At 36.1% G+C, this 288,358-nt stretch overlaps 1 protein-coding gene across 1 annotated transcript; it reads right to left on the reverse strand.

The window, feature by feature from the left end:
• Window positions 1-19,637: 19,637 nt before the first annotated feature.
• Window positions 19,638-180,983, reverse strand: brinp1 (bone morphogenetic protein/retinoic acid inducible neural-specific 1). Its single transcript, XM_042723074.1, has 8 exons — window positions 180,630-180,983; window positions 146,742-147,009; window positions 96,613-96,803; window positions 86,279-86,448; window positions 75,199-75,304; window positions 42,397-42,633; window positions 34,882-35,104; window positions 19,638-21,597 (listed from the first exon to the last, which is right to left on the reverse strand). Exons 2-8 carry the CDS (start codon window positions 146,957-146,959, stop codon window positions 20,457-20,459), a joined length of 2,286 nt encoding a protein of 761 aa, XP_042579008.1. The 5' UTR covers window positions 146,960-147,009; window positions 180,630-180,983; the 3' UTR covers window positions 19,638-20,456.
• Between the last annotated feature and the right edge of the window lie 107,375 nt (window positions 180,984-288,358).

A 288,358-nucleotide genomic window follows, 5' to 3' on the forward strand; every position in this document is an offset into this window, starting at 1 on the left:
CATGTGATAAACATGACCCTGCTGAGCTGTGGGCTATGACTAATTTCAAGGGGAAAGCAGAAAAAATTACAGTGTATGTATCATAATTTTTACAAATAATGGTTCATATTATGAGAAGGATACTGTCTACGACCTTTATCCTGCAGTCATGGTGAGATTAGTTTCCTTCAATTAAAAAAAAAAAAAAAACAAGAATCGAAAAAGAATTGAAAACAACAGAGGAATCAGTTCTTGGAGTGGAATCCTATCAATACCAGAACCAGGAATCGGAATTGGACTTGATTCCAAAAAAATTCAGAATCGTACAGCCCTACCCTGAAGTGCCTTGAAACCAAGCGGCAACATCCTGCTCTCTCTCATGAAGCCAACACGAAAGTGACTTAAACTGTAATTCATCAACTGGCTGTTAGAGGCTGGCTGTACAGCAGAAGAAAAATAAATAAATAAAAAAAATATAAAAAAAAAACCTTTACAGCCTGATTCAAAAAATTATTTTGGTCTATATAGCTAATTTTGCCCTTCACGAGAACTGTAAGGGGGTGAATTTTTGTATAACTCATCCGTTTTAATTATATTAAGCCTTAAAGTTCTGCATAATTAAGGGCGTGGCCACTTGAGTAACAGGTGGATTGCCACTGCTGACAATGCCGTCACGTTAGGTGGGCGTGGTTTCAGCAACCAGCTCCTGCCTTTTTGTCCATTTTTGATTATCCGGGAGTGACACACTGCCAAGATGGCGATGGCCCACTCCACCCACTATGAGCTTCAAAACCGCTCTTTAGAAAACTACGGGTGATGTCACGGACACTATGTTCATGTTTTTATACAGTCTATGCTTGAAACACGCAGCGTATTCTATGTGTTGACGTAATTTCAACTGAAACAATAAGACAGGTCGGGACCATACTGTATAAAAACAGGTCGAGATGTAACGAGCAGCCCTGCCCCGTTTTTAAAATAGTCAATAACGTTTTGTTTATGGGCCAAAGCCGTTGAGCTCTATAAAGCTGCATTTGACAGCCACAGTCTAATAGATTTCCCCCTAGATTCAACATGAAACTCTTAGTAAAACAAAATAGTGATCATAATCATGCTGAGGCTGTGTAGTTTTAAAAGTGTTTAATATATGTGGACTCGCGCATATGATCCGCTCCATGCGATCGTTTCTCTGGACCGAGCCAAAGTCAAATGCCAATTCAATTACATCTCAGATCAGTAATCAATTTTGTGCTGGACGCTACATTTTACACACCATCCTTTGTCTTGCTAAATGCACAAAAATTATTTATTTATTTATTTTATTATTTTTTCATAATTTTACGAATTTACCGAATGATTGTAATAAAGTATAATACAAAAATATTCAGTTCATAAGTGATATTTATCTTGATTTTTACTTCATACTTGTGTCTCATATTTCATCTCAAGCATATTCTTCTCAGTGGTCACTTACTTTTGAGAAAAATAATATAAAATCTTTGTGGCACAATTCAGGGTCAGGGACAAGGCTAAAACAATAAAATAAAATCCATTAATAGCAAACATAAATATAGGGCAAAGTAGAAGTTTTCAAGATGACATTCCAAAATAAAAAAATTAAATAAAAAAATCAACTATAGTTATAGTTACTAGGCTATATAGGGTATAGTTACTTTAGTTACTATTTATACTTTAGAGTAGAGATATAGAGTCTATTTGCAGTATGTTTGAAAGATATGGATTTATGACAAACGGGTTATGAGAACATGTTGAATATTAACATGACACACAACTCTCTCTTTCTCTCTCTCTCACTCCGTTTCATCCCTGTCTCAAGCTGCTATCAGTGGCCTATTTGAGTTTGGCAGGGGTACATTGTTAGCGTACCCAGGTCCATGTTTTGCGAGAAGGAAAGGTTGTACGCTGGTCATTGCTATGTAAATATGTTCTATTCTGTCAATCACACAGCATAAATTGGTGCTGCAAATATGTCAGTGTCGTAGCCTGGTGCTGAAAAACTCTGGCTATATATTTAATGCAATATTGTCTTCAAACAACAAAACATCATTTTAAAGGACTTTTTTTTAGATCATAAATTGGGTCATTTAAAATGTTTTCAGAATTTAGGCTTGACATTGTTCTAGTTTTAATGTAAAGGTGATGGATAATTTGAAAGCAGCTCTTAGTTGCTTCCAGTTTTCAAACTTTTATCTGTGCACAAATTTATTCTGTCCCAGTTCATGATAGTGTGGAAAGACAGAGGGATGGGTTGATTTTCCCAGCTGCTGCCTTTCCTGACAGCCAGTGATGCACTAGTACATGATGAACTTGTAGGATGCTGCTTCTGTCCCAAGAAGAAGTACTGAATAAAATAGGAATGTGTGCAGGAGCTGTATATGGCAGCCGGAGTCAATCTCCAGCAAATGATTGATGATACTGTTTCTGTGGTGAAATGACATTTAAGACAGTACTCTCTTAAATTAAAAGAACATAATCAAATTAATGCCAAGGCCAATACTAAAGCCATTGACTTTCCCAGCAGGACAGATTAAGTGCATTTGGGAACATTTCTAAAGCAGACGCAATGATTCCTGTTTGTTTTTTCTCATCCTCTGATTGAGCAAAGTAGCATGCTTAAAAAAAAAAAAAAAAAAAAAAAAAAATCTACTTAAGGATCCTTTGTTACAGAAAAGTGTATGTTTATGATGTCTCAAATTCTGATAAAATGCATAAATAGTTAAGCATACAGTAAGTTGTGAAATTTCATTTCTAAAATGCTTTCATCTGGAACTATTTTAATTTAGGGCTAGAGATACAGGGAGAGTTGCTTTAATGCATCAGATATGTTAGTTTGTTCATAGCTCGTAGCATAGAGTGAGAAAATAAATAAATAAATAAATAAATAAATAAACAATACTTACCGCATTGTCCATTGCATGCTCATTCTATGATGTTCTTACCCAGTCAATGCTTCAATCTTGTAATGCAAATGAGAATGTTAAACCAAGGATAAAAATGTTTTTTGAAGCGTTCATCTGAGAAGTGCTTCTCTATGAGTACACTTGTTTCCCTCTTCATATCGCAGTATTTACTCAGAAGACTTTTATCAAGGTCGGATCTTCAGCTATTCAGTAAGTGCCTGATTTGATCTTGTCTAAACGGAAACAGGAAGAGGACAATGAGAAGAACAGGATTACTGGGGGTTGTAGTTCGGTGAAATGCTTTCACAGTAATCCTATTATACCGGCTCAGTCCGTTGTGCTCCAATTCTGCTGGGCCACAGGGGCCGCTGCCAGCCTTTCTGATGTCATCGGCTGATTAAGGACAGACAAAGAGTGTCACAGAAGGAGATCTGGAAAAAAATATATTTTTCATGCTTTTTTTTTTTTTTTTTTTTTTTTTCAGTGATGTTATTAAACTTCCCAATCCTCTAAGCTCAGTGACCCATGATCTTCACTTTAACCACACAAGTGGAACTTCATGCACTTTTAGCCCTCTGAGTTACAAATAATTTCTTACTATGTCAGAAGGTTTAGTGAGAGGTTTTATATTGGTATTCTAGGAAACAAGACGATAATATTGGGGGCAACCAGTAGAACTAAAATGTAAACAATAAACGTTTTGCATATTTGAAAATGGTTTGGACATGTCACCACTAGGTGGCGCTATAACCAACCTTGTTTCAGGTGTTTTTGTATTTTTATTTTAAATATCAAACCAAATCAAACCAATGGGCTTGCACTGAAATAACTTTTTATTTATTTATTTATTTATTTATTTTTAATGGCCAGTCAGTGCCAGCATTTTATATATATATATATATATATATATATATATATATATATATATATATATATATATATATATATATATATATATTATTTATTTTATATTTTTTTTTTTTTTTTTTTTTTAACAAAACTTGGTGGGTAAGTTTCCTAAAAAAAAAAAAAAAAAAAAAAATGAATGGCTCATTTTTTGTTGATTAAAAAGCTCAGAAAATCTTGTTTTTTTTTCAAAGCCTATGTCCAGATGGGGATTTAGAATAATGTTCAAAACACAGATGAGTCATTTCCATCAACACCCTCAAAGCTTCACAGTCCTAAACCACTTCCTGGCTCAACGTAACTTTCTGTACTGTTAAGCATTTTCAATTTATATGCTGTTAATGTTTGATAATTGTGCTATATTACATATGCATCTGCTTACTACATGATCATAGTTTGCTTCTTCACTGTGTTCATTATTATCTTGAAATTAGCAGTACAAAGCACTGGCAAGAAACAGCTTGACTTTCAGTTCTTCATCAGCTATAATGAAAAAATCCATCTAAAAACATTTGCAATGCTTGGCCTGGAGATTCATAAGACTCTTCATATGGACAAAAACTGTAGAAGAAAAAAAAAAAAAAAAAAAAAAAAACCTAAATCCAAGATTGTGGCCAGCTCAATCTAGTAGGTGGAGAGACAAATCAATGAATTCACTCAACTCGCCATGAGCTTAGAAATCAGAAGAAGACTGAGAATGTTCCCAGAAAAAGGTTTATAAGCAGAAGAAAAAGTAAAAACTGGGGACTCAGTTAAAGGGCTCTCAGACCCATCCAATTCAATGCACCGAATTTCATTATTTTGTTCACAATATGGTTTTAGGGCTGCTGCAGGCTGGCAGACCAAAGAAACAGCATAGCAAGAACACCAACAGATGCACATTCAGCTCACGGACCTTGATAATAATGTTCTTATCTTGTGTCAAAAACGTCTCAGGTTACAAATGTAACCTTGTTTCCCTGAGAACAGGGAACGAGACAATACGTCATCGACGCTATGGGGAACGCCTCAGGTGTGACAGGTGTCTGAAATCAAATATCAACTCACAGCAATCATGCTGACCGGCGACAGCCGTGAATCATCAGCTTGAGTGAGTGATGAGCGTGCGACCTGGATATATAAAAATGGGCGCCTTGAAACCATGACAATATCCTTTCGTCTGAAGGGACTGTTTGGCAGGCAGACCCCGAGGCATGGCTGGGAGACGTATTGTCTCGTTCCCTGTTCTCAGGGAACCAAGGTTACATTTGTAACCTGAGACGTTCCCTTTCGAAGGGAACCTCGACAATACGTCATCGACGCTATGGGGAACGAAATACCCACGCCGCCATGCTAAAGGGAGTGCATGCCCAATGGCAGTGACAACTGTCAGAACCAGCAATTCAATGAACACTAGAACCACTCACCCTCAGGTCACACTGGGCTGTCAGTGACAGCACTCCCTACGGTCATAGCCCAAGCTATATGATACCACAGAAAACCTCCATAAACATAGTTTAGTGAAAGGTCTACCTGGGCCTGCTCAAGGGCCTAGGACCACAACTTCAACTTCTTAGAAGGGGTCCCTTCTAGGGAATGTGGCTAGGGAACCCGAGGGAACCCCAGCCAGTCACTATTCAGGGGAACGTGCCACCTGAAATGCCACCAGGCAGGCCTGACCTGATGTCACTACATAGGACACTACAGACTGGCCACTTCCTGTCTGTCCGAAGACAGAGCCTCTGGACACTTGCCTTTAGGAAGGCTTCCAACCCGAGGAACTGCGGAGCAGGCAGTGAACCACTCGGCCCGGATCTCAGAGATGGGATATCCTGGAGAGTATGACTCAGCATAGTGCTTTTACAACCCTTGCCAGCGAGGGGAGTTTCTCTACTCGATCCACGGATCTACCCAGTGTTTGTGTTTCAAAACACTGAGGAGGCCTGTGAGGGCCTAAGGACTGATCTAACTGGGAGGCCTCATGAGAGGCCTACGACCGACTGACCAGGCTCAGGAGACCACATACTCATATTGACCCTCAGTAAGGGGAGCATAAGATCTACCTGGTAGGCAACCAGGCTGTAGCAGGATAAAGAGGGTCCAGGAGGGAACCCATAGCAGAGAATAAAAACTTGAGCCAAGCCAGGGCACAAGCTCACCTTCGGTAGCTGCCTGAAAAGGACTGCTAAACTGAAAGTAAGCGGCCACTAACTTACAAAACCCAGCACCACTGTGAAACTACTCTCAGGGAGACCTGGAGAGGCCTACTACCTGAAAACCACAGTATGTGGGAGCTCAACTCCAGGGAGGCCTGGTGAGGCCTACTCCCTGCCAACCACAAAACATGGGAGCTCGCTTACAGAGAGGCCTGGTGAAGCCTACTTCCTCATAACCACAATATGTGGGAGTTCACCTATAGAGAGGCCTAGAGAGGCCTACTACCTGTTACCAGATAACCACCTTAAGTGGAAACCGAAAGTAATCTGGAACTCAACTCCAGTGAGGCCTGGTGAGGCCTACTACCTGACAACCACAAAAAAACATGTGAGCTCACCTTCAGAGAGGCCTGGTGAAGCCTACTACCTGACCACCATAATATGTGGGAGTTCACCTACAGAGAGGCCTAGAGAGGCCTACTACCTGTTACCAGATAACCACCTTAAGTGGAAACTGACAGTAATTTGGAACTCAACAACCACAAAACATGGGAGCTTGCTTACAGGGAGGCCTGGAGGGGCCTACTACCTGAAAAACCATGCTGTTTAGTGGAAACGCACAGTATGTGGGAGCTAAACCTCCAGCGAGGCCTGGTGAGGCCTACTAGCTGACAACCACAGTATGTGGGAGCTCAACTTCAGGGAGGCCTAGTAAGGCCTACTACCTGATAAACACCGTGCATGGGAGTTCACTTACAGAGAGGCCTAGAGAGGCCTACTACCTGTTACCAGAAAACCACCCTAAGTGGAAAGTTTATTTTCAGGGAGGCCTGGAGAGCCCTACTACCTTAAAACCATAGCTGATAGTGAGCCAGACTGGCAGTCCAGTTGACTGTCTTTGGGGCTTTGCCTTCAGGGAGGCCTTATGAGGCCTACTACCTGATAGTTCAAAAGAGCAGGAATTCAACTTCAGGAAGGCCTGTGGGGCCTGCCACCTAGTAACCACAGTATGTGGGATTTAACCCTCAGGGAGGCCTAGTAAAGCCTACTACCTGACCACCACAAAATGTGGGAGCCTACCTTCAGGGAGGCCTGAAGACACCTACTACCTGAAACAGTCTAATCAGCTGGATGTGACTGCTGCTGGGGACTCGCTTAACAGGGAGGCCTAGTCGAGCCTACTAGCTGATAGCGAGTCTATTCTGCTACTTTAACGTACACTGCTGGAACCATACTACAAAAAAAACTTTTCCTATAGTTTTGTCCTAGTGTATGTTCCACAATGTTGTGACCCACCTCCGAGGAGGCCTGTTAAGGCCTACTACTCGGCAGTGAGCCTTCTGTCCGAACTACCATGGCCAACCACCGAAGGTGAGCTGGCCTAGGAGCCCTATTTGGGGGCTATCTGGTCAAGGAGGCCTGCTGGGGCCTACTACCTGCAGCCTTCGCGGCAGAAAACTGTTACTACAGCATCCTGGTCCCTAATCACATTGCCAAAGGCAGTGTACTCAGCAAAAAAAAAAAAAACCCTTATAGCAGGGGAGTACAACATACGCCATTCTGCCTAGTGGAGGCCCCATTAGGGGCCTACCTACTAAATGCATAGGCGTCAGCCCATGGCAATGCTCTGGCTTCAAGGGAGCACAGTTCAAAAAACCCAGAATGAAATGTAGTTTAGAACTCTCTGCTCAACCGGAGCCATCGTGGTGTGAGGTAGATAAATACAGAGCTGAGAATGGACTACTCAAAACTACCCTGAGTTAGCGGGGGAGTAACAACCATATGCCCCTGCAATGTTAGACAGGGAGCGGGCCTGCAAGTGGCTCCAAAGGGTGACAGGGATTTGTCCTGTGCCCAGCCTAGGGGAGCGGGGGGGGCTAAATTGCAAGCCAACCCACTTCAACCCCTCGTTTGAGTGATTAGCTCAACGGGCTGAGTGGAGCCAGCTCTAGAGGCCCAAACATCTCCGTTCGGCAGGGTCTGACGAACTGTCACTTCGCAGAGCGAAAGATGGCCTAACCCTGCCAGACTGATCCTACCTCATCTACCACCCTGCATTACTCTATCACCCCTGAATGCAGAGAAAGGGACGGGCCTTGGCCAACAACTCTCATTTAAGGGAGGAGGCTGAAATCTAGGGGAGGAAGCCTAACACATAATGAATGTGGCAGCTATACTTAGCAACACGCCTCCAACATCCCCAGCATAGCCTAGGCCAGCTACAGAGGCGGCCCAGGTGAGGGCCGACCTACAAGCATAGATCTACCTGAGGGCTCGGAGGAGCCACAGCCTACTTGATTGAGAGACTGTGAAACACTCAACCTACTGAAACCCTTACCGAGCTCAGGGAGCGAACACTCAGGATACCAGTGTCACAAAAAGCCGATAGGCAGGACATCTATCTGAAGATCTATCTGAAGCGCCAGCGTCAGTCTAAACCTAAAGCAAAAAAAAGCTCTCCTTTTTTTTTTTTTTTTTTAGGAAGACCAACTACTACTCTACCCCTGGGTGGCTAATAGCCCTGAGGCTAAAACAGAAATGAGCGGTGGCCCACCACGCATATAAAATGTTATGACAGGAAGGCCATCACATACTCAGCACGGAAGCCAAATCTTCTTTGAGCTTCTCCCTAATTCATTCTAGCCACCAACTGGGGGAGGCTTCAGGGCCCTAAAGTCCAATACTTTAATTGCTCCTCTAAGAATGACCCCCTAGGTCTATACAGGGAACAAGGTCTGTAGAGAAATACAAATCAGTGTTAGTTATACACACAGAATTTTAAAACCAAAAAGTTCACCTGCGGCGTGCGGAGTGAAGACTCGCCAGAGAGTTCTCAATGAATCTGGGGTCCACCACTTTTACATGCCTAAAAGAGGCGCTCACATCAACCAGTTGCTACGTCGGGCCATCAGAACATACCTCCAATCATAAGGCCCATCCCCAGGGCTGGTGTAACGTAAACGCCTGGGGAGTCACAAAGAGGGAGAGGGCTGGTAGAAAAAGCCCTCCAGGGAGATCAAACCCTACTTCCGCTGAGCGTTGCTGCGCTTGTGCTGAATGACCTCCCTTAAATCCCTCTTCTTGTGGGAGGCTCGCCTCCTCTGTGTCCTACTCCTCCATGGAGGGGGCGCACGAGAGGCGACACTAGACCTCTGGTCCCGTCTACGGTCCTCAGACCAAGACGGACCAGGTCCTCCCGCCTGCCTGGGTTGGGGCCTGGATCTCAGCGGTATACAGGTCTCAAATGCGGCTTAGCGCGCCTTCGCCTCCCTAAACTTTCCAACCACCGCCTCAACGGAAGTGCCAAAAAGTTTAGCAGGCGAAACTGGTGAATCAAGGAGAAGGGATTTTTCTTTCTCCCCGATATCAGCCAAGTTGGGCCACAGATGCCTCTCCGTGGCCACCATCGCCGCCATCGATCGGCTGATCACGGCAGCAGTCTGTTTAGTGGCCCGGAGAGACAAATCTGTGGTCCGGTGCAACTCAGCGACCGCCTCAGGGGACAGCCCTGCCCCCTGGTCGAGATCCTGCAGCAGGTCAGCTTGGTAGGCTTGGAGCACTGCCATGGTATGAAGGGCAGCACCAGCCTGACCTGCTGCCGTGTACGCTCTGCCATTCAAGCGAGCCGTGGTTTTAAGGGGCTTGGATGGCAGAGTCGGAGCTTTTAGTGTCGACACCCGCCCAGATACGAGATAGTTCGCAAACGTCTCGTCAATGGGCGGCATCGACACATAGCCATACTCCCCGATCCCCTCAACATCAGCGAAATTACCCCGCTGATGTCGATGAATACGGGCAGAGTACGGTTTCTTCCATGCCCTCTCGATCTCCGAGTGGAGATCAGGAAGGAATGGAAGGCTCTGCTGAGCTGGTGGTCCATGTTCAGGGAAAAACCGATCGTCCAAATGACCGCGAACGATCTCTCCCTGAGCGCGCCGCCATGGCAACTGAAGTTTGTCAGTGGCGCGCTCCATAACTTCCACCAACTCTGCGTACACGGGGCAGGATGGCTGACGAGGTTGAGGATCTAAATCATCCTCCTCAGCCATCTCTTGCCCAGCCTGAAGAGCACTCGCTGCAGTATCAGTAGGAAAATTGTCTCCGTCATCCACCTGCAGCTCACTCTCGTCAGCCGATGACGCGTCCGAGAGGTTAACGCCCCTCTCGAGACTGTCAGCGAGCTCCATCTGGGAGCCCCATGAAGCGCGTCGCCGCTCTGCCTCGGCACGAGCGGGACCCGATCCGCGAGGACCAGACGCTGAACTCCCTTCCCTCGAGAAGAGAGCTCGACGAGAGCGGAGCGTTCTCAAAGGAAAACGCTCACAACTTGCACAGGACGCTCCCTCAAGAGCATCCTGTGCGTGCTCTTCACCCAAACAGTACACACACATCTTGTGAGTGTCACCCGGTGACAAATATCTTGGGCACGGGTCAGCACATTTCACAAAATTTAGTAGGACTTGCCTTAGATGTGCATTTCATTTTCGCTGTAAGCAGACGTTTAAATCAGACAAAACAGTCCCTGAAGACGAAAAGGATATTGTCATGGTTTCAAGGCGCCCTTTTTATATATCCAGGTCGCACGCTCATCACTCAAGCTGATGATTCACGGCTGTCGCCGGTCAGCATGATTGCTGTGAGTTGATATTTGATTTCAGACACCTGTCACACCTGAGGCGTTCCCCATAGCGTCGAAAACTTATTCTCGAAGCCACATGCGAGAGCAAACTGACATAAAACCCTACAGGGTTGGAGGTTTGAGGGTACGGTCGATCTATCCCATGTTAGTCCTGCCGTCTGATGCTGGAGAACAGGGGATATTCATGACAAATTGTTGATGTTTAGTGTTATTCCTCTCAAAGAGCAAAGCTCAGATCTCGCTCTGCTCCTCTGTGATTGAAGATGCTGATAGAGATGATAAATCTTTTTACTTATTGTTTTCTTTTGCCTCATGGCACATTTTCTCAGAGCTAAAGCTGAGAATGAAGATTCATGGCGTTTCATGACTGTTGTTATTTTCTGCAAATTAGCAGCCTGTTTTTATATAGTTGCCACAGCATATTTACAAATTCATGCATCTTAAAAAAGCATGCTTTTAGGTGACAAAATGAGGAATTTGTTCTAATCGCCAGACTGTCTTTGCCAGAAACAATTTGTTGAGATGTCTTATACAGGACCTGATACAGAGCCACCATGTATGCATCAAACATCACTGCTTTGTTGTTTTTCAAAGCAAACTAAATTTATTCAAAGTAAAATGATGGCATAGCGATTCTTCTGGGACTCAGCACACTTCATATTTCACATGCTTAAAAACTTCCCCATTGTAAAACTTATTTGATAGGCGGTGACTACTGTCTCCTGGACTTTGGAGTACTTATAGATAGAAAAGCAAAGGACATTTTTCAAGATACTCATTTAAATCACACCCAGTCGTCTTTGCTGCAACAAAAGAGGAAAACCTTTAATTGATGTAGCCCTATACCTGGGCCATTTCCTTTGAATGTTCTCAGAAACCCAAGGCTAGATGTACAATAACCTGAAGGCAGGCTATTATTAGTGGCTTCACATTCATGCAGGGATTTTGTACTGAATCATAGTGTTTCAGCTGCATTGCTTTTCATAACCTTGGCCTGTGTAAATTCATTTCCACCAAAAATCTCTCTGAGCATCCCTGCATCGGGACACAGTTTGTGGCTTGTAAAGACACAAAATAAGCTATGTGCATTTTTTTTTTCACAAACCAAAAGAGTATTGCTTTGTGAAACTGTTTTAAAAAATAATCCACTGGCCTACATATATAACCAAAAGATGGTGGAAATTAGTAGCCCAAAGACTTTTTAAAAATATATAAAGCTGTATTTATATATAAAAAGAACAATTATATGCAATTCACACTAATATCAGTGAATTAAATGATTTCATTATAGTCAGATGGGGAAACAAAAGTGTCTGAGTAGCTGTGTGGTGTATCAAAAACAGAAACAGGCCATCTGTCATATGGAGTGGATGCTTGCAGCATTGACAGCTCTATTTTTTAATAGAATCAATCTAGTTTCCCCTTAAGGAACTCAAGCTGCGTCAAGATGCTTTGGGAACGCCTTCAGCTTGAGTACACTTAATGGGCAAGACGTCATGGGGGTGGGGTGACGTAGCGACCAGGAAACTATAAAAGCATGTGCTGTGGAAACAGTGGCAGCTTCTCTCATTCAGCGAAGTGTTCTGTATGTGTACGTCTTATTTACTGTTGTCTGTCACTATCCCCAATGATATAAGCATGTCAAAGTCCAAGCAGAAATCTAATAAAGGCGATGATGAAAGTAAACATCTGTTTAGGCAGTGTGTTCCTCCCTGCCCTTGTTACATCATGGGTGGATATACACACAGCCTTTGCATTGTTTGCTTGGGAGCGAAGCACGCTGCGTCAGCTCTCGAGGGGGCTGACCATCCGCACTGCGAGCACCTCTCGCTGTGGATGCTTCGCTACCGGAGTGCTCTCTTCAAAGAGGGAGCCCTTGTCAGCGTTCGTGGGGAGATCGTTGACCATGTTTCAGAGGCCATCATGTGCTGGTGTACACTGACAACACAGTGGTGTTCTTGTAGATTAACCAGCAGGGAGGTCTGCGTTTGCGCCCCTTGTAAAAGTTGGCACAACAGACCAGTTGGCAGACATCTGACCCAGAGGAAACTCCTTTCACTAAGAGCAGTTCAATCAGGAAGCAGACATCCTGTTGAGACAGGGGCCGAAGTCCAGGAAATGGAGACTCCACCCAGATGTGGTATGTCAGAGTTGGAGAAGATTGGCCAGGCTCAGGTGGATCTGTTGAAGACTCAGGAGACATCACACTGTCCCCTCTGTTTCTCTCTGACTCATCGAGTTCCTCTCGGGCATGACGCTTTGGTACAGATGTGGCCTAGGCTATATCTGTACGCCTTCCCCCTGATTGGGAAGAGAGTACGCTGGGGCAAGTATCGTTCTCGGACCTGATTTCCCTTATGAAACGCTCTCCATGGGACATTCCCATCAGTAGTGATCTCCTCTCACAGGCGGAGGGCAGAATCTTTCACACCTGCCTGGAGCTGTGGAAGCTGTGAATGTGGCCCCTGAGGGGGCACAACTCGTAGCTTCCAGGCTCTCAACCGAGGTTGTTGAGACCATCCTCCAATCCAGAGCTCCCTCAATGGGGAAACTGTATGCCCTGAAGTGGAAACTTTTCACTTCCTGATTTGGAGATCGCCTGCTTGCCCCAGTTAACTGCCCGGTTGGTTCAGTGCTGGAGTTCTTGCAGGCTCGATTCTCCACTGTGTTGACCCACTCCACCTGGAAGGTGTACGTGGTGGCCATAGCTGCTTACCACACCCTTCTTGGTGGTCAGTCTGTGGGGAGACACCCCCTGGTTACACGTTTCCTCCACAGTGCGCTGAGGCTGAGGCCTCCGGTACGATCTCGCGTCTCTCCATGGGATTTGGCTGAGGTGCTAGAGGCTCTCTGCATACTTCTGTTTAAACTACTGGAGGAGGTTTCAGATCAAGTTCTGACACTTAAGACTCTCTGTCTATTAGCCATTTCATCGCTAAAGAGAGTAGACCTGCAGGCCCTGTCAGTGTCCCCCTCCTTTTTAGACTTTGCGCCTGGTTTAGCCAAAGTTTTCTGTACCCCAGGCCAGGGGACATCCCTAAAGTGCCCTCCTCTGTTCCACTGCCCATCTTACTACAAGCCTTCTGTCCTCCTCCCTTTCAGGATCCAGACCAGCAGAAGCTTAACTGTATGTGTACAGTGCGAGCGCTGGACACATATGTCCACAGGGCAGCCATGTGGAGGAAGTCTGACCAATTGTTTGTTTGTTATGGTCCTTCCAAGAGGTGTCTGCCTGCCACTAAGCAGTCAGTGGATTGTTGATGCCATCTCTCTGTCCTATGAGTCTCCTGGTCACCCCTCACCTTCCTGTCAGGTGGTGCTATGCAGGATATATGTAAAGGACACATGCAGGGACTTGAAAGTCTGGCGGCGTAGGCATTCTCGTTCCCAAAGCGTCTTCATGCAACTCGAGTTCCTGAAGGGGGACACCTCAAGGTTACGTATGTAACCTTAGTTCCCCAAAGGAACAAGACACTCCGTCTCCTGCCATACTTCTGGCATCCCTGCAAGCGCTTCTCTCATTCCGCCAGAAGCTGCCGCTGTTTTCACCGCACGTGCTTTTATAACATCCTGGTTGCTATGTCACCCCATCCGTGATGTCTTGCCCATTCATTGGACTGATTACACACGTGATTTTGCCATGGCACTCACTTTCAATGCAGACACTGTGTCTCTGTTGTCATGAAAATCAGCACTGTGAGGAATTATTCCCAGTCCATTTGAAGTCAGTCATGGGGCTGGAATGACCTTGACCATGACCTTTGGTCTAGACCACCATTAAATCACAAACACAAGATACCTGTCCCAGACAAAAAAAAAAAAAAAAAAAAAAAAAAAGCTGTCACTGTGGTGGTACCTTTTCAAAGGTACACTTTGACACCTGGGAACAATTTGTTCCAGGACCTTTTTTTTCCCAAGAAGATTACGTTTTTATCAAGAAGATTACCGAGAAGATTATGCATATAGTCTGGACTGGTGACCTAGGTCTGTGCGCATTTCTTAATATCAAGTACGCAAATTTCTGACTTGCATCCTCGGTAGTTCAGACTTCGCGAGTTCATTTCAGTAGTGTGAACTCCCATTGACGGGACGACGCAAGTCCGGTAATTCTGCAAACAGCAGTGCACTTGATAACGTCAGTCAGCTTGCCTTGGCTACTGCAATTTCCCTCTTTGTATTAACAATAAGATGAAATATGATATCAAACACCACTGCCTCCTTTCAGTTTAATTAATATTAATTAACATATTAATAGCCATAGAAATGTAGTTCAGGGAATATACATACATTACAATGAAACAAAATATTATATCAAACAGTACTGCCTCCATTCATTGTCATTTTAACATATTAATAGATTAATAGAATTAAGGCCAAAGATTACCTGTTAGATTTACCCAAAGCAAATTATATCTCATGTTTAACCACTACACAGACATCAGAGGCAGCGGATAATGTCAGAAGGACTAGTCGAGTTGAGGCTGCTCTCAACGGGAAAGATGATCACTGAGTGCCCGCTGATCCTGCTGTAACAGTAATATTTTTACAAAATTCTGCAAAAAAATGGTGTTTAAAATGCAATGTTGTGTGAACTCAATCAGCCAATATCAATGTATCCCAGTGAATCCCAATCAGTATGTTCAGCACCCAAGTCCCGCCCTGAAAGTTCTGGAAATTTGAAAAAGTACTACCTTACAAGCAGGGTCTTTCTGATGGGCAAATTTTTACCCAGAACTTTATTTAGATCCTGGTTCCTGCAGTGGAAATACACCGAGTACCAGCCCAAAGTCCCTATAGTTCCTGGGGAAAGTCACTGCGGTGGAAACAAGGCTTACATTACCAATATGGACCCTTTAGGTACCACCCCGATGACAGCTTTTGTACCATTATTTTTGAGAGTGCACCATCCTGAACAAAATTACCAGCCAGCTTCCTGTAAACTTGTGCATTTATTGACATGCTACATTTTTGGACAAACTTCAAAGATAATCTATGTATAACGCTACAGGGTCTAGTTTAGCATAACCAAAATTGCATCTTCATGGGTCTTCAATGAAGGCATCTACTAAAATATTTTTAATTTATATTTTACATTTTTAAGGGGGTGAGATTTTCTAAGTTCGTGAGAAGTATAAAACTGCACCAAAGGTCATTGTAGTTAATTTACTATGTAAACATAAAAGTGCTGTTAAATAGGACAGTTAACATAGCTTGAAGTTCATGTACCCTTTGAACAAGTCAACTGGCGTTGACGGTCGGTGGATCTCCATATCAATTGATCACGCAATCTTAGCAATGAGCTTACGATACATTAAGCACAAAGCATGGTGATTTATTAGGACATTGTAATTATATCCTGGCAGAGCATTCATGGTTTGGGTGGGCGTGTAGCAGTGGGCTAGCTCACACACAAAGACTCATTCGCCTCATTAGCTGCTGCATGGTACAGCATTAATCAGCATTTCACATAATGGGATGCCACTAGAAGGACAATAACGCAACGTCTGCAGTTTACCGACCACACATCGATACTGGGCTTGGCAGGGAAAGAGGGTGGTTTACTTGACCTTGGTGGGTTGAAAGGCTTATTTCTGTTATGTGGGGAAAATGCAATTGATGGTGACATGTTTTGAGTGCTTGTGTGCGTCCATTTCATTGTGTCCTATGAGTTCATTGTGCAATACTTAAAGGATTCTTGACAAGTTGAGGAGCACCTTCTAATTAGGGGCTGTTGCTTAGGTAACCACCATTACTATTGCTCTTAGTGATTCAGTTTAATTCAGTTTAAAAGCTTTATTGTCTACTGTCTAAAATCCTAACTCAAAGTATTAAACTGTGGTATAACTGGTCCCTCAACAATTGTGAAAAAAAAAGGATTCTTTTTGAGTGTGTTTTGAGCACAGAGGTGTGCTGTAGTATATTAAACCTGATAAAATCTAAGAGATTTAAGAGTGGGCCTACCCAATCTTACAGGAAAACACAACAATTTTACTAAGTGGATATTTTGCATAAATTGGTATGATGTGAATCACACAAAAACATACGATTAAAAATAAATAAATAAATAAATAAATAAATAAAAAGTAAGCATTAATGTCCAATGCTAATCATAACCATGACTGGGGCATTAGTAAATTGCATGAAAATGTACAAATACATTTGTACGAATTCATAGAAATTAGCCACCAATTCACCGTAACACAAAAAAAGAGGATAATTGCATCTATATTACCCAAGGAAGCCCAGTTGTGATAGCTGCATCACAGCAGCCAGATCTACACATGTTTGTCAGGTTATGTAAAAACAGTGGGTGTAAAACACATAAACAACCCTGTGTTTTGAACTTTGATTAAAGCAATTTTAAAATCAAAATAACAACTTTAAGCTGTCCATCAGTATCAGTAACATTAATATCGGCTCCTTTATGTTAAGTGTAATCTAAATAAGGCTCATTAGAAAAACATGCCTGATGTGATAGTTTATGTTGCTTTTTACGCAACACTTGCAAAGTGAAATGTCCAGTGAGTGGCGCTAAAAGCATGTTCAGTTTTATCTGAAATGGATGAGGTTTGCATTTGAAAACAGTGTACCCCTAAACCCCATCCTAAACCCTAGACTATAGTGCTAACAAAAACAAGTGTGAGATAAAAACACATTTACTGACGTATCAATGCCATTTTATCTTGTTTCTACAAGTAATTTGATGTGTTTTATATTCCATGGGACTCGATTCACATTACAAGTGCAGTGATGTACACACTGAAATGCCAGAATGAATTACTTTACAAACCATGCACTATGGTAAAAGTCAGTTATGTGATGCAAACATATAAATGCATCACATATGCATCTAACATCTACATGCATCACATCTCTATTAGTTTACATATCATATACTATGGTAAAAGTGTGTTAAGCTCATAACATATTATTGTGCAAGAAACTGCATTAAAATAAGTCTTCATTAATTGATACTCTGGCCCAATATTCATCATTTGTGAAAAGGAATACAAGTTATTGGTGTTGTTCATGCCTCAAGTGTCCATTTCAACAGGAAACTTGTGTGAATTGTATGTTTAGATACTTTGTTGACTTTTCCAAAAATGTAGTTGAGGCACATTTTCCCAGTTAGCCAAGGTTGGTGCAATAATGTCCAAACCACAACACTGCTAAAATTCTTTCAGGTTTTCTTTTTTATACCCAGTTTGATCAAGACATTTAAGACTATCCAACTGATGATAATAAACACACTAAGACTCAGCTGTTATTTCATCCATCTCTACAAATGTTAATAATTTGCCTTTTCTAAAATAACATTTTCCACAATTTTTCAGACCTGTGATCTGATTGTCTAATGATATTTCATCATGATAGGAATTATGGGGAAACAAGATTCGTTTTCCCCTGTGGTGTGAAAAAGTGGCAGAAACTCTTCCGTCTCACCAGAGTTCTTCAGCAGTATCAAGGGGTATTGGGTTAGAATTTTGACTCCAGAAATGTTACTTTTATCCATGAAGTCTGTAAACTCGAATGCCTCTGTGAACCAGTATGTCCTTGAGCAAGACACTTAACCCATCTTCCCTCAGGTGCAACCGCAGCATGTTTCTACTGCATCCTTACCTGTTAGTCTCGAAAATGATTAGAGTCTGCTTAGCGGGAACTCTTACAAAAAACACTCAGACAATAAAAAACAGTGTGACTGAACTAAATCCGAAACCATAAAACCCTTGATTGCTGTGTGATTGCTGCTGACTTTGTGCGGTACAAACAAGAATTGGTCTTCTTATTAAATATAGCATTTTAATGAGAAATAGAGTATTATTTGAAACATTCATTTTGAAGAAAGCCGATATAGTTATTTCAACAGAACAGCAGAAATTACATAAAGTACTTGAAAGCAGTTTCTCAACCCAATGAACGCTCTATCGGATAGTATGTCATACATGGTTTCGGTAACAGAAGTGTATGGAAGGCTGTAAGCATGTGTTAGTGTAGATCGTTAACAGATTTAGCTTGGACAAGGTCCATTTCAGCTGGTGACAATTCTCCAGATGAGGGCAAATGATTTTGTGGGAGACCTGTCATATTTACAGAACTTGTGCTCGAAGGGGGTTTGTGTCGCGTTCAATGGGCTGCGGTTAATTTGCTTTAATCTAAGAAAAGCTTTTGATTCCATGGCTATATCAAGACAAAATAGGTATTTACACTTATAATACACATTTAACTCTAATTCATTAACCAAGTTAAGTCTCCTCTCACTCTCGAAAGGTTATTTTCAGTTCATGCAGAGTACAGCAAGAAAGCTTTTGGCCCAGTTCCCACGAGTCAAGTGGCATGTGTTTAGATACAGATAGTAAAAAAAACAAAAAAAAAAAAAAAAAAAAAAAAAAAAAAAACCTGAAGGAAAAGCATTAAAGGGATAGATAACAGGCACTTAATAAGATTGAATAATAATGGCAAATAATAATAATTAATCCTTATAATAATGGCATTCTCCCTATTCTAGAAATAACTTCAGTGAAGGTTCTTTTGCACAAAAATAATACGACTACAACTACAAAAAAAAAAAAAAAAAAAAAAAAAATCAAAAAACATCACCCAAAATTCAACCAGGATTTTAGAGTAGAGAGATGAATCAGTCGACATGTCAAAAAGTTCAACCTGAATTGCATCAAGGAATATAAAACCCAAATCAAATCTTATAAAAAGTAAAGTCTACATTTGGTATACAAGCAGATTTTGAGATTAAAACCATCATAGATATTTTTAAGCTTTAATATACTGTTCTTGTGGATTCACTCTTGTTAATGAAAATGCAATGGCTTTACAATGTCATGCCATAATCCTGCAGTACATATATATTATTTTCTCTTTTTTTTTCACTGTGCTATATTTCATTAGAAAAAGACTGAAAAACAAAAATACAAAAGCAATTTATAGGACATTTCTCACAAAATGTGCCCAGCTTCTTCTTTTTTTTTTTTTTGTTTCATCTCTCTGAGAAATGTATGGCTTTATGCTGACCATTAAAGAAATGAGAAATGATCAAATTGTGTTCATGGTGCTGCAAAAAAGCTTGACACATCAGCGTACATTATGCGAAGCAGTACGGAACAGCATGAATTGATTATGTTCAACCATAGATACTGCACTCAGGCACCAAGCGACTCGACCTTGCTGAAGAACAAGAGCGCAAATCTGAAAATACAACAGAGGGAGCCCACACAAGATTCAGTTCACCTGCCGAGCGACAATAAACGGCAATCAAGAAAACTGGACATCCAGCAAGAAACAGTGGACGTCCGTACTGAACTCACTGCCAAGCTCTCTTACAGGGTGTTGTATGAAAGGACAAGATACAGAACAGTCAATGAATGCTCACGCTGTATAAACCTCATCTAAAAGATGCATGATAACAACATGAGAATGCCTCAAATTAATTACTATATTTTGGTTCTGCCCTTACATAGTTGTCATTAAACATCTCTAAAAACGTGTTAACCAGTAAAGAATGGCAGTTTAAGATGTACCTTTGTTCCCTCAAAGTAAAATCAAGGCCTCTGTGTCACTGGATGTTGAATTTAATAGTAATAGTGATCTTTTCTAGTATTCTTCTTTTTTAGGAAATGACAGACATGCTTAGACAAATATGATACAGTATTTTTTTTTTTTTTTAGTGAACTAAAATGATTTATCTCTGTATTTTTAGTTTCCATTTAACAATTACACTTACAAAGTTGTTAATAATACATCAAAAAAGCAAACCAAAAGGTTCCAAAACAAACGGAGAAATAAAATAAAAAGGATTACCTCTGTCTCTTTTTTTTTTTTTTTTTTTTTGTCCTCAATACAACGATTTTCTTTCTAATCATGCTTTCAGCAAAGTTTGGTAGTCAGATGGTCTGATTGTTTCAAGATTTCTGTATTGTACATGTCCAGGGCATGATTCACGCGTATCATCTCGCTGTTGTTGAGCTTGAGCCGATGTTTCAGCATACAGGAGAACAGGTCCAGCTGGGGCTTCCCAGGGGCCACCGGAGGGGCCAGACGGTTAATTCTCTCCCGTATGTCCAGCAGTAGGAGCATGATGGACGAGGACGAGTAGAACTGGGTCCCCTGTGTGTACGACTGATTGACCTGCTGCACGGCACTCCTCAGCAGGTCAGCGTTGAATCGCAGGCTGTAGCCGAACACTTGTATGTCGGAGATCTTGATGTAGATCTGCCGCTTGTTGGGGTCAGATAAGTCCACCGGGCCCTGGCCCGTGTCGTTCCGCAGGACAGTGGGCACCTTAGCACGGCTTCGCAGGTAGATGTGCACCGTCTCAAAGAAGGTCTTCCAGCGGTTTCCCAACAGCAGGGTCCAGTTAAAGCACTGCGAGTTCTGCAGTCGCACCTTCTCCCAGCGCGGGTATCCATGCTCACCGAACGGCATGCTCCAACCCTCCGAGTGGCTTCCGCTGAACGGGTTGACATAAACGAAGAACATGGGGTCCACACTGCTGTTGCGCATTTGGCAGATCTTCATGGACAGGCCTACGATCATGTGTAGGTAGTCCATGCGGTTCTTGTTGCTCTTGAGCGTCAGCGACATCCGCTTGCGCCACCGCGGGTCGAAGAAGGTCTCCAGGCGCACCTCGTTGCTGATGAAGGTCGTGTGGATGTGCAGCCGTGAGTCCATCTTCTGCAGCAGGTACTTGAGCTCCAGGTCCTGGAAGTCCAGGTCCGTCTCGAAGCTGATGAACTGCTCGCTGCGCTCTGAGTCCACGTTCTGTGGCTCGCAGCGTCCGCGGTACAGCTTGTAGCCCTTGTTGCAGGAGCCACATTGCGAGATGTTGGCAAGGCTGCACATAGCACAACTGTTGTTGCCGCCGATCACGCAAGGGATGGGCCGCTGGCAAAGGGTGGCCCCCGTGTGGCACACGCACGTGCGCTGGCTCTCCAGGAAGGTTCCCCAGAAGCCATTCTCGTTGCAGTAGAGGAATGACTGCACGCGGTTCAGCCACTGTAGCACTGATCTGAAAGCAGACAGATAACAATGCAGTCAAGGCAGGTGGGTAGAAGGATCCATTAATAATGCAGCATTAAGTCCAAAGGCACAAAGCTAGCGCCTCAGCCTCCTGACGTTTGTTACAGTCTAATCACTAAAATGTATAATGTATTCTGTCAAATTTTCCCAATGCACACCTCATCTTTTCTCTCCACGCAGGCATTTTGCCTTGTCATTTTGAAAGCCTTTGGAGCTTCTCTGCTTCAATAGGAGAGAACTGAAAGCCTGAATTTTGATTTCAGGGAGACAGAGTGTTAAAGGTTATGATGACATGCTAATGAACCCAGTGTAACAGAGTCAGATGTGGGATATTCCAAAATGCAATACCCCAGTTATCCCATAAGACGTTCTTAGAAACAAAAAGGCAATGCTACAGATACCACTCAATTCAATCAAACGAAAACAACAAAAGACACATTGCAAACATTTTGATGAATATAGATATTTAAGAAATCAATTCAAGCATTTGTTTGGCCGGTGTGTGAACATAAAAACACTAACATTTACCCTTTATCACTAAACACAAAAAAAATAACTATATAGATATGTATATTATTTGCTTAAAAGTGAATGTTTTTTTTTGTTTTTTATGAATGAACAAAAAATAATTCAAACAACATTTATTGGGCAAGAATTAAAACAAATTATAAAAACAAATAATAACAAATCAACACCACAAAAACAATAAAATGAATCAAAAACTAAACAATAAATCAATAATAAAAAAGAAATTAAAACTAATCAAAAATTTAAAATGAATCAAAAAATATCACATTTACTAATCAAATTATTCAGCTCAGTGAAGTTCATGCTAAAAAGTTAATCAATTATGAAACAAGTTCGTTTCAGTTTCAATTCATATTTTTTATTTGAATTTTGGGATATCACATTTTTAAAAAAAATCTAAATAATAAAAAATATAAGTTAAATTCACACCTTTGGCTGAAAACAACTTGTGTCATTGTGGCAAAATTGGCATTATTCAGCTCAGCTCAAATTGTCTTCTATTTCTATAGTGGCAACAATGTGATAAAATGAAAACAAAATTATAAAATGAACAGTGAAAGTAACAAATGCTTTAGCAATGAATTTAACAGGCATAATTAAGCATTAGAACGAATAAAGGGAACATTTACTAAACCTCTTTCTAAATACATAAAGACATTAAGCCAACTAATATGACAGTAACTGATGAAAATAATAAGATGATAATATAATATTTTGTTTTATGTAATCAATATTTTAATAATAATAATAATAATAATAATAATAATAATAATAATAATTAAAACAACAACAACATCAACAACAACAACAATTTTAATAATAATAATAATAATAAAAAAAAAAATAACAAAAAATATAAAAATTTACCTAACAAACCACAAAACCTGTGCGACCCAGTTTAAGTGTGATTCATCACAACCTAACTAATCATATCAAAGTTTTCCTATTTGAAATACAAACATCTCTGAAGCGTGATGCGCAATGGAAATTGAAAGCCTTCTTTAGTCACTTATTGTGAACTATATGCAATTTTTATGAACTATCAATGGTGAATTGAAACTGTAAACTTATAAGCATCTCTCAATAAATAAACACACAATTCAATCAATATAAATAAATAAAACAATACTACCAAAATAAATGTTATTTGATTTTCAGTTCACTCCTGATTACTTGACCAATAAAAGCTTAAGATTAGTCTCATTCAATTTGAAGCCACACGCAGCTGACTCATTTGTGACATTTAATATTGTATTTTTCATATTAATTCGCAATATGCAAGCTTTATGCAGTCTGACTCCCATGTGTTATATTCTCTAACTGCTTTCCCCAATATGGATTTCAGAGTGGTTTGCTGGTTTTATTTTGCACAATTATTTGTTTTGCTGAAACAAGTGGCTAACTTGAGTTTGCATCAGAGCACTACATCTACAAAAACTGTATGAAAAACAACAACAGAACTGAACAGAGAGTACATAATGTAGATGAAAGCAATATCTGCTAATGGATAATGGAGGAGAGGAGAGAGAACAGACTGTAGATGTAAGCCATACAGTGTGAGGAGGAGGCCTGTATGTAGGGTTCATTTCTTTGCTGCAAGTGATACTGCAACCTGTCAGATATCACCAAAACACAGTATGTGTTAGCTGTCTCCGTGTCGGCACTAGACTCCATTGGCGTGCTCTGAACATGTTAGTCAGACAGAGAACTTGGAAGCGTCTCTGTAACATGCAGGGTTATTATAATAAACCTAAACTAAAGCCATAAAAAGTTATAATAATTAAAGACCAGAAATAATACATATGCTAAACATGTAAAATAAAATATTTTACAAAACCTTAAATTATTTTATTTCATTGAGTTGCCAAAAAATTTTACTTGATGTACTAAACTAAATAAACCTAAAACTGAAATTAAAATTGATACAAAATTATAAAGACATAGCCTACAAAAACAAATACAATATGCCTATAAGACAATAAAGAGACAATTAAGTCTCTTAATCCCTAAAAGACATAAAACACATAAATGAATATGCACATATATTATACTAAATGATTATACACTTTAATAAATGACAAACATTTAAAATATCAATATATACATAAAAAAGTATTATTTTATTTCAGTTAATTGCCACATTTGATCCTATTGACGTAATCTCAATGCACTAAAATAACAAATTTTAATGAACTTTAATGAAAAAAAGACGTATTAAAAAAATAAATTATTATTGTTATTATTATTATAATTATTATTATTACTGTTTTATTATTATTATTATTATTATTAGATATTATTTGAAAAAAAAAAAAGTATAGTATTGCAGTGGTTTTACACAGAAAACATATATAACATTCTCATAATCACAGCTGCTAAGATGACAAAAAAAAAAAAAAAAAAAAAAGAAAAACACATAATACCAGTTAGGTAAAAATAAGCTGCACAAGCCCTCCTTCACAGCCTGACGTACAATATTTCAGTTTATACAAATTGTATATGTACATACACAAATGTTAAAAGCACATAAGTGGCTATTGTGTGGGTGTAAATAAGGGTCTTTCTCTATCATCTGAATGCCCATCATCAGAGCCACGGTTTATCAGGTAGAGCTCAGAGCAAACAACAAACATCCATTAATTAAAAGCAGCCAGTACTGTAATGTTGGGGTTTTGCATAAACTGAAATGACCAGCATGGTGTGCTTATTCGTTTAATTGCATCATTTGATTTGATTAAATATCACACTGACTTTTGTGATGCATCCAGTAGTCAAATGGCAGAGAAATCCCTGAGGCGTGGATCTATCTGTCACTGCAGCAGCTGCTGTGCTTTTGCTCTGGTCAGAGCAATTTATCAGACTCGGCATTAAAGGCTGTTTACATCTACATAAATACAGTATGAGATTCAGGGGCGGATCTACCGGGGTGGCACGGGGTCACCCCACCTGCCACCCCAGAATTATCACAGAATAAAATAAAAGTCTTGTTTAAAAAAACATAAATAGTTTTATGTTTTAGGTTAGATGTTCTAGGTCTATGCTAAAGTGTTGCTAGGATATTCTGGGTGGATGCTAGGCTCTTGCTATGCAGTTGCTAGAGTATATGGTTGATGGTGTGTTCTGGGTGATTACAGACATTCCCAGTTTTCCCACCTCTGTTCACAACAGAAAATCAAACATTGTTTTCAAAACTGATCCAGTTTCAGTGCTTTGATATTATTGTATTCCTTTCTAATGTTAGGAAAATCAAAAGTTTGTGTTGCTCTTAAACTTAAATTATATCATCCAAGTAGCCCACAGTATGTACTGTAATATTAATAGAACCACTTGTATCCTTTTTTTTTTTTTTTTTTTTTTTTTTTTAAGATCATGTATTGACTTGGTGCCATGATGGATTTGGAAATGTTGTCATTTATTTTTCATTTTAAACAATGTAGCTGATTACTTCGTGGTAATGCAATAGGCTATTTGTGAACACAGTTGTGTATGTCAGGCCATAAATCCCCAAAAATTATACACGGGTGCTTGCTTTGGTGTAGCCACCACTCATAGATCCCATGCCATCCCTTCTCCACCCTAAAAATTATTTTCTAGATCCGCTCCTCATGGGATTCATACTTATGTTTCACACAAGAGCCCTTTGATGTCTTTGTTTGGCATCAAAGTTCAGTTCATTTGATTTGTATAAATGCAGTTTGTCTTAGGGTCCTGAACAGGTTCAAGGAACGAAAACCGGAAACAAACTAAATTTTGACAGGAACAGAACCAGAAACAGAAACAAAATAAAATTTTATAGTTCTGAACAGAATCGAAAATTTTAAAGGTCATTAACCAGCCAATAATGTTATTTTATCGTTCCATTTAATATTTGCTGTCAACCAATCGCGAATTCCAGTAGTAGGTTACGGCCTAAGCAATTGTGAGCTGATGCTTCCAGCGAGTGAAATGCCCATCCACGCTCAGCTGTGAACTCATCATAGGTAAGTCGCAATGTCAGTGCACCAGCATTAGAGTTTATCTGAGGATAGTGTAAGATGGATTCAACAGATCACATGCACCTGCAGCACTTCTGTGAATGGAGAAAACAGAATAAAATTATAGGCTTAGAAAAAAGGAGTATATAGGCATATACATGAAATATATTTAACTTAAATCATTGACAGATTAACAAAACTAAAAAAAAAAAAATTGTAAGTTACGGTTCATTGTGATGTGTTCCAAAGTTATCGGAAAGGAAAACGAGACAGCTGTAGTTTTCTTTATTTTGCAAAAGCTTTACAGTTCTATTAATTTTACAGTTTTATTTATTTTGCAAAAGCTTGACAAAGCCTAGCCTATAATTAATTATATTTTAGCATCCAGATACATTGCGAATATGTTAACATTTGGATTTGTGCCAAATGAGAGAGGTAGGCATCAGTTTCACCTTAAATTGACATTTTTATAGAATGGTAAAAATACAGAGGAACGCAGTAACAGAAATGTTAAAATATTGATTCTGCTTGGAGCTTTCTGACTGATATTTTTTATTTATTTTTTTTTTATTTATTTTTTTCTCAAGCCCTGGTTTGTCTGCAGTTTGGTGTTAACAGGGCTTAACAGTGTCAGGTATCATGTGCAAACTGTAAAATATATTTAGGAGTACATGTGTGTAAAATATAAAAAGTAGGTCTCTGCGATCCATAATTCAGTTTATTTATTTGTTTATGTAGTAGTGGTAGTAGTAGTAGTAGTAGTAGTATTGATTTATTTATTTATTTTCCCCCAAAGGTCATAAAAAGTCAAATATCCTCAATTTTATAACAAAAGTCTTAATTGAGGTCTTAAAAAAAAAAAAAAACGGAATTGCTTTTTGGCTTGTGATTATTAAACTTCAAAAGTCTGTGATTTAATGCAATACATATTTGAGTGCTGCAGGTTTCAAGTAAAAACATGGCACTGTTGCACGTTTTCAAGGGTCACGGTTTCAGAGCAGTTGGCAATCAATGAATACCACACATTAATGCCAAGAGATTGATGAAATATGACTATGTTTACTTTATGGAGTTTATTATGTATTGTGTTTTAAAGGGTTGTAACAGTGCATATTTTATCTCCCTCATCTGTTTGATTGAGCAGCTGGAAGTATTAATAAAGCATAGACATTTCAAAATTAAAGTCCTGTAGGTACAGAATTCTGGGTGTGTTTGTAATTAAAAGTCCCACATTATGGAGAACACACTCTTCTCTCTCTCTCTCTCTCTCTCTCTCTCTCTCTCTCTCTCTCTCTCTCTCTCTCTCTCTCTCTCTCTTTCTCTCTCGTTGCTATTGGTATTTTGGTTATTAATAAACTGTATCTGGCATTTGATTAAATGTTTAAAGTATATGTCATTTCATAATTATTAAATAAATAAATTTTAAAAACAAAAATAAAAAATTTTCTCTTAAAAATGTTTCCTCATATCGCTTTATTAAGAAAAAAAAAAAGTAATGGAAACACTTTAGTATAGTGACCAATTCTGACTATAAAACTAGTTGCTTATTTGCATGCCTATTATTAACATATTGGCTGTTTATTAGTACTGACAAAGCACATATTCTGCATGACCATATTCTACATCCCTAATCCTACCCAATATCTAAACTTAACAACTAACTTACTAACTATTAATAAGCAGCAAATTAGGAATTTACTAAGGTAGAAGTTATAGTTAATGGTGAGAATTGGACCTTAAACTTAAGTGTGACCAAAATAGTGTGTTTCTATAGTTATTTATGTGCTCCTAGACTTTTGAAATTAAGAACACATGTGCTGCTTGGGAAAAAATAAAAATTAAAATTAAACGTCAAGCCCTGGTTCATTTGAACTCCAGTAAGACTGCAACTGAAAGCAAGCTGCCATGAGTAACGGCATATAATTTGCACAGTTTCATGCTCCCGATAACACTTTTTAAAGTATTGCTCATAGCTGCTTGTCTCGAAATAAATTGCCTTCGAAGCACAGCTCACGTTTTTTGCCTCATGTGTCACATCCTGAAGACATGTGCTGTTCTAGGAGTGTGGAGATTTGGAAGTAAATTGAAATGGACAAACAGTTTAATAACAGAGAGAAACCGGCATCATCCCTTCAGAGTTATTACAGTGGTAAACAGCTGATGCTGACATCAAGGATGATTTCAGACCTCATGGAAAGAGACGTATGGGAGCATGATGAGGCTGAATATCGAACAAGCAATCGAACGAAGTGTGGAAACAGCCTTAATAGATCTCTTATTGGGAATTTTAGCCAACAGGACATTTTTAAGGTTACCTGATCATGGACTCTACTCAGGGAGAAGAAACAATAAAAGCAAAATATTCATGTAAAACTTGCATCAGCTTTTTCTCAGCCAGGAATAAACAGCAGCTGACTTTGAGACGCTTCCCTAAAAGTAGAAACTGCACAATTTGCAAAAGGCCAATAATTGAGCAAAGACGAGCCTATACCCTAGCACACATGCCTCTGCCCGGGTCTATAGACAGATAATCTACTTAAATTACATCAAAAAAAGAACAGAACGAAAATCAAAATATCACTATAAATATATATAAAAAGAGGATAAAATACACACTAAATACACAAAAAAAAGAAAAATCTACCGTAATCTACTTATCATAGAGTAGAAAAATGCTGCTCTAAAACCATGTCAGCGTGACCACCAGTAAGAAAATCTGCATTTTATTTGAGCACTTTTTCTGTTTTGTCAATGCAAGTGTTACAAAAATGTGAGCAGTTTACTGTCAGTTATAATGTATTGCTGATAAACAATAAAAAGCATTGAAAACAATGAAAAAGCATTGAACCAACCAATAAGTGACAAAGCTTGACATGAAAAAACAAAGCACAAATCATCTGCTATTCATTTTTATGCAGCATCACTTAGGATGCATGAGAATAATATATCCACATACAAAAAAAAAAAAAAACAAATCATCTGCTATTCATTTTTATGCAGCATCACTAAAATAATTGCGTCTGACAAAAAAAGAAGCAAAAAAGAGAGATAAACCGGTCGCTAAAATGCACATTAAGTGTCATAATTATGACTTCCGAACTCCTAAGTAGGAGCTTCCAAGGAAAACTTGGCAGTAATCACAAGTAACCAAAGTTTGGAGCCAAATGAAGTTTTCTTCCTCTAGATAATTGGTGTGCCATCAAACTGGAAGCAGCGTGTCTGCAGAATGGAGTTAGTTAGCTTCTATCTCTGGAGTCTATGGGGTGGATGGAGGCAGTTTGCTGCTAATAATGAGCAACGGGAAGCCGCTCGGTGTCAGCAGGAAACTCTTCCTCAAGTGAGCAGCCATCTTTCTTCATCAGGGCCTTCGGGCCAAAGAGCAGGTCAGCGGAGACAGAACGGACATCCTGAGTGACAGCACAGCTAGCACAACAACATCGCTGATATATGCCGTTATTTAAGGCTGATCTGAGCTCAGATGCTTATAATACAAATACTTTCAGCTCTGACTAGATAAGTAAAGTACATCAGATAAATTCTTTATCAATACAGCAAGCTATGTTAATGAACTTGATGGAAGAACTGTACATTATAGTTAAATTAATTCAATTCATATCTTAAAAATATTAAAAACAAATCAAATCAAATGCCTCTAATTCTTGATATCTGTTGTGCATCAATATTGTCTATCTTCAGAACTTGTCACAGGTTTTATATTTTGAATGCTTATGTTTCTTGGGTTGTCATATAGTTGTGTTGAATATAATGACGTGTCTTTCAGAAAACCGATGGCTGGCAGCAATAACAGTAACAACCTTCCCAACAAGTTTTCAGCCTACGGTTACAGATGCAAACTTTTTACATGCTTAACAAGTTACAATTTACTTGCAGCTGAAAGTTTGTAATGATCACTGCTAGAAAAGTTCACATTAGTTGGACAGAACAAAAAAACAAACAAACAAACAAACAAACAAACAGTGGGTACAGGAAGAATCACCACCCTTTAAAATAATCTCAATCAACTATCAAACTATCTATCTATCTATCAATCAAACAAACAATCAACTAGTGGGTATCAGGAAGAATCACCACCCTTTGGAAATAATCAATTTTGTTATCCAGCTTTATTTACCCAGTTAAAATTATTACATGTAAGTGAAAGACATTTTCAAACATGTCACTTTATTAAGTGCAACTGATTACTTTTGAATAACTTTAGGTGGCAAGTTACACTGTCAAAAGATCTCTATTGAATGTTGTATTTTGAACACAATCTTAAAACCTAATCACATCATTCACCTTAAAATAAAACCAAAACCTAAAAACAAAATTATGGCTTTATAAATGCCTACAGGCACAGTGAAGTATCTTATTAAGAAGTGGAGGGTATTTGATACAACACAGGCGCTCCCTGGATCAGGACACTGCTCCAAACTGGATGAAAGAGCTGGGAGGAAACTGATCATCTATCTATCTATCTATCTATCTTATATCAATCTGATCTAGCTGCAGGAATTTCTATCTATCTCTCTATCTATCTATCTGCATGTGAAAACAGGGCTCACAAATTCTCCCACACAATGTGGTAAAATTTGGCGATCCTTGAGGCAATCACAGGCAGCAGTGCAAAGCTCATTCAAAAAAAAACTCTATAACTTCCTGAAACAACCACATTCAAAAATGCAAAATGTGCAAATTTGGCGATCCTTGAGGCAATCACAGGCAGCAGTGCAAAGCTGATTCTTTTATATTTATATAAAAAGCAAATATTATTAAAAAAATTATTTAATAAATTTTTTTAAACAAAATTCTAAATAGCAAATGATAATTTCTAAAATGATTGCATATACAAAAAGAAACAAAACTCAGGTAAAAAGCGCCTTTGCTGTTGAGGCTGAAGGCACAATAATTAAAGGGAAAAAATCACCCCTCAAATTTGGGGCAAGAGGCGCCATTTTTTAAAAATAGCTGGCTGACTTTTCCATTTGTTGACATGACATGGCTAGATTCAGTTAAATTGTGGAATTTGTTGACAGACATGGCTAGTCCACAGTTGGTAAATATCATATATTAAGTTGGGTGTCCACCATAGAAGATAAAATATTGCATAGTCTAGATGTGCACAGTTAGTTTGTTACTAAACAGTAAAATCTATATTAAATTATTATGGTGGTTCAAACAGTGCTTTCAAATCTTATAATACCTTTTTCAGTTTTTTTTTTTTTTTTAATGACAGTATATTTATTGAAAAAAAAAAAAAAATGCATATTATATATTTTAATGACAGTATATTTATTGAAAAAAAAATCACTCATTTATCAAAATAAGCACAACATTTGCTAAAGTGATTGTTTTGAACAAGTATTAACTTTTATTAAAAAAATAAACCACTTCCATTATATTCCCAAACAATATACATAGCCATTTACCCCATGTGTGGGGTAAGAGGCCCTCTTTGCCACCTCATATAAGATTTTTAAACAAAATAAACCACTTGTATGATATTTTCACACAATATACATCACAAACATGAATGCAAATATTCAGTTAAGTGGTATCATAGGGCTGTAAAAAGCTATTTTTTGTTAACTATTTAACACTAGAATCCAGAAATAATAATAATGGTTGATTACCAAAAAAAATTACTAAAAAAAAAAAAAAAAAATAAAATAATAATAATATATAATAATATATAATAAAACAATCCAGAAATATATAACACATTACATCTGCTTTATGAGTACTGATATTTGATACTACCACAGCTGAATTGAACAATTAGTAATCAATGCATTAAGTATGTTCAGTTGAACTGCACACGTTTGTTTCTATCCGAAGTATTAACTGAAGATGAGGTGTTTAACCATGGGGACTGTGGACTGTGTTCAAACTCTATGCTTTCCCCCAGATATTGTTTACCATGACAAATCGTTACCCCTGCTGCTTAGTTTATTCAAATGGGATGCTAATTTTGTGCACTGTTATCAGTTAGCTAAACTAGCTGCTCTGACTTTGAAGTATGAATCTAGTATGTTGCACATAAACAGAAATAGACTCTCTCCCCCAGCAAAACAACACTCTACTTTGAAGTCCAGTGTTTAACAAATTAGCCCCGACAATCCTAGGCAACTTTTCTATTTGCCGCACGCTGAACCGATAACATTCCTGTACTTACCTGGAATTAAAATAGTCCATTGCGTTCTGTATTTTCTCGTATCTCCTCCCTCCCCTCTCCTCTCTGCTCTGCTCGGCTTTGATAAATTGCCATCAAACGTCCTTGATGTGAGCCCCAAAGAGCTCTGACTCTGCTCTGTTCGGCTTTGATAACGCTTCAGCACAGACCTTGTCAAAGCTGCCACTGGAGCGTGGGTGAGCCACTTCCACATTAGTGACAGTTGATGCTCTCCAACTCCTTAACCGTATAAACAGTTTTTTGTCGTTTATTTTAGAGTTTGATTTATTTGCATTTCCTGAGTGTGCATATTATTCTCTGTTTGATAAGTCAAGTTTTTTTAGCGGACAGATAATTTTATTTGTCTACGTTTCAGGCGGTGATTTTAACACTTTTAAATAGATCACTGCACTCTTTAATTTCACTACAGTCAGAAAGATTGCTCTTTTATTTATCAACAGTACGCTTCATTAGCAATCACATATAAACCTTGAAAGGCTCATCTCATGGCTTCTGACTATAAAGTCAAGTCACATTTGTTTATATAGCACTTTAAACAATACATATTGTTTCAAGACAACTTCTCACTCATTAACAGGGAAATAGCAGTGCTGTTGTAAAATTCATAATTATAAGCAAACTAGCTGTAAAGAACAGGGTACATTGGGCTGTACATTTTATTTTTTTTTTATTTTTTTTATTTTTTTTTACTTCTCTTAGAGTGAAGATACAGAAGATAATAGTGTCATTATTTAGCTAAATTATGATTCAGTTCAGTTCAATAACAATGCCAAAGTCAAAATGATCAGTTTTTAAATAAATTCAGTTTCAGCTACAAAGCAGCTCTATAGAAGACAGTAGTGTCATTATCCAGCTCAATTTAGTGTTTTTTTTTTTTCCTTTTTTTTTTTTTTCGTGTTTTTTTTTTCCTTTTTTTTTTTTTTCTCATCCGATAGTGTTAGTACAGTTAAATCTTTTAAACCCCAATTTGTCAGCATGAAATCTGATTTACACTGAATCTCATTCAGGCGAAAATCCACTAACTTACATGGGAATTACTTTTGTTATTATGTGTTGTTTAGGGATGGATATATCTAAAATTGATAATACTGAAATGATAGACTGTGGGCAAAACATGCACTCAAATAATTAAACAGAAGTGTGAGCCTACAACTAGCAGTACAGAGTTTTTCTTTATTTATTTTTTTCTTTCTCTCTCTCCCAGCAGGGATCTCTAAACAATGACATTTGAAATGAAATTAAACAATGACATTTTACTATAAAAAAAATGTATAACTTAATTTTAATAAAAGTATTTAATAGTCAAATTCTCATTGAAGTATCACACTATGTGCAGTCATGAAAAAACATTGACCAATTAGAGAAATCAATGACATCATGGACATGCCAGCTTTTCACAGACTAGCAGAGCCTTTTGTTTGTGTATTGTGTATGATTTTAAATAAACTGAAGCAATTAACATTTTGTCACAACCTAATAAATTACATGTTTCTGATAAGATCTAACTCTAAATAAATAAGTAAATAAAAGTTTTTTATTGGCATTTATGGGTTCCATGAAGAACCTTTAAAATCCTTTGAACCTTTGTTTCTATATATCAGTTTTATTTTATTTTAGTTTTAAGTTTTTTTTCTCTCTCTCTCTCTCTCTCTCTCTTTGCGCACATCCCTAGTTCTCTCTCTCTCTCTCTCTTTGCGCACAGTTGTGCTTTTGGGCATCCCGAGTTCGAGACCCACCTCTCTCTCTCTAACTGCTGTCATGTCATAAAAGGCAAATTTACCAGTGAAAGGTTCCTTGGGGAACCAAAAATGGATCTTCTATGACATCACAGTGTAAATCCTCTTAGGGAATCATGGGATGAATAGTTTCTCCCCTCATAAACACATTAAGTAGCCTTGTCTTTTCTTGTTTTCTCAAATACTTTTTAGCTAGGAATCAAATGTTAAAATGTTGTGATTCATCTAGGAGCTGGTAGTTTTAGTACATTAAAAAACCAAAAACCATAAAAAGAAAAAAAATGAATGAATGAAAAAAAAAAAAAAAAAACTTTCAGAACCAGAAAGGTGCTGACAGTGAACAGCTAAATGATGTTTCAGTTTCATTAACAATGCCTAAAGCTTCTTTAATTGGAATTAAGATGGGTATAAATACAGCTCCCCCAGTCCATTGACGAAACTTTAAGTTCATCCATTGAACCTTTCGAGTCCACGAGCTTCTTGCCCTTCCCCTGTTACGCTTAGCCTCAGCCTGCAAAGTATGATACCCCTTTCTATACGCACATCTTTTATATAATGTAAAATGGTGTTGTTGCGAAATTGATAAACTTTAAAATATTGAACCTTTCAGATTCACACTTAGAAAATAACTTATTTTAAGAACTGCTCACTGCAAAAAAAAAAAAAAAAAAAAAAAAAAAAAAAAAAAAAAAAAAAAAAAAAAAAAAAAAAAAAATGTTTAATTTCCCCTTTGGGAACATTGTTTTTTTAAGAGTGTCCCACTGAGCTCTATTATGAGCTGTTCTTGAAATACAGTACTAGTTTCCTGCTGTATTATTCTGTAAGGGAACATCAGCTCTCACCTCTCTCTGGGCATCTGGTGGTTGGGGTTGTGGTGGCAGCGAATGCTTAGACCGAAGAGTTTCCGGGCTGTGCGCTGGATCTTCAGTCTCTGGGCCTCTAGTGAACTCTGCAAGAGCCGATAGCGGTTCTGAAGGTCCCAGTCACTGCCCCAAAGCAGGTGCACGCTGCTCACCGGCAGAAAGTGTGTCGCAGGCAGACGTTTCAGAAATGACTTAAACTCATCTAAGGTGAGAGAGAGAGAATGACAGGTGCTCATACGGTGAAGGGCAAAAGCATATCCACATAAACCACATACTGATACTTGGAATCCATTATGGGAGAAACCTTTTAAGAGTGATGGAAAAAAGTATTGATTTTTACAGACAAGGATTGTTTTTAAACACAAACACTGTGTCAATACTATTACGTAGAGACAACATAGCCACATGCAGTCCATTTTCCTTACATAATGTAAAATTTGCAAGAGCTATATAAAATGAGTTATCTATTAGCTATAGGATGCTTTACCAAAACAGTAGCCTAAAGCAGTGATTAAATGACAGATTGACTGCTAGTTAACATTAATAGTATTAAACAGTAGCCTGTGTATCAAGCCAAAAATTGTTTCATTTCCCTTTTATAAAGAACTATTTTGATTCAAAGATTATAAATGGATAATAAAGGGTTTTTGAATATGAATATTAAAATATGAAATTTAAATGAAATTATTATTGCTAAATATATATCATATATTTATTATCATTTATTATGCATCATGTTCATCAGCAACTGCATTAATGTAAGATGATGGGCAGGTCTGGACAGATGTGATAAATGGGCTAATCAATTTAATGCACATTTATTTATTTATTTATAAAAAAACAAAATAAAATAATAATAATAATTGCACAACCCCAGTTCAAATTGTTTGGCATTATATTACAAATTATATCGCAAAAATGTTTGACAATAAACTCCAAAAATAAACAAATACTTCCCCAACATAAACAACAAAAAAACCAATGCACATCCACTGTAATCTCACAAAATCCTGTGGACAGAACCCATAGAGGGACCAAGGCCCATCCTCTGTAATCTCACAAAATCCTGTGGATAACACTGAATCATGATTAAACAGAATAGACTCTTTTTCATGTTCACTTTAAACCATGTTTTGGTAGAGTTTAGCTTCAACCCTACAGGATTGAACACCACTGCTTTAAACAAAAGATATGTCACGTATTTCATAAGGGAATCAAATGACAAAGTCATGTCAAACAGCAGTCAGAAGAGCTCTAACAATGAACGTGCCTGTAGCCTGCGGCACATACAAGAAACGTGTCTGTTTGAGTGCAGTCAAGGTTGGTTGACGGTCCATTTAAATATTTGCAGCATATTCAAATATAAAATTCCAAAAAAACACTCAAAACATTCAACAACTCCACCTGAACAACTCCACCTGATTTTTCCCATATACTATTAAAATAACACATTAAAGCAACACAATCCAGAAAACCAAATCAAGAAGGCGCCACAGGCCTTGACAAAACAAAACAACACACACACAAAAGCGCCTGTGTTTACTGGTGTGTTACTTGATGAAAATTACATGTCAAGAACAAGAAGGAACATGCACACACATACACATGCACAGGAGAGCTGTAATGATACAAACACTGTCATCTTTTCCCAAGAAAACCAGAAAAGCATTTATCACTGCCTGTACACATGACGGTAGTAAGCTTTCTTTCTTTTTTTTTCTTTTTTTTTTTGCATGTGTAAAAAAAAAAAAGAAAAAAAAAAAAAACCTTGCTACCTTCATGTGTCATCATTAGTAACACTTCATAATAAGTACTCACCAATAAATTATTCACAAATAATTAACAAAATATTAATTCATAGTTAATTAATAGTTTATAAACTGTAGTTAATATATTAATAGACTGTACAAATAGTGAGTTCTTCATTCATTTTCACTGTAATTAACACAATTATTATTATTATTATTATTTAATTATTATTAAAATGCCATGAATTAAGTGATTTAAACCAATAATTATTGAACAAATTGCATTCATATTTAGTGTTCCTTAAAATGTTTACTAATACATTAAGGACACACACACACACACACACACACACACACACACACACACACACACACACACACACACACACACACACACACACACACTCTCCAAAGGCATAATGGTTTTTATATTGTACAAACTGTATATTCTTCCCCCTAAACCTAACCCTTACAGAAAAGTCTATTATTTAATATTTAGTAGTTAATTTTTAATTAATTAATGATTTAATTTTTCCATTTTGTGACCTAATCTAAACTGAGGGCTATTTAGGGTTAATTAGTTGAACAATGATAATTTGGTTAATTAAAGTGACAATGAATGGAACTCACAAGTCTATTAATGTATTAACCACAGTTAACTTTAAACTAATAGTTTGCAAAAAATGATTTGTAAGAACTATATTAGTCTATACTCATAATAAAGTGTCACCCAAACATTTATAAATCTGACTAATAGCATTTCCAAATAATGTTCAGTTTTTACAGGTGATGACTGGAGCCTCTGGGTCTTCAGCTGTGCAACTACTCTCAAGAATTGGGACACTAAATGTTTGCACTAAAAATCCCACAGGCTTCCTAATTTTCCACCCTATTATGACTGGAATTATCCAGACAGTTTATATCTGACAAAACGGTGACAATCATATTCAGTCACGCCTCTAAATGATGGGTTATGAGATGATTTAAGAACTTACCGGCATTAAATTAAGACTTTATTAACACGTTCAAACAATTATTACTTCCCTAATTGATCAACTTGACATTTCAGAAGATTCATCTGTTCATGCTGGAGCGTTTTCTCCTTGGGCCGGTCCAGAGGAATATTGCAGCGACCTTGAGGTTCACAGACTCAATTTGAGTGTCCCCTGCTCTATATAAATATATCGCAGTGTCTGGATTTATTTGGATCTTTTATTACCTGTTAATAATATATAAGCTAGCATGCTCATAAGGTGGATATTGAGCAATCACCTTGGGGAGTAACCTATTTCTGCTTTATGTTTTTTGTTTAGAAATATTTGATCAGCGAGGTGAAAAATGTCTGTCGGCTTGTGAGCTGCATTAAATGCGATCTACGCAGGACAGCCTTTTAAGGTCGACAGCATTCAGAGAACCCTTCCACAACCTTTCTGCAGTGTTATATAACAATGTTCATCAGATGAATGTTATTAACTGTATTTTTATGACTGACAATTTTAAACCAGGGTTAAGCGAATATGAAAGCTACACAGACACAACTTTTTACTTTACCCACAGTCTTCTGGCTCATGGAACAAGAAAATAAATGTAGGCTACTCAGGATTATTATAGTTAACTAAACCTAAAACCATGTTGAAAAAAAAAAAAAAAAAAAAAAAAAAAAAAGTTAACTGAACATAATATACATATATTTCTGCTCAGCTAGTTGCCAAATCAACATTTCTCATTTTAATTTAGTTTAACATGACATACTAAAATAATTAAAACTGAAATAAAAATTATCAACATGTTTTTGATTTCATAATTTTAATTTAGTTTAATTTGATGCACATGTATATATGCATGTTTATATGTTTAATGTTTAATTCAATGTGTTATTGTCATTCCCTTTGTAATAAATTGTGGAATTTATTATCAGTTTCTGAGTGGGGGAAAAAGTTTCTGCATCTTTTTTTTTTTTTATAACTCTATTGAATTCCCAAAACAACCTAAAGTCAATAACCAAGTTATATTCTACACAAAAAACACATAATATTACAAAAAAACCTCTTTTTTTAACAACATTATGTAGTTACAGAGTTATTAATGCATGAACAGACCTTTTGAGTTGCTCATATCCAGCATACTTTTCATTACTCCATTTAGTGGACTAATGATGCCTGAGATTGTGTTCCTTCAGAAATGCAATTTACTCTTTGCAGATCAGGAAGGTGCTGTAGAAGTGCCATTAACAGACCAGAAACATGATAAGCTGCCTTTAATGTAATGGTCAGACCATATTTAAATATATGTGACCCTGGACCACAAAACCATTCATAAGGGTAATTTTTTTCAAAATTGAATACATAAGCTTTCCACTGATGTATGGTTTATTAGGATAGGACAATATTTGGCCAAGATACAGCTATTTGAAAGTCTGGAATCTGAGGGTGAAAAAAAAAAAAAAAATTGTCAGAATGAAGTTCTTAGCAAAGCACATTACTAAACATAAATGAAGTTTTGATATATTCATAGTAGGAATTTTACAAAATATCTTTACTTAATACCCCAATGATTTTTGGCATAACAGAAAAATCAATAATTTTGACCCACAAAATGTATTTTTGGCTGTTGCTACAAATATACCCCATCTACTTAAGACTGGTTTTGTGGTCCAGGGTCACATATAAGGACTATAACAATCAATGCACATACTGTATAATATTTGTAAATAAAATATATCTCTCTTTTTTTTTTTTTTAATTTTCACATTTTTAAAGTCAGTTGTTTTCTATAGGACTTTGCAGAATATAAATTGTTTCAAAGCAGCTTTAAAGAAAATGATGTTACTGTTTATAATATCTTAATATCTTCATGCCTTTTAGAAGCATTTAGCAGATTAGAACTGGACAATGATGTAGTTACATTTTGCATCAATATAAACAATAAAGCTGAGATTTGCTATACAGTGTTGCTTCAAGTGAGTGTAATGTATGCATATGTATGTATGAGTGTGTTTGTGTATGTGAGTATGTATGTGTGAGTATGTTGTAAGTGTACTGTATGTGCACATACTTGTATATCCAACATGTGTCAGTGATGATTTGGTTACACATGTAAAAAAAAAAAAAAAAAAAAAAATGTCGAACCATACACTGGTGTTAGAAGTACATTTATGTTTGCTGGGTGTTTAGTTTGCATTTTTGTTCGTTCTCTTAAACCAACAGACAAAATCTAAATGGGATACACATACTGTCATGTTTGCAATGAAATGCAGCTCTGATATCAGAGAAGTAGTTGGTGGGAATAGAAGATTCATTCATAAACCTACACAGCCTTTCTGTGAATCCATCTTTTGGGAGCGGGAATGGAGCAGAGCTTTCGCCCATGGCGTGCGATTTGAGTTCAGGCAGTGGGGTGAAATTGACTGTTACAATAAACCGCAAGAAGTGCCTCTTCTCCCAGAGAAAGCATTGTGGGGCGCTGAATTATTCACGCTTCCTTTATTGCAGATTGGCTCAAAGAGAGAAGTTAGCATGCAAGTCTTATGCAGAGTTTTCAGCACAAGGAGGCTCACATAAATCGACAACAGACTCAGAATATAACCAGCTGATAAATTACATTTAAAGCATACACTCTCTTACACTCAGCTGGCCAAGGACAGCCTAGATTCAGTAATTGTGCTTGCTTTAATATTCAGCCGTTTGTCACCCAGTTGCATTAACTGGGGTCAGTAAGACTTTTATTTAAAGAGGTTAATACTTTTATTCAACAGGGATGCATTAATATTGATCACAAGTGACAGAAAAGACATGTATAATGTTATAGTGTTTTAATGTAAATGTTTCTATTTCAAATAAATGCTGTTCTTTTGAACATTCTATTTATCAAAAATCCTGAAAAAAAATTAATGTATCACGATTTCCACAAAACTATGAAGCAGCACAATTGTTTTCAACATTGATAATAATCAGAAATGTTTCTTGAGCAGCAAATCAGCATATTAGAATTATTTCTAAAGGATAATGTGACACTGAAGACTGGAGTAATGATGCTGAAAATGCAGCTTTGATCACAGGAATATATTACATTTAGCAAAATATTCACATAGAAAACAGTTATTTAAAACTGTAATACTACTGTATTTCACAATAACTTTAAGTAGTTATACATTGCATACATTTATGCAATAAAGTTTTGAGTTATAAGTCTAAGCTATAATGCATGCATATAATATATTAATCTATTTAAACACTTTGTTGTGATGCACACATGTAAAGCCAATCAAATAATCAATGTTAATGTACAAAGTCATATACTTGTACAATACTAACACATTTTATTTATTTATTTAGTTTAGCAATAAAAACTTTTTGGTTAACTGAAAACTTGGTGCATCATTGTCAACATGAAGTCCTTACATTTCTGATTTGTTGGCTGAAAGCAAACAATAAAATGATCTTCTCTCAGCAAAAACGAGTGAAAAAGCAAGTATAATGGCTATAAAGGCAGTTGCCGAATAATGAGTGTTGAATATATGCCTAGAGAAGAGCCGAGAGCAGCTCCTCTATTGAATGAGCAAACAGACATCTTCTGTTTAATTCAAGCAAAATCAATGAAGATGACTTCAAACGTCACTTAGCCCAATTAGCACAGCCGTGGAAGTGTGTGGCGGTGAGAGCGTTGTCGAAATCGATCCACGAATGAGATTACAACACCTGACTCAATGCACGCTGTCACCACGTCTACTTATTAGTCATGATGTGTAGCGTGGTGAAACTGTCATATTTGACAATGGATTGTAAAATTGGCTCCAGACCAGACTTGCTGACAGACCTGACAAGCAAACTTGCTGGCTAATGCTGTCATATCATTGTGTTGGCATTTTGCAAGAAGAATCAACCACCCAAAAAATTATAGACAGGATGTTTTCACCAAAAAAAAAAAAAAAAAAAAAAGAAGAAGAAGGTAAATTAGTAATCAATTAGGTTCTGTCCAATTACAATCCATACAATTTCACCTCATACAAATACCTTTTCAAACAACTTGTCCTTCTATCGGTGCACGCCTTACTATATAAGCATAACATAAATAAGTCTAATATAAGTCAGAGCTTTCGCTGATGAATGCATGAATCGGCTGAATGACTGAATCAATGACTTAATCAAAAAGACAGTGACTTGTCGCTACCTACTGGCGGTTATAGTTTCATATTTAAAGTATCATCTTAGTTCTGTATACATTATATGTGTGTGTGTGTGTGTGTGTGTGTGTGTGTATATATATATATATATATATATATATATATATATATATATTGCTACAACACATTAATCTTCTAATATATTCATGCAATTGTAACTGTAGTGTAAATACATTCATGGCATCTCTGAGCTGCATTAAACATTCTGTGTGAATGCATCTAAATGATTTCAGATACAGGTTGTGTAAAACTTCTATAAAAAATATCCCTTTATTGATAAAAACCCAATAAACTTCAAATAAAACAACCCAAATTTCTTGAATAAATATATGAATTTACATGGAATATGACACATAATGTACATTTAATAAAGTTAGCCAGTTTGCCAAAAATATCCCTAATAATCATATCATTTTAAGGGGGGAAATATCATCCCTTAAAGAAAATCTTTATTTTTAGTCACTAGTTTAGAATTATTTTTCAGTTTTCTTTTTATCCTGGAAATCTGAATCCTGAAAAGTGTCTAGCTTTTTGGTTTTATAGTAATGGCCACTCTAGTGTTACCTGAGTTCTCAAAGTCATTGTAAGATGCTTCCCAAGTCTCTGCCATGCCGATGAGCGTGTTCTCCATGATCTGGAGGTCAGTGGTGGGACAGTTGCATTGTGGGAACTCGTTGGCACACTGACAGATGCACTGACTGTTCTGGCAGATGTATTCTCCCTCTCCGTTGCACATGATGTAGCTGAGTGCCGACTGGACAAACTTCTCCTGCAGGTACTCAGGGAAAATGACCTGCAAACCTGAAAAAGGGAAAGAGAATCAATGTTAAAGTCATTACAGAGATCCAAAGATATTATTGATTTCACATCAGCGAGCAACAGGTAGAAAGTGCTGCAGATAGCCGGAGACAGAACTTGATTTCACATTAAGCGGTGCGTCGGCCCGTTCTGCATACGAACAGCTGTTACGGACCCGCGAACAGTATGGACCCTACGTAGAACGTTTACAGTTCAGCTCCTGTAAATGAGCTCAGAATATTCTGCCAACAGTGACAGTGAATCATGCTGTCGGAGAGCAGCAAGTTTGTTGTGAAAGTTTTGCCAAAGGTCCACTTGACTTTGAACTGTCCCCTCGGAGTGGGAGGACTTTACATAATGGAATAAAACGGAGGAGTGATTGATGCATTCTGTCTTGATCGGCTTCGGCTTATTTACCAGGGCTGTCATAATATCCTACGCACTGTGTGTGTGTGTGAGTGGGGGTCAGAATGCACACTTGTGTTAAATGCAATAGCAACACTACACCATGTAATAAACTTATGTGAATGATTCCTTAGATCATCTGTCTGTAATTGACCAACTAGTACACCTGGGGCACTAAGAAATCTAGTATAAGTTTTATATAAATTCTGTTTTATATTCCAAATTCTGTCTCACATATTTTTTTTTTATTTATTTATTTATTTATTTTTATTTGTTGATTCCATTTTAATGGTTTAATTAAAAAAAAAAAAAAATATATATATATATATATATATATATATATATATATATATATATATATATGCTTTTAACAGTCTGTGTAAAGATAGCTAAATGCCACTTAAGAAGCACTTTTGTGCCACTTTTGTAGTGTAAATTTGGCATAAGACAAAAACTCATGCAGTGTTCTCTGTAAACATCAGTAAGGGAAATACATTACATATATATATATATATATATATATATATATATAGAAACTGCATCATTCTCTTACCCATATGATTCAAAAATAAATAAACAAAAAACACCACATAAGATTCAAAAATAAATAAATAAAAAACCCTGTTGAAAGAGCTATTGAGTTACATGTGAGCTTTTGTGCCAGAAACTGCATCATTCTCTTAAATAAATAATAAATCATACCTCAAGCATCAACATAAAACATAGTAATGGAAGCTAACTCTGATATAATACAGCATATCAATTTCTAATGGAAGGAAATGTACAGCGTGCATACAGATAATTGCTTCAAAGTAATTACACATTCTCTCTGTGAAGGTTTGTGTTAGAGGTTATGTTGCCTTTATTTACCTTTACACACACACAAAAACACAGAAAACTTTACATAATATATAAAAAAAAAAAAAAAAAAAAAAAAAAAAAAAAAAAATTATAACTAAATAAATAAAAGCATTAATGTGCATAACTAATTTTTTTTTACACAAATAACAGGTCTCACATTGACCAATCCTGAAAGAGTACATTTAATTGATGTGCTACAGCAGGCAGCAACCTCCATAATACACTTACTGATGTCTATTAATGCTCATACTGATGGATTTAAACAAACCTCCATCCCTGCAGTATGTATTAAACATCACAGTGCTCTGTTTATGCTACAGACACGAACAACGTGTCAAAATGTCTTGTTGAAGAGACGTGGGCTGTAACCTATGATCACCCTTGTGAAAAAGAAGTACACTTGATTACAATAAATGTGCACTTATAGTGTACTTTAAATGTTACAAGTACATTTTTGAAAAGCTGTATAATATTTATGAATTGATAATTAAAAGTTTTATTTTAAAATATCCTTTTAAAGAAATGTTTGAGTCATATTTTTGTTGTGCTTTAGAACAGTCAATGACACAGACATGAGCTGCCATCAGAGTGCAGGACTGAGCATCACAGCGGCTCGACTGTCTGTCTTGATGTATTCCTGCTCCTGCAACTTTAATGTGATTTGTGGGAGAATCCAGATGGTGGGTTCATGGATGGGTGCAGCTCGACGACACTGGTGGTGCCAACAGCCCTGGGTTCACAATAACAGCCCCAACGCAACACACACACAATCCCCTGTCTCCATTACTGAAACACTGCAGTGTCAAGAGAGGGATTCCAGCGCCTTTCTCTCTCCCCATTATCATTTTATCAAACAACTCTGTCTGAAGTTAGTTTCATTCATGCTTAAATTTACAGTTTCTTTCATTGAGCCTATCTGAATAATTCTGTGTAGGTGAATAGGTGAATACATTAAGGCCATTTTCCTCCAAAAAGTACCTTCAGGCACAATAAATTCCCAGACTATTTCAAGATATATATATACAGTATAAGGGATCACCAGGACCGGCGGTAGCTATAGGCAGAGCAGGTGATTGCCTAGGTCCTGGGGCTTTGAGGAGGGGCCTCCATGACCATAACATCCCCTATATGCTAGTCCACCAGCCAAGATGGGCAGCAAATTCTAGCCACATTGTTCATTGGATACAGTTGAATTGTCACTCATCTGCAATTAAACCAATTAATGTTGCAGTTTCAATATCTGCATAATGAACGCATGCATCAGGTGCTGTGAACTGTGAGATGCAAACTGCTAAATAAGCACGCAAAGAAGTAGAGCTTCTAATGCAGGTGTGTGAGTTGTCATCATCTATTTTAGAATGATTGCAATGTAATCTAAATACAAACTTATTTTGTCGAAGAGTGTCATTTCTGGAAAGATCATTCACCAGTTTATTACGAGTTTAAAAAATCGTGATGCAACACTTTGAATTTGCACGTACAGTGAATGACATTGCGTCGGGAGCTGACTATCAAAATAGCCACAAAAGTAAATGGAGATAAGTTTGTATTAAAAATTAAAAAGCAAACACACTAGAACAATTCTGGTGATGATACTACATTACTGCTCTAACATAACACTTATAATTTCAGTTTCAGCTAACTAGAAAATAACTTTTTTTTTTTTTTGCTTAGTAGTCTTTCTCTTCCACTTGATGTGTGTGTGTGTGTGTGTGTGTGTGTGTGTGTGTGTGTGTGTGTGTGTGTGTGTGTGTGTGTGTGTGTGTGTGTGCGTGTGCGAGTATGTATACTGTATGTCTCATATTTAAGGTAACGATGCAATATATAATATCATGTCATTGATATTAATAATATGACAATATCTGTAGTCAATATTGATTAAATTGGAGGAGGAAATCCTGCCCATACAGCAGCTATGAAAAAAAAAATAAATAATAATAAATTATAAAAGCACTTATTAACACTTAAGCCATCTACTGAAGTGGTTTTCTGGAACTGTGAATAAATTGAATAAAACAGCAAAATAATAACAACAATAACAATACCATCTTCATCAAACAAAAAAAGAGATTACCTTACATAAAGTTTGATTAATATACAGTAACAGTCAAAAGTTTGGCCCCATCGCTATTTTTATTGATTTTGAGAGACATTTCTTATGGTCATCAAGCCTGTATTAATTTGATCAAAAATACAGAAGGAAAAAAAAAAAAGTAATATTCAGCAATGATGTGTTAAATAGATAAAAAGTGAAAGTAAAAACATATTGTAATAAAAGACTTGAAAAATCCTGAAAAATAAGTATCTCAGGTAATAAAATAAACATTATGCACTGTTTCTAACACTGATATTAAATCAGCATATTTTAAACATGATTTTTGTAGTATCATGTGACACTGAAGACACGAGTAATGAAAATTCAGCTTTGATCACAGAAATATATTTTGAAGTATAGTAAAATAGAAAACTATTACTTTAAATTGTATTAATATTTCACAATTATTGTATTTTTTTCTGTATTTTTGATCAAATAAATCCAGGCTTAATAAGCATTAGAGCCTTTATTCAAACTAGTGTACTGTATAAGTAAAAATATGCAAAATGTAAAATTAAATGTTGTATGAACAAAAAGGTTAGGGATCATATTTGCTTCAAGTGCTTCTTATTGGGGGTGGGGGGCCTCTAGCATGAATTTTGCCTAGGGCCTCCTAACGTCTAGAACCGGCCCTGGGGATAACCTATAGTTATCCCCAGGGCCGGTTCTAGACATTAGAAGGCCCTAGGCAAAATTCATGTTGTATATTTTTTTTTTTTTTATATATATATATATATATATATATATATAGTGACGGGACGAGCCAACGACAGACACAGTGGGCGTGGCGTCAGGCCTCGGAGAGGTTTTTTATTTAACAGAAAAACCAAACAAAGGGGGAATAAAGTGTCCAAAAGGGGAACAGTGTCCAAAACAGGGAATCTGGTGTCCTCGTCGTGGCTGCGGGGTTAGTGGGGGTCTGGCAGTGTTCATGGAGGAAGGGTCCAAGGTAAGGGGCGGAGTCCGGCGGCCGCCCCCCCAACGCGCTCCCCTCGGGGCGCGAGGGGCGGCGGCTTCTTCTAGCTGCTTCATCCTCCTCGCTGGGACGGCCTGGCCTGATGGTCGTGTAAACGGGTCCGGCAGCTCACGTCTCTGGTGGCGCGGGAGTCCCTCAACGCACCCTTCCTGGACCGGGTCCGGCAGCTCACGTCTCTGGTGGCGCGGGAGTCCCTCAACGCACCCTTCCTGGACCCACGAGGACACCAGTGTGCATGCACGGGGAAGAGGACCGGTCCTCTCGAGGAGAGGCGCGTTGGGCTTTTTAAACAGCGGCGGGTGATGAGGCTCCATTTCCTTCAGTGTGCCCCATCACACGCCGCCAGCCCTGACTCGTCCAGCGCCCCTCCTCTCTCCCACACCCACTCTATCGGGAGCCTGGTGAAGGGCGGCGATTTAGGACGGGGTGCCGGTGATTATCAGGGAGGAGGCAGCTGACTCGCCACATTCCCCCCACCCAAGCGACATCCCCGTCCTCAGGGCGCAGCCCACAGCGGGAGTGCTACCTTCCTCAACCAGGCCCCAAACGGTCGGAGGTGGGCGGGGCGGGGATTCCTCTCCCGGGCAGTCCTCCCTCTCGCAGCGCGCCGAACAGGGACAGAGGAAACGGGATTTAGTCGACAGCCTCAACCAACCACAGGGTAAAATGACCGTAAAAGAGAAGTCACTTACCCCTTTGTGTGGTTGGGAGGCCGTCTCCTCCATTTCTCCGTCCCAGTCCGCGTACGCGCACTTTTGCAAACGAGAGGGAGTGACTTCATCAGGTGTTTCCCAACTGCGCTGTCTAGGCTCCGCCCTGCCCGCATTCTCCACCACTGTGGCGGGACGAGCCAACGACAGACACAGTGGGCGTGGCGTCAGGCCTCGGAGAGGTTTTTATTTAACAGAAAAACCAAACAAAGGGGGAATAAAGTGGTCCAAAAGGGGAACAGTGTCCAAAACCAACAGGGAAATCTGGTGTCCTCGTCGTGCTGCGGGGTTCGTGGTGGTCTGGCAGTGTTCATGGAGGAAGGGTCCAGGTTAAGGGGCGGAGTCCGGCGGCCAGCACGCGCTCCCCTCTTCGGTCCGGGGCGCGAGGGGCGGCGGCTTCTTCTAGCGGCTTCGTCATCCTCCTCGCTGGCCGCGGCGCTTGCAGGGGATGGACGGCCCGGCATCCTGGCCCGACGGCCGTGTAGACGGGTGCGGTTCTCGACCGGGACCGCGGGTCCGGCAGCTCACGTCTCTGGTGGCGCGCGGGAGTCCCTCAACGCACCCTTCCTGGACCCACGAGGACACCAGTGTGCATGCACGGGGAAGAGACCGGTCTATCGAGGAGAGGCGCGTTGGGCTTTTAAACAGCGGCGGTGATGAGGCTCCATTTCCTTCAGGTGTGCCCCATCACACGCCGCCAGCCCTGACTCATCCAGCGCCCCTCCTCTCTCCCACACCCACTCCTAGCGGGAGCCTGGTGAAGGGGCGGCGATTTAGGACGGGGGGGGTGCCGGTGATTATCAGGGAGGAGGCAGCTGACTCGCCACAATATATATATATGTATATATCTGTGTATATATATATATATATATCTATATATATATATATATATATATATATATATATATTTGTGCTAAATATTTCCTATGTTTTTAGTCAGTTTCATGTTTCATTACTGAGCTTCACTTGTTTATGGAATTCACCTCTACCACTTAATTTTCACACTTTTATTATTGTAAACACTGCAGGATGATTGCAAAATCTCACATCATTCAGCTGATGTGAAAAACAGTCCTCGTACCAGACAAAAATAGTGTGTGAAGAGCAATCAGTTGTAAAAATACTAATGAGAGCCTGCGGAACCTGAAAGAGGCAGGTTTCATCAGACCGTCACACATATTCTCAGACTGTGTCCACAACCAAAGTCATCAAACACGAATGATGGCAAACAGCAACAGAGTTTAATGCACTAAAACTAAAGATAAAACAGGACACAATTTATCTGTTCAATCTTGCATTTCAACCCTTCAAAAACCAGCCGTTCTCCCTGTAGCTGAGTACCTAAATTGCAGGTCTAGTTTATTTAATTGCATCCCATATATCATTCAGCAGTAAGAAGATGTTGGGTGCATGTTATTAAAGTCTGTCTGCCCTGGATTTCATCATAAACTTAGCATTCATTTAGACTAATCTTTGTTGTATTTGTACATTCTGTACCATTGCATTTCTATTCGCAGGTAATATCTCTGTTTTACTTTAATATGATCCCTTTTGGTCCAGGGCTGGTCTTGACTCCAACTCTGCAGAGAGGACAGATATCTCCTAAATACCAACCAGTAAATGCATTTCCTCTTAAGGTCTGAGCTATTGATCAGCTCTTGCATGTGCCCTTTATTCAGGTAAGAAGCATGTTATCTAAATGTATAACTTTGTCCATGGGACTTGGCCTTGACTGCTCTGCTATTTTTACGGCGTTTAAATCAGGCCTGATTCCAGAGTTCACAGGTTCTTGGCAACAGCGCGGATTGTGATGCCACGGTTCGCCTCATAAGCAAGGGTTTCATCAAAGATTAATTGAGCATTGTATGCCCCTAAATTCAAACAAAAATAATCATTACCTAATGCACTAATGGAGTGAGAGGCATTATTTGAATAAGGTGTTAAATTATGGCTCAGTTCCTGTTAAAAATCAAATTAAAAAAATGAAGACCTTACAAACCTCCCTTCCCTCGACTGTGTAATCACACTGAGTGGATGTTATGGCCAGCTCATTTAAAGGGTCATAGCTTTATAACAGTGCACTGCACTTTGTAAAGAAAAGCAGCCCGCTCTTTTAATGCTGTAAAATAAAATATGCCACATATGATTTTGACTCCAGTGACAGTAACGTTAGTCTGAAAATCAGTAATGCAGATCAGATCAGTCCCAATGTTTCCTTGACCTCCCCGGAAATCACACAATAAAATAAATGGCTTTTTAACCAGTGCCATCAACCTCAGGTGAATGCTTTTATGCCGACCACTGGAATTTTGTTTTTATTTATTTATTTTTATATATATTAATTTTGCGCCACTGGTTCCTTGAGCATTCATTACTCAGTAACTTGTTAGTGCTGCTGAAATGCCAATGAGAGCCACTCTAGAACCACATAGTAAAACTTTGATAGGAAACATAAACCAGCTTCTCAACACATTAAGATTTAACCTAAGCTCATTAGAAAACCATCAGCACTTCAAAAACCTATACACACAATTCACAAATCCCACACAACACCACTGGCAGTAAAACAGCAACAATTTTTAAATTAATTTTCACACAAATTATGACAGTGCCAATTATCGAAGACTTAATTTCATGTTTTTCCTTGCACAATACTATGTTAGGAGCTCAAAACACTTTTACCATGTATGATTTTTGAACTAATACACGTTGATGTTTGTATCACATCAATGCTTCATATGAATACCTTAAAGTAAACTTGCTCAGTCGTGCACCCAATAATTGCACACCACTCTGGTGAAACACGAGTCACAATAAAAAAATAAAAATAAAAATTAAATAAATAAATAAATAAAGTTGAAAGATTTGCAGAAGCAACATAAAATCACATTGGTTGGTTTTGTAAATGTATTTTATCTCAGTAATGGCGAGTCCCTCTTCGTGGTGCCGACACTATTTTGCAGGCACATTTTTTTGGTCACACTTTAATTTTGGTGGTTGTTAAATTTAGGTATGGGGTTAGATTAAGGGATCTAAAATATGGTCATGCAGAATAAGGCAACAGTATGTGCTTTATAATTACTAACAAACAGCCAGTATGTTAGTAATATGCATACAGTACTGAAACGTTACAATAAGAAATGAGTAAAAAATACACTCCTCTAGTCTCTCCAAGCTGCTATCAGCATGTATGATAAAATGCTACTCATTTAGCATAAACTCCAGCAAAGAATGACATGAGAATATTGCACAAGGTTTAAAAATGACTAATACGACAAGTGTCAATACAGCTTCATTCTACAGAGGCTGCCAGAAAGTCAAAAAAGAGTAGGTAACAACTATAAAGACAGAAAATGACATACAGAGATTGCCTGGCTAATGAGGAACACTGCTGTCTAAAGGGTGAAGCAGAAATTGCACTATGCACCAAATTGGTGGCTTACGCATGAGAGTGAGCTGCTGAAACACTGAGGACTGACACACTAGAATTACACACTGATCTCTGGTCAGTTCTAACCACAGATTACATATTTATCTGTTTGCAACAGGAGGCAGGCTTCAGGATAAAAGCATCAAGTTGTATGTATGTATGAATGTACTTTGCAGCATAATAGCTTTGCTCCAGAAGCATGCTGAAATAGGTATGTTCCGTGAAGCATGTGACAAACACCACTCATAAAGGTGCATTACTGCCAATCTATTTTTTATGCATCTTTGGTTCCATTATTATTATTATTATTATTATTAAATGAAAATAATAATTATAATAATATTAATGATAATAATAACAATTAAACCAGCATATAAGTTAAAATATCATGCTTGCATCACGCTTGCATCAGCAAATCTGTTTTTCTATCATTTTTGCATTCATGAAGACCATCAGGTAGGTTTAGGGTTGGGTTTGTGATTTTTCCCGGACACTGGAATTCTGAACCGCCACAATATACTGCATACATGAAGCAAAGTAGTAATGACATACAGTAGTAATGAATACCTGTTGCAACGTAATAAAAAGCACAGCAATACGTGCCTGTACCAACATAATAAAAATGTGCAATGGTCACATATTGAATGCACGCTTCAGTGCCACTCACTGGACATTTCACTTTGAAACTGCTGCGAAAAACATGTAGTAAGGATATCGGTGTTGCAGAAACGTCACCACAAGGACATATTTCCAGCGTGACTGGGTTGAAGAAAAAAAAAAAAAAAAAAAAAAAAAAATAATATATATATATATATATATATATATATATATATATATATATATATATATATATATATATACATATATATATATATATATATATATATATATATATATATATATATATATATATATATATATATATATATATATATATATATAAATAAATAATAATATATTTTAAAATACAAAGATTCAAGACTGTGAACTTAATGCGTTTACTGAGGGAAAGAGCAACAATCCCATGAAGCCCTTTAAATGATAATCAAATTAAAAATGATGGAAAAAATTCCAAACCGTTGATTTAAAGATGCTGTGATATACTGAAACAAGGTATTTTACATTTATTACAGAACATACATATTATGAACACACATTTTAAAGTACTGAGAGAGTACAGAAAGTGACTATTTGTCAAAAAGAGTTCATTTTGGTGTGATTTTCTGGTTTTGATTCTCTGGCAGGTAGCAATTTCTCTGAGAAATGCTGGTAATATAGATTTTTACCAGGAATTCTGATTATATAAATATAATTATTTATTAAATAATAATAATACAAAATAATAATAATAATAAATGGTTTAAATAATGTGAACAGATGGCTTCAACAAAAGCATATACCATGGATATACCAACCAAGCATATACCAACCTCATATCTCATTGCAGGTCTGTTTTTAATGGTTTATAAGTTATCAGTTCCCATATAGAGCAAATGGAACTTATTTCTGGAATGTGATTATTGCACTTTATAGTGTGTTAATTGATGGTATAAGTTTTTTTTTTTTTTTTTTTCATCATCTTTAACAGTGGAAGTTCTGGTGAGAAACTACATTACCCATAATTCTCCAGATAATCAAAACCAATCAGAGAATCACGTCAAGCAAATTGCATCTACAGAGTGTAACACCTAATTAGTTATCACTGTAATTAGACTGAACTATTTGTATTTAAACGTTTCAGTATCCAGATATGCATTCATAGTTAAAATTCTTACTTCTGACTTGAATGATGTTGTCTTTATCACAATGCATTCTAAAATTGCCCTGTCTATGAAAGATGTAAATTTGGCCCAAAAAGGTATCTTGGAAGGCAGCACAGTCATACTGGCAACATTTTATCAAAGTTAAAAATCCTGATTGTCGGAAAACGCTCTAGGATTGGAACAGAGCTTTTGTGTTTGTGCAGACTTACGACATAATTCTGAAAGTCTCTTGTAAAAATGACATTTTTGGAGTTTCTGTATACCATACGCAGTATTTAAGATGCTTAAATGTCACACCGAGCTGAAATTCTTCATGAGATCTGCTAACGATATCCAGATGCAGCACTGCATGATTGTTGCAGTCATTACACAGCCAGGATGAAGTCACAGAATCTATTCAAGAACTACTTTTCGAAACCTGGAACCGTTTCAAACGCAAATCAATACACCTTTATGTCAGCTCAGAGGACTGTTAGAGTTCCGCTGTAAATAAACACAGAGTTGAAAGTACGGTAATATCAAGCTGTCGCAAGCATCAAAAAACTAAAACCAAATCAATATAAAAACAGAACGTCTTGGAATTGCTTTGGAGGATGAGGGCTAAGAAAATAAATTTACTGTCAGAGCCAGTCTCAAGGAGGAGGGAAATGGCTGATTTATCTGCCCCACTAGTCCAAATAGAAACTCACTCTTGATTGACCACCTCAGATTGAGAGCTGACCTCAGGGTCAACCAGGAAGGATTTCATCAGCCTGCTGGATGCCTGGCAACCCGGAGAGCCAAATATAAGGATAGTGGCATAAATCTTTTAAATGATGTACCATTACAGAAGAGCTATGCCCAGCACCTGTGCGTTTATAAGGGGAATGATCTTCAGAGACTGTGCCACATCAGTCTGATGCTCTCGCCACCGCAGTTAAACGTGATTGGATTGTCCGTCATACTGCGCTGATTGTGTTTCGATCTGTATGGCTTAACAAACCGAACAACAGAACCTCTGATTATTGTGCAGTGTGAAGCTCCTCCATTCTTCCGTTTGCATCTACGGTGCTCATGTGCATTTTAGAGGAAACTCTGCATCTCTATCTATCTATCAAATCACCATATTACGATGACTTTAGAATGATCATTTGACACTGTAGACTGGAGTAATGATGCAGAAAATTTAGATTTGATCATAGCAATAAATTACATTCCCTTTCAGTGGGTCACTCTCGACGTCACGTCGGTGACCGACGAATTGGGATATCGCTTCGATAGACCAATCTAGTTTGAGTGTAAACTAAACAAGCCAATGCACATTGACATGCAATTATTGCATCTCGCTTCCACTGATCACAGCCTGAGTATAATAAGGCAGCAGGTGCACTGCATACCAGCTTTTCACTTCGGAGCCGAGCGTTAGTATCGTTCTGCTCAACTGTGTCTGCTGTGAACTCGGAAGCTTCGTGAGCATGACGAGCTCACCAGGTCGTGGATGGCACCTTTTACTGCCAGAAACCGGCTGGTATGCTCCTCCTCCCTCACCACCCTCGACAGCAGTGCAGCAAAGGGGTATTTGGTGATTCCCCTGGTGAAGCGAGCAGTAGTGACACAATTGTGTCCTAAGTCCACCTCCTGCTGGCGAGGAGACCTCCCGGCTTCCTTCCTGGGCCTGTAGGCATTCGTCTGGACTAACCGGCAGTGCCTATATGGTTTGTGGGGAAGCTGTTTCCGTCTTACACACTATGGCCTTACTGCAGGTGCACCAGGCCAAGGCACTGAAGGACCTGCACGAGGGTGGTCACGATCTGGAAGTTCTGAAAGAACTCCGAACCACCACTGATCTCGTGCTCTGAGTGACGAAGGTCACCGCGAGTTCTCTGTGTCATACGATGTCCACACTTGTGATCCAGGAGCGCCATCTCTGGCTGAGTCTGGCTGAAATGAGGGACACCAACAAAGATCGGTTCCTTAATGCCCTTGTGTCCCAGACCGGCCTCTTTGGCGACATGGTCGAGAACCTGGCCCAGCAATTCTTGGCTGCATGGGAACAGACTGAGGCGGTCCAACCTCCTGCCAGTGGGCAGCTGCTGCCTCCACCCGTGCGCTGGCCACAGCGCCCCAGCCTGCTCGTCGCCAAAGGCGGCCCCCTGCGTCCGCCCCTGCGCCAAATCCGCAGCAGTTCCCAGCAAGTGGGCGCCGTAGAGCTGGGCATAGGCAGGCTGCCCCATCCATCCTGGCCCCCATCAAACCTGGTGGTGAACGGAAGAGTAAGAGGCCCCGGGACAGGTGACCCAGAGAATGGTTAAGAGCTTACTCAACTAGAAGTATTGCATCCTCCTGGGTGCTGTCTCAGGGAGCCTCGCTGACAGATATTTGTAGAGCTGCGGGCTGGGCGACCCCTAACACATTCGCTAGGTTCTATAGCCTTCATGTAGAGCCAGTATCCTCCAGTGTTCTCACCTCAAATGGGTAGTGGCACCAAAAGTAAGTGTCGGCTTGCTAAAACTCCAGAGTGTCTGTACTGTAGACCCTGTTGAGTTCCTCCATCACCCTAGGCAGCTGGACACGATGGAACGTCCAGTGCCAGGCCTTCATGATGAATCCGTGAGAACCGTGGAAGGCTGGGTTCCATATTGAGACCTAAGCGGTACTCATATGTGTATAGTCCACGGTATAGCCTTAGAGCCTGTGTTTCCCCAGCAGACTTCTGCCTTCCCAAGAGGGTTTTAATCACCTAAACAGATGCTATATGTATATTTGCTTCCGAAAACTCCTTCGGGAAGGATGGGGATTGTGCAGCGTCCCTGTTCCAAGCAGACGTCGAGAGTGTCCGACTGAAAGTGAACGTCTCGGTTACGTATGGTAACCCTCATTCCCTGAAGGAGGGAACGGAGACGTCCCGTCGCCACGGTTGCTGTACCAATAATTGCATGCCAATGTGCATTGGCTCTTTTAGTTTACACTCGAAGTAGATTGGTCTATCAAAGCGATATCCCAATTCATCGGTCACCGACGTGACGTCTCCATTCCCTCCTTCAGGGAATGAGGGTTACCATACATAACCGAGACATTTTACAATATAGTCACATAGAAAACAATTATTTTAAATTGCAATAATATTTCACAATTTTACTATATTTTCAAACAAATGCAGTTTTCAGACTTCTTTTTAAAAAGCTAAAACAAATCTTTTCAAAAATATTCAAAACTTCTGACCAATTGCATAAGAGGACAAACAATCAATCGATAACAATAATAATTCAAAATGCTAATATAAAAAAAGACACCAGAAACATTTCCCAGAATTTATGGCCATGTCATTTCCGTCAGCCTTTTCCTGAGAAAGACAGAAACATTGATCTGGTCACCTCAAAAGACAAATCATTTTCATCACGCTGTCTCTTCAAACCCAGACATATTTTCCATCCACAATTCATCACTGACAGACTTCATTGCACATATGTCCTAATTGAGTTGTTTCGTGTTTATTCATTTGTTTGCCAAATGTTTGCCAATCTTCTGAAGAAAGCAAGAGCTTCAGAGAGAGAGAGAGAGAGAGAGAGAGAGAGACTACACATATATAAAAAAAGATAGATAAGGCTATAAAAGAGAGAGTATGAAGATGAGTATGTAATCCATCAAGCAGCAGATGAATTGCCTGTGGGGCTATTTAATTTATTTTCACTCCACTTCTTTAAAAAATGTTGGCTCAGGCTATTCTAACGTATTCATAAATCTTCCAGGATGGGCTTATGGCTCCGGCAAGAAAACAACGGGTGTCTATGAAAGAGAGAAACAAAACAAGCGGAAACAAAAAAAAAAAAAAAACAAAAAACCAACCTCCATCCCTCCACAACTACTCAATTACATATTACAATGTGCTGTCAAAAGCCTCTTAAGAGCCTTGTGTCTATCAGAGAGAAAATACGGTGTGAATTAACCAATAAACTGCTCATTTTACCTACAACTGCTTGGAAATGTCTTTTCCTTGTTATTTATTGGTCCCAAATGGTGTGTCTTTATCCAAATCGATATCCTAAAGTTACTGATGTTACCAGTTGAGATAACTAGGAGAATAATAAGTGAACAGGTAAATTTAACTTCAAAATTTAAAATAATAATAATAATAATAATAATAATAATAATAATAATAATAATAATAATAATAATAATAATAATAAATAAATGCAAGAAATTGAAACCTGTTTTAAGGACCATTATGACCAAATTGAAATAGCTGTAATTAATTTTACATTTGAGTTTTTGTTGTTGTTTTCATAGTTCTCATTATTCTTAATCATAAGTCTCATTATTTTAATGTAATTTACTTTTCTATTTGTTTAAATCAGCATAAATTAAAAGCAGTACCAGTTGTTGTGGATGTCATGATGAAAATGCAAAAACATTAATGGTCCTAAAAATAGGCTTCAATTTCTTTGTGTAAAATTTTGTAAGCTTCACCCACAGAGACTGGAAACAAAGTGCAACTTTTTCCAACTTTTTATTAGTAATACTGGCAAACACATGCAAACACAACCATCTTCATCTGACTAAAAAACAAATCAATACAGAATTGAAAATCAAATCCACAACATTTATAACGAGCCTTACCATGGAGATGCACAGCATTGCAAATCACATCCATATCAGTTATATTGAGCCTTAGCAGGGAGCTGCATATGTAGATATGGCTGATCATACTCATAAACACAAATAATAATACACATTATTTTTTTATTTATTTTTCCTAAAAAAAACATGCTAAACTTGTTTAAACTCTATAAACTGCTGATGTCATGAATAAATAAAATACATGCATTAAATTCTTGCTAGATTATCTACTGCTTTTGCATTTGAGCTGTGCTTAATAAAAAAATTAAAAGAATTTAAATTTCCCTTAAATTTTATACCCCAATATTTATTTAGTCTAAATCAAATGAGGAAACCATATCACACTGTGCAGACTGATGCATTAACCATTAGCCTTCTCATCAACTGTTTAACATTATTTTCCTTATGAATCGATTTATTTTAATACAGAAAGACATTTACAGGAATATTTTCCCTCAGCTTGATGATTCCACGTTGTTCAGGTAATGACACGTTGCTTATATGTTTAAGAATCACCCATTTTTATTTATTTCAGTTTTTTTACGCACATCACCATTATCCTCATCTAATATAAGTTAACAAGCAAGCAATCTAGCTTGCTGTTTGAAAGGCATTAGAGTTACAGTAGGTTTGGTTGGATCTTGATCACAGAAAAAAGAGATAAACTTGTTTGAAGGTGAAGTGGAGGTTGCACCTTTTAGTATGATTTAGTGCCTTACTGAACTGCATCTCTAGTTTTTAGGTACAAACTCACAGAAATTTGCTGAAAACAGTGATTCTCGGTAAAGGACAAAAGGATATTGAAATATTAAATGTTATGCAATAGGACAGAAAAAAAAAAATCAAAATCAACATATCCCCTCCACCATAATATCCTACAAATAACTTCGGTGGAACAAAGTCATAAAGCTTCCATTCATCTTGAAACTTTTACAGGAGGAAAAGAGAGGAAAAATCAATATATCAATACTTTAAAAAATAATGCATTTTAAAGCCTCTGCAGCAAGGCATTTCTCTTTTATTTGCATCTGTGACCACTGGCATCAGGTGTAGGAGAATCAGCTTCTGCTTTCACCTCCAAATCACATTTATGAGCAAAATATCCCGAAGTACAGATTCAATATGCATTAACAGTGTTAATGGGAAATAAGAGTGATAATAAAAAAAATTAAATAAGTAATCCATCAATTAATGTCTTGCGATGCCAGAAGCTGTGTGTTTGTAAAAACAAATCCATCTTAAAGATATTTTTAACTTCAAACCATAACCAATAATAATGTTTCCTCCAGTAAAAAAAAAACAAACAAAAAAAAAAAACAAATTGGTCTGGTCTGAATCAGGAGAGAAATATTCATAGATCAAGCAATATTTATAAGCCAAAACAGTCCAAAATGTGGGTAGATTTTGATGTGAGAGACACCAGGATATGGACTTTTTCACTGGAAGAAGCATTATTATGGATTGTGAACTTAAATATTAGCAACGGTTTGTAGTTAAAAAGGTTTTGATGGATTTGCTTCTCACAAACATGACACAAGATGTTAATTGATGGATTGGAGTACTGTGATGTTTTTATCAGCTCATTCTGACAGCACCCATTCACTGCAGATGATCCATTGGTAAGCAAGTGATGAAATGCTAGTTTTCTCCAAAGAAACAAACTCAGGATGGCCTGAGGGGAAGTGAATTTTCTGAAAATATTAGCAAAGAGCTCATGCCATGACATATCAATCTTCTCTTTGTCACACGTCTTCATACGATACAAATGTGCAGGACAAAGTTCACCAAACGTAAAATTTGGAATGCAGAGAAATGTGAAACTTCTTCACATGATCCTGTATTTCTGGTCTCCAGTGTTTGTAAATAAAAAAAAAATAAAATAAAATAAAAATGTCTTCCTTAAATCCCACACCAAAATGTCATGTATATTTCATAGTTATATAATCAGCTAATTAGCATCTTGCAGTTCTTGTTTGTTTAGCTCATGACTGAGACGAAATGTTCAAGCAAACTAGTCTAATGACATCAAACTGGGAAATATATTCCTCTTCATACTGTAATACTTCCAAAGCTTATGAAACCATAAGTTCCTTCTGTTTTAAGATTTAAATATTTCTCATTAAAATACACTGTGCACCAACGAATTTCCCATTTGCAACCAAAACAACTTCACATTTGTGTTGCATTTCCAGCATCTCCATAGCAACAGGTGTTCTCCGTCACTCTCTGGAAATCAAACTCCATCCCGTGACCTCAGACCAGGGCTGAGCAGCGATCTGTCTCCAGGCCTGGAAACCCCGGCGGCTCTGGACCGGGTCTCCAATGCTGGGACTTTGCGCCGGTCTGCATCTGGCAGTCTTCAGGGCAGGAGTGATCTCTCTGACCAGCCATTCACCCCTCTGGCCTCTCCATTCACCGGACGCCTGCTTGAATAGCCTGTTCTCCAGGCCATACTGTTATCACTGACTGAAGCATGCTGGGATAGCACTAACACAAGCTACATAATGTCATATGAATTGAGCTGGAAAAAAAACGTGTGGATTGTTGAATCGATACGTCATGCTTCTCTGGTGGAACATTAGCATTGTCAGCCAGACGGCAGTAAACATGCCTGCGATATTCAATCGGCCCGGGTCACAGTGCACTGTATTTCTACAATACATGTTTTCTTCATTCACAGCAGTCATATAGACAATGCTAGCAAAGATCACTTACTGTGTTATAATATTAACAGCTTGGAAATGAATTGTGAATAATACTGAATCTTTTTCATATGATCAAATCATTATGCATGCGTGCATTCTGAATAAAGTTCAGAGTCTTTGTATTTTTTGCTGTTCAGTTGAAATTACATTAATATATTAGAGATGTCCAAATCTACATGATTTCATAATCACCTAGGGTCATCTGAATGACCAGTTAATTAATTCACAGGCTTGTTTAGGATCACGTCCAGAAGAAACTGTTGGGATAACTAATGGGATTTACAATACTTTAATCCTTCAAATACAACCTTTTTGTACAACACCATCTTAGGCCATACATTCATTGCATAGTGACAATAATACATTATGAGATTACTCTGTCATTATACAATGTCATAAATGTTACATTTTCAGTTCAGTGTGATGTACTGTATGTGTAAGCAAGTGATAAAGACCCCAATTAATCATGTAATGCTAAAAAAAAAAAAAAAAAAAAAAAAAAAAAAAAAAAAATAGCAATTATGATGAAAACAATTATCTCTATATTGTCTGAACTATTAAAGCTAAAAAGAAAAAAAAAATAGCATAATATCTAGGGAGATTTATTTAATTGTTTTTGAAAATAAGGCTGCTTTTATTTGATCAAAAACACAGTAAAATAATGAAATATGTTAAAATGTAAGTTATTGCTGTGATTAAAGCTGAATTTTCAGCAACGTTACTCCAGTCTTCAGTGTCACATGATCCTTCAGATATCATTCTAAATGCTGATTTGCTGCTCAAGAAATGATTAGATATATTTGTGGAAACCGATTAAAATATATATATGTATATTATATATATATATATATATATATATATATATATATATATATATATATATATATATATATATATATATATATATATATATGTATATATATTTACTAATTATTAACTATGTTCATGCTGCTTGCAAAATTTATTCAATGACAATAAAAGAAAAATATTGCTTTTGAATGACTGTTAATAAACTTTTTTGCCCCCATTATTATTTACAATATCTTACTGACCATCCACTAGTCTACTATTGGGTTTTTGGACTGTCTAGCTGACCAGACGGTCATCATATCGTTACATCTCAAAGCTGACTTTTCCTGCAGTACACTGTGTAATTAAAAGTGTGAATGTTTTGTCATTTCATTCTCAGCTGTAAATTTCACCGTCATCTCACCCCATTCCAACTCACAAACAAATGAAACTCAGGCTTTAGTAATGAAACGAAGACTCGCCGGTGGCATTGTGAGCTGAAGGTCAGTGTGCTCTGACTCCGTTCCAGGGCACAATTACAGTCTAATCTGGTGGAGACGACACACGATGGACAAAATCTGGCCACGGAGGAACGCAGTGATTTCCTCACACACTGCAGCACAGAAATCTAACAGTTATTTCCATATCAGAAAATCAAAGATCCTGCAGAAGCAGACGAGAGCGGCTGATTAGCACACGTCTGTGATGCCGACACGATGGCAAAGTTGATTTTACTGCATTTGGAAATGTAACAGCATGTCATTATCACGCTTCGTCAGATATCCTAAGGCAAAGTCACTGGACTCGTGTCTTTCTCTAAAAGAGAACAAGATGGAAAGGAACAAAAAACTGAAAGAAAAATGGCTACTGTAAAGCATTTGGAAGCTGTGTAAATATTTAAGCAATATCGCACACACAGTCCTGCTGTTATGATGAATATCAGCACAATTGGGTTGTGGTTGATCATTATATTCAGTACCAGAAAATAGAGAGATAAAAACAACAACAACAAACACACAAATTAAATTAAATTAAATTAAATTAAATTAAATTAAATTAAATTAAATTAAATTAAATTAAATTAAATTAAATTAATATTACATCATTTTGTTTCAGATCAAATTTGCCTGTCAGTGGAAAACAAGGCAAATAAAATAAAAATAAAAATAAAAATAATATTGTTGATCATGTTGATCACAGCAATAAATTACATTTTAACATATATTCACATAGAACATAGATATTTGAAATAGTAATAATATTTCACAATATTCCTGTACTTTTGATGAAATTATTGGTGAGCATAAGAGACTTCTTTCAAAATATATCCTCAACCTCAAACTTTTGACTGGTAGTGTATATACTACAGTGCAGTTTGATGTATAAACTATTTGTAAAATGGCCTTTCAGTGAGGTCAAAGCTGCTTTTATGACCCTAGTGAAAAAAATATAAATATACTTAAATATATTTGCAATACATTTATTTAATGCTAAGTATACTACAAATACATATTGAATTGAATTGAACTTATGTAATTAATAAAATGTCCTGCAATTGTACTTTTATAGTCTGCTCAATTCTAAACTAATTTTGTGCTTAATGCATTTTAATTGTACAGAAGTAGTGCTGAAGTACAATTAACAATAAACTTAGTACAGTGGTCTCCAACCCTGCTCCTGGAGAGCTACTGTCCTGCAGGTTTCAGCTCCAACCCCAATCAAACACACCTGAACCAGCTAATCAAGGTGTTCAGGGCTACTTGATAATTACAGACTGGTGTGTTGGAGCAGGTTTGGGGTGCGACACAGTTGACTTTGGCGCGTTGTTCAAAACAGACCGCGGGAGAAGGGAGATATTTGGAGTAACAGTAACATCGTTGCTGTTTGAATCATTTGGAACTGAAGGCGGTTGGGCACGACTGTTCCCGTGAATGGATCAGAAATAGGTAGGTGGGAAGAATGGATTATAATGAAGAGGAAGAAGGTGAATGGGAAGATAAGAGGGGCCAGACGAGTGGTAAAAAAGATAAAGGGAATAAGAGAGTCAGAAATGAAACTGACGATAGCTCAGGAAGTGAAAAAGAACAAGAGTCAGTCCAGAAAGAAATAAAAGAAGAGTATGTTGTAATAGTACGATTTAATGAGAAGGATCAGGAAAACATGAAGAAAGTTAACCCTTTTATGTTAACAACAATTTTGTCTAAGAAGATAGGGGACATAGTCTATGCAAAGGTCCTGAATGATGGCAATCTGATGGTGAGATGTGCTGATGCAAAGCAATTGGAGAAGGGAAAATGTAAATTAAATAGATGGGGAAAATGTAAAGTGGAAAATGTAGGGAGGGTGGGAGACCTGAGAAAAGTAGGATGCACTGGAGTGATCACGGGGATACCAACAAATGTTAGCATGGAGGAATTAAAAAAGAAGATTAAGGGAGGAAATGTAATGAGAGTTCAAAGATTGAAGTCAAATAAAGAAGGAGTACTAAGAGATAGTGAATCAGTGGCAATAGAATTTCGAGGGAGAAAATACTCCAAAGAAGGTATTTTTGGGATTCATGAGCTATCCAGTGAGGATATACGTACCAAAGCCTTTGAGATGCTATAGATGCCAGAGGTTTGGACACACTGCAAAAAATTGCAATAGACAGAGAAGATGTGCTAGGTGTGGTGGTGATCATGAATATGGAAATTGTGGAACAGGGACCCCACCTAAGTGTTGTAGCTGTGGAGGAGATCACAATGTGGCTTATGGTGGATGTGAAATAATGCGAAAAGAGACAAAGATACAAAAGATAAGAGTGGAAAGAAGGATATCTTATGCAGATGCAGTTAAAGTGATTAGAAAGAGGAAAAACAACACAAGTGAGACAGAAAATATGGGAATAATGAAACATATACAACGGTCAGAAGAAGGGTTGTATGTGAAAAAAAGGAGATCTGGTAACATTCATAGCAGGAGTGATAAATAGTACAGCAGAAGTGAAGTCTAAAAATGATAAAATTCAACTGGTGGTAAAAGCTGCAATTAATCATCTAGGATTAGTAGGACTGACATGGGAGGAAGTAAGGGAGAACCTTGCTATTCAGTCAAGTCAAGAAGTATCATGGGTTGGTTAATACTAATGGTTATCTTTTTACAATGGAATGCCAGAAGTTTAATGGCAAATGGCCAGGAGTTTAAGCATTTCATAAATGAGTTAGAAGTAAAACCAAATGTAATCTGTATTCAAGAAACAAGGTTGAAACCACATCTAGAATTTGTTATTCATGGGTATATTGGACTAAGAAATGATAGGATTACAAGAGGGGGTGGAGGATGTGCTACGTTCATAAAGATTGGAACTCCATATAAGGTAAAGGATAAGGGAGTAGATCAGGAGTATTTGGTGGTGGAGGTGTGGGCAGAGTGGGAGGGATAAGAAATAATTAATTATTATAACCCATGTGGACGGATAACATTAGATAATTTATTAAAAATACAAGGGCAAGATAGGCAAAGAGTAATTTGGTGTGCAGATTTCAATGCTCATAGCTCATTGTGGGGCAGTGAACAGACAGATGAAAATGGAAAAATAATTGAAGAGTTGATCGATGAAAAGGATATGGTTTGTCTGAATGATGGGAGAGGAACTAGGATTAACCTAATAACGGGAAAAGAATCAGTACTGGATTTGACATTAGTGTCTAATACTTTATCCGGAGAAAGTTATTGGGAAGTTAGGTCAGCAACAACGGTGGGGAGTGATCATTATCCAGTTTTGTGCACAGTGGGTGGAAGTATGGAAGCTGGGGTAGAGAAAAGGATTCCTAAGTATATTTTTGGAAAAGCTAACTGGGAAGAATTTCAGAGTATGAGTGATGAATTGGTTACTAGGATAGATATGTCTGGAAACATAGAAGAAGTGAATAAGCAATTTACCTCAGCAATTAACAGGGCAGCGGAGGAAGTCATTCCAAAAACGAAAGGTAAAGGTACTCGAAGATTGGTGCCTTGGTGGAATGAGGAATGTCGACAGGCGGTGAGGTTAAGAAATAAAGCATTTAGACTGGTTAAAAGAACACACAATTATCAATATTTAATTGAATATAAGAAAGCTCAAGCAGTGGTTAGAAGAACTATAAGACAGGCTAAGAGGTCAAGTTGGAGAAAATTTTGTGATGAGATTGGTAGGTATACACCTGTGGGTGAAGTATGGGGGTATGATAAAGAGGATGGGTGGAGTTAGGAGGCAATGGGATTATCCCGTGCTATCATTTGAGGAGAAAATAGCAAAATCCGATAGGGAAAAAGGTGGAGGCCATGGTCAAATCATTCACAAAGATTCATAGTTCGGAAAACCTGTCAGAAGATGAGAGAAGAAGAAGGGCAATAACTATGAATAAGAATTTTCAAAGGTTAGACAAAAAAGAGGAGTCAGGAAAGGGTATTGATGAGCCATTCACAATGGCAGAGATGGTAAGAGCAATTAATAGAGCTAAGCAAACATCTCCAGGGAAAGATCAAATATGTTATGGGATGTTAAAACATCTAGGAGAAAGATCACTGTTAAAGTTGCTTGAGATATATAATAAAGTTTGGAAGGAGGGAAAATTACCAAGTGAATGGAAAGAAGCAGTAGTGATTCCTATCAGGAAGCCTGGCAAAGATACTACTAATCCCATAAATTATAGACCAATAGCTCTTACATCAAACTTATGTAAGATAATGGAAAGAATGATAACGGAAAGATTGTCGTATGAACTGGAATCTAGAGGGGTTTTAAATAGCTGTCAGAGTGGGTTTAGGAAGGGAAGAAGTACACTGGACTCTGTTTTAAGATTAGAGAATGAGATAAGAAAAGCTCAAGCAAATAAAGAGAGCGTAGTTGCTGTATTTTTTGATATAGAGAAGGCCTATGATATGATGTGGAAGGAGGGTTTGCTAATCAAGCTAAGTAAGTTGGGGGGTAGAAGGGAGGGTGTTTAAACTGGATCAAAGATTTTTTTTTGTTTGAAAGGAAAATTCAGGTAAAAATTGGGGTAGAGATGTCAAGTCAATATACAATTGAAAATGGTACGCCTCAAGGTAGTGTTATAAGCCCATTGTTGTTTATCATAATGATTAATGATGTATTTGTACAGGGACAAGAAGAAATTGGTAGATCTCTATTTGCTGATGATGGGGCAGTGTGGAAAAGAGGAAGGAATGTAGAGTATGTTATTAGGAAGGTGCAGGGTGAGATTGATAAGGTTGCAGAGTGGGGCTTGGATTGGGGGATTTAGATTTTCAGTAGATAAGACAAAAACAGTCTTTTTTTTCACCAGGAAAAGAATCCAAGAAGACAAGAAGTTAAGGTTATATGGTAGAGAGATAGAACGGTTAAGCTCATTTAAATTTTTTGGGGGTGACATTAGACTCAAGATTAAACATTCGCAGAGCACATTAGGAGAGTGGAGGGGAAAGTGCAAGAAGGGAAGTAGTAAACGTGATGAGATGTTTAAACAGGAAAGAATGGGGAGCTAGTTGCTCTTCTCTTAAAAGTATATATGTGGCGCTAATAAGATCAGTATTGGATTATGGTAGTAGTAGTGGTGGGAGCAGCGGCCAAATCCCTGAACAAGAGATTGGAGGTGGTACAGACCCAAGCACTGAGAGTATGTTGCGGAGCTTTTCAAAACATCATCAGCCCCAGCCTTACAAGTAGAAGTGGGTGAAATGCCGTTGGAGTTAAGAAGGGTACATTTGATGGCAAATTATTGGGTTAGTCTGAAAGGGCATAATGACAACCATCCCACAAAAGCATTATTGAAGGAGTGCTGGTAGAATGGTCGAAATGTAAGGGAAAACTTTGGGAGGATTGGAAATAAAATAGCTGAAGATTTAGATATAATTAATGTGAGATTAACTCCTACAGTAGTTTTCCCAGCATTAGCTCCATGGAAGATGATATGGCCAGAGGTAGACTGGTTTGTTCTAGAGGAAAAAAAGGAAAGCGAGGGAGGAAATTAATGTAGTGAGTGTATTTAAGAATCGAGTAGGAGAAGAATATGGTAACTTTATTCAGATTTATACAGATGGTGCAAAGAATCCAGAGACAGAAGTTACAGGATTTGGAGTAGCAATACCAGGTCAACAAATTGGAATTAGTAGAAGAACATCGGATAAGTTAGGGGTTTACACTGTAGAAATGTTGGCAGTATTGGATGCATTGCGGTGGCTGGAAAAAAACCGATGGGACAGGTAAATGCGTTGATATGCTCGGACTCGTCTTCAGTTCTAGGAAGTTTAAGATCGTTTATATCAAAAAGTAGACAAGATATTTTGTATGAAGTACTTCAGCTAAGCACAAATTTAGTCAGTAAGGGCAGTCAGGTCAAGTTTATGTGGGTTTCCAGCACATGTGGGGATCAAGGGAAATGAGATGGCAGATAAACTAGCAAAAAAGGGCATTATTGAAAGATACTGTAGAATTGCAAATTAGCCTTAGCAAAACAGAGGTTAAAAGCATAGTGTGGGAGAAAATAAATAAAATGTGGCAGGTAAGGTGGGATAGAGAGGAGAGGGGGAGACAGTTATATCGTATTCAGATTCCTTCAGTGTCAAAGGAAATAGGTTGGCAGGTGGAAACCGAAGAGAAGAAATAGTGATAACAAGGTTAAGGTTGGGTCATTGTTTGTTAAATAAAACTCTTAAGTTGATGGGCAAGCATCAAACAGGATTGTGTGAAGAATGTCAAGTGGAGGAATCAGTAGAGCATGTATTAATAGAGTGTCAGAGATATCTAGAACAAAGAGGCAAAATGAGTATTGACTTGAGGGAGATGGGAGTACAGGAGCTCACTCTAAAAAGTTTACTGGGTGGTAATGGTAGGGCGCAGTTTAGAGTACTGATGACTTTTTTGAAGGAGACAGGGCTATATAGTAGGATTTGAGATAGTTACAGGGAAAGGAGGGAGGATATTTGATTGGATAAAGTAGGGTAAAGTAGAATTTGTATATAAAATAGGGTAAAGAAGAATATGTAGGGAATTGTTTGAAGTAATGAAGTTATAATGGTGGTAATGTAGGTAATGTTTTTTTTTTTTTTTTTTTTTTTTTTTTTTTTTTCAATATATATTATAATGTATTTGTATGTTTGTGTATATATATATGTATATATATGTATATATAATTGTGAAGGAGTGTAGGAGATTGAGAAGAAGAGAGTAGACCTATTATCAGGTCCACATTCCGGAACAGAGGGGGCGGTAATGCTCCATTAAGTTGGATGCCAACCGCCGGTAAAAAAGAAAGAAGAAGAAGAAGAAGGAGCAGGTTTGGAACTGAAGTCTGCAGGATGGTAGCTCTCCAGGAGCAGGGTTGGAGATCCCTGACTTAGTATGTTCTCAGTAAATCTCAAGTTATCTATCAGTTAATATGTTAATAGATTTGAACTGTACTTAGTATGACATAAATGTTTTTACTAGGCGAGGCACACTAATCTAGACAAATGTGGTTCAAATTGTGAAAGAGAAGTGTGGCGCAGTTTTAGATCGTGATATAATTTTGATGCGCCACAGTGTTGGATTGTGGCATGTATTGTGATTAGGGAGTTGCTGATACCCAGGCCTAATATTGAGAAAGTGACATTTCAGACACGATTTGGGCAGATATTGAGGATTTTTGCTGCAACAGAAATAGTTCCAAAACAGCAGTGAACACAGACCGCAAACTGTGAAACGCTCCAGTGCTGATCGCTGCTTATCCAATCCAATTAGTGGAGCAGTTGCATAAATCTACTCGAAAAACAGAGAAGCATGTTTGAGCAAATACATTAACAACAGTGACAGATTAAAACGACGAAAATATGTGCTTTACAATCACGGACAAAGATGTCAGATAGCTAGACAGTGTCAAAACGGAAAATGTCAAATTTCAAGCTCAACCCTTAGAGGCAGTTCCTGAAATACTGTAATGCTGAACTTTGAAAATAGCCACTAGCTCATTATTCTGAGGCAGGACGTGCAGAGACAGACAGAGAGTCCTCTAAACTCCACTGACCTGTAAAGACCTTCATCTCCAGACCTTCAAAAACATCCCTTTAAAAGGTTCGTTCAGCCAAATGTGAAAAATCTGTCAGCTTTTAATGACCCTGTCGTTACAAGCTCTCATGACTTACTTTCTTCTGTATAGCACAAAAGCAGATGTTTAGCAGAATGTTCACGCTGCTCTTTTATGTGACTGGGGAAAATGTTATTTGTAGCCCTTACCACGGAATAATAGCAATAAACTTTGTGTTATAATGTATTATAATACATTGTAACACCTTTAGAAATTATAATGCATTAAATCGTATGACAAACAAACCGTTAGATATTATAATACATTTTAAGCTTGGTTACAATTATTTATGAAAAGATACAATGCATTACATTACAAATATCTTTATAATGCATTATATATAAAGGCTTTAAGTAAAGTGAAAAATAACTACATAGAGGAATATTTTTCACTATATTGCATGTTCATTATATTTTTACATAACTTGTTTTCTTCATTATTTATTAGTTTATTTTTTTAATTACTATTATTATTATTTAAGTAAAGATTTAAGATTTAATTATTTAAATCTGTCAAGAAAAAAAAAAAAGTAATTATTATAGCCACAATTAAAATTTTTATATTTCAACAATGAACTAGAGTAAAAGCTATTTTTAGTTGAGCATTGATTATTTAGATTTTATTAGTCGCAGAAAAAAATAAAAAAAATAAAAATCCACAGGAAAAGTCATGCAGATCATCAATGGCTGGTCTATGTGATAATCCACAAAAAAAATAAAATAAAATAAAAATCCACAGGGAAAGTCATGCAGATCATCAATGGATGGTCTATGTGGTAATCTACACAATACATTGCGTAGGACATCCAAACACTCAACATCATTCAACAACCTCAAATATGACTTATCATCTGAAATATGTAAGTAGCAGCAACTTTACATGGCCGCTCAATGTAAGGTTAACCTAGAGAAATGTGTGCTGTTCAAGTGTCTGTGTAGTGCGCTCACAGCAGGACAGACGGAGGCACCGGTGCGCTCACTTGACCTTAAAATACTATTTTTGGTCATACAGATAAGAGTAATACATCTTACTGTAATACATAATACAAGACTCTATGCATATTTGTTTGCACTCACAATTATAACAAAACACACTTTTGTAAAATAATGAAAGCAAACAGGATGCATTTTCTGCTGTCTCAGTCTTTGTGAACTTGAGTGAGAATCTCTGTGTGTATCTTTGCCTTACAGACGTTAAAAATATATCTATAGAGAGTGGAATGTCTACTTTAAAATGAACCAATTCAAATGGAAAACAAATATTCTCAGATAATGTAATCCGTATGAAACATTCATACAGGTGCTCTTTTCTTTTAAACCGAAAACAAACAAAAAATATCACTAGTTTATCAACAAATTATTAAAATGATAATGCAGCCTCCTTACTCTTTTTCCCTGACTTATTCATAATCATTACTTCTGCAGTGTGCTGTGGCAAGCTTCATGTATGCGCTTGAGTGTTTTTTAGGCAATGTAGGCAATTATAGGCTCATTATAATGATTTAAATGGTATATTAATAAACGTGCGATTAATTGACTCATGCTTAAAATGAGTAGACCGGAAAAATACTTAGTCGAGGGCAGCCCTAATATTAACTTAAATAAGTTTAAGTAAAGTAAATTTCAAACTTCAATTTGGGTTTCTGTGTTTTGAAAATAAATATATAAAATCCTTCCATTGCATCATTTTTACCTAGTATCACTAGTATTGCTCTTGAAATACAAAAGATGCAATGAACTGTTCATCCAAAAATGACTCAAGATCTTAAAAGTAAATACACAATCATCAACTTTTCTCTATGGTGGTTCTTGAAGGTAAGTATACATTGACTGACTTATCATTTTAGGTGCTTTATGAAATGAAGTCATTAAGACCAGGTGATCAGGTGATTCTTCATCTCCACCTTGTTTACAGATTTCTTTGAACGGCTGATCCTCCCCTCCTTCCATATTCCCATCAGGATTATTACCTGCACTAGGCTGCAGTCAGAGGATCACAAGGCAATTTTATTAATGGCGACTACAATTCCTTCAAAGTGACCTTTCCTAATTCATTAAGAGATGCAGATGCAAGAGACAACTCTAATGGGAGATGACAGATGCCATGGCCATCCTGTGATCATGGCCATCTCTCGCTCATGTAAGTGTGTTAAATTTCAGTCCGTGTATATCACGTGCCATATCTTCACTCAATAATTCAGCTGACGGAGAGAGAGATATACAAGTACAGTAGCTGTGACGTCAAGGGTCTGTTTATAGTGACCGACAGTGTTTGTTCTTTTGCATTTTTTTATTATAAATAAATAAACACTATATCCCACAATGCAATGCGCTCAACTTGACCTTCCATTTCCAGTGTATGTATGGAAACGTGCATATATATATAGTTCTGAATACAGACAAAGTGTCAATCTGCAGAGGTCCGAGTCATGGTGAAATGCATAGTGCTGGAACACACATCAGAAACATAAATGAATAATGATGTTCCTCTTTCAAGAAAGTAAAAGCTTGAGGGATTAAATATATTTTGAGTGTCCTCAGAAAATGCTTCATAATCATTTTATACAGCTGTTCTCTCAGAGTCTCTGATGAAAAAAAAAAATAATAAATATATATATATATATATATGTGTGTATATATATATATATGTGTGTGTGTGTGTGTGTGTGTATATGAAGTGGAAACAAGGTTCATTCTGACCTTCTAAAAATGTGTAGAGCAGGTAATTTATATTTATGTGATTTAGAGAGTGTTTCACAGGAAGCACATGGATGGTTTTGCAATCTTTTTGCAGTGTTGGTTTGTGTATATCATCATTCAGACATTTTAGGCAGATGTGTCATGTGTCGCTGTTTTATTGTGTATTTCTAACAAGAGCTCATTAAAATGATGCTGTGCAATAAAATAAAAACATTAAACAATATGTTCTGTTCCATCCAAATCATCCAGCAGTTTTATTATGGATGGAAGGAAATAAAGTATTTTCCATTGATTTATTCCATGTTTTTACATTAAAGAGTTGTAATTGACATAAAAGGTTGAAACTATGGCATCAAATGTGTATATATACTGTATATACAAATATATGAAAGGCATATAATGATGATAAAATGTAATATTTGTGCAAATAAAAGTCAAAACTGACCAGATGGAATAATTAAGAGATAAAAAGTAAAAATTATGATGTAATGCGTCATAATAATAAGTTACAATCATGAAACAAAAAGTTGAAATTATGAAATAAAAAGTCACAATAATGATAAAAATTCATAATCATGACATAATATTGTGATTTTTTTTTTCATAATTATAACGGTCAAAATTTCAACTAATAATTTATAATTTCTATTTTAATACTAATAATTTATAATTTCATAATTTTTATCTCATAATTAGGATTATTAATTATGTATCATCTTATATTTGTATCATATTTCCAACTTTGTGTCTCATTTTGTCTCATAATTGTGACTTAGTATTTCCTATTTCTGATGATTGAGTATGTCATAATTTTTGTATCACAAAGTTTTTAAATGTTATCTCACAATTGCGACTTAGTATTTAATATTTCTGATAATGTTTAGGTCACAATGTTTATATCTCATAGTTTTTACATTTTATCTCATAATTGTGACTTGGTATCTCATAATTTGCACTTTTTTAATCTAATTATTATTACTTACAAAGGCATGACTTGGTTGAACAATTTTGACTTTTATCTCAAGATTATTTCTTACAAAGGCATGACTTTTTTTTTTTTTTTTTCTAATGTGGCATAAATGGGCTTTTGTATTTTCCTGCGGTCTCTGGCTGTTGGTCAGAATAAGCTGCAAGGTGGATCAGACCTTATGATAGCAGTATGTGAGACTGTTTCATCAGCAGATGTTTGCTTATCTTTAGCTGCTCATCTCGAAGAAGATATTTCCATCAACAGCCATCAAATCCATCTTCTCCAAACATCTCAAAGACAACAACCTGATAGCAAACCAACAGCGCAAGACTTTTATCCAGACCAAGAAGGCACAGATAACTGCTCTCCGCTGCGACCTGACATATACTGTCATCACAACGGGATGTTTTATGCAGCGTAATGACATGCAACATCAAAGCCCATTACCTACAGAGAGCTTTCACAGAGAATATTCAAAATGAGATGGGCAGATAAAAGATGGATAAAGTTGAGCTGCTCGCAGCTCCGACAGAATCCTTTCATTACACACCCCAAATGTGTTAGCAATACTTCTAACAAGCATTCATATTTCATATTATGACAAAAAAATTAAGTTAACCAAAAGAGAAAATACATAGACAGCAGAGTGTTTCTGCTAACTAGACTATTAGCAGAGTTAAACCATGAATCACGACACATGTAATTTGACACGAGTGTGGGGCTTGTATCAATTTAGATATCAAAATATACATTAAAACTGACTCATTCAAATCTGATCACATACGCTTAACTGTGAGTATGAGGGTGGTGAATGGAGGTCAGTTTTTACATGTGAATTCATCCACCAATGCAGACCCAACTCGGTGATAAAACACTCTGACAGTGTTTGTAGCTCCAATGCTGAATCTTCAACACCACAGCAAAAGACATAATGTTTTATGTGTGTGAGTTTGCAGCCTGAATTGAATTAAATGAAATAATACTACTAAACAAATAAATACAATAAATGTTATTGCAGTGTCATTGCTGATTGTATGAGCAAATTACTCATATATATACCAACACAATGGAATATGTAATTTAATGTGATTCATATTTTTTTTCTAAGTACAATGCAAAATAAACATTAGTATTTCCAACTAAGTACAATGGAAATAAACCATTAGTAATTTTAAGAATTTTTTTTTTATATATATTTTTATATTAGGGCTGTCAAATGACACCGATTAATCACATCAAATCAAACAAAAGTTTGTGTTTACATAATATATGTTGTGTAATACTGTGTATATTTATTATGTATATAAATACACACACATGCATATATATATTTAAGAAGAATATAATATATAAATATATATATAATATATATAAGAAGAATATAAATATATAAATGTATATACATATAATATATTTTCTAAATATATAATTTATGTGTGTGTATTTATATATACAAAATAAATATACCCTGTACACATACATATCTTATGTAAACAAAACTTTTATTCTGGAATTCAATTAATCATTTGACAGCCCTATATACTAATATATATATATATATAAATATAAATATATTATAATTTAAAAAAAATTTAACAACACAATGCAATATATAATTCAAAAGAAAGATAACTAAAATACTTCTTAAAAGTAATAAATCTTAAAAGTCATTGCTGTAAATGTTAATGAACAGAATTGGTTATGTTTCTTTCAGTTCCCATCCCTGGTGAGCACATCTTTTGTAACCTCTAGTATTATCAGCCAGACAGATTCGTACACATTTATTTTCCATGCAGGCACATCTCATCCCAACTGTGCAACTGTGTTTCTCCCTTCTAAAGCATGTGTCAATACAGCAGATGTGCACAACCGTAAAACCAAAAAAAAAAAAAAAAAAGTGTTTTCTGATATACAAGAATTATAAAGACATAATTATATTTTTTTTTCATACGTAAATGCTGAAAGGAAAACATTTTTATGCTTGTTTTGTTTGCTTTTAATTTGACACACAAGCAGCTGGATTGATGATGGATTTAAAAAGTCCCTTATGCAAATCCTAGGTGTTGCTAGACATGGTTTAGGGGGGTCGCAGTCGCATGTCTTTCATCTCAGACACCCTAAAAATCTCTGTGATAAACTCAGCTGTCAGCACCCTTAAACATCTGTGATTCTGTGAGCTCTGTTCACACATACATCCCGCTGTAATTGGTGAGATGACATCTAAGCTTATTTCACTCTGAATCTTACCAATCATTACAGTATGTTCATGTTTGCTATACTGAGCAGTATTCCTTCCTATCTGTCACTAGTATAGGTATACAATCAATTCTCAATTCTCATATTATTATTATTTTTTTTTTTTGGTATTTCTAACTCAAATGAGCTTGTAACAGAACAACGGTGCAGACAGTCAGGCAATGCAAACTTGAATTGGGTGCAGTGTGAACACAACCAATTGAAACCAGAGTGAAATGCATGAGTCACATACCTTGCAGATGGAGTTTGCTCTCAGGACTCTGAAGAAGAACAGAACTGACAGAGTCCAGATTATCATACGTGCTGCAGCCGAGTGGACCCGTCCGCGTCTCCGTCACCTGAAGACAGACATAGATCACATCAAACCAGGTGTGTAAAATACCTGAGTAATTTTTCCTGGATTATTGTACTTTGGTATTATGTTGCAGGGATTTGTACTTCTTCTTTTTTAATACTTAAGTGCAGTTTGAAGTTGCACTTTCACTGTCACTTTTCTGTGTACTCAAAGCGCTTTACATGAAAGGGGGGGAATCTCCTCAACCACCACCAGTGTGCAGCATCCACCTGATGCAACGACAGCCATATTGCGCCAGAATGCCCACCACACACCAGCTTATTGGTGTAGAGGAGACAGAGTGATGAAGCCAATCAGTGTATGGGGATGGTTAGGAGGCCATGAGGGTCAGAGGCCAATGGGCAAATCTGGCCAGGATGCCAGGGTTTTTCGAAGGACATCCTGGGATTTTTAATGACTACAGAGAGTGAGGACCTTGGTTTAACATCTCATCCGAAGGACAAAGCTTTTTACAGTATAGTGTTAGGACCCACACTACTGCAGGACGAGCACCCCCTGCTGGCCTCACTAACACCTCTTCCAGCAGCAATTTAATTTTCTCAGGAGGTCTCCCATCCAGGTACTGACCAGGCTCAACCCTGCTTAGCTTCAATGGGCAACCAGTCTTGGGCCACAGGGTGATATGGCTACTGGTAAGAGCTAAAAACATCACAGCATAACAACTTCAAAACCTGCCGAGGCACATTTCCATCTCCATTTTTATGACTCCAGAGGGTCTTACTGTGTCTTGTTTCACATATAATATGAATTGCCCAGTTGGCTTCAAAAAGAAGACCTTCAGAGGTTTTATTTTGCATAAAAAGTACTGCATTAACGATATTTTCCTAAAACATCTTAATCTCTGAGAAATATCTGGTCAAAAGTATGGATACACATTTCTGAATTCCCTTTGGGAACTCACGCTGTGTTGGAAAACGCTTCGGGAATGCCCCCGTGTGCTCACTCTATGAATCACATGTGAATATCAGTCCATTGAATGGCAAAAAGTCACTGGTGGAATGACGTAGAGACCAGAGAGCTTAAAAGCGCATCTGAAACAAGCAAAGTTAGCTTCTGAGTTTTCAGCAAGCGCTGTGTGTGAAATGTGTCAGTCTTATTTACTGTTGGTGAGCTACAGACATCAATTTAGACCGTTTGTTCTTGTCTGTCCATGCTAAACGCGGTCGTTGTGTTGTTTGTTTGTGAGTGGAGCACATAAAGTCAGCTCTCGAGGGAGCTGAATGTGCATAGTGCTCACTTCGAGGAATGTGTCCGTGTTTGTGATCTTTGCGGTTCCTCTCCCACTGTTGCTGAGGTATGGTGGCGTCTTGGATCGCGGGGATCACATTTGAAGCAGTTGGTACTATTCATGATTCTTTCATTCTGTTGGGCCAGGAGAAGTGGGCCAGACTCTCTGGTGCATCTGTCTTAGCTGTGTTCACCATGATTTCACACTAGACAGGCATTTGTCAGTGTGTGAACATGGGCATTCTCATTCCCAAAGCGTTTTCCAATGCGGTGTGAGTTCCCGAAGAGGAACGTCACAGGTTAAGTATGTAACCATGGTTCCCCAAGGGAACGAGACGCTGCATACTGCCATACTTCATGCGTGCCTGTGAGCGTCTTGCTTCAGCTCATCAGAAGCTAGCATTGCTTGTTTTGGATGCACTTTTAAGCACTCTGGTCTCTACGTCACCCTGCCCGTGATGTTTCACCATTCCGTTGGACTGATTTCACATGTCATTCAGAGCATGCTTTTGGGTGTTCCCAAAGCATTTTCTGACACAGCATCTCATGCCCTCTGTGAAACATGGTTACATACGTAAACCGGGACTTTTGCATTTATGTATGCATCTATGTATGCATTCGTTTATTCATTTGTTCACAAATATTTACAATTGTCCATAACTAGAGCTAGAATTTTAAGAATTATTATTATTATTATTATTATTATTATTATTATTATTATTATTATTTTTTTATTTTTTTTTTTTTTTTTTTTTTTTCCAATGTTTTGGTGGCTTCATAATTTCCATACCTCCATTTGTGTTAATTCATAGTGTTCTTGATTTCACTAGTATTCTGCAATCAAGAAAATTGTAATGAAATAGCAATGAAGTAACTATGATTTTAAGATTTCAAAGATTTGCATTTCACCCTCTGCACATGAAAATGACAGTGAACTTGTTTCTTTTTTTTAATATCACTATATTATTTACAATCTATGTTGGTGTTGGTTATTGCTTTATACAGTATGTTGCTGCCTTGATGTGTCAAATCATAGTTTGTGCACACCACCTTACCTCCCAGAAAACTCAATCGATATATTCTTGTAATGGCCCTAGGAAAAAATCGTAAGTCCTATTGCTTAGAAAAGTAATAGTACAACCTCCCTTTGCAAGCTGCATGATTTAAAGAATCATTCCTCAATCATCAATCAATCAGTAGGACAAACTCTTTGGGACCACTTGTGTGTGCTAAAGATTTAGAAAGAAACAGTGTTAATAGTAATAGTGACAGTAACCTGAGTAAACACTCATCTGCAGTGAATGGGTGCCATCAGAATGAGGTGGTGGCCGGAACCAACATTCTGAGGCTAAAAGTTCTTAATGCCGGATTTGTTTCTCACAAATGTGTAGCTTTTGGCTTCTAAAGATGTCAGTTGATTGACTGGACTGATGTGGAGTACTTTTGGATTATTGTGATGTTTTTATCAGCTGTTTGGACTCTCATTCTGGCAGCACCCATTCACTGCAGGGGATCCATTGATGAGCAAGTGAAGGAAAGCTACATTTATCCAAATCTGATGAAGAAAACTCATCTACATCTTGCATGAGGTGAGGTGAAGGTGAGGTGAAGAATATTTAAATTTTTGGATGGACTGTAATAAGGTGCACAGTAAAAGCATTGTGTTAGATGGTCATTTTTTAGAATTTTTTTTTATTTATTTTTTTTGTCTTAAACAGTGAATGCCTGACTCAGAGGTTTGAGTTTCCCAGGTGCATTTGAGGCAGCACTGTTCACTGATCTCTTCTTGATTTTTTTCCAGGTGTATTGTAGTTTGTACATTTACCTCCCTGAATATTTATAGCCCTTGTATTCTTCTAGTCTTGTATTCCTCGTAAGCTGATAAAATCTTGATTTTTTTTAATTTATTTATTTTTTTTTTTTCTGGATTCTAATTTAAACTAAATATGCACTCGGAACCAGTTCTTTCTGTGTTTCTTCACTATTATTTTGTCATCTTAATGCAGCCTCCAGAGTCTGATTTACAGCAGCCTTTGACCTAAATAAAGTATTTTTGTTCTGCAGAGTGTTACTTCTGCACACTCTCAGGGTCACTTTAATTGCAATGACACGGTAGCAGAACTGCAGCACACGTCTGACCTTTAGTGCCTGTGGGCAGGTGAACACAGGCGACATGTCAGAGCACATCACAATAACACACCTGAAACCTACGAGCTGTTTGCCTGTCCCTGTTAGGAAAACAACAGAGAACTGAGAATGAGAAATCACTCTATTTTAAGAATAATTGCTTCTTGAACAGATTAAAAATAAATAAATAACTTTCTTATGAAAAAGAGGTGCACTTAATTTTATTGATCATGCACTTGTAATGCATTTTGAATCCTTAAAGTATATAAAAAATTGTACTTGCAGATAATATAATATTAATGAAATATAAAACCTCTTAAGTGCACTTAAAGAGTGTCACTTATGTTTTTCAACATTTACAAAGTGCATGTTGTACTAATGTCAAATTACTATTGTCTTTGAAATATAGTTGAAGTGTTACTGCTGAATGCACTGACAAACATTTAGCATAAGCTAAAATATTCTTTAATGTCATTTCTATTGAAATTTGTATGTCATGTATTTAAATATATTTGTAATTCCACATTTCTACTGATTTATGAAATTGAATACAAAATTAAATATAGTAACAATATAGTAATGCAATATTAAATAACACACTAGAGTTAAAATGATAAAAAGTACACATCAAAATAAGTGTGTTTTAGCATGACAAAAGATTATAAAAATACTCATTAAAAAGTATACTTTAAAGTAAACCTAGTTATGAAATTGGATATACTGTAAAGATGTACTTCAGTCCTATAAGTGAGTCAAAAACACTCTGATGTTCAGCTGTTTGCATTCAAGGTACATTCAAACTTCTATAATACAAGTTAATTTTATTGCAATCAATACACAATTAAGTGTTTGCAAACATTACATATAGTTTGCAGAAGTATGCTATATTGTATTTCTTTTCCACAAGGCTTTGAGAGCTACAATAAAGATTTTGAGCAAGTACTGAAATAAATATGGATCTGTTCCTCACAAGTTATTATATGACCTCATCTGAATGTAACAGAGCAGCATGAACATTCAGATAAATATCTGCTTTAGTGCTTTGTGGAAGAAAATGACTAATAATTCACACTAAATGACTGTTATTTCATATTTCAGAAAACTATTTCTTGAAAATCCCTTTATGAAGCTCCGTAACACACGTCACTTGGCATGAAAAGGGAATAATCTCTGGAGTCTAAAAGCTTCAGGACTCTCTCTCTCACACACACAAATAATCAGCGGATTAAGACATAGATTGCCAGAGCATTAAACAAAACCAAAGCCCTCGTCTAATGAAGACGGAGATTTGTGGGATTATGCACAAACGTTGAAAAGTCGCATGACTTGATGCTCATTCAAGCTCACACAGATAAACACAATAACATGCATGTAAAAATTTGACTTAAAAGACTTTAAATCTGTGAGCTTTGATTCCACCTGCCGCACATGTTCGCCGTTTAGGAAAGGGCCGTCTGTCCGGATGTGTTTGTGTTGATGTCGTTTCTGCTTTTATCGTGTATTCATGTGAAGATCGTCGGGAAGACGGCGACAGCCCTGTGCTCCTATCAAAGCTGGGACTGTTTTGTCTTATGGGGAGATTAGAAGCTCTTGTAGCATTAAAGAACAAACTGTATCCAGAGAAATCTGTGATGAAGCAGGGCATCATGGGACGACAACTGTGCCTGTTTCTTATTACATCTGTCACCTGTCAGCTCTATAATGAAGTTCTATTTTAAGATTCTGATAGTGACGTGAACCTCAGCTACCCGAGAGGCCAATGATATCTTCATTGTATTGAATGTTTTTATTTTTTGGTTAACACAGAGGGCAAACTAAAGATATATGTCAGATTTTAGTTAAAAATAGGCTACTTGTCTATTCACTCTGAAAATAAGCAGTTCTTCTCTAACATTAGTGCAACGTCCGAATGTGACACGACTGATGTTGTAAAGCAGCCAGTCATCAATGTCAATTGTGAATAAAATCCAAAGGTGTATATCACAGTGTCTGACGTAATAGAAATCTGAGGTCTCACAGTATGCCTTAGCTTTAGCTGAGATCTCACAGCTGTCATATCATACAGTCTGACAAGGACTGGAAAAAATAGCACACATGCAGTGCACTGGGCTTTACTGGAGTCATTCTCTGGATGTGATGCTGTTCATGTGCAGAGTATTTATCCATGACTTACTGCTGAAATAACTCATATTATCTGACATATTCCACTATGTTTAGAGTGCAGTGCCTTTAAATAAAACAAATAAAATTTTATTTGATTAGCATTGTATTTAAATGATTTACACTTTTGTTCGAAGGTTTGAGGTTGGTTTTTGAAATAAGCTTTTTCTGCTCATCAAGGTTGCATTTATTTAACTAAAAATGCAGTCAAAATTACAGTAATATCGTGAAATAGTACATAATAGTGACATAATAAAATAACTGTTCCCTATGTGAATACATGTTAAAATGTAATTTATAAGATGAATTTTTAGCATCATTACTCCAGTCTTCAGTTTCACATGATTCTTTAGAAAACATTCTAATATGCTGATTTGCTGCTCAAGAAACATTTCCAATAATTGTTAATTTTGAAAACAGTTGTGCTCTTGAATATTTTCGTGGAAACTGCGATACTTTTATTATTTTTTATTTATTTATTTATTTATTTATTTATTTATTTATAAATAGCACCTAACAATAATAGATAGGCCATCTGTTTTCTTCTCTAATGTTCAAGGTACTTTTGGAGTCAAATGGTGTGTCCAAAATCGCATACGGTCTGAGTAAGAAAATGAATGAACTTTATGAGCATTATAAATATATGCATATAATGCATAGAATCAGTCATGTTATCATTGCCATGTGACTTACAGTGACAGTCGTGTTACTCTACTGCCTTGTACAAATGTATATGTAATAAATATCGCCCTGTTACTTTAGATCTAAGATGGGGAAATCGGAATTCATGAAAGTTCAACTGTAAATTTAAATGATGCAACTATATTATCATCTTAGGCATTGTTTTCACTGCTCTGTTACAGCAGCGTGTCAGAGCGATGTTGTGCCACACACATATGAGTGATGTCAATCAACTCTTCTGCATAATCACACAGCTGATGCTCTTTGTGCAGGTAAAAAAAAAAAAAACTCATTTTTAACGGCACCTGTTCTGGGAACGCGCCGTTGGATAGTGACTAAAATTGGATCCTGGCCAACCAATAGATTTTTAAATAGATGTCCTCTGAAACGCTCGCTGCATCATCATAAATTTGCATATGGAGTTTAAAACTAAATCAGCTGAAAGCATTTGAGAGAGGAAGACATGACCTTGAGGGGCAACTATCACACAGCTCTCTCTCTCACAGCATCAATCTAGTAAAAGTTACCCATTAATTAAATCACTCATGTATGTAGGCCTATGTATTTATCAGACAAGATCTTAATTTTATTCAGGGAAAAACATGAAACATTTGTCAGGACCAATTAAAAACATGAAACATTTGACATGATCATACGAATATGGTACGTATGGTAAGTTCAGTGACATTAAATAAAAATGCAAAAGTGCAAGTTCATTTACATTAAATAAAAATCACAAAAAGCAAGAGTACGTATGGTAAGTTCAGTGACATTAAATAATAATCACATAAAAGATGCAAAAGTGCATGTGCATGTGCATGAAATACAAATCTGTAAACACAAGAAGCTGAGATTTGCTTGTAATGATAATTCTGCCTGTGATCTCTTCGGGTCATTGCATCTAATGAGCTCCATGTGTTGCTTGCTATATTAATCAAATAAATACTTTGCATTTCAGTTTGTCAACTTTAATGAGTTTGTTTTATAGATTAAAAGCCCTAAATATAAATAAAAAAAACAAACCCAAATGAATTCAGGCAGTATTGTTTTCCAGCTCTAATATGATGTGCAATGTATGTGTAACAGGAAAACTAGACTGACATACAAACAAAACACTCAACATAAGTAATGACACATGATTACTTAAGACTAAATAAATACAAACAAAACACTCAACATAAGTAATGACACATGGGGACTGAAGCCTAAAGAAATACATCAAAACACTATACAATCATTCATTTACCCTCGTTCCAAACACAACCCTCTGTCATCATTCGTTTACCCTCGTTCCAAACACATACAACTTCCACAACTACAAAACACACAAGAAAATGTTCACTCCTATAAAACACAAAATCAGATGTAAAATGGTTCTATAATGGTTCTACTTGCTATAATTACATTCCGTTGGTTCTAACACATGGTTCTAAATTTTGAAGAATGTAATTCTAGAGCTCTATAATTCAACTCTTACTAGTAACAATTCCAATTAAGAACTGAATTAGAAATCTCAAAAATAAAAATCACAAGAAAAAAATTAAAACAAGAAATCAATCTAATAAAAACTACAATTGAAAATATTACAAGTAAGATTTGAATTGAAAATCTCAACTATTGTCATTATTACTGGCAACGGTCTCTAATTGTAATTCATTACAACAAGTAAAATTTGAAAAAAAAATCTCAACTGTATGGAATTATTACAAGTGAGAATTGTCACTAGTAAAAATGCAATTACGAAATAATTTCTAATTTTAAGCTAATACAGCTTGCCATAGATATTTGCTAATTCAATTACAGTGAAAAGGTAGTGGCTGTCAAGTAAGAATTGAATCAGGTAAGTCTCTTTCGTTGTAATATTACAACCAGCAGCATGAATTATAAAACTAAAATTGTAATCATTAAAATAATTTAAAGACGAAAGACATATTTGTTGACAGAGTGAAAGAATTGTATTAGAAAGATATCGGAAGGTAATTATTACAAGTAGTATTGCTTTCAAAGAAGATTCATCCACTGAGGTGATTTGACTGTGATTTGAGTTCAAATATCAGGGCTGTTTTAAACACACAGTGACAGAGTGTCTTCTCTGTGATGTAAGTGCTGTAGATCTCTTCAGCAGTGCTCAGACTACAGGAGACACTGATAAATATAGCAGAGGTGGCACTGGGAGGCCATTTTCTACCCCCTCACTGTTCATTTGTCTGCTGCAAGCCCCCAAATACATACTGAAGTGTCTAGGGCACATCCCGGCAGGACAGGGTAAGAGAGAGGCTAGCTGACAGACGTCATGCATTTCATGCCTCCAGAGAGTGAAGCCTGATGCCATGCTGTCATAATGTGTGTGTTTGAAAAGCCAGAGAGAGTGTGAGTTTATTTAGCTGTATTTTGGGAACAAAGTGTCCTCAGAAATGAACGAAACCTGCCTTAGGGGATGTCTTCAAAGATTAAAATGATTACTAAAGTAATTATGTTTTTAGAATAATAGTTTTTCTGCTTAGGTATGTTAGGTCATTGTCATTACAATCAATCAATCAATCAATCAATCAATCAATCAGAATTCTCATTACTGTAATGTGAAAATATAGTGAGTAATATATAGTATTTTTAAATGTATTTTTTAATGCAAAATATATTTTTAAGTATATAAGTTCTAAAAATATAATGTAGATTTTTAGGACAAGATATGTTTGTTAAAGTACATCTTAATTACTTCTTTATAACAGTGTTATTTTAGTATCACTGACAAACTATTATAGTTTTTTTTTTTTTTTTTTATCAGTTTTTATTTTAATATTTTAATAATTGTAGTAATAGTAATAATAAGTAACAATTATTTATTTATTTATTTCTCCATAGGTTTGTTTGTTTGTTTCAGTTTCATTGCAATTTTAGTTTTTATTATTTTAGTACATCAAGTTAATGTAAATTAAAATGAGGATAGCTGAAATAAAAAGATCTGTAGATTTCATTTCAATTAAATGTTATTTCATTTCAAGTAATATTATTATTTTAAAAATAGTTATATTATTTATGTAAAAAATATTTAATGTTTTAGATTCAGTTTTACTGTAATGTATGTAATTCCATAATTCCCATTCCATTGTCTTTGAAATATTGTAAACACAGCTTAACACAATGACAAACATTCATGCAAAAATAAGCAACAATAATTGTGAGAAAATTCAAACTCAAACAAACTCCACACAATAAAAAAAATTATCGTCATTCCTCTAACACACAGAGCACACACTGTGTGCCAGTAACACACTGAGCGTCAGTCTGCGGATTCACAGGGAAGGCGTGCTTTCATATCAACACTTTCATTCTGTCTGTATGTGCGTGAGCTCCCAGAGCTAAACTCAAACCAAAACCCAATCAAAATTCTTATAACATTTCTGTATGTGTGTGTGTGTGTGTGTGTGTGTGTGTGTGTGTGTGTGTGTGTGTGTGTGTGTGTGTGTGTGCGCGTCAGTCTCTGCCTCTTCCTGAATGCAGGAATCGTTTCCTGTCTGCAACGTGACTCGTAAAAACACACACAGACACAGATACACGTTTATCTAAGTGTGGACATATCATAGACTTCTATTGTTTTATATACAGCTATATATATAATTTTGATGTATAATCTGAATTGTTTTCTATAAATAGATGCATTGTTCTTTGTGTTGTCTCTGGATTTCTCATTATGCACATTCTTTTTAGAAATACACATAATTTCCCTTTAGCATCCCTTGTGAAAAAGAAGTACACTTTAGCATACTTTTAAAAGCAGTATTTATTTTAGAAATAATACACTTTAAATTAATATACTTAAGTGCAAACTGAATGTAATGTCTTTGAATTCTTGATTGCATGTTAATTGCAATTAAATTAAAATGAACTATAGTTTTGAATTTATATTTAATGCAATTATCTGAACTTCAGAGTGTTTTTGAGCCACTTAAGCACATTCCTATATGTAATTCCATAATTATATTATATTTGAAATATTATTATAGTGTACTTAATGTATTATATGGTAAAGTAAAATATACTTTTATGTCTAATGTTCTAATTACACAAATATAATGAATAATACAAAACATAAAAAATCAAAAACATAATAACTTTACATATAATAATGAATAGTACAATGCAGTAAAAATCAAGTGCTTTAGTATGTTAGTCAACACCTCAAAATAAGTGTACTACCTTTAAAGCATGACAAAAGATTAAACATGATGATTTAAAATGCAATTTTGCATTATTCCAAAGTTCGCTTTTTAAAAGTATACTTCTAAAATGTCAAAGAAATAAATAAGTAAATAATAATAAATAAATAAAAAAAAATTCTAAAATTGAGACAACATAAACAAATAAACATCAAACGCACACTGATAAAACAAATATAAACACAAACATAGACAAGCACGCTGATAAAACATCTGTGAGCATAAATGCACATGGAGATGAGCACTAGTTTGTCAGGTCAGTCGTTCTTAAGTCCGTGTCTGTATTTAAGTGCAACACAAGTGCTGCGTATGCTGCCTGCTGTCATCCTGACTCAGCAGCTATTGTCAATTCCGTTTAATTTTGTCATGCTTGACTTCCTGCTACCTCAAGCCCTGTCTGCCAGAAGCTCTTCAGAGGCCTGTCAACTCCAAAAAAAAAAAGCTCCACGGACAGATGGACAGTGGGCGAATAATGAAGGAGGAAGCGGATGTTTCTCATTCTTTCTTCCTTACTTTATTCCTCTCTGTCATTCTTTTTAGCTTACCTTGATGGCATTGCTGGAGATCTGTATCTCGTGGAGTTTGCGCATAGTGCCATCACGGTCGATGAAGTATGAGGAGGCGAGCTGGTGCAGTGCCTCGACTCCTTGGGTGGCGTTGACCATCTTCCGGTCCAGTTTGTTCTTGGCCATGTACATGGTGAGAGCTTCCTCACCTAACGGCACAGAGGAATATGGTCAGTTAACGCAAGACTTCACTTCCCATCTTTCAGATGCCAAGAGTTAAAATATTACACTCTCAAACACCCATTCACTTTAAAGAATGATGCTGTCATCATTTACTCGCTCTTGTGTCATTCCGTGACTCCCTTTCTTCTCATTCAACTCAAATATGACATTAAAGACATTTGTGTCTTATTGAGTGCATCATCACTGATGGCAAACCTGAAAGAACATTTTCAACAAATAACAGCTTAAGGCGAGACCCTACTGTACTTTTTTCATGCACCGGTCAATTTAGAGATTTTAGGCTGTTTGTCTTCCATACTATGTCTTGTATCAGACTAGTGGACAGAAAACACCCATATGCACATTTATGTTTATTTTATATCACTTTATATACGTGCATCTATAGATTTCAATTACAATCTATATTTGAAAAGAGTTTTTTTTTTCTCCATTTCAGAAACACTTACGTAAACCAAACTTAAGAGTTTTATTCCTATCTATACTCTCAATGGTTTTACTGAGGGGTTTATTCATACATAATTTGCTTGATTTTAATTATTGCACTTTATCCATTTGTGTCTGTAGATTTTAATTTCATTGTTTTTTTTTTTGTTTTTTTTTAAGCTGTGTTTTTGTCCACTTCATCAGCTCTTACATACTTCATCAGCTCTTACATACTTCATCAGCTCTTTTCATTCTTTTCAAAACTTTTCAGTTTAATTCCTATTCATATTCTGAAGGTTTTCATAGCAGGATTTATTCTTATACTCTATAATTTGCCTGACTTTAATAAGCATTTTACTTCCTAAAAACATGTTTGTTTGTTTGTTTGTTTATTGCTATTTATCTATCTATCTATCTATCTATCTATCTATCTGTCTATCTGTCTGTCTGTCTGTCTGTCTGTCTGTCTGTCTGTCTGTCTATCTATCTATCTTTCTATCTATCAATCTGTCTGTCTGTCTATCTATCTATCCTCTGTCTGTTAAAGGTTTTCTTTTTTCTTTTTTGTGAGGATAAAGTGAGCGCTGAAAAGAATAAAAAAAATGCTGTAAAAACTGCTTTAAAAACAAACTCTGCTTTATCAACAAAAAAAAAATACAAAATACAAAATACAAACATCAATGAAACAAAACAAAACAAAAAACAGCACTTTTTCAGTAGTCAGATTTGTTTTCTGGAAATGTATGCAAATGTGTGCATATTTAGACAATACCTCATTTGCATATCCAAACAAACGATTTCAGAAAACAAGCCCTCTTTGCCCCTATAAGTGCCCTATTTTAACAATCTAAGCACATGGTCTGAAGCGCAAAGGGTCGGCACACAAGGCGCATGGTCCAAAAGGGTTGTGCCTATTCTCTTAATAAACCAAGGGTGTGTTTTTGGCATAACGTGCAATAAACCAATCAGAGTCTCATCTCCCATTCCCTTTAAAAGCCAGTTGTGCTTGGACCATGGTGGATTCGCTATTTACATGGTAAAATTTGCAAGAGCAAAGACTAAACTCGTCTCCAGAGTGGAAACAGATCTACTCGTGCACGAGATTAAAGCATACCCAATAATAATATTTTACATTCCATTTTTAATATTTGGCATGTTTGTGTGATGCTGCACTTCCCTGTGTGTGTAAGAACCACCCGCTGTGCCTAATATGAACACGCCCACTGAATAAAAAAATACTTCGCCATTTACTTTAGACCAGGTTTTAGTTGGACAATGGCGCAATTGTTTTCATTTAGCTCAAAATAGCAACGCGCCAAAAATGCCCCTGAACATATCTCATTTTCAGACCAGCACACCCCGGGCTGAAACTAACAAAAAACACTTGTGCCACACCTGGCATTGCATTGTGCCGGGTGCATTATAGAGCCCAGTGTATTTCTAAGTAGAAAAACTTAAATAGTATTCTCATTAACACTTTACTTAAAGCCTTTATGTATAATGCATTAGGGTTATTAAAGGGTATAATGCATTGTAATTATTCATAATGTGTGTTGTAATACATTATATATCTTGTTGCAAATAATTATTTCCAAATTTTAAATGCATACTGTGACAATGAATTGAAAAGTGTTATAATTTACAACACTTACATAAGTGTTTGTGTTTTAACTGTGGTTGCAATTATGAATTAGATTGTACAATGCATTATACATAAAGGCTTCAAAGCAAAGTGTTACTGTATTTTCTTGTGAAACATATTCCAAAATAGTTGTTTTATTTATAAGTTTGAAAGAAAAAAGCATTTTACAGTGTACTGTTATGGTGCCTTTTGGACAATGGGCAATGCATTGTTCTGTCGTCATTCGGGTCTGAATGACATACTGTAAGGCTGACTAAATGATTTCCACCATTGCATTATAGGAAAACGATACTGAGATGCCACAGCAACAGCACATTTCAAGACTTGTTGTCATGCTGTATAAAGTCGTCCCACTGAGCTTGCCAGCATTCATATGGGCATCATTTTGAGTGCTGTGGTTCATGCAGCCAACATGTCATTGCATCAACATGTTTCTTCAGCGTGGACTTCCTAGTGTGTTAGAAGTGCCAAACACACTGACATGATGGAGAATCAGCGTGCATCGGTGACTCACTTCACACACTGTCACAGAGAAAATTTTGCTTACAGTGTCAAACTGACATGACCCGAGTCTCTCTCTCGCTTTCAGTCACACCACTCGATGGCAAAGATTTCTTCTCCACTAGAGTCGAGTGGGAAAAGCATCTATGACATAATTCCAAAAATCCACACTGAAAAAACACCAAATATCACACACACTCACCAAAACACTCTCTCTCTCTCTCTCTCTCTCTCTCTCTCTCTCTCTCTCTCTCTCTCTCTCTCTCTCTCTCTCTCTCTCTCTCTCTCTCTCCACAGAAAACACACTCTCTCTCTCTTCCTCTCTGTGCATCAGCTCCTTCTCTCACTCTATCTTTAGAATTAAGCACTCCAAAGCTCTACTGTAGCTCTTCTCTTACTCTATCTTTAGAATTAACCACTCCAAAGCTGTACTGGATCTCTGGTCCAAACTCTAGTGTACACCCTTCTCAGACAGCATTCATAACTGCTAAATAACACTACTAATATAAAACACTACACTCTTCAAAATAAAGGTTTCAGAATGGGGATTTTGCAGCAATGCCACAGAAGCAGCCTCAGTCATTAATTCTTGAAAGAATCTTATTTTCTTAGTGTGAAGAACATTTTCACTGTTAATTTACATTGAAGTAGCATGAAACAACCATGAAATGCGATACATAGCATGACAAATATTTAAACCAAAAAATAATGATATAAAACATACAAACGTTTACAAATAAACACACTGTAATCAGGTACTTTTCTCCACATGTTTTGGGAATGTCCAATTGTTGTCAACCTACGGACACATGTGAAATCTGTTTTATCCTTTTTACTACAACTTGATTACATGTCTAATCCATGTTTCTGTCTTCTCAATGTGATTCCAACTCCTGTATAAGTTCATTAAAGAAGAGAATGCTGTTTGCTGGTTTTACAGCTGCAAAGAAGACAATAATACAAAACTGGTTTACTCCTCACATGTGTGCAAAAACATTTGGGATTCACAACCCTCCTTAAAATAGTGACTTGTGAATATGCAACAGCACGAATGAACAGGGCTAAACCTAGTACCATTGATGCATGGCAATGTTTTTCTACCAAAATTTTGGATTATATAAAGGAATGACTATAAATAGGTGTTTTTTTCTCTCTCTCTCTCTTCTTCTTTCAGATTGTAAAAATATTGATATAATATCGATATGTCTGTTGCTCCCCCTTCCCTGATTTTTTATTTTTTTTGAATGGATGTTGTTTTGTTGAATCCAAAAAAAAAAAAAAAAATCAAACCTCTGTCAGTAGGGCAACACTCGCAAAAGTGATGTACCGTGCCTAACAGACTCCCCTCTAAAGCACAAATGGTTTTGTCAGCCTCTGTCAGTAGGGCAACACTCGCAAAAGTGATGGACCGTAGAACAACCACATTTGGTTCCTCAAAGAACCTTTCAGTGAACAGTTCTAAAATAACCATTTTGTCTTAGTCTGTCAATGTTTTATTAATCTAAAGACCCCCCCCCCACTATAAAGAAGCTTTTGTGGATTGGATGTTAGAGGTTCTTTAAGGAAACATCAACAACAATAAAGAATCTGTGAATGCAAACTGAGATGCCTCATTTTGTCCAAAAGATAACACACACAGCTATGAAATAGAATACTATCATACAGTATAGCGTGTGTATGCTGTGCATAGTATGCCAAACAGTATAAACTAAAAAACAAAACAACATAAATAACAAAAACTACAAACTGTCTGCTATAAACAAGAGCACAGTGTGTGTGATACTGTATCCTACAAGACAATGTGATTGACTTGACCTTCCATTTTTTTTTTTTTTTTACTTTCCTTCTTTTTGTCAGTACTTTTTTAAAACGATTTAATGTAAAAATGCAAATGAACAATTTGCATTTCTGAGATGATATGTGGACATAATAATGAGATAATGTGGCAAAATGGGTAACACTTCATTTTACAGTGTCCTTGTTAAAATTATGAATAATTACAAGAAACAAACTCTAAACCCAACCCTGTAGTAAGTACATCTCGCAAATTAATGTTACCCAGTGCTTAACTGTATAATTACACTGTAGCGTGAACCAGACAAATTAAAACTGTTTCAAGGGTTAAATAAAGTGTAACCCAAAAATGTAGCATGCTACTATTTGAAATGTGTATCTTGTTGCGTAATGAATTCTACAGTCGTAGTCAGTGTACTTTGGTGGACAAAAATGCTGATTGTAAGCATACTTGTATTTTACTCCACATTGTGAAATAACTGACTAAACATTTATGTGTGTTGCGTATTTCAACAATCAACTGTAAAACTACTGAAATCTGAAAGTTTGTCGTTTCATGTGAGCATTACGAGAGCTGTTTCCTATTCAGAGCATTCCCAATCATTCACTGTGCATAGTCTTATGCTTTAGAACGAGACAAACGACAACTATATATTATAGGTTAAATTTATATTAATTGCAAATAGCTTTAACTTTACAGTGCTTTATTTGAGCCATTTATGTAGGACTTAAGTACATTACATTACATGTAATCTATTGTTTTTGAAACATGGTTAAAGTACTGCTGAATGTACTACAAACAAGTATGATAAACTAAACTAAAATATAATTTCTTTCGAAACTTCTGTCATGTACTTAAATTTATTTGTAATTACACATTTGTAATGATGATGTTGCAATTTAGAACACAACACAACCAAATATAAAATCACGCTGCAAATGTTCACAACACAAACAGATTAAAAAAATGCGCTGCAAATGCTCACAACAAAACCAAATATCAGGATATTAAAATAAACAAAAATCTCACCTTTCAGAACAAACATTGATAAAAATGTCCCAGGCACGTTCGTCACTTGGTGGTTCTCTTAAACATTTCTGATGTGGTCTGTGCCGAGCCTATTTGCAGCTAGATAGAGTTGTGCGTATTTGCAGCTTGTTTCTGTTTTTACAGCGTGTTTCTTTATTTGAGTTGTGCGTATTTGCAGCTTGTTTCTGTTTTTACAGCGTGTTTCTTTATTTATTTGTGTTGTGCATATTTGGAGCACATTTCTGTTTTTGCAGCACATTTCTTTTTTTGTTTGAGCTGTGTATGTATTTACAGTGTGCTTCTGGTTTTGCAGCACATTTCATTTGTTTGTGTTGTGCGTATTTACAACGCGTTTCTGTTTTTTGCAGCATGTTTCTTTGTGTTGTGCGTATTTGCAGCGCGTTTCTTTACTTGTTTGTTGCGTGTATTTGCAGCGCGTTTCTTTATTTGTTTGTGCCTAACAACATGTAAGGTCATTTAACGGTCACGTGTAATACCTAACAACATGTTAGGTCATTTAAAGGTCACGTGTAATCGGTTAAAGGTCATAAATTGTTAAAGTGAAAACCAACTAGTGCCTTAATATAAATGCATTTACTGGCATTCTAGCTGCTTTTCTTTTCAAGATTCCTTGATTTCTGATATCAGTATGTATAAGCATACTGCATGTGTGCACATAACTGAACTTATCGATCACAATCTGAGGTTTCATGTTTCTTAACATGCCACACGCTGTTCAGAAGCCACAGTTGCTGCATATGAAGAAAGATAACCAGGTTTTGTAACAGATTTCATGTTGCATATGTTCGAAAATTTTAAACCACGGTCACAGCTGATGTCTTCTGTCTGTTTGGCTCTCATCTTCCTGCAGGAATTTCAAATCCATGACCACAAATTAAACTGCCAACAAAAACCCTACCATCAACCTTACCATCATCTTAACCTTTATCTACACCTTTCAATATAAATCTCAATCTCAATCAAGAGAACCTTGTGCTACAACAAGGACAGACGGCAAATCCTGACGCTAATGTGAGTAACCTTTAAAGGCAGCATTAATAAATCAAATTTCCTGTTAATCAACAGATTAATCAATGTAAGGACGCCTACAGCGGACAAAGAACAATAAACCTTAATTTGACCTTGAGCTGCGGTATAATTACAAGCGTTCCGTCTGTCCACAATAAATTGGCTGCTTCCTCCGGCACTGATATCTGAACACCGGTGTCTTGTACCGTTTGTAATCACAGATATTATGAGGCGCGCTCAGGTATTAGCCTTGCCTTTCTCTGGATCATACAGCGGTTTGTGATTTATTGTGGTTCTCTGGACTGGAACAGGCATATTGCTTCTATCGATTTTCCATTGGGTTTTATGGTCGTATCGTGTAGGTGACGGAGGGTAAAAGCTTTCATGTCCACGGACTCCCTTGAACACTGCGTCTAGTCGCCATTTCATTTTTCTTTGTTTTGCAATAAACTCTATAAGGTTATAATAACCAATAAATGCTGCAATGACCAACAGCACAGCCGCTGACCTGCTCAACACTTAAAGATGAAACATTTGTAAATTCCAAAGATTATTATAAATCCTTCATCTTAAATGAAAGTATGAATGAATAAATAGCTTGTTTAATATTAAATTAAATATTAAATCTTACATTTTTAATCAAATATTAATACATGAAAAAACATACATTATATATAATAAATATTTGTTTGTTTGTTTGTTTGTAAGCATTAAATAAAATAAATATATTTATAAATGCCAGTTAAAAAAATAAATATACATATATTAAATAAACATAAAAAAAACCACGTTAAAATAATAAATATACATAAATAAAATTACATTTATTTAAAGTGAATTTTACTTTCTGTTAGTGATAACAAACACATATATATATATATATATATACTGATTAAATGTAGTGTTTTATATGATATATACTGATTATTTATGTAGTATAAAACTTGACATTGGTCCTGTTGGGATTGCAAGAGCATTCATAGAAGTTGTGTTGCCGTGTTCATATATCTCTTTAGTACTCTGTGACATTGGTCCTGTTGGGATTGCAAGAGCATTCATAGACTTTTACAAAAGCCCACAGATGCTTGACACATGCCGGCAGCATCATCCTCTCGGCAGTGTGTGTGTGTGTGTGTTTGTGTTTGTGTGTGTGTGTGTGTGTGTGTGTGCCTTTTCTCCGCTTATGTTTATCTGTCAACATTATGACACACTGTAAAACGTGTGACTGACACTGGGAGCGCTGACCTCAGGCCTGTTATCGTATCTTAAGATCACTAGAGTAAATTCAACCTACTGACACACTGAGACATCATGATCATGATGAGAGACAGAGAAAGCATGAATGAAGATGTGCGGCTCATTCTCAGAAAACTGTGCATTAAAATCTCCCTCAGGACCAAAGGACCGCCATAAACAGAGAGAGATACAGGGGTGAAGGTCAGTGCAAAGAGAGATTTATCTAGCAAATATCATTGCATCACACCACATTATTTGTTATTTCATATTACTGTGCTTTGTTCCGAGCACAGTATTTTTTTCTGTAAAAAAATAAACTGATTTTAAGGATTTTTCTTTAACAAAGTTGAATTATTGAGCTTAGCAAGAGTCAGGGAAAGTGTTAAAATAATAAAACACTGATAAAGAGTAAGTATGACATTTCATTTTAATAGCATTTGATTAATATGAAATCATAATAAAATAAATAATTTTAAAGGGGAAAAAGTCAAAGCATAACAGTTTTTTGGAAAAAAAATATAAAACTTTTTACAAAGAAAATAAATAGTGAAAGCGTGACATTTTAATAAAAAAGCAATACAAAGAAAATTTATTATTTAAATGTAAATAAATTATGCCATATAATTATGAAAGAGTAAAACAACTGTTATTATAGTTGATTAACTATAATAATAATAATAATAATAATAATAATTGTGTTACTAGAAATAAAATACAGTTGAACTGAAATAATTATAATTATTATTATATACTAAATACTAAACTATATTAAATAAATACAATATACTTAATAGCTAAGTTAAACTAGGTTAATAAAAATTAACTATGTTAGACATAAACACATAACTATAAGAGACCATGAAAGATTAAACACTGCTCTGCATTTCTTACAATCCAGCATCATATTCCCTCTTCCTATCCAAAAAACCCAAATCAAAAAATATAACAACAATTACAACCACTAAGCCAGAACTGATATAATATTCCAACCCTCTGAATACAAACTCCCCATGAAAGCCAAATGACAGCATATCAGAACGATTACTCTTGACAGCTGCAAATCTATATGAAACTGAGACTTTAAAGGACAAAAAGGGTATCGAGGTCAGTTCAGTTCTGCAAAAACACGCGAAAAGGAGTTATGAATTGGCATTACAGACAGGATCCATCAACAGAAATATTTGTTCTTCAATGTTTCCCGGCAGGGAATCTCATGAACCACAAAAACAGATATAGCAACTGTAAAATTGAGCATAGTTAGGATAGGGAAATAGGTAGACTTATCAATTCTTAAGGCAAGACACTACAGGAAAACATTGCTTGTTCATGCACTGCTCAATTTTAAGAATTTAGAAGATTTTTTTGTTTCCATAACCTGACTTCTTTCAGACTAGTGAAAAGAAAATACCCAAAATACACATTTAAGTGCTTATTTTATTAATCATTTGCCTCTCTAGATTTTAATAATAATACATAACAATACTCCACTTCAGCAGCATTTACACCAAACTTTAAAAATTTAATCATATCTATATTGTGAATGAATTTACTTGTGTGTTTGTTCATTCCTTATTCGCTCAATCGAATTATTACGCCTGTCTGTAGATGTAATTTACAATATATATAAAATCCAAATTCCCTAAAACTTTTCACTTATTTAACTCAAACACTTTATTTGTGGCCTCTTTACAAGAACATGTCCAAATTGCATTTGATTATCCAGAGGCCCTTCAACATAAAGTCCAAAGTGCCTTTGACTTTTTTTTGCACTTTCATGTGTGGATGTTATTTGCCCCTTTCACAAAACTTTATTTATTTCTCATGTGTGGATGTTATATATATGACAGGTTGCCAGATTGATGACACAAACAGATATTTCTCATGTGTGGATGTTATATATATGACAGGTTGCCAGATTGATGACACAAACAGGAACGAGTGCACTTGATGATGAATGAAATGAATACAACTGGGTAAACTGGCAGTGGGCGGGTTTCACAAACCAAAACAGAGACTGACATTCTGGCCCAGAATGCACATTTTCAAAGGAGAATAACTAAATGTTGCATTGTTTTTCAGATAAACAAGTATGTTAACTTAGCATGTTTCTTAAATATCTGCAAACGTATTATGGTATTTGTATGCGTTAGTAGAGTCAAAAACTTACATACAGCATCTTTAAATGATTTTCTAAATATTTAGATCTTTTTTTGCACCCTCAGATTCCAGATTTTCAGATAGTCGTATCTCAGCCAAATATTGTCCTTTCCTAACAAACCATACATCAATGGAAAGTGTTTATTTATTTATTTATTTATTTATTTTCAGATTTCAAATTGCAAAACCACAATTTCAAAACATTGACCCTTGTGTTTTGTGGTTTTCTGTTAGTTAGTTTTTTTTTCACCTGTTGTTTGGTTAAAATGTGCACTTGTCAATGTTCCTGCATATGCATATATCAGTGGTGGCGCTCACCTCCCAGCGTGGCTGAGATCAAGATGTGCGTCCCATATTTCTTGATGATGGTGTCGATGAACTGTTGCGTGGATGGCCGTCGTCCGAGCATCCGCATGCTGCGCTGGAACTCCGGCATCAAGGGCAGAGGATTCCGGATCAGATCCCGCCTCTCGATGGCCGTGTTCCTCACCTTCCAACGTGCAAACTCCCTACAGAGCAGAGCAGAGCAGACCGTGAGGGTCGGTTATTTATTCTTGCATATGCACATGCATTTCTATAGTGCTTTCAAACACATTCACAGTAACCCCAAAAGTTCATTTAAACAGCAGTCATAGTGTGTTTTTTTTTTTTTTTTCTCTCTTTCTTGCTGGTAAACACACACTATTGCATACAGAAATTTCTTTCACTAGAGGAAGTAACCATAGCAACAGAGGCGGTTTGAGTATTTTTTATTAGCATCATTATTGGACGGAACATTGACAAAACATAAATGCTGTCATTATCAATTTATTACCATATCACAAATATATAATTACAGAACATTAGTGTTTTATTATACAATAATCTTTCATTTAATTGATGCCTCACTCAACTTCAAAATAAACTCACTAACACCTCAGCAGATTCACAAAAAATATCTATAGAAACACCTTTGAAATGTTTTACTTGAAGCCTTTATACTGTATATATACTGATAATGCATTGCATGATCTCATGAATAATAAGAAATTATAATATATAATATATATATATATATATATATATATATATATATATATATATATATATATATAGATATATATATATATGTATTTTAACTTTGGTTACAATTATTTCTGAAAATATATAATGCGTCACAATGTACAGAATGAATATCTATACAATACACACACACACACACACACACACATAGTAAGTTATTAGCACTTTACTTGAAACCTTTAAAACCTTTATATATACAGTATATATAAAGTTTATGTGCATTTTTGTGTTCACATAAGAAAAACTTACTTGAATAACATGAGGGTGGGTCAATAAAAATGTTTGCTTTTTGAGTGAACAGTTGCTTTAATTTAATTCAGTTTTGACATGTAATCTGTCAAAACAAAACAAAAGTTTATTTTGTGCCATCAGAATTGGATTTCATCTGGCACAATTTGCAAAATACTATTTCAAATGCATTGGCAACTGCAAAAGCTCAACAAGCACCAATAATCATGTGGCAATCACCTCTCACCAGTTCTAATTAGCCAAAAACAAAACCAAAAATACAGATTGATGTTGAATTCAAAACAAACCATTAACAACGTTATCTAATCAGCACGACTGCCACCTGTGGATCTCGACTGCTGTCATCGTAACGAAGCCGTGAGCATCAGTCCTGATTTGCTATTGGCCAGATTTTGGTCTCACTAATTACACAATTGGTTCGATTAGCATCTCATTTGGCAGCGAATCACATGCATCTAGTTCCTGTAATGAAGTGAAAATTGAAAATCCTTGAGACATGAAATGCATTCATGAATGATTTGATAATAATCAAAAGAAATATGCTTCAATTAGGATGAGGCTCAACAGTTGAAACTACTTTTAAAGAAGCATCTATTTTCATAAATGCTGAGTTCAGAGTTGGACACTGGAAATGTCCATTCAGCACCTGTCTAAAGTCTTAAACGTGTTAACACTGGAAAAGTGCCACAGCAGCAGTCACTGCTGAACTTCTGCTAACACCTGCCACTCTGTCTGAAGGAGCCTGGACGTTCAGATCAGGAGCTGGAGGAACCTCCTGTCAGGAGATCGCTCTGACATTCACATTTGCTTCATATATTGTTGTGCAGTGTCCACATTCACTGTGGTGTTTTAGGTAAATGCAAGACAGTGTCCAACTTTATATTAGGTGGCCTTATTATGTACTTATTATGTACTTACATCAAAAATGAAGTAAAATTGACTTTTTATGTTTATATTGGGTTTCACTTCATTTTGATGGCTCTTTAACACATTCTGTTGACTATAAGTAATGTTGCACCTACAAATCTACTGTACTAACTCTCATTAGATTGTTACTAGAGTATTAGTAGAGTGGTCGGGTTAGGTTTAGAATTTGACATACATGCAAAGTTACTTATAGTCAATAGAATGTCTGTTTGGAGATCATCACAATAAAGAGTTAGCAGATATTAAGCAGAAAGTCTACTAAGACTCTAATGAATGGACAGATGGATGGATGAATGGATGGATGGATGAATAGATGGATCGATGGACAGATTGATGTTTGTTGGCTTTAAGTCTGGCCAACAGCTAATGGATAGACGATGGATGCATGACAGATGGATGGACAGACAGATGGATGGATGGATGGATGGATGGATGGATGGATGATCGATGGATGAATGGACAGATGAATGATAGATAGATGGATGGACGGATGAATGGACAGATGGACGGACAGGCGGACAGACAGATGGATGGAAGATGATTACATTAGACAATATCTGTTTAAATCTAGATTAAAGACACATCTCTTTAGCCAAGCTTCCACATAATGTGTCTCATAACAATTATATCTGATCAAATGAACATTATCATTCTTTTGCTTGGTTGGAACAGCAGCTACACTATTTTTTTCTCAATTTCCTTCTCTGTTTCTCCACGACTTCCGGGGAAGTCGTGGCCTAACGGTTAGAGTGTTGGACTTGCAATCCAAGGGTTGCAAGTTCGAGTCTCGGGCCAGCAGGAATTGTAGGTGGGGGGAGTGAATGTACAGCGCTCTCTCCACCTTCAGTACCACAACTTAGTTGCCCTTGAGCAAGGCACCGACCCCCCAACTGCTCCCCGGACGCCGCAGCATAAATGGCTGCCCACTGCTCCGGGTGTGTGTTCACGGTGTGTGTGTGCACTTTGGATGGGTTAAAAGCAGAGCACGAATTCCGAGTATGGGTCACCATACTTGGCTGTATGTCACATCACTTATGGGCTGGGCATACCAAGCTAACTAGGAATTACACATGCTGTCTAGATCCAACTCTTAAGAAGATCAGAGATGGCCGGACACCTGAGAAGAGACAATGCCAATCCCTCAAAAGACTTCAGATGATGCCAACCCTGAAACAACATACAAAACCTCCAAATCTTGCTATAAGTTTGATTGCAACATATAATCAATGCTGTTAATTGTGTTCATTGTTAATTGTGTCTGTTTGATTACATGTCATTAACTAACTGCATGATTTTTACTGTACATTTTTGCAAAATGCACATCACCTTGACATAGTCACCACTGATAAGCTACTCCTAAATATAATGTAGAAACTTTAATTTTCTGTGAAGCTGCTTTGCAACGATTTGTCTCATGAAAAGCGGTATGCAAAATAAACATGAACTGAATTGAACACCAATCCACTGAGTTTATAATATTTCTGAAATTAACCGATGTTTGTTGCATGAACATAGAAGATGTTTACAGTGTTTTCACATTTGGTTTAATTGTTTGGGCCGAAGCAGATTTTGATTTCACCGCTGTGACCACAGCTCTCTTTTCACAATGAGTCCAAACCACGGTACATTTACATAACACAGTAGAACAAATGAATTATTCTTTAATAAGATATTGGGCAGATGTCAACAAATTCTGCATCATCAATAGCTATTTAGTTCTGCAGTTCTGATGTAGGATGCTAGCATTGGTTTGTGACTCAGCTGCTTTGACACCAAACAAACGTGTGTCTCTACAAACAGCTCTATAGTGGGAAAGCTCTCTTAAGTATCCAAATGTCAGAAATGAGTCAGTGGTGCAAAATCATTGTGCTACTGATTGTTTTCTTAGCTACTGTCTTGAGAACAGACAGAAGAAAGCAGTGCTGGTGAATTGACTCCATTCGAACAACAGCTTGAAAGCTGGGCGACTTCACTGACCTTACTGGTTGTGTGATAAGGAGGCCACGAAAATGCTTAATAGACTAAACCTGCAAAGATATTGATCCACCTTTCCAAATTTGTAAATGAAAAGTCAATTAACACAGTTACAAAGACTTATCTGCTAGTGTTCTCACACTTTTCAAATCCAGAAACCCTGGATGCAGTGACATGTTAATTGCTGTTCATTATCCACATCAGGGCTTTCCCCAAGTCTGGGATATGGAATTACTGAGGTAAAATCAAAATCAAGGCATTAAAATAATGATACAGAACTTTTTAAATGAATTAAAATTTAAAAAAAAAAAAAAAAAAAAAAAAAATACTTTATTTAGGAAATGATAACATAGATGTTTGTTTGTTTATATTTGTAAGAAAGTTCATAGTTTGGGGAAGGAGGCGGGAACCGGCGAACATTTAAACATAATTTAATAACAAAATTAAACACAAAACTGAAAATAGCGTGCCCCACACGGACGACTGCCATGCACAAACATCCTTCACTGTCGTCACTCCTCCTTTCATTCTTCCGGAGCTCCTCCGCCCACATAGCAAATGTCTTCTGGCCCATATCCGGGCCACACAATCACTTTTCCCTCGGTCCAAGTACCGCAAAGAATGACGGCCCTGAAGTGGCCCAGAACTGGATTACAGACAAGGGCCACACATGGGCCATAACCGGGCCGAATCTCAGCCAGTTAACCACCCTGAACTGTCCCTGAACTGGGCCAAAACAGGTTTTATTATTGGTGCCAATTCTCAGCCTTAAGTAAACCAGAATCTCCTAATCTGAGCCACACCTGAGCCTTATATAGCCCAGACCCAACACAGACAGCAAGCAGTTTGTTGGATTTCATGCGGGCCAGATGTGGGCCAGATGTGGACCAACACTATATTGCTCTCTGGGAATACAGAATCTTAATATTTCAGATTATTGCCTTGTATTTTACTATAATCACAATTATTCATTTTGTGACATGCTTTGGTAAACCAGACAGCAACATAGTGTTGGCCCAGATCTGGCCCACATCTGTACATTAATGTACACACAAACTATGCCAATAAAGTACATTAAACTGAATAGAAGTGCAATTAAATACAACACACTACATGTAACTGTGCAATTAAAAAAAAATGAATAAAAAAAACCTTTTGCATTGATTTTTCTATTTATTTTTTATAAAGAACAAATCAACCAATAAAGAGTGAGTATATAAAGAATGCATTCTATAAGAGAAACGTAACAGATAGACACATGTAACTTAATCATAATAATTTTATTACAGGTGTGTCAAAGAGCAGTACCACAGTAGTCCAAGTGACGATACATTGCAGTTGCAGTCCTCTCTGGCAGAATATAATAGTAGTGTAAGGAGCAGGGAATAATCTAAATTGTTAAACGCTGAAAATACTATCCAGATCCCACTCCGTTAAGGCGCGTGTTTCTCATTCAAAACACGCACCACCGGAAACACGGCATGTGTCGCAATCTATGACGAAAACGGTGAGAGCCAATGAGCGTTTGATATCGTTGCGGTAAAACTTGTTGTAAAACTTCTTAACGGCACATTTTTAAATTGTTACTACAGCTACAGAGGAAGGAGATACATATCGCCAATGAATGCGGTTTGAATTTGGATCTGTTCCTCACACCAAGCATCACATGGATACAGAGGATTTTAAATAAAAAAATAAAATCCTTTCATGATCATTTTATTTAATGCTTGTGCATGACACCATACTAATAATAATGATGTGCCTCATGGTAAACCAAATAATTATTACATGATGGTTAAATGATCTCTTAAATGATCCAGTTTGTGCAAATTCATTGGTCTTCCAGCATCTTTTGCATATTTGAACACTTTACAGCAGTGATGGATGCATATTTTCATCTTAAACATTATTTTGCAGTCGAGCCCATGTTGTACATGCAATGTATGTGAAACAAAACAAAACAAAAATAAATAAATATAATGTAAAAAATGAGAGATTATAATAGTGTTGAAAGGGGTCGGTGGGCCGACATTATTTGCAGATGTATTATAGTCAAGTTTGAGCACCTTTGGTCTACAGCTACTCCTCAGTGCACCTCGTCTAGAAATTTTAACCAAGACAAATTGTGAATCGAGTGGAACTGATTGTGTTCTACAAATGTTGGCGGTTTGGAGGGCTTTTGGGGTCGGTACTGTAATAAAAATATCACCAGGCAGCTGAGAGCTCCGGGCAAGCGCGTACAATTAAGTCTACCTGCATGAAGCCAACCCTCGCTGCGCTGCGGGTGCCAGAACAATTCTGGATTGACACCCTCTTATTCAGACACTTCACAAACTGCGATCAGCAGGTCTGTCTTGAGAATAAAAATATAAGGAGACCTCTGGAAAAACATGATGATAATTCAGTTATACGGCGGGTTTCGACAGCCCCACCTCTCCTTAATAAAAGTTGAAGCGCTACGCCTTTGGAAATCATTCTAAGAGCTTCGTAATTACTGCTCTTCAAGGGAACGGGAACAAATATATGCAAATTGCATTGTGTCTGCTTTTGCATCAACAAATCTCAAGGTAAAGTAGTGCAGATAATGAGGCGTATTAAGACTCCACATGAAATCACTCAGGAGGAGGATATAAGGTGTGTCGGCCGCACACACGTGTGCAGATGCTTGAGTAGATGGGAAGAAAATGAGAAGAGGAAGCTGAGGAATAGGAAGCAGTGACAGATGGTGGAAGAGAGACAGAAGAGAGAAGAATGAAGATGAGAACACAACCAGGTTGCACACACTGGAATACTGATGAGTTCAATGCCAGACCAGACTACACCATTAACACTGCACTCAACTGAAAATTTTGATAGCATGAGCAGCATCTGAGGGTAAATGTACATTTGCGTAAAAAAGTAAACAATTATTATTATTTTTTTAAATTTAAACTGAGATACTCTAAAATTTCACATATTATTTAATAAAAGAATTGTTTCTTCTAAATACTATTAAAATAAATTAAATAAATAAATACAACTTATTTGACCATTTTATCATATTGCCATTGCGGTAGAAATTTATTATACAGTCCTGTTCTATGTGTACATACTATGTACTTATTATAGAATAATAACTGTGTAATAACTAGGTCCTAACCCTGAACGTACCCCTAAACTCATCTTATACTACCCAGTACTCTCTTAGGTAAGTACACTGCAAGTACACATACTGTAAAATAACAGTCTTGAGTGACTTAATGCTTCATTAATAGTTATCAATTGCGTTATACAGAGTTGTAAAAATGACAATATTTCTTTACTAGCCATAAAATAATATAAATTAGTAAAGATGTCAGATTAAATGGAAAATAGTAATAATAATAATAATAATAATAATTATTATTATTATTATTATTATTGTTGTTGTTGTTGTTGTTGTTATTATTAAAATTAACATTTCATAGGGATGCACTGAAATGTTTGTCAATATATGTATATATATATATATATATATATATATATATATATATATATATATATACAGAAATGGAGGCCAAGAAAAAGCCCAAGTCGCACAAGTTATTAAAATAAACACACACACACACAAAATGAAAGGCTAAAATGTCATTACTCAAAAATTAAAACAGAAATGGAGGCCAAGAAAAAGCCCAAGTCGCACAAGTTATTAATATAATTAAAATCTATTCTAACTTTCTGTTTCCATCTCAATTTGTCCAGTATTGTCCATTTCGATTTCATTTCAGCACATTACTACTTTTCATCATTATGTTGATACCTAACCCAAAGGCTTCACTTTAGCGCTACTCTGTTTTGTGGTTCCGTGCATTTCTTTGAAGCTCATTCCATTGAATTTCATGGAACATGAGTGTAAATATATTAATACACTATGGTATAATGAGGGTTTTGTAAATACTTGATATAGTATCATATTATTTTGTAAAGCACAAGTTTTTTAGTTTGGAGGCATCTTACCAGCATATTTTCAACAAGTGCTCTGTTGGTTGGCAATTATGTTATTTTTCATGCTTTCATTTCAGAAACAAGAAGCGACAACAATGGAGAGGCTGTACACACGTTGAAAACAACAGCTCTGAACATTCTGACATTTTTTACTTGGACTCCTTGAATCGTGAGTGTGCGTTCCAGTAATTTAACTGTGAAAGGCTCCGTGGGCCTCAAATTGACCTATTACTTAGCTCCAATTCTCTCTGAGCTGATCAGCGCGTTTCAATCTCCAGCTGCATGGCTTCAGCGTGCCTCCGTTCTCCTGCGCTTGTTCGCAGGCTATTAGGGTCAGAGCAAATTCTGTCCCGCTCTCATCTCTGGACTGTGTCCAAATTCACAAACATCAACTGTGAAGTCATCCACTGCCGGCGCTCAAGAATCGCTGGTGCGTTCCGCTCAAGAGAAAGTTTAAGGTGATTTATCTTCTGACTGCGAGGGATTCGTAGACATGTTTGTGTCCATGTGAGTGAACGTGCTTGGCTTTTGTGCTGAAGTAAATCTGCTTAAAATATTCAAATGTACCAAGTTGGTATGTCTTCACAGAAGATCTGAAATCTGTTTGTTTTGGTGAGCCATCATAAAAATAGTATCCATGCATATATCTCAGTTCAGTAGGAGAAACAAGTCCAAATGAAAATGGTGTGAATTTATTGGAAAAAAAACAAGTCATTTCATGGCCTGCTTCATAAGGTGGGTATCAGCTGCTAACAGCCAAACAAATGCTAAAATGTGATCAGTTACCATCAAAAGAGCATCAAGTATCACGTTTTCCTGCATATGAAACTTCACATCCTTCAAATCATGTAGCATTGATGTTTACTGGCACTCTAACACTTAGACTGCAGCTGAAGATACAATAAAGTATATATATATATATATATATATATTTTTTTCAGGACAAATATGCACACATTCTTGAAAGTAGATTACTAAAATAAATAAATAAATAAATAAATAATAGTCCTGTTTCTTCCTTTGAATTTATTTATTTATTTATTTTGTGCTGTCAAATGATTAATCACAATTAATCACATCCAAAATAAATGTTTTTGTTCACATAGTATATGTGTGTGTGGTGTGTATATTAGAGCTGCACGATTAATCAAAATTAAATCCCAAAGGCAATGAATCGCATTAAATATAAATGTAAAAATTTTCAAAATATATACTGTATCTGTGTGTATTTATATATATAATAATAAATATACAGTACACAGTACACATAGATATATTATGCAAATAAAAACTTATTTTGGATGTGATTAATCTTAATTAATAATTTGACAGCACTAATTAATTAATTCATTCATTCAGTCATGTATTTGCTTGTTTATTTATTTGTTTGTTTGTGTGAAACTTGTTTATATATTACAGTCCGATGTGCATATTCATTAAAGTGCATCATACTGCATATAGCAGTAAAATAATGTCACTGGAACTACCATATGCATAATTATTGATTTTATCTTGATGACATTTCTTAAAGGTAAGAAGATCTTTTTTTATTGTTTATGTTTGAAGATCTTTTTTAGCACATATTTAGTAAGTATTCGGTCTCCTCCACTGACCAGTTCCTAAAATATTATATATATATATATATATATATATATATATATATATATATATATATATATATATATATATATATATATATATATAAATGTATGAGATCATAAGGTATTTTTGACTCTGATTTAAAAAAAAAAAAGTCATTTTCAAGCATTTACACTCTTAATGTTTTCCCTGTTGATCAGATTATTTCAGGCCTATACCACCACTTTCAATTGAAATTTAATTCGATTGAGCTGTTTGCATGACTTTTAATCCAAATGATCCATCAATCCGATTACTAATGGATTATCTGGGTGCTTAATGCATTTTTTTTTTTTTTTACATATACTGAAGCATTTGTGCATTCATTTTTTTTTTTTTTTGAGCAGACACAAGTGAGATGTATGAAAAATATCCAATTGCAAGGTGTCAACAATGTTAGAGTAGCTTTTTCAGCTTTTTTTACAATCTATATTCATAATTTACAGTCATTCAACTGTAGTCTAACAACTCTTTTAAAAAAAAATAGTCAGTATAAAAGCTACTAATAAAACGATTTGGGGGAGAGCAATATCAAAACGTGTCAATAAGTCAATTAGTGTGGCAGTAATAATAAAAATATGCTACATTTTTCACATAAACAGTCTCACATTTGTACACAGAGTACATGTTGTCATTACATCTTTCTGCTGTAATATTGTACAGAATGAAGCAGAGTTCTGGACGCAACCACGGCCAATGAGCATAGCCAGAGATTATCAGTTCACCATCAAGTGTAAAATCTCAATCACACATCAGTTAAACTCTCGGCTTTGGCTATTACCGAGGATCCATGTGTGAGAGCCATATGTACTCAGGCCCATACGCTCAGATTAGCAAAAGCTGTTGGATGGGAGTTGCGATATGATTCAGTGCATTATTTCTCAGCTCAACGGCAGATTTAATGACCTCTCTAAGGAACTCCTGCGATAACAAATAGCCCACGCCAGCAGAGGCTGAGCGCGCAGGACAGGAGTGATTATCACGCCACAAAGCCATTAGAAAGAGCCGCTGCAGGTTAGTCGCTCAAGACTGAGAAAACCCGTGTTTGAAGAGTTGGTTAATAGCGTTAATCAGTTGAGATATCACTTAAATGACTTGTTTGCCTTATACATAAAACACTTTAGAAATAGACCTGTACTTCTTTCTGAATACAATGTGAGTGCTTGCCAATAAAACTCGATACTGTGATACTAAGGCAGTGGAACTCAAGATTTTTGACTGCAAGACCCCTACTGTTCACAACAATATTTAAATGCCCAACACTCAAAGCTTCTTTAAATGAAATTGCAGAATTACAGAAGTATAAATCTATGAATATTCTTCAGGTTTTCCACTCCTTTTAACCAAACTATTTACAAGAATTTTCCAGTTTTTAAGAATAATTTTAATTAGGATTGAGAGAAAACGGATGTTTAATGATAATAAACTCAATATATGAGATATGAACATGTGATCTTTACATTTCATTTGAGAAAAACTACCATCAAATACACACTGAGACTCAAAGATCTTCCCTACAAACCATTAAAATAAAAGTTTGGTTAAACCTGAGGAAATGATGGCAGAAATGTATCACTATTTTATACTAAAATGTATTTATCAAATAATAATAATAATAATATTAATAATAATAGTAGTAGTAGTAGTAGTAAGCTAATAGTAGCAGTAAGGAATATCATATAGATAAAGATATGTTTTTCCTCCATATTTTAATTTATACTGTTCTGTTGTGCAGCATCATAAAATAAAATAAAATAAAATAAAATAAAATAAAATAAAATAAAATAAATTAAATTAAATTAAACACAGAACATTGGAAAAAATAAAACTGATTTCATGGGTCCCTAAATTAAAATGTATCTACTCTGTGGAGGTTAATTGTGAACACCCAAGTTATGTTTACATTCATTCTCAAGATCTAACAGACATGTGGAAAGCATTTCCTTCCCTAATAATGGTAAATTATTATTATTATAAATATTAATATATGGGACTCAAAGTGATACTACTTTTTAGCCATATTGCCCAGCCCTAATTTTAGTTTCTACCCAATAAAACATTTTATTTCCAGGTCTAGAAATCATATCTTTAAAATTGGCTACCTGATATATTCAGACATTTCAAGAAGGAGCAATGGTTTTGAATTGTTTTACCTGTTTAATTAATTTTGAATCATTTTACGTAATCTTGAGGCCTATTTGGAAGTTTGTTCCGTCTCTCAGATCTCCTTTCCACCAGAATCACCAGGATTCTGTCAACACTTGTTATTAATTGTGTTTTATAAATGAATCTGTCTTTGTCTGAATGTTTTACATTCCCAGAGCCAGAGCCCATTCTTGGTCATGCAAACCTGAGCCTGATGATATAAACAGGCTGTGTGCTTCCACAGACCTGAGAAACAAATGGTGATGTAATGCTGCTACTGTATGTATTGTTTACCTGACTATAACCAGTGTAAAAACAAACATCTCAGGCATTTGTGCGGGCATTTCAATGCTTTCATTTCACATTATCAGGAGTGAATTGAGCACCGGCAGCTCTCATGTAAACTGCCCATGCTTTCTTCTGTCCTTGGAGAGATTTTGAAACCGAAGCCGCTTGACTCACTGAATCTCAACACTCGGATCTCTTTCTCTCATGCACGGTTTATATATTTAGAAATACAGAGCAATGTAGAGCAACGAGACAGTGTCAGCATTTCTCTGTCATCCGTTCATCTGTTAGAGACCAGTAGGTGGGAAGTTGTGGCCTAGTGGTTAGAGAGTTTGACTCCTAACCGTAGGGTTGTGGGTTCGAGTCTCGGGCCGGCAATACCACAACTGAGATGCCCTTGAGCAAGGCACCGAACCCCAAACTGCTTCCCGGGCACCGCAGCATAAATGGCTGCCCACTGCTCCGGGCGTGGGTTCACGGTGTGTGTGTGTTCACTGCTGTGTGTGTGAGTCGGATATTATACTAAGTCTAAAAAAAGAGCACAAATTCTGAGTATGGGTCACCATACTTGGCTGTACTTCACGTCACTTAAAATGTTTTTAGCGCTGAGTGAGAATTCAGACTAAGTCGGATATTATACTAAGTCTAAGTCTAAGCATGCCTTGCCTTAGAAAACTAGGACAAAAACTACATTTGTGTAAAATATGACAACTGAACGATATTCCGACACCTATATGTGCCCACGGCATGCATCGGTTTGTTCCTCAGACACACAACAAAACAACGGATCACAGAAAAACCTTTTTCAGTACAGACACCAAAAACACAACACATATTTGTTTGTTTCTGTGTAAATATATCCCGCACAAATCATACTGAACTCACCGCGTCCTGTCACAAGCTAATTCCCCTGTGCACTCTTCTGAGGGAACAGTACACTCCAAATCCGAACATTTAGAGCAGGACCCCGTCTGTTTTCCCCATCAGAGCGTTCAGACAGACAGCAGCGTAATCAAAGACAATCGCTCATCTGAGTAGAGGACAAATCCCACCAGGCTCTGCTTCACCTAATGATCGCATCTGATGCTTGGCTAGCAATCCAGATGTATTTAATGACCCAAACACAGCATTTATATATAATGGAGAGACACTTTTCACAATCCAATTAATTCCTAACGAATAAAATAACATCTGACCATTTAGGTTTTTCATGGTGAATATCCCTTCTCCCTCATAAATATGTCACGTTATTGTAAAAGTATAATTAGTTATGAATGCCATTTCATACTGATGTTAACGTGTTCTTCTGTTACTTTGGCAAACCTGCTTTTGAGACTGAGAGTGTTTCCTTCAAATGTTTTTGTATATTTCTATCAAACATATTTCCAGATATCTATATGTTATTAGTTGTCAATGGTTTAAGCATCCCTTCAAACCAGTGCTTTGGCATGACAATAGTTGATCTGAAAGACAAAGAGAGGTGACAGAGTATTTTGATGTATGTTTCAGGCTGAAGCGTTTTGTTATATGTTGGGTTTTGTGGGTGTTATTCAAGACAAAAGTCCAGATCAGAGAACTATATATTAAAGCCCTATAGTGATGACATTTTTGTAGGCCAACACAGAAGTTAACATCACCCCGTTTCCACTGACAAAATCCAAAAGGAATTTCCTGTAAAACTTTATAGGAACCAATTCTTACTATTAAGCAGCTGCTTATTAGCATGCCTATTATTAACATATTGGCTGTTTCTGCATGTCCATGTTCTACATTGTAGGAGCCATTTTTGAGTTTAGATTAATCTAATTTGTTGTGCTATAGGAGCATGGGTATGTTTTGTTAGATTAGGGTCCTTTATTTGGTAGGGACTTTTAGTTTGATAGTCGGTGAGAACGTTTGAAGATAAAGATGGCCGCCTCTCACCTTTCTAAAACAAAAAGGAACATAGGAAGCTGTTGGAACGTATTAAGCACACAGTTCTTTACATTGCTATTGAATCGCTAAAGAATCGCTAAAGAATCTATACTGAATTAATTGAATCACTATTGAACACTATTTGGACATTATTTTTGATATTAAGTTGTGCCCTTTTTAAACACCATTTTTTCAACCACTTACCAATTGTTTGTTGGACTACTGGAGTCCATGCTTTGTCTGCTACTACCAACCTACTTACCTGCCTGCTGCCTGCCTTGCTCTGCTTACCTGCCTTGTTTATCTATCGGCCGGAATCCCGTCTCATCCACCTCAAAAAAGGTACAATTTAAGTTTCTCTGTGTTGGATAGCTTGTCAAAGAAGCTAAGCAATACGTACCTGACTAACTATTAATAAACAGCACAACATATTCTGCATGTCCATGTTCTACATCTCTAATCCTACCCAATGCCTAAACTTAACAGCTACCTGACTAACTATTAATAAACAGCACATTAGGAGTTTAGTGAGGCAAAAATCATAGTTAATGCTTTGTTAATAGTGAGAATTGGACCTTAAAATAAGCTCTGTGACCAGCAAAAGTTTACGATTCTTACACAGTTTGTTTATGAACATAACTATAATAAATGGACACAGTGTTTATGAATTCTGAAGCCTATGCATTCGCCAGAAGTGAAACGTATGCAGTTAACAATCTACACCACAGTGACATGACTTCAGCGTCACCACCTTAAGCTTCCAACAGCTCAGTATTTATTTAAAAGCATTTTCCTTGAAAGTTTGAATTAGAAGAGTTTACACAAGCGCAATTATAAACACCACAAGGTTGTGAAAGTGACTAGTGAGTAGATGAGTTCACCTGTTTTGTGTGACAATTAATGTTTCCAACAACCTATGTAGTCCAATTCAGCTACTTTTTAGCAACTGTCCTTTTCAAGACAAATAAAAAGTCAGAAGGGAATATTACTGATGCATTTTATGTCGTAGAATATAACGTGACAATATCTTGAGCTTTGGTTCACCACAGAACTTATTTCAAGCATTTCAATAAAAACCCTTTCAAAAAAACCACTGACTTCAGGACCACAAATCTGGCAAAAATGCTCACTCGTTTCTGGGTTTTAAGACTCATTCCTGCAACACTCCGGTCACTTTGGCAGGAAAGTGTCTGCTGAGCACATATAGATGTACCACAGTTGGCAGTTCACAGAAACTGATTTAACCATTGAAGGCATTTATCCACTTTCTTTGAAAGCCAGAGATAAAATATGTGACATAATATACTGGGTGCAATCAGTGGCTGGATCATTCCCATAATGCAGTACTATTTTAACTCTGAGTTTGAGCAGAGTGTGAGGAAGAGGTTTTCTTTTATAATGTACCGTGGTGTACTGAAGTGTGCTGATCCCAAGGACTGCCAAAAGAGCGAGAGAAGGAGAGAAACTATGAGAGAAGCATTTGATGATTTTCATGACAAACAAGAATTTATATGAGTTTCATCCACATCAAGAATTCTAAGGCAGGTTAATTGAGTTTCGCATTGTAGATTAATTGCACATTTATGCTTGTGTGCAGACAAAACAGTATGTAATGTAGGAATGTCTGCTACTAATGGTCTTCACTGAGATCAGAAAATATTTTAAAAGAACTGGGAAATTGAAAGGATTTTTTTGGCAAAAACTATTTTATTGACAGCATTTCAGTCTGCTTAATTAAATAATATAGCAAGGTAAAAATAAGTAATAAACATTCACATTGTGATTTTCTGTAAAGCTGCTTTGAAACAACGTGTATTGTGAAAAGTGCTATATAAATAGCCACATGACTTGACTTTTATGGATGGTTATGTCAGCTTATCACATTGTGACAGGATTTTTCATATTTATAGCTCACACATACTGTAAATTAAAATCAAAGACAGTTAAAATAATAATTAAAAATACGAAAATTGAAATTAGCTACTTATGGGTCAGCATTGGGCTGGAAAAATATTTCTGGGACCTGGCAACCCTGAGAGCAGATTTCTTCCAGATTCCTTCAATTACAGGACACACATTTTAATATTTAAACTGTTAAACATTATTAATAATGGATTATTTACAGAACTAGATGAAATTAACATCAGGCATTGCTCAGTCAGAGACTGAGAGCTAGCTTACAGTCAGTTGGAAGTTTTCATATTTTGAAATAAAAATTATTTACATGATTTGATCAAACAGGAATGTTTCAGAGTCATGTAAAGCAACTAAAACCACAAAACATCACAAAATCCATCAGATGCATTGCTTACTGATGTTTGTGCAACAATTTTTACTCAAAATGATTTCACTTCCTGGATGATGATGTCATTTAGATTTTGGACTTTGCCTGGCGTTTGTTAGTTAAAAGTGTTTAACAAAAGACTAACAGGATGAATACTGATTATAAAGTAAAACAATATTCCAAAACAAGCAACAATTTGAATACAGAAAAAGGAAAAACAACAAGTCTTTACTAATAAATTGATAAAAATTGAGTATCCACTCAAACTATTGAAAGTATACTAAAATAACCTCCATCTTCAAAATGTGTGGATGTAATATTTAAACCAATACATTAATGCATGTATGATCTGGACATTAGAACAAAGCCTACTGGATATTAGCAGAATGATCTAGAACTATAAGTGATCCAGTGAGAATTTTTAATTGGGCGATTTAATTTGACGTTCCATGGGAATTCAGCTGGTTAATTCCACCAACAGTGGCATAAACTGAGCATGTCTAATTAGATCAAGGCAAGACCTTGTTCTCAAAGTTCTGAGCATATTTGTCACATTGGTGCTTCTTTTATGCTAATGAGCTATATTAAATGAGATGGATATTTTTAAGAAGCTGTGAATCGTGGTAGGCATGCAAAATAATAATATCATGTACTCAGAAACGCTGATACCTTTTGTAGATTAGTTGGGAAAAAGCCACTCTTGACCTTTCTGCAGATCACAAAGGATCAGCCATATAGTTGCGTACAGAGACTCCTGCCGGCATCTAATCACAATCTGTCAGCTGATAAAGTGCAAAAACACACACATGTGCTGTATATACTCCACCCCATCCACGATGTAATTTCACAGGGAAATTAATTTTTCTCTAAAAATGGGTGACATTAAAAGAGGGAACGTGCGGATAATCCAGCATGTGGAATGGTTTCTCTGAATGGACGCTCCTGACAGCACCATCTTTCAGTCCGTAAAAGACATGAGGGAGCAATTTTTCCTGAGCTTTTTAAAATGAATGGCTGCTAACAGCCCCTAGAAACAACATATATGTCAACGGAAGTTTGGATAAACATGCATGCGAATCTATTCAGAGTTCAGCTCCTTATATTCATTGTTTAAAATGTCAAAAATTGTGCTCAGCGGCAGATTGATTTCACACTAACAGAACATTGCAAAATATATGCACTGTTTGCTAATAAATAATATAAAGAAATGCACAGAAGCCAGTTATTTCTGAAAGATGAATCCATGCTTAGAAAAATAGATAAATAAAAAAAAAAATTCAGATTTTAAGGCTCTTTTATTCTTGTGTGTTTGATGTATTAAAAAAAATACTGTAACTTGCATTGCTTAATACTTTCTTTTTAATTCACCCAGACCATTTACTGAAACTAAGTGGGTGTTTACACAACACTATTTTGATGAGTGGGGTGGGGCCGAGAGCTGTGGGAGCGGAGCGAGGCTGGTGGAGTGAATGATAATGAGCAACACCTGCACCGCTCACAAGTCTTGAGTGTCATGGAGGAGCTCCGGAAGGATAAAAGGAGGAGTAATGACAGGACGAGAGCAGACCAGGCCAGGATTTTATGCTGTTGTTTTATTTATTAAAGTTTTGTGTTTGAATGTTCGCCGGTTCCTGTCTCCTTCTTCCCGGTCTATGTACTTTGTTGCATAGGTGCCAAATCCCGGGAGGAAGGAGGGACACGCTGTGAGAGAGCCCTAGCTGCTGAGGGGGATCGCGGTGCCATACAATGGTACTGGACATCTTTGGTGGACGGCCCGATGCTCCTCTGCCTCCTGGAGGACGGCGGTGGCTCCTCTGGTCAAGGGCAGTCGGCAGCAAATCCCCCGTTCCCTGCTCCCCCCCAATCATGGCTGACGGCAGCAGGCTCCAGCCTCTTGGCGAATGGTGCTAACTCCTCCACGTCCTCTCGGACAGCAGCTATCCCTCCTCAACCCATGAGCACAGCAGCGTGCCGTCCGTCCCACTTCATCTTCCATTACTCCAGTACCACCACCTTGGGTAGCCACCGGTGGTCTCTGCTTCTTCCTGCTGCCCGATCTCCTCAGAACCGCGATTCACCTCAGCATTGAGGGCTCTCTGACAGCGTGTCCACCTTCCTCCAAGGTTTCCTCTCTCATCCTTCATTCTCGTTACTCCTCCTTTTATCCTTCCAGAGCTCCTCCATGGCACTAGACACCTGAGAGTCACACATGTCTCTCACAATAACATACACCACACCCCCCTCTCCCCTCACACATCTCTCTTCCCCCCCCCACACACAACAAAAACACTCAAAAAAAAAAAAAAAAAGAAAAAAAAGAAAACTTTTTTATGCATTTTTGCCATTTGTTTATGCGACAACAGCATGTTAGGGGCCTGAAAACAAACTTTTGAAAACAAGTTTCAAAGTTTGTGCAGACACATAAAGCGTAGCGTCAGTTCTGGCAGGGCACGCTAGACAAGCTCACATCAGCTGACTCCCAGCTGATCCACGTCTACCTATAGGGATGCGACACCTATCACAGCACTCATATAAAAGGGCCTTCAGTATTATCAGGGTATTAATGCTTTCCCTGCTCTTATGCATGCTAGACTCCATGCGCAGAAAGTTCTTGCCCAGAACAGAACCATACCACCAATCCAAACTGTATGCTAATTGTCAGTCACCTTTGACGATAGTGGTCCTGACAGAAATGGTGTTTCTTTATAAAATCACGGGAAACACTTTATTTTGATGGTCTCTTTTGAATATTTTGTTGATAATAAGTAAAGTTATACCTGCATGTCTACTAGCTCTTGTTAGAATATGAGTAGACTTAATATCTGCTAACTTTTCATTGTGATGGTCTACCAACAGTCTACTGAGTAACTAAAATAGCTTTGCAAGCACATGTCAGCTTAATGTAACCCAGTCTACTAATATTTTACTAACACTCTATTAAGAGTTAGCAGGGGCGTGTCCAGATTTTTATACTTGGGGTGGCAAAGAGGGGGCAAGAGCAGAATGAGGGGTGGCAAATATAGATCAGTGTTTGCAAATATAGATCAGTGATGGGGAGTAACATGTTACATGTGACCGAATTACATAATTTAATTTACAAAATAAATGGAAGTGCAATCTGTTACAGTTACTAAGAAAAAAAAAAGTAAAATTAAATTACAGTTACTTGTGAAAATGTTAATGATTTGATAAAAGATTTGATTGATTTATTTCTTAATTACATCGACGGCTCTAAAATACGAGGCACCAATGTTTCAGGAGTTTAGTACACAGAATAAGATGCATGCTTATTCAATAACTGTTTTATGTCCTATTTGGGTTTATGCATATGCTTTAAGATTAACTGTTTTTTCCTCCCCAAGGCATTATTAGATGCCAGTGTTTCCTGTCATAGCTGTGAAAAGATTTGATATTAAAAACAGTATCATAGCTATCAAACTATTTCTTGTTATGATTTTAAACCTGTATTTAACCAGAATGATCAGAATTTAATCAAAAGTCAAAGTAAAAGTAAAAAAAAAGGTGCTAAAGTCTGATTTTGTGGTGGCTGTGGTTAAAAATGATTATAATCTTAATTTAAGTGATGAAGGGTTAGAAAGTCTGATAGTAATCAGTGTTGAGTTCTGTAAGGTTAACCCAGCCTGCTTTAAATGTTTCAAAATGATTAACAGTTGAAAATATTTTACATTTAGAAAAGTAATCAAAAAGTAATCAAATGTAATATGTTACATTACTTTAAAAAAACAATTGAAATAGTTACACTACTTATTACATTTTAAGGGTAACCTGTAAACTGTAACCTATTACATTTCCAAAGTAACCTTCCCAGCACTGTCTAACAGTAACGTCACAGAAAATCTTCTGCAAATCAATGGTGAAAAAATGTCAAAGATTCATGTATTCACTTGCCGTTTCCACTCCCTTATGTATATAGTAATTTTCACCTTATGCTGCTGGATTTATAATTAGACATTAGAAAATCACTATTATGAAAATGCTTTTTGTCAAAGTTCAGCACTGTTTTGTACTGAAGTATGAAGAGTATGAAGAGTTTAATTTCCTGCAAAATGTGAGTTGAGCTGTCCTCATTTTAATGCATGAACTGTCTAACAGTGAAGTCAAAGGGTGAGTGATTTATGTAGCTACTTAATAATATTTTGAGCTCATTTAAAATTCTAAAAACAACAACAACAAAACTTCTTTGTTTATCTTTTGATTATTTATAAACTTTTATTAAAGAAATATGCAAAATGTTGGTCATGAGAATCATGGGTTCAATCGAAAAAATGTAGGCCTGTATGTTAAATGCAGTGCAGTTTTCTCTGGATAAAAGTAGCCTAAACGTAAGAGCCCTTGAGCAGATCTGATAAGACCAAATTAATTAATGAAGTAATGAATAGTAATAAAAATTATGATGATAATAACAAAAGTAAAAATGAATGTTACTTTCTTTTCTTTAAGTAGGCTAAGTGTGCATTAAACGAAGGTTATCAGAATTAAAAGTTAAATCTGTCACTGCAGCTTTTTGAAGATACAGAGAAGCACAGTAAAATGACATTTATTTGAATGCATTTGTGAGAGCGCGATTACGAGTAAATTAGTCATTGCTGTCAGTGCAACGTCTCTCTACTAATAGTGAAGCTGTGGATTTTGATTACTTCAAAACACAAATACATTTTCACTATAACTTTTCTGTTTGTAAGCATTTTTATTGACAAATCACAGGGCAGCGTTGACAATATTTTTTGTTTCTGTGTGTGAGTGATCCGTTATGTGTCTGTACGTGTGTGTGTGTGTGTGTGTGCAGTACAATCCTTGTAGGCAGAACTAGTTAAGAACAGCTTTAGTTAAAGCATTAATCGTGCTAGTGATTGAGCAGTAATGGAGCACTCAGAATTCTCCGACTTCCAAAAAAATCCCCGCTTCAGTCAAAATCACGCTGTTCCTCTCTCAATGCACTTTGATCCCATACGCTGCTTTGGGGTGGCAACTGGGGTGGCAAAGCTCATTTTTAGGGTGGCAGTTGCCACCCCGTGCCACCCTTGGGGACAAGCCACTGAGAGTTAGTACTCATGTAGGTGTAAAGGGACCATCAAAATAGCGTCAAACCAAATCACATTGCCAGCTTCTAGTCCAGCATGTATAATGTAGTTTAGACAAGACTGACTCTCATAAAGCAGTCTATCAAATTAGTTTTGTGCATGCTGTTTACAAATTCTGTCTCAATTCCAGTGACTCGTTCTTTCTCCAAAACAGTTACAATGTAAACAAGACCCATCTTCAGGCAAATTGTTTGACATTTTTTGTGTGCAATATGCATCAGATGGTCAGTGTTACCAATTATGATCACCCATATTTACAGATCAGTACCCTTTTAGGCACCTGATGGGGTATTGGTACTCATTTGACACATTACTCATTTACACATTAAAAGACTTTAGCCAGTTGATAATTTACAGAAACAGTGAAGTTACAGATGCAAATATAGCCATGTTCATGAAAAGAAAAAAAAAGGAAAGAAAAAAATGAAAAGGCCTGTGAAAATATAGCCCAATATTTTAAATAATTTTACTAATCAATCATTTTGTGACTGATGAGCAATTGACAGCAGAGAGAGACCCTGATGTGCAGTTCTGTCTCAATCACTCGCTCTCTTCCCGTCTCACACTTCTCCTGTGCATTCACAGTACCTCGTCAGTGTCTCTTCCCTTAGTTCCCAATAAAATTCCTCTTAAAGTGGAAGCTGGAAGAGCAGCACAATGCGGATTTTCATAATCATCACCCCGGTCAAACCAAACCCATAAATCACCACAGCACAAATACAACCAGACTACACAATCCACCGCCCTTAAATATACAGGCCCTGTGAAAATAGGTTTAAAAAAATCAATGCATTTCATTTCCGTTGCATGTTCCTTACGCCGCCTGGCCTCATTTTCATTCCACTCACAATGGTTAAACGCAGCCTGAAAGCTGGAAAAGTGCGAACGGGAGAGCCCAAGTGTGTGGGTTTGTTTTATTGTGGCTTAATGGAAAAGAAACCACACCACACTCTTTTAAAATCCATATAAACTATTTCAGGCACAATATAAGGAAGGTGAATGTGTGATAGAAAGGCAATTAAATGTCTTCACTGACATCACATCTGACAGAGACAAAAGGCCCTTGTGTAGGGTGAGACTTGACTTTATGCATCAGTTGTTGATTGGCTGTTGATATGTGGGCGTGGCACTAAAAAGTGTAATGAGTGTGAGCTTGCAGGGGTAGGGCTCAATCTGACTAATATTTGGATAAATAATGGATATTTCATCAGCGATAAGTGTATCGTTTCATATTGTCTATCAAATCAGGTCATGACATTTTGAATAACCTTGTGCTGTGCTAAAAATCCTTTACTTAAATAACCAGGCTTTAAAAATGTCTTGTAAATCTCTCAGTGATGCTATATTATGACTAAATCTTGGATTCAGTAATTTTTTTGTCAACTTGAATCCAATATCGGTGAATATTTATTTATTTATTTATTTTCACATAATTTACAAGGAACTCCACAAGTGACACAAGGTGGGGGAAAAAATTTTTCAGTCACACCGCTTGTCCAATCCAGTGTTTTCTCTACACACCATTATAATTAAATAAATATAATATATTACAAGGTGGATTAAAAAAAAAAAATAAAAAAAAATAAAAAAAATAATAAAATATATAAAAAAAACAAAAATAGGATAAAACACAATCAAATAAAAAAAGAAAGAAACATGCATGGATTTCATAGATCTAAAACGGGAAAACAGGAGAATGAGAGTGAGAGGCAGGGAGCAGTTAAACATTATGCATTAAAAAAAGAAAGAAACATGCATGGATTTCATAGATCTAAAATATGCATTTAGAAAATAGGTGAATTTTCATTTCATGCCAACTTTACAGACAGTGCACAACACACTCCATCATCATAAAACATAACACCAAAAAAACAAAAACAACAGCTAAGAGATCATAAAGCAGAACACCAAGATAAAAAAACAACTTCTCCACCACACACAACATGATATGTATAAACTAAATGATAATATCATTTCTTCAGAACACACTGCAACATTGTTCAGGCTCATTTGCAATCAAGCCTATCTAATGACGGTCACTATGGAGACCAACACAATACTCTGTTTGTGTGCTGTAGAAACTCAATGTTCTCGTCTGCATTGCTGTTAATTTGTACTTTAGCACATCTGGGCTGGTAAGTGCACATTAGCAGTACTTGGAATCACTCTTTTAGGGTTATTGATTTGAGCAAACCCTTAAATTTCATTGTGTAACTTGTCCCACACAGATATGAATGATTCCTCAAATAATATGTGTGTGAAAGGACAGATCTTAGTAACCCACACTAACAACCCACCAAAACAAAACAAAAAACACACACACCTAATCAAATTGTGAAATCTTGTATGCAACACCCTAGTAACCGACTGAAATGTTCTAAAAGGAATGACAACCATACAAAACATGCCATGCTAAAAATAAACCAAAACACCTCAGCACATTTGCATAGCCAGAATTAATAAATTGTGAAATCTTGTATGTAAAATAAATAAATAATCACTCATTTATAAATGCTTTATACTGAGAAAAAAAAAAAAAAAAAAAGAGGTTTTTGAATAAAATGCTTTATAGTAACATTATGCACTGAGAAAAAAAAAAAAAAAAAAAAAGATATCATTATTTTATATATATAATTTATTTTGATATGCTCATGTCATACTAGAGCACAAGTACTTGATTATAATTTTAACTGTAGTGCGTTATTTGATTTTACAATATTTCATATATTTATTCATAAATGTACAAAATTGCAACTTTATCATTACAAATATGTAATAACAAATATATTTAAATATATGAGATAAAAGTTTCAACAGAAATTATATTAAAATTAGTGCTGTGCAACGATTAATTGTGATTAGTTGCATCCAAAATAGTTTATTATTATTATTATTATTATTTTCTTATGTGTGTGCGTGTATAGAATATATGTTATGTTTATATATTAAATTTATAAACAACGCTGTATCGCTGCTGTTCCATAAGCACCGCCTGCTGTCAGAAAATATATCTGCATTTTCATTCAGTCCGTCTGCTGTTTTTGTTTTGTGCAGGTGTCTTATGTAGTTTCACAAATCTAAAGTCAGACCATTGTATTTTTGATTTAAATCTTGATATTATACGATCTAATTCAAATCAAAAACAACTGCTTATGCTACATGTATCTAGCACTACTGTATTTAGTCATACAGTAGTATTTTCATACATGTCTGTTGTTTCCATAATAAGTAAAAACACTCTTTACAATACCAAAAGCAACTTTCAACAACCCAAATTTGATGTACTGAATGTCTGCTCATCAAACTCTCTCTGCAGCTTTGTTCTGCAGAATCAGGCATTCCAATATTAATAGTTACTTTCCTCACACGTATGTGTCGTTCACAGCACAACACTCGCCAATATGTGACAGCAGACGGCGGGTGACCGTCCCACAGCGTCCGTCTGTCCACACAGAGCCTGCCATTCACACAATGACAGACTGAAAGAAAATCGTACATTTCCATTGCAAAGGCGCCATGTCATGTTCCTGGCAGAGGCTGGCTTTATTGAGTGACATTTGTCGTCACCTGTACGGCCCTAATTTAGAACGACAGGAGAAGGAATAAAATGGACTTGACAACTTTTCACAGGAAACAGCCCTTTCCTGCACCGAATGACTTGCATACACAAAATGCTCCACTTTCCTGCACCGAATGACATGCCTGCCGGTGGCTGTAATGATTACTCAAGTCATCTGTGAAGTCTGACATAAATACAGATGTGACGTTTATGGAAAAGTTTTCTGCTGATGTAAAACCCCGGTAAAACGGGAGTTGGGGTGCAATGATATCCACACCATCCCTTTGTTATTGTGATAAGTTAGAGATGATCTCAACACTTTTACTTAGTTAAACTTTACCAGCTATTTCTCGTGAGTATCCTCTCTTTTGCTTTCTATTAGACAAACTTTTCTGCTCTCTTTCCTGGACCTCAGGAGTGTGTTGAAAGTAAAAACTTTAGCAAAGAGTGAAAATGTCTGTGATGAGAATTTGAAGGGTATTATATGCCTTTTTCAGGATGAGAAATGAACTGCATGAAATAGTATATGTGTAACACTGATGTGAACTCATGGAGCTGTGAATATAATACCCAAAGCATTCAGTCTGAAAGAAAAACATCTCTGGTTTTGAGTTTTGTTGTCTATATTTGTTTGTCAATTCCATTCATTATCATAGTGCAGTTTGCTAATAAATGTTTAAACCTGTTTCATGTTTGCTGAACTATGTAGAGTGTTTTCATCTTTCTAATTTGGACCGTTTGTTTCAGAACCTGCTGCATTTGTTTTATTTATTTATTTATTAAATTTTTTTTAAAAAGTTTTTTTTTTTTTTTCAGCATATATGCACATGATAATTTTGCTTGGATCTGCACCAAAATAATCAGTCCAAGATCACCTGAATGAGATTGAAAACCAACTCTGAAGTGGCTCGCTGGTGGTTAGAAAGCAATCTGACCCAAAGGATCAGCAAACCAATCTGTATCATAATTCATGGGAAAAGTGTTACATAAAATGCAGCAGTCTGATTCGCAATGAAACAGCTGTTTGTTTCAGTTGACATATTTGGTCACACTTGCTATTAAAAAACAATTAACTTCAATTTTTGTCTCAATAAACTTAAGTTTAGGTATTGAGTAGGATTAGAGATGTAGAATATGGTCATACAGAATATGTGCTTTATAAGTACTACTTAACAGCCAGTATGCTAAAGTGTTACCCTGCATTTTATCAGTCTAAGTTATTTGCTACCAAGCTTGATCATTAAACATCATTTTGATTTTAAACAGAAAAAAATGTTTTTTTCCTATTAAGGAATTGGCCAGCTATATTAAGGTAAAAAGATGCATGGGTTGACAGGTAACATAATTGACAATTTCACAATTTTCACTCAAAAATTCAATAGCAGGCCTTGTCTTGTTCTTGACTAGGTTAACCTCAAATTTTAATATGTACTTAAATTAAAACCAACAAGCAATTAATGCACTCTTTGACAACAAGTCACTGGAGATCATATACAGTATAAATAGAGTTAAGAGAGCATTTGTCATAATGTGTTCAGAATGTTCACCAAAGAAGAAAATGACATGATGGCAGTCACATGGTTTTGGGATAAACCATTTTTAGTTTTCTGATTAGCAATATTGCATACATGAGTGCAATTAAATATTTTATTATTTGAAAGAAAACTGCATTTAAACAACATATTTTTAAGATAATTTTATGTTGCATGAATACATTTAGATCATTTTGACTTTAACATTTTTTTTATTCATTATTTTGAATTCAAGACTAATCAATTCAAGAAGCGGACTTTGCTAAAATTATAGTTTAAGGGACATTTCAAGTCCCCATTTCAAGCAAAGGGTGCACAGAATGTAGTATAAATATCCTTAATGGACATTCCTGAAGAAAATTATTCGAAAACATGAAACATGCCTTAAATTATAGAATGACCCATATGTGTGTGCTTTTTCAGCTTATGGTCAGTGAAAGCTATCATCTATTTTATATGAGGTTACCAAATTTGGCACATGCTTAAATACATTTTTACTGCAACTATACGTAAAGACTATCAAGCTTAAATAGTAAAAAGGAGAGAGAGAGAGAGAAAAAATAATATTTTAATTTAAATATGAGTTGATTGTTTTAATGATTGTGGTGGTTGAGGAGAGACCCCCCCACATGATTGTAAAGTGCTTTGGGTGTACAACAATACACAATAAAGCGCTATATAAATGCATCATTCATTCATTCATAATAATAATAATAATTTCTAAATGTAAATAGCTTTATCCTGATGTCTCTTATGAGCCTCGGGCCTCCTGGTTGCGAAGAACTGCTTGACAAGCACTATAAGTTCATATGAGCTGTAAGCTACAGACATAATAATACAATAATCAACGAAAATTCCACATTAACTAACCACTGTTCACACAAACACACTGTTATAAGGCCTCTAATAGAGCTGCTTATCTCATGATGGTGAGCTGATCTGCCATTCTGAGAGCTGTTTGTGTGCTAATGTATAGCTGTCACACACACACACACACACACACACACACACACACACACACACACACACACACAAAGAAAGAAAGAAAAAAGCAGATGCAACGAGTCGGGAAAATAAAACAATTATGATACAACTCAAATATATTATAAGGGAACATATGCAAGGGTTTTACTCTCTGATTTCATAGCTGAATCTTGTCAATTCAACTTTTTGAATAAATAAATAAATAAAAACTATAAATCAATTCAGAGGAAAGCTTTATTAAAATGACTAAACATTCAAAATGAATGGTTCAGAATTTATTGTACTTTTATGCATTATGGAGAATTAATGCCATTCCAGATTTATTTTGGCATCAGTTTCTCAACTGGATGTTTCTTCTAAAACTCCTTAGAAGAAAAACTAATGATGGGCTTGGTTTTGGGGCCGGCCCACTTCAAGCACTGTGACAACAATACCTAAGCTCTTGGAAACACATCATTTCCATCCAAACACAATGTTTAAATAAATATGCACATTCTGCTGATTAGCATAAAATGCCTGAGAGTAAATGAACTAATTTATGGAAGGTGCTTCACAGATCCACATCAATTTTAGCAAAGCCAATTTAAGATTCTGCCTCCTGATCCAAATATAATGTGTACAACACTGTCAGTTTCAAGACAATAAAAAATAGGTTTTCATTTTCTATAGAAAAATCAGAATGCACTTGGTTTTAAGTGAATATCTACAGGATTTTTGCTTGCTTTAAAGCGGTCATATGATGCAATGTCAATTTTTCCTTTCTCTTTGAAGTGTTACAAGCTCTTGGTGCATAAAGAAGATCTGTAAAGTTGCAAAGACAAAAGTTTTAATTCCAAAGAGATATTCCTTATAAAAGTTAAGAGTCAACCACATTTATCTAAAACAGCTCATTCTAACACGCCCCACATATATATGTCTCTGTGTGGGAAGATTTGCATAATGCCGCCCAAATGTTCACGTAAAGAAAGGAGGCGTAACTTTGATTCTCGCTGTTGACCCTGCCGCCATGTTGTGGAGACACTGTGTATTTTGTTGTGAAAGTGAAACTACTTTGTTTGACCTTCAAAAAGAGGACACAACTAGAAATCAGTGGTTAAGTTGTATTTACAACACTGTTCTGGAACAGTTCAACCCAAATATTCAGATGTGTGCAGCATATATTACAGAGGACGAGGACTGTTTCCTGGAAGAGTAGCCTACAATGCCAGTGTCTGTTTCTTTAAAGTGGGGCAATTCGACTTTTCAAGGACAGTCTGGGGCTTCTGACTCACAGCCTAAGTACATTTACATATTTAAAGAATTTGTCAATGACGATTCAAACAAGAGTTTTTGAGCAGTGTAGAGTAGCACTAGTTGTTGTGTAGAGTAGTTGTTTGACGTTTCTCAGATCACAAATGCTGACATGGTTTTATGTTTACGTGGCACGATATGCAACGCAATGTGTAAAAAGACAATATAAGTCATTATAATCAGTAATCATGTCCCCACTGGATACAACAAATGCCTCGTTTGCAATGGGTTTTATTGGTTTTGTTTCATCGCACCGGGACACACATCATCACAGTATGGTAAGGGGTGTAACATTTCTGTCACATGCTTGAGGAATTCGGCCAATCACAACACACTGGATAGCTGGCCAATCAGTGTACACCTCGCTTTTCAGAACGATGAACGAAAAATCAACGTGTTTCAGAAAGGCGGGGCATAGAGGAGCAACAATAATGTACAGTACATGGAAAATAATGTTTTTTTTTTGTTTTTGTTTTTTTGTTTTTTTACTTTAAACTGCATAAACACATTGCGTTACACAAAATAATGTTTAGCAATGTCATATGACCCATTTAATCATCCACCATAGGAATATCCTGCATCACAAAAGTCAAGCTTCATCGCACATTATTTGTAGAGACATACCTGTGTTATTGGTTACACTTTATTTTAAGGTGTCCTTGTTGCAGTGTAATTATTAAAAAAAAACTTGTTTAAACTTGCCTTCTTTTAAGTTGCTTGCTATGTGTTGTGTTCTAAATTGTTCTCTTAATTGTTGTATGTTTTTGTACTGTTTCTCCATCTTGATGTAAATCACTTTGTGATGCTACTGTAGCTCTAGAAAGTTGCTATAGAAATAAAGTACTTACTTACTTATACATTTAAGTACTGAGAAATATTAATTAACTACCTGGGGTTGCTTGCATGTAATTATGCATAATTAATTGTTATTATAATAGTAATTACATGTAACGTATTGTGTAACTGTGTAATTTTAGTGTCACTGAAATATTATGTTTTTTGTTAATATTTTGGTTACTAGTAACCAAAAAAACATTACATAAAACTCAAAATAGACAAACTACTTAACCAAAATAATGACCGAAATTATCCAACAACACTGCATTATGTTTTACATTAAATCATCAAAATTAGTTGAGAAATAATAATTATTATTTATTTATTTATTTTTGTTAAAGGGCTAGTTCATTTTTTTTTTTTTTTTTCGGAAACACATCGATTTGCTACAGGAGACCTTAAGTCACCACCAGAGCCATATTTTAATATGGATGGATGCACTTTATTTGATTACTTTTGAACTGCTTAAACAAAAACAAACGCCCATGCCATTATAAAGCTTGGAAGAGCCAGGAAATTTTTTTATATAACTCCGGTTGGATTTGTCTTAAAGAAGAAAGTGATGTACACCTAATATGCTTTGCGGGTGAGTAAAACATGGACTAATTTTCATTTTTGGGTGAACTAACCCTTTAAGTTTGATAAAATTCCCCTTTTTACAGTTGATTATATAGTCAAGGCGTCAGTAGAGGGTTGATTTCTGAAGTTTTTATTAAGTTCTATTTTTAAATTTTAGTTTAGTTTTAGTTCATGTTTGTATTTTAGAACCTCAACTCTAAATGAAAATGACAAATGTTGCCTTGGTGAATTTAGTTGAAATATTTTATTATTATTTATTATTATTATTATTATTATTATTATTATTATTATTATTATTATTTCAGTTGATGTTTTTTATTATTGTTATTATTTCAGGTAATGAGTTTTTTTGTTTGTTTGTTTGTTTGTTTTTATACAACACGGATATACACAAGGGGGGGGGATGCTTTACCTCACAGGACCATGGTTCAGTCCCAAGAGACATGAAGTTAGAAATGAAACTCCATGCAGGGAAGTGGGTCAGTGCAAAACATATTAAAATCAGTGCATAAGAAAGACATTTAGGGGTTTGTTCAATTCCCTAACAGTGATGCCCGACTTAACAAACAGCACTAACAGTAGTAATGAATGTATCGTGGGAGTAATATCTTCAATGCCGCGTTTTCTCCCTAAACATCCCACGTTATTTCCTAACCATTACACTTTCAAATACCAAAACCATTTATTAAAAACACAATCATACAAGCAACCCCTGAAACATCATATATCCGAGTGCGTTTTCTTTCCTGGAGTGGTGTGAATAAACTCCCCAGAGACGCGCTTTCAGCCCACTCAATGGTTTAGGCAGTGCTTAACCCTGACATGTCTTCCAGCTCCATTTCTCTGCTAATTGCCAGCTCTTCCTGCCGGTAATTAACTAATCCCATCGTGGCGGATGATTATCTGGGGTTCGAGAGCAATGCGACATCATCCTCCCCAATTCAGATGTTGTTGATTTTCACAGAGAGACTGCGATTAGGGCTATGTGAAAACGGTTACGCAAAACATTCTGTAGCATTTTACTCATTAATGTAAGTAATTTTATCAGCTGCGTGAGCACTAGAAACAGAGCAAAGGTCCAGATCAGAGCAAACATAAGACATTACATTCCGCTTAATGAAAATGAAGCCTATTTTTAGGAGCATTTATTTAAAATAATGGGTTTTATATCATTTTAATTGTCAGTGCTGTAAAAAAAAAAAAAGGCACTCTCATGACGTAAGTATTTCAAGGACTGAAAAATACATTATCAACATATTGGCAGCATCTCCAATGTTGTTTGATTTGACCAATTCTAAATATATTATTTTATGTTCTTTAGAAGAAAGAATGTCTTACATTTCTGGAGTGACATGATGGTGAGTAAATGATGACAGAATTTACATTTTTGGCTGAAGTATCCCATTAAGCAGTTAATTGTTTTATGTCTCTCATCCCAATGCTCTCTGATCCAGTGATATTTACAATGCACATATCTCCTGACAAACAGATGCTATTTCAGTTGCTCATTTGAAGAAGTGTTCCATTAAACAGGAATCAAACTCATCTCAGGCACTAATGGCAAGACATACTACATAAGTCATGGCAGCTCATACTGAATATATTACAGTTTTTTTTTTTTTGTTTTGTTTTTTTCTTTAACTGCTTACACACATTTTCAAAACTTTGCCTCTTTTTTTTTCTTCACAACTTTACACAACAAATCCAAGAATTGCACACACAAAATGCAAAATGCCTAATATCTCTTGCAAAATTAAGCACTGCATTCAAAATATCTCAGAAACATCTCAAAGCAAACATTTGCAAACACCTTTGCCATAATAATTAATTGCTTTTAGATTTCTGTGTTATGTTACATAGAGAATTGTGTATTGTGTTTCACAAAAAAAGTGTTTTATGAAATTGAAAAACTGAAAGGCTGAGAATTAGTATATGGTTTTGCATATTTGGTATGTGGTTCTGGTGTTTGAGTGTCAGGTTTCAGAAATTGTGTGACAAGTAAAGATTTTGTGTGTAAGCAACAAAAAAACAAAAAACTAATATATCATATTAAATCAAATTCTGTGTATTTCAGATACACTCTTTTCACAGCCTCAATAGGATCTCACACATCTTTAAAAAAAAAAAAAAAAAAAAAAAAAAAACAAACCTTGGAGAAACTGTCAGAAACAGTTTCAGTTCACAATTGAAAATTATAAAAGTAATTTTCACTTTTCTTAAGTGAAACTACACTTTTTTAAATGTCAACGAGTTTGGCGTAAGTTGACGTAACAGCATGAAATTAATACATCAATCCTCACTAATAATCATGTGTGTGTGTGTGTGTGTGTGTGTGTGTGTGTGTGTGTGTGTCTGTGTGTGTGTGTGTGTGTGTGTGTGTGTATGTGTGTGTGTGTGTGTGTGTGCAGTCTTTGGAATCAGATAGAAAAGAATAAAATTAGGTGAAAGTGTGAATTTGTTAAAAGTAATGACATTTAAAAACATTTAATTTTATCAATTCAATATTCTGCGAACCACACATAGGACTTCTGTCTCAAAAAAATACTCATCAAAATAAATAAAAAAAATAATGAAAAATTAAATAATATTACACAGGATTACTGTCACTAAAAATGTTCATTAATAAATAAATAAATTAAAAATAAATAAACTAGGTAATATTAAATTATTTTACTTGCATTATTTTACAGTTATTGTAGTTTTACAAATATTGTACTTAATTCTAGGGAAATTATTGCTACAAATGTGAAAGGGGGGAAAAATCTACTCAAGTAAACATAATTTATGCATTTTTTAATGCATAAAACATAAAATTAAATATAACAATATAGTGTCTACTTTTCTTACTACAAAAAACAAATGTTAAAAAATCACAATGCCAAAAATGTAAAAAAGGTACGCACATGCCACAAACCCAAATAGGGCTCAGGTGCAGGACGTAAAGGACAAACTCAAGCAAAATACAAAAGTAATGTGCGCACACTGATATAACTGCTCCATACAAAATGTTATTGCAAGGTTTCAACCATCAGGTCTTCGTCAGGCACAAAAAAAATATCACAATGCACCAAACATGACGTTCTTGACAGGTTTCATAAGAAAAGCAAAAGGTCGCAAGGTAGACTGGTAATAGGCAACACACTGATTAGGGCACTTGTCATGCTTTCCATGTATTAGATGGACAGCAAGTGTCTCTGATTATTTCTCACCTTGAATGTGACCTTTTAGTCTCTCTCTCTCTTCCTGTTAACTCCGTCTCACCCCGTTCGTCTGAAAATGTGTCCATGCATTACACATTCCCCTCACTTCCAGCCTATCTGCGGCCTGCATCTAAATCAGCCACATCTGCTCAATCTAATTACTGCAGGATCAAGCAAACTCATTCAACCAAGCTGACTTGGACAAAGGATTTGTCTCTGGCTTAAAACAAAAGGCTGAGATAGCGGGCCGCCCTCTACCGTGGCATTCGCACACTCTCTGAATATAAGAGGCCGCTCAGCCTGTCACGCCAAGGCACTGTGTCCCACACAAGATCGATCTCTGGACGTTTTCATTTAGTCCTGCAGAATCTTGGCTTTCAAAAGTGCACGGCACAGAACTGAGAGCAGAAACAGCTAAAAATGTGGGCCAACTTATCTATTTAAAGGGACGGTTCACCAAAAAATGAAAATTCTCTTATCATTTGTTCTCATGCTAGCTATTTTTTTTTTTTAGTAATATTTATGATAATTTGTTATAGTATCATTGTTGTTTATTATTATTGTATTATTATTTAAATCGCACTTGCAGATGATCATAAGTGAACCACTTCATGTCAGCGAGCTGTGCATGAAAAACTTGCCATGACCATGATAATTACTTAACGTGTTATTATATGCCACTCTGAATAATCAACTCAAATCCAAACTTAACATATTTAAATTATGAATCTCGCACCTCTAACCAGAGTGCATTGGTTCACATTTATTTTTGGAAGCAGTCATTTCATCAGTAAAATTAGGCGAAGCAGCACCTGAACATCTTATACTGATCCATGCCACTTCCTCTCAGAGGGCAAATGGGGACGTGAGTAACATGAGCGCTCTCTCGCTCATAAAGACCCATTTCAATTATTAACTAACTCCTCTTTCCCATTGCTGTTGATACTGTAGATAACCTGCAATTAATTCTCAGCATTGGATTTCTCAGTATGTCTACCCAGCGTACTAATTAATGTTATCGAGTTCAACCATAAGTTGCCTTGATAATTTGACAGTTGTACTTTCCTACACTCTAAAAAAATAATAATAAAAAAAAAAAGATTCAGGGGACCTTTTACCACAACTTAAATAAATCCACGGTTGCAAGTTAAAATTTTTAATTTAATAATTTAACATTCTAAGTTGCAAACATTATTTTGCTGATTTCAGTTTAACTAATAATGTTGATTGATACATTAACTTACTACTGTGCGTGAGGTAAACTCAAATGTCTGCGTTAATCTAATTTCTTTAAAAATTAAGTTGTAGTAACGTAATAAAATTGTCTTGTTAACTTTGGAAATTGGGGAGTGGGTTTCTAGTTCCCAGCAAGCGTTGCATAGGATGGGATAAAGACAGTAAATATTGAAACTAAGTGTTGTTTATTTATTTATTTATTTATTTATTTTTTTGTAATGAAGGGAAGTGTTCAGTGCTGTTATGCTTTAACATTGCATCTCATTATACATAATTTGCTGTAAAGTACAGTACAATACTATTAAAAACTATGAATTACTACACAATTTAAGGTGAAGAAAAGGACATGACTAAAATGACATTTTCGTAGTGACTCATCACATTTAATATCTCATTTAAATAGGCGTAATTATTTTATGTTTTTATTTTTTTATTATATTATATTATTTCATAAATACATTTTTTAATTAATGTATATTGATGATTTCTTTTTTTTTGTTTTGTTTTTATAATATCACATATGTTTAATACTTGAACGCTGTAAAGAGAAACTACTACGACTTTTTTTAAGTAAAGTGTGATGGGGATTGAGTGAGTCAGAACCAAAATCTAACCTTATCAAATCGACTGTTTAATGTCACTTATGTTGCATTTCATCTGCAACAACACTGACCTTTTTACAAATACATGAACAGCACAAAAGCTAATAGAAGGTGAACTGGGATGTACTAAATTTTTTAATGAGCCATTGAATCATTTACTCAAGCAATTGGTATGAAAGCACTGAACTGCTGAAAAACAAAACAACACTGCTGTGTTCATCAATGTGGATTCTGTTGTAGCTTCATCTAGATCTATTTAAGATGTATTTATGTAATTATTTATTGAAATGGGCAAAACTGTCACAGCAAGTTCTAATGTGATGTTTTCGAGTACGTAATGGTGGCTTGGACACTTGTGAATTAGCAATTGCATGTGTCCAAAAGGCCAGAAACTCATAATTATATTTCCATTTAAATTTAATGCAATTTGACAACAATAGCAAAACAATTTAGCTTTCTTTGGCTCAAACAACATGTTAAAAATGTTAAATGAATGGGAATCCTACAGTAAATTAACCTTTGAGCTAATATATTGACCCTCACCATTTGTCCCATTAATTTTTCTATGAATGCAGATTGAATCCAGTGATTGTATATATAGGGCTCAGCTGGGGCTGACAGACGGATATTTCATTTGAAGAAGAGCCCCTTTATTGCTCTGTGAAGTAAATACATCTGTGTGCATTTGATTTGTGAGAAACGTAAGACTGAAGATTCGCAGCCGTCTCCAGACAAATGAAAAATAACCTAAAATAGGACGCTTCTGCTGAAAAGTGCTGATCTTCAAGAGCAAAAGTTGTCGAAGTAGGTACAAGCACTTCTGCAAAATTGGCACTTGTGGAAATACTGCTTGACATCTGTTATGTGTCGAGGTTAAAAAGAAAAAAGAGAAAGCTGCAGTTTTTTACCCTAAGTTTAGCAGTCATTTTGCAGCATAAGCAAAACCACAGACTGTTCTGGACATTTCTGCAAAATGTGTTCTTTTTTCATAACATAAATCAGATGAGTAGCTTTCCTCATATGCCAATACCACAACTAAAATACAGTAAACACTGGATGATCACCTCATTTTCATGCACCTTGCTATTAAACTCCATTGAATCCTGAGTCAATGTCTACAACAGTCCAACAAAGCCTCTCTCACACCTTTTCAACTCTACACAATAAACTGATCAACATGCCACTTTCATAAATATAAAAATTTCACATAAAAATTGTCTTTTTTGCTTTGATTACATTAGACGCTTGCAGACTTTAAAGTGCATTAATAGAGAAATTTGCATTTATATTGGATTTGCCATCAACACAAGCTGCAGTCCAAGAACAATGACGACCGATCAGACCGATCGCACAAACCCTGGACCGTCTGAGAACCTGGAACCTGTGATTTTAGGAACAAGCAATCGCATTAAGGGAATGCATATTACAAACCCATTTTTAAGTTAACTTAAAATTGCTGTCCTTTAAATGAGAGTTTTTGCAGTGTCCGTTTTTAATTTCAATTAATTAATTAAAGTGGTAACACATTATAATAAGTATACACAAACTGTTAGTTTATAGTTCAATCATGACAATTATTGCAATTAATTTTACCAACATTTATTAGTAAGCATGGAATGTACATAGGCTTGGTCTTGGCAGACTAGATCTGCTTCGCTGCTGCTGCTGAAGGAGTAAGGATACATCTAAAATGCACATGAAACAGTGACTTGAATTCAGACTGCTGCAAGGAAAATAGGGAGAACCTCCCAAGCAGATCTAGGCAGGTGGTGCTGGGGAAGGTGGAGGGTTAGCGAAATCCCATGACGTGCTGCAATAAACTGATTTGATACAAGTCAGGAATAAATAGGTTAAGTAGATAGAAACAAACAAGTGATTGGATGAAACAACCGACTTTAAGTGAACCAATCAGCTGCTCAAAAGAGTTTTATGACTAAACTATACATTTAATCCAATGTTGCTTTTTTGTTTGTTTGTTTGTTTGTTTGTTTTTTGCAAGGCGGGACTTACTTAATTAAAGCACTCATGTTGGGCATTCCACTTTCTCCCATTGACTGTAATACCACTGGCCCATCACAGCTATATCCACATGTAGGATACAATTCCCTGAATTTCAAAACGATTACACTCCTAAAGCATGCCTAAAAGGCTAATGGGCTTTTGCTTATTAGCGGCACACCATGTCATTTGATTTTATTGTTGTGCAATCTGACTGTTATTATGGCATTGCATCAAGGAAACCGCAGTCTCTCTCGCTATAAAAATGAAACCATAAAATAAATCAGACTATAACAGTTAGTTTATCCATTAGCTTATGGCATTTGATAGCCAGTAGCACAGTTTTAATATTGCTTGTACAGAACCGCTACATTGATGTTACAGTTTTTGGACTTCCTAGTGTAGTTGCATCAAGATGAATGCTCATGTTTAAGGTCTGGCCAATGTTAAGTTCCCTGTCATTAACCTTTAAGCATTAAAAATTAAAGACAAACACCTTTAAAGCAATGCAATTACACTCTTAATCTGTGGTGCACCACAAGGTTGGATATAATTTTACACAGACAATGTTGTTAAACAAATCTCCGTTGTTATGTTCATGCTGACACATGAGTGTAATGGTTGCATATTTGACTTCCACTGCAAGAGAGACATGTTTTTGATTTTGTTTGAGGGACAAATCCAAATGATTTTCTGTGGAAAACCACATAATATCTCACAGCTAAATACAGCTCAACCATTTTTATAACCAAGAATATTCTTTGAAAGTTGTACTAGGTTCCAAAAAAAAAAAAAATGTTTAATATAAAGTGTTCTGGTAAATCCAGCTCACACAGTGTTAGTTTGAGAGTGTTTCCTGGAAATGGAAGATTAAGAATGACAGAATCACAGTTGGTTGATTGAAATCCTGCCTTGCAGCCGAATACTGGAAAACAGTCACAGTGGGGTCCAAAAGTCTGAGACCATGCTAGTATTTATTTATTTATTTGAGTTTAAATCAAATTATATGATCAGTATAACTATTAAAGTAACAGGAACATCTCAGTATTCAGTGCGTTTCTCAGTAGAACTGTACTGTAAAAGATTTTGGAGGTCAAAACTTAGTTTGTGTTGACTTGCTGCATTGAAAATATTCAGTTTGCTCAAATAAAATTATGCAAACTGTCTTTTAACATTGGCACTTTAGTTGAACCAAATTAACATTTTCAGTACAACAATCAACATAATATTTTCTTGTAAAAATGTACTCAACCATATATATATATATATATATATATATATATATATATATATATATATTATATATATATATATATATATATATATATATATATATATATATATATATATATATATAAATAACAAAACAACAACAACAAAAAGTTTTATTCTAGCTTCATGCATTCTTATTTTTATCAACATTTGAATGTGGGAAAGTTTCATGAAAAGGCAACATTTTGAACAACATGCTGAGAAAATGTAGTTTTTTTTTTTTTTTTTTCTTCAAAGATTTGAATGGGATTCAGATCGATGATCAAAACATAGATGGAGCTGATTGTTTCCATCAACACCCCCAAAGCTTCCCAGTCCTAAACCACTTCCTGGCTCTACATTTTGTTTAGTAACATTGGGCAGTTTTGATTTATATGCTGTTTAATGTTTGATGATTGTGATATTTTGCATATGCATCCGATTACATACGCGATCGCTTGTTCCTGCTTCTTCTCCTTGTTTTGATCTAGACATTCAGTGCTCTTTCAGAAGATGTGGAATAGCACCCCCTATCGTAGAACAGTGAAAACACAGAAAGCTAGAAATCTGTCAATAGTGAGGAAGTGTTGTCTCATAAATGATGAAAAAAATCAGTCAGTGGCGAGGAAAGAGTTAAGTACCAGGTTAGTTACAAACTAATTAATATGTAGTCTGAACTTCACATCATAAGGTATGATGGATCTTCCAAAGATTTTTCTGCAACTCTAAACTCTCTTTTTCTCATTGCCACCCAACATGTAAACACTTCTGCTTCTCACGGGACGAGTTTAGCACAAGCGAGCAGTCAACAGCGATGTGTCAAAACAGATTACTAATCTAAAAGCCATTTAATTATTCTCTAGTAACACACCTTTGGGCCAGTAATCGTAGATTGGCGATTCTTCATCTTCCTCAAAGTGATTGTGACCTTTCCGGCTGAGCCGAGTGCTAAAGCAGCAGCATGTCAAATTGCAGCGTTTGGCCTGGAGACTAAGACTTTCCGACCAGGCCATTATAGAACAGCATAAATCCTCCTTTCAAACCAGCCTTCCACAGCACAAAACTAACCTTTATATAACCTGGCTTTATAAAGATGCACCCAGGGAGAAGTTCACTCGGAGAGCAATCTGATTCTGAACACAGAACGCCCTACAGAGCTCCAGGGACACGTCTATTGTTAATACATTCTACTCTCTACTAACCATCGTATTTGTGCCATGTATGTTCCCAGGCAACAAGCAAAATCAAGGGTGTAGGGCATTTGTGCTTGGCCAGGAGCATTTTCTCCAAGGGTTCGAGGCATACAGTGCCTCCTCAAAAATTCTGAATGTAAAATAATTGACAGTATATAAAAAAAAATAAAATTATACATTGCACAGTATAGATTAAAACCTCCAACAGAGGATTTGATGAATAAATTAATAATAAAATATTAATGGTAACAATGACACGGGATACTCCACCCCAAACAAACATGTCTGCTAGTAGTATGACAACGCAGGCACAAAAGTGTTAATGTTACTTGGTTTTCACAAATCAAAGTATAGACGCATATAAAATTCATTTCAATTACATTAATATGGAGTGACTGACACAGAAGACTGTAATAATATATTCTCCAAAATGGCGCTATGATATAGACATAGGATATAATTGTTGAATAAACGATAATTTACTTGGCAGTCAGTCACATTAAATATACCACAAAGATTACACAAACATTAAATACGATTTCAATAATACATTACAAATTAATAAAAATCAAATAAAATACACACTAAATATACTCTAAATTGGTTCCTTTACAATACGATGTTTTGTATTCAACATTAAAAAAGTCACACCATTCGGGGTTTTTTAAATTATATAAATTTATGATTTTGAAATTACTGATTTAAATGCACCAGTAAACAAGTAAATTCGCCCATTTCTATTTAATTTGCTTATCAGGTACAGTTCAATTACCAGCTATAATGAATGCATGAATAATTTATTTGCGAGTCTCTCAGTATTTGAACACAATATCAAAAAAACTATCAAAAACCAAAAGTCAAAACAAAACACAGAACTAAACAAATAAATAATAATAATGAAAAATAATTTTTTTAGATAATTGGTTCAGTGAAGCTGAAATACTTGGCATGCTCTGTAAATTGCATACAGATGGAAACTTTTCTAACTGTGAGGTTGAATTGTTGAATGTGAATATCTCCCATGTATATATATTATTAATATTTTTTTTTGTTGTTGTTGTTTTTTTTTTTTTTTTTTGCTCTAGGTCAAAATATACTAGCAAATGTCTGGCCACAAATTGAAAGTATATTTTCAAAAGTTCAAGAGTCAGTTGAGGCATCTTGCAACTACAACATATTGATACAACATTTTGAGGGGAAAGTGATTATATATAAATTCAAGTGGTGCACAATGCTTTATTTTATACTTTTGGTTGATTGGCTTTTTTTTTTTTTTTTTTTTTTTTTACATTGTTCTTGCATCATTCAAAATGAACAACACAAAAACACAACTCACTTCTGTTGTATAATATGGCATACAATTCATTAAGTCGCCATCATCTCAATTTCTATAATTAAATGGGTTTTAGCCATCAGTGTAGTCGTCATTATCAACCATTGAAAGTCCATCTGGGTCAGCCACTGTTAAATACATTTCCAGTCAGAGTAAGTAGCGTGTTTGTGAAATAAACAGCAGGTGAAGCCGAACATAAGGAGATGGGTCTTCAGGGCTGCTTCTGATTGTTGTATAATCTGAGTAGCTAGACCCAATCAGAGCTCATAGTACTGTGGGACAAAACATGACTAGACACCATTTATTTGGCATTACGTAACTTCTTCTGGCTAGAAGTGAGACCAGAATTAGACGCGATGACCCAATTCACCACATAAGAGGAACCGGCAGCCTGAGCGACTCAAAGGCCTGAAGACACACATCATCGGCTTTGACGTTCGCTCCAGAAATGGAGAAAGGAAACTTTTGTTCAGATTACTGACGTTTGATGGATGAGTCTTCCCAGTTCAAGTGACAGTAGTGCAGATGTCAGACAGATGTGATTGCAGATTTTTTTATTAAATTTTTAATGAGAAGCGCACTGAATTCCACTCAGTATTGATGCATGATTTAATTGTCTTGTCACAAGCAAGCCGATATCCTGCATTGACGGCTGAATTTGATGCTTCCTTCTGTTGGAGAAGACAGGGGAACACAGGGAGACACAATCTTTCCGTGCCGCCACCGTGTCGCCATGCCAGAGGCAATGTCCCTGCCAAATGCAAAATTCATTTCCGTTTTCCGCACTTTATATGTCGAGAGCACACCTGAAGCACGTCTCTGGCTGAACCCTTGGTGAATAAGGCCACTGCTTGCAAACACTTATGGTAAACCTGCGGCATTAAAGGGAAATCCATCACAGCTGTCAAACTTCATATACTGAAGTGATAATGATTCATTTAAATTATTTGAATTTCAAAACTGAAAAACTTTTAACTTTAAACTAAATTACATGTTTTTTTTTTTTTTTTTTTTGTATTTTTACCTTACACAATAACAGCTGCAATTGTTTAGAGTCTGTTGCAACACATTTAATTGTATAATACTGATGCTGAAAACACTTTGTGGTGATCGATTTGTTCTATTCTGTGTGAATATTGCTGCCAGCTTGTCTTTTGGATTACTTTTGGTAATGCTTTTGACATTTTTGCAATAAATAAATTATTGTAATTGCATTTATCTGTCTGCCATGTTTTTCTTTATACTGTACAGAAATAGTTATGGTTAGGTTCAGAGGTAGGAGTGGGATAAGCGACTATAAATATATATATATATATATATATATATATATATATATATATATATATATATATATATATATATATAATTCATTTCCATGCATATTTCGGTCAAATACGTTTTATATCCTTTTATATTCACTATAAAATGAGTAGGTTTAGGTATGGGGGTAGGTTAAGGGGTCTAAAAATCTAAATCACTTATTGATAAAAAGATATTGATACAATTATCGTAATGATATAAAAGATATGTAAATATTTAACGTCTTTTTAGGTAAAAATACATAGCATTTTTTTTTTTCTTGGGGGGGGGGCAATGCACCTTTATTATTATTATTATTGTCGTCATCCTGATTTTTTAACTGAATTGTCATGCAACATATTGCAGTAAAAGTCCATAATGACTTACAATACTCTGGTATAATATAATGATTTAATTCATTTTATCATTCCCGCTCATGATGACTTTGTGGTGATGTTCATGTGCATTCAACTTGCAAATGATTTTTCTGACATGGCTTGAATGCATCATTTTTTAATTACTTTTCTCTTTTCTGATAATCCGTTTTCTCTTGACTTAAAATTGTAGTTTGAGGAACTGAAAATACAAGCACACATAAATAGGTCACACAGGAGAAAAGAGAGCAGCGACTGTCTCACAAAACAACTCAAATACAGTCAGTCAAGCCCTCTGAAAAAAGATGACACCTTCAGTATGTGACATACAAAAAAAAAAAAAACCTCACTTTCCCAGCCCTTAGGGTCCACGAAAAGAGTAAAACTCAGTGGAATCACAGAGAGAGAGAGAGAGAGAGAGAGAGAGAGAGATGTTGAGGGTGAACTACATCTGACATGAGAGGAAAGAGATACAGTGAATGGAAAATATGGAGACAGGGTAAAGGAAAGATAAAAGAAGAGAGGAGTCGAACAAAGAACAGGACCAGACAGGAAGGACAGAGGGGAAAAGAGAAGAGAGAAAGCAAATACAGACAACAGCAGAGACGTGGAAATGAAAGCAAAGACAGAGTGAAGGAAAATGGCCTAAATCTTCCATTAGATTATCAAACATGCGACCCAGATGAAGTCTATCGCACAATTCTCCGCTCACAGGAAACGGAAGGATCAAAGTGTGCTCTTGTGAAAGCTGAGAGCGCAACTTCTGCGTCTTTATTTGCAGTAGCTTGTCAGTCAAATATGTGGAGCTTTACTATGCAAAGAGACAGGAGGATATAGGAGTAATATTAGGAATTGTGTTTCGTCAGATCACATCTCAGCTGTCTGTCTCCTCCAGGACGCTTGTTCTGAGCCGTTCCAGACACTTTATGTCACTTTAAGCCACTGGATGACAGTGTCAGGAATGGGAAAATGCAAAACGCCAGACTTCTTGACATTAATCGTAAAATAGGACAGCGAGTACAGACATATGGATGTGAGGCGGCTGGCTGACTCGGCACCAGCATCTCTCTTAAAAGCTTTCTTGGCAGCTGATGGGATGGGAATTGAGAGGAAAATTATTTTATAAGGAGGTCATGCGTGAACTTTGCTTGTGTGTGTGTTGAGTGCACATAAGGCCGAAATAATGGAGGTTATGATTAAATATACTTCATCATTTTGCTTTAAGTCTCAATGAAGTATGTGAAATTAAGCCATGTGTTGCTCAGATTAGAAATATTGCATTATTATGAACTAGTTGTGTGGGATTGCAATTGCATAATGCATAAATAATTAAATGGTTTTCAATTAAATTATACTTTAAATGTTAAACTCAGGCAGTGTCTTAGTGAATGGATTAGTTTAAATGGCTGATTCATTCAGGAACAAACCAAGTTACTGTCTTTCGGGATAAATCTACCTCAAGTTCTCAAAACTGGCCACTTTAGAGGGCCCTTCAGAATAAAGAATTTCAAAGGGTACAACTGGTGGATATTTCGCTCCCATGATTCTTTACACCTGTTGAATTGTGTAACCATGATACCTCCTTAATTGTGTCGACTGGATGACCCAGTGCATTTTATTTAAATTTTTTGGTCCCCTACTACACCCTTCATCTCTTCAAAGCTCTCACTTTGGGCGGTAAACACTTCAATGGGATAAGGGCAAAGAAATGAGCCTGTCAGAATGGAATGAAGCATTTATGAATGCATCATTGAATTATTCACCCACTCAATTCATTCAAAACCGATTTATTCAGTAAAGAAACACAGCTATGTGTTGCCCTGTTTACACCTGGTATTGAAATGTGGTTTTGTCGATCCAATCACAAGTGGACAAAGCTAAATAGAGGTATAAATGGGTCTGAAACGTTTTGAGTTTGTCCACTCTCGACCACTTCCAGAGGTAGTCGAAAACTCATTCATCCAGATTGCTTTCATAGTGTAAGCTGCTACAGACAGGCTCCTTTCTGCCTACTGATCTAATTCTTACAGGATGTGTTGTTAAAGTGTGCTATTCAGTTTCAATTTAAATCTTGACATCCAAAATTGTAAATTTAGTTTGAAGGCAAAAAAAAAACAAAAAAAAACAAAAAATTAAATAAAAAGTTATCTTACCAGTCGTAAATCTAATGTAAACCCACAGACTTCTACATAGTTTTGCAGCTATCAGAAAAGAAACAAAAGCTGCTGCTCTCCGTATCATTTTCTATTGTCTCCTTTAACGTTCATAAGTATAATGCATAAACTTATTTCACAATAAAGATCAGAAAAGGCCCATACAAACACCCGTCCATAGAGCCTCCCCACAAAGAAATCAGTTGTTGAAAGTGGATAAAAGAGACAGACTAAAACAGCAGGTGCAAGTGGGAATGTCTTCCCCTCATTCACTTGTGATCCGATCAACCAAACTGCATCTTTATAACAAACATAATACCCGTGGCTTTGTTTGGAACTATGTTTTTTTTTTTAGACCAAACTGTTTTTGCCATTTTTCAGAACTGAAAGTTATCAAAATATTTATCACAGGCATTTATCTCGCCTTATCTGCCATCTTGGAATTTCCATTGGATCAAACTTTTTTGAAATGCTTTCCAGGATTGTCTACTCCATGAAAGATACACGTGATGCCGTTTGCATTGGTGTTAATCAAAAAAAAAAAAGTTTTAAAATGCTGTCGACTTCTTTAGCTTTCTGCTTGTTTTAAAGCAGAGCCATTCATTGCTGTTTCAACAAGGTATCTTTTAGTCACTAGAGTCACTATTAGTATAAAAACAAGTAGAAAATGTACTTTTCAAGTGTTCCTCTATTACCTCTGCAACACTCTAGTAGTGTTCATTTAGCTTCTGAGAAGTAAAATCATCACGCAAACGTAACACATTCAGAGTGTGGTGATCTATGTAAGTGTCACTGATACTGACAGGTACGTTTTCATGGAAACGGAAGGATATTATATCAGGAAAGAATAAATGCTAACGCAAGTATTTCACTCTCGTTGTATACAAGCTCAAAAAACACTAGAAACTGCACACTGTTTCATTTTCACTTCCTTATCTATAGCCTCCCGTTTACCTAGACTGACTCTTTTCCCTTTTACAGTACATTTAAAGGCTCATAACATGGACAAAAAAAAAAAAAAAACCGGTAGCTTTAGTGCTAAGTTGATTGTACTTTAAAAACATACTGTAACTTTGTATTAATGTGCATAAAAAAAGGCTGTTACTACTCTTTTATGCCAGAAAAACCCTTTGGTGATCCCTCCAAATTTACACATTTTTTGGCCCATTAACATATTTTTGTTCACACAGCTCTAAATATGCTTACAGTATTAAGGGCTCATTACAGCAATGTCATCACTTGTTTGTAATATCTCTTGATGACAAACACTGTAGGACATTTTTCACACTGTGTATAAAAGCATCTTTTAATTACATCCCTGCAATAATGATTATAATGTGCCATTTTAATATATGACATCTAAAATTGTAAAACAACTGCATTTCAGGGCAAAGCGAGTGAGATGAAAGCTACACGATAACAAAGCCTGAGCTGAAGCGGTGCATCAGGGTGAAAACACAACCGTCTCTCGCACTCCAGTGCATTTTTAAATACAATAAAACCAACCACAGACACCAACTCTACTTTACCCCTTAATGCACTGAAGATATAGAGACCTATTGTATTTGTCCTCTGCAGTGACTTTTTATGTTATTATCTTGAAAGCTTATTTTAAAAGTCACTGCACGCCAAGTGGAAGCATTCTTGAGAAAAGAACAGCAGTTGTGCAGTGAGAGCTTGTAGAAGTACATGCAATGTCCATTAGTATCTCAACCATATAGATCCAATTCATACTTTAATTACTTCTAAGTAGGGTTTCTTTTAACACATTCGCAGGGATGCAAACTAGAAGGACTGATTCATGAAGCTTTGAAACATTAACATTTTTTTTTTGTTGTTGTTGCTTTGAATCAGTGGTTTGGAGATTGTATCAAATTTAGCAAGTCACACGATTTAAAAAAAAAAAAAAAAAAAAAAACCAAGGTTTTGTTACATCATACGGTTTTTAACCTTTTTCTCTTGTTCATTTTCAACATTCCAAAGTTTTGCCATAACAAGTGTCTAATGTTTTTAACTGATCTCGAGTCAGTTTTGTAATGTAGGTTCATTTTTTAATTATTTAATCAACTTCAATACTTCAGTGGGTGTGTAATACAAAAAGGAGAGTGATACTATACTTTTGCTCCTAATTGACTTAGTTTGCCAAGACCTGACTAATGACACAAAACAAGCAATACAAATTAATAAAGCACAGATTTTGAATGCTGAATGTTGAATGTTGATCCAGGAACATGTTGCACTTGGTGAAATCATGTTCACCATAAACATTGGGGGTACGGATGGCAACACGTTGGCAAAACTGCAGACTTGGCAACACTGCTGCACATATACAGTAAATTGTACCACTTATTTTAATATTTTATTTACAATTCTTAAGATAAGCAAGTTGTTTAAAGATTGCACATAAAAGATGTTAAGCACACAGTTTTGTACTTTTTTTTTTTCAGAATTGAATGTACGTTTTTGTCCCAAATCAAATTTTGCAATGTTGTATTCATTAGGGAACAGGTTGTTTTGGTTGATGAGTTAAATCTCTGTATTGAAGATGTTTTTAAAATCCCTGCGGAGAAAATCAACGTAAAAAACACTTCAAGAACCAAGCGTGGATTGCCTTGTTGCACAAATGAGTAGTGAATTTTATAAGTATTTTATAAATTATGAGTATTTCATGGACAAAAGGATATGTAATTATTTCAAGTGACTTAAAAATAAATCAAAAGGAAGGTTACTTCATAGACTGATATAATAATGACATGTGGTAAAGATCTGAGGAGTTCTGCTGAATAAAAACATGTTTAAACTCTCCTGGAGGGTGCACGTCGTTATTTTAATGACTCCATGCTCAAACATGTGACAGTGTTATGATACAAGTGCCACTAATTTCTGCTCCCTTGAAGCAGATAACTGCCCAATAATTAAGCTTTTAATGAAGCTGAGATCCTTCACCTAAAAAAATTAAAATAATAACTTCTTCCTACTTCTCAGATGTTTCTCTTTCACAGACAACATTCCAAAAATGTCCCAAACTACATTTGCTTTAATGTCAGAATCAGAACTCAGACATTTCTCAGTGCAACAGCCAGGGACTAAGTTGTGGCTTATTGTTTTTATTTCTCCTATAGACCTTCCAGAGAGGCATAAAACAGCCATTTAATCTTTTAAACGATACAAGATCAAACTTGCAGCATTAACATGGTGGTAACACTTTACAATACATTTCAATTTGTTAATATCAGGGATCATGGACTGACAATGATCATGACACCTACAGCATTAACAAACTTTAACCTCCATCAGATGTCTCTATTGGAAACACTTTACATTAAGGTTTCATTTTTTAATATTAGTTAACTGCATTAGTTAACATGGATAAAACTTCTACAGCATTTATTAATCTTAATGCTATCCTCAGCATTTACTAATACACTTTCAAATCAAAAACTGTATATTTTAACATTAGTTATACTACGGGGCCGTTGAATGCTTGAATCTGATTGGCTGCCGAACGTTCTAAGGTGTGCAATTATTTTCAGGGAAATGCACGGCAAACGTAGTTCCGGGCAGGTCTTGACCACATTTGGATGTCTCTATCACTTCGCCAAATGATTTAAGTTATTTCAAAGGTCCTTAAAGTCTAAAACAGCAAAAGAACCAAATCCCACAATGACACTGGCCAAACAAATAAAGATAGTTAACACAAGGATAAAAACAACAGATCGTGTCCATGTTTTGCCACGAAATTAAGTTTTATTATGTACGGAAAGTATCTCTCCCAGCTCTCTCTCCCTCACAGACACATGGGCATACAGTGTGCACACACGTTACTCTGACGATTTTATCAGTAACATAGTTTAACAGCTTAAAAAACTACATGACTTCTCACAAGCAAGGTAACAATAATGACGGTGTTCGTGGAGAAAATGAACTTAAAGTTTCACTATAACTAGAGACAAACACTATTGAGAGACGCACAGACTCACAGAGGTAATCTCTCTCTCAATCTCTCTCTCTCTCTCTCTCATATAACTTAGTTATTAATTGTATTAACTGCATTAGTCTGCTGTCAACGGCTCAAGTCTCCATTACTAGGTTTAAAATTAAGTTTTGGAAGTAGCAATGGGTGTTTTGGATGAGATGTGGAAGAAATAATCCTACTCACAATAGCAATTTAAGTAGAAAAACTGAACAAATCCCTTGAAATATAGAATTTGATCGATGTCTTGAGGTGTGGTAACCGTAGTATAAGCAGAATAATTGACTATGGGCCGTTGAATTCTTAGAAAATAATACACACCCGAGGTGTAAGAATTCAACGGCCTGTCGTCAGTGAGGCTATTCCTTACTTAATGCACTGTGAACCTAAACATGAGCAACTTCTTGAACATGTTTTATTAACTAACATTAACAGAGGTTAACAAATGTTGTAAATATATATTTCTCATTGTTAGGTTAAGATAGTGTATGCATTAACTAATGTCATCAAATAATAACAGATTTAATGGAAAGTGGTACCTCTTTATTTTCAGAGTACCTAACAACGGAAATCACTGCTCCACAAGAACAACAGTAGACTTAATTATGCACAACTTAAAAATCCAATAAATTTCAATTATTATATATATATATATATATATATATATATTGTTTTTGTTGTTGTTGTTTGATATATATATATATATATATATATATATATATAGTTTTTGTTGTTGTTGTTTGTTTGTTTTTTCACTTGTTCACTTGATTTTCAGAAATCAGTTTACTCAGATTTCACTCACTCTCAAAGAGCAATTTCCTGCCGATGCAATATTTCAGAACTAGAAAAAAATGGTCACACATTAGTTTGGGGAACAATTCTCACTATTAACTACAACTTTTGCCTCATTAAACTTCTAGTTTGCTGCTTATTTATTAATATAGTTAGTTACTTATTAATAGTTAGTAAGGTAGCTGTTAAGTTTAGGTATATGGAGTTTAAGGAGTAAGGGATCTAAAATATATTCATGCAAAATGAGGCATTGATATGTACTTTCTAAGTACTAATAAACAACCAATATGCTGGTAATATGCATGCTACTAACCAACTAGGTAATAGTGAGAATTGGCCCTTAAAATAAAGTGTTACCACAAATTTCTTGCCAATGTATTATTTCAGAGCTAAAAAAAAAAAAAAAAAAAACATGGAACGCTTATGATTTCGTCCAAGCCTGGAAAGCACTATTTTAAAGATCTTAGGTTTTTCATGAGCGTGGGAACCCTGAAAGCACAATAATGTGGTGCTGATCAGATTGCATGCATATCCTCTCTGAATGGCTTGGGAAAGAATGCTCGGGACGCTTTGCACTTCTATAAGATGATAAAACAGGTTCACAATAACCACAATCCATCAGAACACGAAAATAATCAAAGAGACCTAAGTATTAAATCATATCCTAAAACCATCAAAAAACATACACAGTGCATAGCATGGTGTTGATTACTCACCTATAAATCTTATACCGGGTCGTGAATCCTTGGCGAAATCTTTCCATGAAGGAGAGGTACCCCTTCGAGTGGTGGAAAGGCCCACGGTCAGAGATGAGCCAATCAAACTGCTTGGTAACATGCTGCTCGTTGGCCGAGGGCTCTTGGCGGGAAGACTGAACTGTTATATTGTCCCATATAAACAGGAAGTAAGTGACTTCAATGAGCCTCCAGTTCATGCTTCACTCTCGACCGCACTCTGCTCATTCTTGCTCCATTCTGTGGAGACCTGCAGGACACAAGAAACACAAGACAACCTCTGAACATAAGTCATCAAACCCTGACACCACTGGATGTGCAAAGAAATCGAATCCTGTTGTCATAACCCCCAATAGTTTATTTTTTTAGCAGTTGGTTTACAGAGTGCCGCACTAACACGACTCACTGCCCTTTTCACCGATGAGAATGAATTACAAACAGGAAGTACAGCCTTCACTTTATTCAGACTAATTGGTGGCATGATAAGTTCAGATGGGGTGAGTGTCAGCTTTATGATCTGTTGTGACATGGGGTCGGTTCATGGAGGAGGATGGCGGCGCATCTCCACTGGCTAATTAACGAAAATTCAGCTACCACACAACAAATTAATTCATTACACTAACCTAATCAATTAAATTAAACACGCACACGCTGATATCCTAAGTGAAAGAGTAAATATGCTCTTGTCTAGAGGCGTCTGTAAAAAGTGAGGTTAATATTAAAATAAAATAAAAAACAGACCTGTATATAACAGTGTAATGATTCTGAGTCCAGAAAAAAATAAATAATAATAAATAAATAAATAAACAATAAAACATCTGTCCACCTTTTATGTCAAGCCACACTGAGGATAGTTTATGAAAACATATTTCACCTCAAAATAAAAAAAAAATAAAAAATCTGCAATCTCATTCATTCATTCATAAATAAAAAAAACAAATAATAAAAATGCCCAAACACATCTGATTGCAATAATAATACATACATACATACATACATACAGTACGTACATACAGTACATGAGAAAAAAAAATGTTTCTTGAAATAAAATAAATGCTAGTTGAAAATAAATAAAATTAAACTTGATACACTAAAAAAAAAGAAAAAAGAAATAAAAAATTAATTAAAGAGCTTAAAATTAATTAAAGAGCATCATTTACTGTGAACCGTTAAAAATGATCACAGTGCTCTTGCATATTATATAATTACAACACAGTCTTTGCGATTTAATTACTGTGCTGAATCATATTGATTTTTAGTCATTGTTAGGATTAATAAGAAATGTTACAGGCCAACTGATGAGTGACACTGTTTTCTGAACTCACAAATTCTGATATTTATTCTCAGTTAATTTTAGCCCCCATCATGGTATATGTTGTATTATTGTACTGAATTTAATTTCTGGGTGATTTTCATGGCATTCATGAGAATCAGATGTGTTTTAGCAAGATCATTTTGGAGAAAGTAACGCAAAACTGTTTTGGTTCAAAAAACAGGTCTCAATGTCTTATGCAAAATCTTAAAGAAAAAGATATGTGAGCTTTCCATGACCAGCCTGTATGTTATTAAAATGAGCTGCATTTCCATATCACAGCATATGTCAGCAGCACTCTTTATGACTGTCTATCTGACAGCATGTTTTTATGTTATGATAAGAGCCATTTTAAATTGTAATGATCCTCCAGATCTTCCCTTCCAGCATTATAGCCCAAATTCTGAGCTATAAAAAGACAACATGCACCCTCTTCATGAAGCATCAGACAGCATGTGATGTGACTCAGAACCTGTGAGTGACTACGTAATACTTCATAACTACACTATATTCCCCAGCAGTTTGACAGCAGCTCAACTGTTTTCATAATAGTGATTTTTTTTTCATCACATTGTATTGTGCATTCATTTGTATAGCCAAGGGAAAACCTTGGTTTGTTTGTTTATTTGTTTGTTATTATTATTATTATTATCATCTATCTATCTATCTATCTGTCTGTCTGTCTGTATGTCTATCTATTTAGTTTGTTTGTTTGTTTGTGAGAGATACTTCTTGAAATAAATATGTATAATCTGATCATTTCTTTTATAATTTATCCAGATGTTGTCCTCATATATAGCTTCAATTTATCTACCTTTTTAACATATGCTGTGAACATTTTAATCGTGACTGTAAATTATGAGCTGAATAGCTTGTACTTTGAGAGTTTAATTACAACATGTTTGTGTTTTCACTGTTAATGGAAATATGACCTTATCCACCTTTAATAAAAAAAGGGTTATGAATCATTAATGAGTAATACCATGCACACATCATGTATGCATACTTCCATAATTAACATTCTGCCGGCAAAAGATTACATTAATAATATGTCTGACAATGCAAAAACTGGCCATGGTCCATGTAAATTTATGGATATTACCTTACAAATATCCTGCTCATCTTAAAGGTGTCTTTACACAGTTCATACATAATTAAGAGATGTATATGCTACGAGCTCCAGGCAGCTGAATGCAGATTAATATTCTCTCTTTCTATGCAATTATCTAATTGTCAATGAAATCATTTCTTCCCTCTTCCTGTCCAGCTGTTTACAGTCTTTAATGAATGAAGATCTTGCAGTCACAAAGGCTTTTGCTGCCGGCATCACCTGCAGTGACAAATATGCAGCTGAGCTGTCTAATGAGGGCTCCTTTAACTAATTAGTTCAGACTAATTTGAGGTTGCCTGTCAGAACATAACACTGCATCATTTCACTGAACTTAGAGACATGTCAACCCTTTAAAATCTTCACACCAGTGGGAAAGGTTCAGTAGCCTTTACCTGGACAGATTTTCCAAAGGTCACTGAGAGACGACAGACAAAATAATTAGTAGTAAATGTATTTAGAAAGTCAAGGTGAACGGGCAAAGTTAATGTAATTCATAACACAAAGGGGGGTAAATTGGCTTTAGCTTTTTGTTATTATTATAGTGTTATTGAGGACTAAAATATTATGTATATAGAGGGTGTTAAATATGCAAATTAATAACATTAATACAATTTTGCTTTTAGGCAAGTTTCAGACAAATTTTTGAATGAAAGATTTTCATAAAATATGTTGATTTCTATATTTTGTAAACTATGTACATATTAATTAGTGTCAGATTTATTATAGTTAACTACAAATATTATTTGAAATTAAAATAACTATAACTATATATATATATATATATATATATATATATAATATATATATATATATATATATATATATCATAATCAAACATGCCACATCACACCATTTATGAACTAAAAGTACATCTCTTTAGGGAACACTAGAGTATTATTTTCTATTATACCAAATGTCCATGTTTGGCTGATTTGCTCCTGTAACCAGTGACTATCACCTCTGAATGAGACGGCTCCTCTAGAGGAAGCTCAGCCGTAACAGCTGGATGTTATTTGACCAGTGGCAGGTGAGGGTTATTCTAATGACATTCAGATTCTCCATACAATCCCACACCTCTCCAAAACTCAACTGGCACTCTGACACATGGACATCATGGGCTTCGGGTGTCTGCTAGAGCTGGAGTGGTTGAGGGACATGGTTGACTTGAACAGACTGATGTATGGGGAACTGGTTACCTTTTGAGAAAGTACTGCCCCAGTGACAGCTTTTTTAGCTTTTTTCTGAGACGGTAAAGCTCATCGCCGGTTATTGAATGTTTGCTGGGTGGCTGAACTTGTTGTAATGTCATTTGCCATGGGTAAAAATGTCATCCGTCTAAAGGGATAGTTCACCCTAAAATAAAAATTCTGTTATCATTTACTCTCCCTATAGTTGCTAGTTTCATAGTATTTATTTCCACATGAATGTCAATGGCTACCAGCAAGTTACCAACATCCTAAATAAATAAATAAATTGCTAAACAGAAGAAATATAAACATACATATATATGTATGTATGTATGTATGTATGCTTAAAATGATTGATTAACACTTTAACTGCATCCACATGTCCACTTCTTAATGTGTCATTTATTGATTAATGATTTACATTATGCCTAATTTGCACTTTATGTTAATCAACTTGTGAAAAATTTGAGTGCTTAATTGCGTATAATGTCTATTTGTGTCTGCAAAGTATATATATCTATATATATAAACAGTGCACTTGTTTTGATGTGTTGACTAACATACTAAAACACATGTAAAGTACTTGATTACAATTTTAACTGTAGTGTTTTATGTGATATTACATTTAAAGGTAATATAGTTAAAATATACTAAAACTTATTTACAAATATATTATACAAGTTTCAAAACAAATGACATTAAAGCATATGTTATACATTTTTGTCAGCATATTTTCAATACTTTAATCGCATTTCATTAAATTTAAATTTAAATTGTATTTTTTTAAGTGTAAATAATATGCAGTTAAGTGTCTGAAAACAATATATTTAGTTCACACATAAGTGTTTTTCATGTATTTTTTTCTCTTTTCATAAATATGCTAAAGTATACAGACATATATTCCAACAAATAACCATTACAAATTTGTTGTTGTTTAAACTTCAAGAATTGATGCAAATCGGCTTTTAACCGAAGAGAAGCACATGCATCAAGCGGAAAGCGATGCCGGCATCTTAAGCACTGACCATGACAAATGCTGTCTGATATTGATATTTCTTGTGGGGCTTAGAGAGCCACCGAGGCATGGAGCCAAACCCACCGCAGGCTTACGGAAAAGCACAAACATATAATAATTAATCTGTGCACATTTATACTACACTGAGTGCAATACTGTGACTTTCACTGACAGCACGAGCAGGGGAACTGTTTAGATGTCTTGCAAAATAATGCAATTTACACCATGATTTATATTTATTGCACACAAAGAGCCACATTGTCTGTCGGGGCAACAGGGTCATAATTTATTCATCCTCTCACTTTAAGTAATGCACCTCTTCCTGCCTAATCAGGAAAATTGCATGTGCATTACGGAAAACATTGCAGAGGCAGCAGGGCAGCAGAATACTTACAATGCCATGGTTTATTGTGCTGTTTAAAATTAACACAATCACCTTGCCAGACCTGGTTAAGGTCCACATAAAACAAAAATTGACACTATTTGCTTTCTAAATGAATGTCCTTAGTCTTGTTGTGCATGATTCATCAGTGCATGTTATTCCAAAGAAGAAGAACAAAATAAATAAAAAAAAAGTTTCAAAATGTAATAACTTGTTCTGCCTCTTTACCAGATCTGTCACAATACTTATTCTTAATCTTTCTGTTTATATGAACCCTAAACATTACATATTTATTTACATGAGCATTACATGCCTTCCAAAAAAACTTCTAAACATGCGTAGTGCAACTGGAGAAGGCTACTCAGATAATGTCACCGGAACTTCTGTGAGTATAATTGCCATTTTTGTCGTGATGACAGCTGACATTTATGAATATACAGCATATACAGAAGAGCTTTTTTTAGACCATACAAAAATGCTTATGACTCAATGTTGAAATTATAGTACTTGAGTGAGTGCTTTCCATACATCCATTTGTCCATGTTGGGTCAGCTAGGACTTTCCTGTCATGTTATCTGACTTTTCAGTTAAATCAAGCTAAATATGTAGAGTCATCAGATGAGTCATCAAAGCTTTGTCTGAAAATTTAAAATAACTTAAAAGTAAAAGTAAAAAAAAAAAAAAAAAAATCTTAATGGTTTTACTCAGAGAGACCAATAAAACATAGTCAGGCCATGTCAGACTAGTTAGTTCAGACCGGTACTAGCATGTTTTAACATGTTCCTAACATGTTGTAACATTGTTAGCATGATTTAGCATGTTGCTTGCATTTATAACATTGCAAGTTGCTACCGTGTTTCTAATGTATCAACATGTTTATAGCATATTTCAAGTATTTTAGCATGTTTAGCACAGAGCTAGCATGATTTAGGACAGCATGTTGCTTTGTATGTAAACATTTCATATTTACAGTACATGCTTTAGCATTGTGCTGTCATGTTGTACCAAATTGATAGCTTGTTTTTAACATGCTTATAATGTTAGAAAATTTCACTAATGTGATTTGCATGTTGCTAGCATGTTAACATATTGTTTATGTTTTATAAGGTTGATAGGATCATGCTGCTAGCATGTTAATCATGTTGCCAATATGCTTTTAACATGTCGCTCCCATGTTTTATCACATTGATAACATCATTACTGCATGTTGCTAGTATGTTTCTAGCTTTTTTACATGTTCTTAATGTTTTACCACAGTGCTAGCATCTTTCTAACATGTTTTAGCCTGCTGATAGCTTGCATTATCATGTTGCTAAAGGATTCAGTATGTTACTAATGTGTTTTATACATGTTGCTAACATGTTTCTAGCATATATTGTTTTAGCATGTTGATAGCACAATTTAGCATTTTGCTACCATGTATTACATATTGCTAGCATATTAACACATTCCTAACATGATTTAATAAGATTCTAACCAAATAGCAAGCAGACATATACACAAAAATTACAATATATAACACATACTAAAACAATATAAAACATTTCTACACAGACAACAAACAAAAAAAAAACTTACATCAAACCTTATAAAATAAATCTCAGTATCAGTCGTCAGTCAAGCCAATCAGTTCATTAGGCATGAGACACAAATAAACATATGCAAGTTAGTATCACATATGTAAACATATACATCACAGCACTGTGCATGGTATTAATAAATCCAACTGAGTAAATCATTGTATTCAAGGGTTTATATGTTTTGCTTTGTTTTGTTTTGTTTTTTTGTTTTTTTGTTTTTTCCTGTTAATCAGTTTACTTTAGGTCTTCACCACCTTCTCAACAGCTCACTTCATTTTGAGTGTAGCTACTATATATCAAAACCATCCTAAAACATCTTCTGTGGCTGACATCATCTATAGGCTGTGTGGGTTAATCAGCTTTTAAGGCATTGCAGGCTCACACTGACTCTGATTCCATTCTGGTAAGAAATGCCCACATTGCTCCATCCAATCAATTCCCCATGCATAACATCAAGTCACAGCCTATACATGTTTTGTCTTGTTGAATATCTTATTTTACATTATGGAAGTAAAAAAGGTTGTGAATACAAAGCACCACCCAGGGTGTTTGTCCCTGTATTGCTCAGAATAAAATGTGTCTGCTAAATAACTTAAGTGGGTAAATGCACTGGATTTTCACATCACAAATTTAATACAATGAGTTCTTTGCACTAGAAAATCAATGAACCCCAGTGAGCTTTTGAAGTCTTCAGAAGAGGGTCTCACAGATGAATATTCCCCTGCTGATACACTGTATGACAAGATATTTCATATTAAACACTCATACTATTATCCGCTCTTGTGCTTTAGTTGTCTCCCTCTGAGAAAGACACATGCTGTTTACAAATCTCGATCGCCTGAAGGACATTGGGTTTTGTAAGTGTGGATTCATTTATCGACGGATGTTTTGAGACCAAACAAATCCACTTATGACTCAATGCGTGAAATTATAATATTTGCAGTGTTTTCCATGCATCCATTTGTCCAAACCACTTTAACCATGTCGGGTCAGCCAGGACTCTGACACTTTTCCAGTCATGTTTTCTGATTTCCTTTCATCATCTCTGTATATTAAGCTAAGATATGACATAGTATTAAAAATAAATAAATAAATGCACAGCCTTTCAAAGTGTAAATGTGCTCAAGGAAAATTAATCGCTGTCTGCACTTTTTCTCTCAAAAAGTTATGGGCGATAAAAATGTATTTTTACTCGTTTGAACTAGAGTTGTGTGTATCTTTTAAACTCCTCACACAAGCAATAATCAACAGGTGCGTTGTTTGTTTTTGCAGGCTTCAGTAATTTACTTTTCCATCTATTCCAGTCTGGGCCAGTGTTGCCACCTTGTGGACAAAGTAATTAGTGCAAAAAGAATCAAAGTGCATATGGATACATAAAAACTGAAGCATAATTTGGCCTTCATATGTTTATATGTAACTTGTTGCTAGCATGTTTCGACAAGTTGATAGCATGGTTCTAGCATTTAACATATTTATAACATTTCTAACTCGTTGCCAGCAAGATTTAATGTATTGCTAGCATATTGCTAATATGTTTACCATTTTGTTACCATGCTTTATAGTACTTAATATTACTATATTACTAGCATGTTTTAACATTTTCCTAACATTTAGTAAAACATTTCTTACATAATTTAGCCTGCTGTTAGCATGTTTAATCACGTTTTTAGAATATTATCCACATGTTTTAATCATGTTAATAACATCATCCTGCATGTTGTTAACATGTTTCTAGCATGTTTCATCACATTTCTATCATGTTTTAGCATGGTTCCAGCTTTTTTTTTTTTAACATAGCATGTTTTAGCATATAATGCTAACATCTTACTAACATGTTCAAGCCTGTTGAAAGCTGGTATTAACAAGTTACTAATGTGATTTAGCATGCTTTTTCTGATATGTTTTCTAGTATATTTTGTTTTAAATTTTTTATAGCATGATTTAGCATTTTGCTACCATGCATTACTTAACACATTGCTAACATGATTTAGCATGTTTTGGCACGTTGCCTGTATGTTTTAATGCAAATATAGCCTAATTTAACATGTTGTTAACATGTTTAGATCATGTGTAATGCTAGCACATTTCTTACGTTTTAGCATGTTTCTATAATTTTTCTAGCATTTCAACATTTTGTTACCATATATTACACATTGCTAGCCAACTGGTAACACACTGGTAACATGACTTAACATATTTTTGGCATGTTTTTGTTGTTTAAATGCTCTTGCAGTCTTTCGGGCTAATCCTGGTTCCCTCACCCCTTTTTTTTGAGTATGTAAATGGTCTCATTCACTCCGAGGGCTTCCTGTTTATTCAGAAATCTCATTTCTAATGCAAGTCTTGTGTGGACTCAATCAATTGCTGTTTCCCTTCATAGGGGCTGAGCTCTGCTTTGTTCCTGACAGTTCACAGGGATTGAGGCTTGTCCCCTATTTGTATTCCGGGTCCCAGGAGCTGCTGGATTGAACCGAGAGAGATTCTGCTTTGTGAGGACGTATCGAACAGTTTCCGCCTACAAACTCCTCTGAGAGAAAGTGGAGGGTTTGGGTTTGTTCTCGAGTCCCCGTCCACTCGATGTAGACCACATACTGCCTCTTTCAATGTTGCGCTGGATGTTTGCTGTCAGAGTGTTTTCAAAACCCCCTGTGCCAAGACCTCTAAACCTGAAGTACATAGCTAACATCCATCTGAACTTGAGTCTTCTGAATCAATGTTATCTATACATACAGTACACCAGTCCTTTTGAAAAAGCAGTTTTACAGTTTAATCCAGATTGATGTAATGATATTAATTTATATTATTAGTGCTGACTCTATTCATCTGTTTTTATAGTTCCAATCTTAGATACTATTCTAAAATATGTGACAAAATGACAGCTATGAAGTGAAACAGCTTTTTCACCTTACGTTTCATTAGAAAATGTTATAGAAGAGTTTTATACAATGGATGTCTTAACTAGTAGATTTCTATGTGTTCTGTCAAATGTTTCATTATTCTGCAGGCTCAGAATATAAAAGTGGACCATGTTTTGGTACTTGTCAAGATAAAAGGTTAAGATAAGAAATAAGAAAAGATACACATATATATATATATATATAATATATATATATATATATATATATATATATATAAAATGTATCTAATGTAGGAAAATTATTATTTTCATGGTAATATAAAATGGGTTAAGTTCAAAATATCTCCCTACAATACTAAAATGCGAATTACTAAAACTAGTGCTGTCAAAATTAGCGTGTTAACGCAGGTGATAATTTTTTTTCAGTTTAGCATTAAAAATATGTAACGTAATTAACGCGGGAGCGGAGCTAGGGTTGGCCACCCCACTCACAACTGCTGTTTCTGTCATTTTTTCCCCTGGCAAGAAGTGCATTTATTAAGTCGCAGAACATATTTTAAGAGCACATCAAACGGGAGACGTTTCAGACATGCTCCTTTTCACTTCAGTGTCAGGCCCGAGTCAAACAAGCAGAAATGGTACTGTGTTTGCAGTGCCTGAGCTTAGGCCATGTCCACACATACACGGGTATTTTTTTTATAAACAGAGTTTTAAAAAAAAATCTTCGTCCACATGAAAATGCAAAAGCATACTATGAAGCACTGTCAAGAGCATGCCAAACCAACAGGTGGCGATATAATCTCAATTGTAAAGCCATGTTGGCCAATCAGAAGCCTGAAAAAATTTCCAGTAGGTGGAGATAACAGCGCATGCTCCGACGTCACAAGCAGGAGCTGGCAGGAGTTTTAAAAAATGTTTGGTTTCAGTGACGTGGTGCTGCATTTGCGTGTGGACGAATGGCCAAACCGCATAGAAAAATCTGCGGTTTTGATGGTTTGATGGGAAAAATGGTTTTCGAAACTGTCCTCGAGCATCCCAGCACTACCTTCCTCATTTAACACACCCTATTCAATTTGTCAGTTCAATAGTAGAGACTTTAAGACCTGAATACAATGCGTGTCAGATCCACGGCATGTTCAGCAGCAGCAGCTCTTAAAGACATAACAGCCAAAACAAACAACCTAATAACCCAGCTGCTGTGATGTCTGTTAATCAAAGAAAAAGAAAAAAGAAGAAAATTAAACAAGACGAAATCAATAACTTTTATAGCTTTAAGGATTCATCTATATTAATTTAGAATTTAGTGTTTGATAACTATAAGTTTCAATTTCTGTATACTTCTGCTGAAGGGCACAGGTATATATGACATTTATTATAATGGCTTTTATGTGAAGATTGTTTTAAGTCCACTTTAATTAGAAATGTTATTTTTTTATTTTATTATTTATTGTTTTTTAGTCTAATAAATGTGACAATTGATAGCTCAATTATACTGTAATGTTGAATGGATATAGTCAATGGTTAAATATTAGGGAGGAAAAACAATTTCATAGAAATATCAGTATTGGTATCAGTGATACTGGTCATAAAAAAGATGCCATTAAACAAATATAAATATATATATATATATATATATATATATATATATATATATATATATATATATATATATATATATATATATACTGCATGTTGTTTGTACATTAATTTGAAGATGTAATGAGAAATTATTGCAATATAAAAGTATATTTAAAAACTTTGATGTTAGGTGGGTTTAATTGTGATTAATTTCAGAAAAAAAATGTGATTAATCAGTTTTTAATTTTATTTATTTTTTATTTTTTATCGATTGACAGCACTAACTAAAATTACACAAATGTGATTATTATTTGATTATTGATTATTATTTCTGATCACATCATATATACTGCACAGTGCAAGATATGAACTATACACATTACTGTAAAAATGTGGTATTATGAACATTACAACATATATTAATGTATTTATTAAAATACGAATTTCCACAGGTAGGCTACTAATATATTTTAACATAAACAAGTGCACACTAAATTATATATTGTATGTTTTGTTGCATATTTTAGATAAATTAGTTGCATTATGAAGTTACATAAGCTAACAATGGACTGAATTTCATTTTTTTTTTTTTTTTTTAAATCAAACAGGTTTTGAAACATGAAAATATGAAGCAATATATTATTTTACAGCATGTGGCTATTGTTAATTTAATGAGTGTATATCATGTGTATATTTTAGTTGCATTATGATGCTACATGAAATAACAATGGACTATTAAAAAAATAAACAAATAAAATAAAACACAATTAGGTTTCAAAATGTGAAAGTATAAAGGTTTATTTATTTTTATTTTTTTAACAACCACATGTAGCTATTGTTAATTTATGAATATAATGTTGTTCATTATTAGACGTATATCAAGTCTATATTTCTTGCACAATTAAGGTATAAACTATTAGCATATTATACAGTTAACATAAATATACCTAATATATTATACAGTATATTATATACGGGACATTTTCTTGTAAATGTTAGACATTAGTTGAATTATGTGAAGTTGCATGAACTGTGTAGTATGTTTGTAAGTATAATTTGTAGAAACGTTCAGCAAACATTTTGAATCCAGAATTCGCCATAATGAAGATTGAAATAGTGATTCTCTGGCATATTTGAACAAACAGTAGACTAGAAAATGATTTTGTAGCGCGGCAGCGCTGCCAGGTGCTGGGCGATCTGCCACTGAAACTCAATCCCTCGAGGAGCCGCCGGCCGACCAGCAGGACTCTGACCGCACTCTTGTTTTATATGATTTTATATTACATTTGTATTCATGTCACATGCTGCACTGCGGGGGAGAGCTAATCAGGGGAGGGTAAAGCAAGTGTAGTGCAATTTGTCGCGTTAAGATTACGAGGCTTCACAATTATGAAAGCTCTTCAGGCTGTGCACACCTCTGCGGACGGCCACACAAATGCATTGCCAATTATAGCCGTCGGCCCCCGGAAAAAGAATGGACGCATGCGTGCAAACAGCCCTCACAGCGCATTCATGTGGCTCTCACAAAAGCCTGACCTTCAGGAGTCTGAGCTCAGCACTCTCGGCAGGATAATTAAATGCCCACGCCTGCCTCAACCCAATCAGCAAAGCCCAGATCAATGCACGATTTTCAAAACAAACTAATTCACTAATGGTCTGACTTATTGTTCCAATTTACCTGGCCAGTGAATTAAGGGCCCGCGATCGGCGAGGGGAGGAGACCAGGGTGATCGATAGAGAGACAGAAACGCCTGCGAGCGGAACCGCTGCCGTGGACGGGTCATTTGGCCCGGGTGCTTCTGAGCAGGACGGCCGCTGTCGTAAAGCCAAGTAATTAACGCACTCAGACCGACAGCTTGGCCGGTCAAGGTGTTGGGGAGTTTGTTCCAGATAAATTAGCCATGCTAGGCTTGTAGCGAATTCAATTAAACCAAAGATAATTCAATTGTAATCACCCTTCAGATTTGCACAAGTTATTTGTTTTTAACTGTAGTGACTTTAGGGTTATAATTAATCGATTATTATTCAAGTATTATTATTATTATTATTATTATTATTGTGGTGGTCATCAATTTCAGATAAACCCACTTTTGTTAGACATTAGCTAAATTATAAAGTTACTTGAACTAATAATGAACTAAAACGTATGGTAGCACTTTAGTTTATGGACCAGTTCTCACTATTAACTAGTAACCCAGTTGCTATTAGCAAGATGTCATTAACTAGCATATGGATAGCTGTTGTATAAAACATTATAGACTATCATTAAAACATAGTAATGCCTTATTCTTCTAAATGATCATCTTTCATATCCCTTAATACCTAAACTTAAGGAAAACACCCTTACTATTCCAGATGAAAATAAGAAAAAAAAAACCAATCATTTTAAATGGGGCAAAAACCATAGTTAATCATTAGTTAGATTTTGAAATATGAAAAAATATAGGCCTATCATTTTATACATGTATATTTATTGCACACTTCAAGCATAAAAGTTAAACAATAAATGCATTTCAAACACAAAACAATACATAAAATTTATATTAATTACAAACATATAATCAAAAAAAAAATATATATTATATATTTTGTTGTTTATGTTAGACATTAGTTGCATTACCCCCAACTATATATGCTCCGGGTGTTTATGTTACGACATTATGTGTTGCATTATGCTGCGAGAAAACTTTGGATGGGTTAAAAGCAGCATTATATGCAGGTCAATAGGAGGTAAATAAAAAACAATTAGGTATTTATCACAAAAACCAAAAATATATCTATATAAAAGGCAAAAAGGAACTAAAATCAGATCTAAAAAACACCTTAAGCTAAACTGTAGTTGAAAAATGCAACAGTAAATGAAAGCACCTTAAACTGAACTCTAAACCTGCGTCTGTGCGGTATTTAAAAGTGGGTTATGTGAGGAATTTCTTAAATGTGACGGTACATGAATGGGTGTTTTATGGATGGCAAGAACCTGCGTCTGTGCAAGTTTTTGTCTTTATAAAATAATGTAAAGATAATATGTATAGGCCTAAGAATTCAGAATAGAAATTCTAAAGTAACAAATCACAAATCTGTCTTTATAAAACAATGTAAAGATAATATGTATAGGCCTACTTATGTCAATAATGTTTAAAGATATGCTATCGTACTCCCTATACATAAGCTCATAGTGGACGCAGCACTTAACATTTTCCATTTAGCGAAAAAAAAAAATGCGCTTCTCAAAAACAGTACTAGCAGGCAACTTACTGCACCTAAAGATACGTGACCATATTTACAAAAAGTTTCCCTCAGTTATAATACATGTGCTCGAACATCAGAAGAAAATATAAGACATGAACCCTGACAACATCAACAACAAACAAAAAAACACTAGTCTTTGTGTGCATGAAGAGTGTATGTAAAAGCACATGTGCATGTCTTGGCGCACCATAATCGGCGATGGAGTGGAGCACACTAGTCGTTGTGTCATGAAGAGTGTATGTGAAAGCACATGTGGCTCTTTGTGAACAGTAAATGATGCTGTAGTTGACTTACATGGATGCTGACCTCAATCAATTAGTGCAATTGGATTTTGCTTTCCTTTCACTATTTCACACTCACAGGAAGTTGAGTCTCTTTTGTCAGAATCACTAAACATACAACCCAATCGCCCTACTCACTCCGTCAATTTTAAACCCAAAACTGGAATAAGTCACTTAACATTCAACCCAATACACCTATGAAGCCACCCACTCGCCCTGTGGAGGAGAATCACGCGCTTCTCAAAATGCATCTCACAGGCTGTTCCCTGTGGAGGAGAATCACGCGCTTCTCAAAATGCATCTCACAGGCTGTTTACCGCACCAAAGGACATGTGACCAACTTTACATGAGCTTCCTTCAGTTTGAGCGAAAACCTCACAACTCTGACTCAAACCCACGATTGTCACATCACAAACAGAATATATGTAGAGTCAGACTGTTATTAGATTGCAATTAAAAACACTTAATAAAGTTTAAAAAAAATCATTCACAATTTAAAAAGCATACTTTTTCAAGTAAACTATAATACAAAATCAAATAAAAAGTAAACTATCATAATAAAGACATTATTTAATAAACTCATAACTACAATAAAAAATGAAATATAACTAAATTGTGACTTCATTGCATATATGCATGATAGATATTCAGTATTAGATTTAATAGATAGATAGAATAGATAGATAGATTGTGACTAGATAGATAGATAGATAGATGCCATTACAAATGATATTTAGATAGCATGATACACGTTTTAGTAGAATGAGATTAGAAGTACTTGAATCAAAAAAGGGACAAAAACACTCAGCTAACTGCATTTTAATTATGAAATTGCATGCAAAGATGTACTTGAATCAAAAAAGGGACAAAAACACTCAGCTAACTGCATTTGGACAAAAACACTCAGCTAACTGCATTTAATATAAATGTAAGCTATAATGCATTTTTTATTTAACTGCAATAAGCATGCAATGCAATTCAATACAATTTACAGTATAACTGCAGTTTGTAGACAATTTAAAGTATAACTCATTCAGGGAGTTATACAGTCAAACAATTTTTTTTAAGAAGAATAATAATTTCATCATAATAGTATTAAAGTGTATTATTTCCGAAATGTGTACTTCAAATACTAAAGTGTAGCTACTACTTTTTCACAAGGGACTGTTTATGCTACAAAAGTGTAGCTACTACTCATTCACAAGAGACAGTTACATAATAAAACTCTTTTTACCGCAAACAGGAAGAAAATGCACAGCAACCACTCACAACACCCTAACAACCCATTGCAATTCACTAAATCATTCAGGAGGTCCCATTGCAAGCGTGACACTAAGGCTTGCTCTTGATTTATTTTGGTGCCACAGAAATTGCAGTACTTATAGTAATGCAGTCAAAGAGTAAACACGAACAGTTCTCAGACCAGTTTTACACAGGCTTACTCTTGATTTATTTTGGTGCCACAGAAATTGCTGTACTTTACCTTTTAACCTTTAAACAGGAACCCAGGATACAAGAGAAGACATATTAGACAAAAGTGTACCTTTGACAGGATGGTGCATTATACCTCACACTTCACCACTCACAACCAACCGCTCTCTTCCTATGCAGGTGTCTTAAATTCAACCACAAGTTAACATTCTATAACACCTAGTGTAACGGTGTCTTAAATTGAACCAGCAGGGCATAGTTTATCACTGCAAATATTGGCTGGAAATTGCCCTGCTTATCAGAGTCTGAGATGGATGAGTCGTTTACTCCTGCCCTATAAAACTAGCTTTCAAGCCAGAAAGAGCAGCGCTGTCATCTCCGCTCGCCTTGTAATATGCTGGAATTTCACAAGCTGACATTTGTTTCGTAGACTGTCCTGCTCTGCCGTGTATCAAGGCGGTGGCCTAAAAATACGACTGGAGAAAATGTTTGGGCAGCACTTTTTACTCGCTGACTTTCTTCGAAGCGACACTGCCTGGCCTCAACCTTCCATGGCTGAAGTTTCCCGTGTCTGTGAGCTTATTTGTTATTAACAGCGGGCGGTGAACAGATGTAGATCTCTCTCGGGACAGGACCTCCGGTGCGTCACGAAGAGGAGCTTCGATCCGGCTGCTACTTTATTTTCAGCCCAAATTTTGTGACCTAATTTCCTCATGGCATGCTGTTTATCCTTCATTTCGCTTCCCTCCCAAGCTCAGATGTGTCTCAATGTGTGGCTCAATCCCTCCTACTTAAACCGGACCTTTAATGCATGCTCAGCCGGCCCATTGTTCTTATTTAAGCATGATTTTGAGGGAAACGAGTGGGTGAGAGCGAAACAGTGCGCTCCATAAATCAGACCTCCTCTGGGACACCAGGCAGATGGTTGCATAAGCGCAGGCCGCTAACCGTAGATCTACACCTTTAGGTGAAATATGCCACACTTTTGTGCTGGCAGATTTCATGAATATACATGAAGCAAGCCAGTGGTTTGATTTAATTTAGCTCGCACAGCTTCCAAATCTGCATGAAAGTGACAAAAAAGCATATGCTGGAGTTATATAAGCATTAACAGCTCATTTTGAAGACTACAGTCAGCCTTAATCTGTAAGATTTAATGTGTTCCTGACATCTTGATGAGTCTAGCATGACAGCTGTTTGTTTCTAATTTATGTATCAAGGTGGGACCCACTTTATATTAAATATTTTTAACTACTATGTGCTTACATTTGAATGAATCGTTTAATACAATGCACAAATTGTGGACATGCATGTTTTGTTTTGTAATTAATTTCTGTAGTTACAACCCTTAATTTCACTGTTAACCCTATCTCTACTCTTAATGCAAAACCTTACCATACCACCAAACCTGTACCTAAATCTATAATACCCATATCGAACCTCCAACATGTTTAATTGAGTGTAGTCCCTCAGATGATGTGCATTTGCAATACACAGCATTAATAATTCCTTTATTATTATTATTATTCCAATAGCATCAATTGCCATTAATAGCCTTTTATAAATTAAAAAAGCATTGAAATAAAAGAACATAGAAGAATATGTGCCCCATTTGTAACAGTGCAAAAATAAAATAAATAAATAAACATTTAGAAAAATATTCAAGCAAAATCATTCCCTCTGATCCAATTATGTGCAGAAATTAGTATGCATTTTTGAAATTTGTAATTAGTATACACTAATACGTACTTAAAAACAAAGATTTGCAAGCCTTAATTTCCTAAAGAGCCCATTTTATTGAGAACATTTAATAGTTTTTTACTTATTCGTTATGCACTTGAAAGAGTAAATTAAAATGAAAGAATAATCCCTGGACAGTCACACCAGTGGACAAAAATCACAATTCAATCAATATAAATATATATTCAATCAATATATATATATATATATATATTTGTGTGTGTGTGTGTGTGTGTGTGTGTGTGTGTGTGTGTGTGTGTGTGTGTGTGTGTGTGACATTAGTTATAGTCATTAGTTGAACATCAGGGAACCACCCCTGGTGTTAAGTTATTTGAAATTGAAATACCGTCAATATCCAGTCTGTCAACTTTCCTGTCATAACCATGAAATGCAGGTAATTTACAAGATATATGCATGGAAAGCTGAAAAGGATTGTATACATGTAGTGAAATTCACCCACATGAATTACATCAATGATGAATAACCACAAATTCACCCTTCTAGAACTAAATTTAGAAACTTTAATGCTCAGATTTTGAATGAGTTTTACTTCATGTGCTTTAACAATAATACAAGCTTCACATTTCTCCCTCTTAAACTCTTTTCAGAATTATTTTTTCTGATAATTAAACTTTTTTGCCATAAATGCTGTCAATAGAGCTGAACTTTGAAACTTGAACATTGCAACATAATATTCTGTTGATTTGCTGGTCCGGGAATCTCCAGTAGCTATATTTTCATTGGATTTATCTGCTATTGATTATGTTGTTTGTTCGAGTTCATCATAATTAAAGTCCTTACAGTAATTCCTGCATTTTTTCACTCTTCCGGAGTGTCTGGAAGCGTTTCCGAGTGCTGGAAGCAGTTCAGCGCAGCGATTACCCCAGTGTCAAGAGCTCCCATGGTAATAATAATCATATCTTCTTCAAATGAGGACAAATATGATTATGAAGACAGCTTAGCTTGGCTTCATGGCAGATGTAAACACTAACCGTCAATAAAAGGAACAGAAACGCAAAGAGTCCTCTCAGCTTTGACAAGGTCAATAGCAGAGTGATAAAGGTTGACTCCGCTAGACTCGGCAGAAGAAGCAGATTCACCAAATGAAGCAAGCATTTCATGCTCCACCGGCCCACTCTTACACTACTAGATCACACATCCTGATTGCTCAACTGTAAATGTATCAGACCTGCATCTTCCATATCAGGTGTCATGTGGCCATGTGTAATGTATACAGCATGTGAGCGGCATCCAATCTAAATCATGTCACAGGAGGCTCTAGCCAATTAAAAGGATGTAAAGGGCCATATTAATATCTGTTCTCTGGTTCAAAAATCAAATACACTTCCAATCAACCTTTTAGACACACTGTACTGAATTTATGTCATCATTTCTAAGACTTTTTGCTCAGATTCCAAAACCTAGCTATGTAGGCCTGACAGGAATACAAAGGTTTACAAGTTGTTAAATAAAAACATAAAGTAAAGAATGAATGAATGAATGTGAAAACTACACACACAAATATTGCAAAAAATATATATTATAAAAATTATATATATATATATATATATATATATATATATATATATATATATATATATATATATATATATATAGATATATATATATTTGTTTACTTAGATATAAATTATATTTAATTAAATATTAAATATAAATAAGGACACAGTCTATTTTATAGTGCCCTTATTTCATATGCATGTACCTACAATATTAATAATAGAAAATTATGCATAGCCGAACCCTTATCCTAACCATAACATGTAAGTACATTTTGTTAATTATTTTTACTCAGTACTTGATTGTATAATTACACCATAAAAGGGATGCCTTAAAAAATTGTAATAATAAATAATATTAATGTATGTTTTAAATAATCAATAATATTTTGGGTTGGTATTGATTGATTGATTGATTGATTGATTGATTGATTGATTGATTGATTGATTGATTGATTGATTGATTGATTGATTGATTGATCATTTATTAATCAACAACACATTTATCATATGTGCCAGGAAAGACATTTTTAAAGTTACAAAATATTTATCTTTTAAATAAATGAGAAATAAATAATTTGTAACTTTATATTGATCAAAAATCATGAAAAAGTTGGCAGCACAACTGTTTTCAACATTGATAATAACCAGAAACGTTTATTGAGCAGCAAATCAGCATATAAGAATTATTTCTGAAGGATCAAGTGACACTGAAGACTGGAGTAATGATTCATTAACATTATGTAAAATATGACATTATATAAATCTTTACATCAACACCTACTGTACATTTGGCACAGCTGAGAGCCGCTATTATTGCAGTTTTGATTTCTCTAGCAATGATTCGTAATAGACAGATTCAAAGCACACCGCTCGCATTGACATACTTTAAAGTTTCGCTCCATTACATCCTAAAATAGAGGTGCGTGACCCCTGCACCACTGAACGCTGAGTCTCCACACACTCCCCGGAGCCTAATCATCTTCATAAAGCCCTGAAGAGAGAATCAAAGACACACACTAATTTAAAGAGCCATGCAATCAGTCCTCACGACTACTGACGAGATATCAGTAATCTTGCTCATCTTAGGACACATTTAATGCCTGGAGGTTTACTCATGATGTTTTATAGATACTGAAAGGGAAAAACGCTGAATTATTAAAACGCCGCAGGAGAGTGATATTGTAAACTCAATGCAAATGCATCGAGAGCCACATTTAATATATAAGTATTTAGTAGCTATAATAAATGCTCATGCATTGACCCCTAAACCCCATGGGTTGCGATCCAACAGCTTTATTTAAATGAACACACTTCTGGCGTGAAACTAAAAGCCGAAATCTTAAATATTACTGCTTAGAAAACACACAGATTATCCAATTTGAGACCGGAGGTTGTAATGAGTTTTCAACATAATGCTAAGCGTCTCAGAATTAAACCGTTTGTGCTAAAGGGCCATAACTAGATTTGCACAACACTTGCATTTTCAGGCAATTTACAGTTAAAGTATTCAGTGTTCTTGTGCACTTTGCATGTAAAACTAAATAAATAAATAATAAAATAAAATAAAAGACCTGTAAGGTCGACAATTCAAGCTGAATAACAGGTATTGGGTCAGGTCTGTGGGCTGAAATCTTTTCAGCTTCATGTTGACTGAGGTAAAGTCGGCGTTACCCTCCGCTAAGCTCACCAAATCATTACCGGCACAAATACACCGCACTGATGTGATAGTTTGTGTGTGTGTGTGTGTGTGTGTGTGTGTGTGTGTAGGTGTGTGTGTGTGTGTGTGTGTGTGTGTGTGTGTGTGTGTGTGTCTGAAAATATATGTGTGTGTTTGTGTGTGTGTAATCAGCATGCTTGTGCTTGTCAAACAAAAAGAAACACTCAACAAATAAAACGCCAAACAAAAAAAAGCCCAAACCTAACGTCCGAACACACGAACAAACTGAACCACACGCTGCTGTTTGCCAACAGTGGGCCAAAGCACAAACAGCTCAAACCTCTTGCCCAGATACACTGTCATAAGCCACCCAATTCACACTTTCAACCCTAAAGCAAGCACACTAACCCAGTTTTAAAAATATAAATTGAATTAAAACTTTGTAATGACTTCATAATTCAGTATTAGAGAAGATGAAAGAGAAAAGTCATTTGTTGATAACTGTGCTTTGCTGAATCTCAAAGGAATGAGATTTCTCTCCAAAATCAAAGCAAAAATTGCATTTTGCCTAAAGAATGAATGAAGACTGTTTTTAGGACCATTGCATTATTTTCATGACAAATGTCCCGTTCTCATTTTGTCTAAACTCCTTCACTACCTGAACTACTACCACAATGCACATTTACAACTATTTGTCACAAATTTAAATATTAATTCTGTTCTACTGATTTCTGGCAGCAAATAGATAGAAACAGAAATAAATAAATACAAGTATATAACGATAATAATAATGTATTTTGACATGCACTCTACATTCACTGTGCAATAAATAAATAAATAAATAAAAAGCATTACTTAGTATCAAAACCAACACTATTTATCTTGTTACTGGTCATGTTGTGACCTATTCATATCCATGTGTGTATGTGTTTGTGTGTATGTTAAAATACTGCCTCCATTTCAGTATATGAGACACTTGCTTTTCACAATCCAATAAGCAACCAAGCGATTAAATTAAGCCATAATCTGTGTTTTTAATTCTGAAATACATCACAACATGGTAGTAAAGTCAGCTGCAACATCAGCTTCATGTTGCCTTTAAGATGACCATAATAAAGATAGTATAGTGTCTCTATAAAGCTGCTGTTGGCTCACTAGCTAATACTCATCTTGTAAAGCACTGAAGACTTGGCACAGTGACTTTGGCCCAACAACATTTATAAAGTGTCAAGTGAGCATGTCTATAAGTTCCATATTATCTCATAAATTATCCCTCACACTCTTTCCTAATATAAAAAAGCCCACTTGATGGATAAGGTCTTTAAATAAGACATGTTGTTTTTTTAATTATTTTGACACATTCTGTATTCACTGCAAAAACACAGATGTTGAGGTTCACGCCACATTTGCTGGGGGTTGACATGTATTACATGCTACATTCACAGTAAAAAAAATAAAATAAAATAAAAAAATAATTAATTACGTGCTGTACGTACATTCACTGCAAAAAGTCACATGTTTTGATGTATACTGTACATTCAATGCAAAAAAAAGAAAGAAAAAAATATTTCTATAATGACAACTCTCTTTTTTAGCATTGTAATGGATATGACAATGTTAATGTATGTGGTCTTGGCAGAATAGATATGCTACACTGCTACTGCTGAATTGCTGCTGCTGTTGGTTATTGCTGTAGTTATAGATTATTGCTGCTGCTGCTGCTTGCTAATGCCAGTACATATGCTGATACAGTGCTGTGAGTATTTAAAACATACTGCTGCTGCACAAATAGCATGTATAATAACCATTAGAACATCTATACAATTGGAGCTGTGGAAGGTGAAGGGTTTCAGAGGAACTCTAGTGAGTGCTAACCAAAAATTTTAATGTAAAGCAGTAAACTCATTGGCTACGTATACAACCAATCAGCTTGTGCCAAGTAGTTTAATGCTGTGAATATCATCAGTTTGCATTAATGCCCCATCAGCCTGCACCATCAAGAGTTTCATGACAGAACTTGGCATTTTGACGTGTACTCTACATTTACTGCAATAAATAAATAAATAATGCATTTTTAAATACGCTTTACATTCAAAACATTATGCATTTTGTTGAAAAAAAAAATCACTGCAAAAATCTTGTATTTTGACTTGCACTCTTCATTCACTGAATAAATGAATGAACGAACGAATGAATGAATTTGATGTACACTCTATAGCCACTGCTAAATAAATAAATATATTTTGACATTTGTATTAAGGCCAGTAACCAGTATTTTGCCTTCTGGTCCTAAATCTTTTTTTTTTTTTTTTTTTTTTTTTTTGTGCTGTTCTGTTCTCTCCTTTCCCCATTTATAAAAACATCCATAATGTCCCACTCCTCTCCCATGACCCTCTCTTTCTTCATTTCTCAAACCATCCGGAAGGGCCAAAGGGAGAGCCCTGTGCAATTTCCTTCCTCTAATAGGTACTTCCAAAACCCACTTCCATAGTCCTGAGAAGTGACAAGATTAAAGAATAGCTGCTCCATTCGACGGAGGCAGGGGCAGAAACAGAGGGCAAAAATACTCTAGGTAATTATGGGGAAATCAAGCACACTGCCACAGTCGCAGCTCAGCCGGGGCTCTCACGTCACCGCTTCGGTCCCAGCGGATCAAATCGAAAGCTTTTTACTTCTCTCTCTGCCTCTGTTCTCTCTTTCAGAGCTGATATTGCACTTTAGTTTAGAAAAACAGACTAACAACATTCTCTGAAGCTTCGGCCTCCTCCACTTTGAAGCTTGTCTGTGAACAGCTTAAAAGCGGCAGAACTACAATGGAGCGATATTGAGGGCTCATCCAAAGGCCGGATGAAGAGAGAATATTAACTAGCCTGAGGCCAAGGCAATATATTATATGAGAAGACTCTACAAAACCGACCATTTGTGTGACCCTTCATTATTTCGGGATATTTCTTGCAGGCATGTCAAGGAACAGATCACCTTAAAATCTACATTTCATAATCATTTACAAACTCTAATGTTGAGCCGTTTTTGAAACATAAAATAAGAATTTCTGAGCTTCTGTTTTCCAGTCAGGGTTAGTGAATCATACTGCCAGTCCTTAAAAATGACAAAAAAAGCATTTGATTTGGGTAACAGGGTATATTGCAGTAATGACCATGCATGCTATTTCTATCACAGACTCTTTGACATGCCTTAAATTAATTATAGCTACCTAATTATGTGAATTTTCCAGATTTTTAGAATGCAAGTTAGCATTGTCATCAACGGTTTAGAGGCTGAATGAATATGCAAATTCACTAACAGCAGGTGGTGCTTATAGAAGAGCAGAACATTTTATTACATTGGCTGTTGTATGTATAACAGCAGTTTGGAAAAGAAATGTCCATTGAGTGACACTAAAAGGTTACTGCTCAATTTCAATTGAAAATAACATACCACCAAAACAGGAGATAAAAACACATTTACTGACACATTTATTTTATCTTGCATCTGTGTCTCCTAAGTTTTTCAGCTCTTTTATCGTGACTCGTGTTTGACGGGACTCATATCCAAATGCTTTACATTGCAAATGTAATGCAGTACTGGGTGCGCTACCGAGCAAGTTTACTACAGTACATCAGAAAAGCCATTCATATAGCGTTTATTATGTTTTGCAAACTATTAGTTTACAAATCATGCACTATGGTAAAATTGTTTTGAGCTCATAACATAGTATTGCGCAAGAAACTAAAATAAGCTACTAAAATAAGCCATTATTAATCAGTCATCTGCCCCATAATCATAATTTGTGTAAAAAAGGAATAAAAACTGTTGGTGTTTTTTGAAGTTTTGCAAAAGTGTAGGTAGAAGAACATATTTCCAGTGAAACCATGTTGGAAAATTGGATACCTACATGTAAAAGCTTTGTTTGGGTGCTTTTCTTGTTATTTTGGAGCTTAACAATATAAATTACTATCTGCTTTCAGTGTATGGATAACAGAAGCTCAGACACTCTGCTAAGTATCTCATTTCTCAGAGGAAAGCAAATGGTGACAGAATTATCATTTTTTGGTGAACTAATCAATTAGATACAGGCCGAGTGTGGCAAAGATTACCCATCATTGTTCTTTCTCTAAAGCATCTCTCTCTACAGAAATTAAAAAAAAAAAAAAAAAAAAAAAAAAAAAAAAAAAAAAAAAAAAAACAGGAGACGACCACTGGCACTGGTGCAGACCAAGAAAAAAAAAAAAAAAAAAAAAGAAAACCACACAATGAGCACTTCATTGCTTTTATCTGTTCTCTTTTCTTAAGTGGTTTCTGATAACAGTTCGCATCTCAGTGACCTCTGATCTAGGAACAGCTACTCTTAAGACTCAATTATAAGACTTACTCGCTTTAAAGCAAAATGTAAATCTCAGTCAAAGGTGCTGTCAGTCACAGAGTAACTGCAGGTAGCGAGCGGATCTGGGGCTTTTTGTGGAGAAGATACTTGACGCTGCTTTATTATGCTGAGTCATGGCTGTTCTCCCTGGTACATTAAACCGTCTCCAATCGGCTCGGCAGGGAAATAATAGAGCAGAGAGGAAACCATTACCATTTAGATGTGGAGATTTCTGATTGCAAGTTATCAAAGTGGTATTGAGATTCTCATGAGTGTTAAACTTATGAGTGTTGGTCACCTGAGTATATGACACTGACAATTACACAGCTGACAATTATTCGGCACTATTTCCAAATATAAAGAATGCAATAAAAGACAATGCAGACTTTTTGACAAGCAGTGTGCTTAATTGCATTACAAATCATGTTTTGTAATTTGTAATTCATTTGTAACTGCTTAGTTCATTCTTTTCTATATGCAATTCCTGCCTACATCACTTATACACAAATATGTACTTCAAAAGGTTTTTAGCACGGGTGATCAGAGCTCTTCAAGTCTCTTCAAATCAAATCTCTCTACCAAAAGCTGCATCGTTCACTCACTCTAAATCTTTGGATAAGACTCAAGAAAGAGGAACTTTATATGAAGATCAGTTGGTCTTGTCAAAGACGGAGGGAAGGCTTAGACAATTGGATTTACACAAGTATCCGCATTCGCTAATCCATTAATTCTACAGCACTACTGTAGCAAAGATGTATGTGTGTGATGTCTCCTCATGCCCTTTCCTTTTCCAGCTCACTGGCAGCCGTTCTCCACTCCAGTTGGGGAAAAGCAATGACGCTGAGGTTAAGTCAAGCCAACTGGCAAACTACATCTACCTCTTCTCCCCCACAGGTTGCCATTGTTTATTAATAATCCCAGCGGTCTCTGTTGGCAGCGGCGAGGTTGAAGCAGCTGGTGGGCCTCAGTTGAGCTCGAGTGCTGAGGTTTTCTCTGTCACGAGTGTTTCCCCCACTGCCTAAGCAGTCGGGAGCCACGGCACAGCCTTACATTCAGCCCTTTCATTACATAATTGTATGAATTAAGGAGGTTAATCGCCGCAAATGACCATGGATTTTAATAATTTATGAAGATCAGGCAAAAACAGTCACCGGGCACCCGGTCGCCCATGAAGGGCCATGCACTTCCCTTCTTAGAACCATGTAATCAGCATTTAAAGGGGTCTTGACATGGATTTTTTTTAAGTGTCTTCCTTGGGGTTTAGTTATAATGTTATTAAAACAGTCACATAGTCACAAAAATTATGATTTTTAATCATCACTCTGCCCCTGTGTCTGAAATTATATGTTTTAAGGGGCGGCTCCTTTAAAGTGTGTCAGTAAATGTCAATAAATTGCATGAGAAAAAGTATTAATGGCCACTGCTAATGCACATGAGTATCTGTTTTAAAAACATAGTCTTTGTCATTTACAGACAAATCATTATGTAATTGTAGGTAACGTGAGTTATGTATAATGCATTACAAAAATGATTTTGTCTTGGAATGCACCTTATAATGCATTGTATGATCACATGAATAATTGTAACCACAGTGATAATACATTTCAATACTTATCTATTAATTGTTACACCTTTAGATAATACACATGACAAACAAAAAATTCCCGCTGTAACAAGGAATCTGCAAATTTTATAATCCATTTATAATGCAAAGTTACTATTAGTGCTGAAAATATATAATGAATTACAGCCTACATTACGAATATCTTTATAATGCATTATACTTTATACATAAAATGTAGGCAAATTGATTACTAATTGCTTTGTGACGTAGCTGCTGTCAGATTCACCGCATCTTATAACAAAAGTCTCTTTGTGAACTCTGTGCACCATTATTAATCCACAGTCAAATGCTCCAAACAAAAAAATATAATATTTCAAAATCTAAAATAAAAACAATGTAATAATAATAATAATAATAATAACAATAATCCTCAAGAAGCCAAAGTAGGATCAATGTAGTGAAATAATGAATAGTTCAATTAAAATATCTTGTTGGTGCAAGCCACATTAGTGTAAAATTCTTTTCTGGCATCTCAGAGTTACATCTACTCTAATTTATAATGTTATTTGAAATAGAAATCACTGGCAATTTTGATCAATTTAAAGGGGATGTCGCACAAATGGTGATCAATTTGAAGGGGTTTTTGATTATGCTCTTTTGATTTTAAGGATTTACTTGGTTTTGGGGGTTGTAAGTAAAACAGCTCTCATACTAGTTGTTTGGCTAATGTATATTTTTCATGATAAAATTATTACAACACTTCTCTCCCCAGTCTGGCATGAAAGGCTTGAATAGTTCTATCATGCACGTTATAATGCACTATATCAATTAAAAAACAAATTTAAAATAAATAAAAAATAAATCAATAAAAAAATTAACAACAACACACAAAATACATTATAAGTGATAAAGCACTATATGCCTGGTCAGGAAAGTCATAGCCCATTATAATAGTGCTATTCATCTTCAGTTTAAATTAAAGCGTGACAAACAAAAAAATTGAGAGATATAACAAGGAATCTCACATAATGCATTACAACCTACATCATGAATCTATATAACCCATAAAAAACACATAATGCATTACAACCTACATCATGAATCTATATAATGCAGTAAAGGGTTACCAAATTGGTAACTCATGCTTTGCGATGAAGATGCTGTCAGATTCAATGCATCCTTTAACAAATGTAAAACTTAAAACACCTCTCATCATCTTCATAATAATAACTTAAGCTTACACTGAGTTTATCAAAATAATAATCGCTCATTTTCTTCTTAATAATAACTTAAGCTTACACTGAGTTACGCTTGAAAAAACCTGGTGTCACCTACACACTTATATGAGTCTAAAATATTGAAATGCCACTCTAATATTACAATAAAAAAAAAAAAAAATATACAACGGTTCAAAAAAAAAAAATAAAAACACAAAAAACACCTCACATATAATATACACACCAATATTTGATCAATATATCACACATAAACAAAAAAATTACCACAACAATCAAAAATACATTCTCTCCACAACAAAAACAAACCAACAATAATCCAAATCTATTGTGTTTTCAGCTTCTTTTCTTGCATCTCAGCACTAGTTCAAAACTTAAAATGAATGAATGTTGAATTTAAATCAAATGTCAAATAAAAACCTTTTCATACAACTCAAACTTACAACTTCACCAAAAAACCCACTAAAATGTCAAAGAAAAACTGTTGCATATAATTCAATGTTGTGACTTGATCTAAAACCCCACATAATTTTTGTTGTGAAAAATCTAAAAGTCTATAGTGTCATTTTAATAATTATACAAAAAACAACAACATTTCTTGAAACATAATTTTAGTCTATAGTGTCGTTTGACTCATAATTGCACAAATCAGATCATCTCTTCAAAGAACTGCACACATATTTCCTCCAGCTTTACTGATAGACCTATTTCAGAGACATTATTAAATGATATGAAACAGAAGACAGAAGACGCGCCACAGTGAGATTGGGGACTTTCATAACAGCTAATATACTTAATAGCCTAATCAAAAACTCCCTATGCCCAGAACAATCTAGTTACAATTCTCACAGGCAGCTGAAATATTAAATTCACAGTGAAAGTAAAATTCACAGTGTCACAGGAACATTTAACACACAATTCTATCATAAAAAATTATGAGGGACATTATAAAAATGGAGACGCAAGGTTTCAAACAAAACAATAAAACTAAATGTAAACATTTTTGTTAACTGAAAAGGGACTAGAATTGTAAAAGTCAAATTAAAATTATGACCATGACCTATTTAAGGAATGAAAAATCCCCATAAAAAACTAACACCATCACCTAAATAACTAAAAACATAACAAAAAACTAATTTCAAATTAGTAAAATAATGAAAAATAAGAAATAAAATCTGACAGCTCATGTTTAATCACTCTGAACGGAAAAAATTAATATAATTTTTAAATTATGTTTTTTTTATAATGTTAGGCCAACACAGGTTCAAACTAACACTAAAAACAAAAACAAAAAAACAAAAAAAAATAAAAAAAAAAAATAAAAAAATATAGAATAAAAAAAAACAAAAAAAGTAAAAAAAAAAAGTTAAAAAAAAAAAATAAAAATAAAATAAAATGACCTTTATAGATTATTACACTGCACACACACACAGAAATAAAAAAAAAAAAAAAAAAAATAATATAATTTAAATAAATTAATATACATTTTAAATAAATTAATTAAACAACACTAATCATGTTTAATGTAATTAATAATAATAATAAAAAAAGACTGTTTGTTTGTTTGTTTACTTACTTAAATGGGAGTTTTACTCGCATAACTGACAGCGTTCCCATGATGGCCACCAAATGAAATCTGTTTGTGCAGCTCACGTTATTGCTACCTATGTAGAGCATCTCAAATCACCCTCTTATGAGGTTGTGTTTCTTTAGTTCCCTATGAAGGCATTAGACATTAAGGCAGTGCACTGGATTTCTGAACAGAACTCTACAGTACAGATCTCTTATGCCTATGAAGTCAATTAATTTGACATACATTTATGCTGAGCTCCTATCATATGACATTAAAGGCATAAGTACTGTAACTACAGTGTCGTAATAGCCATTCAGAATGTAAAAGATTAAACATACCGTGGATATCCTCTAATCATGTGGAAATCCTGCCAAGACGACTGATAATGACACCGGTTCACGTCACTGGAGAATCTCTCAGTAATATTTGACCCATAAATGTTTGATTTGGGCGTCTATATTAACACTACGGGGCTGAGATGAATTCTGCAAGCTGGATCAATTGATCCGGCTGATATTCATTTAATGTTCCCCATGCCGATTTTCATATTAGCATAGAAGGATTATTATCAGCGGGCTAATTTTAGCAGCTAGCTCATTTCTGTTAACACAAGGTGTTCTGAGATTACTCAAATCACTGAAACCCAGAGAACGACTTTTTACATGCTTCGCAATTACCATATCCCGGAGAGAGAAGTGCTGGTATTATCTGCTTAAAGTCTTGAATTAATCAGAACACCAGAGACGTTCTCGCCTCTGTGATGCTGTAATGACATGTGTCCTGCTAGGCAGAAGTCAGGACATTTCTTTGGCAATAAAAGAAGATGACTTTGGGTAAATTACGACAAAGCTAGTGTACATATTCACATATAATCCTCTTGTAATCTTATATTTAGTATTTAGCCATGTTTTGTGTTGGATGCGATGCTTGTGAAAATAGTCTGATTAAAGGGATAGATCACACAAAAATTATCATTCTCATGTCATTCCAAACCTCTATGACTTTCTTTCTTCTGTGGAACATAAACAAACATAAACAAAGAAGGTTTGGGGAAAGGTTTTTTTTTTTTTTTTTGTCCTTAAAAAGGACAAAACGATCAATGTTACCAATGTTCTTTAATAATATTTTGTAAACGATGATACAGTTTAATTTTTTGGTGAATTATACCTTAATGCCAGGTTTCCATTGTAACAGCTGGCCATATGGTGTGACAACATGCCCCATGATCAGAGTCAAAGTATATTAAATGTGTTTTTCCTGGACAATAACAGTGTAATTTCAGTGCAATCTGAAATTTTTATATGATATTTAATTTATGTGATTTATTAGGTATCTATGAGAAACTGAATTTATACTGAATAAATAAAAAGTGTGATAGCTGTGGTGGCTCCTGCCATTTCTATGAAGAATCACTTTTGAACTCTTGGAGTTCTGATGCCAGAAAACAGACTTTATTATCAGAGATAATGTAGTTGAGAGACTCTGCAGAGAATCTCCAGAATATTTTTTCTGTACCCTCTTTTAAACAGTTTTTCCTCTAGGCGTGTTCAATACATTTAATACATATTCATTATAGTTTACCTTTGTTGGAGCAGAGAAGCAGACAGGAGGCCTTAATTTTATGTTCCGTGAAAGTAAGGGATCCATCATATACCGTATTTTGTCTAATGTCAAAACAAGACACTCAGCTTCACCATATGTCTGCCACATTCTCAAACCGACTTCTATACATGCAGGCAAATACACGATTATAATAGTAGAATGATGTGATACATAAATGGCTATATTCACATTGATTATACTTTAATAAGTCATATTTTGATTAATATGATTCTTCTATACAGCTTGCCCCAGTCTCCCCTATATCCTAAAACCACAGTACCGGTTAAGCATTGATTGGATAATAAATCCAAATACTAAAATTTAAACATCAACATTTAAGTCTCATCATCACCTTAGCTTTTACATATACCTTTTTTTTTTTTTTTCATAGATAATAATAGCCAGCATTCAAAAGCATCCATAGCATCCCACTTTCTGGGAGTCATATTTTTACATTTGTAACATTGTCACACTGTTATTTTTGTTGTAAAATGGGGGAATCACTTTGATCATTTAATGTTTCATTAAAAAAAAAAAAGTTAATAATTTAAAATGGTTTTAACTACAATAATTGGATGTATGACTGAAATTAGTGTAGATTAGTGTGTGCTATATTTTATAACTATTTTAAAAAAAAAATAATATGCAGTGAAAATAATTCCAAGTATGTACATTGACTCACTGACTTCACACATAAATATTCGCTGATGTAAAAAGTGTGACAACTAGCTCTGTTCTCCTCTGTATCCTAAAACTGTAGTGCACCCAGGTTTGATAATAAATCTAAGTTTGTTACGAATTATAAAATCTTAATTTCCAACATTTAAGTCTCATACCATGACCTCAGTTTTCACATAAACATAAATACTAGACAGCAGTCAGAACTGATAGATGCATCTGAGCCTTGTCATCTTTATGACACTACAGACCAGCACAATAAACAAGCAGGCGTTCAGTAGCACATGATTCTTCCTGAGAACCAGGACGCCAAGACCCCCAGCTGCACCCTTTCACGTGGCAGCCAATGCGACTCCTGCCAGCATGAGACAGTGCTCATTATTCCCTCTGCCAAAGCAGCCCCATCGTTGATATTCTTGTCCTGGCCTGCGTGTAGAGCAAGCGTCCACAGTTCCATGTCTGTGGTCCGAGACGGGCTGAGAGAGGCTCTGTATTCAACCATCTTTTATTTGCCTTAGTGAATGAAGATCAGAACAGGTACCGGCGGATGCAGAGGAGAACATCAGGCTGTGACACGCACCTGGACCAGTTTGTATTGGGTGAGTGATACAAAGTCGCCTGGAGCTTCTGCTGACATTATCAAACGGTCACAAGTGTGGCTTGTTTGTGCTTAATTGGACATTCATCTTGTTTATATTTTAGCAAAAAAATAAAAAATAAAAATTCACTTCTACAATCCAAACGTGGCCACTAAAAGCATGCTGTGGACTATTTCGCATTAAAAAAATTAAAAGCATACTGTAAAAAAGCATCCCTACTATGCAGTTCAAATTGGGCCACTAAAAGCATGCTGTGGACTGAACACTAAAATTGATTAATTTCAATTAATAAATTAATAATTTTGCATAATATGATTAGGTTTGATTCACTACACCAGTAATGGGATGCATCCTGTAAAAAAAAAAAAAAAAAAAAAAAAACACTTTAGAACTCTAGTATGCGCCTTTGTGTCCATCATAATCACTCAATTACCAAAAGCTTCAGTCACATTTGACATTAAGCGCAAAAGTGCGAGAGCTCCCCCAACAGTTAAGCATCAGAAACACATCCACACAAGTTCACCTCCAGCTTTGAGCCTCTCCATGCCCTCAACACGCCGTTTGTGGCAGAGCCATGAAGATTTGGCCTCTTTTCACCAGCAACACTAGCTCCTCGCCACAACACATCCGAGCAAAATTCGAGTGTGAACACTTCAAATTCTTGTGCATCACGTTCCCGGTAAGATGCAGGCATGAGGATGGAGATTGTTATGCTTTCTACTGCAGTGTGCATGTTTATTGACTTTGCAGATGCAGCAGGAAACATACAAATAGGGGAAAAACAGTGTTCTTATTATCATGTTTGTCCTGAATGTGCAGTTGCTGAGTTCTGACTACAAAGCGGAATGATTCATTCAGCCTCTCTGAATATCTGAAGACATATGGTGCCATTCTCTAATAGTGATGAGACTTCATTTATGCTTTGTGCACTAATGGGCATTTAGGCTGTGAACAGCATTAACCCCCGCACATACACCAATATATCCCCCCCCAACAGCATACACACACCCGCATAGAGAGAGAGAGAATAGATATAGAGACACACACCCCCGTACTACATACACCAAATCTAGATCAATCCGCATCCAAACTTGCAACAATGAGCAATGCACGGACTGAAAACAGATCACACACACGCGCGCGCGTGGGTTACTCAAATAGTAAAGCATCTGCAGTCCAGACCCAGTCCGGTTCAAATCTGTGCAGAAGACCCTCTCAAGAAATATCATGCACTGGCCACGCAGGACCTCCATAAAGTGCTGCATGTAAAATCCCTCCAGCATTCAGTTTCACACGCGCCCAGCTCGCCATCGCTTACACATTTAATGTCCAGCTCAATGAAAGCAGAAGACTCACCTGAAACTGCTTCACCCGTGTGTCGGGAATCTGACGCTCCGCGCTGCTTTAAAGTTCTGTTGAGGCTCCGGGTCCGGCGGCGCGGCTCATGCTGCTGGCTCTGGTTCTGTTGTGCGGATGGGTCATCGGTCCCTCTCATACTCAAGAGGGAGAAATCCGGCGGTTCGGTTCGCTGAGCAGCATCTGAGAAACGGTCGAGTGTAAAAGCAGAGCTGAGGAGGAAATATCCGACAGCAGTGCAGCTCCGGATGGAGAGATGGAGAGTCCGACTGCTGCTGAGAAACGCGGAGAGAAACGAGGAGGAGGCGCCGAGCATCACTTTACTGGATTGTAGAGGAGGGTGATGGCAGACCGAAAGGGGAGGGACTGAAGCACATCCAGTGTTTGGAGGAGAGAGAGAGAGAGAGAGAGAGAGAGAGAGAGAGCGTCTTTATTCCTACCTATTATTTGATTGGTGATATAATTTGCGTTTTATTATTTTACTTTTTTTAATGGCATTCCACCGTGTTATGCGTGTAAATGTGCATGTATGCCAGGATTAAGATAGATATTAGAAAAGCTGCATCCCGAGACTTGGCCTTTTTTTTTTTTTCTTTTTTTTTTTTTTTATCGTGTAGGATTTCATTATAAAATTCGCTAAGTGCGTTACTACAAAGGCATCTGTAGTTATAAAGTCCGCACATAACGGATGAATAAAGACGGAATCACTCGCGTCTTAAGCGCGGAGCTGCCAGTCAAACTGAGCTCGAGAGCTGTCCGTGGTGCTGAAATAAACGCTCAGTTACAAGATTGTTCCGGGTTAAATATTTGCAGCATCTGCATGACACATGCGGAGAGAAAATAATTAACATCCGCCCCTCAGTTGGCAAAACAAACAAATATCTTGTTTCAAGTAATGCGAGTCTGTTAGGCATTAAAGCAGAAATGCAAAGCTGCTTTTATTATTATTATTATTAATTGTCCTCTCACATCAAGATCCACCAACATATTTCTTTAGAGCTGTTTTGACTTGTAAACGGTGCTTGATCTGTGGATATTTCTTCTCCTGATTCAGACCAGAGCATTTTTTATTTTTTTTTTTCACTGGAGGAAGTGTCGTCATGGATTATGGAGTTTTCTTTATTTTTAATTTGTTTCTTACAAAAACACAGCTTTTGGCTTCTCAGTATCTTAATTGATGGAATTGAGTGGTGTGGATTACTTATCAACTGTTTGGATTCTCAGAGGCAGAGGATCCATTGCATGGAGTGCAAGTGATGGAATGCTACATTCCTCCAAACCTGTTGAAGAAACAAACTCATCTATATCTTGGATGGCCAAGAGATGACTACATTTTAAGAAAATTTTCATTTTTCTGTGAGCTATTCCATTAAAAACAATTAATTTGTATAGTTACCATTGTAATCGGCTTTATATAACATTGTTAGACAGGGTAAGAAAGTGATTTTATCACTCTAAGTGTTGCAACAGTTAATTCCATTGAGATGGTTTTGCCTCATACATTTTTATCTCTGTACAAACTATTTGTCAGCCTATTTAAAAAGAGCCAAAGAAAGTCTGTGGTCATCGACAGCATGTCACAGATGCCGTCCACAGAACTAATAGCTTATAATGAACATTCATCCAACCTTATCCAAAAAATAAATAAATAAAAAAAAAAAATCCCTTATGATTTAAGTTCATGAGAAGCTTTGAACCACAGATTAAATCTGATGTAGCATTTATAGACAAAACAGAGTTAAAGACCAGCTGGCCTTGAAAATAGTTGGCAATTATAGGCATTTATACTAAATCAGAGTCAGAAGCCAGACCAATATAATAAGACCTGGACCTTAGACCAGGACCAGGCACCATTTACCTCTTTTTTTTTCTTTTTTTTTTCTTTTTTTCTGTGCTTAAGGAACACTGGTGTCTTTTGTCTAGTAAATATTGCATAAAGCTGTTTGATCACATAAACCATCTTAAATTATGTCTTCAATGAAACAGCACTTACAGTTATGATTTATAGTTCTTATTTTTGTTTTGTTTTCACAGCTAATTTATTCTTCCTGATACTTATTGGTGATAATGTCACAGATGTAACTGAATTCGTCTGTCTGTTGTGATCACATATTTTTAAAGGCACTTCAGGCCGTACTGAAGTCAAGCATTTATTAGCCAGCAGTTTGACACACATGGCTCACAACAGCATGAACATGCGCTTGATGTGTTAAAACCACTGACAACCCACTAATGACAGTTCACTGTAGGTTTGGCTTGCAGATCATTTTAAATCCGTCATTATTTCTAATTGCCACAAACTCTCATGCCATTTTTATCTCAGCGGTTGAGCACAGATGAGTTTGTGAAAAGATCTATTTTCAGAATACACTGTTATCTGGCATAAAAGTTCAGCGCATCTGATCAATGTTATGCTGTAAAGATATTTGATTTTCATGAACATAAAGAAATTCCTCTATTCTTTTTTTGCTCTTGAACGCTATGAGCAATACAGCATTTCTTTCAAATAGTCGATTTCTCTGGCATGAATGGATCGCAAACCATCAAACTAAAATCCACATTGGTTTGTATTATGCAGGCAGGGCTCCAGGGCTCTGAACGTACTGTACATTTATTTTGATTCTCATCATATATTCAGTACTAGGAGACTAGAAAGAGACTGGTTTGTTATATATGACCACATGTATGCCATGAAGAGCTTTCATCCAGTTTTTCCATGTGATTTGGTATTTCCTATGCTCAACAAAATGGCACATTGGACCATTTGTAACAGTCAAATTAATTAGTTCTTCTTATGATTAACCTCAAATTTTGTATTAATTTGTATTATTTTGGCAGCCAATGTTTAATTTAGTTTACTTACAATAAATGAAGTCATATTCTCTTCTAATAACCTTAATGCTTATTGTGATGTCTTTTTATTGTATTTATGTATTTACTTGTTTATTTATTTATTTAGTCATTGGATAATATGCACAAGCTTTCCTGTTATGATAATTTATTTACTTACTACATAAATGTAACCTGGGGGGGGGAAATTGCCAATTAAATATTGTGCAATTAAGGTAACTAATGCATATGGCGTATCTAGTGTGATTCACAACTTCCAATACATATCAATCATTGCTCCTTTAAAAAGAACTTTAGTTATTAAATGCAGTTGCGATGTACTTGCTAAAAAAAACATGGTTTTGACAAGCAAGTTTCTATATCTGTTTATTTATTGGATTATGAATTGCTAGTCCCTCCTTGTAGAAAGGAATCATGACAGTGAAGGGCTGTTGTGAGAGAGGAGGCAGGGTGATAATGAAACGCAGTAATACAGATGGGAATGAGTTCCATTGTTATTGTTTGTTTACTAACAAATCATTAGTAATGAATTTTAAGATGCTTATTATTAGTTTATGACAGACAATTTTTTATTTTTTATTTTTTTTTTTACAATTATTATTACCTTTATTTAACCAGAATAAAACTCATTGAGATTAAAAATCTCTTTTCCAAGAGCGTCCTGGCCAAGACAGGCAGCAGCACAATTAACAAGATTACAAACATAAAAACATATAACATATAACATCAACATATAACAATTTGTACAAGAAAGTAATTTATTATAAAGTCATAAGAAATCAGGATTTCACATATTATCGCAAGCGATAAGCAACAGCAAGGATCGACCGTCATAACTGAGTCAGTCATAACATCTACAGCCAATTTGTGTAGCTTCCATGTTATTTAAAAGTAATTTAAAAAATCAACCAATGAAACTGGCTCCTTAAGATTCAGGACATTTTGCAGCTGATTCCAAGTGCAGGGGGGCCGCATACTTGAACACCCCTTTTCCCAATTCGGTCCGGACTTGAGGGACAGATAATAATAATAAGTCCTCAGAACGAAGACAATATCTTCCTGTACTTTTCTTTTCGATATAAGATTGGAGGTATGGGGGAAGTAGACCAAGAATTGCCTTATAGATAAAAATGTACCAATGATTAAGTCTACGGGTGGACAATGCAGACCAACCAACCCCGATCATACAAAGAACAGTGATGAGTAAGTACTCTAAAGTTTGTGATAAACCTAAGAGCTCCATGATAAACAGTATCCAACAGGTTTCAAGCTTGTGATGGAAGCATTCATGTATATAACATCGCCATAGTCCAGCACTGACAAGAAAGTGGCAGCAACAAGCCTCCTTTTGGCCTCAAAGGAAAAACATGACTTGTTTCTAAAATAAAAACCCAATTTCAACTTTAGTTTTTTTACCAACTGTTGAATGTGAGGTTTAAAAGAAAGTGAACTCATCAATTAGGATACCAAGATACTTGAATTGAGATACAGACTCAATCTCGGATCCCTGAGAAGTAGTGATGGGTAGAAGGTTCCGTGACTTTGATTTTGCATTTGAGAACAACATAAGTTTTGTTTTGTCATCATTCAAAACAAGTTTTAAATCGGACAAGGTACGTTGTACAGTATCAAAAGCAAGTTGAAGCTGACAAAGAGCTTGGTTTAGAGTTGATGAAGAGCAGTATATCACAGTATCATCAGCATAAAAATGAAAGTTTGCGTTGGAGACATTTTGATCAAGATTGTTTATATATAAAATAAATAGAAGTGGTCCCAGCACTGACCCCTGGGGCACACCCTTGGATATACTAAGAGGGCTTGAAGTGAGACCATCTGCCTGTACGCACTGGGATCTACCTGATAGATAGTTCTCAAACCAGCAAACTATATGTTCTGACAACCCGACACTGAGAAGTCTTTGTTTTAATATTACATGATCCACAGTATCAAAAGCCTTCGATAGGTCAATGAAGAGAGCTGTTGTTTTTTATCTAAGGAGTCAATAAAATCATTTACTACTTTTAGGGCTGCTGTAGTTGTGCTATGTTTTTTACGAAAACCTGATTGAAAATTAGACAGAATATTGTTGATAGTTAGAAACTCTTTCAATTGTTCATTCACCAGAGTTTCCATAACCTTGGCCAGGACAGACAGTTTCGAGATGGGTCTATAGTTATTTAAAACAGTACAAACAATACAAACTAAATATATATATATGATTTCTTTGAAAAAAAACACCTATTTTTTCCTATTCTATGTAATTGTAATATTTTATAGTTAAAGCACTGAAACATACAAAACTCAGCTTAGTTCAGATATTAAGTGGTTTTTAGAAGCTCTGACAGTACCTGAATCTTCGACAAAACGAGAGTTGAGAAAAGAGAAGATTTGGGAAGATGATTCTCCATCCATGTTATTTACTTTCATGCATTTTTCCCCCTGCAACATTACAGCTGATTTTCAAGCACACAGACAGATGATTGACTGCCAGCAGGAGCATCCATCATGAATCGTGATGAGGGTTGGAGAATGAATATGAGTGTGGAAAGTAATAGCGGTGTCATCACAGAACGGCCATCCATGTGCTCTAATGAAAGGCAATATCATCTGCAAAGGTTACCCGGCATGTCATGGTATCCATCACCTTTACATCGCAATAGCAGCCTATCAGAGCCACTCCACATGTGACTGCGATTACTGCTGCATTTGACAATTTGTATGGTAAATTGTTTAGAATAAAGCACTGAGGGATGCCATTGAAATATCTTCATGAATTGCAGTTGTTCACCTAAGATGGTAGACGTCTTAATTCCTGAGATCTGTGAGAGAAACAAATAAAAGATCCATTATTAAAGCTAAAGACTATATAGAAAATGGCATCAATTACATGCACTTTAATATATATATATATAATACAAATGTGCCTTTTTACCTTTTTTAACTGTATCAACCTAATCTAACCCTTAAGATGACTTTTTGCTTTTGTAACTGCAGGTTAATTCAGTCATATTAATAATAGATTTTACTTCAATATGATTACATTTGATATATTTTACACTACCATTCAAAAGTTACATTTTTAAGTTATGATTTTGAATGTGTTTGAAAGCTGTCTCCTTTGCTCACAAAAGATGCATTTATTTGTTCAAAAATACAGTACAAATGGTGAAATATGATTACAATTCAAAATAACTGTTTTCTGTCAACACACTGTAAAATGTCATTTATTCCTGTGATAAAAGCTACATTTTCAGCATCATGACTCCAATCTTCAGTGTCCTTCAGAAAAAAATAAAATACTCATATTCTCCTCAAAAAAAACAATATATATTTATAAAAGTTGAAAATAGTTGTGCTGTTAAACACTGTTGTGGAAACCGTGATACATTTTCATCAAATACAATGCGTTACATTTTATTTTTTAGAATTCTTTGATGAAAAGAAAGTTCAAAATAACAGCATTTATTGAAATATAAATCTTTTGTTAAGAATGTCCTTCATTTATGACTAATTTTAATGTGTTCTTGCTGAATAAAAGTCTTTTTTAAATCAATCAATCAATCAGTCACTCAGTAAGTAACTAACTAGCTAGCTAAGTAAATCATTCTGATCTCAAAATTTGAACAGTCAAACTGTATAATGAAAATATCATACATGGCAATCATATATACATACTGTACATAATTAGATGTTATCACATGAAGTGCATGATTAAGCTTTTTTTTCTTTCTGTCTTTCTTTCTTTCTGTCTATCTTTCTTTTAAAGGTATTTCACCCAGACCCTCAAGATACAACCCATCAGCCGTAGGGTTCAGGTTTATGGGAATAAACTCCTTCAAAGAACGATAAATCATTGACACCAGTTGAGTGTCACCAGCAGGAATGGGCTGGATCAGGCTAAATGAAACCAGCAGTGTGATGGGCCTCTCCTACTGCCGTACAGATGGATGATTGATAGCTGTTCACGGACAGCTTTACTGTACTGAAGGATGCCTTTGGTAATAGAACAGGAGCAGCGCTTTGTGCTTAGATGAGTGGAGGGCAAGCAATCACTGTGTATGAGACCTGCTGGAGTTCGATTTGACCTGCTGATCAGTGTGTTTGTTTAGGGAGGTGGCCCGTTCTGTGTGATCTGCTGTCTGTGTGAGACAATCGCTTAAGTAAGGATGCTTCACACACGCAGCTTAACTGTACTGATTGATGACTCTGGTAATACTCTTTGTTGAAGAGTCATATTGAATGAATTTACTGAATGTTACTGCATCCACCTACATCATGAAATTTGTTACTGGGGCAATCTAAAATGTAGTTTCATTATTTATTTGTTTATCTTTAACTAACAATGTCCCCTTGAATTATATTATAATTATATTGAATTACGTACATACATACATACCGTACCTTGCAAAAGTATTCATACCCCTTCATTTTGTTCATGTTTTGTTATGTTGCTGCCTTATGTTAAATTGCTTTAAATTACTTTTTTCCCACACCATTCTAAATTCCATAATGGCAAAGCAAAAAAAAAAATATTTTTTTTTTTCATCTTTGCAAATTTATGAAAAAAAAAAAGAAAAAAAAAAAAAACCCTAAATGACACCATTGCATAAGTATTCAAACCCTTGTCTGGGACAGTTGAAATTTAGCTCAGAAGCATTCATATTGCTTGATGATGTAACTACACTTCGAGTGAAGTTAACCTGTGGCGAATTCAGTTTAATGGGTATGATTTGGAATGGCATACACATCTTAATAAAAGGTTTAACAGCTGAAAGTGCATATCAGAGCAAAAACCAAGCGTAATATTTGAAGGAAACCAGGCACTGCTAATCACCAGCAGAGTACCATCCAAAAAGAAAAGTGTGCTGGTAGCAGCCTCATGCTGTGGGGATGTTTTTCAGCAGCAGGGACTGAAGGACTCGTCAGAATAGAAGGAAAGCTCAATGCACCAAAATACTGAGATAACCTTAATGAAAACCTAGTCCAGAGCATTCAGAACCTCAGACTGAGCAGAAGGTTCACCTTCCAACAGGACAATGAACCTAAACACAGCAAGAGTGGCTTATAGACAAACCCAGTCACAGCCTGGCCATGAACCTAATCAAATATTTCTGGAGAAACTTGAAAATGTGCGTCTGCCCCATCCAACCTGACAGAGCTTGAGAGCTGAAGAGGTGAGGAGAAGAATGGCAGATAATTGCCAAATGCTGATGTGCAATATTCCATTGTATCATTTTGCAAACATTGTGGGAACGTTACATTTGAATGTTGTCTGAACTTTCTGAAATCAAGCGTAACATAAAAAAAAAAAAATAATGAATGCCCAATGCATTTCACACACACACACACACACACACACACACACACACACACACACTCATGTTTGTTTTTGTGAAAAGTGGGGACGTCCCATTGGCGTAATGGTTTTTATACTGTACAAACTGTATATTCTATCGCCCTACACCAACCCTACACCTACCCCTACCCCTTACAGGAAACTTTGTGCATTTTTACTTTCTCAAAAAAACTCATCTTTATGGTTTTATAAGTGTTTTAAAAAATGGGGACTTGGGTTGTGTCCTCATAAGTCACCCCGCTCCTTGTAATATTCAGATGCATTCAGTCACTAAACAGCGTCTAGTGAATATTTAATAATATCTAATAGAATACATAAAAAAAAAAACACACACACACACACACACACAAAGTGTTCTTGCTTGCATTCGACATTCATTCAGTTAATGGGTCTCATTCATGAAACACAAGCAGAACGGATTTGTGCGTAAATCATTCCAGCAACCATTCTTACGTAAATTGGAGCATTCAGTTTCATTTTCATAAGAAAGGTTACACAAATGATTAACACAGACATTTCTTCTGCTGGTTTTCATGAATGAGGCCCATTGTGACTTTGCTGATAGTTCTTGTGTATTATCCTCATTCTGTGTTGTATACAGTTACCAAGTAATTCAAGAATTCAGTTTTGAATTTCCTAACCCTTTGTTTCCAATTGACAACAATCAGATGTAGTGATTCCAGATGTAGGCCATGAGGAGAACACTTAACCTCCAACCTCCACTTACATCAGGGTCAAATGATCATTTATGGTCACGTGAGGCAGTACACTGGTTGTGTGGCAATTGATAAAGAGCATGCTTTAACATTTTTAATATAAAGGTATTACATGATTCCTCTATTTCTGAACTATGCACAGCATGGCCTATGCTCCTGTTGTTCTTCATTTTGTTTGATTACCAGTCCCTGCTGAAATCTCTGCTTCTGTTAATGAACTCTCTAATCACCCCTCAGAGGGACTCGAGCGAGTGTCGGAGATCCTTGCACTGTGTACATTCATCATGACATGAGTGAGAGTTTGATTATTGGACACATGCTGCTTCAGCTGCAGCACTCTTAAAAGTCATGTTTGTGTTCTCATTTAAGGAGGTTCGTCTATAAAAGTGTCTTTCAAACTTCACAGCTAACAGAGAACCATCTCAGAAATTTAGTTAGGAAAAAATTTTTTAGTAAGATTAATAGAACATTCATTCAAAGTTATCTGGTTTTTAATAATATTCTCAAAAAGTTAGCACAAAAACATCATCATACATCATTCATGGAATGTGTTTTCGCTGCCAAATTGCTATATTTAGATGCTCATAATGCTTTTTAAATGCTACTACTTGTTTCAGAACATTCAGAAAACATTGAAAAGTAACATTCCAATAATGTATGCAAAATTACATGGAATGCAGTGGTGTAAATTATTTGAGTAAATGTAATAGTTACTGTATCTTGCTGGCTGCTATGTAGTTTTACTAAACTTTTAGTGTTTGCTTGACTACATTTTTGAGTAAGCATATGTATTCTTTACTCAAATCCATTTGTGATGAGTAATGCAATTACTCCTTATATTTTGCATGCAACCCAATTTTTTTCTACAGCACTTTATTGTTGCTATATCACCATCTACAGGGTGTACTAGATATTTGCCTTTACTCACCAAAACTTGTTGACAAGTCTACTCTAGGTGAATGAATTAGGAAGTTCATATATGAGATGTGGACTTAGCTGAGACATTTTTGAAGGATATTGGTTTGCTTTTGCCCTGTTTGATTACTTGGGTTTAACTGAGACTTCAGTGTTTGTAGACGTTTAGGAGGCTGTCATGTTGGCCTGGATTTAGGGTGAATGCAGGTAAAATGGGCCACTTGTTGTTAAATCTGTCATTTAGATAACTACATTATATATAATATAATATAATATTTCAGTTTGAAAACAGTTCATATAATATGCTAATTACAAGTTATATACCAATAAATATTTTGAGATCATGCACTCCAGACACATTTCGCTTTCACTTTATTTTGATGGTCCCTTTAACACATTCTGTTGACTATAAGTAACACTGCATCTATCTACTAGCTCTCAATAGAGTGTCAGTAGTAGACATAGGGTTGGGCTGATGATGCACTAAGCAACTTTTTGAGCAACGTTTCCAGGCAATTTTGGTTAATGTTGCCATAAAAAGGGCAACCAGGTGAGACGCAGGGTCAACAACTGATCTAAAGTATCCAGATAGAAATTTGTAACCCATTCTTAGTGGGAAAGTGGCCAAGCAACATTTCTCAAAAAAAGTTGGCCAGCATTAATTGCTCAAAAAGTTGCCATACAGTGGGTACGGAAAGTATTCAGACCCCCTTAAATTTTTCCACTATTGCAGCCATTTGCTAAAATCATTTAAGTTAATTTTTTTCCTCATTAATGTACACACACAGCACCCCATATTGACAGAAAAACACAGTTGTTGACATTTTTGCAGATTTATTAAAAAATAAAAAATGTAATATCACATGGTCCTAAGTATTCAGACCCTTTGCTGTGACACTCATATACAGTATTTAACTCAGGTGCTGTCCATTTCTTCTGATCATCCTTGAGATGGTTCTACACCTTCATTTGAGTCCAGCTGTGTTTGATTATACTGATTGGACTTGATTAGGAAAGCCACACAAGTGTCTATATAAGACCTTACAGCTCACAGTTCATGTCAAAGCAAATGAGAATCATGAGGTCAAAGGACTGCCTGAAGAGCTCAGAGACAGAATTGTGGCAAGGCACAGATCTGGCCAAGGTTACAAAAAAATTTCTGCTGTACTTAAGGTTCCTAAGAGCACAGTGGCCTCCATAATCCTTAAATGGAAGACGTTTGGGATGACCAGAACCCTTCCTAGAGCTGGCCGACCGGGCAAACTGAGTTATCGGGGGAGAAGAGCCATGGTGAGAGAGGTAAAGAAGAACCCAAAGACCACTGTGGCTGAGCTCCAGAGATGCAGTCGGGAGATGGGAGAAAGTTGTAGAAAGTCAACCATCACTGCAGCCCTCCAGCAGTCGGGGGTTTATGGCAGAGTGGCCCGACGGAAGCCTCTCCTTAGTGCACGACACATGAAAGCCCGCATGGAGTTTGCTAAAAAACAGAGAAATAAGATTCTCTGGTCTGATGAGACCAACATAGAACTTTTTGGCTTTAATTCTAAGCGGTATGTGTGGAGAAAACCAGGAACTGCTCATCACCTGTACAATACAGTCCCAACAGTAAAGCATGGTGGTGGCAGCATCATGCTGTGGGGGTGTTTTTCAGCTGCAGGGACAGGACGACTGGTTGCAATCGAGGGAAAGATGAATGTGGCCAAGTACAGGGATATCCTGGAAGAAAACCTTCTCCAGAGTGCTCAGGACCTCAGACTGGGCCGAAGGTTCACCTTCCAACAAGACAATGACCCTAAGCACACATCTAAAATAATGAAGGAGGGGCTTCACAACAACTCCGTGACTGTTCTTGAATGGCACAGCCCGAGCCCTGACTTAAACCCAATTGAGCATCTCTGGAGAGACCTGAAAATGGCTGTCCACCAACGTTTACCATCCAACCTGACAGAACTGGAGAGGATCTGCAACGGGGAATGGCAGAGGATCCCCAAATGCATCTTTACCAAAAAGACTCATGGCTGTATTAGATCATAAGGGTGCTTCTACTAAATACTGAGCAAAGGGTCTGAATACTTAGGACCATGTGATATTTCAGTTTTTCTTTTTTAATAAATGTGCAAAAATGTCAACAATTCTGTGTTTTTCTGTCAATATGGGGTGCTGTGTGTACATTAATGAGGAAAAAATGAACTGATTTTAGCAAATGGCTGCAATATAACAAAGAGTGAAACATTTAAAGGGGTCTGAATACTTTCCGTACCCACTGTATGCATCATCAGCCTAACCCTATGTCTACTACTGACACTCTATTGAGAGCTGTAGATGCTGTGTTACTTATAGTCAACAGAATGTGTTAAAGGGACCATCAAAATAAAGTGAAACCGAAATGTGTCTGGAGTGCATGATCTCAAAATATTTATTGGTATATAACTTGTAATTAGCATATTATATGAACTGTTTTCAAACTGAAATATTATATCTGGACATTAAAGTTAACAAAAGTATATATAGAATAAGTAAGAATAAATTGACATGTACGTACTTGTAAAACTACTAGTCAGTCAGTTGAATGACTGTTGGGAGACCATCTCAATGAAGAGTTAATATATATTAAACAGACAGTCAACTAATACTTAGTAGAGAGTTAGTTGACACATAGATGCAACTTTAATTATTGTCAGCAGAATAGCAGATAGGGACAATCAAATTAAAAATTACAGACATTTCTTTTCAGGTAAAGTGGGCTATCCCTGAATTTTAAAAAAATGATCCTATATCTTAAAAATGCATGATTTATGAACACATATTCTCAAACAAAAATATTCAACAACATATTTAACATTCCAAAAACAAATAACCTACAGACTATGAGTAAAATTCATCAGTTCACTTAATTATTGTTTAAAATTCCAAACAACTAATAGAACATTCCTTGTAGATATTAAATACAATTAAATCAATAATCAGAAATCAGAATGCTGATGAAAATTAACTCTACAACACATTAAAAATGTGACTATAACACATGCAACAACAAATAGGCTAAAAAAAAAACTGAATAAGAGGAATATTTAAAATGGTTACTAACCACATGTAAAAACATTTTTTTTTATGTTCACTAAACACTAAATGAACTTTAACTCTCTATATTTTAAAGCTTTAATATTCTGCATCTACATTTTCCTACACTTCACAGATTGAACTTCATGCCTCACCTTTCTTTCTATTTTCTCTTTCCTTTCTTCCATATCTGAATTTTTCTGACTTCACACTCCTTTCTCAACTATAAAATAATCAGTGAATGTCAATTTATTGAATGAATTTGAGTATAATTACTGAAGGTTAAAGGTTGCCCACTTTACCTGAAACCCACTGGCCTGCTTTATCTAACACATTCAGCCAAAATAATATTTGTTTACATTTAGTGGGCCTCTTTATAAATTAGAAATGAAAATCTTATGTCAATGGATTTTCTACCTTTCACCATGAAACCATTACTCTTTTGTATTTAACTAATTACCTACAGTTGCCTCTTATTTCAATTAATACTAATTTTGTTGTGTTGTGGCTTTTTTCCATTGTGTTGTGCTAATTTTGTTGTGTTTCAGCTTCTTTCCATTGATTTTGTGCTAATTTTGTCGTGTTGTGGCTTGTTTCCTTGTGTTTTGACTTGTTTATATTGTGTACAATCAAGTTTAAATGGCACACTTTGTCTGAAATGGCCCACTTTACCCACTTTATTGCAGTTTTGAGGTGTTCGGTTTTATTTTGACTTTAGAAAATAAACATGTGATCACTCTCTTCACAAATCAACCATTTCTTGTTTTTAATGGGCATGTCAGATGTTGAGGACCAGTGCATATATGAGCTTACATTCAGTGCAAGTAAAATACATAATTACTGATCAAATCAGATTAATAAGGCACTTACTCAAGTTGTATCGGAATTGGTGACTTGTAATGAAGTAATTTTCACTGTAATGTATCTGTGATTTTACTCAAGTATGGTTTTCAGATAATCTTTACATCTCTGATGGAATGTTCCCTTAAAGTTCACATAACCAAGAATAAATAAATAAATAAACTTGATGCTTTGAACAGTAAGATAATGTTCAGTTTTAGAACTTAATGGTAATGTTCTTAGCTAGATTTCAGAAACTTTATTAATAAAACAATGAAAGAAAGCAAACAGATGTTCATAAAGAGCTAAAGTTAGTTGTTGCTCAGTGAGGAATTGACAGTGAGGACATCTACTGTAGCTGAAGATGATTTTCACTGAATAACATGAATGTTTTTGAATGACACACACCAGGAAACACAACAGAACTCATCATTCATCCATAACACTCACTGATGTTTGTGCTGCTGTTTTCATCCTTGCTTCTGTAAGATCATACACACACACACATACGTTTACATAATAAACATGTATCAGAGAATGCCATGTATATAGTATGTCACTGATATTTTATTGCCACTTTCTTAAATTCAAATTTAAATTATGATTCTGTGTCCCAATTGCCATCTGAATTGTATTCGCATTCAGTAACTGACCTGGTGAAAAGCACTGATTTCTAGGTGTGAATGGTGCACAGATCTACATAGCGCATAGAGCACACCTGAGCTTGAAAGTGGAAATCTGTCTGGAGAGACAGCAACTCTTCTGTAATAGACGAACACTGAATTGCCGATAAACTGCCTGATTATGGAGAGACAGTTTAGTTGCATGCATGAAAAAGGTGATTTGCATCATGGTTGGGATGAATGTATTCTGTGCAGTAAATACTGAGTCTGCCGGCCTGAACCAACACAAGCACAGTCTCATGCACAGCATGCATGAAGAAGATCAGAAAAGCAAGGTGTGGCTGATGACTATGTGTTTTCAATGAATATTTTTGCATTGCATCTCACTGAGCAAAACAGCAGTCTTTTGATGAGTTGCTGAATTCACATTTGATGCTGTACTTCCAAATGAAGTGCTGGCATGAGTGCTATTCACCTCGAGTTTAACTGCGCCAAACTTATTAAAAATGTATCCTGCAATACTAAGATTGAGCTCTCAATACAAGAGGCATTTTGCGGTTCTAGTGTTCTAGTTTCAATCTTCCATCGCCGATTGCTATTTACCGCAAGGGTATTACCACAGTTGTACAAGGGCCGCTCTCCAGATCTAGGGTGCAATTTCCTTTTAAATAACCTGTGTTAAAAGATAGATGACTCTCATTCAGTGAGGCGTAATGCAACGTTGTCATAACAAACACTTTCACACTAAAACCCCCCCCCCCCAAAAAATCAGAGAGCTGCCACATCCGACAGAACGAACTATATCACACCATCCTTGGCAGCGCTTTCACCCCTGCCGCTTAATACAGTCGCTGCTTCCCGTGGCAGAACGATCTACACATCAGCGCTGAGACGTGACATGTCTCTGACACCTCCAGCCCTCAGAAGTTCAGCTACAAAAAGCTCTTTGTGTCAACAGAAGACGTTGAGTCATGTAGGAAAAAGCCTACAGTAAAAGTCTCTCTTTGAGAGAACCGGGGAACGTCTCGGCCCACTGACAGCCCCAAAAGACCCAACTGTGAGAAGCTTTTAACCGTGTCAGTCTGACAGAGAAGATAGGTGACTGTTGCCTCACGATATTCACACCTACAGTAAGATTCACACAACAAATGTCTGCTTGAGTCAGAGCACTTAGAATAGAGTAAAGGTGTATGTGGGCGGTGTGGCATACGAGTTTGTAACCAGAAGGTTGATGGTTCGATTCCAGCATCGAGTGTGCCGTGAGCTCTTAGAAGAGTCACTTAACCTTGGGTTACTCCTGGAGGACTGAACCTGTGAGGGTCTTCAAAGAAAAACGGCTGCTAAGTGACTACCTGGCTGTTTATTACAACGCAGGCTCAGGCAGATTGAGCATAACATAAAATAGAGCGATGGGTTCCCAAAGGTTTAAAAAGACTCTCCATGACGAACATACACCACATTTACCAGACCTAATGCATGATACGTTTACTGTAATTATATATAAAGACTGATTAGAACATGAGCCCAGGCTGTTCAGCTGCATATTCATTGTGTTTAACAAGTGGCATACTGATTTTTAACAATAACGTATACTCTTAGAAAAAAGGTACAAAAGCAAAAGGTACCCTTTAGATCCATATTTACCCAAGAAAGGGTGTATACTGGTAACTTAAATGTCTCTCAAATGTATATATTACACTCTCAGAAATAAAGGTACAAAAGCTGTCATTGGGGCGGTGCCTTAGGTACACCTGTGTACCTAAAGGGTCCATACTGGTACCTTAAAGGTACATATCAGTACTTAAAAGGTGCAAAAGTGTACCTTTGTACAGCCCCACTGATAGCTTTGTACCAGTTTTATTTTATTTTTTATTTTTATTTTTTTTAATGAGAGTGCAGTACCTAAATGGTGCATATTCGTAGCTTTTAAAAGGATACTGCCCCCAGTGTGGCTTTTTCTCTGAGAGTGTATAAACCCTTCTAGGCAGACCTTCTATGATCTCTGAGGTTTAGTGTTAGTGTTTTTTATTATGTAAACAAAAACTTTTATTTTGGATGTTATTATATATATATATATATATATATATATATATATATATATATATATATATATATATATATATATAAGTGGTGGCCATAGATTATTTTTTTAAATCTAGATTAATCTCACTTTAATCTTGGAATTAATCTAGATTAATCTAGATTAAAATGGCTCATTTGAATTCTGCCGAAGACATTCAAATTATGTTGAATAAGATGTACTTATTAGTACTGATAGAGCTGTGCTTCAAACAAACAAATTAGACTAACAACCACCCCCCCCCCTGCGCTACATCAGTGCTTGGCCCGGCATCTTCCGCATTAGCTAAGGGATGCTTTGCGTTTAGGTGGTACTTGAGACTGGTCTGGAAGAACTCCTACAGTAAACTAATTCCGCATTGCACAAGTTGCAAACAACCTTACGCCTGTTTCACACAAACTCCGTGACGGAGTCTCCGTCTGCAGTGCGTATGCGTTGCATTTTTTTTTTTTTCGCACCCATGTTAACGCATTCTAGAGTCCACACGGTCCGTCAGTGCGTTCCAGGAGCGGTGCGTCTGCAGCAGTGCAGCGATCGTTTACGTACCGTTAATGAACAAATGTTGTGTTTGTGGACTAAACAGCCGCGGATCAGTAGCGGACTGCAAACGCGTCCTGTGTGAAAGCACAATGAGTCCGTGCTGCTTCTGCACCACATACGTAACGCACACGGACTGCATACAAACTGCAGACGGAAAATAAATTAAACAAACGTTAAAACTGTCTATGGGATTATTATCCTGCCATGATTCAAAACTGAATATAAAGTTCTGAAAGGTTGAAACTAAGTGTTCGAAAGCTCAAAATCTACCGACTTGTCGCGGGAATTCACTATACAATTGCCAGTAGCCACTGAGTTTACCACTGATAGGCCGGCGTTGCATCAATATACACACTCACCTCACGCAGCGAACGACTCATTTTCTGTTTGTGACCCATGGCCTGGAGATGCACAGTGTTTGCCAACTTAGCACCTTTGCAGACTCCTTAGGCCTGTTTTTTCTTTCTTCAAAAAAGCACCCAGCGACAAATCTTTAGGGTTTGCCCAAACCTTAGGCCTGTTTAGTTTCTTCGAGACTTTGCCGTTATTGCTGCGCGAGGTCTTTGCTTTTTCTCTCTCTGTGCGTCTGCTGTGTCCAGACGCACAGAGACCCATATGATGTTGCTTCTCTAATTTTACATGCAAGTGTAGCCGAAATCACAGCACAGTTGTTGTTTTTATCTTACTGTATGTGTATTTGATTTCATCAGACGACGGCTCGATTATCAGGATTTTTGTGCAGATTAATGTTTTGGAAGGGAGAGATGGTCACTATTTCATATTCATTGTCTGACAACAGAAACAGTAAAATATATAAATGAAAACAGTTTTTTTTTTTTTAGAATTTAGCTGCATCCAAATACAGTATGTGGGCAGAGAGAGGCAAAAAAATGTAATAATAAATAATAAATGTGCATTTTCAAGAAGTGAGCTGAAAGTGAGTCTCCGGCTGCGGAAAGTGAGTCGTTCGCTGCGTGAGGTGAGTGTGTATATTGATGCACCGCCGGCCTATCAGTGGTAAACTCATGGCTACTGGCAATGTAATATTGATGTCCCCGCGACAAGTCGGTAGCCTTATTTTTGACTACGACCGGACTCGGACGCTATCCAGCCATGGACACGGTTCTTCTTGCAGCCAGCTCTAGACGGGACCGCCTTGTGCCCAGAGATCCGTGCATCCTCTGTTTGCGTATCCTGTGCGCTTTCGTCATTGGCGGACCAGTCGGGTCATCCCACCTTCCAGTAAATACGACTTGTGATTGGACTGTACGTCACAACAGTCATACCCGGTGCTGAAGCATTGGCCCAAGAGCAGAAGGCCCTCCCTCCGGCTTTTTTTTAAGTTGAGAGTTTGCGCAAGCTTTCATTTTAAACGCATCAGTCTGATTTCAGAGTTTGATCAGAGCGGAGCTGGAAACGTGACAACGCTGCCACAAGGCAATCACGTGTCGAGTCGCAAACTCGCAACTGTGTGGGCGTATCTCCCGCAAAAGTCGGGTTTGTAAACTCTGCGCTGAAAAAATAGTCTGCAATAGAGTGCAAATGTAATGTAATGTAATGAAGTTTTCGCCCTTTCGAACCTCAGTTTTTCAGAGCACTTCAGAACTTTTTTTAAGAAAACACTTGACTATTCGCACCTTTCTCCTCAAGTCCGGCGTTCAGATCACTACAAAATTACAAGGTTTTCAAATGACTCTACTGAAAACAACCCTCAGTTTTCAGAGTTTCAAAACTGGTGAGAACATTGACAATATTCGAAAGTTGCAATCTGAAAAACGTGTGCACTGGGATGTTGCAAAATAATTGCACCACGTAAAAAAAGAGTGTTGCACTTCTGAACGAAGGAAAAGCTCAAAAAACAAATTATGTTTTGCAGAGATTTTTTTTTTTTTTTTAACCACTATTTGCAACGCCTGCAAAACTCTGTTTTCAGAGTTTCAAAACTTTTTTTTCACACATGCGCGCACTCCCAGTTTTCAGATCAACCATATTACAAGGTTTCAAACCTGGAAACAAACTAATACAGTGGGAGACAACACTGACAAAATTCGAAAATCTGAAAAATTCTTGGGCTTGCCACAACACCGTAAAAAAAAATGTTGCAGTCCTGAAGAAGGAAATCTCAAAACCAACATAATGTTTGCAGAGATAGTTTTATTTTTTTTTTACATTTTTAGCAAGCTTTGCAAATCTTTATTTTTGCGCGCGATCTTGCCAAAACTATGTGGTTTTTGGGAAGATTTTTTTGAGCTTCTCGAACACTTAGGTGCAAGTTTCAACTTTACTTTATTTTCAGTTTTGAAATCATGGCAGGATAATAATCCCATACTTGGGGTCGAGTTTTTTTTGGGGGGGGAGCTTGGTAATTTCACAGTAGTATGCATACACACAGTTTCGAAGACTCTTCTCTACGCCTCCTACAGTGCAATTCGTCTAGGTATACATCCGCGCTAAACTATCACGGTGACAAGTCATCATAGCTTGCGTAGTATAGACCCCAGCTCCCCACCCAACTTTGAGAATAGATTAACGTCGATATTTTTTTTATCGTCCGATAAGAGTCCTCACGTTAACGCAGCACGTTAACGCCGATAACGGGCCCACCACTAATATATATATATATATATATATATTATATATATATATATATATATATACAATCACACCACTAATATTATATATATAAATAATATAGTATTATATATATATATATATATATATATATATATATAATATTAGGGGTGTATAGTATATATTAGTATATTATATTATATATATATATATATATATATATAGTATATATATATATATATATATGACTCCATTATGTCATTTTCAGTGACATTTCATGTGAATGATTGTTCCCTGCTGAGCTCTTCGGGATGATTTGGTTGCTGCAACTCTATGATTGGTGGAATTTTCTGCACAGCATCATGGGGAATGTAGTTTTTACACCACAGATTCAGCAGTTGAACTCAAATATTTGAAAAATAAGTTTGAAATAATGCAAAACTGATGGCTTCAGCAAAAAGACATGTACCATCAGTTTTCAAACCTCAGAGCATGCAGTAGATCTATCTTTGACAGTCTGTAAGTTATTGTTAAAAGATCTATTTCCCTGTAGAGGAAATGTCTGTATGGAGATATGTTTCACTCTCTATTACCTATGGAAACAGTAATCACAATCACTATAAAAGCCTTACAAATGAGGTAATCGAATCAGTCTCTCATTCAGTTTTTGCAGTGTATGTTCTCAGCTAATTAGAAAGAGGGTTTTCTATTTATTAGAAAATTTTTGTATGAACTCATATTCCCTCCCGGAGGATTAATAGCGTTTCATCCTGTCCTCTAATAATTTTTGTATTGCTGAACTCTGACAATACAAAAAATAGAAGCAACATAGCAAATAAATATCAAACAACAATCGCAATACAAAATCAAACAAGATGCGCTCACAATCGAACATTTAAAATTTGTTAATAATAACTGGCCATACAAAGGAATAATATGATAAAATATTAGAATGTTAGAGTGTTTTATCATCAGTTTGGCACTCATGGATAAACTGGTAAACTTGAATATATAGTCAGTGGAAAAAAGCAAAAAAAAAACTCTTCAATGATATTATTGTTTACACAGATTTGGCTCGCGATATAGCTTGCCGTTGTTTTCAGAGAGATTTTCCCTCAAAAACGCTGGCGGATTAGAAAACAAGACACAGAAAAAAAGGAAACCACAGGGAAACAACAAAACACTTTCCAAACAAGAACACACAAGAACACAAGAATATCAAGATAAAGCTAACCACCACCTCACTTGGGCGTGCTAGGAGTGTGTGTGGGTTGTTGTTTATTTTGTTACATGCTCACAAAACTGCGCCTAACTAAAACTTACCTACCTGATGATAGATCCGTCCCATAGCAGCACACACAGCTCTCTCATCAGGAACAAAGAGATGTACAGCATTACCAACCAGAGTCGTCACAGTTTATTGTCTTGCTTTTAAAACCTCTGGAAACCACTTAATGTGGCCTGGGTCCTGGGTCTTGTTATTGCTGTCTTGGCCAAGGTCTCAATTAGTGATTGTCTTGGCTTATGACCCTTAAGTGGTTTTGGCATATAGTGTGCTCTCTGCTCATTCCCAACAGCCCAGCCAATAGGTCTGTATGAGAACTCTTGCATGATGTTTTAATTAACAGTTGAGAGATAATTTTTCTTCAGGATTTAAGCCTGTAAGTCCTAACATGTAAATAGAAGTCAGATTGTCATTTTATTTCATTTTCCCATGGGGAATGTAGTTTTTACACCACAGATTCAGCAGTTTGCTGAGCTCTTCGGGATGATTTGGTTGCTGCAACTCTATGATTGGTGGAATTTTCTGCACAGCATCATGGGGAATGTAGTTTTTACACCACAGATTCAGCAGTTGAACTCAAATATTTAAAAAATAAGTTGAAATAATGCAAACTGATGGCTTCAGCAAAAGCATGTACCATCAGTTTTCAACCTCAGAGCATGCAGTAGATCTATCTTTGACAGTCTGTAAGTTATTTTTAAAAATCTATTTCCCTGTAGAGGAAATGTATGGAGATATGTTTCACTCTATTACCATGGAAACAGGAATCACAATCACTATAAAAGCCTTACAAATGAGGTAATCGAATCAGTCTCTCATTCAGTTTTGCAGTGTAGTGTTCTCAGCTAATTAGAAAGAGGGTTTTCTATTTATTAGAAAATTTTGTATGAACTCATATTCCCCCGGAGGATTAATAGCGTTTCATCCTGTCCTCTATAATTTTTGTATGGCTGAACTCTGACAATACAAAAAATAGAAGCAACATAGCAAATAAATATCAAACAATCGCAATACAAATCAAACAAATGCGCACAATCTAACATTTAAATTTGTTAATAATAACTGGCCATACAAAGGAATAATATGATAAAATATTAGAATGTTAGAGTGTTTTATCATCAGTTTGCACTCATGGATAAACTGTAAACTTGAATATATAGTCAGTGGGAAAAAGCAAAAAGTTCAATGATGTATTGTTTACACAGATTTGGCTCGATATAGCTTGCCGTTGTTTTCAGAGAGATTTTCCCTCAAAAACGCTGGATTAGAAAACAAGACACAGAAAAAGGAAACCACAGGGAAACAACAAAACACTTTCAAAACAAGAACACACAAGAAAACAAGAAGATCAAGATAAGCTAACCACCTCACTTGGCTGCTAGGAGTGTGTGTGGGTTTGTTTATTTTGTTACATGCTCACAAAACTGCCTAACATAAACTTACCTACCTGTGATAGATCCGTCCCATAGCAGCACACACAGCTTCTCATCAGGAACACAGAGGATGTACAGCATTACCAACCAGAGTTCAAAGTTTATTGTCTTGCTTTTAAAACCTCTGGAAACCACATTAATGTGGCCTTGGTCTGGGTCTTGGTTATTGCTGTCTTGGCCAAGGTCTCAAAGTGATTTGGCTTATGACCCTGAGTGCATATAGTGTGCTCTCTGTTCATGACCCAACACAAGCCAAGAGGTCTGTATGAGACTCTTGCATGATGTTTTATTAACAGTTGAGAATAGTTTTCTTCAGGATTTAAGCCTGTAAAGTCTAACATGTAAAATAGAAGTCAGATTTTAATTTTATTTCATTTTTCTCTCACAATTCTGAATTTACTGATATTTACATGATGCAGTTTTGATGCTTGTGATGTAAACCAGTGAGATCTTTATACCAGTATAGCAGATATTGACATAAAATTATATAAATATCAGTCAATGCAATCGAGTGCTGATTGAGAGATAAACAAACAAACGTTCCTCAAAAGATCTGAGATGTTTTGGAGGCGTGGGAAGAGCATTCCTCCACTGAGGAATGTAAAGTAAAGTTAAGTAAAGTAAAGCTTCTAGAAACAAACGTTCCTAAAAAGCCAGATGATTTGATTTGAGAATCGAGACTCACTGATTTAATAATAATAATAATAATAATAATAATAATAATAATAATAATAATACTCTCTAATATATATATATATATATATATATATATATATATATATATATATAAAATATATATGTCTAGTCTAATAATCAAGTGAATCCAAGCAGCTTCAGTTCATTAAGCGTCCATTTGGAAATATTTCTCATATGTTATTCGTAAGTTATCCATATTTTTACTTTATAAACATCAATAAAGATTCGACAACAAAAAGACACGTGAAGCACAAGCTGAAGGTAGATGTTTTTACTTAAAGACCTTTGACTTGCTAAAAAAAAAAGTCTAAACAATCAATTAAACTACAGAAGGCATGTGGCATTATCTCTATTCACAGATAGGTCAATAATTAGACTGAAAATGCATCAAAGATGTCAATGCATTGCTGAAACATTTATATCAGTGATATTGCAATATGTTTTTGCTTATATAGTGAGGTTGTATAGGTAATTGCAGCCTTCTATCTATTTAAATGTCAGAAAAATACTGTAAGAAGAGCATTTACTGTCGGTTGTAACAACTAAATGTTGAGCACATTTAGCACTGAACATGGATCTTCTAGCTCATGACTGGCACCTTGTTAAACTTGCATACCTGAACATGGCAGCGCTCTCACAGGCACACACACACACAGCTGTTGAGTGATGGAGCATTTAAGATGTAATTGCTCTGATAAATCTTGATTAAACACCACAGATGTGCCGTGTGTCCTCGTCTGATCATACTGTCAAATCAGCTTATCTTCATAAGTAACAGGGAAGAGTTTTTGAATTGAAAGCAGAAACGTGGTGCTACTTGACAAACCTTAACAAAAAAAAAAAAAAAAAAAAAAAAAAAAAAAAATTAAGTGTAACAATTTCATGCCAATCATAGCACTTGTAGTCCAAGACCTTCAGCTGTAGCGGAGAGAGTTTGTTAGACATGTTGTTGTCATACAGCGCATAAACATTGTAGTGGCCTCACTGCATTTATTGCACTGCAATAACTTTTAGTTTTGTCCCTATTGTAAACTAATGCAAAATCCACAGAAGGCTGTTATTCAGAAGGTCACCGTGTGTTTCTATTTGCATACTGAAATAAGAGGACAGAGTGGAAGCTCGCCTAGAGAAAACAACATTATAATAAAGACTGAACAATTGGCTATTATCAAGCCCTTATCCTTTTGAATAATTCAGAGAACTCACTTGTTGACAAATCTATGAGGAGATTCACCGTACATTTTTTTTTCAAAGAGTAAAATGTAATATTTTCACCACTGAAAAGTGGAAATGGACGCCTGCTGCATGTGCGCGCATTAATTATATATTCAGCTAAACATGAAATTTGTCTCTAAGATTGGCTCACTTTGCAACACTCTGGAAACACAGAGAGGGAACAAAGTTATGTTCTGGACTGGTTTGTTCTGATCTGTTTTTCTGAGCTTGAAGTGAACAGTTTATATCTGGTCTGGTTTGTTCTAGTCTGAAGTAAACATTCTGTTCTGGTCCAGTCTGTTTTGGTCTGTTAACATCTGGTCAGGTCCTGATCAGTGTTTCTGATCTTGAAGTGAACATTCTGTTTTTGTCTGTTCTGAAGTGAACATTCTGTTTAGATCTGGTCTGTTCTGGTCTGAACATACTGTTCTGCTCAGCTCTTGTCTGTCATGAAGTGAACATCATGCTTTGGTCTGTTCCCTCTTTTCTTGTTTGTTCTGGTCTGAAATAAACATTCCGTACAGGTCAAGTCTGTTCTGTTTTAAAGTGAATTTTCAGTTTTTTTGTCTGGTCTGGCCTGTTTGTTCTGGTCTGAAGTGAACATCTGGTCAGGTCAGCTCTGTTTTGGGTTGTTTCTCAAGTGAACACTCTGTTCTCATCTGTTCTGGATTGGCTTGTTCTGAAGTTATCACTTTGGTCTAGTCTAGTCTATTCTGTTCTGAAATCATTGTAAGGAGTGACAAACTCCAGCTGAACGCCAGTTTCCCTTAGATATATTTACATTTAATCCATGTTTTGTTAAAGACATTTATATATATATACGGGGCGTTGCACAACATTTTCATATATATATATATATATAATATATCCTTATGGTCACACATATATACATATACATACACAATACACCCATCCTATATATATATACGGGGCGTTGCACAAGATCCCGGGCCCTATGCATAGGCAGTCCTTATGGGCCCCCATATATATATATACATATTTCATACAGTCATTGTTGAAAAGGGTTCAAATACACAAAAATGCTGAAAAACCAAAAACATTGTGGGACCTGAAGGATCTTTCCTTCAGAACAGAGAGCAGTTTAACTGTTCACGACAAACAAGGGACTCTTGAACAACTATCACTAAAAAAAAAAAACGGCTGTGGATCATCCAGGTAACAACACAGTATTAAGTATCAGGTGCGTGTAAACTTTTGAACAGGATATTTTTTTTTTTTTTTTTTTTTTTTTTTTTTAGAAATTCAACTATTATTTTCTCTTGTGGACTGTATGTAAATATATTTTATGTGAAATATCTTATTCAGGTCAGTCAGTACTAAATAAAAAAATAACAAGCATTTTGTATGATCCCTCTTATTTTGGTAAAATAATTGCAGATTCTGCAAGGTGTATGTAAACTTTAGACCGCAATTGTATGTAGCCTATGCAGTGTTTTGTATCAAATGCCAAAGTACATAGTAGTTAAGGCCACCTAAAGAAGGAGAAGAAGAAGAAAAAAAGGGGGGAGGGGGGTGCAGAGACTCAGATGGTACAGAAGGAGAAATGTCCACAATCACAGCACATTACCAGTAATCTAGTGCAAAGACTTTAAAGCATTAACATGTCAACCAATAGCACTGGAACAATTAGCATATTCATGATTCGGTAGCGATTATGGTTTGGGTGACACCCCCAACCCATGTGGGCCAAATCTGATTTAAATCTACTTTCATGCCAGCAGAGGAACGCGACACACAGCTGTGAACACTGGCATATGCGCAAACCCGTTTGATAAGGACATTTGCTTAATCGACTCGCCTGTCAAAGCAAATATTCCTCCTCACTACCTGCTGCCACACTCTCTCTCTCTCTCCTCCATTTCTCTTTCAGTGCACTGAAATTTTCTCCCCTCAAAGCCAATTTGCAGACTTGGGTTAAGTAAACACCTGTTTCCTGCAAAACTCCCAGGAGGCCCTGCCAGACAATTTACACCACTAACAAAGCACAGGAATACACCAGAGAACCAGAGAGGAGTTGCTTTCCATTTATTTTTGCTTCAGAGGCACAAGCACTACCTGATCGACCAATTAATGTGTGACCGAGCAGTGAGGAAAGGATCCAGTAGTCAGTGTAGCTCATGAAGGTTTCTATAAGGTGTACAAGGTTGGAGCGGGGCCCTGAACCGGACCTCTGACTGCAAAGGACTGACATCCAAACAACAATACAGAGCAAATGTAAATCTGAAATAAAACAGGGCCTGGATGTGTACCGGTGAAATAGACAACAAAGTGGGAAATGTGTTTTTTTCCTCCTCAGCACTAACAATGCATTCACAATATCGCAGCTTTAAAATTGCAAGTCTACACTGTTGTCATTGTTTATCATTTGAATTGGGATTCTCCAGACCTATCGATTCTTGATGCATTTGCAAAATAAAAACTTGGAAGACACAATTTTAAGTTATAAAGTTAAATTATTATGAAAAAAAAAATCAGATATTTGCAGGATGTAAAGTAACAAATGCAATGATGTTCCATCTTTATACTAAAAATTGTGTGGGGCAACATAAAGAAACCTCCCAAGTGAACAAGATGCAACCTATTTTAGATCTTTAAACCTTGTGTGTGTTTAAATAATTTTGTATTCTTGGCCTTTACCTGATCCAATTTTAAATGGAAGTAAAGAGCCAAAGATGTATGATTACAGTGTGAACAGAGACCTCAATGGTTTAAATCAGGGGTGTCAAACTCAATTCCTGGAGGGCTGCAGCCCTGCAGAGTTTTGTTCCAACCCTGCTTCAACACACACACACCATGTAGCTTTCAAATAAGCCTGAAAGACTTGATTAGTTGGATCAGGTGTGTTTAATTAAGGTTAAATCTAAACTATTTAAATTAACTGTAATGAACTTTTAGAGTTTGTCATATACTACAGATTTCTTCACTTTGTAAAAAAGAAGTGTGGTCGTATTAAATGTGCACTTGTAGAGTACTTCAAATCTTAAAAGAACATTAATGAAAAAAGGCTACTTAAGTGTACTTAAAGAGAGACTTTCAAGTGTTTAAAACACTTACACTTAAAAAGTACACTTTGTAATAATGTAAAATTAAAAGTTTTGCTTTAAAGTACGTTTTTAAACATTGTTTTAATAACCTTTTTCCGTGCTTTAAATAAAATACATAATAAAGAACATGTAAAGTACTTGATTATAATCTGCATCTTCATCATTGCAAATGATTACAGTGTAATTACAAATACATTTACAGTAAAAACATGTCATGGCATTTTCATTAAAAAATGGCATTAAAGTATATTATAGTTTATGATTGTTAGGACATTGCACTGCATTAAACTGTCCATTAATTAGTTTGTTGCAGTTATTAATTTACATCACGTTAAAAAGAAAAACAACACTGGTTCTTGACTCAGTTTGTATATTTAATATTTTGTAACGGCTGCTGTTGTTGGTTTTGCTGTTGATATGAGACTTTATCTGTGATGCTCAGTGATGAATGTGCTCTCCAAAAGAGCTGAATTTAAACTACGCAAATGATAAAGCTTTATGATAAACAAATGCACACCGCCACCAGAGCAAACACAATCAAAGCAAAGTCTCACAAATAGCACAGTAACTTTTTCATTCAACTTTATAGTGTCTGATACCAAATGCATTTTACATAACTCAAACAATATTATGCCCACGCAAACAGTGACAAAATACAGGTGTCGCATAAATAGCCTTTGCTGATTGTGTAATCACATTAATTTGTTAGGGAACTTTATTTAAACAATGCATAAAAAGGGTATTAATGGTTGAATCCAGCTAAAAAAAAAAAAAAAAAAAAATCTGTCTCTGTGCAAAACTGAACGCCATTGCCTTTCCTCCTTTTATGAAATCCCAAAATGCCCCAATGATCAAATTTTAATTGCAATAAAGTGTTTTATTTGATGCACTTTAGTACTAAATGAGATACAAGTATTTTGTACTATAATCAATATTTCTCTCAATCTATTAACCATCTTAGAAGGATTTATTTATTTGTTTGTTTGTTTGTTTGTGCCTGCTTGTCACAATGCATTCTGGGATTCTGTTCATTGGAAAGAATATATGAAATATTGCCTTTATTTGGCCAAAAGAAGGTATATTAGATTTACATTTATTCATTTAGCAGATGCTTTTATCCAAAGCACCTTGCAGTCGAGGAGCATTACAAATAATTTATCATAAGAGCAAGCAATATTCACAGCACACAATGCCAAGTTCAAAGTATAGAAAGATGAGAATACAATCTAGAACACAGGTAACAGTTTTCTCTCTCTCTCTCTCTCTCTCTCTCTCTCTCTCTCTCTCTCTCTCTCTCTCTCTCTTTCTGTTTATGGTAAAAAATAAAAAATTAAAAATTGCTTGTAAATTTCCCAAACTGCAAGAAACACTTTGAATTAAACATGAAATTTTGAAGTTAATTAATTTTATTTTTTTAAATAGTATTTCTTGTAAAACATACTCCAATAATCTTTTTACATCCATATTTGATTCTGTGGGTGATCAAGTGGACAAATATGTTTTAATTCAGCTAATGTTTGCTAAAGCAGCATATGTATCTATGCGAAGACGCTGAATGATAGAGCAGTTCACACATGGTGCACACTTTCCTTTTTCTCTCTCACACACACATCTGAGAGACAGTGGAAAATATGTGATGACTGTGAAAAAACACTGTGTTCCAAGCGTGTGTATAAATAGCAAAACCTTGGACTGCGTGTTTTCTTGAAGGAGGAATCTGTCACGATAATGTATCTTATATCCTCTCCTCTTTACCGCTCAACCAATTGCACATGGCCGCGTGACTGCTGGAGACTCCATGAATGACAATATTGAGGGCATCAGTCACATTGGTGCAAGCGCTCGCAGGGTTACACATCAGTTTAGGTAACATATCAACTGCAAGTCGACGCATCGCATCCAATGAGGCGAGTCACCTTGGGCTTCGCTTTGGATCTCCAGTGAGCTCGTGCTCCTGATGGGAGAACACTGCTTCATCGGGCGTCAGAAAGAGACAGAGAGAGAAAATCAGAAAATAATGCTGTTACTAACCAACTAGCACACTGGCTGAGACATCAGCAGATGCTGTGGGTGTATTTGCAGTACACATACAGTATATATTTTTCATTTTAACCTGCACAAGAGTAACATTTAAGCTCTGTTCCAAAACCTTGTGAGATGCCAAAAATGAAAGGCAGAATATTGTACACTCCCGAGTCATGAGTGATTCAAAAAGCAAGCGGTATGATTATAAAATATTCTTTCAAAGGCAGCATTGCATGTGTCTGTGAAGGAGTAGACAATCCCAGAATACACTGTGATAAAATCAGTGGGGAAACAAATCATCCAAGACGGTAGATTTTTACATTGCATTCATGCATTTAAAAGGTAGCTGACATACACTGCATTCACCTCTTGTAAAAAGATGTCAACTTTACCATACTTTTTTTAAGTGCTTATTGGAAATAATAAACTTTAAAATAATATACCGTACTTCCGTAAGGTTTTCAGACACTTAATTGCATATAAAATATGTAAATTAAATTAATTATACTTAAAATTTCTTGAATGCAATAAGCTGGATTTTATGGTATTGTGTTTTTTTTTTTTTTTTTTTCTTTAAAATATTAGTATTACTACTGCTGAATGTACTGACAAGGATTTATGATCAATTTAAATGCAATATAATTTCTGTTGAAACTTGTATTAAAATATAAAGTACATTTAAATCATTTTGACTTTAAATGTTAAAATTACAACCAAGTATTTTACATGGGTTATATGTTAGACAGTACATCAAAATAATGTTTTGAAATGTTTTTACATTTTTAATTTAACATTATTATAAACAGTATTTTTAGTTGTAATATGGCTGGCAGAGAAGGCAGGCAGAGATGTGGATCCAACTGCAGGAGATTTAATAAAATAAACAAAACAGCAAATACGAATAGGGGGCATGAGGAACAGAAGCATGACATGAACCATAACATCAAATGACTGACAAAATACAAGAGAAACACAAGGGTTATATAAGCAGAGTATAGAACCAATGAACTGACTAGAACCATGGAAACTGACAAAGAGATGGGTGTGGTCCAAATAGGAAATATTTAAATAGGAATATTGTTAGTTATATAATATTAAATGCTAAATAATAATAATAACAATAATAATAATGTTTATTCAGTATGTGTTTTGAAATGTGTATGAGTGCCAATAATATTAGCTAAGCAACATATTTATTTCAAGTCCTTTATTTCAGTTTGGACTGATTCTGGTTTAATTATATCAGGAAATGATGTGGACAGTTATAAAAACTCTCTATCTGTCTCTGAAAACAAGACCACAGGAAAAATTGTCGATGAAAGTCGTTGAATGAAGCACCCAACCTCCCACTGATGGCCCACACCATCTTTATTCTGTGAGATGCAGAGATTTGTGTCATTAACTGTCTATATAAATCAGCATCACCTTCAAACAGCCCTCAAGGACAGGCTCCATCCATTTACAGTCATTTGGTCTTATATTTTACTTTTCATTGACTGGCACAGTTTAATTAACAACTGACCACAGGGAAATGAGGCCTATTGATCTGTTTAGCAGGTATAACATTGACTTGAATATCGAGCTATATAAGACTACAGCAAATGGCCTTCATTTGATGTATTTCACAAATGGATTCACTGAACATTAACCAGAGATTTGTAGGGGTTTGCATCACTCTAAATGAGAGATCTGAACATTCTCTAAAGCAGCAGCTAAAAGTAGAAAGAAGTGAGCAGGTGTTTGTGCACCACAAAGCTTAAAACATTTTCACATTCAGCACTTTCATGCAGTTCGGAAAGTTCACCGGCATATGCTGAAAAATCATGTTTTTTCAACATACAAAGCTCCATAAATAAATCTGCTTTATAAGATACCTCATCAACATTTAAAGCATCCTGAGCGCAGCAGAGGACGTTGCAAAAGGCAGGTGGTGAAATCATGCTGTTTTCTAAAATTCCTCATTCTGACTGATTTCTAACGCTCATTAGAAGCTCATGGAGTCCAAATGTGACCCTGTCTGTGAAATCCAGGCTAAAGTCTCAAAATCTTATTATGAGATAACAAGCATCAAAGTTTGATTTCAACCATTCATTTTACTATGATTTTAATCTTTGACATGGCCTTACTATGAATATATACTAAAAGATATAAAGGTTATATTTTCACAGAATGTTCTTCATCTTTATGAAGGATGATTTTATGTAGAAAACAGTAACAGTAACAGTAAAAAAAAAATAGCTGGGTTTTCACAGGCAGGGTCACATAAGTACAACTTCCTTTCAATTATACAGAGATGCACACATGGCTGGACACAAAGTAGAAAAAAAGAGGTTCTTTGTAGATAGATAGATTATTATTTCTTTTAATTTTTTCTCTCTCTCTTTCTCTCTCCAGAAAACATGACTTAATTTTTGCAGTGGAACATTGATTTTGTAATTGCACAAGCTGACCTTCAACACCACTTTTTTTACAAGGATAAATCGGATGTTTTGAAAAACAAAAAGATAATCGAAAAATGTATTTTCAGGTAAGCAGGTAAGTACCTTATACACCGAAGATGGATTTGTTATGTGTTCACTTATCAGTTATTTAAAATTTGTTATTTTCAGAAAAAAGAAAAAGAAAAAAAAAAATTATATATATATATATATATATATATATATATATATATATATATATATATATATATATATATATATATATATATATATATATATATTATAACACTATTATAACAATTTTAAATATGCACAAAATAAAAATTTGATAAACTAAATTAAATATACACAAAACCTTACTTTGACAGAAAGAAATACCAGTATACATTTCCAAACGTTCATTTGGCCATTAATTGTAATAATCCAGTGAGATTTCTGTTTGCACAAGGAGTCTATCAACAACCAGTGCTCCACACAGAGATCTGATCTCATCATCATCATCAGTCTGTCTGGAATGACATGAAGAAACAGAACTAACTGAGACAGACTAACGTCTCCAAGATGCTTCAAGAAATCCACAGCAAAAGATAGAAATAACTGACTTAAAACCATTTTTTACCTGGTGAAAATACTAGTGTAATCATTTTGGCCACCACTGTGTATATATATATATAAGTGTGTGTGTGTGTGTGTGTGTGTGTGTGTGTGTGTGTGTGTGTGTGATTGTAATTACTTTTTAATTCAGTCTGACACATACGTTTTCTATTTTTACACATGTATTTTTTTTTATGTCCTTACACTCACTCAGAGTCCCTTGTAAGATGTGAGGAGGTGAGAAAATGTCAGATCCTTTCATTAAGATGTTCTCACCTCACCAGTCTCTCTCTCGCTCTCTCATCCAGACCACACAGGGGAGCTGCTGAGGGTCTCTGGAGTTCAGGGTTCAATGTCCAAATCACAGGCAGGGTGCCGGACGGCAACTCCTCTTCAGTTCAGCCTGTGATTTATGGCTCCTGCCCCGATACATGGCATTAACGCTTTCTGAGTGCTCCATAGACCATGGGGAATGATGAAATAAATCAAAACCCTATAAGATCACACACACATGCTATCAGCTGCAGACCAGCAGTGAGTGTGCAGTCAGGAGTCTGGTGCAGTGAATCGGCCTACTGAGTCTATTGAAAATAGCTGTGTGTAAATACATTGTTATAGATTTGAAAGTGTTTGCTGTGTGCAGATGCACCGTGGCGGAAACACAACATTCATCACGGTTTTGTTTGCAGGCTGCTTTGAATAATGTAGTGTACTATTGCATCTGTTCTGCGCATTCTGGACCACCGTCTGCAGCTGTAGGGATTTCTGCTGCCCGTGCGTCTGAATTAATCACTTCTCCATAGACTGGATCTGTTTAAAGCTAAACCCACATGTAAATTACTTCCTGGAGCTCCTTGAAATTCTGATAATTATTATGTATTGTAACAACTAGATTCTTACATTGTCTGAAGGAAATGTGAGTAGCCACAATGCTAGAGGTTTCCAGGGTGTTGCTAAGGTGTTATGGGTGGTTTTTAATCAAATCTCTATAATACTCTGGGTTGCCTCAGCAGTTTATTAGGCGTATGTTAGTAAATGGTGAATAGTTTGTAAAATAATACCTAGTTGCATAAAATATTTTTTTTATTAATACAATATATTGCAATTAAATTTTAAAAAGAAGTAGTTGAAAAGCCATGCATTTTGTCTTATACTGTATGTAATATGGAATAAATAAATAATGCATTTGAATATTTAAAAATTATTTATAGACAATAAATTGCCATTTTGCATTAATCTAACCCCATTTCTGTATAGGAGAAACATTTGAGATATTAAATAGATCTCATTTGTGTTTTTGTGTTTCTTCTGTGTTTATCATATGCGTCTAAAAGATGGAAGTTTGTCACATGAAACATCATTATCAACCTCCTGTTTGGAGGCTTTTGTAAATTTGGTAGTGCATATTTTACAACTTAGTGCTTAATGTTTTTTTTTTTTTTTTTTTCAAAAGTTTTTGCATTTGCACACAGCTGACACAGTTTTCAGAGTCGGTCACAGCTATAACCATGATGTTATGTTTTTGTGTAAAACTGTATTCTTAATATCAGGTTTTATTGTATGTGAATAATGTGTAGGCACACTTTATGTTCTCTGACAGTACAATCTCTGAATGATTGATGATTTCATTGTGTTTATTCATCTAAAATTAAAGGGATAATTCAGCCAAATTCTTTCATGAATTACTCAACCTCATGTCGTTCTAAACCTGTAGGACTTTCATTGATCTTCAGAACACAAATGAAGATGTTTGTAATGAAATCTGAGATGTTTCTGTCCCTCCATTTACAGCCTAGGCAACTACAACTGTCAAGGCCCATAAAGGTAGTAAAGATATCATTGAAGTAGTCCATGTGGTTCAACCATAATTTATTGAATAATCAAAAAGAAGAGAAAAAAAAATACTTTGGTAGAAGCATTGTGATAGAAATAAGTCTTTGTCATTTCAAACAAACCCGATGCCTTCAATGCATTTGTTCCATTTTCTCAGAAGAAAAAGACATTAATGAAGCATATGTCTACTAGACAAAAGTCATTTTTGTCCACTTTGCTGGAATACAGCATGACTGCAAAGCTAGTAGATGCCACCAAACTCCAATATTGATAATCTCTTTGATAACTGGTTGTGTACATCTACACACTGTTCCTCAGTCACTAGTGAACATAGTAGCATGTGGGGTACATAAAGTGAGCTCAATTAGCAATACAGGATTCACACTGCTGCTGCTCTTGAAGGTTTAACATAAAATAGAATCACAAATGTCATCTAAATATCTCTACTACAATTGAGAGCATGTTATTTCTTTAAAACTTCCCCAGGAGAAACAAAACTCGACACAAATAAGAGATGAAACATGAATGTGAACTCTATTCTGTCTCCTGAACTATGAAAGTGCAGCCTCTGAGCAATAACATTTTCCTCTGGGTTTTGCTTCTCGAGTCTTGAACCCTGGATTTGTGTCGTCTTGAAGGCCGGTGGGACCAAAGCCATCAGAATCATACTTTATTCTCTCCAAGGACGGTTTGAGACTCATTTCCATATACCTGTTCCTCTATTGTGATTTTCTGTTCATCTATGTGTCTTTGTGGAGCACAAAAGAAAACCAGTGCATTATTTACACAGTTTCAAGGCATATTCATCGCTGCTGAGTGACAGTCCAATTATGAGGCAGTTTCAAGGAGAAAACACAATTACTAATACACAAATGTGATAATTCCTCACATTTTTGTTTCCTTTCAAGGCTTTTTTTTTTTTTTTTTTGGTGCACACAGGACTCTGTTATCATGAGAACGTTGCTCCAAAGAAAGACTTTTCTTTCAGAGGTTGTAAAAAGTCAAGGCTGTGATGCTGTGTGGAGGGGAATAAAAGAGGAGATTCATCTGCTGGCAGTGATATTCAGTCGTTCTCCGTGACATTTTTGTGCGATGATGATGCTATCAAACGTCAGAAAAGAGCTCACTAACATTTCATATCTGCAACCACATTACGTGTGTATAAATGACCTCTCTGCCAGGTGCTTTAAAGCTTATCATGTTTTAGAAATAACACTGATCTAAATTAAAAAAAAAAAAATGCAGTGTAGCAATTTAGCTCAAAAGGGAAATGTATATAAATAATTACAATTAATTATGATTAATTACAATTATGTATATCTGTTGCCAGTAGTAACTGTAGCAGAATTAAACTGCCATCAACTAATATGTTCGTCCAGCGACCATTCAGTGTAAGTTCATATCAACTCTAAGAACGGATATTTTCGTGGCTACAGAAAATATCTTTCTTACAGCATTAATGCTTTCGAGCATGTAACTGGATCAGAATCGTAAAAGGACATTATTCACAAGCAGGACCAAAAACTCATGAAATTTGTGCACAAAAGTTTTATTAACTAAATGCTAACACACATAACTAATCTAAAAACAAACAAACATACAATCAGTCATACATCGGGGAAGGGGAAATGAGACTTGATGGATGAATCCATCAGGAAAACCAGAGAATGAAGCTATTAAAAGAGTAATTTAACCACCTGACTAAAACCATCAGCAACATTTTACAACGGGCTCTATTTCTTATACTAAACTTCTGTTTCACTTTGTTAAATGTACAATGCTTGCATTGTCTTGGTTGTTGACGAATGTTCCGATGCAGTCTCGGATGAAAGTCTTGATGGTTTCAAGGTTTGGATTGTGATTTACATAAAGATTCTTAGAACACTAATATGTTGCATAGGTATAAACATATAATATACACTCTTAATTAAATCATCCGAAGACGAATTCATAGAGACCAAACATGGTATAGGTAAGGTTACGTGAACGAGTGGTTCTATTATAAGCATGCATAAAACAGTATACAATACAAAAGACAATATATAAGAACAGTAATAATATACACAATGACCTGAGGATATATGACAGGAAGGTCAAAGACAGGTTTGTCTGTGAATGAGAGTCCATTTATATGGCATTGTGTGTCTTTCCTATGGGTAAATCAATTGAGAGTTGCTCTACCCGCATTCCTTTTGGCAATAAAAAAAAAAAAAACAACGTTGTTATCAACATTGGTTGCCATGAAACCAGAGGCCTGTTCTGCCTTTTTAAGGCGTTAGCCGCATTTCGGGGAAAGGGACCATAGACCCTCATAGTTGGCTTGTTGATTGAGGGGTGTTATGGAGTATTTGTTAAATATAAAAAAAATATATTATTAAAAATGTGTTTCTGATTGGTCAGGACACTACAGTGATTTGATTTGACTTGTCTCTCTCATTGTGGCCTTCAAGGTGGATAAAAAGTGTTGCTTTCTTTTTATTCATGAAGGATTTGAATTGAACTCGTCACAACACACAACATGTAGAACTGGAATTTGAATTGCAAGCAAAATTTCTAATAACATTACTAATTTTGAGTAATTAAGCCCATTAAATTTCTGATATGCAGTATACTGTCAATACAAGCAGCAGCCTTCAAAATGATATGCAGCTCCACAATATATATATATATCATAAGACATTAAATATAATGGGTAGCAGCTGTATTAGTTAATGTACTAGTTAATATGAACTAACAATGAACAAGCTCATTAGTTAATCTATTAACATAAATGAATGGCAAAATTAATAGCTTAATTTCTAATGTTTGTTAATTCATTAGTTACCATATAAACCAATAATAAGAACAGCAATTAATATAAGTTGCTTAACAGTGATAAAGCATTTCTGTGAAATGTAATACAAATTGTAACTTATTACAATATTACACTAACTTTCATGAGTTAACACATGGGTTTACATAAAGCTGAACCCTAATTCATAAACATTTATCTTTATAGTTTACATAGTTCATAATGAAAATATGCGTGATGTATATAAGAAAGAATGTGTTTACAGAAAACAAGTTAACATTTTAGGACAGCTTGAAGCCATGGAAACATGGTGGGTGGAAAATGAAACTTTACAACCATACAGTATAAATACACAAATATATAATATAAAGTATAAAGAAGCTTGGTTGGACTTTTCTCAGAACGCTATCCATCTATCTAGCTGCACAACTACATATACAATATTGTGAAGAAACATTAATAATCTGTGCAGAGAAGTGATCTGTTTATAGTGTTCTAGTTTCCTCAAGGGCCTGTCTTACAGCTGAATAATATTATATAGAATGTTTCACTCTGTTCCTCACATGAAGAATTAAAAAAAAAAAATCAACTATTAAACAAAAATTAACTAATGCTGTATTGTTCACTTTAAGTTTGTGTTAACTACTAACAAATACATCCTTACTATACAAAAAAAAATATAGGTTCAGTCTATTGGGTATTCCATACATTAATGAGATATTAAAAATGATTAAATTATTAAAACAATAAATGCATTGTATTCAGTTACTTCTACATATGCAGATGTGGGAAAGAGTTGACACTGCTGGTGTTTCCATGTTGCTGAGGTGTAATTGCCTGTTCAGTGCTAATTACATCACTAAAGTTGTCTTAAAGAGGCATCACCACACTGTGTCAGCTTTAATTAAAAGGCCCAGCCTGTGCCAGCCAAATTCTAATCAATTGCATGATCAATGCAAGGTTTGATTTATTTGCGACGCAGTTTGCTGTGCCGGCAGGATGGCTTTCTCTCTACCTGCCGTGTGCTGCGGTGAAGCAGCCATCAAATGAACCGCCCATAAATATCTGCACTTCACTTGATTTAAAGAGCACCGTCTAGGGCCTACTCTGTTAGTTTTATTCTTGCTTTGTTCAAGGGAAAGAGTGCATTGGCTTTTCCCTTTTTAATCCTTTCCCCCTGCTTTATTGTTATTTTTCCACAGTTCAGTGCTTTTCTTGTTCTTGTTTGCGCTTGCTGCAACATCTCATTTAGAGACCGGATGAATTGTTTATTCTCAGCAGCAAATGCAAATCTAGCATCAATTGCTCTCCTCTTCCAAATATTTGCAATCTTAAGACAGTATTTATTGCCTGGGAAAAAATATTAATGTTTTGTTTGTTTGACAGATTCTCCATGCATAGAAATATAGTTTAAATCAAATGCAAATCAAAATGAGTTGTTCTTGTTTTACTAACCCCTCAAAAACATTCCTGATTCTTTTTCTGTTCGAAAACCACTTCAGAATCTCATTTCAATTTCCCACGGGCCCAGTGACTCAGACGTACAGTCTTGAGTGCTCAAAGTCTTTCCACAGACACAAACGCTGAAGGTAAAATATTGATGGTATTAAACAAAATGCCATTTACAAACAGAATCATAGTAGATTCATCCTTAAGACTAGCCTAATCAGGAGCAAACATGGAAAATGCACTGTAAAATGTGAAAAAAATATTGTAGTTGGTCAAAGTCGTGGCTCTTTTAGTCCAGTAGAAATTCATGTTCCATTTACTGTTTACATAGTTTCCAGGTTAAAGTCAAACATCATTTAGGCCTGATTTACACTATCAACAAACAACAAATACTACGTACATTTATGACATAATTACATTTACCTCCTATATATTAAGGTTGGGCTTATTATTACATAACCAGTTGGTGCACTTAGTAGTTTTTACTGTGCATTTGTAATGTACTTAAATATCTTTTGTTTATACATATACATATATGTAAGCAATATCACACTCATAAACATGAGATATGGACAGTAACAAAGTACATTTACTTGAGTACTGTACTGAAGTACACTTTTTGAGTATCTGTACGTTACTTGAGTATTATTTTTTTCTGGAAACTTCACTACATTTGAAAGACAAATATTGTACTTTTTACACCGCTACATTTATATCAAGGTCCCCAAGTGGAAAGTTGTTACATGTAGCAGTTTTTCCAGTGTGTGAATTTTCAGATTAACTGAACCCTTTTTTTTCTGCGAAAATCGGGCCTGCGATCTGCCAGGATCTCTGTCTTCACATGCTCAAATCCCAAACTCTTAACCTTACCCACTAAACTAATTTAAACTTATTCACTTATGCAAATCTGGCAACTTCCGGACCTTCTCCGCTAAACTAAACGTCTGTACTACTGCACAGCGTGCTCTAAAAAGGCAAATAAGATAATAAAAGATGGAAAAGGCACATATTTATATTGTGATCATCTGTATGTTCACCACATTGATTTTAAAGAGACAACTGTATGTGATGCCTTACGTAGGCCGAGCGCTATGATCAAAGATCATAGAAGATAATGATCGGCATACAGTAAATAAAAATGACCTACACCTTGATCTACATGATAGAAAATGTATAGTTTTTATTCTGTGTGAACTCACATGCGTATGTGTTAACCCATTAAAGCTCTTTGGAAAATTAACCATGTTTTTATTATAGTGACTTGTTTATCTATGGTATTTGCGGTAAAATTACAGTTTTCACAAATTTACTATTCTCTCACTAAAGTAACCATAATTATGCTATTTGTAGTAAAACTACAGTAACCAGAAATTTAACATAGTTTCATTATAGTAACTATAGTTTAATATTTGTAGTTAAACTATGGCAATACAAATGGTAGGCTAATATATCGGTCATAAATGGCTGCTATTACCATATATAAAAAGGCCTACTGGTAAATTGCTACTAAAAACTGGTCAAGGAAGTATATAAATCTGAACATTATTTTATTGTCAAAACACCACACATAAAACCAGGAACCAGAATCTTTTGTTTTGTTTTTTCCCGCCATTGGCCTCACGGCCGACGGTAACCAAATACTCGACAAAAGAGCAATTTCCCTTATCTCTGGGTCCCAGGAGGGCATGGAGAGTTGCGGACGGCCAAGCACCGGACCTCACTCATCCTCCTCCTCCTTCGCCAGATGGCAGCAGCGGGCATATCGAAGGATAGGTATATAAATACAAGGTCCTGCCCTTCAGGCTGTCCCTGTCTCCCCATGTCTTCACGAAACTCCACAGCTGCAGTGGCACATCAATTGCCTAGAGTTGTTAACAGTGCTCCTTGCCTTAAACCATCTCAAAGTTTGCTTACAAGGCAAGCACGTGCTGATCTGAACGGACAACACAGCGACCATTGCGTACATCATCCGACATGGTGGTCTGCGCCCCTGTCGCATGTCGCAACTCGTCCCCCACCTCCTCCTTTGGAGTCAGAAGGTTCTGAGGTCACTTTGTGCTGTTCATATTCCGGGCCTGCTCAACCGTACAGCCAATGAGCTGTCACGAACAATGCTACCTGGAGAATGGCGACTCCACCCCCATATGGTCCAGCTGATTTGGGGTCATTTCGGAGCCTCTCAGGTAGATCTGTTTGCTTCTCCAGAGACCTCTCACTGCCAGTTGATCTACTCCCTCACTGAGGGAACTCTACACAAATATGCGTTTCCCCCAATGAGCCTTCTTGCACAGACACTGTGCAAAGTCCATGAGGACGAGGAGCGAGTCTTGCTAGTGGCTCCGTATTGGCCCACTCGGACCTGGTTCCCTGAACTAGTGCTCCTTGCGATAGCCCTTCCTTGGCCGATCTACTGACTCAGAGACGGGGCACCGTTTGGCACCCGCGTCCAGAACTTTGGAAACTCCATGTCTGGTCCCTGGACAGGACGCGGAATGTTCTAGGTGACCTACCCCAGGAGGTAGGGAACACCATCACTTCGACAAGAGCACTGTCTGCGAGACACGCTTACGCCTTGAAGTGAAACCTGTTCGTCGAGTGGTGTTCTTCTCGCCGAGAAGACCCCTGAAGATGCCCGATTGCAGTCGTGTTTTCCTTTCAGCAGCAAGGGCTGGAGCGAAGGCTGTTTCCCTCCATCCTCAAAGTCCAGGTTGCCGCTATTGCTGCATACCATGACCCCGTGAATGGGAAGTCTTTAGGTAATCATGACCTCGTCCTCAGGTTCCTTAGAGGGACCAGGAGGTTAAATCCTTCCCGGCTCCCCTCGATACCCTCTTGGGACCTGACTCTGGTGCTGAAATCACTACAGCAGGGCCCATTCAAGCTTTTTTATTCAGCTGAGCTAAAGTTTCTTTCATTGAAAACTCTGCTCCTGCTTGCACTGGCCTCAATCAAGAGGGTAGGGGACGTCGAGAGTGACCGACTGAAAGGGAACGTCTCGGTTACGTATGGTAACCCTCCTTCCCTGAAGGAGGGAATGGTGACGTCACGTCCCGTCACCACAGTTGCTATACTGCCGCTGAGCGGCCGGGTCGCCGGCTCGGCTCACCAGAGAAAACTTGGTATGCATTGCAATCTCGAAGTAGATTGGTCTATCGAAGCGATATCCAATTCGTCGGTCACCAAGGTCACCATAAGTAACCGAGATGTTCTTTGGCGCAACGTGCACATGGCCATACTGAGAGAGTATGTCCCAGTTTTCTGAAAAGATTAAAGATTTGTTTTCTTTTCAATGTCTGTTTTTTTTGCCTAAAATGAACCATATCATATCCTTCAATATCTCTTTGAAAAAGAACTTTGTAAGTTTTAAACAAGTATTAAAATGAGTTCAATGTAGCTGTAGGAGTGTTAAATAAAAGATAAAGATGATTATCTTCATTAAGTTGTTCCATTTCTATAGGTTTGGTAACATAAAAGCTCTTAATTTCAAGCTAATCAGTTTATTCAGTAGGTTGCATTAGTGGCATAAGATATTGTAAGTATGCAACAATGTGACAATAAAACAATGCATTTACTTTTTACTTTTGATACTTAAGTACTTTTAAAAGCATGTACTTTCGTACTTTTACATAAGTAAAAACCTGTCTTTACAACTTTCACTTGTAGTGGAGTAGTATTTGACCAGTAGTATCTGTACTTTCACTCAAGTAATGAAGTTATGTACTTTGTCCACCTTTGTACAGTATATCTACGGCTGAATCACAGCTGTGCCAATATACAGCCATATCTCATGACTATGAGTGTGATATTGCATTTATACAACAGTTCGACATCACGAATGTGTAAATACATAAAAAAATAACAATGGATCGTCTTTAAAAGCCCTCTTTTGTGCAGAACTACAAAAGAGTTCTGTTTAGTAGAACTCTTCACAAAACTACCGACTACCACAAAAAATAAGGCATTAATATGTGCTTAATTAGCACTAATACATGGCTAATATTCTAGTAATATGCATGCTAATAAGCAACTAATAGGTGTAACCGTAAAATAAAGTGTTACCAACATTTGTATACATATATACATATAAAATAATATTTATTGAATCATATTTAAGAAACAACAACAACAGCCATCATAAAAGTTGCTAGGCAATTCAGTCAAAAGTACAAAGGCAGCACTCTGATATACAGCATTGAAGTTACATAAACATGTTGAGATTTTGCCAAAACTATTTGTTCTGGAACAAATAATAGATTAATGAGACTAAAGACTGCCCATTAAATTTACCCAAAACAAAATATATCTCATGTTTAATCACTATAGAGACATCAAAGCCAGAAGTAAATTCCAGAAGATCTGGCTGAGGTAAGGTGCTCTCAGCAGGTTTATGAGTGCTGAGTGGCCGCTGATGTCAAATTTTCAAACAGACATTATCTTTATTAACAAACCACATATTTGAAGTCCAAACAAGTAGGCTACATTCTTGGCTAAAAAGCTCTTAAAACTACATTACGTGATACAAAAACCATATTATTCTTAAATTATAATGGATTTAAACATCCACCATGACACTCGCTGTGAGAAATATGGCAAGCGGAGTGATACATGATACAAACAGTTAAACGGTTGGAGTATCTCTGTTATCACTCTTATATCACACTCTTATCAGCCAGTCAGATTCGAGGACCAGAAAGAATATTAAAAACAACAACAACAACAACTGTAGACCACTTAAGTTAGACACTTCCATGACTCTTTCTAAACACAGTTAAGTGCAATTTGCAATAATGTTTAAAAAAAATTAATTACAGCTTAAATACATATTTTAATAAACTTTTGTCTTCCTTTAAAGTACACTTATTTTGATGTGTTGACTAGCATACTAAATTACACATTTATAACTGTAGTGTGTTATTCGATTATTATAAGTCGTGAAGTCGGGAAGTCGTGGCCTAATGGTTAGAGAGTCGGACTCCCAATCGAAGTGTTGTGAGTTCGAGTCCCGGGCCTGCAGGAATTGTGGGTGGGGGGAGTGCATGTACAGTTCTCTCTCCACCTTCAATACCATGACTTAGGTGCCCTTGGCATCGAACCCCCAACTGCTCCCCGGGCGCCGCAGCATAAAATGGCTGCCCACTGCTCCGGGTGTGTGTTCACAGTGTGTGTGTGCGTGTTCACTGCTCTGTGTGTGTGCACTTCGGATGGGTTAAATGCAGAGCACGAATTCTGAGTATGGGTCACCATACTTGGCTGAATGTCACGTCAATTATAATTTAAATGTACAAAAATGCAGGGTAACACTTTATTTTAGGTTTTTAAGGTGGCCTTGTTACACATTACACATGGATACTTACTTATTATAATAACAATAAATTATGCATGATTACATGCAAGTAACCCTAAGCCAAATCCTAATCCTAGCCCTAACCATTTAGTAAGTACATGTAGCTATTTGCAGTTACTATTGTAATTATTATTACTCAGTACTTAAACATACAGTATAATTAAATAAAGTGTAACCAAATGCAGCTATATCCTTACAAATGTGTAATTACAAATATATTTAAATACAAAACATTTTTTTTTAAATTGACATTATTTTAAAAATTACATCAAAGTATATCCTAGTTTACCATGAATACTTGTAATTATTGTCACAGCTACAGTGAGATACACGCATGGAGAAGGCGAAGATAGATGCAAATAGTCTTTAATATTCCACAATAGGGCAAATACAAGACGGACAGGCAGGATGAACACGTAATGACTAAGTAGACCGGAAGACAATCAGACAACAGAACTCTAATATAGTTCTAATATAGTACTAACTAATATAGTGGTGCAAATGAGGATAATTAACCAAACACACCTGAACTAAATGACACAATCAAACATGAGGGATAACTGGGTCACAGAACACATGAGGAACCCAGGCCGCAGCTATGAAGGTGACCCACGATGGTGCCGATGGAGGGAGGAGCCACGGTGAAGGAAGGGCTGATGGCTCCTGGGTGCCAACCGTTGGTGGCAGAGCAGTTGGTGGAGCCCAATGCGGAAACGGAGAGCTGAAGAGCCAGGGTGACGCTAGGGATCCAGAGGGCCAAGCCGGAGCAGATGGCGACCGAGGTGAAGTCGGGGATTCGGAAGGCCATGGTGGAGCAGTAGCAACAGAGGACCAAGGTGGAGCTGTAGGGAAGGGGGAGCCTGACAGAGCCAGAGGGACGGAGGGACAATGCGTAGCTGGAGGAGTACTCGAGTCCCGAGCCGACGGACAGCCACATACAAACCAAACACAGAGCGAAAAGGAAGACAAAGAAGCCCAACCTGATCAACTGACAAACCACGACAAAGACAAAGAAGAGCAAGCTAGGAGTCATGGTGGAGCCGCTGGGTCGAAGGGCTGAGGAGGAGACAAGGGATCCTCCAGCCATGATCCCGATGGAGACTGGCAGACCCGCGGTGATCCCACTGCACAGATGGTGCCTAGAAGCAACAGTGGCGGTGCTGAATAAACTGGGATGACAGGAGGAGGCAGGAGAGGGGGGGTGGGGGGCTGGTTAATCCAGACAGGTAGAGGGTTCAGGGATGGTGTGTGCCACCCACACACACCACATCGTGACTCCCAACATTAGGAGCGCGTTGGACAGGGGAATGACCTCCATGTTCGTTTCAGGACTGGCAGATAATTCAGGGCAGACAGAGAGTTCAGACGAAAGTGGGAGAAGAGGGGGCATGTCTGCATATATATTCACATCACAGTCCACTAAGCTTGGCTCACCCTCAGTGATGGTGCAGTGGGCAGAGCTTCCCTCCGCACTCTTGCTGACAATAGCACTCCCCCATGGCGAACTCTGTAGCCGGCTCTCACACCTGGTCTGACGTGATCCTAAGCACTGTCGCTCCATATGGCGATGGCTCATCGGTCACGGCGGGCTCTGGCTCTCCATCAGCAGTGGGCTCAGGATCTTGATCTGCACAGCGGGTGATGGTGGGCTGGGCTCTGGGTCCTGCCGTCTTCAGGGTAGGATGCTCTCGAGACACCAAAACATGGCTTCCCTCCAGTTCAGTCCGGAGGTGTCTGGGAGGTCCACAGGGCGATGGTAATTTGCCACAATCCGGAACAGGGATTTCAACGTCTTGTCATAGAAATGGGACGTGACAGCAAGGGGAGCGAATCCCAGGGTGAACAATACCAAGTCATAGCTCAGGTATTTTGCCACCCAATCCATAATGAACAAAAAAAAAAAAAATTTAAAAAACTTTATAAAAAAAAAAAAAAAAAAAAAAAAAAAAAAAAAAAAGAAAAAAAGAAAAAATGTAAAATTTTTTAAAAAAAAATGTGGGGAAAAGGCGCCACTTACAATTTCCTTCTAGGTCTGGTCTTCTGTCACAGCTATGGTGAGATACACGCATGAAGAAGGCAAAAATAAATGCAAATAGACCGGGATGAAAACACAACTAACATAGTGGAGCAAATGAGGATAATTAACCAGACACACCTGAACTAAATGACACAATCAAACATGAGGGAAAACTATAGGTCACAGATCACATGAAAAAAAAAAAAAAAAGCCAAAGGGTTGTGAAAATTATATTTGATAGTGCACATTTCAAAAAAGTAATTATAGTAAGAAATTATATACAGTATTTCAAATAATTATGAAATTATATATAAGGTGTACTTAAGTTCTACTTAAGTTATGAAAACAAAAATGCTAAAGTTCAACTAACTGCATTTATTATAAATGCAAATTATAATATAAAAAAACATAAAACTTTAATTTCATTTAATTGCATTTAACATGCAGTTAGGTGTCTAAAAACATTACATTCATTTCAAACTCAAGTATACTCTTAAAGCTATGCTTAAATTTACAGTACTTTATCAAAAGATGGACACACACACACACACACAAAAAAAAAAAAAAAAAAATCATTCATAACAATTGTCACTGACATCAGAAAGGCCTTCAAGACTCTGGACTACCAGAAAGTCATCACTGGAGCCTTGCTGGACCTCCTTTAGTTTGCATACTGAGCAAAAAAGCCCATCGTGGCTGACGCAGTCAATATGAGACAGTAATACATATTAGTGAGAAACTCCGCTGTAAGGACTGCTGCTCCTCAGGGATGTGTGCAGAGTCTGACTGCACTTCCAAAGATGATATCACAGTCATCTTCCTCATTCATGACACTGACGGATTTGTATACAGAAGGTAGGAGGAACAGCTTGCTGTCTGGTGCAATCATAACAACCCGGAGCTGAACACGCTTGAAAACAGCAGAGATCTGAGCAGCGCCAAACTGAACTGGGACACACACATGCTGTATAGACTCCATTGTGGAAAAGTCACCTCTGAGCAGCAGAACATCCAGGAGCAATTTCCCCTCAGGCCGCCTAACTCATGAACAATTAAAACAGCCTCACAGCTCTCCCCATAGTGCACTTACTTCCATTGTGAACACAACCAAAGGTGCAAAATGTAAATTTGACTCGCATTTATTCAGCTACCCGAAGACACTCTTATCTTGTTTGCACATTAACTTCCCTAGCGAGAAAGAAGTACACTTTAGCATATTTCTAAAAAAGATTTCTTGTTACAGAAATACTATACTTAAAAAATATACTTAAGTGTGAACTAAGTTTAATGTGTCGGACACGTAATTGCATGGTAATTGCTTTAGGTAATTGCAGGGTTTTTTGTTTGTTTTGTTTTGTTTTGTTTTGTTGGTTTTTTTAACTTACTTAATAGTTGGACTTCAGTGCATCTTCATATGTAATTTCACGATTACTTCTATGATGTCTGCAACTACTTTAAAGTAATTTCTATTAAAACCTGTATGTCATGAATTTAAGTATATTTGTAATTTCACATTTGTAATGATGAAGTTGCAATTTTGTGAATTTAAATTCAAATACAGTAGCACAGTACAGATAAAACGATACTTTTTTAATTATAAATGTATTTTACATGTGCTTTTGCATGTCAATCAAAATAGGTGCATAAAATAAGTGTATAAGTGTTTAAGCACAACAAAAAGATTATTAACACAATCATTTAAAAGGTACTTTAATGTATTCTTAAATCTGACATTATGAACTTTTTTGTGGCATACTTAAGAAACAGTCATGAAAGTGTTTCTTTCAGTGGTCTTTTTTCATGAATATTATATTATCTGCACATAGATAGATAGATAGATAGATAGATAGATAGATAGATAGATAGATAGATAGATAGATAGATAGATATGAGATTTTATTTACACTATAGACCGTCTCTCTCATCAGACGCACACGCATGTCCCAAAGTTAACTTCCAGCCTATGCTTGTTTATCGGTAAATGGTGCTGACTAAAGCAAGACATAAGGTGCGTTCCACTTGAAGCAGCACTGCGCAGACCGATCGGTGTGTGACATCAAAGTGCCGACCGAAAGTATGGCTTTCACGATACTTTGATGTCACACACCAACAGGTCTGCGCAGTGCTGCTTCAAGTTGAACATACTTTTATTTTAACTTGCTAGTAATTGACTTATTTTGCTTGTCATCAGAAATAATCTACTCTAGAGGGACTCTGTTGTTATTGATAGATTTTTTTTTTTGTGGAAATCTACCGGAAGTTGAGTTTGGGCTACACATTTGAAACCATCTATATTTGAAGTGCACATTCAGTACAATTAAATACACTTCTTTTTCACAAGGGTTCTTCCTTGCATTATGCAGCATGTCCTATTGAGCGTTTTATACTTTCGTATAAATGATTAAATTATTTCTGCTACAGTTTTATTTTTGCGTGTCATTAGCTATGTTTCCATCACCCTATTTTAATGCACATTTTGAAGTATCGCATAAGAAACAAGTGATGGAAATGCCAAATTTCTAATAAAAAAATCCCTTAATTGAAAAGTGTTTTTTTACACTCGCTTGAGGTGGTTTTTGACTTTGCGAAAAAGGGTAGATGTGAATAATGGGAGATGGAAATGCATTTTGAGAAAAAAAATCCTCAAAGCGCATCAAAAAAGTAATGTGATTTTGCGTTATGGGATGGCAAAACCTGAATAACCAGCAGACCGATCTCATTCCACAGCATCTGAAGTGTTGTTATGGTCACTTGGAAAAGCATGAGCAAAGTCTGTCAGAGTATTTCTTTATAACTGCCTCCCAGAAATGTCTTACATGACCGCGTTCACAAACAGCAGCATCCACCTCCGAAAGCAATGACTGCATTCATTGTGTTTTGTCTGCTCACTCTTGTCACAGTGCTACTGTGAGGGGACACGGAGCGAGGAACGAGGAGACCAGGAGTACATCAACACAGGACACTTTAATCATCTCAAGGGAACCAGGAAAACTCACATAGTACATGTAGACATTCATAATACCAGACAAAGGAGCTTAAAACAGGAAACACTATTTAAAGACATGACAGGAGGAGAGGATGATGAGACACACCTGGGATCAATAGAAATAAACCGGAAAAACACCTGGAATCAAATAATAAACAAACAGGGAGCAGGAACCGGAAGACCAAACAAGGGCATGGAAACACATGGAGAACACACAAAACATGGAACACTGTCTGACAGCTCTGAGGCACAAGTAATTTATTATATATGAAAATGATCATATTTTCCTACTTTTCTAAGTGATTTATAGTGCCAGTTTATCAGGAAGTGTCGATTTTGTTCTCTTTGACTCGTTGGATGGAAACAGTGCTTGTTTGCAAATGTTTTATGTGATATTCCAGTTTTGCGGATAAGTTACATTCGCATGGAAACCCGGCTATTGTGTGTCACTGCATTCTAGTGTGGCCACATTAAACTAATTTGTTTCCCCAGTTTATTATTTTGTTTCCTTCCTTAGTTACATATAAAACTTTATTAAATGAAGAACAAAGAAATAAATGAAGAGCAGTGAATGATTTTCTATTTTTCTAATTACTATTGTTGTGTGAATGGTGTTAATGAGCAGCAGGTCTGTTAGGCTGCATTTACTCTTAGCCCTACTGATAATAAAACTTATAACTGCTATTGATATTTTATTATCAAATTTGTAAAGTATTTTCCATAAGGCTGGTCCCACACACAGGGTAGATCACATTTCTGAAGTGATCAATAATCACATATAGCTGGCCTGTTTGGTTCAGGCCGGAGTGGATCAGGATCAGGGCTATGAGAGGTCGTAGGTTGATTACACAGGTTAATTAGATAACGCTGCCCTGAGCCTCTAATCACACAAAAATAAAAACCTACATCCTACACAAAACTTTTAAACATAGAAAATCCAAATGATACCAATCAGAGGCTGTGCTGAGAGGAAAGACTGCATCCAGAACCAAATCTGAGGGAATCCTTTGTATCTTAACTTCAAGGGTGTCATATCACACTATGATTGAGCATATAGTTTGATATTTAACAACAGATTTAATCCTATTGACAGATTTATCATGTTGACAGATGCTTGTCATTCAGATTCAAAGGTCTTGCACATTGTCTTCTACAAATGTGTCTTAAAATTCAATACAGCTATAGAAGTTTCCAGAAATTTTAATGAATAAACAGATATAAACAAATGAAAATAAAAAAAAAATAGAGATTGATATAACATGTATTTGCATATTTAAATACATTTATACTAATAATCTACTCTGTAATGTGTAAACTGAGGATGAGTGATCTGACAGACAGATTGATTTGTCAAGACAGACACACACATTGTTTAAATAATGCAAAGTGTGTTTGCTCCTGAGGCTTGGGGCGGATTGTTTAATATTCCAGACATGACTCCAGTTAGTATTGATGATGATTCCAGAGCTCTTAGTAGTGTTGTAATAGGCACATATTCAGCATTGCTGCCAACAGTCCTGACCCGGTGAGGCATGGACTCCACTAGACCCCTGAAGATGGGCTGTGGTATCTGGCACCAAGATGTTAGCAGCAGATCCTTTAAGTCAGTGGTTTTTCAAACCTCTCCATGAAGTACCCCCAGCACTGCACATTTTGTATGTCTCCCTATATCTGAGGCTGTGTTTACACTTGGCATTAACATGCGACCTGTCTCCAGATGTTGTCCACATACACGTTGAAAAGACAAGTTTAAACGCACTTCTGACTGGAATGTTATCCGATCAGCGTGTCCTGGTCCAGAGGTAGTCGAGGACGCATTGTGATCAGATCTCAGTGTAACGTAAACATAATCCAGCTATCATGTCTGCATTCGCAGGTTGACATCATGCAAATCGCTGCTCCCTCTCTCGCGAACTGTCAGAAAAAAAGATGGAGAACACCTATGTGGAGACTAGTGATACTTTGCACCAGGCCATTCTCTGCAGACTTATTTAAATATTGGTATATTAAGGTGTGACAGATGAGGGAGACATACAAAATGTGCAGGGCTGGGGTACTCCAGGACAGGATTGAGAACCACTGCTTTAAGTGACACTAACAGGTGCCGTGATGAAGAGATAATCAGTGTTATTCACTTTAACTTGTGTTAGATTAAGATAATGTTGTGAACTGACATGTTGATTTCTATCATAATAGTGCAGCTCTACCATGTAATGAGTATATATATATATATATATATATATATATATATATATATATATATACACAGGTGTATCTCAAAAAATGAATATTGTGAAAAAGTACTTTTTTGTAACTTATTTCAAAAAGTTAAACTTTCTTATATTCTAGATTCATTAGATATAAAGTAAAACATTTTAATGTTTTAATTTAAGTCTACAGCCCATGAAAGTCAAAAATCCAGTATCTCAAAATATTTGGATATTTACATTTTTCATTAAATGACCATCCCTATAGTATAAACTCGGGGCATCTCTTGTTCTTTGAAACCACAATAATGGGGAAGACTGCGGACTTGGCAATGGTCCAGAAGACAATCATTAAATGTAACAAAGAGTGTAAGTCACAGAAGGTCATTACTGAAAGGGGTGGCTGTTCACAGAGTGCTGTATCAAAGCATATTAAATGCAAAGTTGACTAGAAGGAAGAAATTGGGTAAGAAAAGGTGCACAAGCAACAGGGATGACCGCAAGCTTGAGAATACTGTCAAGCAAAGCCATTTCAAACACTTGGGAGAGCTTCACAAGGAGTGGACTGAAGCTGGAGTCAGTGCATCAAGAGTCACCATGCTCAGACGTCTTCAGGAAAAGGGCTACCAAGCCACTTCTAAAACAGAAACAACATCAGAAGCATGGGCTAAGGAGAAAAATTACTGGACTGTTGCTTAGTGGCCCAAAGTCCTCTTTTCGATATAAGGAAATTTTGCATTTCATTTGGAAATCAAGGTCTGGAGTCTGGAGGAAGACGGGAGAGGCACAGAATCCAAGCCTCTTGAAGTCCAGTGTGAGGTTTTTGAAGTCAGTGATGATTTGGGGTCTGCTGGTGTCAGTCCATTGTTTTTATCAAGTCCAAAGTCAATGCAGCCATTTACTAGGAGATTTTGGAGCACTTTATGCTTAAATGCTGACAAGCTTTATGGAGATGCTGATTTCCTTTTCCAGCAAGACCATGATATTATTGTGCTTGATTGGCCAGCCAACATGCCTGACCTGAACCCCATATGAAATCTATGGGATATTTTCAAGAGAAAGATGAGAAACAGTTAATCCAACAACACAGACGAGCTGAAGGTTCAATAGTGCCTCAACAGTGCCACAGGCTAATCACCTCCATGCCACACCTCGCTGATGCTGTTATTTGTGCTGAAGGAGCCCCGACCAAGTACTGAGTGCATAAATTAACATACTTTAAACAACTTGAGCTTTTCTATTTTGCAAATCCTTTTTTGATTGATCTTAGGAAATATTCTGATATTTTGAGATACTGGATTTTTGACTTTCATGGACTGTATGCTCTAATCATCAAAATAAAATAAAAAAAATATTTTTCTTTTTAAATGTTTTCTTTTACACACACACACATATATATTTATTTAATTATATATATATATATATATATATATATTATATATATATATATATATATATATATATATAATTTTAAATGGTTTGTTGCTATTGACAACAGTTAAAAATATGCTGAATGATTGAAGTAATTGGTTAAATATAAATATTTGAAATTAGACAACACAGATTCAATTAATAGGCTGTTGTTGTTGTTGCTGTTTTAAATTGACCTTACAAATGTAAAAACAAAAATAGATAAATAAGAGATAATAAAAAAAAAAAAAAAAAAAAAAAAAAAAAAATGGAAATCTAATACCAGGGGCAAATAATGCCTCTCAGTGGAAAATAAATTTACAGTCCTGATTTGTATTTACACTGTTAACTTTAGCCCTAACCTTAACCTAATCCATATCTTTACTCCTAAACCTAAACAAAACCAAAGTCATTAGCAGTATATTTTTCAGAACAACATGTAGAGTAGTTACACAGAAAACCCATTGTCTTGTATGTATTTGATGTTAGTATGTTGTAGATTAGGCCACTTTGATAGTTTCCTGGAAATGAGCATTGCTTCTGAATGAATCTTACTACTGGTGCTACTGAATGGTGCTTACTACAAAATGTTTTTTTTTGTGTGAAAAAAAAAAATTGAATTCATTTGATGAATTCCAGATGACAGCATCCGATGCATAAATTGACCATTCAGAAGCAATATGTAGCAACTATTTATTTATTCATTTATTTACAGAAGAAAAAAAAAAACAGTCTGATGAATGTAAAATGGAGAAAAAATTAGCATTGTCTCCTTTTGTATAAATAACTAATGATTATGAGAGGAAAGCTTACAAACCTATCCATTCTATCAGACTTCAGGATCACTTTCAATGAATTTCCAAGTCAGTCTGTGGTTAATGTAAAAATATTGATGAAACTAAATTATTGAGGGATGTCAAAACAATGCTCTGGCAGGGTCATATATAACTGCTGTAATAAAGGAGATGATATGTAGTAGAGGACACGTGTGAGGTGGTGGTTCCTTTATGAGGCATCAGGTTGTTGATGGGAAATGCTACAACATGTCTTCAGTTATCAGACTGCTGTAATATATTAAGAGATAGATCAGGTATGTGGATCAGATCATGGTCCTGTGAGGCCCCTAAGTACATATCTTCCATTAAAGTGAGTACTTTGAGTACTCCATCGTCCATTAAAGGGATAATTCAGCCAAAAATGAAAATTTGCTGTTCATTTACTCCCTTAGGCCATCTGAGATGTAAAGGAGCACAGGGCCTAACCTAACATTTTTTGACATTCTCATTAAGTGTAAATCCACATAGGGTTCAGAGTATAAATTTGTATCTTTATATATCGCTTTGTTTCATAATTACAGCATATATGTGTTTCTTTATTTACCTCAAAAGAATGGATGTAAAATGTGACAACATGCCCCGTAGGTGGGGTACATTGTATCATGTGAGAGGCACATTGTAACATGGCCATATGACGGTCTAATGAAAAAAAGTATACAAGACAAACTAAAATATTTTGTCAGTAAAATTAAATTATTAACCCTTTCAAATAAAATCTTTTTTTGTTTGTTTGTTTGTTTTTAGAAAAATAATCTAATTTTGACAAGGAACACATTGCAAACATGCTTGAAATGGCCATGATCGCAAGATACATCTACGTATACAGCATAGTCTAGTTCAAAACAATGTGGGCAAATATATGAAGAAACACATTCAGACAATCAGAAAAACACAGACATACACTCTCCTCCATCCACACACAGCTCTCATAGAAAATGAGACACACAAGCAAGCCAAAATGCATTACATGTCTTGACATAATTTCTGAAAATTAAGTATAGATTTTCAGTCTTTATTCACCTGTTTCTTGAGGTTTCGCATTAAAACTAAAAGTAAATAGTGTAAATTATATCGCTAATTTCATATAATAGCATAGTTTAATAATAGCAGGGCACATTGTAATGCAGTGTTACAATGATCCCCATCTGCACAACTGGAATTTAAATATGGTTGGTGTCTTCTGCTAGTTAGTGAAGCATTAAACCAAACTCTAAACTGTTAAATAATAGATTGGAGATTAAAATAAAAGCATATTTTTCTCATTTTAAAAGAATACTAAAAAGTTGAAAAATTTACTTTAGCCAGAAATTTACTTTTACTATGGTAAAATAAATATTCAGTGAAATCTTCAGTGAGATTTTTGAATTTTGGCGCACTTTTTTTCTCTATATAGTGTTGATATGGCAATTAGTTGATGCCATAAATTTGGTAATGCTAGCATGTGTGAAAGTGTTTTTAAACCACGCTTGTGTTAGTTTGTGCCCCACACTCCCCTAGGTGAATTTCTTCAGTAGAACAGTAAAGAACACGCTGTAACCGTGGTCATTGGTAATTCATCTAATTCAAGTCAGTGGATCCCCATTTTTGAGAAAAACAAAAGAAAAATCAAAATTGTTGCCCGTGGCTCCTGACGATATACTGAGGTATTATAAAGCAAAATGATCTGTCTTTTCAAGAAACTAGTCTTCAGCATCTCACTTTTTTACATAATGAGAAATCATAAAAACTTACACAGGAGTACTGAATGAGTTCATTCATCATTGGATCAGATATGCCGCTATTTTGACTCATTTCCAGTCGGAGTGATTGTCAATCGTCTGAAAGTGAGTTTTGATTGAGTAACTTGTAAATCTGTGCTGCTCGTGCCATGAACTGTTTCAGGCTGTTCAGTCCAATTTGAAGAATTGTTTCAACTAGTTCACCAAAAAGAACTTGTTTAAAAGAATGATTCGTTCATGTACCAGACATCACTCTGGACTGTTTGTCTAAGGCTCTCGATTACAGGTAATAATAGTTTTATTACAGGTAATAAAACTATCCCTTTAAGCAGTTCAGCTCAGCTGATTTGGTAGACCTGAGTGCAAGCGATCATTCACACTGTACAGTATGGGGCCAAGAGCCCCTGGTGTTCAGCTTCCTTAAAGAAAGATGCCCAACTCAGGCTCATCCAAAATACGTGCCTCTAAATAAATTTCTGCAACACCGTTATTACATACCTTACTGCACGTTCTGCAGCAGTTTCAAAGTGAAACATCCAGTGAGTGGCGCTAAAACATGGGTTCAATATATGACCCTGGCACGTATTTGTTATGTTGAAATAGGCATGTATTGCTGTGTTTGTGTTACTTTGATTCAGGTACGTATTGCTGTGGTTCATAATTCAAATATCAAATAACAAATGCAAAAGTGATATAAAAACACATTTGTGGCTGCAGCTGTGATATTTTAACTTCCTTGTGCTGATCTGAGCTGTTTTGTTGAACTGTAGTTTCAGGGGGTTTGTACCGGAGCTCTTTATCACCCAAGTGCAACACTCTATGGCGTGAGTTTCCGAGCAAACCTACTGAACTGGAAAACTCATGCATATGAAGCTGGATATGTGACTCTAACCTTTAAAGGCATCAGTTTTCAAATCCCGCAGCTTGTTAAAATTATTTTATAATTCATAACATAATATTCTACAAGTAATTTCCCAAAAAATTAGGCTTTATTACTCAAAACTGTGGACCTGCAAGTCATACTTTGTGTGAAAAGGAATAAAAGTTGTGGGAGTTTTACTGCCTCTAGTGTTCATTTCAACTGGAAACTGCAGCGATTCGTATGTGTAAGTACGTTTTTTGACTTTCACAGAAATGTAAGTAAAGGCACATATTTCTAATAAGCCTGTGTTGAAGATGCCTGTATTAAATTACTGACTTTATAGTTTTACTGTATAGCTAGAGGAGAACAAGCCTCCTGGTACTGCCTTATTCTCCCAAGGATTTTTTTTCACTCCATTGTCCAAACATCACATAAAGTTTTTCTGTGCTTGCCACGTTTGCCGTTGGTTTGCACACTGGTGGACTAAAGATATTATGTATTTTGTACAGTGTATAATGTATTTTATGCCACATCTACTTTCAATTAAGTCCTCAGTTAAAATGCTTAAGGGTGAGAGACATGATGCACATTTTATGTCAGTGACACACATCCCAAAATAGTAATTAGACTTGTCACCAGTGGCGTTCCGTCCAAATAAGCTCCAAATGCTCTGCATATCAAGGCCGTTTGAGAGAATGAGTTCAGAGGCTAATCAATATAAACATGATTGTAAGTAGATTCCTTGTTATTTGAGATGCAACTTAAAGCTTAATAAAGTGTCAGGAAAAAGTACATAATATTATTTATTTGACAAACAACGGTAATTTTCTGTAAATCTACATCAGTTATGGAAGCTTCTGGGCAAGCGGATTCACAGCAGCTTTGGTGCCTCTGCTCTATTGCTATGACTTGTCTATCAAAGTCATCAGCTGGTGTGTCCTAGAATGCCACCAGATGACACTGTGTCTTTGTTTGAGCACTTGGCTTTTTATGTGTCTGTTTGTGCTATGTGCTCTCCTGTCTAGTGTCTTGACCCCACCCTTCTTGTTATCTCATTATTGGTTTAGTTGCCATACATTTGTCTCCCTCGTTAACCTCCTTGTTTGCTCTTTATTTATTCTCCTTGTGTGTTCAGTCCTGTGCTGGTTCACTGTCGTATGTATTTTAGATCTTGAGTGTCGAAAATTAAATTGTGTTTAATTGCAAATTTTGAAGTACTTATAACACATAAGTACATAATAAATAATTATTAATAAAAAATAAAAAGAATGATAATAACGTGACTTACTCATGTTGTTGCCCTTCTGTGCCTTGGCTGTGCAAATGTGCTGCTGTGATTTATTATGCTGAGATGTCATTTTTCCCACCGAAATTAAAATCAGTGCGACACATTTTGTAGCATGTCTACTACCTGCGCAGAAATCAGGGAGATGGGTCTGAAAAATGGGAGACTCCCGGGAAAAACGGTAGTGTTGACAGGTATGCTGAACACACATTTAGACTTATCATTTTTGGTCATTGACAATATTAAAGATATATGTTATTGAAAAAATACAATCCTCAGAACATTTTTAACATTCTGAAGATTTCATTTTTACCATTGCAAATAACGTAACTACATGTACACGTAATTTCATGGTTTTTACTTGGAAAGGGAGCTATATGTTTTTTTTATTATTCAAATAACCTACCACTCTTTGAGTGTGTCCTAAACTTTTTAGTTATTTTTTTGTTCTAAAATTCTGAAAATACTATTGAAGACCTTTTTTTTTTTAATAACTTTAAACAAACATCCTATTAACGCCTCTGGAAGGACAGCATGTTACACTGTGTATTGTGTAAAGTGCTATACAATTGCGGGCACAATGCCCATAATCCACCCCTCCATCAGTTAATATAACATAAGATCCTCTAAACCACTGCACTTATGATGCAGAGCACAACAGTGAGCAGCCACATCTATTTATTTATTTATTTATTTATTTATTTATTTATTTTTTTTGGAAAAGAGCCAGAAGGACATTTTGCCAAATATCTCTTTTTGTGTTCCACAGAAGATAGATGGGTTTCACTAAATGGGTTTCAAACAACATGGCAGAAATTCACCTTCAATGACTTTATGGATCTCACCATCACCTCTATCTCATCCAAACACAACACCAAACACAACACAACCCATCTCATCCCACCACCCAGTGTGTCGATGTGAGAAACCCATCTATTACAGCTTCTGTGCAATTACAGTGTGGCATTGAGAGGACAGAGGTACACGCATCAGGACCAGTTTCTCTAATGACGGAGGCACAGAAACATGCACATCCTACAAGTCTTTGAAATGTGGAGCAGATTTTGCTGCAGTAATTTAAGGTGCCTTCAAGGTAACAGTCTGCATATTCACCTGCCTCATGGTCATGCTAATAATTTTATGAGTATTGACCATGTTTCCTGATTCCTAGAATAAAGTATCTCTCTGCCACGTAAGCGTGGCCTGTTTACACTCGACAAAAGAAGCTTATACCAAATAATTCTTTAAATTCAAATTAATAAACATAAAAATGAAAACATCACCAATGAAAAAAAACACATTACATGCCTTGGAGGAAATCTTTAAATGAAAACATGACCGAGGAAGAGAGACTCCTTTCCTTTAAGCAAAAACAGCACATCCATCACAATGAAAGTCCAGTACACCCTTCGGTAAGATGAATAACTATGCATTTCACTTTAGTGACATACAGTACAACACGTGCACTAGACACACACGTTCACTACACTCAGGCATTACTGTATGAACTGTGAATATGTTCCTGTGGAAAAGGTTTTGACAAGCCTTCATGCTGAAGTTATTTATAATCTTACAAGTTCAGCTTTCCTTCTAGAGCTATCCATCTGAAATAATCTTGAACATCAAGTGAATATTAAGGATGTATGAATCAGGAGCCTGTGCTTTCCAAGCAGTAGTGAAGCAATTAGTTTAACCACATTTCTCCGCAGCGCAGTGATAAAGTCACTATTTTTTAAGCTACTTTAATGGTTCAGTAATTTTCAAGCATTTTTAGCATTACCTGTTCAGTATTTTCTCTCAGTCGTTCACCTGTTTTAAAATTAACTCCAGATGCCTAATTTACAAATGAATTAATGAACTGATCTTTTCATGACTTCTGAGTTGACAAATAATAAGAGTAAGCAGGATACCTTAGAAATCAGCGAACAAAAAGAGAGCCGATGAAGTGGAATATATACCTGGATCTATTGAAACCAAATCTGCAGACCACAACAATAGAGTAGGTCTTTCTTCAGTTCATCTCCTGCAGTTTGTGAATTTCTCTGTGCTGCAGGTAAAGACATTTCAAAGACCAAAGAGAAACAGGCTTTATGGACATTTTGAGAAACATATGCTAGTTCTGTTTCATAAAACATTTCTAATAAATGTTGTATTTGGTCCTACACGAAATAAGAAGTAGCCTAAATGCAATAAGCTACTTTTGGCTTGTAGTGTTTAGTTCCTCTAAAGGAAAGTGTTCAGCTCATCTTTCTGTAGAGTAGTTGGTGGTTAACAGTGGATCTCTCAGCTTAGACTTACTGCAGTCTGCTGAACAGTATTTCTAGGCTAAACTATGTTTCATTCTACCGAGTGCATTTTGATGGATTTCCAAAATCTGTCAGTGTTTAGATATGAGTTCTCTCCAAAGCTCTCTTCAGCCTCCACATACATTCAATCGACACACACACTTACTCACACCCAATAAAAAAGACATTTATTAATATAAGAGATGCACATGCAGCTGTATATCGACAGTGCTGGAGTCAAATCTTCTGATGCTTTACAGTGACAGATATCGACTTTCAGAAACTCTTCTTTTTTTTTTTTTTTTTTTTTTTTTATGATTACATCTTATGTAAAGAAATAGTACACTCAAAAATGTTTCACCTTCAGGCCATCCAATATGTAGATAAGTTTGCTTCTTCATCAGATTTGGGTAAATGCAGCATTTCATCACTTGCTCATCAATGGATCCTCTGCAGTGAATGGGTGCCGTCAGAATGAGAGTTAAAACAGTCCAAAACTGCTCTGGATGGACTGTAGTGGTGTGGACTGCTTGCGGATTATTGTGATGTTTTTATCAGCTGTTTGTACTCTCATTCTGATGGCCCCCATTGCTGAGAAAGTGATGTAATGCAACATTTCTCCAAATCTGATGAAGAAACAAACTCATCTACATCTTGGATTTACTTGAAGCCTCTTTGATAACATGAAAGCTGACCACAATGACCAGCTTTTATTTCATTTTACCTTAATGCCAACAGAATTATAATATGCTATTAAATTCATGTGACTGTTATTTTATTTTTTTATTCTGCTGTGTGCGTTTTAATGAAAAATGCAAATTCATCATTATTAAAAGTCAGAAGATAAAGTAAAAGAAAGCACATTGAAAATGCACTAAATGCTCCCTTCAAAAAGCCATCTAACCAAACAAACATTACAAAACATTATATGCATGAGAATTTTCTGAGCCGTAGCCATAACATTAAACCCAAAAAGCCTCTCAGAATAACTCTCAGCTTCCTTTTTCTCTCTTTGTTGATATAAAGATAAACCCACGGCCAGCATCTCTGGGACTCTGCATATGAGGCAATGCTCTGTATTCCTTTAGCATTAAAGCCCAGAAGTGCCATCAAAGCAAACAGTTGAGCAGTATTGACTGCCCCTGGCTGTGTACTTTAACTATTACCTCCAACTAGAAGAAATGAACAAGTGTGTTGTGAGAGTGTACATCTGTACTAGACTACTGAAGTGAAGCAAATTTGCATACATCTGTGTTTAAATAACTCTGCTGCGGGCATTGCTCTGTGTGTTCATTTCAGGCTTCATTGAACATCTGAACCTGATAAAAGGTGCTAGTTACACAAATGTGATGCAGTTTAGGAAACTGGTGTATTTTGGCCAAGAACTGAATGCATACATATGCTGAAGAACATCAACTAGGCCAGATGGGTGAAATCTCATGAAATACTCAAAAGATAAAAATAGGGAATTCTTCTTTGCTTGAAGAAACACTACAGCATTCTGAAATGGGCTCCATATACATGTACGATTGATCCATTAAATTAGCTATTTTTGGAGTTGTTTGTTAGTTGTGTAGTTGACATAAGCCAAAATGGTACTTCATGTAGGTCAATATAAAAAAATGGTTTGGCTTTTTTTTTTTAACTTAATTTAACCATAAACAAACTAGCTAGCTAACTAACTTAACTAGCTATAGTATGATAGCAGATTTATTTCCTTATTTTTTTTTCTTTCTTTCAATTTTTCATAACATTTGTGAAGTCAGTAAAGCTAGTCATTATGTGCTTTGCATATCAGAACTGGTTTCCAGCAAGTGTGAAGAGTCTTATTTACTTTTAGACAAACTAAACAAAACTATAATTGCTACAGCAAATTTCTTTGGATGCTTCTGACATGGAAGAAAATAAACTGGCTACTGGTTGTTGATGACATTTCACATACAAGCCTCTAGAACCATGTCATTTTTTCACAATGGATTGCAGCAGAAACCTTCATTGTAAATATGTGATATGTTGTGTTTTATTGTGTATACAGTTATCTCTAATGCATGCCTTAAATAACAGTTTCTAGTAATTACTGTGTATTAGTTAGACAGTATGTAGTAAATGTATGTCTCTTTATAATAACTGATTTATTACAACTGAAAGAAATGGCAAAGACTTTAAACTATTTATTTTCTGTTCTTTAAAAGTGTTTAGAAAAAAAATAGCTGGCACTGAGTGTTAAACAGATCACTTGTGCAGTTTGTTTCCATGTATCGTTCTTATAAATATTCATACAGTAAATCAAGAATGGTTTCTGCTGCAAGTCTCTATTCATATTGTCTTTCTTTAAGCTCTTGTTTCTTGCTGCATTTACAATAGCTAAGAGTGTTTACTAGGACACGATCAAGACCCAGTCAGGAATTTTTTTTTTTTTTTTTGAGTGCAACCTTAAAAATAAATGCATTAAATGAGTTGCGGTCCAACTCTTTATTAATCCTGCCAAGCCGTTTGTGTCTAACTAAGCTCTCTGATTTACACTCCTTTGTGGTTCTTCACCTGTGGGAATTCAGAAAAACAGCTTCTTCTTGGCCATGCACGAGACAACATGTCACCACTTAAATTAAATCAATTACCCAAACTAAAAAGCTACATCACGTCAGAAACAGGGCACACTGGCTGCATATTATTCCCAGATGATTCCTTTGCTCAAAAGGTACAGCATTGGCACAATGACAGCAAAATCATGTTTTGATAGGTTGTTTTGGATAAAAACATCTCCAAAATGTAAATGTCATTTTCAGCATTTGTTTGGCTGTTTATATTTATTTATATTTTATTACTTATTTATTACTATTTGTTTGAATGCACAGTTAAATGGTTACATGTAACGCACTGAATTAAATGTAAAATTTTGAAGTAGAACAGAGATAAGAGGGGGAATTTATTTTTCTTTTTTTTTCCAGAGAGCAAATCCAAAGTTTGCTTTGCGAGTCTTAAGTCGCTGGGGTATATTTTTAGCAATAGCTAAAAAAACATTGTATGGGTCAAAATCATCTTTTTTTTTCTTTTATGCCAAAAAATATTAGGATATTAAGTAAAGATCATGTTCCATGAAGATATTTTGTAAATTTCCTACTGTAAATATATTTATTTTTGATTAGTAATATGCATTGCTAAGAATTAATTTGGACAACTTTAAAGGCGATTTTCTTCGTATTTTCTTATAGATGGTTTTGCACCCTGAGATTCCAGATTTTCAAATAGTTGTATTTTGGTCAAATATTGACCAATACTAATAAACTATAAATCAATGGAAATTATATTTATTCACCTTTCAGATGATGTATAAATCCCAATTTCGAGAGTGACCATGAAAGCATAGATTTTTCTTCCAACTCCTATTTTGCAAGTTATTACCTCTGTTTTTGCTCTGCCAAAAGAAACGCTACTGTTCCAAATTTGAAGGCAACAGTGTTGTGTTGTGACATCAGCTCTGTGCAGCTGCCTTAACACAGTGCCTTTGCATTATGTCTTTATAGTTGAAGGAAAAATAAAATAAAATAAAAAATTGTGGAGTGCCATGACAACAGCAGCACTGATGAATCATTTATTTTCACAGAAATTTAGAAACTTACTTTATCTTGAACTTCAAGACAATTTGTCTTCGGCCTTGCAAGTATTGCCATTTCTTTCAGTAAATTTAAATGTGGAGAATTGTCATAAAAATAACAAAATAAAAAGTTAACAAAATATTGGTGTCTTTAACAACTTCTGACAAATAAAATAAAATAAAATAAAATAAAATAAAATATAATAAAATATAAATAAAATAATAATAATAATAATAATAATAAATAAATGTTGTTTGGTAAATCTTTTTTGTTTTCATGTTACATTGCATAATACAAGTGATAAAATAAATAATAAACAGTAAATATACATTTATACTGAATATTAATAATAATAAATTAGGTTTTGGCTTAGGGTTACTTTCCATGTAATTACTGGCAAAATGTATTGTTATTATAATAAAAAAGTCTGTAACATTTAAAATTATTACCTATATAATATATATTATATATATATATATATATATATATATGATATGATATATATATATATATATATATATAGTGTAACAGCGCCTTATACTGTCTGCGTTCTTTTCGGTGTTTTTTCCAGCAAGTAGACACAGGCACTGGCTGTCACATTGTAGTTTTATCTGCGGTCATAAACAAATTAGGCAATGAGTGTTGCGTGACATCAGATTAGCATCTCAGTCAAATCCACATTGCTCTTGTTACAGTTAATACATATACATTTAAAAGTACATACATGAGTAAAACAATTACAAAGAAAATGTAACAGACTAAAAAATTAAAATTCCCCTTAGTAATTAATTCCCATTAGATAAATCACATTATTCATATGTACTTACTGGCTTGAATTAGGGTTTGGTCTTGTTAGGGCCGAAACAGCTAGCTCACCATTTCATGTAATGCTTTTATGCACAATATCGTATCGTATTATAATTAAAAAAGTACATGTAACGCACGTTCAACATCAGGACACTTACACAGTGAAAACAAATAAGGTGATAATACAACTATATATATATATATATAACTCACCTCAGTAAATCCATATTGCTCTGTGAGGTCAACCTTGCGTGGCGTGGTGTGACGTCACACGCACGCACTGCACTAACCCGACGCGCAGGCAGAATGTGTGTGTGGCTTATTGGACTTTGTAAGAATTGACCTTTGTGTGTGTGTGTGTATTTGTTTATGTGTGTGGGAAGGCAAGGAACCATAACATTTCTTTGTAAGTTTCACCCAGATGTAATATCTGCTGGCTTATTGGACTTTGTAAGAACTGACCTTTTGTAGTGACTGTAAATTGAGCTGTAAGCATTTAAGCATTTCTGTGATATTACGGTATAGATTCAATATCTCCTCTGAAGTCACATGAGGCCTGAGCTTGTTTTTATTCGATGTGTCTCAGAGAAACAAACAATTAGTGCCTTTGCATACAGAATTAATTCAATACATTTGACAAGAATTAATGCAGACCACATTAGTCAGTGCATTGCTAAATCAAATTCACATATATAAATACATGATGCACAGTATTAAATCTGCTTACACTGTTGACCTTGTTAAACGTTCTTCCACAGTTTACTTTGCATTTGATGATGTCAAATAAAGTGTGAACCCCCAGGGTCCTGTTTAATGTTTAATTCCTACTGTTAGTTCATGTCTCCATTTGAAGGACGTGTACCTTAAAGAACACTACTAAAATGGTTGGGGAAATCAGTAGCCAGATAAAAATGTTTTTTTGAAAATTTGTCATTGTTTTATAATTGGCGTGATGCTGTTTTATTTGGCATATAAATTGTTAAAAATTGATTTATCCTTATTTCCTTTTAAATCATTATCTCTGGCTTATATTTGAACACAGCGGTAGACTGATCTTCAGACTGTCATCTAGTTTAAAGGAACAGTCATTTAGTTGAAAACAGCAGGCAATAAAATTTAACCCATTAAAGCCTGAAATATGAAAAATATACTCATATTGATTATAGATTGATTTTTTTATTTAACAGCTTATTTAACCTTTAGACTAAATAAATAAATAAAACTTTATATTGTCTGATATAGTGAGAATAGGGAGAGAAAAGCAGCTCAATTAATCAGATCAATCAAAAGTAAAATGAAATTCTAATATTTTGTAATATAAATCAATGAGATCTTAAAAAACTATTTTAGCAGATACTTACATAAAATGATATAAATATCAGTCGTCACTCTCTATCTCCAATAATATGTCTTAGCAAGGTGATATTTAAATGATCTAAACATATACTGCAATGCAATTCAATGATAGAGAGATGAAAACTATATTCCTCAAAAGATTTGAGATGTTCTGGTGGTTTGGGACGATCACTCCTGTATTGAATAACAGTGAAAGTAAAGCTTCTGGAAACAAACATTCCTTAAAAGCCTGATGATCAGATTTGAGACTCAAAAACAATAAAAATAAAAATAAAATGATGTGTGGGTAATCAGGTAAAGCCAAGCTGCTTCAGTCCAGTAAGTGTTTGTTAGGAGTATGGACTGTTTGTGTTGTGTTTTTCTCCCAATGTGCTCCGTGACCTAGTTTTCTCCCTTGTTTGATTGTATTCATTCGGTTCAGTGTCTGGTGTACTCAGTATTTAAAGAGTTGTCCGTTCCCTTGTTCCTTTGTCCAGTGTCGTCAGTGATATGTGCTACATGTGTTTCTCCTGCCTACCCTGTGTGGATTAATAAAGACTGTTCTTTGTGAAACTCCTTCGTCTTCGTTCTCCTTAGCTCCCGAACAGTAGTCACCATGACAGAACACCGCACCAAACAAGCAGTAAGTAGCGCTCCTTTCTCCTGTCCCCACCTCCAACCCAGAGAGGGCTGTTGTTCCCACATCTGGCCCAGGCAGGGCCTCAGATCCTGAGTCTAGCCCAAGGAGGGCTCCTGTCCCCACGTCCAACCCAGAGAGGGCTGTTGTTCCCACGTCTGGCCCAGGCAGGGCCTCAGATCCTGAGTTAAGCCCAGAGAGGGCTGCGGTTCCCACGTCAGGTTTAGGGAGGGCCTCAGATCCCGAGTCTAGCCCAGAGAGGGCTCCTGTTTCCACGTCCAGCCCAGAGAGGGCTGCGGTTCCCAAGAATGGCCCAGGGAGGGCCTCAGTTTCCAAATCTATCCCAAGGAGGGCTCCTGTTTCCACGTCCAGCCCAGAGAGGGCTGTGGTTCCCACGGATGGCACAGGGAAGGCCACAGATCCCGAGTCTAGCCCAGAGAGGGCTCCTGTTTCCACGTCCAGCCCAGAGAGGGCTGCGGTTCCCAAGAATGGCCCAGGGAGGGCCTCAGTTTCCAAATCTATCCCAAGGAGGGCTCCTGTTTCCATGTCCAGCCCAGAGAGGGCCTCTGCCCTCACATCAAGCCCTGAGAATGCTGCGCTTCCCACGTCCAGCCAGGAGTGGGCTTCTGTTCTGGAGAGCAGCCTGGAGTGGACTTCTGAGCCCAGCCCAGAGTCAGTCCCAGCCAGGGGACCCAGAGTCTCCCCCAGATTTTTATATATATATATTTTTTTCAGCATGGTGGGTGGAGGGGGGGCTATACATCTCCGGCTGTAGTGGCTGGGCTGAGTGGTCAAGACCATGGAGGCCGTCCAGCCATGGCCCCCTGAACTGCCTGCTCCACCATGGCCTCCTGACTGCCTGCTCCGCCATGGGCCCCTGAACTGATACCACCCTGGAGGCCTGCTGTCCCATACAAGCCTATCCCTAGAGGTCTCCCGAGCGCCCACCCCCTTTGTGGATTGTAATTGGTGTGAGGACGCGCCTTCCAGAAGAGGAAGGTAATGTCAGGAGTATGGACTGATTGTGTTGTGTTTTTCTCCCCATGTTCTCCGTGACCTAGTTTTCTCCCTTGTTTGATTGTGTTCATTCAGTTCAAGTGTGTCTTGTCATCTTCCCTTGTTTAGTCTTGTATTTAAAAAAAAATTTCCTTTGTCTGGTGTCATCAGTAATGCGTTCTATGTATGTGTCTCCTGCCTCCCTTGTGTTTTCCCCTGTTCTTTGTGAAACTCCTTTGTCTTTGTTCTTCTTCGCTCACACACAGCAGTCACCGTGACAATGTTCATCTGAAAATATTAATGAAAATTATTCTTTCGTTTACTTGAAAAAAAAAAGATTTGACAGCAAAAAGGTGTTTTTAATCATGTTGATCATTTTGAGGCCTCAGAAATGTGCGTATCAAATATGATACAATAGGCCTTATAGGGTTAATAGCATTATTTGACATCGCAATATTGGAATACGACCAGTTTGTGACTGTGAGACATCAGATCCCTAAAGATTTAAATTATGAAATTACCTTGAACAATCAAATATCCATATTAAGATTGCATCTCAAATGATGATCATTCTATTACCTGAGTGTCAACTTAAATGTATGGTCTTGTGAATTTAAGTAGGATTAAATAGTAGATGTGCATGAAAAAAGACAATCATGCAGGACTTTTTCATTGCTTTGTTGGATCCGGATGTTCAGCCTAGATCAGTTTCATAATTGATAGTGTTCAATTTAAACTCTTTGCTTTGAGATATAAGCTCACTGATGGCATCAGTGCTGTTGAGGTCAAACAGTTTTTCCACATCCTTGAAGTAGCCGTTTGATTGGACTTTTTCCGTTTTTGGCACAGAATAAGGACAAGACCTAGTGTGAGATCAATAGGCAATATTCTATTGTCAGGCCAGATTTGGTCTGTCAGTACATGCTGCTGCTATTTGTGATATCTCAAGTGCTTTCGATCTCCAGAGGTGTTTAATGCTAGAAGCTGACCTTGCTATTTACTCTGCTCAAGATAAATAAAATGAAGAAAGTGAGATGGAGCAAGAGTGAGATCTTCAAATTAAGTCAGAAATGATCTGTAACACTGTAATACATTTTACATTTGATCATAACAACTTTGGTGCGTAATGCTGGCCAGCACTGATTTTCTCTGTAATATCAAGCACAAACATATACTGCATATTTTTCTCCTAAAACCTAAACTACTTTGCTATTGCACTGTCAAGAGAAATTTTTGAAAGTTTTTGTAATTTTGTCTGTTTTGACTATGTATGTCTGTTATTATGTTTTACCTGATTGTTAATAATAAGGTTTAATATTGTTATGACTTTTATTGGATTCTAATTTCACTTACTGTCTGCTTAAAATTGCTAAGACATTCCCACAACAAATATATTGTATACAGATTCAATGTTGGGCAAGTTACTTCCAAAATGTAATATGTTATATATTACTAGTTACTGTCACTTGTAATATAATTTTTAATAACTGTCAAAGTAATTAGTTGCATTACATTATTACTGTCTCTGAATTTTAATGCATTACACTACTTTTGTTACTTTTGAGTTACTTTCACCAAAAAAAGCTAAGTAGTATAGGTATTCTAAAATGCTAAAATATAAACATGCTATTTGAATTGCTGCTCGTTATAGATACAGTGAAGGGTGATGTGGTATAACATAATATAATATAATGACTGTGTAGACTCACAAGCCTACTAACAACATAATGTGTGGGTAGAGTTATGGCTCATGGCGCAATACTATAGGTGGATGGTGAACCAACTCCAGGGTAAGGCTAAAAGTAGCCTTATTTAAATGTTAGTGTAATATAGTGTAAAATAAACCCATCTTTTTAAGCAAGTTTCAGATATAGGAGTCTAGAATGAGTTTAAGTACTTAAAAAAAACTCCCATTATAATCAGTGAAGCTGTCTATACACTGTTTGATGATTGAATCACTTACTTCATACGTAAATGCACTTTGTTGTTATGATGAAAGAATTTGTGAGTGTGCAGAATTCAGTCAGCGAAGGTGCGCTCTGAACAAAAGTCAGGTATTTCACAAATGACTTGTCTGAACATATCTGATTGGCTAGTGCATGGAATTTCATGCATTTTGAGTTATTTACACCGTTAAAGAGTTAGATTCTCATGCTAAACATGGCCAAAGTTTGAAAAAAGCATTTGGACGTATAACAGAATATTTCTGTGCCAAATACACACGTCCGGGTTTCTTACAAGTTTCCGCAAGGTATTTATTTTTATTTGTTTCTTCGATCGTGGCTCTTCATGACATAATGAAGGCTGGAACTCCATTTATGGGCACTTATTCCGGAAGAGCGCACCTGCGCATACATCGACTGGAGCGAGAACAAGAGCGTGCTGATCAACGCATTTCATCTACAGCACTGCACGAGACTCATTCTGGAAGAATATCTCCAATGAAGTGTGTTTTTGGTCGTAAAGGAAAGATAACTTTGTTCATCTTCCCAAAGAACCCTGCGTAATGTGAACAGTGGCTGCAGTTTGTTTTTCGGGGCAGCAACGGAGTTTTGCGAGTGTATTTGTTGACGAACGTTTTATAAACAAGGCCCAGTTCGATGCTGGATTTGCACATCGTTTGATACTGAAAGATGGAGCGGTCCCAGCTATAAAAGATACCGGTTATGAATCGGAATATTATTGTATAATGTGGGTAACCCACAAACCCCAACGCCTGCAAGTTGGGGCTCACAGGCACCTCCCTACTGTTGTGAGTCCTAGCCAGCAGTGACTGAGTTGTGTGAAACTCCGAACTGCAGACAGTAAATAAAAAAATCAACGCTAACGGATTTTAAACCGTGCGGATCATGAAGCGTTCTGCATCAACTCCTAATTATACCAATAAACATGGGGTTGCTCTGTGGGCACGTGTTTGTTGGCAAAATTGTTAAGTGCCTCGCTGTTTTCAGAGAGAATCGCTCGTCACTCTTTAGCTCCACCCATGGCGTGCCTCCAGAAGCTCGGCTGTTTTCAGAGAGAATCGTAAAGCTGACGTGCTAAATATATTCTTTTATAAATAATACATGTTTAATAAATAGATTTGCTACCACTAAAATGTTGACTGACCTTTTGGATACCAATCCCATGAATGACTGATATGAAGGATGCAATACTACTCTATAGGTACTCAAGATTAACATGATATTGGGTGAAACTGTGTGTGTTATGTCCCCTTTAATGTAACTGTCTCCATAATGTGTTATGCTGTAAAAACACATTAAAAATATGATGCAACATTAATTTCCTACCAATGGTCAGGGGAGGGTTAAGCCCAAAGTATACTTCAGTTTTTTACACGTTTGCTAGCATATACATACAGTCGGACCAAAATAATGTCTTTGTAAAAAATATTCTAGTGTGTCCAAGGCCTTATTTTTGTTTTCTAATGTGAAACAACAGCCTGGGCCAGTGTTGCCACCTTGTGGAACAACTGGTTAGTGAAAAACCAAGTCAATGCACATGTGCAATGTGCATGTACAAAATACATGTTCAGTATGCACGTGCTAGTTCAGGGGATGGAATTTGCATCACTCGCAACCATCACATATGTGTAAAAACTAAATTATACTTTGGCCTTAAGCCTTGACCAGCCTTACACATGCTCTGTCTATGCACAATACAATAAGTAATAATCACTGTCAGAATCACAAAAATACATGAACATAAACAAAGTCTAGTAAATTATGGTACATATACCAAACACAAAAGTTAAATCCCACTAACCTATAGCCTAATGACACTGCAAGACGCACAACTTAATTTTCATTTCTATTCTTTTATTTTCTTTTAAAATAGTTTCAAGTTCACCGCACAAACCTGGTGTGTACTGGGTGGTCTACTGTTGACAGAGGCTGCATATCTTCCACAACAAAGTTAGTCACGAGTCTTTTCGCTTCTCCGACTGAGAGAGACATATTTCTGTTGATTTGTCTTGCCCGCACTCTTATCTGCCATATTCTTTCTCTTCTCCAACTCTCCAGCTCTCTCGCTTAGCTTAGGTTAGCATTAAGACAGTTTCAACAAAAAAATATTGAAAGTATATTTCTTAAAAGCTGTACTTACAGAAAATATGACAGTAAATGAGAAAAACACAAGTGCTGTTTAAGTACAATTATATACTTTTAAAAAGTGCAATTTGTATGGTCAATGTTAAAATTGTAACTTTAGACTGTAAATTATTGTTTTAATAACCTTTTGTCATGCTTTGCAGAAGTACACATTTTGATGTGTTGACTTACACCTGATATATTGGATATTAAATTTAAAGTTTAAATATTTAAAAAAAATACTAAATTGCAGCTTTATCATTACAAATGTGTAATTACAAATACATTTCAATACATTTCAAAAGAAATGACATTAAAGTATATTTTAGTTTATCATAAATGATTGTCAGTACATTCAGCAATGCGTTTACCATATTTCAAAGACAATAGAATTAAGTTACTTAAAGTAAAGATTCAACTAATTGCATACTTTTATTGCAATTAAAATGCAATCATGTGTCTGAAAACATTACATTCAGTATATCCGTTTAAAGTGTATTATTTCTGTAATAAATACTCTTTTTAAAAGTATGCTAAAGTGAACATTTATTACACCAAAGACATTTGTTATCTGTTCTTATCTGTTTCATCTGACAGTTTTTGAAATCCTTCAGGAGACCCTGAGAGATCTGGAGACCTGCTGGGGCATCAGAAATGAAAATATGTAATATTGCTTTCTTCAAGACTGTTATGAATATGTAAAGGTGTCTAGCAGGAAGATAATATTGGTACGTGAGGTCTTCATCAAAGCTGGTCACCTGTGATGAAGCCTTGAGATCCATCTGGCTTGATTTCTCAAAGAAAAGAGAAAAGAGCATTTCAAAAGTTCACAAATATTTAACATTCTTATATTACTAGTGTATTCAGTTTTTTTAAAAATATAGTTTTTGACCATAACTTTAATTCAGCATTACACCTTAAAACATGGTATATACCAAAGGCAAAAGCAAAGTTTGATATAAACCATTTTGAGGGCTGAACACAACCTAAAGTTCATTCCAAGTGCCCTCAAGAAGTGAAAGTCCAATTTCGAAGTGAAAAACTAAAACAAATGCAATACAAAAGGTCAGTGTTGTCATGGATTCAATTATTTTGAGAGAGGTTTATGGAGACGAACAGTGAAATGTGACTGTGTTTCTCAAATACTCCTCTGTGGACAGAACAAAGGAAACTGAAAAGTTGATCTGCCTGCCATCCAAAACCTAAACCTGATTTTGATAAATTTTCTGGTGATATGACTTGAAAGATACACTGTTATCTATTATTTTCTGCTCACCACTGAATAATAAAAAACTCTCCACAGACCGGAGTGAGTCCATTGAGTTCTCTTTCAACCAAGTTACAGCCGAGTCTCTCATCTCACATCACAGTGCTTCATATGTGCTGGGTGGCACAGGTCAGCCCTTATAAACCTGCTTCTCTGACAGCTGGGATTTCAGAAAATAAATAAGATTGTATTCATGTTTTTTTCTGACTCTTATTCTTTCTATTAGTCTCAGTGGTTCTGGACTCCATACTGACACCTGTAGGTGGTGAAGGTGAGGTGGACTTACTGTTGCATAAATTCTAAACTCTCAGTTGATTAACCCAAACCTTGCGTACTCGGACTACGCTGGTTTCAGAACACTAGTGAAGAGTTAGTTCAGTGAACTTCCTATTAATTCCCCGAGTTAACTGTGCTACTTAAAGGCCATGTAAACAATCCTGCTCTATATGCATGTAGTTCAGTAGTTTATTGGAGTCACAACCGCATTTTACAAACAAGTTGACTAATGCAGGCAGTGGCAACAGCATTTACAGAAATTCTATGCAGTGTGTACAGAACCAAAATGAACTAGATGTTAATGACTTATTTAAACATGTATCAGAGTTTTGTTGCAAAAAATCACAGGGAACAGGTATGTCTTTCCATGTTGCTAGATCTTGCTATTAAAAAGGGCAAAAATAAACAAGTCTTTAATAAACTTAAATTCAAGCACATGCCTACTTTATTATCTGCATAAACTGAATCATTTCATGGGGAAAATGCAAACAACAGGCCCAAAGAAGCTTAACAGGTCATTTGATGCGATTTCTTGTTTTCTAAAAGAGAAGGCTTATCCAGACCAGGCTAAAATGCCTCATTCAAACACGCCCCCACATGTTTATGTCATGATGTGGAAATATTTGCGTAATGCTGTCCAAACACGCAAAGAAAGAAGGCGTTGTTTCAGTAACTGCAGTAGTGTTGAAGTAACCATCTCAGGGAGACGCTGTGTGTTTCTATGCGAAAGCAAAAGCACTTTATTTGGCCTTCCGAAAGTAGATGCAATTAGAAATCATTGTTTAAGATTTATTTACAACAGAACAGCACAACTCAAATGTTCGAATTTGTGCAATGCATTTTATGGATGACAGTTTCGTGAAGCTATAGGAGAGTACAAGGCTGGCTGTGCTATGACAATCTGCTGCTTCTGTATCAGCGACTGTAAGTATGTTTCATTATTGGTTTAAGTGTTTGCTGTTGACTGTTCAAATGTGGAGTTTTGCGCCGTGGAGAGTAGCGTGTTGTGTGTGTTGGGGGGGAGGGGGGGCAGTGTCAAATCATAGCAGAGTGTACAGCCTGTCAGCTGTCTTAACTGCGGCTTTTGTACTCCAAATACATACGAGCATATCATCACTGTGTCTGTCACGGCAGTATACTCCATCTGTCACGTGACTCTGTTCCCCTTTCGGGCTTGAAGTGATTGCAAAACTAACGACATTATTAACTGTCTTTATATTTAATGTTACTTTGAAAACTGTAGATCGCGATTATGGTAAGGGACGTTACATTTCTGACATGCACTTGTGGTGTTCGGCCAATCACAATGCACTGCGTCAGCTGGCCAATCAGAGCAGACTACACTTGGAAGGAGAGGCTTTGTGGAAAACTACGCCTTTGAGAGAGGCGGGGCATAGGGGAACTACAATAATGTACAGTATTTGAAAAATGATGTGTTTTTTGAACATTAAAGCATGTCAACATATTCTGTTACACTAAATACACACAATAATGATCTTTACAAATAGCATCATATGACCCCTTTAATAATTGTGACTTATAATAAGTGGGCATGACAACCGTTCAGGAGCGTCCCTTTGCAAAGCATCCTTCCAAAACATGATGCTCTGTTGACGGTGGTTTAGTTAACTCATTGAGTACATAATGACATTGTCAATGGATCGTCGATTTCAGGAAACACCACGGAAATGAACGCTAAGAAGCAAGGTTATTCTAGTTGGTCTGGCTGTATATGCAGAATTTAGAAACCTTTGTTATTAGTGACACCATTGGTCAGAACAGAAGAGAGTCAATCTGGAGTGTGTGTAAGTGTCCCAACAAAAACATCCCGAGTCCTTTATATTAAAATCAGTCTACAGGCTTTCACTGACAACTGAGGAAGTCAACAAAGGTCTCTTTTCTTTCTTTTTTTTAAGTTTCATTAAAAGCTTTTCACAATTGGCATTTATTAAAATGGCAAACTCATACACAAAATAATACTAATATTAATAATAATAATAATAAAACATGAAATTAATTAAAATAAAAATGAAAAACATTAATTCAAAATATTAAAAAGGTAAGATTAAAAGTTCCCATTGGACCACAACAATTAATATATTAACTAGCATTAACTAACAATAAGCAATACATTTGCTACAATATGTATTAATAACGTTAGTTAACTAATGTTAACAAATGTAACCTTACTGTGTTACCAAGAAAACTATAGTATCTCAATGATAAAGGCTTGAGGCTTAAAAAAAGAAATATATATATATATATATATATATATTAAAAATATAAAAATGCACAAAGTGAGAGGTAGCTTTAGGGGTAGGGTAGGTGTTGGGTGATATAAAATACAGTTTGTACAGTATAAAAACCATTACGTCTGTGGAGAGTCCCTGTTAACCACCAATACAAACGTGTGTGTGTCTCTGTGTGTGTGTACCCTTTTATTTTATCATTCCCCTTTCTCAGTGACATATTTAGTGGCATAGAATTTGAATGTATTTGAATTGCATATACATTTCGGATTGCTTGGTTTTATCTTAAACTAATAAACTTAATGTGATGGACATTTTGTCAGTCACACAAAAATGAAACAGGTCAGATTTCTGTACTCAAAAATCATGATACAGTTTATTATTAAATATTTGCATTTATTTTCATATTGGATTTATTCATGAGAAATTTATAAAGCTGGTTGTTGTGTATACATTCTGTTTACTGGTACTATTACACAAATCTGAGCTGTTTAATTTATGCATGAATATGCATCATATTAAGTTTGTTAAATAGATTCAATCCAAATGCATTGGCATTTTAAATGCAATTCAAATACAAACTTTCATTTTAGGCCTATACATTTGAGAAGCTACAGCGGATGAGGACAGAGCAAGATACAACAGGTTTCAAACTGAGAACGGTTGGAGTGATAGATAATTTTTATCCTGAATGGCTCAGCAGACAAATGCACTTCATGTTTTAATAACAGTCTGATTGTTGTTCAGTCAGTCCATGTGCAGTGGACAAAGGAAGCTGACTAAATGAGTGTAACTCATTGCCCATCACGTGTGAGTCAGATAAAATATGTTTGGAGATCATCTGGCAATGCTTTTGCTTCAGCCACATCTTGAAACAAGTTCAGAGCACTTCTGTGAGTCAAACAGGTGGAAGCAAGCAGCTAAACATGAACATGGCAAAATGCTGTACAGAACCTCCAGAAACACGAGGTGACCCGTGACCAGAGTTTACTGCAGACCACTGAATATCGTGTTTGTGGGTGACTCTAGGGAAACTTTATATACAACGCAAGTCATGGAGCACTGCATTGTTTCAATGACTACACAAAGTGTTACTGACAAGCACCATTTTTCACTTTAAACACAGTTTTAGGTGGTTAGGTTATCTAAGGCAAAAATGTATAATATCTATCTTTTGCTTCTCAGATTTTTCTATAAACGTGTTTCTTTCAGAGTTTCAGAAGAGATCTCAAGGTTTTAAAGACCTCAACATGAACTCAAACATTTCTCATTTAATGGAATTTATTGAAACTTCAGGAGAAACATCAACAATGTTGCGTAAATGTTCAAAATATAGAAAGTTATAGTAGAATAGAAAGTTCAAAAGAACAGCATTTATTTGAAACAAGTGTGCTGGATTTACATGATTTAATAATGTTTCTCAGTTCCACATGACTCAAACACTATTAAACACTATCAAACCTCCCCTTTTTCTGATCTTACTCAAAGCCCATAAAATCACACTTAATTTCATCATTTTTACTTTCCTCATTATGTCCCAAGCAAAGCATGCTGAGAACTACAGTTTCAGCAAAAATCATTTTTGAGTGCTTGATTGGTTCACATTCGCCCTAAATGATTTAATCTAGTAGATTGCACATTTTAGAAAATTACTGTACATTTATGGAAAACAAAGAAATCCAGTTTAGAAAAGAAACACAGTTCTGTTGCGCAGATCGCAAAAAAAATTAGTAAAACGGACAGTGTTTTTTGCTGCTTTTTCAGTGTAGCATTATAAATGTCTTTACTGTCACTTTTGATCAATTGAAAGCAGCCTTGCTCAATAAGAGCATTATTTACTGACTTCTGAACAGTAGTGTATAATTTTCACGTTTGTATGCATCCAGTCACTTACCATAGACAGACACATTTCTCAGCAGCTCTTATCAGAATAAATTAAAAGAGCAGCGTCCATTTGTTGCATGTCTCGCGATGCATCCGCAGCAGACAGATGCAAGTGCTGTTGTGTTCATGCAAAGTTTCGGTGGTAAATCCAGTGATACAAAAAGTTCAATAACAGTGTGAAACTGAAATATAGTTATACAGACCCAAGCATACAATGCGGAATCATAATATGGTATAACCAAATGTGAAAAGAACCCAAGTTTCATGAACCATAAAAGAGCAACATTTTAAACAATAGAGACAAGTGTCTATTGTGTTTCCTACTATTCCAGTTTATATGCAAGAGTGGTTTCAGAGAGATATGCGAAGCAGTCATTTACAAAAGGTATTTTGTGAATTGTGGATTAGTGGATCCCAGCTAGAGGATTTTAATTGGCTCCTGCCCTGCAGGCTTTACCAATGCATCCTCAAATCACTAGCACTAGATAAAGTACAGCACAAACCCCACACAAACACTTTCATGAGTGCTCAGTTTGTGTGTGGATGAATCATGGCTTCTGTTGCTGAAATGGGTTTAATTTGATTCCACGTAAGCTGGCCATACACTTGAAAAATTTCAGCCAGATTTTTAGCCTGATTTTTCCTGATTTGAGGCCTGTCGCTAATGACTTTATCTAAGAAATCATCAATTGTGCGGTATCATTACGATTATTTTGCTCCTAATTGCGTCAGAGCCTGCACAATCCCAAATCATACATATGAAACATGTTTGACATTTATGACTTTCGATCAGGCTGCTTCCGACATGATACTCACAATAGCTAGTGAAAGTGAGCAAGCTTCACCAAATGGATGTTGCATGCTTCTATAGCTGAAACTTGGCAGCCACAAACTATAGAGTATTGAGAAAGGAGATTTGACCAACTTAACCAACCTACTTGGATCAACATATCATTCCATCTTATGCTAAGCAGGGGATCCTCTGCAGTGAATGAGTGCCATCAGAATAAGAGTCCGAACATCTGATTAAAAACAATAATCACAATAATCTACAAGTAATCCACACCACACCAGTCCATTAGTTAACATCTTGTGAAGCCAAAAGCTGTTTGTTTGTAAGAAACAAATCCATCAAAATGTTTTTAACTAAAATATGATCCCATAATCAATAATAACACTTCCTCCAGTGTAAAACATCCATCTTCTGTTGTTTCTCACATTAAAATCCACCAACATATTTATTAAGAGATGTTTTGGCATGTAAACAGAGCTTGATCTGAGCAGAATTCTCTCCTAATCAGACCACATGATTTTTTTAACTGGAGGAACCAATATTATAGACTCGTATTTTAGCTGAAAGCAACAGTTTGAAGTTTAAATGTCTTAATGATGAATTTGTTTCTTACAAAAATGCAGCTTTTGGCTTATCAAGATGTTAACTGATGGACTGGAGTCATGAGGATTATTGTGATGTTTAATTTCTCCAAATCTGATAAAGAAACAAACTCATGTAAAAACTGTTTGGATTTCACGAAGTTGAGCACATTTTCAGTAAATATAGTTTTTGGGTGAAATATTCATTTAAACTGGAATCCATGGTGCTCTTTGAATTAATGACTGGCTCATAATGCTGTGAGGGACCTCAGAAGGGGCATCTGGCATCTCATATGCCAGTGTCCACAACCAAAATTTTTCATTTTATAATGGCTGAACCAAAGATTCTTCAGCTATTAAGACATTCTCAAACCCTCTGAGAGCTGCTCATGTGGCTGCATGTGTTTCTGTCTTCAGAGGTGTGACAGTGATTAAGTTCTGGTATTTGTTGGTCTGAATAGAAATGTGTCTATGTCAGATGTTCTTTGATTACCTGCAATGAGATCACTAAAATAGTAACATGTGAAACAGTTTGTACATGATGAGGTTGCTTAGTAACAGTGAAACAGGCACATTACCACATTCTTCATCACTAGCATTCATCTCTTTCATATTCCACTTAATTTAGGACTTTTGACACAGAGTCAAAGCTTGATTCAACACACATAGAAGAAATATCATTAAAACATCTGTACAAGTGTGATCTCCAGATGGCATTTCAGCTGTATGCATTAAACATTTTGACCTCTCATTTATATAATATAGTGTACTTCAATTCCTAAAAGTATATTCTTAAAAACTTATTTTAATGACATACTGTTACAGGCCACTCAAGTGTACTTATTAAAGAGAGACACTTTCATGACTGTTTCTTAACACACTTAAGCACACTATTAAAAATACATTTTGTAATAATGTCAGATTGAAAGTTTGACTTAAAACTACATTTTAAATCATGTTTTAATAATATTTTTTCATCATTGATAGAAGTTAACTTATTTTGATTTGTTGACTAAAATACTAAAGCACATGGAAAGTACTTGATTATAATTTTAACTGTAGTGTTATCCAGTTTTACATTTAAAGTTAATGTATTTTAAATTTGCAAAATGACATGTCCTCAGTTTGATCACCCTGTCATTAATTTGTTGTGTTTTGTATCTGTCTGCATGTTGTGAGCACATGGTGTTTTGTTTTGATTGTTTGCTTCACTGTGGTGTTCCTCCCTCCCTCTTGTTACCTCCTTTTACTGCTCATTGTTTGATTTGAATTCAATGTTTTGTCTATGTCTCGCTCTATATATTCCCGTCTTGTGTGTCATCCTGTACCAGATCGTTGTTCACCAGTTCGCCTCATCTGACCCGCTTCATCTCCTGCAGGTTCCAGGTTCTTCTTTGTCAAGAAGAATTATGGCTCCCTGTCTCCATGCATAGATTATCAAGGCCTGAATTACATCAGTATAAAGAACAGGTACCCCTTGCCTCTCATGTCATCTGCCTTTGAGCTTTTGCAGGGAGCCAAGGTCTTCACCAAACTTGACCTCTGGAATGCGTATCACCTGATTTGCATACATGAGGGGGACAAGTGGAAGACAGCTTTCAACACACCCATGGACACTTTGAGTATCGGGTCCTATCATTTGGTCTGACCAATGCCCCAGCTGTCCTCCAGGCCCTGGTTAATGACATTTTGAGAGACATGGTATATCGCTTTGTATTTGTGTATCTTGATCATAGCTTGATATTTTCCCCATCTCTGCAGGTACACACTCAGCATGTTTGCCAGGTGCTACAATGGCTGCTGGAGAACCAGCTTTATGTGGCGAAGAAGTGCGTCTTCCACATCCAGTTACTTGCCTTCTTGGGGCTCATCATTTCTGTGGGAGAGATTAAAGGGAACCCCTGTATATTAAGGGTCGTTGCAGAGTGGCCAGCGCCTGACTCTCGTAAGGCTCTGCAGCGCTTCCTGGGGAACCCCCCAGTGCCTAGGGGGGTTCCAGCGGGCAGCCTGTTTGTTCCAACCAAACTGCGCTCTGAAGTTATCCACTGGGGTCAGACATCCAGGCTGGCCTATCACCCCGGAGCCCGGAGGTCGTTGGCTGCCATCCGTCAGCGATTCAATCCTGACCAAGGATGTCAGGCAGTTCATGGATGCCTGCTCGATGTGCACTCAGAACAAGACTTCCAATGTGCATCCTGTTGGTCTGCTCCACCCTTTGCCGATCCCTTCCCACCCCTGGTCACACTTGGCCATTGATTTTGTCACTGGCCTCCCTGAATCAAAGGACAACAGCGTCATTCTCACTGCAGTGGACCGTTTCTCCAAGGCGGCCCATTTCATTTCCCTTCCCAAGCTCCCCCCAATCAAGGAGACTGCACAGGTGGTGGTTGATCATGTGTTCCGGATTCATGGTTTTCCGGTGTACGTGAGTCAGTTGGTCTACCATTTTTGGAGGGAGTTCTGTCGGCAGATCGGGGCCTCTACAAATCTGTCATCAAAATTCCATCCCCAGACCAACAGGCAGTCCGAGCAGCCAAACCAGGATTTGGAACATGCTCCCCGCTGCCTGAAATTCCACAATCCGAGGTGTCAACAGCTGTCCTGGGCAGAGTACTCACATAACTCCCTTCCGGCCTCTGCCACAGGAATGTCTCCATTCCAGTATTCTGAAGGTTATCAACCCCCCTTGTTTCCTACACAGGAACCCAAAGCTGTGGTCCTGTCTGCCTTGGCTTTCGTCCGACGGCACACCTGGAAGAGAGCTATGGTGGCCTTGGCCTGGGACCAAAGCAGTGGTCGATCGTCACCGGACTCCTGCTCCCTGATATGTGTGTGGTCAAAGGGTATGGCTCTCCAACAAGGACCTGTCTCTCAAGGTAGCCTTTCGTAAGCTGGCACCCAGGTTCATTGGCCCATACTGGATCACCAAGGTCCTGAATCCAGACAATGGTGCGGCTCAAGCTTCCTTCCAAAAAAGGCAACTGCGCAAAAACCATCTCAATCCACAGAAGATCTCTATCCCAAGGATGTTCGGATTCAAGCTTTGGAACTATAACACCCTCCTACAAAAACTTTCCTTATATATCACACCACTCATGTCTATTGCTATTCCAACTCCATCCACCGCACCAAAATAAACTGCTATTCCATCTCCTTCTACCGGACCATCATTCTTCCCTCCAGCTGCTGCCATCTCTCCTCAGCTACAAGCTCAAATCCTTGCAGGTAATGACATCAGTTTAGTAAAAATCCTGCTTTGCTCTGATGTTCATGACAATCAAATAGTAGAATGTGGGGACATTTCTGTACTGTTAAAAGACAATGACCACAGGTTTCAAAAGTTTCTTACCATGGCTGAATTCAATGTTGCCTTCAGTGTCTATAGAGACGTAATCTGCGAGTCATTTCCTGAGTGCAAGCAAGAGTTTAACACCTATTTGAGTATTATTTCAGATCTGTCTATGACATGCGAGGGCACACTCTTTTATGAATATCATAAGTCCTTCTTGGCTAAATCGGCTATGTACATCCAAAGATTTAATCAAAGGATTGACTGGTCTGTCATTGATCTAGCCTTGATTAGCAGGCATTTTACGGATCATTGAGCCCTGTCTTGCTCCTTATGCGGGTCTTTTCCCATACTACTTCACTATGTTCAAGAGCTGCCCAGTCATCATCTTCTCCATCAGATGAACACAACGACAATTAGAACAAGGTCACATACGCCCCACTGTGCTATAACCTCAATGAAAATGTATGTAAATACATGATCGGTTCATTTGACAGCTCCCCTTTTCCTAATATTCAGAATTAATTCAGAAAATATTCCGGGGAAAAATCGACTAATATTCGATTTGTCATGACTGCATGAGAACGAATCAATCCCAAGCATTAATAATTAGATTCCTCTTGAGACTTTTTCCCTGTTCTACGCCTCAGAAGATAATGCTATTAAGCCCATTAAAATAGCCAGTAAAGGTGCTTGGTTAAGAAAAGCAGATGTAGTCGATGCATTAAATGTTATGCCCCTTCATCCATATCAATGGAACTTGTTTGGTGTTCGCTGGAGAAATAAAATGTATTTTTTAGCAGCCCTAGTATTTACGACACATTTTCAGAATTGAGATTTTGTTATGGGGTAATCAATGGTCAAAGATAAAACATCATGGTCTACTATGATAACGAGGGCACTGTGCACATCATCAATAAAGGGTGCTCTTCAATCCCCTTCATTAATAGGTTTATGAGACCTCTCATGTGGACTAGCATCATTCGCAATTTCACACTCTGCTCTGCCCACATACCAGGTCTCAACAACAAAATTGCTGATTGTTTGTCTCGATTTAAATTTCAGGAATTCAAAAATCTGTGCCCAGATGCTTCACACCAATGTCTGCATTGCCCACCCTTCAACCAGACTGTTCTTGACTAAATGCCACCCTGAAAAGCTATCTGAATTCGGTCTCCAGATTCATGCGAGCTGGTCTAGCTAAATCCACCTTAAAAATGTATGATTCTGCCTGGCTACAATTCCTTTCATTTTGCACAGTTTTTCAGTCCCTGTTTTGCCCATTAACATTAACATGGTGCGTGCATTCATAATCCATTGTCACATTTCTCAAAAACTGCAATCATTATCTATTAAAAGCCAAGTTTCAGGAATTCAGTTTCATCTAAGATGTCTAGACCCCTCAGTCTGCAGTCTATTATGAAATCCCTTAGTGTGCATTCTTCTAGATGGCATCGAAAAGGAATCTCCAAAAGGCAAAGATAAACGTCTTCCTCTCACACTTTCTCTAGTTCAAAAAAATGGTGCAAAAATTAAGACAAGGGTGTTTTAATCATTTTGTGGACGAACTGTTGGAGGCTGTTTTTTCTTTCTGCTTTTTACGGCTTTCTCCATGTGGGAGAATTCACTAATTGTAATTTTAAACTTGTCCCTGCATGCAATCTCATTGTATCTGACATTTCATTTGATAGAGAGTCCTTCACCAAATTCCTAAAGCAGTCAAAAAGTGGTCGAGAACATAAAGGTGTTTCTGTGGTCATAGCTCGCACTAACACTCTTTTCTGTCCTTTTAATTCCATGGCTCATTTCCTGGAACTTCGCCCTCATGCCCAACTCTATGAACCTCAATTCATTCACTGATAAAGAAGAAAGCCATGACAAGATCCTGGTTTGCAGCAAGACTCCGTACGATATGCCTGCCTTGCAGTCTCTTTCCGGTATCATATACATCCCACTCTTTCCATATCAGAGCAGCAATGACGGCAGCATCCTTCATATCGATCCCCACATTAAAAGTAATGGGGAGGTGGTCCTCCACTTATGAATGCTATGTTCGCTCGGAAGTTAAGGACATTTTAAATGTCCAGAGAAATATGGACTCTTAAAAATGTGACTGCATCAGATTCCATGTATTATTCAATTCAGTATCACTCATGACCACTCACGTGTGCAATGTCGTATTTTCACATGTATTCCTTATTAAATGCATTAATGTGATTACTCCCACGTATTATTACAGTTCACCAAAGGTACAAGTTCATGCTGTTGCAAGCTCATCTGAATTTAGGTTTGCAACATGCTTGTTGCAATAAATGCTCATGGGCTCAGTAACATGCCGTTACTATTGCTGATTCGTGTTTTGGTAGCATGCTTTCCACCAAAGTGCATGATACTCAATCGGCAACACGCTTGTTGCTATGTGCTCAACAACATGCTTGTTGCAAGAACCATACAACCTCTGGCTGGCTCACTAAGATGCTATGCACAATTCGCAGCCGTCCATATTAATCACGCTCGTTTAAGGCTGCTCATTTACCTTTATATTTAATACGGTTGTGGTATGGATTGTTTTGTGGGAATTGTATTGCTGCGCTCCCTGCTCTGTCCAAGCATGGCTATTGTTTTAAATTGTTTATATTGCTAACATTCTTTGTATCATCAATAAATCTTTGACGATAGTGGTCTGACAGAAATCAAGCGTATAGCATAAGCATATATTGATGTCATCAAGTCCTCTTTGTAGTTTCCTGTTGACTTTCATGACATTTTGTTTTTATTTATTTTTTTATGTCAATATACTTTCAGTGGCATATCTGATCTTGGTGCTTCATTTTTGAAATTCAAATGGTGTTGAATAACCATATCCCACAAGACAAAGCACAGGTATCTGAGGTTTTCTTCAGATCACATCAATCAATCTGATTCATTTCTTCATTATCATCTTAAGGAAGTGTCTGTGCTGGCTTGAGGACGAAGGCCCAGTCCAGCGATAAAATCACTTGATTAATCGGAAGACACATGGGAAGGACATTCAGATTAATTTCCTGGATAGGTTTTTTGCGTCTTCACTTCAGCAGTCCTGTCACAGGACCCTGAAGAGATTCGGATAGCAAAATAACCAGCTCTTACTGCTGGATGTTAGAAAATTATTTAGGATTACATTTTTCTCTAAGACCGAAGTGTTGCTCTTTCTCAGCGGCTTTTGTGGTTGTCAGTGAATTGATTTTCATTGAAGCCAGAATAGAAAAAAACAACCAGGCAATATAAACATTGAGTTAAAATGTTCTCTTTATCAAACATCAGGTCGCTGTTGTGTTATCCTGTGTGATACTGGGCCACAATATCACACAGGTGAAGATTTGTGGTCAAAGAAAGATAAAGAAATCCTAAAAAAAATTTATTCTGCTTTGAGTATTTGTATAGTGATTCATGCAAAAGTGCTGTTGTTCAGAAAATCTCCAACGATATCCATAAAAAAAATAATAAAAATTAAATTAAATTAAATAAAAAACATGACTGAGATATGATATAATATAATACATCGGTTCTAAACAATTCATATAAGTATAGCTTCAGGCAAAAATGGGCAAGTTAGATTTTGTAGATTTTATTTTATTTTATTTAAATATAATTTTTCACAATTGCTTTGGTGACTATACTACTAGATGGTTAAAGGGGTATAAAGGGTATATAAGTGGTTAAAAGGGTCATGAACTGGGAAATCAAATTACCCATGTAATAGGTCAACATACTATAAAAACATCATGCAAGTTTAATGGCTTATATATATATTTAGTATAGCCAATTACTTCTAAATTCTTTTTTTTTTTTTTTTTTTTGATGTAAAAATAAAATAAACAAATAAATAAATAAATTGATAAAAAAAAAAATGTTGGCTAAAAAAAACTTGCTAACATTATAAGTGAATCCTGAAGAACATTATAACAAAAAAATGCACTTTAAAGTAGTAAAAATGAAGAATGGATAGGCATGTCCTGATATTTGGTTTTCAAAGATATATAGATATAGATATAGATATATACATACATACATAATTTCGTTTTAAATTGGCAAGCAGTACCGTACAAACGAAGGAAAAGGATGCACCTAATGAAGTTTAAAGTTTTGATGATTACAATACTGTTTTTTTAAGACGTTAAAATTGTGTAAAGTGGTAAAAAGGAAGAATGAGTGGACATATCCAGACATATGGTAGTACAGATGATATCCAAAAAAGATTATCTTCATGATAAGCAAGTTTTGTCACAGTGACTAAAAGGTTTGTGCAGGTGAATTCAATTCGGTCCTGCTGACATCAAGACCTTTTGAGAAAAGACTCCGCTAAAACACACATCACGCCACTCTTTAAAGGCCGGATTTGAAACTTGATGGATACACAATGCCTAAATGCATTTATTCCAAAAATATTCCCTGAATCTTTTACTTTCCATTCATGTGTGGGAGTTTCCATTCTCTAATTGCTGTCATTTCGATGCTTTTGGATATTCTTTTAGATGTAATTACAGACTACAAGCTTTAATTTCATTTATACAGTACTGTAATTGAAAGAGAAAAATTGAAAGAAGATATTGGTCATAATTAGAGTCTTTGCTGTGCAAAGAGGGCTCTGTGGCACATGGAGAAATCACAGACATTATCTTGCCTTGCTTTTTAGGAGAGTAATTTCATGGCGAGATTGCCGTCGCTTCATATTGAGCTGTAATTAAGGAAGAGCTAGATTTTCTTCCATCTCATTCAAGCAGCTTTTAGGTATAAACTCATGATCTGCCACAGAGATATAAACCCACCACAGAAACACGAGAGGGGGGAAAAACAGTCAAGTCATATATCACTCTAAAAATCTAAAATAATATAATAAATACTTAATATATAAATACAGGTGCACCTCAATAAATTAGAATGTCGTGGAAAAGTTCATTTATTTCAGTAATTCAATTCAAATTGTGAAACTTGTGTATTAAATAAATTCAATGCACAGAGAGAAATAGTTTAAGTCTTTGGTTATTTTAATTGTGATGATTTTGGCTCACATTTAACAAAAATCCATCAATTCACTATCTCAACAAATTAGAATACTTCATAAGACCAATAAAAAAAATAATAATAATAATAAAAAAAAATAAATAAATAAATAAAAAAACATTTTTAGTGAATTGTTGGCCTTCTGGAAAGTATGTTCATTTACTGTACATGTACTCAATACTTGGTAGGGGCTCCTTTTGCTTTAATTACTGCCTCAATTTGGCGTGGCATGGAGGTGATCAGTTTGTGGCACTGCTGAGGTGGTATGGAAGCCCAGGTTTCTTTGACAGTGGCCTTCAACTCATCTGCATTTTTGGTCTCTTGTTTCTCATTTTCCTCTTGACAATACCCCATATATTCTCTATGGGTTCAGGTCTGGTGAGTTTGCGGGCCAGTCAAGCACACCAACTGACCATGGTCATTTAACCAAAAAAAACACATTTCTGTGCTTTTCGGCAGTTGCATGAGCTCATGGAAAGGAAAGGTAAATGAACCTGAAGGTGCCAAAAACATCCTGCTGGAAAATGGTGTAAATCAGTCAATACACATTTCAAAAAACAAGCTGGTCAGCAGAAGGAACATCTGTATGAAGTGCTCCAAAATTTCTTGTTAATAAACGGGTGGACAGTGATTTTTGGTTTTCAAAAAACACAGGGGACCAAGACACAAGTAAGATGGCATTGTTCAATATAATAAAACCCCAAATCATTACAGCATTGTAGACAAACAGTTAACACTGGACTTCAAGCAGCTTGGGCTCATATGAGCTTCTCCACCCTTCCTAGACATAGCCAGACTCTAGGACCTTGGTTTCCAAATGAAATACAAAAACTTGCTCTAATCTGAAAAGAGCCGTACTTTGGACCAATGGTTGGCAACTACAGGCAAAGTCCATTTCTTCTTCAAATGGACAATACCTTAGCCCAGGTAAGATTCCTCTGACGTTTAACTGCTTGTTCAGGAGTGGCTTAAACAACAGAGGACAATAGACAACTAATGTAGACAAATTCATTGGTGAGCTCTTGATAGCCTTGTCCCCAGCCTCAATTCCACAAATTCTTTGTGTGCATAGGTAACTCAAATTCTTGAATCGATTTTTGCTAATACCACATCCTCCATAATCAGGATGCGGTTCTCTCGGTTGGTTGTGCATCTTTTTCTTCCACACTTTGGTTCCTTCCACTCAACTTTAATGCCAGGTAACACCCTGCTTGGATTTCACAGCACGCTCTGTGAACAACCAGATGCATAATCACTCTTTGGCAATGAAAATGTTTGTGGAAACAAACATTTACTTACCCTCCTTTATGTAGGGTGTCGTCTGGGGCCAGTGTCAGAAACACCAGTCATTCCCCAATGATTGTGTAGCTTCTATCTTAACCAAACTGAGAGATAACTCGTTTCAACTGAAGGCTCAGAAGCCTTTGCAGGTGTTTTGAGTAGATTAGCTGATTGGCATGTCACCATATTCTAATTTGTTGAGTTTTTGTTAAATGTAAGCCAAAATCATCACAATTAAAAGAACCAAAGACTTAAACTACTTCATCTGTGGGCACTGAATTATTTAAACACGCTTTAACAATTTGAGATCAATTACTGAAAGAAATGAACTGTTCCACGACATTCTAATTTATTGAGATGCACCTGTACATTGTAAATGTAAATTATTTTTTGAAGTGCTATTTCTACTCATGCTACTTCAAAATGTCATATTTAATTAAATGTTTTACTTGCTGTTTCTTTGTAATTATTTCTGAAATTTACTAGCAATTTACTGAGTAAAAACTGAAAGTAAATCCTACACCATTTTTTTTTATTAATTTGCATTAGTTTTTATTGTTATTACAAGTTTTATTGTTACTACATTATATTACTCTTAAATGGTAATCTGTTTCACAGAATTTTATGTTTTATGCATGTATGAAAGTATGTATTTAATTATTTATTTATTTTAATTTGCCTGGATAGATGATTAGTAAATTTTTATTTATTTATTTATTTATTTATTTATTTATTTATTTATTTATTATTTTTATTGTATTTTTTTATTTTTTGAAAATTGTGTGATTTTTTTTTTTTTTTTTTTTTTTTTTTTGTTGTTGTTGTTGTTTAATCAAAAATAAAGTCATAAAAAATACATAAATGCGTTTAAAAAAAATCACAATTTCACAATTTTTCAATATTCATTCAATATGACATTTCTTATCTAGGTCTCTTGGTTTGGTGATGTGGTTTGTGACATTACACAAAGCGTGAACTAAAAAAAAATATCCACTGCATGATTTTTTGCCACCCATTATTCCAATCAATACTCTTCCATCTTTCTGTGTTGCTGTTGCCTTTGGTGCTGTAATGCTTGTGTCAATAGAGCATTGATATATTGTGTTCTCGGAAATGGTTCACATGCACACACATACATACACACACACAGAGATATTTGTCTTGCAGGTTTTCCATGTCACTGTTCCTCAAAATACATTCTCTCACCGAGCAGTTCTGAAACCTGTGAAAAGCAGCAGGTCTCACTTCTTGCTAGGCGGCACGGTGGCGTGTTTGCTTCTATACACGCTCCTCATATCCACAGATTGTTCTGATAACAGAAGCCATTTTTACTGAAGGGAAGCTGGAGGAAGGGCAGGAGTTCAAACACAACCAATATGACCTGCAGGGGGATTTCATTTTCAAACTGAACAATCTGTAAATCTGTCTACTGTCAGTCACAGAAATGTGTCTGTAATTTCACTTACATGTATAATGGTGCTCATCAAATAAACGGTCTTTGATGGGAAATCAAAGGCAATCAGAAGCAGATAAAGCCTGAGTAATGTGTCTTCCCCTCCGTGACCAGATATACTGTATTAGACACACATGAAGACTTTATCGCTCAAACAGCATGAATCCAAACTCATATAGTCCATCTATGATCATGCAGGGATTTGCCATTAGAACAAAATTTATTTAATTTATTTATGAATATCAGCAAATTTGCTTGCCTCAGTTGAATTTTAAAGCAAATAAATTTGAGGACATTTTACAACAAAATACAGTTTCAGTCTTTCTACCATAAAATGTAATTAAGTGTGTCACTTGCCATTTATTTGTAATTATTTGTGAAATACACAAGCAATTTCTGATTGAAAATTGTTTAGAATTAAATCCTACACCTTTTTTTCAGTTGTAAGGTCAACAGATATATCAGTTTTTATCATACAATCGAGACTGATTAAAAAATATAGGAGTAGATTCAGAGTATATTGCATGTATAATGGACTCTTCCAAAAACCTCATCCTCACAACTGTATCATAAACCTCAAATTTAATTGAAAGTGTGTAAATTAATTAAAACCAATCATAAAGAAAATAATTTACAAAACATCCATAAATTAAAAAAAACCCACACATTAACTACAGTATATTTAATATGTGCAAAACAGACTAACTTATTCAATAAATAAATATATATAAATATATACTTTGACTCCCCGGCCGATCCTCAATTTTTTTGATCCGCAATTTTCTGACAGATTCCCCGGCCGATCCTCATTTACTGAGGCTGTAATTGATTCCTATGGATGTTACGTAAGTGCCTGCAGAGTGACTCTCTGGGTTCGGCTTGTTAAAAGTTGATGTGCAACACTTGAACCAGATCATCCCAACCAATTACAGATCATCATTTGTCCATGTACCTTAGTATAATTTGTTTTCTCGTTTTTGTCTTTAAAATGGAAAATCAAATAAATCAGTACTTTATCACATATTTAAACCTCCTCCTGGGTGTAACAATATATATTTTTTTCTTATATTTTTAATTTTGTTTTCGTCACACTACTTTCAAATGCAACAATTGAATATACAATAAAACAAAAAATGAATCTTTTTGATTCACAAAGCGTGTTTTAGTGCATTCAGAGAACATCAGGGGGCACTGAAAGCAATATTTTTGAAAGAGGTTGCTGAGCTGACGTGTTTTTGGGGGGCGTTTGGTTAGATGAGTTTACAGCAACGATGTATGAGCTGAAACTTGCAAAAGAAAATGTTCTGCAATGTCCTAATGCCATCTCTCTCTTGACTGGATTCCTCAAAGCAAACTTTCCATATAAATTTTTCCAGTAATTAGATTGTCAGTAGCATAAGCACATGGAGTCCGTCAGAAATAGAATGCGACATCTGTTTACTGTTAGCGTGCTTTCAGTGATGCAGTCACTGATTATAATGGGTTCTGTGTGCTTTGACACAATGTGTCGTGTCATTCGTGTCCAATGTAGTATTACCAGCTTTGCAGCGCAGCTGCCGATCTTCCCTTGAAAACAATAGAATTCAGACTAGAACCCTGCATTTCAACCCTAGCCCGACGGGGCCTGACTTTTTTTACGCCCCTGAAAAAAATGGAGATATTTGTATTATTTATTAATAATAGTGTTCTTTGTTCTGTGGAGATGGAGAGTCTCGCAGTGTGGATTACATATTGATACAGTTTTGTGTTGTTTTCAAGTAGACATTTCAAGCTTTCTATTGATATATTTCTTATATGTATGTGAGGCAAGTAGCCTATATGCTGGGTTTGGTTTCATTTTTGTGATGTGCTCAAGGAGATCGAGACGGCAGAAAGCGCATCCTGTTTGTTTTCTTTTTTACAAAAGCACAATATTTTGTTGTTATTATGGGTGTACAGAAAATATAAGTAGACCCTTTGCATCGTATAATGATGTTACTCTTATCTCTATGAGAAAAAATTATTTATTATTTACAGTACAGTTGTTTCCTAGGGGGGGAAATGCCAGTTATCATGCCGGCGCCTTCATCGTAAGTGTACTAGCCTCCACGCTCCACACAAACACTTTAAACTAACATTGTGATATGCAACATGAGCTTTAGCATGACAGGAAAAATACATTTAAAAAACACATTCAAATAGAAAGCAGTTCTTTCAAATTGTAGATACTGTATTTTTGATCAAATAAATGCAGCCTTGCTGAGCATAAGATTTCTTTCAAAACCATTTAAAATCTTACAGACCCCCTTTTGAATGGTGGTGTATATCTATATATTTATAATATTTTAAAAGCTTGAACTTTCTCAGACCTTCCATTTGGTAACCATGTCCATATGATTTACATTTGACTAATCAAATGTTGATATTCAAATTAGGTACAGTTATTACAACATTTCAAGACCACCCATTATTATCATTATTTATATATATATATATATATATATATAGAAGCATGCAAACTTTCTTTCTTTCTCTCTCTCTAACGGCAGGGCTGAATTATGGACAAATGACCATTACAACCCAAGCTCACTTGTCTCCACATTAAATGCATGTTTGCTGACTTTACCCTACATTATGAGTGTTAAATAAATGAGTGTTGAAAAAACACAGTGTACCGATAAAAACTCGTTACACTTTTGACTGAGTTTCTGCTTTATAAGACTTTATGCTTTATATCATTATATATATGAATACTGAATAATTAAGATGACAGTTTACACAAATGATAATTGTAACCATGGTACTGTAGGCTGCTAAAATATGTTTTAAGAACTGCAAACTTGATGCAGGAACCTGTATTGTGGAAGTTGCACTTGCTGTTGAGTATCATTTCCGTTGATATTCCATTTACAGTGCGCTGCATGAATTTGGGAAAGCATGAGTTCCCTTCTCCATTTTCCCACTTCTTTACTTTTCTCCATCTTTTCTCCTTTCTTTTACTTCAGTTTATTTATTTATTTATTTCTCTTTTTCATTTTTGGTCACAGAGATTTTAAATGGTCGTTAGTGAATTTTCCCATGCATATTTATTTGGGGTGTGACGAGATACGATGTGTCTCGCGAGAAGGTTACGATATCCTCCTGCAGACCTTTCAGATATATTTGCATTACACTGGCCCTTTCACCAGTGGTATGTAATGTAAGGTATTAAATAAAATTTATGCATTTAGCAGACGCTTTTATCCAAAGCGACTTACAGTGCATTCAGGCTATCAATTTTTACCTATCATGGGTTCCCGGGGAATCGAACCCCCAATCTTGCGCTTCCTAACGCAATGCTCTACCACTTGAGCTACAGGAGCACAATTATGTTCACATCAGGCAAGTGGCCACATGATAATTGGGAAAATTACGCAGTGAAGTCTTTATCCAGTCATAAAAACAGAATACACAGTTTAACGCGGAATGTCATGGAATTTCTCAAATTTTGAATTAATTAACCAAAAATAACGTTAGGTCATTACACTTAAATCAAATCACGTTATGGACAAGTATCTGTAAATATAAAGCAGCAAAAGTCGATTTAAATATTAATCCTGCATGTTCTGCCTGTCTCTGTTAATGAATTGCGCAGACACACGGTTTACACACATACACACACACACTGAAGCGCGCGTGACGCTTGCGGTGATTTCAGCTTCTGCTGTCTCACTAAATGAGGACGTAAACACATGAACAACATACCCAGAACTGCTCAGAGAGTCACTTCATGAGCAATTTACTGTTAGATTTGAGTAAAATTAACCTCATATCACATACACAGAACTATAAAGGTATTAACGACAATAGAATGTACACAGCCTACTACTATTACTACTACTAAAATGAAACACACATTTTTTTAAAGGAATGATCACACAACATTTCTTCCATGTTTTAATTTTAATAGTAAATCCCTTTTGTTTGGCAAAAAAATTAAGTTTGCTTAAATTTCAATAATTAAATGATAAATGATGAAATTAATTTTTATGCCTTAATTTGATAACCAGAAAAATGTAAATACATAACACAGAATTTCTGAGGGGAAAAAAAATCACAAGGCTACTTTAAGAAAAAATTAAATGAATAAATTAAGTTGTGTTATGCATTCAAATAGTTAGACATGCTAAAACACAGAATTTGGTAACAATAAAAATATATAAATAATTTGGTGAGAAAAATAAAACATTTCATAGGGCCCTAAACATGCATTTTTTGTTAAACTTTTAATAGATTGATGTGAAAATGTAAATACTGTACTACTAAAAAGTAGTTGAGAAAAATTAAATGGAAGAAAACTTATATTTTTTTATTGAAGTGGAAATCAGTTTACTAAATAATAAACTTGACTGACTGCTGCTTTAAAGGGATATCATTTGTGTTGTTTATTATTTATTTTTATATACTATATAATTTTGTGCAATTACTTGCCTGTCAGTTGAGTTTGTGGCAAAACATTTTGCAATTGCAAAATGTATTAAAATAGATGTTTAATTTCAAAGAACAATTTGATTTCAAAATGCACCTACAATACATTTATTTCACATATTATTTCTTTAAAAAAAATAAAAAACCAATTCTCTTCATATATTTCATCGAGGATTTCTTTAAAAAAGTTAAAAAATCTTGTCTTGTCTCGTTCTCGTGAACCCAGTCTCGTGTCTCGTAGGATAAGTATCTCATCACACCCCTAATAATTATCCTCACATAAGAATGCAGCAAATTTGTCTTACAGTAATACATGTCTTCAGGTACTTCTATTTGATTGGAGAATGATTAGAGGAATATGTGTGATATTGATAAAAATAATAATAATAATAAATCTCAATACTTCCTGGGATGTACCAATTATGATAATCAGATGATATTTTGCTGGGTATGTTTTATTTTATCTTGGCTGGTTTAGTTCTGTTGTGGACAGCTGATTCCCAAAGTTTTGCATAATATTCTTTGTGGTGGTCAGTTCACAACGAACCCCTTGTCCAAATACCCACGCTTGCAGTTTTTGCATTTGACCACTTGACTACTTATATGATGTATTTCCTGTATTTGGCCAAGTGAGGATGAAGACCACAAGTGTGTGATGAACTTTTCATTACCTGGGACAGACTTATAGTGTTGTAAAAATGCAAGTGTTTACATAGCTATATTTAGATTTTTAAACAATCTGCATTTTAAAATCAACTTCTAAATATCTGTTCAGTAGTCCCTGTGACAATTTAATTTGAAGTGCTTCTAATTAAGTGATGAAAAGCAGTTGCAAATGTTGTACAAAATAAATATCACCACTACTCATCTTTGCATCAATAAAACGTGCAACACTTTGTTTTTCTACCAAATTATATGTAATAATGTCTAATTAATATATTCATATTTAACTTATATTAGAAAGTTTTCTGTGACCTCTCATGAGATCTCGACAAAAATCTCACGATTTATTCCAAAACATGATGCATGATGGGATATACTAAGCTCCGGAGTGGTATTCGAGTTTGAAGAGTGTGGATTTAGTATGCAATAAGGTCACTGCACTTAGGCATTTTTAAGACCTGGGACAGTCTTGCGCACTTACTCTCAAGTGGCCAAGACCACAAGTGTGGGTATTTGGACAAGGCAACTATCTTATTATTTATTTTTTTTAAACCCCAATTAAATGTATGCATATACATTTATGTTATCTATAAATATTGATGTTCTTAATTGAATATTGAAATATAATACTACTACTACTACTACTAACAATAATAATAATAATAATAATAATAATAATAATAAACATATTGATACTTTAAAGATAAAACTATAGGTGTGGCAGCAAGTCATTGAGTCATTCACTCAACCAATTTATTCAAACAGCTGATTGATTTATGAACAAAGCAAGTGACTATCTTTATGAAAAAGTGGCTGAATCATTCTAAATACTGAGGAAGAACATCATTTTTTGGCAGTATAATCAGAAGTTGCAGTAAAAGTTTTTGCCATGGTCTAGTGATTGGTTGCAGAGCTATTCATAACCATAACTATTTTTTGTAAAATTAATTAAAAAGTAATGGGTTGGAAGTTGCTTTTTTAAACTTAGAAGTTTTACTAATACAATTAAGACATTTACATTTAGAGACTATATTGACCCATTGTGTTACATACAATTTATCCCTTAAATTTGCTTTACTTGGTCTTTAAAAGGTCTCAAAGTAAACAAACCTTCACAAAACCTGCATAGACCCTCTTCTGAACTGCATTCTACATCATGAAGTGAAAGTGTGCTCTATAAATATGTTTTTGTTTGTTTTTTGTAAAGCGAATGTCAGCTTGCACATTAAAACTACAATTACGATATTGTCATAGACAATACAGACCACGCACCCCTAGGAAGATCTATTAAATGTAATGATATAGGCGTGAACAGTGGTCACGTGATGATTTCCCAGGCACAGCCTTAGGCATAGTGACACACACAATAACCAGCATGAACAGCCAATCCAAAAGTTTTACAGCAGCACAATATGAATTCCCTCATTTGAAGGGTGCTGTAATTATGAAAATTTGTTTCCAGGCACTGTTTGTTGAAGAGATTGTGTGGGAAGTTTATATAAGCTCAAAGCGCTGCAGTAGAATATGATCCGTCTGATTCCACACTGCGTCCTTGTCCTCCTGTGCTCATCTGAAAGCATCGCGGCAGCACACACAGAGAGGAAGATACCTCAGATTGAGAAGAGTAAAGGCGAGTACCAGCTTTTCAGGGGGGGAAAGGAGATTGCGATGAGCTTTTTAAAAAAGTCTGGATAATTGCTCTCGCTTCAACAACAGGCCGTCAAACACATAGAAAACCATAACACACAAGCCCTCATCTGCCCTGACTGCTCAAGCACTGAAGAACTTCTCTACTTTCAAACTTTGATTTCATTGCATTTGTTCTGCGTGCATAGTCCTATTATTATTGCTCATACCTCATATTCAAAGACTTAAGTATACTTCGTTTTTGTATGGGTACTCTAGCAAACCCTATAAAGCCTGCTGTATCATATTTGATTCTAACATGATCAAAACCTGATGAAAAAACTGTCGCTACTCCATGCATTCTGTCATTTGAATGAGCATTTATAGCTATTTTTTAGCAAAGTAAAAGGCCTTGTCTTGACATGGTTGTTTTGCAGCTGCCCATCTACATGTATTGGTCCAGAACTGGCTTAATTTCTAAACATTGCCATTTGAGGCACTATCTACTGATGGGAATTGCATTTATTCCAACAGCGCAGTACAAATGAAGAATCTGCACTTCAATTCATAGCATGTGTGTGTGGTTGCATTAAGATGTCATTCTCCAATGTAAATAGAGGGGTTTTTTGTTGTTGTTGTTGTTTTTTTTCGCCTCAAAAAATAAATATTTAAATAATATTTAAAATAGTCCTAATACAGGCACTAAACAAGCATGTTTTGACAGCTGTTGAGGAGAAGTGAGGGACCTCAGCTAATTAATAAAACACACCACTCATAAACACCTACAACCTTAATCCCTTAACAAAAGTCTACAACGACTGACCTGAACGACTTTCTTTCAGCTAATAAATATAGAAGTGACGTCTCTGGGCGAGATGCTGACAGCCTTCTGCCCTTAACTGGATCGCTATAACATCTGTTAAGAGAAATCATTAACCATCAATGTATTAACCACTAATATAAAAATAATCAGAAAAAAAATAAAATCAAAAACCAACATATATAGCTAGCCCCACCAGGATTTCAGGGGACATGTTTCAGGTTTGTGTGGCCTAAGATGATGGAATTTGATGTGATTTTTATTTTTATTTTATTTATTTATTTATTTTGGGGGGGGGCAGAATTTTAAATAGGAAATTAGACAAAAATGCAAGCTTGATTGTTTGCTTGATTTTGCATTAAATTCTGCAGTTACAGTATCATAAAATACTGGAGGTACTGTATGGCACAATGATAAAATATTTATAGGATGTTGTTGCATAAATGATCATACTACTACTTGATTTGTGTTCTTTACCAAACATTGCAAGAGTAGCACAGAGTGCATTAGTAGCACAGAGTGATAGATGAATTTCTTTAATATCTCTGAAATCATGCTGTCCTTCTCATCATATGTGGTTTGTCCATGAATAGCATGCAGTGAAACAGGTGGAGAGGCTGCTGTGAATATATTTGTGATTAGAAGTTTTTTTCTGACATTCAGTGCTCAAGCAGTGAGGTGAATAATTTTACTTTATTTTACACAAATCTCATCTATATAATGTATTGTGTGGATATCATGTATTGATGTGTTTTCTCGAAAGAATATTATTTCTCACTGCAAGCCTTTTAAGCTAATTCATTAGCTTAACAATCGGATTGTTGACAGTTTGACAGAAGTTACTCACATAATTAGCACAAAGCATCATGGGATGTAAAAAAAAAATATGGATATACTGTAGAGGCCATAGCAATTATTATTTATGCATTTTGGTTTGCTCCAGCCTTAAAAGAAAAAAAATAAGAGAAATCCATTATTGTGTTTCCATGACCCTCCTCTATATATATATAGATAGATAGATAGATAGATAGATATATAGATATAGATATATATTGGGGGTTGGGGATGGTTGGGGAATCTATTTACTAATACTGTACATTTGGTAAGCCTACACTCAAAAAAAATGTTTAGGCTCAACAGAAAAATACTGCAGTTTGCATCGGTCTTTATGAGTTATGACAACTTCTATTAAATAATTTTTAACCAACAAACTACACTGAATAAGAGAAAATTTAGAAGGTTGTAGCAAAAGACACAAATCTTTGATTACTCTTAAATTACATTTTAATTTTACATTTACAATTGTACATACAGTTGCTCCAAATGGCCCTAAAACCAACTAATCCTATTTATTTTGGTCCATTAACAGCTAGCATAGCACATGCTACCTGTTCATTAAATTTACATATTAAATAAGCTACATGTCAGATACTACTTATCACTGGCATAAGTGCTATCCTTGCTCATATGAACAGTGTATTGTGACCATGCAGCCAGACTGAACCATGAGCATTACTAAAACTTCAGCGAAATAGAAACTCTTTTAAATGTCAAATAACATAAAACACTAACAGGTCTTTCATTTTACAAAAAAAAAAAAAAAAAAAAAAATTAATTCCCAGATTTATTCTCCTTATCCAGTACTATGCAAAGGGCTTTTAGAGTGTACAGGCATTTGTGCTTTTGTTTTGATAGATAAATTACATTTTATTTTAGCTCCCATTGCACATATCTGGATTTTTCTCTTTTTTTTTTCTTCAAGTTGTGGAAACAATATGAAGATTAAAGCCAAGCTGAAAATATGTGGAATTCATGCAAGTGCTCAGCATCTGTCCCGAATGAATGAATTCAGCAGGTCAGTTTGACTGCACACAGAAGTGCAGGCGGTTGCGGTCTGAGTGTGAGATCAGACAGAAGTTGCGGACGCTTTAGTCATTCTCTGTGAGGAGTCAACAGATGCTACGCTGAGAGTCTGGAGGGGCTCGTTGAGGGACCATCTGGGATCATTTGTTCCTCTACATTAATGGTGTGTTTGCTGCTTCACGTTGTGAGTTTACAGCAATACATGTGCTGGATGCTCCAGACACATCAATGAATACAAAAACACAGAACAGTTGAGTGGCTGACACAAATAGCTGCATGCAACAAACGCCAAAGTGCCATATTACACGTCCTCTGAACTCATATAATGCTTTGTGCTATTAAAATACTTCTTAAAATATATTTTAAAATACTCCGATAATGTATGCACACAAAAATGGTTAAAACGCGTTAATGATTAATTGTATTATATAATGAATATATATATATATATATGTGTGTGTGAACACAGGCCCTTTATTATTATTATTGTTGTTGTTGTTGTTATGAAACAAGTATTTATTAGTAGAAGCACCATTATTACTACTACTAAATTAAAAATAGAAAGATAGAAAATATAAACAATTTATAAAAAAAACTAAATAAATGTTACTATTGTAATATCTCGCACTAAAATAAAAATTAGTATTTAAGATAAATACCATAATTATTATTTTATTTCAAATCACAATTGTAAAATTACGATACTAATAATTTCTTAATTATTAGTCTTAATTTCTTCATTTTCAAATGTTAAACCTTTAAACTTTTATTTTGAAGGGACTTTTGACAATAAGCTTGTCATTTTGTGAAGATGTTGCCTTCCCAAATTCATGTTAAAGCAACTCATACTCAAATGTTCATGTTGATCATGAGACACTGAAAACACTGTATTTTGAGCAACTCACATGAAGTTGAACACAGTGCCACTTCATTCTGAAATATGCAGAGCATTTTTTTTAAAAATTAACATTTCAGTCTTTGTGATTTCTATAATTTCAGCTTTATTTTGAACAACATTTAAGCCCTACTCATATCTCATCTGCTCAAACTTTAAAATACAAGTGAATTCGATGAGAAGTGAATCATATCACATGAGTTTTGAAACCTGCAGCATCACTACCGTATTCTAGAGTTGTGCAATCGATGTGATTTTACAGCAATAAGAACAAGAGTTGCTGAATGACACGAGGCAAAACTCATCAGATAAAGCACAAATCAGCATAAAACATTCAACGCTCTCCCACAGGCTAAACTCTCTCATTATCTGCCTGTCAATTACAAGCGTAACACTAGCGAGAGGCCGAGCGCAGAGTTCAGCCTCAAGGCGGAGACCAAATTAAGGATCAGTGGATATGTAAAACGCTTTAATGGAGACCCGCTATTCTAACCCCAGCCCTTTAGTGGAGAGATCCAAAGGCTTAGCTGCCTCACGGCTGCATTTAAAGAATGAGGATAAATTAGTAAAATTAGCAGAGAGGTTGGGGCTTATCAATGGTGCTTCATATGTTGCGCTTTCCTGAGCATCCCACTGTCAAGACCTGAAGACAGATCTACATCTATTACTGAGTTTAATTAATCAGCCTTTCATGGTTTATTGGCCAGCATAAGGCAGTGCTGCACAACCGGTCTGTTCTAAAGGGTCACGGATGGCAAAGAGGGCTACATGCAAATTATACATTGCAGCTGAACTGATCATTGTGCATTGTTAAGGCAGATATATCTACTTTGAGAAGGGAAAGAAAAAAAACGCGTTCCATAGTTCATGTCAAAGACTGTGTCCAATCATACTCTGCATAACATGTTTTGGTGCATATGAGTCATTACTGACACGATCTCGAAAACCATGAACAAAACTACATAGTCAAAGAAGGTCAAAGAAGTGCAATGCCAAGAGCATGAAAAAGAAGTGCCCTTATTTGTATTGAATGTGCACTTGTAATGTACATCAAGTCTTAAATGCATGTTAAAAAAAGTGCATTTTATATTAATGTCAAACTTACTCTAAAGTATGTTTTAAATCATTGTTTTATCAATCGTTTGTCCTACTTTAAAGAAGTATACTTATTTTGATGTGTCTGATGTAACTAATATACTAAAGCTTGTGTAAAGCACTTGATTATAATTTTAACTGTAGTGTGTGGTATGATGAACACAGAGTTTGTCAGCATTTGACCAGCAGGAGGGCATCGGGTCAAGAAAGCATCCTTCTTCGTGGAGAAAATGTAATTTTCTTGTGAACATGTCCTCAAATCCTGCCTTTCTCCAGTGATGGCAGAGCCGTGTTTTATCCCTCACTGTGTTGTGGTATTGAACGACACAGCCATTAAAGGAAGCTTCCAGAACAGGAACCCTATTCACATTCATTCAGAGGTCTGTGTCAGTGTTGCCCTTCCTCTAACAAAGGAACACATGATTTATAACAAAAGCAGCCGTACAATATGCACTCTGTTTTCTCAACTTGTCCATGTGAAGCTTTCATGTCGAGTGAGTCAGTTCGAAGAGAGGTGAACTTGAACATTTCTGAAAGGATCATAAAACATTTCTGAAATGATCATAAAGCAAATACTTTCACTTGTTTGGAAAAAGAAAAGGTTGTGCAAAATTCACCGTCAGATCTGAAGCACAATTTCAGTGTGGAAAGGTACATCAGATCTAAGTGATTTATCAGAATAAAGTCGTTAGACTCAATGTTGGTTATCACCATATAAAAACACATTTGAGGAGCATCTGGGCGATTCCTCTGGGCTCACACACACTTACAGTGGAGTAATGGCTTCTCTGGTCTCCTGATACATCATTAAATATTGTAAAAATGAGCCTTCACTATTTAAAATGCAGGCTGCAAATCTCTTCAATAATGCTCTGTATGGCCCTAACGAGCTGCAGGAGACAATTAAGCGATCGCTTTAACGCTGGGGCAGCACAAATCCTCCTCCGGTTGGTCACACGCCAGCAGAGATGTAATGTGTTATTAATGCGCCGTACACTGTGGATCCAGGATTTTATGAGTGAAGTGTTAATAAATTGCAGATGTATTAGCAACAATGTTGCAGTATGATGTAATGAACAGGACAGAGCACTTGAGGACTGGATGAGAAAGGTGAAGGAACATTCTGGCTTTGACACAACTTAGTTCACCATAAAAAGTTAACTACCGTATCACTCTATACTATATTCTTGATCTTCTGAAGTCATGCAATAAGGTTGTGCGAGGATCAGATCAGTAGTTATACACTGTAAATCTTCCTCTGTGTTATAGCTCTCAAATCTCATTTGTGGAGAAAAAAGAAAAACAAAACTCACCTTCAGGCCATCCAAGATGTAGATGAGTTTGTTTCTTCGTCAGGTTTGGAGAAATGTAGCATTAGAAAAGCTGTGTGCTTAAGAAACAAATCTATCATTTAGACTTTCTGAATTTAAATGGGTCCATAATCTATAATCTCCTGTTGTCATCTCACATCAAAATCCAGCTATTTTGGACTGTTTTGGCTTGTAAACTATGCTTGATCTGTGCAGATTTCTCTCCTGATTCAGACGAGATGACACTTTCACTTGAGAAAGCAATATTATGGATAGAGGACTCAAATTTTAGCCAGAAGCAACGGTTAAAATGTAAAAAATGCCTTGATGGATTTGTTTATAACAAACACACAGCTTTTCTTCTCACAAGATGTTAATTGATGGGCTAGAGTGGTGTGGGTTACTTGTGGATTATTGTTATGTTTTTTATCAGCTGTTTAGTCTCTCATTTTGACGACACCCATTCACTGCAGATGATCCATTGGTGAGCAGCTGATGGAATGCTATATTTCTCCACATTTGGTTATTATACAAGTAGAAATTATTATTAAAAATATTGCTAATTGAATGGAAATTAAGATATTTTTATGCAAGCACACACTATAATGACCACGTAAAACTGATAAATAAGGGGAAGATAACAAAAACACATGGCACAGCTATTCATAAAGTATAGTCTACAAGGAGCAAACACCACAGAGAGAAATAACTTCAGAAGTGATCATCGGCCTAGAAAAGTCTTTAGACACTTTATAGCTCAATAAAACATTCTGTTTACAAGAATTAAAAAATACAAGCTTCTCGATGCCTCCATAACATTTGTCCCATAGGCCTTCATTGTAAATGTCTTACTGTAAACACAGTGGTTTCAGTGGTAACTGACAACATGTCACAGAATGTATTAAATACACAGCATTTCTTTAAATACAGAAAGAAAACGTAAAGGGAAAGCATTTGTCTATGTCAGGAGAAATGTCAGCATAACGGATTCTGTTTTCTTTCATTCAGACATACTATGTGCCATTTATGCCGATCCTGCGTGCAACTATATTAAAAACTCACCAGAATTGATTTCCAAAGGAATGATGAAAAAATACATCTGTTTTTGTCAGCGGTTTATCATCATTTGATCAGATCAAAACAGAGTTTTACTGAGCCAACAAGTTTACTGAACAAGCTGCATCAGGTCTGAGTCAGTGATCTAACAAATTAAAGATCTGAAAGATAAATAGTCAAGTTTTATCTTGCTACATAGGTGCACAGTCAAGGCCAAATAGGCAAGTGATATCTGCTCAGGAGGGTCAGTGTTTGTTTGAATTTTTTTCATTATCATCACATTATATCTCATTAGTATACATAGGTATTTGTAGGAAAAGTGTGCTTTTAGCACACATACATTTACTGTATATAAACACTGAAACATACAATATCAACATACTGACAGCATTAAAGCATAAACATGACATTTATATATCTAGTTGCATTAACAACTAAATATAGAAGTCATTACACAGTCCCCTTCTTTGTCCTCTCTTGGAAAGTCATAGAAAAGTGTGTGTGTGTGTTTGTGTGTGTGTGTGTGTGTGTGTGTGTGTGTGTGTGTGTGTGTGTGTGTGTGTGTGTGTGTGCGCGCGTGCATGTGTTTATCTAGCTACTGGAGCAAATATTTATATATGTATTTATTTATTTATTTGCTTATTTATTTATTTATTTATTTATTTATTTATTTATTTATTTACTTACTTACTAACTTACTTACTTATTCCATTTCATTCCATTCACCACTATAGAAGTTTATCCAACTATGATGACTTCAGCTTCTGAGAACCACAGAACATTAAAAAAGGGTCCACTAAAATTCTGCATTCACATCACCCTCAAAAGTCTGTGATTTTGTTTTCTCCATTCACACATATTCAGTATATCTGAGCTTATTTCACTCTGAATCATACCAGTCAATACAAAATGTTCAGGTTTGTTGCATTCTGTATTATCCTTCCTTTTAGTCAGCGATGGACCCGGTCTATAGGGAGCAAAGTCACAGATACACGCTCCATTTCTCTTGACCTCTCACATTTAAGCCAACAAATGTTCCACTCGAAACGCCCCCGTGTCTGATGAAGAAGTGCTTAAACTAACCAGCCAAACCAAAACCCGCTATCCACTCATACATACAGGAAAGGGGTTTTAGATTTTAGTCAATACATAAATATTGTAGGTATCAGGTATCTTTATGATGTTTAAAATGTGTGTAAACTTCATCCAGATTCTTTAATTTGCTGCTGTTTTCCCCTCATTTTATTCTTGTTCTCAGTTATTTTAGGAAATGGAAAAACTCTGCTCTTTGCCAGTGAATTAGAAAATCTGTGGAGTGCTGCGCTAACAACGTGTTAAATGTGTTTTGTGAAGATGAGATGAACAATAAAAGGTTTTAGCACTAAAACTGAACCCAGTTGAGATTTAAGTTCTCTTTCTTTTGCATGGCTGCGCTGTGAAGTCATTAGCTCTTCTCCAGACTGACATTCATTTATTGTGCTTATAGTTGGCAGCCTGCATTTGGGAGATCCAGCATGAATAATGACATCAGCGTCAGATATTTCCCTTCTAATGATCTTGCCTATTATTGTGAGTCATTGCTACTTTTTGCACTGTTCTTCTAGTTATTTAAATGCACTTGTACTGTTTTTATTATCATTACATGTTTTCATAGGGTTATTGATGCTGCCATTAAGTTTCACTAGAAAAGAGAGTAAAGAAATGAAATGCTGAAATATAATAATCAAAAGATTCAGAGAAATCCATCTCAGTTCTGCAGCAGCAGATGTGAGTGCAAAACATACTTACAAAATATGTCATCTGGCCGCCTTCTCCAATGATTTTAATGGTTTCTCAGCAGAAGACAGCCTGACTTACACTAATAAGCAAACCTTTAGCAGTGGGGTGAGGTTTCCTGACCTGTACTCACTGTCAGGTCTGTGGGTCAGGAATACAACTGAATGGCCAGAATTACAGTGGACAGACATCTTTGAAAACCCAGTGGAAAAACCCTGTGTCTGTCTGTTGAATCTATATATTTTGGATGATTTTTGTGTACTATTGACTGACCTAATGCCTAGCCAGCAGAGACGTCGGCTAATATAAACAAATCAAACCACTACTACTGGCAAATTGCAGTTGCATGTCTGGGTTAGTATTAACAACTATGATTTTCATGATAAAATATTTCTGTACAATACAACTGCAACACCTGAATGAGTTTGTCATTTGTTTTTTGTTGCTATATAATGATCATAGCATACAGATAGAATAACAGGATCCACTTCACAATTCATGCAGCAAAAATTCAATGCACGTGCCAGCGAACACGCATTATAATCAAAAAATCTTAAGCGACTCTCAATTGTGCTGTAGATGGGCTGTTAAAATACTGCCATTGCACATTAAATCATCCCAATTGCCATTGCAATTACAACTGCTGCAGCGCACACATGAAAATGAAAGAAACAGCAGTAAATAAGGGCCAGAACTATTGAAAAGCATTAAACAGATTCTATCCAGATAGACTCCCTTGGAGTTTTGACCACTGATTTATAATCATTGGCAAGGGGATGAGTGATGCTGATGGGCTGCTGCTCTGTTTGTCTCTGTATAACGGGTCAGGTGACTGACTGACTAACAAGAGGACATGTAAAATTAAAATTTTAAATTGACAGTCCAGAAGAAACTGTCAGAGAGGATGTGGGAACATGAAGAAATCAGAAGAGCAGAAGGTGGCCGTCTCAGCGAGAAGGAGAGGTCACAATGTTAGCACGACTGTCACTGCCATCTCATTACACAAAGACAAACCACTGCAGAACAAGCTGATGCTCCTGAATATTCACAACCACTCCAGCAGAGTTGCCAGGTCTGCAAAATTCAGCAAAACCAGACCAGTTGCTATTCAATACTAATATATACACAGTATATATATACAGTATGGTCCGTTTGCGTACATTTGTACCCCTTCGGTCCATTCGCAATCGCGTTTCGCGTTCCTAAAATCGCAAGCGCCAAAGGATTGCCCTGCTTACACCCCTGGTCTAGAACTACAAGCATAATGTTTACACAGTGCACACAAGGCCTATGCACATAACTCATGATTTCTCTCAACATTGGGACAGGAGCGCTTCAAATGCATAAATAATTTTATTAAATTTTTGAACCTACAAGTTAAAAAAGTTGGGAAAAACACAATACTTTTAAATATGTTTCCAAACCCCAAGTAGATGATGGTAAATGGTTTTAATGAGCGAGTTATTAGTTATTCATTCAACCAATTCGTTCAAATGGCTGATTCATTCAGAATCGAGGCATATGAAAGGGTTACTGAATCATTGACTCACTTGATTTGTTCAAAAACTTGGATTCATTCAGTATCAAAACACTGCTGTGTGTTGCTGGAAGACACAACAGTTCTGCTGTAGCTTTGACTGAATCTTCCTCAGCAAACTTGAGCAAAAACAGTCAATATTGTATTACAAATTGTGAACTTTGTATCTGTCTCACAATGAAACTTCCCATGACGATGACATGTTTACATGCGTATGTAAGCGTAAGTGTGACGTCAAAAGGGACCGGCTTAGAGGGTCAGCTCGTGAGATGAGGTGTGTTCGATTTGAAGCAGCATTGTGCAGAACGATCATTGTATGACATCAAAGTACTGAGAGAATGATTCGAAAGCATGCAGGGCCGTCTGCTCTCTGTAGCTCTCTATGATGTCATACAATGATCAGTCTGTGCAGTGCTGCTTCAAGTTGAACCAAGAAAGGGACTTTCAAATACTTTTATGGTCTCACTCCAGTCTATGAGCTTGATTTCTCTCTCTCTCTCTCTCTCTCTCTGCCCAGACTTCCCCCCCAGCCCCTCCAAAAAAATAAAAACTCCAGACGATTCACATAAATGACATATTTTGATTCAAAACTGCGAATTATACTATTACACTTTTGTTACACTATAATTACACTAATTACACTATTGTTTTCACAAATCCTGCATTTTGAAACCCGTTTTCAAAAGTGTGTTTTCAGGCCCCAAAAATGCATAAAAACGTTTTCTGGTTTTAGTTCAAAACAGTCTCCCCCCCCAGGGAGATTTTAACCCTGTTGCACCATAAGAGATCCTGTACCAGGACATGCCTTTCAAACATCTCTGAGAATTTAGCCTTAAATGTGTACAGAAACACAACCACACAGCAGAAGAGTACCAGCACAGAATTAATGTTAATATCAATGTGCCATGAAGAGACCTGAAGATCCTACGCCCGCAGAACAGCCTCATGGGAGAGTAAAGGCCAGAGCCAATCAGACGGCTTCTCCATCTGTATCTTCCTTGACTTCTGCGATTCAGGCACAGCAAACACGCCAAAATACTGAGCACGCAATATCTAATGCAGAAATGGAAGAAAGGCATAATAAGGGAGAATGAATGGGCCGCTCGTCTGGCAGTGGCGCCACTGGTCGTCACGTGCCTCTTGATTAATGTCTTGTGCTGGTCGCTCCTGAAGGGCCAGTAAAATATGAGGGCATATGTCAAGCTTCAGCTGGGATTTTGGCATGTGTTCAGATCCACTGTTATCGGCGTGGTTCCTCTGTGACCTGCTGGGAGGTCCAGAGGGAGGATCTCTGTCTGCACGGCTATAATCCCTTCATTTGGTGCTGAGCATTGATTTCCAGAGAAGACGGTGCAGTCAGAAGACGGTGCATATGAAGGTGAAGTTACAGGTGCACTATATGATTACTGAAAATAAGATTAATATGGAAGAGGCATTTATTTATTTATTTTCTTGTGATCTCAAATTTTTTTTGCAAAGTTTGGGGTCAGATTTTTTTTTATTATTTATTTAATTTTTTCATCAAGTATACATTAAAATGATAAAAATAAAAAAGTGGCAGCAAAACATTTATAATGTAACAAAATATTTAAATTTCAAATAAATGCTGTTCTTTTGAACTTTATAATGCATCCCAGTTTCCACAAAAATATTATGCGCACATGTGTTTTCAACAATGATAATAATCAGACATGTTTCTTGAACAGCAAATCAACATATTAGAATGATTTCTGAAGGATCAT

This window comes from Cyprinus carpio, chromosome B5, assembly GCF_018340385.1.
Source record: "Cyprinus carpio isolate SPL01 chromosome B5, ASM1834038v1, whole genome shotgun sequence".
NCBI classification, from domain to species: domain Eukaryota; kingdom Metazoa; phylum Chordata; class Actinopteri; order Cypriniformes; family Cyprinidae; genus Cyprinus; species Cyprinus carpio.

What these genes read in the sequence shown, in the direction of transcription:
- brinp1 (XM_042723074.1), bottom strand. Translation starts at nt 146,959, where the DNA reads ATGAACTGGAGGCTCATTGAAGTCACTTACTTCCTGTTTATATGGGAC. An exon ending in ACCCGGTATAAGATTTATAG is followed by an intron (nt 96,804 to 146,741) that starts GTGAGTAATCAA and finishes TCTGCTCTGTAG; the next exon opens with GGAGTTTGCACGTTGGAAGG. An exon ending in GATCTCAGCCACGCTGGGAG is followed by an intron (nt 86,449 to 96,612) that starts GTGAGCGCCACC and finishes CTGTGCCGTTAG; the next exon opens with GTGAGGAAGCTCTCACCATG.